The sequence below is a fragment of the Sus scrofa genome, chromosome 13 (assembly GCF_000003025.6).
Source record: "Sus scrofa isolate TJ Tabasco breed Duroc chromosome 13, Sscrofa11.1, whole genome shotgun sequence".
Classification (NCBI taxonomy): Eukaryota; Metazoa; Chordata; class Mammalia; order Artiodactyla; family Suidae; genus Sus; species Sus scrofa.
Window position 1 is genome coordinate 39,531,521 of NC_010455.5, and position 244,775 is coordinate 39,776,295.

Below are 244,775 nucleotides of genomic sequence, written 5' to 3' on the forward strand. Positions count from 1 at the left end.
CTTTGAATTGGACAGTGGGTTGAGGCTGGAGGAGTTTTGAGGTGCATACTAGAAAAATGGCCACTAAGAGCAGTGGTTCTAGTGAGGAGTCACAGGGGGAGAGCTGGAGGGAAAGCTTCCATCTTTTTAGAAAATATGCAAATAATCATAAAGAATATTAGTAGATATGTGGGTGAAGAAAGGCTATTCTGGTGAGACCTCAGACAGAGAAGAGGACTATATTATTGAACAGTGGAGAAAAGGTGATCCTTGTTATAAAGTGGCAAAAACTTGGCTGAAGTATATTCTAGTGTTTGTTTTGTTTTGTTTTGTTAGGGCCATAACCGCAACATGTGGAAGTTCCCAGGCTAAGGGTCAAATAGGAGCTACAGCTGCCGGCCTACACCATAGCCACAACAATGCAGGATCAAACCCACGTCCTCATGGATACTAGTCAGGTTCTTTACTACTGAGCCACGATGGGAACTCCTATATTCTGGTGTTTTGTGAAAGGTAAAGCTAGCAAGCTACAAAGTTGGATAGTTAACTGAGGAGATTTCTATGCAAAGTGATGAAGGAGCAGTTTGATTCCTCCTGACAACTTAGCATTAAATGCAAAAGAGAGAAATGAATCAAAGAAGGAAATGTAAAGCAAAAATGAACTAGAACTTGAAATTTGGAAAATTCTTACCTTATTTATACTTCCCCAAATGCCGAAAATGTTCTGAAGAAAACATTAAGGGTGTGGCCAAATAGCAGTTTGATTAGGAGATTAGTATGAGTGTGAACCACAGACCTAATCAGCCACCCCAGCATGAAAGGAAGAAAGACTGTCAGACTTCTTAGATCCTTCAGAACAGGACTATGGAGCAAGGCAGCTGCAAACATGTGCTATTCTTCAAGGCTAAGGAAGAATGACCATAAAGGTGACTCAGAGATCGTCAGGGCTGCCTCCTCACTTTCAGGAGCCGGGGTTGGGGAGGGTCCTGCTGCTGGGTGATTCAACACACCAGACAGCAGCCACTTGAATCTCTGGGAGAGGAGGCCCCCAGAAGTTTGAGAGAATGACCCCCACCTGGCGTAACTGCAGAGGTGGGACCACCACTCCAGTGGTCTGGAAAGCAGTGCATTGAACCAAAGAGAATTATTATCAATCCTCAAGATGTAAAATTATTTACCTTATGAGGTTTTGGAATTACTTGGGATCTAACACCCTCTTCTTTTTTCCAATTTCTCCCTTTTGGAGCTGTAAAGTCTGTCCTATGCCTGTCCCTCCCCTGTATTCTGGGAACACATAACTTATCTGGTTTCACAGGTTCATGCTGGAGAGGAATTTTACCGCAGGATGAATCATACCTCATGCCTCACCCATATCTGATTTACATGCTATTTACTTATTTATTTTTATCTTTTCAGGGCCATACCCACGGTATATGGAAGTTCCCAAACTAGGGGTTGAATTGGACCTGCAGCTGCCAGCCTCTGCCACAGCCACAGCAACACCAGACCCAAGCTGCATCTGCAACCTACACCACAGCTCGTGGCCATGCCAGATCCTTAATCCACTGAGGGAGGCCAGGGACTGAACCTGTGTCCTCATGGATACTAGTTGAGTTTGTTACTGCTAAGCCACAATGGGAACTCCCTAGATGCTATTTAGATGAGATTTTGAACTTTAGACTTTAGACTTTAAAGTTGATGCTAGGACTAGGAGTTCCTGTGGTGGTGCAGCGGAAACGAATCCACTAGGAACCATGAGGGTTCAATCCCTGGCCTCACTTGGTGGGTTAAGGATCCGGCGTTGCCGTGAGCTGTGGTGTAGGTCTGTGGTGTGGGTCACAGATGCAGCTCAGATCTGGCATGGCTGTGGCTCTGGCGTAGGCCGGATTAGACCCCCTAGCCTGGGAACTTCCATATGCCATGGGTGCGGCCCTAGAAAAAGGCAAAAATACAAAAATAAATAAGTAAATAAATAAAATTAAGTTAATGCTAAAATGAGTTAAGACTTTGACAGCCATTAGGCTTGAATGAATGTATTTTGATGCAAGAAGACATAAATTTGGGGGTTGGGGAGGGATGTTATGGACTGAATATTCATATGTTGAAGCTCTAACCCTATGTGATGGTATTTAGACCTTAAAGATAATTAGGTTTACATGAGGTCATGAGGATGGGGCCCTATGATATGATTTTTTTTTTTTTTTTGTCTTTTTGTCTTTTTGCCATTTCTTGGGCCGCTCCCGCGGCATATGGGAGGTTCCCAGGCTAGGGGTCTAAACGGAGCTGTAGCCACCAGCCTACGCCAGAGCCACAGCAACGTGGAATCTGAGCCACGTCTGCGACCTACACCACAGCTCACGGCAACACCAGATCATTAACCCACTGAGAAAGGGCAGGGATGGAACCCGCAACCTCATGGTTCCTAGTTGGATTCATTAACCACTGCGCCACGATGGGAACTCCCTCTATGATATGATTAATGTCTTTATAAGAAGAAACCAGAGCCTCTCTCTGCTATGTAAGGGGTGGCCATCTGTAAGCCACTAAGAGTGCTCAAGGGAACTGAATTGGTCAGGACCAAAACTATGAGAAGTAAATATCTATTGTTTAAGCCACCCAGTCTATGTTTTGTTATACCAGCCCCCACTGATTAAGATGCCCCCCAATACTCATTTTCCCCCTTTATCCCCTTTATCACTTGGCACTGAACCCAACTAAAACACTATATCTTTCAAATTCCATGGAAGGTATGTGTGACCATGTGATGAATTCAAGATGTATGCAAAAGTATTGATTAAAACATCTGGGTTATACTCTTTTACAAGCTCACAAAAGAAAATAAATATAGCAAGCAGTTCTTGCCCTTTGGTACTTCTCAGCTCCTCCTACTGCCAACCTAGACATGAAGCCCAAAAGTCCAGCAGCCATTTTAGACATGAAGAAAATATCAAGAGACTCACATCCATACAGCACTAAACCAATGCCAGCCATAACCTGCCTCTGAACGTCTTAAAAATTAACCCTTATCTGTTTAAGCAACTGTAGTTAGATCTGTCATTTGCAGCCAAATGTAAGTCATAACTGACATGAATCAGCTTTTGCATTAAAGCTTTTACAGTATACAAAGCTACATCAGAAGGCTTTAGAAGTTAGTTGCTAGAAACAAGTTTGTCTTTAGAGTTGACTTCTCAGTTAATTACTTTTATATGAAAACACAATTTAAAATAGTTTGCTTTGCAGAACTAGGATTTTTTTTTGCTGTAAATTCCCACTGCTCTTACTTGCCCATCACCCATTGTACCTTCTGCTTAAGAGTCCCCAGTTTCCCAGCAAGGAGCCACCTCATGATCATTCACAGACTAAGAGGTTCAGGAAGAGGCAAATGCTACTCTTGGACTCTAGTGTGGGCACATAACCCAATCCTAGCAAATCAGTGTATTCCATATACCTAGAACAATGACAAATGCAGGCACATCACCAGGCATGATTCAATCAAATAATGCAATTCAACTCTTGGAGTCATTAGAACTGTTCTGAAAAAGGCACGGTCCTAACATCAGGATTACTGAGAGGATAGAATGTAAGCTTGGCGCTGTTATCAGCCTTATCATCATAAATAAGAAGCAGGCCCAGAATGCAGACAACAGTGAAAAAAAAACAAGAAATGGAAAGTGTAGGACAGGGTCCCAATGAGATCATTTGGCCCTGGATTTAGCCAAGCCTGAGCTTTTCAGATACCTTCAGTCAAATAACTTTTCCTTTTTGGTTAGATTTGTTTGAGCTAGAACTTCTGACATTCACAACTCTAGGAGCCTTCACTAATATAGTTGCACATGGTAGGATGCATTACATTAGCCTTTTATCACATCAAGTGCTCATAGAAACTCTTCCCTGAGTGTTTATTTACCAAAACAGCGGTATAATAGAATACTAACATAATGCTTTGCTTCTGGGTTTTTATATTACAAAAAGTACACTTTTTTTTTCTTTTTAGGGCCACATCTGCAGCACAAGGAGGTTCCCAGGTTAGGGGTCGAATCAGAGCAACAACTGCCGGCCTACACCGCAGCCACAGCAATGCCGGATCTGAGCCAAGTCTTCAACCTACACCACAGTTCATGGCAATGCCGAATCCTTAACCCACTGAGCAAGGCTGGGGATCAAACCCGCATCCTCATGGATACTAGTAGGGTTCGTTAACCAATGAGCCACAACAGAAACTCCAATCCATGAATTATTTTTAATTAGCCAAAAGAGGGGAAAACACCATTACTCTATTATAATCATTATCACCTAGTTAAAGGATATTTATCTCAACAAAATCATGAAGCAGTTATCATTGAAAAATAATCTTCAAAACGAACAAAAATAGATAGCTCAACTCATCCCTTCCTTCAAGTATTTGACTTAGAAAAGTTATGGTCTTGAAGTTCCTGCTGTAGTGAAATGAGATGAGTGGTGTCTTAAGCACTGCAACACAAGTTTGATCCCCAGCCAGCCTGGAGCAGTGAAATAAGGATCTGGTATCAACACTGCTTTGGTGTAGGTTACAACTGCAGCTCCAATCTGATCCCAGTTCCAGGAACTCCATAATGCCTTGGGATGGCCAAAAATGAAAAAAGAAAAAAATGTTACAGTCTTAAATTGAGAAGGATAACAATCTGAATATGATATGTTTTCTGGAACCACACTATTTAGCAAAGAAGACAAAACATGACTGCTAGTAACACTTATATACCATTTTCTAAGAATTAGAGAATAATAAGAAAAATATCTAGGAGAGGGAAAAAACCAATTTTGTCATATTATTAGAGCTGTAAAAGCTCTTAGAGATCCAACAATTCTTTCAACACATAGTTGAGGAAATTGTAGCTCAGAGAGCCAGTGACTTAGCTCTCATAACAAGTCAGTGGCAAAATCCTGCTGGAAGCCAGACCTCCTTAGACACAGTCCAACATTCTTTCTTATTTCCCCACCCTACCTCTATTAGGAGAAAAGCAAAATACCAGGAAATTTCTCTAATTTTTCTTCTGCACGACCTGAAATGGAGAGAAAAATCTCAAAGACTACACTAAAATAAGCTTGATTCTCTTTTTATCATTTATAGAAGCAATCCAACAAAGCTCTGCTTCAGTTTTGAGAGTTTGCCTTTGATATTCTGTCATGATTTTTCTCTCATTGACTATTTTTGTTAGTCTAACCTTGAATGTGCAGCAACCCTGCCTGTTTTGTTTTGAACATGTTTGTTCTCTTTGGTATTCTGATAGCCCAAACGAAAAGAATTACCTAAGTTAAACTTAATCCAGGAAGTCTTCCTTGGCTGATTTCCCGGGGGGCAGTGCCAGCCTGCACAAAAGACTAAGACACTGCAAATTCTAATTCTACTCTGAGTAAGAGTTTTGTCTAAGGAAAATAAAAGAAATGGAATGACTCTATGCTGTGGATGTGGCAAAAGAAAGAAAGAGAGAGACAGAGAGATAAAAAGAAAAAGAGAAAGAAAGAAAGAAAGAAAGAAAGAAAGAAAGAAAGAAAGAAAGAAAGAAAGAAAGAGAAAGAAAGAAAGAAAGAAAGAAAGAAAGGAAGAAAGAAAGAAAGAAAGAAAGAAAGAAAGAAATAGAATGACTCCAAACTAGGACTGCTATTCTTAGACACCTTCTTATGAAGAATTTACAAGACTAGTTCTTATTAGAAATGATCATTGAGAAGTATGTATTTTTGCAGTGTTGCTAAGATGGCAACAGCTACAAATAATTTGGGAAAGTGGATTAAAAATTTAGTTTCAGGTAGTCCCCTTGTGGCTCAGCAGTAATGAACCTGACTAGTATCCATGGGGATGCAGGTTCAGTTCCTGACCCCACTCAGTGGGCTAAGGATCTGGGATTGCCAGGAGCTGCAGCATAGGTTGGAGACGGGGCTCAGATCTCTAGTTGCTGTAGCTGTGGTGTAGGCTGGCAGCTGTAGGTCCAATTCAACCTTCCATATGCTGGAGGAGCGGCCCTAAAAAGAAAAAAAAAAAAAAGAGGTTTCAAAGAAGAACAAAGTTAGAGGACTCGCACACCCTGATTACAAACTTTACCATAAAGCTACAGTTATTAAAATGGTATGGGACTGGCATATAGACCAATGGAATAGAATAGAGAGCCCAGAAATAACCCATTGTATATGTAGTCAAATGATTTTCAATAAGAGTGCCAAAACCATTCAATGGGAAAAGAGTAGTCTTTTCAACAAATGATGCTGGAAAAACTGGATATCCATATGCAAAAGAATGAAGTTGGACCCTTAATTTACACCACATATAAAAATAACTCAAAAGGGATCAAAGACCATAGAGAACAGACTTGTGGGGGCCATGGGGGAGAGGGAAAGAGTGGGATGGACTGGGAGTTTGGGGTTAGTATATGCAAACTTACATTTAAAATAGATAAGCAGGAAGTTCCCACTGTGGCTCAGTGTGTTAAGAACCTGATTAGTATCCACGAGGATGCAGGTTTGAATCCTGACCTCACTCAGTGGGTTAAAGGATCCAGCATTGCTGCAAGCTGTGGTGTAGGTTGAAGACTTGGTTCTGATCTGGCATTGCTGTAGCTGTGGCATAGGGCAGCAGCTGTAGCTCCAATTTGACCCCTAGTCCAAAAACTTCCATATGCCTCAGGTGCAGCCCCCCAAAAAAAACAAAATAAATAAATAAAATAGGTGATCAATGAGGTCCTAATGCATAGAACAGGGAACCATATCTAATCTTAGGATAGACCACGGTGGAAAATAATACATGAAAAGGAATGGATAGATATATATACACACACACACATACATACATATATTTGAGTGGGTCACTTTGATATACAGCAGAAAATGGTACATTGTAAATCAACTATACTTTAATAAAAATGTAAAAAAAAGAAAGAATAGGGAATGTGAAAGTAAATGAAGACTTTTATGAGATGAAAAAAAAAAAAAGGATCAAAGACCTAAACATAAGAGCTAAATCTATAAAACTCAGAAGAAAACATAGGAAAAAAGCTTCGTGACATTGGATTTGGCAATATTTCTTGGCTATGACAGCAAAAACACAGGCAACAAAAGAAAAAATAGGTAAATTGCACTTTATCAAAATTAACAGTTTTTGTGCATCAAAAGATACCATTGACATAGTGAAAAGGCTTTTCACTACAGAATGGGAAAAATATTTGCAAATCATTAATCTGATAAGGGATTAATATCCAGAATATATAAAGAACTCTTACAACTTAAACAACAATTTAAAAAACCCAGTTCAAAGATGGGAATTTGGGGTTAATAGATGCAAACTCTTGCCTTTGGAATGGATAAGCAATGAGATCCTGCTGTATAGCACTGAGAAGTATGTCTAGTCACTTAAGATGGAGCATGATAATGTGAGAAAAAAGAACATATACATGTATGTATAACTGGGTCACCATGCTGTACAGTAGAAAATTGACAGAACACTGTAAACCAACTATAATGGAAAAAATAAAAATCATTATTTAAAAAAAAAAAAAGATGGGCATGGAGTTCCCTGGTGACCTAGTGGTTAAGGATTCAATGTTGTCACCCCTGTGGCTCAGGTTAGATCCCTGGCCCAGGAACTTCTGCTTGCCCTGGCACAGTGGTGGGGGTTGGGGGGGAGGTGAAGACTTAAATAGGCATTTCTTCAAAGAAGATATACAGATGGTCACTGAGCCCATGAAAAGAGGCTCAACATTACTAATCAGTAGGGAAATACAAATCAAATCCACAATGAAAAACTGCTTCACATCCATTAGGATGGCTATTATTAAAAACAAACAAACAAACAAAAAACCCAGAAAATAACCTATATTAGTGAGGGTGTCAAGAAATTGGAATCCAGAGTTCCCGTCGTGGCTCAGTGGTTAACAAATCCAACTAGGAACCATGAGGTTGAAGGTTCTATCCCTGGCCTTGCTCAGTGGGTTAAGGATCCGGTGTTGATGTGAGCTGTGGTGTAGGTCGAAGATGTGGCTCAGATCCTGTGTTGCTGTGGCTCTGGCATAGGCCGGCGGCTACAGCTCTTATTAGACCCCTAGCTTGGGAACCTCCATATATGCTGAAGAGGTATATGCCCAAGAAATGCCAAAAAGACAAAAACTAAAAATAAATAAATTGGAATCCTTGTACATTGACAGCAGGAGTACAAGATGATGCAGCCACTATGGAAAAGAGTATAGATGTTCCTCCAAAAAATTACACATAGAATTATCACATAATAGAACAATCCCATTTTTGAATTCTTTAATTCCCAAAGATTCAAAAGCAGGACTTCAAATAAATCTTTGTACACCAGTGTTCACAGTGGCATTATTCACACTAAATATACATGAGCACTTAATATTTATGAGGTCCTAATCCTGCCACTCATTGATAATAACTGTTCTGGTCCCTGTGTTCTCTGCCCAAAATGCAAAAACTCATGTCAGTTCAGCAGGATAACTGGAAAACTATAGCTGTTGTCCAGGTATACTTTTCCCTTCATCTTTCTGGTAGAGCAAGTATATATTATTGGCCCAGAGCAACCTTCTGTCTATGGGCACTCTTGCTTGAACCTCAGCTCTGGTCCATCAGCAGAGAAGGCTGACACAGCAGAGAGATGTACTACATACAAACGTTATATAACCCAGAATTTAAATGCTGTTATCCTTCCACCTTTCTTGGAAACTTTCCTAATAGTTTGTTAACTTGCCCTGTCTCTTTCTCCTTGCTTGTGCTATTTGTTTTATTTATTTATTTATTTTGTCTTTTGTCTTTTTAGGGCCACACCCATGGCATATGGAGGTTCCCAGGCTAGGGGTCAAATTGGATCTGTATCTGCTGGCCTACACCACAGCCACAGCAACTCGGGATCTGAGCCACATCTGCAACCTACACCACAGCTCACAGCAATGCCGGATCCTTAACCCACTGAACGAGGCCAGTGTTTGAACCTGCATCCTCATGGATACTAGTCAGATTCATTAACCGCTGAGCCATGATAGGAACTCCAGTGCTATGTGTTTTAAATTGGTTTAATAAACTATGTGATTCAAGCATTCTAATTTGATTTATAAATTTCTATGCAACAGAAATCTTAAAATGGGAAAAACTCAATGTGTTCTAGAGCTGCATTGCCCAGTGCAGTAGTCATTAGCTACATTTGGTTATTTAAATTTAAATTAATTAAAATTAAATTAAATCAAAAATTCATTTGCTCTGTTGCACTAGCCATATTTCAGGTGCTCAATAGCTATAAGTGGTTGGTAGACACCAACTGATGACTGGATGGTGCAGAAGAACATTTCCATTATCATAGAAAGTTCTGTTGGGCAGTGAGATTTTAGAAATGCAGAGGAGGACAGTGTGAGTGGAAGGTGATACTAAGGAGATGAGTTAGAGGGGAAGTAGTTGTTGACATCATGCAGGGACTTGTGGACCATGGTAAGGTGTTTGGATTTTAGTTCAAGTACAATATACATAATTTGTCTTTTTTCTGTAATAAATCATAACCGTGAGCATCATTATATATATTCTGAGTCCTGTTAAGTCTTCCTAGCAAATCATTGAACACGGGAGGTGGTCTTGGAGACCCCTGACAAAGAGGAGGAGATAACAATGAAGGGCAAAAACTATTTAAGAAGCAATTTCAATCATCCATCCAGCTGAGAGATAATAAGGACTTGGACTAGAATGATGGCAATTAAAATGGAAAGAAAGGACATAAATGGAGTTCCCATCATGGCTCAGTAGTAACAAACCTGACCAGTATCCATGAGGACACAGGTTCGAACTCTGGCCTTGCTCAGTTGGTTAAGAATCCGGTGTTGCCGTGAGCTGTGGTAAAGGTCACAGACGCAGCTCGGATCCTGCATTGCTGTGGCTCTGACATAGGCCAGCAGCTATAGCTCTAATTTGACCCCTAGCCTTGGAACTTCCATATGCCGTACGTGTGGCCCTAAAACGCAAAAAATAAATAAATAATATAATATAATATATCTATCATTCATGCCTTCCTCTTCCCAGGTACTTTTGCAAAGGAATTGACTATGAAACTAGCTGTCCTGATATGACATTGGTGAAGAGGAACACAGTGACATAAAAAAAAGCATCAGGGAGTTCCTTTGTGGTGCACTGGGTTAAGGATCCGATGACCTCAGTGCAGTGCAGTGGCTTGGATTGCTGCTGTAGTTCAGGTTCAGTCCCTGGCTGGGGAACTTCTACGTGCCACAGACGAGGCCAAAAAGAGCATCAGACATAGGAAAAATATTCTCTATTATTTTATAAGAAAATACTAAGAAGCAGAGAAATGACATTAAATTATTTGATAGAAACATTTACATTTCATTTGTATGTTAAAACCAATAACTAAGAAGAAAAGAAATTCTAGAGTGCTATTTACACAGTTTTGAAAAAGAGAGCATTGCTGGGAAACCTAGACAGCTGCATGCAAAGCAATGAAACTAGAACACACCCTCACACCATGCACAAAAATAAACTCCAAATGGCTGAAAGACTTAAATATACGACAGGACACCATCAAACTCCTAGAAGAAAACATAGGCAAAACACTCTCTGACATCAACATCATGAATATTTTCTCAGGTCAGTCTCCCAAAGCAATAGAAATTAGAGCAAAAATAAACCCATGGGACCTCATCAAACTGAAAAGTTTTTGCACAGCAAAGGAAACCAAAAAGAAAACAAAAAGACAACTTACAGAATGGGAGAAAACAGTTTCAAATGATGCAACCGACAAGGGCTTAATCTCTAGAATATATAAACAACTTATACAACCCAACAGCAAAAAAACCAATCAATGGAAAAATGGGCAAAAGACCTGAATAGACATTTCTCCAAAGAAGATATACAGATGGCCAGCAAACACATGAAAAAATGCTCAACATCGCTGATTATAAGAGAAATGCAAATCAAAACTACCATGAGATATCACCTCACACCAGTCAGAATGGCCATCATTAATAAGGCCACAAATAACAAGTGCTGGAGGGGCTGTGGAGAAAAGGGAACCCTTCTGCACTGTTGGTGGGAATGTAAACTGGTACAGGCACTATGGAGAACAGTTTGGAGATACCTTAGAAATCTATACATAGAACTTCCGGAGTTCCTGTTGTGGCTCAGTGGCTAATGAATCCGACTAGGAACCATGAGGTTGTGAGTTCGATCCCTGGCCTTGCTCAGTGGGTTAAGGATCTGGCGTTGCCATGAGCTGTGGTGTAGGTTGCAGACTTGGCTCAGATCCCGTGTTGCTGTGGCTGTGGTGTAGGCCGGTGGCTACAGCTCTGATTAGACCCCTAGCCTGGGAACCTCCATATGCCATGGGAGTGGCCCTAGAAAAGAAAAAAAAAAAAAACCAACAAAACAAAACAAAACAAAAAAATATAAAACAAACAAACAAACAAAAAAAGAACTTCCATATGACCCTGCAATCCCACTCTTGAGCATCTATCCGGACAAAACTCTACTTAAAAGAGACACATGCACCCGCATGTTCATTGCAGCACTATTCACAATAGCCAGTACATGAAAACAACCCAAATGTCCATCGACAGAGGATTGGATTGGGAAGATGTGGTTTATATACACAATGGAATACTACTCAGCCATAAAAAAGAATGACATAATGCCATTTGCAGCAACATGGATGGAACTAGAGAATCTCATACTGAGTGAAATGAGCCAGAAAGACAAAGACAAATACCATATGATATCACTTATAACTGGAATCTAATATCCAGCACAAATGAACCTCTCCTCAGAAAAGAAAATCATGGACTTGGAGAAGAGACTTGTGGCTGCCTGATGGGAGGGGGAGGGAGTGGGAGGGATTGGGAGCTTGGGCTTATCAGACACAACTTAGAATAGAATAGATGTACAAGGAGATCCTGCTGAATAGCATTGAGAACTTTGTCTAGATACTCATGTTGCAACAGAAGAAAGGGTGGGGGAAAAAATGTAATTGTAATGTATACATGTAAGGATAACCTGACCCCCTTGCTGTACAGTGGGAAAATTTAAAAAGTTATAAAAAAAAAAAAAGAAAAAGAGGTATCAGGACAGCATTTGTATGAGATCTCTTGCAAAAATAGGACTTTCTAACAATAGTATCATAACTAAATTACTGTATTTCAAATAACCCAGTGCAGGATTGGATGAGGGAGTGGGGTTAAAACTAGAAAGAGAGGCGTTCTCGTCGTGGCTCAGTAGTTAACAAATCCAACTAGGAACCATGAGGTTGTGGGCTTGATTCCTGGCCTCGATCAGTGGGTTAAGGATCCGGTATTGCTGTGAGCTGTGATGTAGGTCGCAGATGAGGCTTGGATCCCGAGTTGCTGTGGCTGTGGCGTAGGCCAGCAGCTACAGCTCTGATTAGACCCCTAGCCTGGGAACCTCCATATGCCATGGGTGCTGCCCTAGAAAAGAAAAAAAGACAAGACAAAAAACAAAACAAAAAAAAAACTAGAAAAGGAATTCAGTACCAAAAAACGGGATCTATTAAAATTAGAATGTGTATTTGTCTCTGCAGCCAGGAGTTCTCTGATGGTTCTTTGATTATTGGTATGTATCAGATATTAGTTTAAAAAGTGGTTATCACTGTCCTTCCTCTAAAGAATCAGATTCAGTAAATGCCTGTGTTATGGGGAATCTGAACTTAAAAAATTTTTTTTTTTATTTTATGGCCATGCCCATGGCATATAGAAATTCCCAGGCCAGGACTGAATCCAGGACACAGCTGAGACCTTCCTGCAACTACAGCAACACCAGATCCTTTAACCCACTGTACTTGTAGGAACTCCTGCTTTTTTTTTTTTTGGCTATGGTTGTGGCATGCAAAAATTCCCACACCAGGGATCTAAGTTGCACTACAACAGTGACAACACCTTAACCCTCTGGGTCCCCAGGGAACTCCAGCTTTCATTTTTAACACAATCTCCAGGTTATTCAGACACAGGCGATCTGAGGATTGTACTTTGAGAAATACTGAACATTCAGAGCAGTCGCTGTTTCAGATTTTCCTCCCCCACTTTAATTAATTAATTTATTTATTTAGCCACAGCATGCAACATCTTGATAGGGGATCTCAGTTCCCAGACCAGAGATTGAAACCTGGCTGCAGCAGTGAAAGCACCAAATCCTAACCATTAGACTACCTGGAAACACCAGAGATTTTCTATACAGAAGTTAGAGGGTGGAAAGATCTCCAGTTGGGAAAGGGTGGCTAGGGAGGCTTTTCTATAAGTTTTTTAGAAAGAAAACATTCTGTATGTTTATTTGAGGTGATGAGGGACTTCCAAGGGACACCGGTATAGCCATTGGTTAAGGGTTGCTTAAGTGGAGTGATTCTTAAAAATTAGTGTGCACGCAGATCACCAGGGATCTTGTTAAAACACAGATTCTAATTCAGAGGGGCTGGATGGGTCATGAAAATTCTGTATTTATCTAACAAGCTCCCAGGTGATGTCCAAGCTGCTGGTCCCAGGATCACACTTTGGGTGGCAAGATTTTAACTGAAAGCAGGTTTACATAATGGAGAGAGATATGGTCAGAAATTTCATATGAAGTGGAAAACCAAGACGTAGAGCCAAGGTCTGAAGAAGACTTATTTCAAAGGCTGAGAAAATTCAAATCATGAAAAGGGAATAGCTGACAACTCAAACTGGCTGAAAGTGAATCACCAAGGCTCTGGCTCTCCTTTTCCCCCACATGGAACATGGTTGGTGTCTGCATGAAAATAAGGGGTCATAGATAAAGTCACAAGTCAGTTCCTATCACCCAAAAAATTCCAACAGTTTCTTAAATATACTCTTTCCTCTGATTAACAAACCCACCTCCCACAAACTAGAAAATGCAACTTTGCTGCACAGGATAGCTGATTATCACCACAGAAGTTTCAAAAACCAAGATCTTCTATCTTTTTCTGCTGAAAATCCTGGGTGATTCCACACTGTTAGGGACAAACCCAAACTTCTGAGTCTTGAATTCAATTCCCTCCACATTCATCCCGACATTTCCAACCCTATCTCTTAACCAATATCTAGTTTTCTCACACATTTTTAGTGCAGGTCACACTTATCTGCAAGGTATTTCCTACTTGTAAAGCCTCTGCTCCAGTCATTTCTTTGCTGGAATGCCCTTTTTCTAATGCAGTCTTCAAAGACTAGTATAAACATAATAGTAATGATGATACTTCAACTATCTGTATTCACATTGTCCTTATTGTTTGATAGTCACTACATCATTGGAATGAATCCCCACTCTAGCTCTGAAAGATTATGATGACTATGATTGTTCATTCACTTATTCAGCAAATATTTATTGAGCCCTAATGTGTGCTAGGTATTACTCTAGGCACTAAAAACCTAAACAGATAAGGCCCTTCCTTCAATAGGCTTATATTCCAGTTTTAAGAGATAAATAATAAATAAATAAATATACTGTATGTCAGTGATAAGTGCTGTGGAGAAAAATGAAGTAGGCTCTGGGGATAATGATAAAAGCAACTGAGCAAATACCTGGTTGCAGATAAGTGTTATCCTGAGGATAGAGACAGAGAAAACAGCTAATGTAAAAGGCATGCTTGACATTTTTTGGCAAGGGGAATGTCACCAAAAAAGAGGATAGCTGGAATCGAGGTCAGAAAAATGGGGGAGGTGGTGCTAAATCATGTAAGAGGGCTTTCTAGCTGTTGCTCTGATTGGACCCCTGGCCTGGGAATTTCCATATGCCATGGGTGTTGCCCTAAAAAGACAAAAACAAAAAAAAAAAAGAAAGAAAGAAAGAAATTTGCCTTTTCCTCAAATTTAGATGTAAAGTCATCTTCCTCTTCAAAAGTCTCATAGGCTTTTGCCTTGAAAGTTGATGACAGGGGAACAAAGGCAGAATCAAGAAGACCTATTAAGAGTCTATTAACAAAGATCCAGGTGAGACATGATGATGGAGGCTTGCTCCAAGGTAGTAAGTAGCAGTGGAGGTGGAGAGAAGTGGTCATATTCTGGATTTATTTTGAAGGTTCAGGAGGCAGAATATGAATGGGTATGAGAGAATGAGAGGAACTAAGACATATCAGTTTCTGGTCTCTACAACTGGCAGGACAGATGCTATCTGTTGTTATCTCATAGATAAAGAATTTGAGATTTCAGGAGTTTAAGTAACTCCTCCAAAGTCGACTGTCTAATTGTTTGTTATAGGTTTATATGGAAAGATTGAGTGGTAATTCCCCCTTTCCTCCATCTCCTCAAGAATATAGCCATCACTAATATACAGACAACATTGAGGCTCAGGAGAGGTTGTGGAATTTTTGGACTTTGAACTATCTCCCGGTCTCAGAGATACAGAAAGGAACAGACACAGGTTGGAATGGCTGCAGAATGCCTAGAAGACTGATCACTAAGCACTGAGACCCTGAAAGCAGCTGTAAAAGTGCTGGGGGCTGCTTCCCTGCCAAGAATTGATAAGACCTCTGAAGAGGGCTATCTCTGGCCAGAGAAATCCTAGAGGTCTTGCATAATTCACTGTAGTGGGGAAAAGAATCCCAGAATTTTTTTTTTAACAAAAGTTTCCAGGCTAGAGGAATCCTCAGCCACTAGCCTACAACACAGTCACAACAACACCAGATCCAAGCTGCATCTGCAACCTACACCTCAGCTTGCAGCAACCCTAGAACCTTAATCACTGAGCAAGGCCAGTGATGAAACCCACATCTTCATGGATACTAGTTGGGTTCTTAACCTGCTGAGCCACAATGGAAACTCCCTTTTTTTTTTTTTTTCCTAGAAAGAACTCTTAACCACATTGATAAGTGGGTGATCTAGGCCATGTTTTACTTGAAGGAATGAATACATTAATTAATCAATCAATTAAATATGACAGGGATGTTTACTACAGCATCGCTAATTAAAGAAAACCCTGCGAACAACCCAAATGTTCAACAGTGTGGGAATGGTTGATTAAATTACAGTTATAGAGTGTAATACTATGCTTCTGTTTAGAAACCTGGAACAGATCTATACTTGTGGATATGGAAAGGTGTCCACCCACTTCACTTCTAGGGACACATACAAATTAAAAGTGAGAGGATGGAAGAAAATATTCCATGCAAATGGAATCAAAAGAAGGCTGGAGTGGCAATACTCATATCAGACAAAATAGACCTTAAAATGAGGAATATTTTAACAGACAAGGAAGGTCGCTACATAATGATCACAGGATCAATCCAAGAAAAAGATATAACAATTTTAAATATCTATGTGCCCAACATAGTTTCACCACAATATATAAGGCAACTACTAACAACCTTAAAAGGACACATCAACACAATATTAGTGGAGGAGGTTAACACCCCACTTACATCAATGGACATATCATCCAGACAGAAAATCAATAAGGAAACACAGGCCCTGAATGAAGCATTAGACCAGAGGACTTAATAGCTATTTATAGGACATTCCATCCAAAAGCAACAAAATACACATTCTTCTCAAATGCACACAGAACATTCTCTAAGATTGATCACATCCTAGGCTACAAATCAAGCCTCAGTAACTTTAAGAAAATTGAAATCATATCAAGCTTCTTTTCTTTTCTTTTCTTTTTTTTTTTTTTGCCATTTCTAGGGCTGCTCCCCTGGCATATGGAGGTTCCCAGGCTAGGGGTCTAATCGGAGCTGTAGCTGCCGGCCTATGCCAGAGCCACAGCAACGCAGAATCCGAGCCGCGTCTGCAACCTACACCACAGCTCATGGCAAAGCTGGATCCTTAACCCACTGAGCAAAGGCAGGGATCGAATCCGCAACCTCATGGTTCCTAGTCAGATTCGTTAACCACTGCGCCACGATGGGAACTCCTCAAGCATCTTTTCTGATCAACCGCAATGCTATATGACTGGAAATCAACAATAAGAAAAAACTGCAAAAAATACAAATAGGTGGAGACTAAATAACATGCTACTAAACAACCAATGGATTACTGAAGAAATCAAAGAGGAAATTAAAAAATACCTGGAAGCAAATGACAACAAAGATACGACACTCTAAAACCTATGGGATGCAGCAAAAGCATTCTAAGAGGAAAGTTTATAGCAATACAAGCCTACCTCAGGAAACAAGAAAAAGTTCAAATAAATAACCTAATTTTACATCTAAAACAGCTAGAGAGAGAAGAACAGACAAAACCTAAAGTTAGTAGAAGGAAAGAAATCATAATGATCAGAGCAGAAATCAATGAAATAGAAACGAAGAAAACCATAGAAAAGATCAATGAAACAAAAAGCTGGTTCTTTGAAAAGATCAACAAAATTGATAAATCCTTAGCCAGACATATCAAGCAAAAAAGAGAGAGGACTCAAATCAATAAAATTAGAAACGAAAAAGGAGAAGTAACAACAAAAATACAAAGGATCACAAGAGACTATTATATGCAACTATATGCCAATAAAATGGAAAACCTAGAAGAAATGGACAGTTCTTAGAAAAGTACAATCTTCCAAAACTAAACCAAGATGAAATAGAGAAGATGAATGGACGAATCACAAGTATTGAAATCGAAGTTGTGATTAAAAAATTTCCAACAAACAAAAAAGTCCAGGACCAGACGGCTTCACAGGTGAATCCTATCAAACATTTAGAGAAGAGCTAAACCTATCCTTCTGAAACTGTTCCAAAAAATTGCAGAGGAAGGGACACTTCCAAACTCATTCTATGAGGCCACCATCACCCTGACCCCAAAACCAAAAAAAAAAAAAAAAAGAAAAAGAAAACTATAGGCCGATTTCAGTGACGAACATAGATGCAAAAATCCTCAGCAAAATACTAGCAAACAACAACCAACAATACATTAAAGGGATTGTACATCATGATCACGTGGGATTTATCCCAGGGATGTTAGGATTCTTCGATATCCACAAATCCGTCAGTGTGATACACCACATTAACAAGCTGAAGAATAAAAACCATATGATCCTCTCAATAGATGCATAAAAAGCCTTTGACAAAATCCAACACCCATTTCTGATAAAAACCTTTCAGAAAGTGGACATAGAGGGAACCTACCTCAACATAATAAAGGTCATACATAACAAACACACAGCTAACATCATTCTCAATGGTGAAAAGCTGAAAGAATTGCCACTGAGATCAGGAGCAAGACAAGGATATCTGCTCTCACTATTACTATTCAACATAGTTTTGGAAGTCCTAGCCACAGCAATCAGAGAAGTAAAAGAAATAGAAGGAATCCAAATTGGAAAGGAAGAAGTAAAACTATCACTATATGCAGATGACATGATACTATACCTAGAGAATCCTAAAGACTCTACCAGAAGACTATTAGAGCTCATCCATGACTTTGGCAAAGTTACAGGATATGAAATTAATACAGAGAAATTGCCTGCATTTTTATATACTAACAATGAAATATCAGAAAGAGAAATTAGGGAAGCAATCCTGTTTACCATTGCATCCAAAAGAATAAAATACTTAGGAATAAACCTACCTAAAAAGACAAAAGATCTGTACTCTGAAAACTATAAGACACTGATGAAAGAAATCAAAGATGACACAAATAGATGGAAAGACATACCATGCTCTTGGATTGGAAGAGTTAATATGATCAAAATGACTATACTACCCAAGTCAATCTACAGATTCAATGCAATCCCTATCAAATTACCAAGGACATTTTTCACAGAACTCGAACAAAAGACCCAGAATAACCAAAGACATCCCAAAAAAGAAAAATGGAGCTGGTGGAATCAGGCTCCCTGACTTCAGACTATACTACAAAGCAACAAACATCAAAACCATATGATACAGGCACAAAAACAGAAATATTGATCAGTGGAACAGGATAGAAAATCTGCAATTAAACCCATGCACCTCCAGTCAGCTAATCTATGACAAAGGAGGCAAGAATATACAATGGAGAAAAGACAGACCTTCAATAAGTGGTGTTGTGAATACTGGACAGCTACATGAGAAAGAATGAAATTAGAACACTTTCTAACACCATAACAAAAATAAACTCAATGGGAGTTCCCATCATGGCTCAGTGGTTAACGAATCTGACTAGGAACAATGAGGTTGCGGGTTCAATCCCTGGCCTCACTCAGTGGGTTAAGGATCTGGTGTTGCCATGAGCTATGGCATAGGTTGCAAATGTGGCTTGGATCCCATGTTGCTGTGGCTCTGGCATAGGCCAGTGGCTACAGCTCCCATTTAGACCCCTAGCCTGGGAACCTCCGTATGCCATGGGTGTGGCCGTAAAAAGGGACAAAAAGGCAAAAATAAATAAATAAATAAATAAATAAATAAATAAACAAACTCAAAATGGATTAAAGACCTAGATATAAGACCAGATACTATAAAACTCTGACAGGAAAACATAGGCTAAACACTCTCTGACATAAAGGACAGCAATATCTTCTCAGATCTACCTCTTAGAGATGACGATAAAAACAAAAATAAAGAAATGGGGCTTAATTAAACTTAAGTTTCTGCACAGCAAAGAGAACCCTAAATAAAGTGAAAAGACAACTCACAGAAAGGGAGAAAATCTTTTCAAATGGAAGTGACTGATAAGGGAATATTCTCCCCAATTTATAAACACCTCCTACAGCTTAACACCAAAAAGACAAACAACATCATCAAAAAATGGGCAGAAGATCTAAACAGACAATTCTCCAAAGAAGACATACAGATGGCCAAAAAACACATGAAAAGATGTTCAACATCACTCATTAGAGAAATACAAATCAAAATCCACTATGAGGTAGCACCTTACACCAGACAGAATGGCCATCATTAAAAAGTCTACAAATAATAAGTGCTGGAGAGGGTGTGGAGAAAAAGGACCCCTAGTACACTGTTGGTGGGAATGTAAGTTAGTGTAACCACTGTGGAAAACAGTATGGAGATTCCCCATAAAACTAAAAAGAGAACTCTCATTTGATCCAGCAATCTCACTCCTGGACATCTATCCAGAGAAAATCATGACTCGAAAAGACACATGTACTCCAGTGTTCATTGCAGCACTATATACAATAGCCAAGGCATGGAAACAACCTGAATATCCATTGACAGAGGAGTGGATCAAGAAGATGTGATACATATACACAATGGAATATTACTCAGCCATTAAAAGGAATGAAATACTGGCATTTGCAGCAACATGGATGGACCTAGAAATTATCATGCTAGGTGAAGTCAGTCAGACAATGAGACACCGACATCAAATGCTATCACTTGACATGTGGAATCTAAATAAAAAGACACAATGAATTTCTTTGCAGGACAGATACTGACTCACAGACTTTGAAAAACTTATGGTTTTCAAAGGAGACAGGTTGTGGGGTGGGGAATGCCCTGAGAGTTTAGGATGGAAATGCTAAAAAATTTGATTGTGATGATTGTTGCACAACCATAAATGTAATAAAATTCATTAAGTAATTATAAAAAAAGAAAGAAAAAAGAAAGCCCTGTGAGCAACCCAAATGTTCAACAGAGTGGGAATGGTTGATTAAATTACAGTATTTATATAGAGGGTAATACTATGCATCTGTTTAGAAGGTGGGCCAGATCTATACTTATGGATATGGAAAGGTGTCCACAATGTGTTGCAAAATCAAAGGATCAATTTACAGAATGGTATGTAGAATATGATTCCGTGTTAGTCACACCATGGGCATGCATATGTAAACACAAATATATGTATGAAGAGATAGTTGGAAGCAAGTTCACAAAATTTTAATAATGCTTATCTGTGGCTGGTGAGGTTTATGTAATTTAGTTTATTTCCTGCTTTTCTGGATTAACTGAATTTTTAAAAATGAGTGTGTTTCAAGTATGCAATCAAAAGAATCTTTTTCATCTTAGAAAAAAATCTATTACCCAGGATTTTGCAGTTTTACCTTGAACTACTCTGTAAAATTTTTCTACATAGAGCTAAATTTAAAATATCCATTAGACATCTTGTGCCTTAGAAAATTTTTGTCTCTATTTTCATCAGTTAAACATTAAAAAATTAACTACTTTAAGTGGTGTCTCTTGACACCACCAAGCACTCAGCTCCATTTTCTTATTTTTAACATTACTTTCTTTGGTCTTTCTTTCTAACAAAAATTAAGTGGTAATTTTTTAAAAACCACAGTTATTTCCACAAATAAGATGGCATAAATTCCATGGATATTAATTTCTATTGAGGCAGAAATAATTTTGAAATAACCAAAGGAAAAAGTACTGTTCAAAGTCTGGGATTTTAGTATATTTATCACAATGATCTCTCTTTTCAACTTGATTACAAAACTATACAACCTGCAAGTTACTTTTTCTTTAATCTTTGAAAAGCTAATGCTACGGACACTGCATGAATCTATGTGATAGTTCTAAACACATAGCTCTTGGATGAGGAGATCAGGTCAAATCAGGTGAACTGGTTGAATTCCAACTCTTGGAGTGTTGGGTACTAGGCCATACTTAGGCATTAGAGATGAAGATCACTGTATTAGTTGAAAAATAATTTCAAAGAATTAGATGGATATTGACAATGAAATCAAGAAAGGTACCATGCCAGTAAGATATTCAATGAAAAATATCAAGAACTCTGCTACACCTGTTATAAAGTCAATAAAGGGAGAGGTTTCATTTCCTTCTGTTCACAAAAAGCAGGAAGAAGAGAAAGGGGAAAAACGGAGGAAGTAGAAGATTATGAAAATGGTCAAAATGATCTAAACTTACGGGAAAAGATGTGAAGAAAACAGAAGCAAAATTTAATTTAAAAAAATTTAAATCAGTGATATAGAAATGGGGCATAGATCACAAGATGTTATATGTGATAAAAAAAGTAGATTTAAAAAGGAAACTTTTGGGAGTTCCTGTCGTGGCTCAGTGGTTAACGGAGCCAACTATTGTATCCGTGAGGATGTGGGTTCAATCCCTGGCCTCACTCAGTGGGTTAAGGATCCGGCGTTGCCATGAGCTGTTGTGTAAATAGTAGACATGGCTTAGCTTGGATCCCTTGTGGCTGTGGCTGTGGCTGTGGTGTAGGCCGGCAGCTGTAGCTCTGATTCAACCCTTAGCCTGGGAACCTCCATATGCCATGGGTGTGGCCCTAAAAAGACAAAGACCAAAAAAAGGAAAAAAGAAAAAAGAAACTGTTGAAGAGGAAAATAATAATTTCGTAGACTCTTCCCTCTCCTTCAATCTCTCTGTATCTAATTCATCTCCAGATTCTGCTGTTGGTTGAATCCCTGGCAAAACTGGAAGATACTACAAAATGGCCTTCAAGTTAGCCTCAGTACTTGTACTTGGTTCTAATTTCACTCCTCTAATCCTATCCCAGGTTCTTACTGTAAATCTTATTTCTAAATGGTTTTGCTAATCAATGAAAGATAGATCATTGTCTTTTTATTTCATTTCGCCTGTGGAATTACATTTTAATAAGGGATGCTTGCATGAAAAAGCCTTCAAAACTTGTGTCCATCTTTAGCCTGACTTTGTTCCTTCTTGGAGTCCATGCTAGACCAGTGTTTCTAGTTGCCTACTGTACATTTACCTGGATGTCCTATTCACCCCTCAAACTCACCCTTCAAAATTTGCTTCTCCTCCTGGATCCTATGTCTTCCCTTTCCCTCATCTCTCACATTCTGAAAATTATGCCACCTAAAAGCCCTCTGACTCCATTCCCCCTCCTTTGTTCACACTGCTAAGGCCTTAATTCAGGCACTAATCATTTTTCATCTGGACTTGCAGTTAATTCTAAATGGTCTTTCTGCCTCCAAACCATCTTCTATTTGGCCATCATTCTAAAATGTATGGTTGGTCATGTCAGTTGTCTGATTACAAATTTTCATATGGCTCCTCAGTGCCTTCAGGATAAAAAACAAATACATGAACTTGGCATGTAAAAGGTCCTTTGTGAGCTTGTTCCTGCCTACTCTTCTAATCTCTCTCTCCACCTTATTCTTTAAACATACTGCACCCCAGTCGTACCGAACTAACTGCTGTTTTTTCAAACAAGCCATGCCCTCTTATTCTGCCCCTTTGGCAAGCTATTCCTTCAGCCCAAAATGAGGTCCACAGTCTAAACTTATCCTCAGAATGGTACAAACCTAGGTCTTCTGTAAACTCTACCACCACCAGACGTTCTGTGTCCTGCAAAATCAAAGTACAACACTATCTGTCATTGGTCTAATTTCTAAGGTCTGAGATTTTTCAGTATGTAAATAACACCACAGGTGGAACCCAGCAATCCATACCATGGCCTGCTGGGCCAAGCACTCTCCATTTCTTGTTCACAGTCTCTCCTCCAGTACTGGCTGAAGAGAATAAGCCTGTGCACTCTCCCAGCATTCCTTTCCATCCCACTTCTATGACCCTTACAAAGAATAATCCGAAGAATAGTCTTCTCAGTTCTGCAAAGATATGCAGTAATGCATAAGCACAGGATAGTCTAAATCCACACTTAGGGAAAAGTATTTCCTTATAGAAATCATAATCTATTGACACATAAAACTACTGAGAGATATCTTGTTAACAGCCTCAAGCATCTACATTTGCTTTACCTCAATTATTTCAAGCCGTCCCCAAAACCTAGACCTGGGTGAATTGCTTTTCACTTACAGAGCCCAAGAGACCACTTCAAGGTGTTTCCCAGCACTAAAGAAGAGTTAGTACCAAGGGGAAATTGGATTCTTTGCTTTCAGAAGGTCATGTTTCCAGCTGCTTTACTCAAGGTTAAAAAATAAAATCCTGGCTTCAGCTAGCCTAGTTATATCACCTGCTGTAATTACTTTTTTGGAAAGCATGGCTCCTCTTCATTAGAGAGCCCAGAGGTCTGACAGTAAAAATAGGAGCTGAAGGGAATAAGTGGCGCCCGGAGATGGAAAATGATTGTCATGTGGATACAGTGGGCTGCTGTGAAATGAAAAGAGATTTTGGAGCTAGACAAATGTGGGTCCACATTACAGTGGATGCTTCTTTTATGGTGGGGTAACTCAGACTTAACTTCCATGAGCCTCATAAATGATGTAAAACAATGGTAACAATCTCTACCTCATGGAGTTGAGGATTAAATGAAAAAATATATAAGCAAGTCCTGGCCGGTAAGCTGTGTTCCAGGTATGGCACTAGATGCTAGGAATGAAACATAAAAATGAGTCACTGTCTTCACTGAGATTCCAGTCCAGAAGGAAAGACAGGCATTAAACAAAGAACTATCTGGTTACAATTGCGATGACTGCTATAATGAAGAAGCATAGGGTATCATAAGAGGAGATTTGACCTAATTTAGTCTGTCAGGGAATGTGGCCTGGAGGTAGTGATGTCAGAGGTGAGGGGTCAGGGTTAGGAAGAACATGTTAGATTTCAGTCAGAACAGCTGGAAGGTGCTCAATAAGGAAGCTGCTATAATTATTATTATTAATACAATAAATATTTGAGTAGCTACATGTGTACTGTGCTACTCTGAATTCTGAAGGTACACTAAATATGTGAATTTAAGCAAATAACTTCTTTGACCCTCATTATGTTCATCTGTAAAATGGGGATATTAATAGTACCTACCTCTTGGAGTGCTCTTGTGGCTTGGCAGGTTAAGGATGGGCATTACTGATGCAGTGGCCCAGGTTGCTGCTGTGGCATAGGTTTGATCACTGGCCCAGGAACTTCTACATGCCACAGGTGCAGCCAAAAAAAAAAAAAAGTACCTACCTTTAATCTTTCTTTGAGGATTCAGTGAGATAATATATGTAAAGTGTTTAACATAATGTCTGGCAAAAGGTGATAATATATGTTAGTAATATTATTGCTCATTGGTCAGGGCCAGCTACATAATTCGCAGAGTCCAGTGTAAAATGAAAGTACAGGATTTTGCTGGTGGCTCAGTGGGTTAAGGATATGGTGTTGTCAACTACTGTGGCTCTGGTTATTGCTGTACTGCAAATTCAATTCCTGGCCTGGGAATTTCTGCATGCTACCACAGGTGTGACCAAAAAAAAAAAAGTATAAGAATTTCAAGTTGGGGGATGGGGGGATGTGCTTGGGTTGTGGGATGGAAATCCCGTGAAATCAGATTGTTATGATCATTATACAACTACAGATGTGATAAATTCATTTGAGTAATAAAAAAAATGAAAAAAAAATTTCAAGTCATCAACAGCAGACCATTAAACCAAGTTAAGGCCCTATGTACTGCATAATTAACACAGCCATGAAGATAGCCCTGTCTTCATTTATGTCACATACATGTATTTATATGGCTTAACCATTCAAGAAGTTTGAATTTTTTTTAATTCAATCTGTTTGAACTTAGTTTATAAGGATACAATATATGCATATTTAATCTATCAATGTATCAATAGATGATTGGTGATTACTTTTTTTCAACATTTTATTATAAAAAATGTTAAAGTGCAAAATTATAAGAATTTTATAATGAATGTATGTATATACATCACTTAGATTCTATAATTATTTTATTATATTTGCTTTATTATATATTTATCCATTTGTCCATTCCTCAAACCATCCATTAATTTATTTTTAGTTTATTTCAAAGTAAATTCCAGATATCAATATCATTTGCTAAAAATCAAATCTGTTTTTTTTTCTTTTGATGTAAAATTGACCTACAGAGGAATGTGCAAATCTTAAGAGTAAATTTACTGAGTTTTGTCAAATACATATACCTCTATAACCTCAATCTTTAGGTTTTGTTTTTCATTTTCTGTTTTTTTGTTTGTTTGTTTTTGTCTTTTTAGGGCTGCATCCATGGCATGTGGAGGTTTCCAGGCTAGGGGTCGAATCAGCTATAGTCACTGGCCTATGCCATAGCCACAGCAATGCCAGATCTGAGTCACGTCTGCAACCTACACCGCAGCTCACTGCAATGCCGGATCCTTAACCCACTGAGCGATGCCAGGGATGTAACTTGTGTCCTCATGGTTGTTAGTTAGATTCATTTCCACTGAGCCAAGATGGGAACTCCTGTTTTTTGGGGGAGTAGGGGGCCAAACCCAAGGCATATGGAAGTTCCCTGGCCAGGGAATGAATCCGAGCTGCAGCAACCTATACCACAGTTGTGGCAATGCCAGATCCTTAACCCACTATACCTGGCTGGGTGCACCTGAGCAGCAACTTGAGCCGCTGCAGAGACAGCACCCGATCCTTAACCTACTGCACCACAGAGAGAATTCCAATCACCCAAACCTTTAGAACAGTACCCATCAAACCTAAAAATTTCCTTCTCACACTTTCTCAGTTAATCTCCATCCCAGTTTCCCCCACAGAAAGCTACTGTTCTGATTTTTTTTTTTCCAGGAGCTTAAATTTTTCAAAAGTACTTAATAAGTACTTAGCTTCAGAGCTTTCTCAAATGGATACATTGAAAATTCTGCAGACTGTAAAACAGGAAATATAATTCTAGAATACTGTGGTGCAATCAATAAATATTTGTTGAGATGAAGAGTAAAACTAGTGAAATCACATGAATGTCTTTTCTTTTTAATAGTTTCTTTTTTTTTGGTTAAAGTGATAATGTATACCCCAGAAAAATGTAAATAAATATGAAAAAAATACAGAGAGGAAATTAAAAATCACCCATTAAGGAAGAATAAATATTTAAAATATTTTGACGAAGTTTCTCTCAGATATCTATACATATCTACAGACAGTGATTTGTAGATGAAATTTGGTAAAAATGAGATCATAAACATGTATGATCTGTTTTTTTTTTAATGGCCATGCCCATGGTATATGGAAGTTTCTAGGCTAGGGATTGACTCTGAGTTGCAGCTATGACCTACACTGCAGCTGCAGCAAGGCTGGATCCTTTAATCCACACCTCCTCAGGTTCTTACCCCAGTGAGTCACAGTGGGAACTCCTATATGATGTTTCTATAACTTAATGAAATGCTGTACAGGCTTACAACATCAACATGTTTTACATTATAATACCAAAATGCCCTCCAAAAATTAGGCATCAAATTATATCCTCTGATTGACTAAGTTTTAAATTCTTAAGAATAGAAAATAAATGTTTGTTTTCTGTTTTTTCCTTTAGGAGGGAAAAAGGAGAATATATGAAGGTCTAATAAATGGCCCTAAAAGTACAGCCAATTGATCCATTTGAACTCAATTCAACAAACAATTATTAAGCACCTACAATATTCAGAGATAAGACTAGCTATGGGGAACAGAAAGATAAGGATTCATGAACCCAATGTTCAGAATACTCGTACCTTACTAGGACAATTTCCCTGACTACAGTGATTTATACTCACTTGAGTCTACATGATGAGAGGATCATAAGGATCTCCTCCTGAAGCAGCACTGAGTCCCATATTAAATTTGGTACAAAACTCTAAATATTAAGTGAAAATCAAATCTCTCTCCTATCCTTCTTCCCTTGATTCCTATCCCCATCCATCATTCTCCTCTCCAGAGTTTACACTGTTACTGATTTTCTGTAACTCTTCCCCCAAAATGCTCTGCATATATGTATTCAGGAATATGCTGAACAGGCAGAAACATTATTTCCCACTCACTTACTCATTCAAGCAATTTTTTTTTTTTTGTCTTTTTGCTATTTCTTTGGGCCGCTCCCACGGCATATGGAGGTTCCCAGGCTAGGGGTCGAATCGGAGCTGTAGCCACCAGCCTATGCCAGAGCCACAGCAACGTGGGATCCGAGCCGCATTTGCAACCTACACCACAGCTCACGGCAACGCCGGATCGTTAACCCACTAAGCAAGGGCAGGGACCGAACCCGCAACCTCATGGTTCCTAGTCGGATTCGTTAACCACTGCGCCACGACGGGAACTCCCAATTTTTTTTTTTTTTTTTTTTTTTTGGTCTTTTTAGGGCCATGCTCATGGCATAAAGAAGTTTCTAGGCTAGGGGTTGAATCGGAGCTGTAAGCCACTGCCTATGCAACAGCCACAGCAACGCCTGATCTGAGCCTCATCTGTATCCTACACCACAGCTTATGGCAACGCCAGATCCTTTAACCCACTGAGCAGGGCCAGGGATTGAATCCGAATCCTCATGGATGCTAGTCGGGTTTGTTACTGCTGAGCTATGAAAGGACCTCCCTCAAGCAATTCTTAAACACAATAATTCGACACCCATACATAATTTTGCACATTGCTCTTAAAATTATCCCTTGGAGATTGTTCCATATTTATTCATATAGAGTTGCTTCTTTAATTTGGAGATGATTACACAGACACTTTTAAGGAGCTCATTCATTCTTTTTACCATCTATACAATATCCCATTGCATGAATTTAACCAATATTTAACCAGTACTCTATTGATGGACCCCTAGGTTGGTTCTAATATCTTGCTAATATGATCTTGCACTGAATACCCTTCTGAATACTGAAATCAAATTGCAGTAAGAGGTAATGGTGTCAAAGCAGTTATGTTTGTCTTCAAATCAAGTTAGTAAGTATTTGATAGGGACATTTGTTGGGTTATAGATAAATATTTAAAAGTACAAATTGGGAGTTCCCATTGTGGCTCAGCAGAAACAAATCTGACTAGCATCCATGAGGACACAGGTTCAATCCCTGGTCTCACTCAGTGGGTTAAGGATCTGGTGTTGCCATGGGCTATGGTGTAGGTTACAGACACAGATTGGGTCTCCTGTTGCTGTGGCTGTAGCATAGGCTGGCAGCTACAGCTCTGATTGGACCCCTAGCTTGGGAATTCCCATATGCTGCAGTTGTGGCCCTAAAAAATAAAATAAAATAAAATAAAAAGCACGAAGCATTAAATATATATATGCTGTGTCTAAGTATGTTCCCCCAAACAACTGAAACAAAAGCATAAAAGCCAAGAGGAAATCTCCACCCACTTAGTCAGACTCCTCAGAAGCAGTAAATAGATAGGCCTTATCCAGCGTCTTCCAGGTTCACAGTGGAGCTTTGTTACACTAATAGTGAGAACTCATTGTAGAGTCCATTCCTTGGCACTAAGAACTTCCCCTAGAGAGTCTGGATCGAGCAATAGGGACATACAAATATTCTCTTGTCACACAAATAATTCATCAAAAGGCCTTTGGACCTGCAAGTGGAGGAGCAGATTTCCTTTTGCCCTTCCCACTGACTTTTTTTGGACTTCATTCTGAAATGATTACACTTAGAGAGAAGATTCAAGAATAGCTCAAAGAACTTGTGGAGTTCCCTTGTGTTGCAGCAGGTTAAGAATCCAGTGTTGTCACTGTAGCAGCTTGGGTCACTGCTATGGTGAGGGTTCAAAGAACTCTTACACACTTTTTTTTATTCAAATTCACTACTTTTTAACATTGGCCACATTCTCCTTCATATATATATACATATATACATATATATACATATACATACACACACACACACATATATATATGGTTTTTTTCTGAGTTACTTGAGAGTAGGTTATATATATAATGCCTTTTACCCCTTAATATCTCAGTATATATTTCCTAAAAACCCAGATAGTCCACTGATTTTGAGAGGAAAGACTGACCTTGATACTTCTATCAGTCTTTTATAGAACCATGGAATTTAAGAGCTAGAAGTAACCTGAAAGTGTCTAGTTCACTTCCTAACTTTAAACACAGGGAAACCCATAATTGGCAAATGAGTTAGCCAAGGTCATGTTGCCAGTATCTGGGAGGAGATCCTCTCATCTGGCTCTTTCTACTCTACAAGCCACATGGAGTCTTCTCAACTAAAAAATTCAACAGATTTTATTATTATTATTATTATTTTTTGGTCTTTTTAAGACCGCACCCATGGCATATGGAAATTCCTGGGCTAGGGGTCGAATCAGAGCAGCAGCTGCTGGCCTACACCACAGCCATAGCAACACCAACACCAGATCCAAGCTGCGTCTGTGACCTACACTGCAGCTCACGGCAATACTGGATTCTTTAACCCACTGAGCCAAGGCAGGGATCAAACCCACATCCTCAGGACACTAGTTGGATTTTTAACCCACCAAGCCACAAAAGGAACCACTCAATGGATTTTATAAATTCAAGAACTGTGGCCCAGAGAGGGTTTATGATTTGTCTAGGGTCACATAAGCAGTTACTTGGGAGTTCCTGTCATGGTGCAGTGGAAACGAATCTGACTAGGAACCATGAGGTTGTAGGTTCAATCCCTGGGTTAAGGATCCGGTGTTGCCATGAGCAACAGGTTGCAGATGAGGATTGGATCTGGCATTGCTGTGGTTCTGGCATAGGCCAGCAGCTACAGGGCTGATTAGACCCCTAGCCTAGGAACCTCCACACGCCGCAGGTGCAGCCCTAAAAAGACAAAAACAAGACAAAAAAGAAGAAGTTACTTGACTGGATTCCATGGGTAGCTATACCTCTTTGCTATGGGACTCAAGGAGAAGACTTTTCCTGAATGTCCACTGATTGAGTAAGTTGATAAGTGGACATCTAATGCTTCTGCTTGCCCAGCAATCCCTTCCCTTCCTCCTGGCAACATCTTTGGGAAACCATCCCTCTTTCATTGGTACAGGGTTGGTGGGACTCTCCTTCAAATTTCCCTGCCCTTCTGGCCATAAAACAGGCATATAACCCAACCTAGGTCAATCAGCTTCTCTGGGGCATTTGAATTTGAGGAGAGAGACTCAAGGGTTGAAAAAGGGTGAGCCAGAGTCCCCATCATGGCTCAGCAGTTAACCAACCCAACTAGTATCCATGAGGACTCGGTAGGTTGAAGACATGGTTTAGATCTGGCTTTGCCATGGCTGTGGTGTAGGCCGGCCACTATAGCTCATATTCACCCCCTAGCCTGGAAACCTCCATGTGCTGTGCACGCAGACTAAAAAAAAAAAAAAAAAAAAAAAAGGAGAGAGAGAGAGAGAGAAAAGAAAAAGGGTATTTCTAGTGCCTTGAGGAGGTTGTTTATTGGCTTTTGTTGCTCATTAGCTCTGCTTCCCATCCTTTCTGAGATCTGCTTCTTCAGCATTTATTTCCGTTCTGCAAGCTATCCCATATCTTTCCAATACCTACCTTCCATAGGCTTAGATTTGCATAGGCAAACACAGGACTATAACCGATAAGAGGTGACTTGAAGAAAATTTTGCTTTAAGAAACACTTGCTGAAACAGAACTGTGACTATGTAGGTTGCATAGGAAAAAGCTGGACCTGGGTACATCCTTCCTCCAAGCTTAGCGTGAAAGTGCTTTTCAAGCTCATTGCTCTGCTATTCATTCTAACTGATGACATTCAACTTTCACACTCCCTGAAGTAACTGTTCCTGGAAAAACAGAGCAAACTTTCTGTTAGTTGTAGCTCTAAGAAATGTCTCTAGCAAGGGGGCACTGTTTAGTTAGTGGTTATTTTAACTCTATTGCCCCCAAATTGTCCCTCTGGGTGGTTAGAGTGGTGAAATGCAATCCGACTTGAGCAAAATAGTCCAGAGTGGGCTCCCTGCCTGATTGATTTTAGGGCTTCCTGCCAGCAGGAAGTGAAGACACTGCTCATTGTCTTTCCTGACAATCTGTTCCCGACCTCCTGAGAGGACTTTTGGAAGGAACTCACACATGTGCAAGAACACACTGGTATCTCGGAATGACATTCAGACAGTGTAGTCTGAATCTGTATCCGGGAGAAAAAATATCTTCGAAGAAGTTCCCAAGCTCTTATTGAAAAGAGCCTTTTCTGGGGAGTTCCCGTCCTGGTGCAGTGGCTAACGAATCTGACCAGGAACCATGAGGTTGCAGGTTCCATCCCTGGCCTCGCTCAGTGGGTTAAGGATCCGGCGTTGCCATGAGCTGTGGTGTAGGTCGAAGATGCGGCTCGGATTCTGTGTTGCTGTGGTTGTGGTGTAGGCCTTTGGCTACAGCTCCCATTAGACCCCTAGCCTGGGAACCTCCATATGCCATGGGAGCAGCCCTAGAAAAGGCAAGGAAAAAAGAAAAAAAAAAGAGCCCTTTCTTTCTCAAAAATTAAAAAAAAATAATATAATTATATACTATATCTAATATTAGATATAATTTAGTATTATCTGTTTGTTACTGTTATTACATAGAGCAGTTTAGCTTCTCATTAACCACTCAAAAGCCAGATTTTTATGTAGCCAAAGATCCAATCATTCAACATGTATTTTGGGGTCAACTATGTGCTAGGCTCAAAGCAAAAACAAATTAACAGGGTCCTTACTCTTACAGTGCTCACAGCCAGAAAAACAAATATCTGTGGGAGATTAAGAGTAAACTGGTTTCTTAAAAACAAATAGTTTCTATAATTCCAAGTGACTTTCTTAAAAAGACTAGAGGGCAATCCCTCCCCCTACCCCATGAGTCTGTAAATGGTCTGTAAGTGTACCAGCCCAGCCCTGGTCAAAATAATTATAGAAGATCTAGTCCCCTTTTCAGAGAAAAAGCTAGGAATTCAGCCTTTACTCTTTCACTGTGTTCATTATTGTTTTCAAAACCAAATAGAAGAAAATCCTTTAGACAACATGTCCTAAAGAATAAAAGGCTACCAACATTTCAGGAGTTTCCTTGTGGTGCAGCGGGTGCCTGGGAACTTCCACATGACATGGGTGTAGCAGGAAAAAAAAAAGGCATTTCAAAGGCAAATACAAATGGGGAGGATGTATTCATTTTATCATGCTGCTGTAACAAACTACCATAAATGTAGCGGCTTAAAATAACACCAATTTAGGACTTTCCATTGTGGCTCAGCAGTAACAAACCTGACTAGTATCCACAAGGACTCAGATTTGATTCCTGGCCTCACTCAGTGGGTTAAAGGATCTGGTGTTGCCATGAGCTGTGGTGTAGGTCAGCAGCTGCAGCTCCAATTAGACCCCTAGCCTGCGAGCTTCCATATGACATGGGTGCAGTCCTAAAAATACAAAAAAAACCAACCAAACAAACCCCCAAGAAAACACTAATTTATTATCTTAAAATTTTATAGGTCAAAAGTCCCTGATCTCGCTAGGCTAAAGTCAAGGCATTGGCCTTTCTGAAGGCTCTAGAAGAGTATGAGTTTCCTGGCCTTTTTCCAGCTTCAGGAGGCTTTCTTCATTCCTTGATTTGTGGCTTCCCTTCCTGTATCTTCAAAGTCAAGTTGAATCCTCATGTCATATTGTCTCTGATCTACTCACTGCCTCCCTCTTCCACTTTTAAGGACTCCAGTGATTAAAAGTAGATCCACCCAGATAATTCACGGTAATCTCCCTAGCTCAAATTCTGCATCCTTAATCATACCTGCAATGTCTCCTTTGCCTTGTAACAACACACTCAGAGAGGTTCTGAGGATTAGGATATGGACATCTTTGAGCGGCCATTATTCTGCCTACTAAAGAAAGCATAGAAAAAGTTAAGGGTGAAAAAAGTAGTAATGTTTCATTCTGTGTGGACAAGGAGGTAGAAGGTGACGCCATTTTTCCACTTATGATGGTCATCTCTGGCCAACGGAATTATGGGTAGTTTTTTTCTTTTTTGGCTGACCCATGGCAGAGTTATGGGTAATGTTTTTGGGTAATGTTTCTTTATGTTTCTCTGTTTTCAAGTTTTCTACATTAAAAATTAAAAAAAATTATATTTTAGGTTTTTAGGATAATGTCTGTATTGCTGGGAAGTTCACATTGAACTATTTCAGAGTAGTGTCATGATGTCTGCAACTTACTGTCAAAAGTTCAGAAAACACACACACAGATACATAGATGGAGAAGGCAAATATGGCCAGATGGTAACTACTCTGACTCACAGAGAGGTGCATATGTGTGTTCATTACAACTTTAATTTTCCTGGGTTTTTTTTTTTTTGTCTTTTTGTCTTTTTCCAGGGCTACACCTGTGGCATATGGAGGTTCCCAGGCTAGGGGTCTAATCAGAGCTATAGCCGCCAGCCTACGCCAGAGCCACAGCAACGCAGGATCTGAGCCATGTCTGCAACCTACACCACAGTTCACGGCAATGCCAGATCCCTAACCCACTGAGTGATGCCAGGGATCGAACCCGCAACCTCATGGTTCCTAGTCGGATTCGTTAACCACTGTGCCATGGTGGGAACTCCTTCACATTTTTTTTTTAACTTTCCTGTACATTCCTGTACGTGTGTGTGTGTGTGTGTGTGTGTGTGTGTGTGTGTGTGTGTGAGATGGGCCAGGGATGGGACTCACGCCACAAAAGTGACAATTCCAGATCCTTAACTGGCTGAACCACCAGGGAACTCCTGACATTTTTCATAATAAAAAGCAAAACTTTAATGGACAGGGATTCTGTGTTGATTTCATATTATTCTGATTATCATTTTAACAATAATTTCAGAGTCTAAGCTAGAGAGAGAAGGTAAATCACAAAATCAAGGCAAGTTTTCTCCGGCAACCATCTTTGCAACTGATACCAAGTTATGTAATTAGGTTCCAGGAAACAGGGAGATGGGCCTGACTGATTTCACTTGAAAAGTTCTCATTTCTATGGGGATGCTTGTTTACTGTCAATAGCCCACTAATTCTCCAATAGCATTTCATGCGTTGTGCTTGTTAAGAGGTGGACTTGTACAGAGGAGACTGAGTTCTCAAAGCAGTATGCTCAGGGTGGGATCAGCTTTAGCAGGGGATGGGCCCATTACAAAGCAAAAATGAGGGAATTTTTGTTTAAGAATTTCAAGTCAACAGGGAGTTCCCATTGTGGCTCAGAAGGTTACAAACCTGACTAGTATCCATAAGGATGTGGTTCGATCATTGGCCTCACTTGGTGGGTTAAGGATCTGGCATTGCTGTGGCTATGGTGTAGGCTGGCAGCTACAGCTCTGATTCGTCTCCTAGCCTGGGAACATGTGCCACAGATGTGGCCCTAAAAAGGAAAAAAAAAAAAAAAAAAAAAAAAAAAAAAAGGAGAATTTCAAGACAACAGAGTCCTTCCAAGCACTGGTCCCATGTAATGTCACACATTTGTGAAATTGGCCCTACTACACAAAGCCAAGCAGACTCCACAAACTATCTCCTCTCACCAAGCCTTATATGTTGAGAATGCTTGGTGGGCAGGCGAGTGGAGGAAGAGCCCACTCTAGACTCATTTTACTGTGCAGACTCTTCACTCCAATTCAACCAATCATCCCGGAGATGTTTAAGATCAAAAATCCCTGAGAAATCTATCAGTTCTCCAGAGTACAACCATTTGGTGAGATGCTGTTGGCCACTATCTTTGACAATGTTGCACAGCTGTAGGAACAATGCATTTATCTGAAACAAAAGCTCTAATGGAGTTTATTAAAAGAAATACAAATAGGAGTTCCCGTAGTGGCACAGTGGAAACAATCCAACTAGGAGCTATGAAGTTGCAGGTTCGATCCCTGGCCTCGCTCAATGGGTTGGAGATCCGGAATTGCTGTGAGCTGTGGTGAAGTTGTGGATGCAGCTCCGATCCTGCATTGTTGTGATTGTGGCGTAGGCTGGCAGCTGTAGCTCCGATTAGACCCCTAGTCCGGGAATCTCCATATGCCGCGAGTGCAGCCCTAAAAAGCAAAAAAAAAAAAAAAAAAAAAAAAAAAAAGCAAGCAAGCAAGCAAAAAAGAAATGCAAATAATTACATTAAAAAAACAATGATTTAAAATGTTGTAGTCTTCCCAGAATAAAGAATTTACTTCAACTATTTTTTCAAAAAAAATCACTGGATTGACAAAACCACCACATATAAACAGTCTCTGATATTTAATTTGGTAACTAAGTTATTTAAAAACAAACCCAGATATACCAATAAAAATTCAGAAAGAAAATGCCTCAAGTGGCTTTCTGACCCATCCCTTTAATTCTTAAGCATTTGCTGCATTCCAACTAACATTCTTAAACTGATCATAAAAAGCAAGAGAACACTTCCAGTAATTAAAAGGGGACTTACACAAGAGTGACCAAAATAAATCCTCTTCTTTCTCCTTCCAGTCCAGGCTTTTTGCCATTGAGAAAAAGTATTCATCACTTTTTTTGGGGGGGGGGGTCACAGGTGGGGCATATGGAAGCTCTCAGACTAGGGGTAGCATCAGAGCTTCAGCTGCTGGCCTACACCACAGCCACAGCAAAGAGGAATCTGAGCCACGACTGCGAACTACACCACAGCTCATGGCAACACCAGATCTTTAACCCACTGAGTGAAGCCAGGGGTCAAACCCACATCCTCATGGACACTAGTCGGATTCTTTTTGACCGTGCCACAATGGGAACTCTGGTATTTATCACTTTTAAGAATAAGGCTTATAGTGTTGATTTACCCATTTCCAATAAATAATAAGGTATTTTTAAAAGGGCATGCCTCGTAATACTTAGAAAACATCTGGAAGGATGTAGCTAATAAACTGTTAGTAGTGGCTAGCCCTAGACTAGGCTATTTGATGATGATAGAGAGGGTTTATACTTCCCTTACTTTTGCTTATATGAATACATGCAATGAATATTAATTTTATCAATTAAAAATTTAGTAAGATATATTTTTTGGGCTATGCTTGTAGCATATAAAAATTCCCAGGCCAGGGTGGAACCTACTCATTAGAATCTCCCTGATGAGGAGCAGCAACATGAGCCACTGTGGTGACAATGACAGATCCTTAAACTACTGCACCACAAGGGAACTCCGATAAAGATATTTTTTAAAAAGAAAAAATACCCAGCATGTAGTTTAGATCTAGCATGGCAATTTAGGATCAGTCACTTAATCTCTTTGAGGCTCAGTTTTCCTACCTATAAAACAGAGTTAATACCACACAGAGATGTCATGAGGAAAATGCCTTACCATGTGGTAAATACACCTTCAGTAAATGTTCCTTCTCTGAGCCTCAGGTTCCTTGCCTGCAAAATGTGAGGAGCTGGACTAGTTGTCTGTGATCCTTCTGAGTCCCTCTTTTTATATTCACAGAAAAAGATTGCTAAATAAAAAATAAATGTCTTTACTTGTCTTCAGGTAATTGTTTTTCTTTTATTTCCTGAAGAACCAGGAAGCCAAAAACTGATGAGCAGTACTTCTGGAATGTCTGGGCAACTCCACCCTGGGCACCTGGGAAATGACAGAGTATTTCCACTCATTAGAATCTCCCTGATGAGAAGAGCTTTCCTTATTGGGGAGAAGATTAAACTGGTTTCAATAAGCCAGTATATGCCATTAAAAATACTGTACACTCTCAATTTTAATCTTTGGCTACTCCGGTCTCCTCTTTAGTTAGTTTGTTTACTTATATGTATCTGCAATCCAGATACTCCACTTAAGCAGTTATGTAAGTGTTCCATAATTTGTTATATTTTATGTCATTGGTTAAAATCCAATTAGATCATTATCACTTAGGGAGGGGTGCATATTAAGTGAGTTTACAGAGTAAACTCTATAGGTTGAATTGTCTCTTACACAACTGAAATGCTAATAATTACCTATCTTTCATAGTACTGGTGTAATAATTTTACAATTCTTTGTTTTTCTAAAATTGAACAGTAGCATGGATCATAGCTATAGTAATAATGATCATTTTATTAAAAAAGTAAAAATAAAAAAGAAACAGCCACCACTTGGGGAAATACTAGCATTACAAATTTCTCAAAACATAACATACTTTTTATTTTAATTAAAATATTATATGGATACAGAATCAGAGGGAGCAACACCCACATGGTTTAGAATTCAAAATATCTCATGTATGAGATATCTTAATTTAAGCCTTTTCTGTGCCTACCAAATACCAGTGGGTGAAGAACGCCTTCAATGCCATTTTAGTATTTTCAGAACCCTGCATAACTTGGTAAGATTCTTTATCCTTCCAGGTTATAGCAGTCCCAGCTTTTCCTTGGAAAAAAATTTTTAAAAACTATATTCTGTTCATTTTAACATTAATTTTAAGAGATTGTAGTGAACTGAGCATAAAGAGACACTTTTTGTTTCCACATTTATGAACAAGTTTCTCCATATATGAATTAGAGATAATAGAACTTGCTCCTTGCTATATTCTTACAGCAGGTATTCTTACTATTAGTAATAATAATAAAAACTGAAGTTCTCTGAGTATCTACTATTTGCCAGGAATCATTATCTTATTAAAACGCTAACATTATTTTATTTAATCCTAATAAGACTCTGTGGGGATATAACCTACTTTTTTTCAAATGAGGAAACTGAAACCTAGAGAAGTTAAATAAATTATAATTACAGCTCTGTTAAATGGTGATGCAATGTCTGATTCTGAAACTTTGATTTTCATCACTCTACTGTGACCTTCTAGGAGAAAGATGGAAGTATTGTGAAGACCACTTCACGGCCTGCAAGTCCTTTAACAATTGAAATCACTTTCCTGTGCCCTTCCTTCTTTACCACCCCTCCTCATGCTCCAGTAATACAGACCTACCTGCAATTCTCTTAAAGTCCTTTTCTTCCAAGTCTCTGGGACTCTGCTTGTAATATTTCCTTGACCTCAAATTTCATTATCCCACTACTACCAGAAGAGCTGCTTACTCCTACTCATTTTTCATCTCAATTTATACTACTCCACAAGGCTCCCATTACTCTTGATAAACTCATAGTAGCAAGAATTTTGTTGTGTTACCACCTAAATTGTGAGGGAGTTTTTTTTTTCTTCCCCTATTGTTGTAGTTCCAGGGCTTGTCACAGTAGCTGTTTCCCACATTAAGTATTTGTAGAATGAAGGACTGAAAGAATGCATAAGTTCATGCACAAAACTTATTAGAGATTGCGGAGGGACCTACATTACTTATTCCACATGAGACTAAAAGTTACCACAAATGAAAACTTTTCAACCTCTTATATTAAGACTTTTCAATATATTCTTATTTTTGTCCAAAATAAAGTAACTGGAACATGGTAGTAATTCCATACACATTTGCTGAAGTAGTGAGAGTGTTAGTTAGAAAGTATACAAGGCCCTTATAACATATATTCTTCTCTTGGGACTCTCTTTGTGCCACTCCTACTGTATCCCGTAATAAAGAGTATGTAATTTTCAATCATGTATCAAATATTTGAGACACTGTAATGTGCCAGGCACGTTGTTCTACCATTTTAAAAGCCTTATTCTTGGAGTTCCCATCGTAGCGCAGTGGTTAACGAATCCGACTAGGAACCATGAGGTTGCGGCTTCGGTCCCTGCCCTTGCTCAGTGGGTTAAGGATCTGGCGTTGCCGTGAGCTGTGGTGTAGGTTGCAGACGCGGCTCGGATCCTGCGTTGCTGTGGCTCTGGCGTAGGCTGGTGGCTATGGCTCTGATTAGACCCCTAGCCTGGGAACCTCCATATGCCGCAGGAGCGGCCCAAGAAATAGCAAAAAAATAAAAATAAAAGCCTTGTTCTTTTTTTCACTAAACCTTCCTGGAAATTTACGAAACCATTCAGCAAATACCATGTTTATCGTGGTTTTCCTACCATCCTTCTTTGAGTTCAGTTACCTCCCATAGAAGACCCCTTTAGTGGCTAGTGCTTGTTTTCATCTTAGCCCTGATTGCATCAAAGTGAAGTTATCTCTATTTGAAACCCTCCTCTCCCTATCCTTATCTCACAATACCCAGGTATACTCTCAGAGGGCAAGGATTGAGATTTGGTTCATCTATGTGTCTTCAGGGCCCAGCACAGAACTTAGAACAGGGCCAAAACCCTGTATGTAAGAATTGAATAGTATTTACTCTTTCATGAGCAGATAGATTACTCCCTTGAATTCTCACAACAGGTGCGTTAACTATTATCTCCAAGTAATAGATGACAAAACGAAGCTCGTAGAGGTTTAGAAACTTCCCCAAGGTCACAGAGTGGTGGAGCCTGTTGTCAAAGGAATCTGAAGAATGACGCCATCATTGATTCCAAAGGACCTCTCTCTCTGGAAAAACATGATTTTAAACTTTCAGAAGTTGCACTAATTTCGGGGTAGAGTCAGCGCTAGGGGCCTGGGAAATAAGATAGGCCCAGTGAGAAGAATTGTCATTTGAAATGGAACGCAAGGACTAAGAAAGAGTTTTTCCTCCGGGTAGGATACATAGCGAAGACTTTAAAGAGGGCGGATGAATCTTGTTACAGATGCACAAATCCTGAGACTTGTAGGAATTTAGTTGTTCACACCTAAGGCGGCTGTTGGGGTGGAGGTCGGGGAGCTGTGCTGCCCACAACTAAGATGGATGCTAATAACAGCTCCTTTGGATGGGCTTGGTCTCCTTGGGCGTTGATATTTTCAATGAGGACTCTAGTGAATAAAATTTAGTAAATGCTAGCGCCTTCTTACCAAGATGGCAAAGTAGGAAGTTGGCACGTTATGTTTAGAAAACCTTCAACAGGTCAAATTTTTTCTTGCCCATAACCAAAATGGTGGCAAAGGTGTCCCACGGTTTTGAAGCGTCCAACCCTTAACTAAGATGGCGTGCGGAGGCTTGTTAAAAAGGCTTGCCCTCTTTTCTGCCCTTGACCATCATGGCTTCCGCGGCGTCTGTCACGTGATGCCCCGACTACGGCGCGGGAGAAGGGGTAGGAGGGCCCTTGAAGGGTGCGCGTTCCCGTGGCGGTGCACCGGGTAGGTTTCAGTCAGAGTCACTATGGCGGCCGGAGCTGGCAAGGTAAGCTGAGGCGGCGGCGGCGGTAAGAGAAGCTGGACCCGTCTTGGCGTCCGGGCTCCCAGTCCCCGCGGCCCCTCAGCGGAAAGGTCGGCCGAGTCGTGGCCAGTCGCGGGGGCTGGTTGGGGTGGGCTGAGGGGGTTGAGGGCTGAGGTGGGCGGGCACCGGCGCTGACGGCCGTTTGTTTTGATGTTTTCCCCACCAGGTCGGAAAGTTTCTGTCGTCGGGCAGAGCCTGAGCTTGTCCCACCGGCTGCGAGCGGTGGAGGCTGCGGCGGACCCAACCCGGGGCCTCCAGGCCTCTCCCCCAACCTCCGGGCCAGCCTCCCTCCCCCACCTCCTCGTCCGTCGGGAGCTTCAGCTGCGGTCCCTGAGATGCGACCCTCGCGGGAGAGACTCTGAAAGGAGGTGGCCGGTGTGCTGAGGAGCAGCCAGGAGCCCAGGAGTCCAGGGACCAACTTCCTGCGGGCCGAGACCCCGGATCCTCCCCGGGGTCGCGCCTCGCTCGGTCACCACCCGCCTGCTGAGCCGGATCCCCGCCCTGGTCGCGGGGACGCCCGCCAGGTGCCCGGAGTCCCGCCTTGGCCGCTGCCCTAGCTCCCGCCGGTCCCCGTTCCTCGTGCCAGGGACTCCAGCCACCGCCACCTCGTCTCGTGCGGGGCCGGGGACCCTGTGCCACCTCCCGGCCGGCCTTCGCGGGAGGGGCAATGCAGACTGTCCGGCTGGCCGTCTAGACCCCTGCGCTGGCCCCATCGCCTCTCGTCCCTCCAGTCCGGAGGCCCTCGAAGACGGGCGGTGGCTGCCCAGAGGTGCTCAGCTACACCTTTCTTCCGCCTGAAAGGACCTTTCTGGCCGCAACGAACCGACCCTTCCTTCATGCTGCAGTGCTGCAACATTTCCGCCACCGAGGGGGGAAAGCGGCCGCGATCCCAAACAAAACCCAAGAATTGGCGTGTGACTCATCTGCTTGGATACCTCCAGTCCCCAAACTGTCTTCCAGGAGTTTTCTTGGCCGAAGCTGTCCAATGTTTGAGCCTTTTCTTCCCAGGGAAGAAGATGGACTGAAAGCTACCAGTTGGGGACTTGGTGTGATCAGGGCACTGCTGGGTTTTAAAGGAGGTGATGGGGCTTGCGCTGACTCGTCTTCCCACCCAAGTGAAGAGTTGTTGATGTTCACTGGTTATGCTTGGACAATGTGCAGTTTGTTTTAATTTAAAATTTGGTGGGGGATAGGGGTAGAGGCTTGTGAAGGGTCCGGATCCGGTGGACCTCCTCTTTGTCCCTAGTAGGAGAGACACCCCCAGTCTGTCCTCGATGCCGTCAGCCTTGGCCATCTTCACTTGCCGCCCGAACTCACACCCTTTTCAAGAGCGTCATGTCTACCTGGACGAGCCCATTAAAATCGGCCGCTCGGTGGCCCGTTGTCGACCAGCACAGAATAATGCTACCTTTGATTGCAAAGTGCTGTCAAGGAACCATGCTCTCGTCTGGTTTGATCACAAGACGGGCAAGGTAATGTCACTACGTTGTCTAACAATCTTTGTTTTTCGTTTCTCTTTGCCCTTTCTGCATAAATGTATGCAGGATCCCAGGGCTTGCACCCAGAGGACACTTTCAGCAAGGCCATGGAGAACCAACTTTTTGTGTGACTGGTTCTAGTGGAAATTTGTTTGAGGTGGTTGAATGGAAAACAGAGAAGGTATTGTAATTTAACACCCTGAGAGGGCGATGACATCTTGATAATATGGTCATTCCCAGTGAAATCCCAAACCCTAATTTGTTTTAGAAAACTAGATAGTGAAACTTGGCTTCTCGCTTTTAGTCTTTTAAGAAAGGTGAATTTGCACTTCAGTACTTGATGAAGCAAGTAGCAGTTCCCAAAGCAATGCAGGGAATCCATGGCCAGTATTACACAGGGGCTCAAGTGTCTCAATGGTGAAATGCAGTTAACACAGTGTCTTTGAGTTGAGTTCAGAGCAGGGTCTTTCTAGCAAGGACATTGTTTGTGTAAATTTACATTTTTGAAAGATTTGATACGTATTTACCTACAAGGGAGTAATTTGCAAAGCCAATTTAAGTATGAACAATTGTAACTTTATAGTTTCAGAATTTTGTTTGTAAGTTAGGTGAACATATACCAATTGCTTTTGAGGATCACTTTTTGATGTTCCCTGCAGCATTTATTAAAAACACCTAATGCATACTTATAGAGGTGATATTTAAAAGTCAGTGTTAAAATTTATTTTTTGAAATTATATCCAGTTCTGTTGATTTTTGCATTACCTAGATGTGATAGGATAAATTTAGTGTTCTTCATTATAAGTGTGACCATTTTAGCATTTTTATGTTGGCACCCTGATTAACTATACATGGGGTGCTTATATTTTAAGGATACAAGAAAAAAGTTAACTAAGACCCTTTTGATTTTTTAAACCTATCTGTGTGTGTGGAGAGTATACTAAAGAGCTCATCTTTGTCCTAAAACCTAACTTTAGTTAAGCTACTGAATCAGTTCCAACTTAGAGTAAGTTATGTAAGACTAATAAGAATATCTCGGGTTTCACCTCCTGACTTTTTGGTCCCTCTGAGTTGAATGATTAAATCCTTTTTAAGAGAAGAATTTAAGTGTTCTTTTAGAAGAGTAGTATTTTGAAAAAAAAAAAAAAAAAAAAAAAACCCTGAGCCTCACAGGGAAGAGAGAAAGCAATACTTCTGTTGCTACTGAATTAAGGAATTGTTATATAAATCATTTTTTTCAAAGAAAGGAGGAAAAGATTGCTCAAGTGCCATGTGCCTGTGTAATAGCTATGTCTTACTCTGTACATATGATGAGAACTGAAAAGTATGTTAAAGTATAACACGATTTGCTCATTTATCTGTGGAACATACCCCTTTTTCCTCATAGATTACCTGTAGTAATTTAAATAATTCATCTTTATAGTAAATTCAAACATTAGTTAACTGCTAGTGCCTTAACTAGCTTTCATATTTTTTCATTTTATGTCCCTGGGCAAGAGTTAAGGGCCAACCTAATCAGATACTAATTTTGCTTGAAGTACATAGCAAATACACCTTCTTGCCTTTGGTTTAATACTTAAAGGAGGCTTAGATTTTTTTCTTTTACTTATTTGAAAAATAGCGGCTATATACAGTGCTTTTCATGGTTATACTAAAACTCTCACATTTGGTTATTTTTACAGTAACTAAGAATAGATTAATAATGAGTGTTTATTGGGAATTCCAGTTGTGGCTCCGTGGCTTACTGAACCCTACTAGTATCCATGAGGATATGGGTTCCATCCCCATGCTCACTCAGTGAATTAAGGATCCGGTATTGCTGTGAGCTGTGGTTTAGGTTGCAGATGCGGCTTAGGTCTGGAATGGCTGTGGGCTGTGGCTGTGGCGTAGGCCAGCAGCTGCAGCTCTGATTCACCTTCAAGCCTGGGTACTTCCATACGCTGCAGGTGCGGCCCTAAAAAAAAAAAAAAAAAAAAAGAGTGGTTTTATTGTATAATTGAGATGACAAGTTTTGAATTGAATTTGTTGTTAGCAAACTTGATCTTTAAAAGATACACAGCTTATTTCTACCATTTGAACTTTCCCACCTCTTGCTTTATTAGTAAAATACATTTAGGATGTAGGGGCCTTTACTTGAGGTATAGATATAATTATTGATTATTAAACCACCTAATCTACTTAAAACAAATAGCCTGTCAGATCTAGCCATGGGATTAAATTGTTTTAGGAATTAACTGTTTAAACTTTAGATTTGAACAGATGCTAGGTTTTAATTGAGCGTCTGTTATGTGTCAGATAATGGTAAGGTACACAGTTACAAAGAAAATTGATAGTTTGACCAAATATCATTTATTGTTTTCTCTGTGTAAAATTTCCAGTATGAGAATTTGTTATAACAAAAGTCCCTAGGAACTAATGTATATTCATAGCAAATTCCTTTGTACAATACTAGAATCTCCTCCTATAAGCATCGCCTTAGGCAGGTTTTTGTTTTTTTTCCCCTAGACATCTTTAAACCTCAATTTTCTGGGGATGAAAATAGTATCTTTTATTGTTTCCAGGATTGAGATAATCATGTAAATCACTTAGCACCCTGTTCCCGGCCCTTATTAAGGGGTCAGTCCTTGGAGAAGAGGGTGTTTGGGGTGGGGGGAAGAAGAAACTATCTAGGGAGCTCTTTGCAATTTTTTGTAGTGCTATGGAATGTAAGGAGGGTAATGAGACATTATTATCTTTCATGTGATGATATATGTGGAAGTTATTTTTTAAATTTAAACATGTGAAGTTGAGAACCTTGTCCACATTGGCACCTTACCTGGGAGGTGGAAAATTATGGCAATATGCCCTTTTGTTTGACCTTCAGTTTGTGAATGTTGCATTCTGCTATTAAGGGAGGACCAATAGAAGCTGGAAGAAATCACACTTAAAATTTTCTGATTATTCTTGTAATACATGTATATTATAGGAAATTTGCAAAGTGTAGGCAGGGGGAAATCGAGGTAACACTTTTTTTTTTTTTTTTTTTGTCTTTTTGCCACTTCTTGGGCCGCTCCCGCAGCATATGGAGGTTCCCAGGCTAGGGGTCGAATCGGAGCTGTAGCCACCGGCCTACACCAGAGCCACAGCAACGCGGGATCCGAGCCGCATCTGCAGCCTACACCACAGCTCACGGCAACGCCGGATCGTTAACCCACTGAGCAAGGGCAGGGACCGAACCCGCAACCTCATGGTTCCTAGTCGGATTCGTTAACCCCTGCACCACAATGGGAACTCCGAGGTAACACTTTTAATGCTGAGTTCACAGTACTTAAAAATTGCATGCTGGATGTTAACAGGTTTGTTACAAAGTGGAATTTCATAAGCTTTCCCCAAATAATGCTTCACTCCTTTTTGGAGGTCAGGCTCTTCAAATCAAATGGCAGATAATAGTATGGTTATTAATCTTTCTGTTGACTCAGGGTACTACTGAACAAGCAAATCTACTCCTATGTTGGTTACATAGAAGAGATAGTAGTGGACTGCCTCCTTCTGATTTGGATGGCCCTATTTGATTTGAGGCTTTGTGGAATAGTGATAGTCTAGTAGTTGACACAGTAGTCTATTTCCAGTCTCATTGTAGTTTACTCAGTTAAGTACTAGTTGTAGTTGTCTGCTTCGACTTTTGCTTTTTTACTTAAATTCAACAATTTTAATTTTTAGTCTTTTTTTTTTTTTTAAGGGCCGTACCCACGATATATGGAAGTTCCCAGGCTAGGGGGTGAATCAGAGCTGTAGCTGCTGGCCTGCACCACAGCCACAGCAATGCCAGATCCGAGCCTCATCTGCACCCTATACCACAGCTCATGGCAACGCTGGATCCTTAACCCACTGAGCGAGGCCAGGGATCGAACTTGAGTCCTCATGGATGCTAGTTGGATTTGTTTCTGCAGAGCTACGATGGGAACTCCCTCAACACATGTTTTTGAGCACCTGTTCTATCATCATCTACATCAGTGGAGGGCATGGTGGTAGGTGGGAGTGGGGAAGAGAAAATGACAAGAATTGGTAAGAAATTATTACTCCTTCCTTCTAGGGGTGTGTGTGTGTGTGTGTGTGTATTTATATTTATTTTATTTTCTTTTTTGGCTGCACCTGCAGAAGTTCCCAGGCCGGAGATTGAACCTGTGTCACAGCAGGGACTGAGCTGCAGCTGTGACACAGCCACAAGGGAACTTCCAAGGGGCTTATATTTTGCTATTTTTTTTTTTCTTCTTAGGGCCTCACCTATGGCATATGAAACTTCCCAGGCTAGCTGTCGAATCAGAGCTGCAGCTTCTGGTCTATGCCCTAGCCATGCATAATCCAATCCATATCTGCAGCCTGCACCACAGCTCATGGCAATGCCAGATCTTTAACCCACTGAGCGAGGCCAGGGATCAAACCCACATCCTCATGGATTGTAGTTGGGTTCATTACCACTGAGCCACAAGGGGGAACTCCTGGGGCTTACATTTTGGATAGAAAAAGTGACTGCACACCTTGAGAACAGTTGATTGTGATAAGATAGTATTATATAAATTCAAATGGCAAGAGTGTGATGGTGTTTGAATTAGACTTTAATATAGGAGTGGATAGGAGTGGCTAGGTATAGGTTAAGAAAGGTGCTTTTTTCGGGGGATGTGTTTGTATATGAAGGGATTATGGTGGAGTAAGACAAAGAAAAGCAGGTAATTTTGAATGATTTTGGCATCTTCCAAACACTGAGGAAACTAATTTTGTTGGGCCAAAGGGTGCTTTTGGAAAGTAGCTATGGGCAAACATTCATTGTGTTGGATATTGTCATGTTTGTGCCTTGCAGGAGAGGGTCTCTGCTTTTTGTGTCTATTTCCTGCTATTTCATAGATGTAGATGTTGAGTAAGTGAAGCTGAGTAGATGTTATGGTGCCACACTGAGCAAACTAAGGACATGGATCCTGGGGTATTGAAGGCCTGAGAGAGTTCTGTGCAGAGCATTGACATACCAAAGCAATTATTTAGGAGTGATAAAACAACAATATGTGAGACCTAGAACAAGAAAAAAAATGGGTAATTGTTAGCTTAACTAAACTTACTGTAAGTTTAGTTAAGCTATTGTTAATAGCGTTACTTGAATTTAAACCAGCTCTAGATTGGAAAGGATCTAAGTCTCCTGATCTGCTTTTACATTTGGGTAGCACATCCCATATTTTAGAACATAGGGGTGCCTGGCTTAAATAAAAATAGCATTTAATGTATAATCGTGTGGGAGGTTTATGGATAAGCTGTATTTCTGTCACATTGTGGCAGTATCTTCTGCTTTAATATTAAACAGCTTGTTATGTAAACATTGGAACAGAATGGCTGGCTTCAAAATGTAGTCATGTACTAATTTTATGTACACAAAAAACCCCCTAAAACTTATTGTGTACTTTGTACCATGCTCTGTTCTAAATGCTTTACATGTTAACTTAATACTTAAATGTCTATCTAGGATAGGTGGTTATTTCCTCCATATTAACATATGAGGAAATTAAGGTACACAAAGATTAGATTAGCTAATTTGCCCAAGTTCTCATAGCTAATAAATGGTAGAGCTGGGATTTGAACTGAGGTATTCTGATTCTTGAATCTAGACTCTTAACCACTCTGCTATTCCAAAGCTTTGTAACAGTTTACATTTAATGCCATTTTGTAGGAGCATGGACCAGGTTCGCAGTAGGAGTAAAAATGACTAGATGCCAGAAAATGAAAAAAGACAAGTATGTTAACTTGTTTTTTGGGACTTCAGCAAAGAGAGAAGTTGTGTATGGACTGGAGATTTTATGAAAGGTTTCATGGATGAGACACAATTTGTACTAGACCTTAGGACTTCTTCCCAACCTACCACCCCTTAGAACTTTTTGAATAGGGCTGAATGTTGATAGATGGAGTCAGTCAGAAAGGAGTGAGTGGGAAAAATTGCTCAAGTAAAGGCATAGAAGCAGGAATGATGTGGCATGTTTCAAGGACATTGCAAGAAAGTCGTGGCAAAGGAGGAATCCACAGAATTTTACAACCAAGGTTGTTTCTTCCTTCTTCCTTCCATGACTGCAAAGATCCTGGCCTCAACTTTTGGGAGAGTGGCAGATCATACGTTGATTTTGTTTGTTTGTTTGTGTATTGTTTCAACAGATACCTAATTTTTTTTTGACAGAGGTTAAAAAGGTCATTAAGAGTTAGTTATTGTGAGAAAGACATATTTGTTATATTTAATGTAAACATGTTCAAAAAGCCAGATTATATATCCAAAGCATATAATAATTTCCTTGTTATGTTAGTCTTCACCATTATGGAAAATTAATGAAATATTTTAAGTGTTTATTCAAGTTGTTAAAAATATGGACCTTAAACATTTTTGTTCTATTTAGTCATTTGACTTTACTCCTTGGGTTAAATTTACTCTTTACTTTCTCAAGCTCCTGTTTAGTTTTCTTAAGTGGTATTTATGTCAGAGCTTAGTATCTATTCTCTTTTGTAAATGGGGAGGAGGGTGTCTGTCATCTAGAGTTTTAAGTTAAAAGATTCTGAGATTGGTTCTTAATATATGTCAGTTACTTAAATCAAGAAAATGATGACATTTGTTAGCTACAGTTGTAAGGACTCTTTCCTGCCCATGCTCTTCTCATTGCCACTGCCACTGGATGAACAGTTTATTATCCCTTGCTCAAAATCTAGGTTTTGCCCCATTAATTTTTAAAATGACATACAAACCCTTTATTTTTAAAATTTTTTATTAATGATTTTTATTTTTATTTATTATTATTATTATTTTTGGCTTTTTGCCTTTCCTAGGGCCGCTCCTGTGGCACATGGAGGTTCCTAGGCTAGGGGTCTAATCGGAGCTGTAGCCGCCGGCCTACACCAGAGCCACAGCAATGCGGGATCTGAGCCGTGTCTGTGACCTACACCATAGCTCACGGCAACGCTGGATCCTTAATCCACTGAGCAAGGCCAGGGATCGAACCTACAAGCTCATGGTTCCTAGTTGGATTCATTAACCACTGAGCCACAGTGGGAACTCCAGATGATTTTTATTTTTTTCATCATAGTTAGTTTACAGTGTTCTGTTAATTTTCTACTGTATACCAAAGTGACCCAGTCACACGTACATATATATACATTCTTTTTCTCACATTATCCTCCACCATGCTCCATCACAAGTGATTAGATTACAGTTCCCAGTGCTGTACAGCAGGATCTCATTGCATATCCATTCCAAAGGTAATAGTTTGCATCTATTAACCCCAGATTCCCAGTCCATCTCATTCTCTCCCTCTCCCCCTTGGCAACCACAATTCTCTTCTCCAAGTCCATGAATTTCTTTTCTGTGGAAAGGTTCATTTGTTCCGTATATTGGATTCCAGATATGAGGGATATCATATGGTATTTGTCTTTCTGACCTACTTCACTTAGTATGAGAGTCTCTAGTTCCATCAATGTTGCTGCAAATGGCATTATTTTGTTCTTTTTAAAAAATCTGTCTCTCATTTCCTTTTTTTCCAGCTCTTTTCTGTGACTCTTTTTTTCCTTTGCTCTAAACTCTGTGCAGTAGTTACATTACACTGCCCACTGTTCCTAGAAAATGTGCCTTTTTTGCTGTTTGTCTTCTAGAATGACTTTTTCCCTTCATCCCTTGAGGCCTAGTCCCAATATGAAACCTTCCCTGACTGTCACTGAGGAATTAATTGCTTCTTCCTCTATACTCCCATAGAACTTTGTATGTAATTTCATTATGAGACACAGACAACAAAATAACTATGATGCAAATGTATTATTGCCCCGCCAGACGTGAGCTCTTGAGAATGGGAATAGGCACTTACATAAATGTTTGAATGAGTGAAATGTGGACAATGAAACAGTCTGTTTCTGCAAACCCTGAGGAGGGTCAAAGGGGAGAAGGTCATTTGAGTTAATTCTCAATTTGAGATCATGGACTCAATTTCCAGTAGGTTGTCTTTGAGAAGTTACTTCTTGAGAAGTTGCAATGTTCGGGACACTCTGCTAAGTGTTTTGGGATCATAATCATGTGGTTGGTGATATTAATTTTGAGTTATTACATATATATCCAGCAAAATAATACTCTAAGGGTTTAATAATATTTAGAATGGTTTCTTATTTCACTTGATCTCTATAACACTTAGGAGGTAGGTACAGCAACTACAGACTGGCTCCTACTTTTATGAAAAAAAGAGTTTGCCGTTCATAGGTTAGTTGTACAAGGTCTTCTATTAGTAACTATGGAAAGTTGCAACCCGCATCTAGAGTATTTCCCTCTGAGATAAAAGCCAACTGCTAGACATTTATTCTGAACTATCTTATTATGGAATGAACAATTATTGTAATGGAAATCTGTCTTTTGCTCTCTTGAAAGGTAATCTGAGCTGTTATTTTCTGGATATATAAGTAAAAAGCTTGTCATATGACAGATTTTCAAAGACTAAGAGAATCTGAGCTAATTATTTCTCTGAATCAGCTAGCATTTTTTAAACATACCTCTACTACTCCTAGCAATAAATATATTTTTTCTTAAGTTTGCATTCAGGCAACTGATTTGGATTTGAGTGTTTTTGCAGATGAATGAAGCAGCCTTGGAAAAACTTGTTTGCCATGTAAATTTTTTATGCTTTAAAGAGAAAAACTGGCAGGTGTAAAGAAAAAAGTTAGTTTATTTATTTATTTAGGGCTGCTCCTGCGGCATATGGAGATTCCCAGGCTAGAGGTCTCATTGGAGCTATAGCTGCCAAACTATACCACAGCCACACCAGATGCGAGCCGAGTCTGTGACCTACACCACAGCTCACAGCAATACCGGATCTTTAACCCACTGAGCGAGGCCAGGGATCGAACCTGAAACCTCATGGTTCCTAGTCAGATTTGTTTCCACTATGCCACGATGGGAACTCCTCTTTTTTTTTTTTTTAAAGGAAAAATGTTTATTTTTTTTTGTCTTTTTAGGGCTGCACCCGCAGCATATGGAGGTTCCCAGGCTAAGGGTCGAATCGGAGTTGCCTCTTCTGGCCCACACCACAGCCATAGCAACTCCAGATCCAAGCTGTGTCTGTGACCTACACCATAGCTCGCAGCAATGCTGAATCCTTAACCCACTGAGTGAGACTAGGGATCCAGCCAGGATGCTAGTCAGATTGGTTTCCGCTGAGCCATGACGGAAACTCCCAAGAAAAAGTTTATACAGGCACTTGAAAACATGGAAGCTTTTGGTGATTTTACTATATCCTTTGTCAGATATGCAATTTTAGTTAGATTTTAAAGACATAAGAAACTTTTTTTTTCTATTTATCTGTATTAAGGTTTTATCAATACATTCAAGCTTATGGTTTTATCTACATTTATAGTTACTGACTCATTCTAACTGAGCCAAGTGGAAATGAATTTCCAGTATGGACTTTAAAGCTATTATTTCTTTTCTTGTTTTTTACTTAGAGAAATAACAGGAATACATTATCATAAAAGTTGAAGCAGTAGGGAAATATATGGAGTATACATATGTCTTCTTTGCATGGGTACCTCTTATCCTCCTCCCTTCCTCTAGAAGTAACTGTTGTTATTAGTTTGGTGTGTAATTTTCAGAACTTTTTCTGTGCATTTGTCTGCTTGGGTATGTAGATAAACAGTTTTTTGTTGTTACTTTTTTCATAAATGATTGAATCATAATTTTTTTTTTGGATCATAATTTTAAATGTACTTTTTAGTTGATGATATCAAGTGAATTGTGATAAGATTATCTGAAATATATTAATATGCTCTAAGTTATGACCAGCATCCAGACTGCTGTAAAATTAATATTTTATTGAGCACTAACCAACTGGTATGCTGAGTTTTATAGGCATTATGTCGTTTAATTCTCACAACAGACTTTTGAAGTAGGTAGTATTATTGACCTTGGGGATGAGAAAGCTGAGGTTCAGAGAGGTGAAGGATTATTGTTCAGGGTAATAAGACAGGTAGTGGTGAAGTCAGGAGTCAGGATTCTGAGCCCCAGTCATCTGATTGCAGAATGCATGCTCTCAATCACTCTGTTGCTTGCTGCTTCAGTACTTAAGCACAATTAGTCATTGTTAATCTCATCACCTACCTCTTAGTGAACAGTAGATTAAGAGAAAAAAAATAACTGAAAAACCTTGTTGTCTGTTAACTCACATATTTTGGTAGCAAATCAGTTTAATCAAAATTCACTTCCTCAAATAATATATATATTTTGATGGTTATTGTTTTATTTTTTTAATTACTCAGTGAGTTTTATTACATTTATAGTTGTACAGTGATCATCATGACTTGATTTTATAGCATTTCCATCCCAAACCCTCAGCCCATTTACCCACCCCTCCCAACCTGTCTCCTTTGGAACCCATAAGTTTTTCACTTCCTCAAATATTTATTAGTCACTTAAGATTTTACAATTTGATGAAAATAACTTTGCATGTAAAAATAGTGGCATATCCACTCTATCCACTCTGTGAATATCTATCCACACTGTTCAAATACTCTGATATACTAAAGAAGATACTCTTTTTTATTAGATAATTTTAAATTTATTTTTATTTAATTAAATTGAGGTATTGTTGATTTACATTATATGTTTCAGGTATACAACACAGTGGTTCATGGTTTTTAAAGATTATATTCCGTTTAAAGTTCTTATAAAATATTGGCAATATTCCCTCTGCTGTATAGTATATCCTTGTAGCTTATTTATTTTATATGCAGTATTTGAACCTTTTAATCCTCTACCTCTCTCCACTGGTAACCACTAGTTCTCTATATCTGTGAGTCTGTTTCTGTTTTGTTATATTCATTAGTTGTATTTTTTTTAGTTGCCATGTATAAGTTATAACAAATGTTTGTCTCTGACTTACTTCACTAAGTATAATAGCCTCTAGGTTCATCCATGTTGTTGTAAGTGGAAAAATTTAATTCATCTTTATGGCTGAGTAATATTCTGTATTACATATATGCCACATCTTCTTTATCCATTCATCTGTTGATGGACACTAAGGTTGTTTCCATTACTTGGCTGTTGTAAATAATGCTGCTATGAACATTAGGGTGTATGTATCTTTTCAGATTAGTGTTTTTGGTTTTTTTTTTTTTTTTTTTTTTTTTTTTTTGGCTGTATACCCAGAAGTGGAATTGCTGGACTATATGATAGTTTTTTATTCTTTAATTATTGTTATTTTTGGCTGTACCTGCGGCATGTGAAAGTTCCCAGGCCAGGGATTGAACCTGTGACACAGCAGCAGCCCAAGCCACTTAAATGAACACTGGATCCTTAACCCACTGAGCCACATGAGAACTCCCTGATTTTAGTTTTTTGAAGACGTTTCATACTGTTTTCTACAATGGCTACATCAATTTATAGTCCTACCAACAGGTAAGAGTTCCCTTTTCTCCATATCTGTATAATTTCTAAGTTTAGTATGTTTGGAAATTGTATTTTAAATTAAATATATAAACCTCCCCTGTAAGTAAACCTACTCTAGAAAAAAAAGAATTTGTGTTTTAATTGCCTAGATATAAAAATATTAACTATATTATTAGACACTCTAGTTTCCCTTCACTTTTAAAAGTTCAGGGATAGAAAATAAGATCTTGTTGTATGTTACCAGTATAGCTATGATAGCTATGCTTGTAGAATAAACAAAATTTATAGTTTTGAATTTTGGGAGGAAAGTTTGCATAGTAAAAAGGAATGTTATATAGTTACCATATAAGCCAGCAGTTTTACTCCTACATATATACCCAAGAGAAATCAAAACATATGTCCACACAAAAACTTTTGCAATATTCATAGTCAAAAAAAGTAGAAACAACTCAATGTCTATCAACTAATGAATGGATATATAAAATGTGGTATACTATATATAAAGAAATATTGTTTGGCAGTACAAAGGAATGAAGTATTGATAGATGCTATGATGCTACAACATGGATAAACCTTGAAAACACTATGCTGAGTGAAAGAAGCCAGACACAAAAGGCCATGTAATGTTTAATTCTGTTTATATGAAGTACTGTAGTTTAGGCAGATCCATAAAGAGAAAATAGATTAGTTTTGCCAGGGGCAGGAAGTAACAGGGAGTTGATAGTTATTTTTTTAATTTTTTGCTTTTTAGCGCTGTACCTGTGGCATGTGGAAATTCCCAGGCTAGGGGTCAGATCAGAGTTGCAGCTATTGGCCTATGCCACAACCACAGCAATGCCAGATCCATGCCACGTCTGCAACCTACATCACAGCTCACAGCTACACTGGATCCTTATCCCACTGATTGAGGCTAGGGATCAAACCTGCATCCTCATGGATACTAGTCGGGTTTGTAACCCACTGAGCCACAGCAGGAACTCCCTATAGTTTTTATATGTCAACTTGGTGAGGCCATAGTGTCCAGTTTTTGGTCAGATACCAGTCTAGATGTTGCTGTGAAGGTATTTTAAAAATGTGATTAACATCCAGTAGGCTTTGGATAAAGCAGATTACCCTCCAGAATGTGAGTGAGCCTTATCCAATTAGTTGAAGGCCTTAGAGAAAAGACCGAGATTCCACCAAAGAAGGAATTCCTTCCTCAGACAGACATTGTAATTAAGGCTGCAACAGCAGCACTTCTGTTCTCTAGCCCACTGGCCTGCCCTGCAGGTTTCAGACTTGATGGCCCCGATGATGTCACGTGAGCGAATTCCTTAAAATAAATCTCTCTCTGTATATATACACATCCTGTTGGCTCTGTTTCTCTGGAGAACCCTGACTAATACATGAAGTGGCTGTTAAATGGGTACGAGTTTCTTTTTGGGATGATCAACATGTTATAAAATTGATTGTGGTAATGGTTGCACAGCTCTGAATTGTACACTTTTTTTTTATTTTTATTTTTTTCTTTTTGCCTCTTTCTAGGGCTGCACTTGTGGCATATGGAGGTTCCCAGGCTAGGGGTCTAATAAGAGCTGTAGCCGCCGGCCTATGCTAGAGCCACAGCAACGTGGGATCTGAGCTGCATCTGCGACCTATACCACAGCTCACGCAACGCTGGATCCTTAACCCACTGAGCAAGGCCAGGGATCGAACCCGTAACGTCTTGGTTCCTAGTCGGATTCGTTAGTCACTGAGCCATGATGGGAACTCCTGAATTGTACACTTTAAATCGGTGAATTGTGTGGTATGTGATTATATTTCTCTTATTTTAAAAAAAGGAATATTAGATGGAGTAATAGTTTAGAGCAGATTTGCGTGTAGGAAGTAGAAGAGCGTAGAGTTCAGTGTGGGTAGGATTACCAGAATAACTTTTTAAAGTACCATGTGGCTTAATTTTTGTTATTAGTTTCTTAATGTGAATGTTTTGCTCTTGGTTAGACTTTTGTTTTCATTAAATTTAGTAGATGGAGAGTGAGTTTCTAAATTTAATTAAATTTGTTGAAACAGAAGTCTAACCGAGAATAATACATTCACACTAAGAAAGTAATCACAAAATTTTGGTATTATTGAGAAGTTAGTGTGCCAAAGTCTTCATGTGGGAGTTGAAAAATGGTTGGAAAGATACAATGTATAAGTCCAAATCTGAACCTGAGAAGCTTATGATATTAATTTTACTCACCAGTGAATCTTGCATATGCAGGCCCGTAAAACATGATAAAATGTTAGAATGAATGATGCTATCTTGACTAGAAGGAACTATTCATTTGTTATAGTTGAACTTAAACTGGAACCATTACTAGTCTTTAACGGGTATGAGTGTCTCATGCGTGCAGTGCAGTGTAGTGCCAGTAGGTAGTATTGAATCAAATAATCAAATAAGCCTAACAAAAGAGGTACTATATATCATTGTTTCCAACAAGCTAAGGGAATGATGTATTCCTTCCAGCAGGGTTGGGGGCAGAAAATATGGAAGGAATGAAGAGGGCTTCACAGAGAAAGTTGTTTTTAAGCTACTCTTTGCAGAGTGAGGGCTTTATTCTCTGGATAAGAAAGAGCAGGGCCCCCAGGCAACAGTATATGTTTAAGACAGAAAAGCCTTTATTGTGGGAGATGCAAACCCAGAAGTTAGTAGAACTGAGAAGGGGAAAAGAGAGCTGCTGTCAGAGCTTTGGGGGTAGTTAAGCCGTGCTGGTAGAAGTTCTAGGGGAGGCAGTATGTCCAAAAGCTAAAGGTTCTGGAGTTGGACTACCTGAGTTGGAATCCAGGCCCCACTGCTTCTCAGATATGTGACCTTGGGGAATCTCTGTGCCTTAGTTTTCCTCATCTGTAAAAGGAGGCTAATAGTGGGATTTACCTCTTAGGATTGTTGAAGAGATGGTGAGAAGTCATGTAAAGCAGTTAGCAGAATGTTTGGCACAGAATAAGCACAAATATTTCCTGACTTAACGATAGTTTGTTTTAGGATTTTTCAGCTCGTGGTGGTATGAAAGTGATAGGCCTTTTTTTTTTTATTAATTTTTTTTTTTTTTTTTTTAAAGCTGCACTCACAGCATATGGAGGTTTCCAGGCTAGGGGTCTAATTGGAGCTACAGCTGCCTGCCTACACCACAGCCACAGCAATGTGGGATCCAAGCCGCGTCTGCGACCTACACCACAGCTCATGGCAATGCCGGATCCTTAACCCACCGAGCAAGGCCAGGGATCGAACCCACAACCTCCTGATTCCTAGTCTGATTCGTTTCCACTGCGCCATGACAGGAACTCCCTTTTTTTTTTTTGAGTGGAAATTGTACTTCAGATTTTTTTTTCTTTTTGTCTTTTTGCGTTTTCTGGGGCCGCTCCCACAGCATATGGAGGTTCCCAGGCTAGGGGTCTAATCGGAACTGTAGCCACCAGCCTATGCCACAGCCACAGCAACGCGGGATCCAAGCCTCATCTGCGACCCACACCACAGCTCACAGCAATGCCAGATCCTTAATCCACTGAGCAAGGCCAGGGATCGAACCCGCAACCCTTGGTTCCTAGTCGGATTTGTTAACCACTGCACCACGATGGGAATTCCGAAACTGTACTTCAGATTTTGAATTTTTATCTTTTCCTGCAGTATGTAGTGTGATACTCCTTTTGTGATGCTGGGCAGCAACAGTAAGCCATGGCTCCCAGTCAGCTATGCCATCACAAGAGTATACTTAGAACTGTCTCTGTCCGTACAACCATTCTGTTTTTCTTTTTTAGTATAATACTCAAAAAATTACATGAGATATTCAACACAGGCTTTGTATAAGTTGATTTTTCCCAACTGTAGGCTAAGTTGAGTACATTTAAGGTAGCTAGACTAAGCTGTGATGTTTGGTAGTTTAGATTTATGAAATACATTTGCAATTTACTTACAATGAGTTTATTGGAGCATAAACACCTTTGTAAGACTAGGGACATCTGTACTCTTGTGGCTCTTTTAACTTTCCTTTATTACTTTTGTTGGTATGTTTGCACAGTTAGATTTGTATGCTTTTCCATAAATGGGATTTTCCTTGATAAAAGGGTTTTCTCCTTTGAACATCTGTCTTTAGAGTCTCCTAAACTAGGAGTTCCCATTGTGGCTCAGTGGTAACAAACCCAACTAGTATACATGAAATGCTTTGATCCCTAGCTTCGCTCAGTGGGTTAAGAATCCGATCTGGTTTTGCCATAAGCTGTGGTATAGGTTGGCAGCTACAGCTCCAATTTGACCCCTAGCCTGGGAACTTCCATATGCCGTGGGTGCCACCCTAAAGAGACAAAACCAAAACAACAGAGTCCCCTAAACTAACTAAATTTGATAGCTTTAAACTTTTTTGAATGTATTAAATAAATAATATAATAAAAATATTTAATCTTTGTCCCAGAGTCCTGGCACAAAACTCCTAAAATTCTTGGAATTTCCAGAGTGTCAAGTGTCTTTTGTATGCTAATAAGATGACTTGTGGCTGGGTACCAATCTCTGGGAAGAGGAGGGGTGGCAGGATGAAGATTGAGTTCTATTAAAAACTCTTCAACAGTGAGATTCAGGGAGCTTTTGTTTGGTGACCACGAGGTGCTAGAAGTGTGGTTCACCAGAGAAGACATGGAAGTTCCTAGCTCTTTCCCCCATACTTTGCCCTTTGCAACTCTTTCATTTAAGCATTCCTAAATTGTATCCTTGTTGGAAGTATCAGTGACAACCCAGGACTTTTGACTGGCATTGGAAATGGGAGCAGTCTTGTGGGATGGAGCTCTTCATTATGTGATCTGGCATTAGCACCAGGTAGATGGTGCCAGAATTGAACTGAATTGAATTGTAGGACACTCAGCTTGTATTAGAGGGTTGGAGAAGCAGTGTTGGAAAAGACAACCAACGCATTTGATATCAGAAGTGTTGTGAATAAAAGCAGTTCAAATAGTCTTCTAGTTCATATCCATTATCTAGTACTACCAAGTTTATGTGATTTCCCTCTTAAAAGGAATAAAAATCATTAGCCTACTTGGCCATCCTTATTTAAAGAAATGGAATGAAAGGAGTTGAGTAAGGTATATGATGGGAATCAAGTTAATCAGGAAACATGTGAAAGTGTATATGCTGTGTTAGGCAACATGGGGCATAATGAAAAGATTAAGATGTAGCTTGTCTTTGAGAAACTTATAGTTTAATTGGGAAGCCAAAGCTAACCCCCATAAACTTCTAGGGAAGAAGTAAGTTCTAAATGGAATTAAGAGCTCTATGTGGTTAAAGTAGAGAAGGCTTGAATTGGACCTTGAAGATTTAGAGTAGAAAATAACAGGTGTTCTTGGTGTATAAAGGTGTACAGGAAAAGGCATAAGGCCAGCGGAGTAGCCCGGAGGAATTTGTGTGTTAAGGAGCCTTACTTCTAGAGCAACCAGGTAGTTTAGGTTAAATGACAAAGGTGAATTTGTTAGGTTCCATTTCAGGAGGGCTTTGGAGGTAGAAGGGTTGATGGGATGGTAGGCAGGAACCTTTAGGGAACCAAGACCCAAACCCTGGGATTAAAAACCTTGGATTTCTAGTTTAGAGGGAAGCCATTGCTACCCTTAATCTAGCCGAATAACTCTAATAACTAAACTAGTGTGTTCTATAGTGGGTTATGAAACATTCGTGTGCCTTAGTATACTAACTTCATCATAAAGTGATTTGAAAATGAGGAGAATTTGATTCATAGTGAGTAGACAAAATTTGAGGGTTCCAGTGTGATTTATTTTCAAGATTTTTCTCTTTTTTTTAAAAAAAGTGATTTTTATTTTTTTCCATTATAGCTGGTTTACAGTGTTCTGTCAGTTTTCTACTGTACAGCAGGATGACCTAGTCACACATACACATTTATATTTTTTTCTCATATCATGCTTCATTATAAGTGACTAGATATAATTTCCAGTGCTGTGTAGCAGAATCTCATTGCTTATCCATTCCAAAGGCAATAGTTTGCATCTATTAACCCCAAATTCCCAGTCCATCCCACTCTTTCCCCCACCCCCTTGGCAACCACAAGTCTATTTTCCATTCCATGATTTTCTTTTCTGTGGAAAGGTTCATCTGTGCCATATATTAGATCCCAGATATAAGTGATATCATTTGGTATTTGTCTTTCTCTTTCTGACTTCCTTCGCTTAGTATGAGAGTCTCTAGTTCCATCCATGTTGCTGCAAATGGCATTATTTTGATCTTTTTATTGGCTGAGTAGTATTACACTATGTATATATACCACATCTTCTTAATCCATTCATCTGTTGATGGATATCTGGGTTGTTTCCATGTCTTGGCTGTTGTGAATAGTGCTTCAGTGAACATGCGGGTGCATGTGTCTTTTTCAAGAAACGTTTTGTCTGGATATATGCTGGTTCATATGGTAGTTCTATATTTAGTTTTCTGAGGTACCTCCATACTGTTTTCCGTGGTGGTTGTACCAGTTTACATTCCCACCAGTAGTGCAGAGTGTTCCCTTTTCTCCACACCCTCTCCAGCAGTTGTTATTTGTGGCCTTATTAATGATGGCCATTCTGAGTGGTGTGAGGTGGTATCTTGTGGTAGTTCTGATTTGCATTTCTCTAATAATCAGTGATGTTGAGCATTTTTTCATGTGCTTGTTGGCCATCTGTATATGTTCTTTGGAGAAATGTCTATTCAGGTCTTTTGCCCATTTTTCCATTGGGTTGTTGGCTTTTTTGCTGTTGAGTTGTATAAGTTGTTTCTATATTTTAGAGATCAAGCCCTTGTCAGTTGAATCGTTTGAAGTGATTTTCTCCTATTCTGTAAGTTGTCATTTTGGTTTTTTTTATGGCTTCCCAAGGTTGTTTCTCTCTTGGCATACTAAAAGATTACACTTGTGTGCCTCATTTTAGGTGTTTTGTTTTGTTTTTGGTCAGTCACTTTAAATTCTGGAATATATTGTTTATATACCATTCTGATATTGTCAGAAATAATAGATTTAATATTTTGAATGAAAAATGAAAGGAGTTATAAGAATAATGAAGAGAATATTGTATGTGAATGTCAAAGTCAGAGGCAGATGTTAAGTGACAGAACCTACTTCAGAATTTCAGTAGATATAGATTTGAAAGCATAAAATTTATGTTAGTAGTACTACTCTTGCCATTTTGTTTATTTTTATTTATATTTTTATTTTTTCTGTCTTCTGTTTTATGGATTTCTGTTCTTTTTATTTTTTATTTTTATTTTTTGCTTGTTCAGGCTGCATCCGAGATATATGGAAGTTCCCAGGCCTAGGGGGTTGAATCAGAGCTACAGCTGCTGGCCTACATCACAGCCACAGCAATACCAGATCTGAGCCGTGTCTGCATCCTACACCACAACTCACAGCAACGCTGGATCCTTAGCCCTTTGAGCGAGGCCAGGAATCAAACCCGTATCCTCATGGATACTAGTTGGTTTCGTTATCCCTGAGCCACAATGGGAACTCCCTATGGATTTCTGTTCTTATCTTTATTATATCCATTTTTCCACCTTCCTCAGGTTTAATTTCTTCCATTTTCTAGTTTCTTAAATTGGAAGCTTAAATCATTATTTTAAAACCTTTTCCTTTCTAATTAAAGCATGTAATGCTATAATATAACCATTTCAATAAACAATTTAACATTATCATAATGTTAAACTTATGTATAGCTATAGTTCTTCACCTAGGTTTATACTCTAGAAAAAATTTTTTTTCTAAATTTGTGTCGGGAGACATATTCAAGCACATTTGTAGTAGTGTTTTTCTTAATAGCAAAAATTGGAAATAATCCAGATGTCCATTGATAGAAATATGTAAACATTTCTTTTAATTTACACTATGGAATACTGTATAGGAATGAACATGAATGAATAACAGCTGTAAATATCAATATAGATGAATCTCAGAAATGTTGAATGAAAAGAGCAAGTTGCGAAGGAATACTTAGACTGTGGTGCCAGTCAGTATAAAATTTTTAAATCGCAATATCATTCATACATCCATTTTGCTGCACATGATAATAGAGTAATATACATATTTCCTTGTGAGAATGACAGAGAATGAATATAAAAATAGCTAAATTTTACATAATATATGCCGGAAAGTGTTTTAATACTTTACAAATATATACTAATTTAATTCTCATAATTAAATGAGTACCTGCTATGAAGCAGGCATTATTATTATTCTCATTTATAAATAAAGGAGCCTATAATAATAGTACAGAAAGCCTTAACTTCCCCAAATCATACAGCTAATAACTGTAAACCTTATAATCAAACCCAGGCAATCTGGTCTAGAGTTTGAACTATTAAACTCTTCAGCATACTACCTGTCCCATGGGAGGGACAAGGAGTAGGTTCTCAAGATGGGTATGGATACATGGATATTTCTTTTATTATTCTTTTGTTCTTATTCATATGTTTATGCTTCTTAAAATATATGAACTATTTAATTAAAATTTTAGAAGGAAAATTACAAAGGTCAAGCTATGTGAAATAGAATGTAAAACACATATGCCCCCAAATTGTTTCCCAAATGGAAGTTTAGGAATTCAAGACTTTTAATTTTCTCTAAAATATTTCTTAGATACTAATATAGATCATGAAATCATCTAGATGACAGGTTATTAATATTTTACTTCCTGACTTAGGTGATACTTACAAGAATGTTGGCAAGTGGTGATTCACTAAGCTGTACACTTCTGATTTGTTCACTTCTTTGTAGGTATTCCATACATTAATAAATTCTTTATAATAAAAATATCATACAATTTTTATAATTCCAAAGATTTCTTACTATAGCTATATTACATATATTTTTGTTGTGATGATTATAAGGGGATTATGAGTCATAAAATAAAGAGGCTGACTTTTTGAGAGTCTGCTTCATTGTAAAGTTTATAAAAAGAATGAGGAAGCTGTGTACCTAATGATATGGAGGATTCTCTAAGATATGTATTGTCAGGTAACAAAACAACATGACAAACAAGGCACAGGACAGCATATATAATAATCTACCTTTTGTGCAAAGGAGGGAAAATGAGAATCTATATTTGTTGCTTATTTTCTTACATATAAAGAGATCCAAAAGGATACAAGGGAATTAGTAACTGGGATTACCTGAGAGTGGGGTAAAGGTGAAGACTGAGTTGACCTAAGACAAGGTGGCAGGAAGACTTTTCCATATGTATACCTTGTCATCATCCACCTATTCTAAATAAATCAGTAGTAGTTTATTAATTTAAAAGGAAAATATGTTTAGCATGGCTCTTTTAGGTAGATTCAGATTTATGTGTGTGTGTGTTGAGACACATTTATTTATTTGTTGGCTGTAGGATATTTGCATTTCCAGGAGATTTGGTTTTATAATCTCTTGAAATAGAGAATTTTTTGGGATACTTTAGCATTATTTAATAAGGTCTTTTGTTGAAATTGGACTTTTTCGGTTAGTTTTCAATCTTTCCAGAATCTCCCCTGTTCCAGTGTTATTTTATTTCTTCCTTGATTACCTTCTGCTGCTTTTGGATATTGTATATTATAGGCAGAACTTTTCTTTTAATGAGGAGCCTTTTAAAAAGTAACACCACCTTATGCTGAAACAGTTTTATAATTTATAAACTGCTTTGGTACTATGACTTTGAGCATTCTGACATCATTTAACTTAAAAAACAGGAAAAATTAGTGTTTAGATAGGCGAAGTCTTCCTCTTTTTCTTTTTGAAACGTGTGTTTTTTGGGGGGGTATTCTTTCTGATTTTTTTTTTTTTTTTTTTTTTTTTTGTCTTTTTGCTATTTCTAGAGCTGCTTCTGTGGCATATGGAGGTTCCCAGGCTAGGGGTCTAATCAGAGCTATAGCCGCCGGCCTACGCCAGAGCCATAGCAACACGGGATCTGAGCTGCGTCTGCAACCTACACCACAGCTCACGGCAAGGCCAGATCCTTAACCCACTGAGCGAGGCCAGGGATTGAACCCGCAACCTCATGGTTCCTAGTCGGAGTTGTTAACCACTGAGCCACGACAGGAACTCCATGAAACGTGTCTTTTTAAGACACATTTAAAAAAAAATTTTTTTTTATATTTTGATTTTTAGAGTCGCACCTGCGGCATATGGAGGTTCCCAGGCCAGGGGTTGAATCAGAGCTACCTACAGCTGCTGGCCTGTGCCACAGCCATAGCAACGTAGGATCCAAGCCACATCCATGACCTGTATACCACAGCACATGGCAATGCCAGATCCTTAACCCACTGATCGAAGCCAGGGATCAAACCCACAATCTCATGGTTCCCAGTTGGATTCATTTTCATTGCACCACAACAGGAATTCCAAGACACATTTTATAAGCATTATAAAAATTACTATTTATATCAAAATCACCAGAAGTTCAAATGGAGATTAATAATATAAATCTATATATCTCTATATATATTTTGGTCTTTTTTTTTTTTTTTTTTAGGGTTGTACCCGCAGCATATGGAAGTTCCCAGGCTTAGGGTCGAATTGGAGCTGTAGCCACCGGCCTACGCCACAGCCACAGCACGCCAGATCCAAGCATCGTCTGCGACCTATATCACAGCTCACTGGAATGCCGTATCCTTAACCCACTGAGCAAGGCCATGGATTGAACCTGTGTCTTTACGGATACTAGTCGGATACTAGTCAGATTCGTTTCTGCTGAGCCATGATGGGAACTCCTAAGTCTATATTATTTTAAGGAAATGTTTAAAGCTGCTCTCTTAAAAACTGTTCCAGAATTAAATTGAAAGAAAAAGTTATTCTTTTGTAGGACCATTGAAAGAAATATAATATACAACCTCTTCTGCATATTAGAATCATCTGGGAGTTCCCGTCGTGGCGCAGTGGTTCAGAATCCAACTAGGAACCATGAGGTTGCGGGTTCGGTCCCTGCCCTTGCTCAGTGGGTTAAGGATCCGGCGTTGCCGTGAGCTGTGGTGTAGGTTGCAGATGCGGCTCAGATCCCGTGTTGCTGTGGCTCTGGCGTAGGCCGGTGGCTACGGCTCCGATTAGACCCCTAGCCTGGGAACCTCCATATGCCGCGGGAGCGGCCTAAGATATAGCAAAAAGCCAAAAAAGAAAGAAAAGAATCATCTGGAACTTTTCAAACACATTGCTGTCTAGGCCCAATCCCCCAGAGATTATAATTCAATAATTATAAGCTATTCATATTTAAAAGTATCTGTACATTGCTAATATCTACAAAGATTATGACTATTTTGATGGAATACTGAGGGTTAAAATATATTAATCTAACCATACATTTCTGTAGTATGTGGAATAAGGTAACAATTTTTGTTGCAGGCTTTTATTTTCCTATTTATTTACTTCAAAAAAAAAATTTTTTTTTTTCCTTTTTGGCTACCCCACAGCATATGGAGCTCCTAGGCCAGGATTCATATCTAAGCTGGAGTTGTGATCTCTTCTGCTGGATCCTTAATCCATTGTGCCAGGCCAGGGATTAAATTTGTGTCCCAGTACCGCAGAGACGCTTTAATCCTCTTGTGCCACAGGGGGAACTCCTTAAATTTTAAAAACATTTTTATTAAAATATAGTTGATTACAATGTTGTGTTTTTCTATTTAGACTGCTGATATCAGCTATAAAAAAACAAAAACCAAATCCTACCCTAAAAAAAAAAATACAGGGGGAGTTCCTGCTGTGACACAACAGGATCGGTGGCATCTTGGAGCGGTGGGATGCAAGTTCAATCCCCAACCTGGCACAGTGAGTTAAGGATCTGGCATTGCCGCAGATGTGGCTTAGGTTGCAGCTGTGGCTCGGATCTCATCCCTGGCCTGAGAACTTCGTATGTTGTAGGGCGGCCAAAAAAGAAAAAAAAAATACAAGGGGGAAAAACCCCCACAAATAAAGGGAGTTCCCTGGTGGCATAGGGAGTTAAGGATCTAGCATTGTTACTGCCGTGGTACTGGTTCAGTTCCTGGCCCGGAAACTTCCATGTTCTGTAGGCACAGACCAACTACCCTCCAAAAAAAAAAAAAAAAAAAAAAACCAAAACCAAAACCAAAAAAACCAAAAAACAGAAAAAAAACCCAAAAAACCCACACAAAATATCTTGTGTGTGTTTTTTTTTTTTTTTTGGTTAGTAATGTTTGTAAACTACCCATACAAATGTTAAAGTGAAGTTTACCCATAAAGTGAATATGTAGTTCATTTTGAAGTGCTGGTATAGTTCTAGGTGCTTTGGAATAAAAATAGTACTAGTGCTTAAGAAAATCAGAAAGATTGAGACTGGTTGAGTTTTTGTTTTTAATTTTTTTTCAGCCTCCCAGTGGCGTATACCTGGGTATTATGTGTCACAGAGGAAAAATAACTAATTCAGGGTGTTGAATAGTTTATGCTAGTTATACTGCCGTAATAACCCCAAGACCTCAGTGCCTTATGACAGTAAAGATTTATATGTTGCTCATGTTAAATGTTTAGGTAGATGGCAGTTCCATCCACAGTCCTCCTTTCTGGAATTTAGGCTAAAGGATGTCTTCCTATCTGGGACATCCATGTTCTGGTAGTAGGAGAAGAGCTGTGCAGAGCCAAGGGATTACAGTTAAAGTTGCTGCTCAGAGTGATGCATTTCAGTTTTTCTTACATTTCTTTGGCCAAATCAAGTCACATGGTCAAACATGACACAATTGGGCAGAGGAATATAGGAAAATATTCATATTCATATAGGAAAAATCAGTGGAATAATAGAGTGCAGTCATACGTTCTGCTATACCCTGCTTCCCAACTCAGAGTGAAAATCATGTAGCTTTGGGAGCTGTCAAAGGAATGTATTTTTTTTTTTCTTTCTTTTTTTTCTTTTTTGCCTTTTCTCCTGCGGCATATGGAGGTTCCCAGGCTGGGGTCTAATTGGAGCTCTAGCTGCCAAGCCTACGCCAGAGCCACAGCAATTCAGGATCTGAGCCGTGTCTGCAACCTACACCACAGCTCACGACAACGGTGGATCCTTAACCCATTGAGCAAGGATAAGGATCGAACCTTCTTCAACCTCATGGTTCCTAGTCGGATTCTTAACCACTGCGCCACGACGGGAACTTCAAAGGAATGTATTTTACCAAAAATAATGTTTTCCAGTTGCTTATGAGTATTCTAATATCCATAAGATAAATGGTTTGTATCGCTCTCAGAGATGAGAAAGTTAAGGCATAAAGAAATTATAATTTGAAGTAGTATTCTTTTTATGAGGGATAGAATGCTGTATCAGTGATACAGTACTTAGTAGCTTTTGTGAATAACTCTTTAATTGAGTTTTAGGGTTTAGTCATAAGTAAGAATTTCTTTACAAATCTATTTGGTCAACTTAATCTTGCCTATTCATCTGCCTTGTCATGGACTGAATCTCTATCAATCCTAAAATTAAACTCTGAGATGTATTAGCTCATAGAGTCAAACATTAGAATATTTGTTTATTAATTATTGAGATATAGTTGATTTACAGTATCAAAAAATACTCAAAATTCACCTTACAAGGGCTGAAAGTAGTCCTTGGATTTTGCAGGTAGGGATCTTCATCAGTGGCTTCATTCATTGGCGTGGTGGGTATGGAAGTTCAATGGCAATGTGTTAAGATGGCTGCAGTTAGTGAGTGTGACAGCTTTCAAATTGTTTGAATAGATGCAGAGGGTAATTAGGGCAATCCAGTTCCTTATGAGTATTCTAATATCCATAAGATAAATGGTTTATATGAAACCATTGAAAGATATATATGTGTACACTTATGTGATAATAATTTTTTTTCCTTCCAGTTTTAATTTTTGGTACTTCCAAGGGAGGCTATGGTGGTTTCCTGCGTACTTTGGGAGAAAAGGTGAAATGAGAAAATCCATATAGGTCAGGCATTCTATATTCAGATTAATTTTTCAGTAGATTTAAATGTAAGTTGAAATCTTACTGAGTTAAATTTAATTTGTACAAATGGGACATGAATCACAGATGTCAAAAGTGCATAGAAACGTTTAAACTTTGTAATTCACACAGATTAGAAATTAAGTATGGTGGGGGTGGTTAAATCAGTGGTGTTAAAATTCACAGAAACACATTTCTGAAATGAAAGGGAAGACAATGTACTTATATTGTAAAATGGTTTACAATAAAGTTTGACAGTTTAAAAAAAAAAATTAAATAGCCATAGATGATATTCCCTACTACTATTTTGATGTTCTGAGTTTTAAAAGCTAGGAATTTATCTTTGATTTCTCTTGGTAGAAAAAAAGTACTTCTGTGCAAAGTTTGTGTATATATGTGTGTAAGTGGGTGGGTGTGTGTGTGTGTGTGTAGCTGGATAGCTCTTACTATGTCCATAGTATATGAATGAGAGACTGTCTGAGGACTGCTGAATATAGGGATGATTTAGAGTTATTTTACAGTTAGCCAAAATTAAATTTTTAGCATAAATTTTATAATCAACAAAAGCTTAAATGTTTTAGTATTCATCTTGACAAACATATACATGTTAAAAATTGTTATAGGAACTTATAGACCAAGGTTAAAAAAATTATATATCATGGTAAAATATGAATTTTTTGTTTTAGAGATTTGTGAATTATCTAATTCTATTAATTTTTATGTTACTTTGGTAACTTATTTTCTACTTATATAATTTTAAAACTAGAAAAGTTTTATATTTTATTTTTCTGGTAAATGTTGAATATGTGGCTGTTATTAAAATTCAGCATTAAGTAAAAATAAAGACAGCAAGCAATTATTAAACATGTATGACTAATCATTCTGAATTTATACTCTGTAAAATGAAGTCATATAGGTAGAACTGTTTTATAAACTATATCATTAGAAATTGAGTGGTTAATTTTAAATATAGAAGAAATATTTAAAATTCATTTTAAATTTAATGGAAAAACATAATTAAGTTGTTTTGGAGCAAAGGAGTCAAATGAAATATTTTCAGTTTCAGAGTGTTATGTCTGTTAATGTAAAGATAATAAAGATGTCCTGAAATGTATATTTTAAATACACTTTATGAGTTCTAGAATGGACATGTTATTTTGATCAGGAGGTAGAGAAAGAATATGATTTTGGAGGAATGGGTTTTTAGGAATTTTGGCCCAGTTTAAGTATATAGCAGCAGTCTTTAAAAAAATGTACTGTTTTATTTAGCATGTACTGCAGTTCTGAACCTTAGTACTTCTTAACTTGCACAATGTTTTCTATTGTAAAGCATGTATGTCAAAACCCAGAATCTGCAGTGTCACTTCCTTAGTGTAAATCCGGCTTGGCTATCAATATGCCTGAAACAGTGTAAATCTCTCAGTCTTGAAAAACAATATGAGAACGAAAAAAAGTTAAGGTATGATTAATTTTCTAATTTATGACTCTTTAAAAGTTATTTTCAATAATTCTTTATAATTAAAAAAAAAACTTAACAGGTGAGCTCATATCAGCAGAAAATGTCCAAAATTGCTTTTTTTTGGCATAGCATTAAGTTTGCTCAAATTAAATACTCAAAAATTATGTTTTAGTGAGAAATATAAATCTCTCATACTTGAACCAACTTATGTTCTTTGTTAAACTTTAGAGTTTTAACTGATGCATGTAAAGACATGCCTATTTATTAATGGAAACGCAAAGCAGCATTTCCTCTCAGAATTTCTTGATGCTTTGAATTTTAGATTCAAATAAAATTCTTAGTAGAGGTAAATCTGAAACAATGTTCCAGTGTGAGAAATATAACAGGATGTTTTAGTGGGCTATCTTTTTAGTGTGTTCAAAGGAAATTGTGAACTTGAATTACAGCTTTAATTACATGTTTATTGCCTCCAAGTTTCTTTTGTAAAAAGAAAGGTGAGGAGTTCCTGCTGTGGAACAGTAGGTTAAGGATCTGGTGTTGCTGCAGCTGTGGTGTAGGTCACAGCTCTGGCTCGGATTCGATCCCTGGCTCCCCCTAGCCCAGGAACATACATATGCTGTGAGGGCTGTCAAAAAAGAAAAAAAAAAAAAAGAAAAGAACTAGTGACATTTGTGACATTTGATCTCATTTGACATTTGTCTTCATTTTAACAATAGAGTACTTTGATGTAAAGGACAAAATTTTGCAATAATTGTGTTGATTAAATATTTGAATGCAGCCTTCTTAGTGATATTTTTATATGAAAACAATTTTGTTTGTATTGATTTTACTATGTATGTGACAGATATAGAAAATTTTCATACGTGTAGTAATGCTTTTAAAGTAAGATGTCCTTTTTGGAGTTCCTGTTGTGGTGCAGTGAAAATGAATCTGACTAGTATCCATGAGGACACAGATTTGATCCCTGGCCTCGCTTAGTGGGTTAAGGATCTGGCGTTGCTGGAAGTTCTGGTGTAATTTGCAGTTGTGACTTGGATCTGGTGTTGCTGTGGTGTAGGCCAATATGGTTGTGGTGTAGGCAAGTGGCTACAGCTCTGATTCGACCCTAACCTGGGAACCTCCATACGCTGCAGGTGAGGCCCTGAAAAGACTAAAATAAAATAAGATGTTTTTTTTACAGAGTTCCCGTCATGGCTCAGCAGTAATGAACCTGACTAGGATCCATGAGGACGCGGGTTTGACCCTTGACCTCACTCAGTGGGTTAAAGATCTGGCGTTGCTGTGAGCAGTGGTGTAGGTCGAAGACACGGGTTGCTTGGATCCCATGTTGCTGTGGCTGTGGCATAGGCTGGCATCTACAGCTCTGATTTGACCCCTAGCCTGGGAACCTCCATATACCACAGGTGCGGCCCTGAAAGACAAAAATAAAATAAAATAAAAAAGTTGTCTTTTAAAAAATTGAGATAATTGGTTTATAACATGTATTTCATGTGCACAACATTAAACTTCTACTTGATGTATACACTGTGGTGTACTTACCACCAAAAATTTAGTTTCCTCCTGTCACGGTATAGTTGACCCCCTTACCTATTCCCCCTCCCAACACACTCATACCTTCCTCTCTGACGATAACTACTGTCTTCTGTATCTACATGTTTGTTTTGGCCATACCTATGGCATGTGGAAGTTCTTGGGTCAGTGATGGAACCTGCCCCACAGCAGTGACCTGAGCTGCTGCATTGACAATGCTGGATCCTTAACTCACTGTGTCACAGGGGAACTCCTCTATGTGTTTGTTTTTGTTTGGTTTGTTCATTTATTTTGTTTTTTATATTCCATATGAGTAAAATCATACAGTAAGTATCTTTGTATCTTTATCCATCTGAAGATGTGTCTTTTTTTTTTTTTTTTGCTTTTTACAGCCGCATTTGTGGCATATAGAGGTTGCCAGGCTAGGAGTTGAATCAGAGCTGCAGCTGCCAGCCTATGCCATAGCCACTCAGGATCCAAGCCGTGTCTGCTACTTACACCAAAGCTCATGGCAATCACAGATCTTTAAACCACTACCACTGAGTGAGGCCAGGGATCGAACCTGCTTCCTCATGGATACCGGTTGGCTTCGTAACCTGCTGAGCCACAATGGGAACTCCCCAAGATGTGTCTTTTTTTGAGTCTCCATGTAAATGTATTAGTAAATTAGCTGAATCAGACATTTTTAGAAATTGTCCTTAATCTTTTTTTTTTTTTTTTTTTTTTTTAATGGCCACAATGAGCCACATGGAAGTTCCCAGACTAGGGGTTGAATCAGAGCTACAGCTGCTAGCCTCTGCCACAGCCATAGCAACTTGGGATCTGAGCCGCATCTGCAACCTGCATCACAGCTCACAGCAATACCAGATCTTTAACCCACTGAGCAAGGCCAGGGATTGAACCCATGTCCTCATGGATCCTAGTGGGATTGTTAACTGCTGAGCCATGAAGAGAACTCCAGAAATTGTCCTTAATCTTTGTTGTGATATTTATCACTGTCTAGTACTAGGTTTTTTCTTATCTGTTATCCTGAATTAAATTCCTTTAAGCTGGGGTATTTTGTCTTACTTCTGTGTTTGTTGTTCAAAGTTTAGTTAATATTGAATAGGTTTGTTTTTTTTGTTGTTCATCATAACTTATTTTTTTAATGTACAGGTGTAATACTGAGGGTTAGAATTTATTTTTATTTCAGTAGCATACATACATAACTCAAGTGGCAGCAAATACTTTTGTTAGAAAAGACAAAAAAAAAAAAAAAAAGGAGTTTCCGTTGAGCTCAGTGGTTAACTAATCCGACTAGGAACCATGATGTTGTGGTTCGATCACTGGCCTCACTTGGTTAAGGATCTGGCGTTGCCGTGAGCTGTGGTGTAGGTCGCAGACATGGCTAGGATCCTGCATTGCTGTGGCTCTGGCGTAGGCTGGCAGCTACAGCTCTGATTAGATGCCTAGCCTGGGAACCTCCACATACCATGGGTGTGGCCCTAGAAAAGACAGAAAAAAAAAATTGTTTATTGAAGTATTAATTGTTTTACAATGTTGTGTTAATTTCTGCTGTACAGTACAGTGATTAATTATACATATGTACGTTCTTTTTTTTTTGGCCATGCCTGCAGCCTGGGGAAGTTCCCAGGCCAGGTATCAAACCCATGCCACAGCAGCAGCCTGAGCCATGGCAATGACAATGCTGGGTCCTTAACCTGCTAGGCCACCAGGGAACTCCCACATACATTCTTTTTTTTTTTTTTTTTTGGTCTTTTTGTCTTTTCTAGGGCCGCACCCTCAGCATATGGAGGTTCCCAGGCTAGGGGTCTAATCAGAGCTGTAGCTGCCAGCCTACACCACAGCCATAACAATGCAGGATCCGAGCCATGTCTGTGACCTACACCACAGTTCACTGCAACGCCAGATCCTTGACCCACTGAGCAAGGCCAGGGATTGAATCTGCAACCTCATGGTTTCTAGTCGGATTCGTTAACCTCTGGGCCATGACAGAAACTCCTACATTCTTTTTCATATTCTTTCTCATAATGGTTTATCACAGGATAGTTCCCTGTGCTATACAGTAAGACTTTGTTGTTTATCCGTTCTATCTATGATTATTTGCATATGCTAATCCCCAAATGCCAGTCCACTCCCCTACCCCTCTACCTCGTCAACTACAGGTCTGTTTTGTAGATAGGTTCATTTGTGCCATATTTTAGCTTCTACATGTAAGTGATATCATATGATATTTGTCTTTATCTTTCTGAATTATTTCACTTGGTATGATAATCTCTAGGTCCATCCATGTTGCTGCAAATGGCATTATTTCATTCTTTTTTATGGCTGTGTGGTATTCTATTCTATTTTTTTTGTTGTTCAATGGACAAATGTGTTTTTGTTTTTAGTTAATGATTTTTTTTATATAATGAGTTTTATTCTTTTCTATTACAGCTGGTTTACAGTATTCTGTCAGTTTTCTACTGTACAGCATGGTGACCCATACATGTATAATTTCTTTTTTCTCACATTATCATGCTCCATCATAAGTGACTAGACATAGTTCCCAGTGCTACTCTATTTTATACACACACACACACACACACACACACACATTACATCTTCTTTATCTGTAGTATTAAGTTTTAACAGCTAGGTTTTATATTTTTTCCTTAGCTTTCTTAGATCCCAGTTTTGTCTATATTTCACTTAAATTGTATCTTTGCCTTTAGGGGATTTTATCTTCTGTATTGTGCATTCCTATAACTTGTCCATGATGGATTCTAAGTGTATTTAGTTATTTATTTCCATTTAAAAAGTTAGCTCTTTTTTTTTTTTTTTTTTTTTTTAACTGCATCCTCAGCATGTGGAAGTTACTGGGCCAGACATTGAACCCATGCCATAGTTACAGCCTGTGCAACAGTTGTGGCAATGCTAATCCTTAACCCACTGCGCCATGAGGGAACTTTCTAAAAAATTAACTCTTTAGAAGTGTTGGGACTCACTTATACTTTTCATTATACTGGTAATATAAAAAATAAAGGAAATTTATGATTATGTTTATGCATTGAACAATTCGAGCAAATTACATAGGACTGTAGTCAGTGCGGTATCTGGACGAAAATTCTTTTGTTCCCCGAAACCTAGTTTTAGAGCTCCATTATCTCTGGCTCTTTATTAAAATTCCATTTCTAGGAGTTCCCATATGGCTCAGCAGGTTAAGGATCTGACATCACTGCAGGGGCTTGGGTTGCTGCTGTGGTGAGGGTTGGATCCTTGGCCTGGGATCTCCTGCATGCCACAAGCATAGTCAAAAGAAACAAATGGGAAGTTCCCATTGTGGCTCAGTGATACCAAACCTGACAATTGTCCACAAGGATGCAGGTTCCATCCCTGGCCTTGCTCAGTGGATTAAGGGTCCAGTGTTGCCGTGGGCTGTGTTGTAAGTCGCACACGTGCTGTGGCTGTGGTGTAGGCCAACAGCTACACCTCCTATTCCACCCCTAACCTGGCACCTTCCATATATCATGGGTGTGGCCCTAAAAAGACAAAACAGACAAGCAAACAAATAAAAAACAAATAAAATTCCATTTCTAGTTGTGAAGAATGCCCTAATCTAGATGTGAATTCCTAAAACATATACAGAGTATTCTGTGGACTTCAAAGAGTTGTTGATTCATTTAGTCAGTATTATCGAGCACTTCCTAGTGCCAAGCACTATTCTAGTTAAACAAAACACCCTGCCCCTGTGAGGCTGACATTCTAGTGCAATGTGCGGTCATCTATCTTTAATCATGTATTTAAGGACAAAAGAGAGTGCTTCTCGTTTATAGACAAGGAGTCCAATATAGTTCAGTTCATCTTGTCCTATAAAATTGCTGTGTAAAAGCAATACTATCAATATGTATTGAGTATTCTAGTTTCAGTTTTGCCCTCAATGACTACTGCTGTGCATTTGGTGAAATCTTCAATTTTATAAATTTATGTTGTATAAGTATTTTCTTATCTTGTTCTTTATTTACTAAGAATGTTTTTGACTTTTTGATTTTTACTTTTTATTTTTAAATTTTATTGGAGTATGGTTGAAGTGTTGTATAGTTTCAGGTATACAGCAAAGTGAATTAGTTATACATATATCCATTCTTTTTTCCCATATAGGTTATTACAGAATGTTGAGTAAATTTCCTTGTGCTATACAGTAGGTTCTTCTTAGTTATCTATTTTAGATTCAGTAGCATGTACATGTTATTCCCATACCCCTAATTTATCCCTCCCCCCACAGTTTCCCCTATGGTAATTATAGGTTTGATTTTGAAATCTGTGCATTTGTTTCTGCTTTATAAATAAGTTCTTTTGTATCTTTTTCTTAGGTTTCTCATCTGAGTGATGTCATATGCTATTTGTCTTTCTCTGACTTCACTTAGTATAACCTTTCGGTTCATCCATGTTGTTGCAAATGGCATTATTTCATTCTTTTTATGGCCGAGTAATATTCCATTGTACATGTTTACCATATCTTCTTTATCATTCCACTGTTGATGGACATTTAGGTTGCTTCTTTGTCTTGGCCACTGCAAATAGTGCTGCAGTGAATATTGGGGCTCATGTATCTTTTTGAATTATGGTTTTCTCTGGTTAGATGCCCAGGAGTAGGATTGCTGGATCATATATGGTGGTTCTGTATTTAGTTTTTTAAGGAACCTCTATACTCTTCTCCATAGTGGTCACACCAATTTACATTACCTTTTCTCCACATTCTCTCCAATGTTTATTGTTTGTAGACTTTTTAAAAAGTTTTTTTTGCTTTTGCTTTTTAAGCTGCACCTGGAGCATATTGAAGTTCCCAGGCTAGGGGTCAAATTGGAGCTGAAGCTGCCAGCCTACACCACAGACACAGCAACTAGGGGTTCTGAGCTGCGTCTGAGACCTACACCACAGCTCATGGTAATGCTGGAACCTTAACTCACTGAGTGAGGCCAGGGATTGAACCTGCATCCTCATAGAACCTAGTCGGGTTTGTTAGCACTGATCCATGACGGGAACTCCCTGTTTGTAGACTTTCTGATGATGGCCATTCTAACTGATGGTACTTCGTAGTAGTTTTGATGTAGCATGTCTCTAGTAATTAGTGATGTTGAGCATCTTTTCATTTGCTTTTTGGCTGTCTGTCTTCTTTGGAGAAATATCTATTTAGATCTGCCCATTTTTTGATCGAGTTGTTTGTTTTGACATAAAGCTGCATGAGATGTTTGTGTAATTTGGAGATTAATCCCCTTGTCAGTTGCTTCATTGTAAAGGTTTTTCCCCATTCTGTGGGTTGTCTTTCCATTTTTTTGTTTTGTTTTGTTTTGTTTTTTAATGATTTACTTTGCTATGCAAAAGCTTTTAAGTTTGATTAGGTCCCATTTGTTTATTTTTGTTTTTATTTTCAATATTCTAGGAGGTGGATCAGAAAAGATAATGCTGTGATTTATATCAAAGTTTTCTGCCTATGTTTTCCTCTAGGAGTTTTATAGTATCTGGCTTCACATTTAGGTCTTTAATCTGTTTTGAGTTTATTTTTGTGTATGGTGTTAGTGAATGTTCTAATTTCATTCTTTTACTTGTAGCTGTTCAGTAAAACTTATTGAAGAGACTATATTTTCTCCATTGTATGGTTTTGCCTCCTTTGCCATAGATTAGTTGACCATAGGTACGTGGATTTATTTCTGGGCTTTCTATCCTGTTCCACCAATCTATATTTCTGTTTTCTAGCCAGTACCATACTGTTTGATGATTGTAGCTTTGTAGTGTAGGCTGAAGTCAGGGATCCTGATTCCTCCAGTTCCATTTTTCTTTTTCAAGATTGCTGTGGCTATTAGAGCCTTTTTGTTTCCATACAGATTTAATTTAATTTTTTTGGCCATACCTAAGTTGGATTATGACTTAATTTCCTCTCCTTTCCTACGTTTAGCTAAGAAAACCATGTGAAACAATAGAATTTTTTAAAAAAGGAAAATGTTTAAGTCCAGTTTTTGGTTTTTTAATTTTTTAATTTTTTTTTTTTGGCTGTGCCCATGGCATGTAGAATTTCCCGGGCCAGGGATCAAACCCATTTGCAGCAGCAACCTGGGCCACTTCAGTGACAATACTGGATCCTTAACCCGCTGTGCCACAAGAGAATTCCTGTGTATTAATTTTGTATCCTGAAAAATTAATTAATTAATTTGGGCCACTCCTGTGGCATGGGAAGGTTCCTGGGCCAGGGATTGAAAACCTTAACCTGCTGAGCCATCAGGAAACTCCTTTAGGATTTTCTATGTATAGTATCATGTCATCTGCAAACAGTGACAGTTTTACTTCTTCTTTTCCAATTTGGATTCATTTTATTTCTTTTTCTTCTCTGATTATCGTGGTTAGGATTTCCAAAATTATTTTGAACAAAAGTGGTGAGAGTGGACATCCTTGTCTTGTTCCTGATCTTGGCAGAAATGCTTTCAGCTTTTCACCATTGAGAATGATGTTAGCTGTTGGTTTATCATATATATTTTGAGGTAGCTTCCCTCTTCGCTCACTTTCTGGGGAGTTTTTATCATAAATAACTGTTAAACTTTTTCAGAAGCTTTTTCTACATTTATTGAGGTGATCTTATGGTTTTTATTCTGTTGTTAATGTGGCATATCACATTAATTTGTGGATATTGAAGAAACCATGATTGTTTTAAAGTCATTGGGGAACCTTTTTAGATGAGCAACTGAATGATTTTGTTTTGATGGTTATTTTTGTTTTCTCTCTACTATGAAACTAACTTTTTCATTTTCTTCAGTGTAAATTTTAATAGACCTTTTCAAACTTGCATGACCCTGTACTTCCCTAGTTCTTAATTCTTTTTTTTTTTTTTTTTTGGTTAATTCTTTATTTGGCCTAGTTCTTAATTCTTTGACAGTTTTGACATTTCTGTCTTTGTTTCCATTTTTTTATGGTTTCCATAAAGACTTTATTGTTTAGATTCTGCATTCAAAATTCACATATGTAATGGTCTTAAATTACCACTTCTAATAATTTTGAGCATCTTTTCATGTAGTTTTTGGCCATTTGTACATTTTTCTGGAAAATGTTCAGATCCTTTCCTCATTTAAAAAATTGGATTATTTATCTTTTTATTGTTGATTTGTATATTTTGTTTTTTTAATAAATGAATTTTATTATATTTATAGGTGTACAACAATCGTCACAACCAAATTCTGCAGTATTTCCATCCCAAATCCCCAAAGCATCCTACCACCCCACAACCTGTCTCATTTGGAAGCCATAAGTTTTTCAAAGTCTGTGAGTCAGTATCTGTCCTGCAAAGAAATTCATTGTGTCTTTTTTTTTTAGATTCCACATGTAAGTGATAGCATTTGATGTTGGTGTCTCATTGTCTGACTGACTTCACCTAGCATGATAATTTCTAGGTCCATCCATATTGCTGCAAATGCCATTATTTCTTTCCTTTAATGGCCAAGTAATATTCCATTGTGTATATGTACCACATCGTCTTGATCCGCTCTTCTGTTGATGGACATTTAGGTTGATTCCGTGTCTTGGCTGTTGTAAATAGTGCTGCAATGAACACTGGAGTACGTGTGTCTTTTCGAGTCATGGTTTTCTCTAGATCATGCCCAGGAGTGGGCTTGCTGGATTAAATGGTAGTTCTGTTTTTACTTTTATGAGGAATCTCCATACTGTTTTCCACAGTGGTTACACTAACTTACATTCCCACCAACAGTGTACTAGGGGTCCTTTTTCTTCACACCCTCTCCAGCACTTATTGTTTGTAGACTTTTTGATGATGGCCATTCTGGCTGGTGTAAGGTGGTACCTCATAGTGGTTTTGATTTGTATTTCTGTAATAATGAGTGATGATGAACATCTTTTCATGTGTTTTTTGGCCATCTGTATGTCTTCCTTGGAGAATTGTCTGTTTAGATCTTCTGCCCATTTTTTGATGGGGTTGTTTGTTTTTTGGTATTGAGCTGTAGAAGGTGTTTATAAATTTGGGAGATTAATCCCTTGTCAGTCAATTCATTTGCAAATCCATTCTGTGGATTGTCTTTTCATTTTGTTTAGGGTTTCCTTTGCTGTGCAGAAACTTCTAAGTTTAATTAAGTCCCATTTGTTTATTTTAGTTTTTATTGTCATTACTCTAAGAGGTGGATCTGAGAAGAGGTTGCTGTCGTTGATTTGTATATTTTGGATACAATTCCTTCATCAGATGAATGATTTGCAAATATTTTACTCCATTTTGTAGATTGCCTTAGTGGTGCTTTTAATAAAATTATCATAAAATACACATAAAATTTACCATTTTTACATTTTAAGTATACAAGTCAGTGGTTTTAAATACATACACAAATTTGTGCACCCATCACCTTCAGCCATTTTCAGAACTTTTCTATCATCCCAAATAGAAATGTACGTATTAACCAATGACTCCCCTCTTCTCCCCCAGCCTCTTAAAGCTACTTTTTCTATTTCATGACTCTGAATTTGCCTACTCTAGGTGCCTCATATCAGTGGAAGCATATAATATTTGTTATCTTATGGTGTCTTTTATAACATAAGAATTTTTAGTTTTGAAGTTCAATTTATCCTTTATTTAAAAAATAAATTTGGGGGGGGCGGCTGTTGCACTTGTAGCACAAGGAAGTTCCCAGGCTAGGCATCTAACCTGTGCCACACAGTAACCTGAGCTGCAGCAGTGATAACACTGGATCCTTAACTCACTGAGTCAGCAGGGATCTCCAAAAAATTATTTTATCTTATTTTTTTATGGCTGCATCTGTAGAAGATGGAAATTCCTAGGCAAGGGATTGATTCCGAGCCACAGCTACAGTCTTCACAAAGCTGTGGCAATACTGGATCCTTTAACCCGCTGTACTGGGCCAGGAATCAAGCCCACACCTCCTCCTCAGTGACTTGAGCTGCTGCAGTCAGATTCTTTTTTTTTTTAGGGCCATACCTGTGGTATATAGAAGTTCCCAGGCTAGGGGTCTTATCAGAGCTTCAGCAACCTGCCTATGCCTCAGGTACAGCAACTTGGGATCTGAGCTGAGTCTGTGACCTACACCACAGCTCACAGCAACACTAGATCCTTAACCCACTGAGCAAGGCCAGGGATGGAACCTGCATCCTTGTAGATAATTGTCAGGTTTGTTACTGCTGAGCCATAACCAGGAACTCCTTTTGGTCAGGTTTTTAATCCACTGTGCCACAGTAGGAACTCCCTAAAAAGACTTTTTAATGATCCTAAAATTTTCAGTTTATATTGTCACTTATTCTTTTATTGTCATATCTAAGAAACCATCGCTTGATCCCAGGTCATGAAGATTTATTTTAACCATTTTTGAGTGTTTTCTTACTTGGCCCTCCCATTTGTATTTTAAACATCAACCAATATAAATATCAATGGTTTTATGATAAGGGTTTATTAAGTGTTCTACTGTTTAAAATTTTTTAGATCAGGGTAGTAAGTTTCAAACTTTAAAATCTCCACAGATGCTTCCTGAAACAGGTTCCTCAGAAGATTTTTGTGCATTTGCAGAAAACTTCTAGAAGACCTGACATCATGTGGTTGAAAAAGTGTGGAATTAAAGTAATGGAGCATAATGATTTAGAGCATGGTACCTGGAAGTCCCCACTGTAGCTCAGTGGGTTAATAATGTGGTGTTATCTCTGAGGTAGCATGGGTTCCATCCAGCCTGGTTCACTGGGTTAATGATCTGGTTTTGCTGCAGCTGTGCCATAGGTCACAGCTGTGGCTCAGATTCAGTCCCATATGCCAACAGTGTGGCAGAAAAAGAAAAGAAAAAAGAAAAAGAACATGGATCCTGGATTCTGACTAGTTGGGTATGAATCCTGACTAATTATGCCATATGATCTTAGGTCTGAGCATTCTTTTCCTCTCTCCTGGATTGTTGCAAGGATTAAATAAGCTAATGTTGTGAAGCAATTAGAATATTTTGGCCATAGTAAGCACCACATATGTATTATATATTATTATACCCTTTAATTCAGTAATGTTATTTCTAGAGACTTAATCTAAGGATAATATCAGAGATGGTACATAAAGATTTATTAAAAAAAAACAGAAGGGGGAGTTCCCGTCGTGGCTCAGTGGTTAACGAATGCGACTAGGAACCATGAGGTTTCAGGTTTGATTGTGCTCAGTAGGTTACGGATCTGGTGTTGCGGTGAGCTGTGGTGTAGGTTGCAGATGCGGCTCCGATCCTGCGTTGCTGTGGCTCTGGTGTAGGCTGTGGCTACAGCTCCAATTAGACCCCTAGCCTAGGAACTCCATATTCCAAAGGAGCGGCCCAAGAAAAGACAAAAAAAAGACAAAAAAAAAAAAAAAAAAAGAAGGGGGGGAAATGCAGTGCAGAATAGGAAAAACGATAGGAAAATAGGAGAAGCCCAATGTGAAATAGAAAGCCATGATGTGAATAGGAAACCTGTATCTCAATACTAGTACTATTATTAAATGCTTTTGAACCTTGAATGAATTTTATCTCTTCCTCAGAGGTACAGTTTCCTTATCTGCAAAATGAGGAATTGAACTAGAATTTAAAAGGTAGTATTGTAGAGTGGTTAAGATCTGGGAGGTCAGAAATGGGGAGTTAGGGACCAGCTGAGAAGGTCCTGGTATACGTTCATATCCTACTTCTTATTTACTTGGTGACTTGGTAATTTGCCAGAAACTGAGCCTCAGTTTCTTGTCTTTAACGTGGGGATAATAACAATACCTCCCAGGGGAACTGTGAGAATTAAATGAGTTAAATATATGTAAAGCACTTTTATAGAGTCTGACAGGCTATAAGAATTCAGTAAATGCTAAGTGTTTTTACTGATATGTGGATCCTTTCTAGTGTGGTTATTTATTGCCAATAAATATTTTTGTTATCTTTAGGCAAGTGAGTGGTTCTTAAATTTGTCTATCATTTGAAAGTTTAGCCACTTTTCTATTTAGATATTTTTGAGATTGTGGAGGCTATTGATTTGTGAAAGAGAGTATTTTGAAGGCCCTGCCCTCACCCCCACCTTGCCTTATTCATTTGTGTTCTTTTGCAGTCTCCTCCTTTGGGATCCTAAATTATCTTAGCCATGAGGGTGTTTTATTGTCCTTTTTAGCAGTAAAAATCTCTTGATTTTTTAGTTTTTTCTGACTCTTTTTGTTCTGAAGCTAATGTGTCCCGCTCAATCTATCTGTAATTAAATTGCATAGGCTGTTAGGTTGTATCTTTTCTTTTTTAACTGATGTATCATTTTAAACTTAGGAAATGACATAAAGCCCATGGGAATGTTATGGACTAGACTATTCTAGGAAAAGCTAACATTATATTGTAAAATCAGCTCGAAGTTGGTAGAGCATTACCTCTAGTATAACTCGATTGATCCATAGATGTTATTTAATCTCAGAAGAAAAGAATGTATCCAAATGCTTTGAGGTAAATCTGATTATGTGAAAATCACTTTCAGAGTCAGCGACCATATTGAAATTTCATTTTTGGAACCCTGAACAAAGACTACAAAAATAGATGACTTTTATAATATTATATCATTTTCTTTCACTGACTATATGAGATAATTAAGTCTTCAGTGAATAGTGACTCAGCTCTTCCATTGCTTGGAAATTTTTGTCTGTGAACAAGTCACTCTGTGATACTTCAGTTTATAATGGTAGTTGAATTGAAGATGAAATTTGTATTTTAATACATTTATTCCTATATCTTCAGAAGCTCGGCTCTTCTGCATGGGTAACAGCAGTAGGCAGCCCACTAAGCGAGGCCAGGGATCGAATCTGCATCCTCATGGATACTAGTCAGATTTGTTTCCGCTGCACCACAATAGGAACTCATAATTGTATTTCTTATTACTTCTTTAGGCTGAATTCTCAGAAATGAATCTAAGGCGAAGTTTTTTCAAAGCTCTCTTGCCAAGCTACTTTCCATACAAGTTGTGCCAATTTATACTCTCATGATCAGCTTGTGAAAATCTTTCTCTACGTCACTCTTAGAAGTGCTGAATATTTTATTATTTAAAATGTTTCTGCTACTTTCATCACTAACAAATTGAATCCTTTAAATTGTTATATTTTAAAGTTATTTCATGTGTGTGTGTATGCATATTTTCATCCTTCTGTTCATTGGCTTTTCAAAAACAGCTTTATTGAAGTATAATTTACATTCCATAAAATTCACCCATTATTACACTCGAGTTGAGTTTACTTGAAGTTAATGGGTTTTTAGTAAATCTGTAGTTCTGTAGTCAATACCATAATCTAGCCAGTAAAACGTTTTCATCACCCCCAAAATTATCTTGTGCCCATTTGCATTCAGTCCTCAATCCCACATGCAGCTTTGACAACCACTGATCTACTTTCTGGCTCTGTAGATTTGCATATAACAGAAATTTCAAATAAACAAAGTCATACTATATGCAATCATTTGTGTCTAGCTTCTTTCATTTAGCATTATGTTTTTGAGGTTCTATTTTATCAGGTCTATTAATAGTTCATTTTATTGCTGATATATCTTATTTAGTGATTGATGGACATTTAGATTGCTTTCAACCTTTGGTTATTATGAACAATGCTGCTAGGGACATTTGTATACAATTCTTTGTGTCTTTTATTTCTCTTGGTTAGATACCTATGTGTAGAATTGCTTGGAACTCATTATATTTTATATCATTACTTAGCCACAAAAAAGTGTTTCTTTTAAAGAGTATATAATAGCACTATACTTGAGAAGAAACACAATTAAATGATCTAAAACAATTAAGCTGGAATGATTGGAGCATGGAGGTGAAAACTTCTAGGATATGCTGTATGACTGTAATAAGGAAACCCCTTCAGGATTTATTGGTACATGAGCAACTACTAGAGCCTAAAATCAAGTGAAGGCAAAAATAATTAATGAATATTTAAATAAATATTGAAAACTTTGGTTCCATAAAAAATGAGAAAAGTTGAAATGGAACATCATTTGTATATATAATATACAAAATGGCCTTTCCAATATAAAAAAGTTGACAAGATTATTGTAGATAAATTGGCCAAAGAACCATGTAATCAGTTCATTCAAGATGAATATATGTAGTACAAAGACATTCATCCTTGCCTGTAACAACAGAAATAAATATCTTACAAAATGATGTTATATTAAATTTGTGAAGTCAAAATATCTAGTGCTAGAAATGTTGTGATAGTGATATTAGCCTTGTATGTTGGTCTAGATCATGTGCAAAACAGTGTGGTGAAAGTGGTTAAAATCCTTTGAGTAGCAAGATTCTGAGGTACGCATTTTAGCTTCTTTGAATGTAATGAAAATGTTCTAATAGTAAATTAATAATAGAGAAAAAAAACTGAAAGATAACAGCTACAGATTTTTTCCCATGTGCTAAAGTCCAGCCTGGTTGTGCTTTGTTTTCTGTTCTTGTCTCCGTGACTCACCCAAACTTTTGAGGCACTAACCCAACTCAGTTTTTTTTCTTTCTGGCCTAGAGAGCTGCATATGAGCTGAATCCTGCTTTTCCAGCTTTGGCTAAATCCTAGATCCACTTGTTCTTTAGTCATATGATTCACACTTTGGGAGTTGCCCCCACCTGACTCCAAGAAAATGCTTTTAACTTTCTCATTGTGAGTACATAATTCTGTCACATCTTTTCTATGCTTTACTGATTTTGTATTAGGTGCTCCACTGAAAATATTCTTCCAGTTGATTTTTTTTTAAAGTTCTTTGCAGAGTTCTTCTGCATGGGTGGGGCCAAACACTTATGAGTCACTCCCAGTTAGTACAGTACAGTATAGCCATCCAAGAGTAAGTAATTTTTTAGTTGACAATTGACATATTATCTGCCAAAAACTGATAAAGTAGAGCTAGAATCAAGAAATGGAAATTGATCCTTGCTCTATTTATTTCCCCCTATATCTTTTAAGCTGTCTTTTTTCTTCCAATGTAAAAAATTATTTCCATTTCTGATAAATTTTTATTGCATTGATAATATTTTTCCCTGAGTACTAGCATTATAGATTTCTACATCATCCATGCTTATATACTTTTCCTTGTTATATTAGCTGTAAAACTTTTGTATTGTTAGTTGAGTTTATATAAAGTCATAGCTGAACTATTATGTAACAATCAAGAAAGCAGGCATGATAAAAAATAAAATTTTCCTATTCATTTTATTATACTTGATAACAATTTTTGGCTTATTAAGAAATACATTACCAACTGTCTTTGTATATAGAGAGAAACTGTATATACTCTTTTACTAAAACTGTAATCTACTATAGGCAGTGGTATAATTGTATTTAGTTCCTTTAGTCTTTTCCACTCAGATTGTCTTGACTACCTAGGGCCTCAGGGAGAAATGACCCATAGATTCTAGTAAATTGTGAAAAATTACTGCAGCAGAATTGAAAAGTCCAGCCTTTCAGTGGTTTGACTTTTCTTGATCTCCTCTGATCTCTGCCAGCATATTCAGGTCACTACAGCATCTCTTTTTATATTGGTAGAGGTATTAGTCCTTGGCTATTTCCCCGGCCTCTTAGTTATTTCTTTTCCTGATTTTTTTTTTTTTTTTTGTAATTACCTTTCTGACTGTTCTCCTTCAAGTATTTTCTCTACTAATTCTCCATATAGTGTTAGTATTCCTAAAAGTTCAAATTGTTGTTTTTCTTGTAAATGTTATTTTTGGACCATCTCTTGTATTTTAATTACCATGTAAACACTGATGCTTCTTAGATATCTTTCTTGAGCCCTGAGGTCTGAATTTTCTACCCACTGAATGCTTACGTTTATTCACTTGGGTGCCCTGTAGAGACTCTAAAAACAATATACCCCAAACTGAAATGAATCTTTCATCACCCCCTATCCAGTATTTCCAAACACAGATAATGGCATTATCTTATCCAAACACAGATAATGGCATTATCATCAGTCCAGTAACTCACACTAGAAACTGTTATTTTCAACACTGAGCACATAGGATCTGTCACTAAGACCCTTTCACTACTTCTAACAATGTCCAGTTTAGGACCTTATTATTTCTTTATTTCAGTAATCTCCTAAATAGCCTCCCTGCCTTCAGCCCTCAAGCCATTCCCTCTGAGTGAAATGTCAGTTTGATATTAGTATTTCCTTTCTTAAACCTCACAGTGGCAAGTCCCACATGATAAAGGTTGTACTACTTCATATATCTTAAAAGTCTTGGTGACTGGTTACCTCTGCAGCCTGACTTATTGTAGTCTCAGTCTTTTTTTTTTTTTTTTTTAATGGCCACGCCCACAGCAGGCATATGGAAGTCCCCTGAATCCAAGCTGAAGCTGTGGCAATGCTGGATCCTTTAACTCACTGCTCCAGGCCAGGTACCAAACCTACGCCTCTGCAGCAACCAGAGCTGCTGTAGTCAAACTCTAAACCCACTGTGCCACACCAGAAACTCCCTGTCATTCTTAGTCTTGTGTTTCACATGCCAGCCCTCTTTCCTACCCACCTCCCCTGCCCCACACACTATGTTGTTTCTCACCTCTGTTTGTTCATGTTCTTTCAGCCTCCTCCTCTCTTATACTCATTCACTCTTACTCAGCCTTCATGACTCAGCATGGAACAGTTCCTTCAGGAAGGCTTTTCTGAACCCTCAGGATTGGGTCAGGTACCTCTCCTCTTTATTGGATTATTCTTATTAATATATGAAACAGATTTTTCTCTTATTAAACTCTTATCTTGCTCATTTCTTTGCTTCCCTTTAGAGTAAAATGTTTTAAAAGATTTGTCTGTGGTTTCTCATTCCTCTCCATCCATTTTTCTTGAATCACTCTGGTGAGACTTTCATTCTCTACCACACCCACACAGTTCTTGTCGGGGTCATCACTGGTTTTCAGGTTGCTGTTTTCATTGGTCATTTCTTGTTCCTAATCTTCCCTGATTTTTCAGCATCATTTCACATAGGTGATCTCTTCAATACTCTTGGAAAATATCGTTCACAGTGGTTTTCAGACACACCACTTTCCCACGGTTCTCCTTTATACCTCACTGGCCATCTTTTAAGTTTTCTTTGCTTGGTCTTCATCTCTCTCACCTGTATACTTTGGACTGCTCTGTGGATCCGTCTTTGGTCATTTTGTTTATCTGAACTTGCTTTCTTAGTGATTTCATCCTCTCTCTTGCCTTTAAATTCTTTTTTCTTTCCTTTTTCTTTTTAGGGCCGCACTCATGGTATATGGAGGTTCTCAGTTAGGGGTCGAATCGGAGCTACAGCTGCCAGCCACAGCCACAGCAACACTGGATCTGAGCCGTGTCTGCGACCTACACCACAGCTCATGGCAACACCAGATCCTTAACCCACTGAGCAAGGCCAGGGATTGAACCCGAGTCCTCATGGATACTAGTTGGGTTCGTTAACCACTGGGCCATGACGGGAACTCCTAAATTCTTTGTATATGCTGATGACAACCAAACTTTTATCTCAAGCCCAGACAGTTTCCCTGGACTCCAGGCTCATGTACAACTGCCCTTTTTACATCTTCACCTGATTTATAACATATACCATAAATTTAATATGTCCAAAGCTGAACTCCCAATACCTCCTCAACCTCCATAAAAAAAACCTTGCTACTTTCAGCCCTCCTGGTTCAAATAGAGACAACCACAGTTGATCCTTAAACAACATGGGTTTGAACTGCATGGGTCCACTTATATGCAAATTTTCTTTGATAGTAATTTCTAAAGTGCTATATGATCCACAGTTGGATGAATTCCTGAATATGGAACTGAGGATACAAAAGATCTGTGTATACTTAGGGCTGTGTATACTTAAGGCTGTGTATACTTAGGTTAAAAGTTATATGTGGAAGGTTGGTGCCCTTAACCCCAGCGTTGTTCAAGGGTCACCTGTACATTCTTCTGAGTTGCTCTGGTCAAAAACTTTCGTATCCTTCTTAACTCCTTTTTTCATATTTTACATCCATTCTGTCAGGAAATCTTGTAATGTACAAATATTATCATTTTGTTTGTGTGTGTTGTGTAAAAAGTTTAATATTACGCTTTTCCAGTTTTATAGCATTGTTTTATTTTAAGGGCAGGGATCCTGAAGACCATAGTTATATCAGATCAGTTATATCAAAATATTCATTTTTTGTTTTGTTTTGTATTTTTTATAAAGTTTACCATCTGTGCTGTGCAGAAGAGGCTTAGCTGCTTCTGTGCACAGGTTGTGGTTATTTATGGTAATACTCACGTGTAAGGGGGCAATGACATGCTATTTTTAACATCTGTATGTGTTAAGAGTTCAGCTGTTACTGATCTATTTATGTCTCTATCAGCTGTTTATTGTTTAAGTAATTAATTGGCAAATTATTTTTAAGAAACTTAAGAAAGGTTATAAGGAAAAGGCGTAATAGAAAGTCTTGCATCAGTTCCCTAACTGAAGAAAACCAAAGTCATTACATGTTTATGCATATTCTGTGAATTTAGTAGTAATAGCTACCATTTGTTTAGCAGTTACTATGTACAAATACTGTGCTAAATGTCTTACATGCTTAACATCATTTAACCTTTACAACAAACACTCTGAGGTACATAGTGATATCATCCTCAATTTACAAATAAGTGTTTATAAATAACCTTTATAGCTAAAAGGATGCTCAGAGAGGTTAAATAATATGCTTACAGTCACAGAGTAAGTTGGAAGGTGGTAGAGCTGGAATTCAAACCTTTAATGTTTGAAATGCTGTGTTTCATAGAGCATACTATGATTTGGATGTAATACACCTTGGCCTATCCAATGGTAAATCAAAACTTTATAGCTTTCATTCTGGAGTATTTCATTTATTCATACTATATTTTAAAAAATCATTTGTTACCTATTGACAGGGCACAATGTTGTAAATTAGAAAAGAGGGCATGATAGTGCTGTTCAGAGTATGATTTGGACATAGAAGTTTGGGAGTTAGCACCTTAACTTGGAATAAAGCTTAAGTCTCTGATTTAAGTGTTTATTTAGTGAGAAATGTTATCTCAGAGAGGAACTGTATTTGTTAAGATGTTTAAACTGGGCTTCAGAAAGAAAAGGGGGGCTCTTAGGAAGTAAAGAGTGTAGATGAGTGGAAGCAAGGGCTTTTTGGGTCCAAGAATGGCATACGCAAACATCAGACCTGGGGCTGGTGTAGGGAATTGCTAGTAGGTAAGCAAGGATGGAAGAGTGGAAAATCTAGTTTGATAGGATGCTTGGGGTCATTGTGAAAGATTTTGAAAGTTGTCACTGTTTTCACATTTAAATTTGAAGGCAGCAGAGGGTCAACAGCCATTTTTTAAAGGGAAACAAAATGATCAGATTTGTATTTTAGGAACTAAATCTAGCATCAGTTTGGAGGGTGGAGAGTGGTGAATCATAACCATCATTTTTGCAACTGTGTGCACCTGGATTAGAGGAACGGTAATGGGAGTGAAAGGCTGTGCGTAATTCAGAGATTATTCTGATTCAGAATTTGTAGGAATTGGTGACATATTGATTGCCCTATGATAGTATTTGTTATTATTACTGTTTTGCATTTGGTCTAAGTGGCTTTTGAAAATCACATTCACTCTATTATTAGTGGCTGATGGCTGAATTCCTGTGCGGAGGTGTTCAGGAAATGGTGGGTAAATGATGGAATGATTCTGGGCTATAAATATCACACTCCTGACTTATTTATTTAAAATACTTGTTCGAGGAGTTCCTGTGGTGGCTCAGTGGTTAACGAATCCAACTAGAAACCATGAGGTTGTGGGTTGGATCCCTGCCTGGCCTTGCTTAGTGGGTTAAGGATCCATCATTGCCGTGAGCTGTGGTGTAGGTTACAGACGCGGCTCGGATCCCACGTTGCTATGGCCCTGGCGTAGGCCAGTGGCTGTAGCTCCAGTTCGACCCCTAGCCTGGGAACCTCCATATGCCGAGGCAGCGGCCCAAGAAATAGCAAAAAGAAAAAAAGACCAAAAAAAAAAAAAAAAAAAAAAAAAAAAAAGCTTGTTTGAGGAAGCTCCCCTGTGGCACGGTGGGTTAAGGATCCAGCCTTGCTGCAGCTATGGCACAGGTGGCAGTGCAGTTTCAATCCCTGGCCTGGGAATGTCCACAGGACCTGGGTGCAGCCAAAAAAATAAATAAAATACTTTTTCAATGCCTAGGCATTCAGCAGGCATTTTGTTAAGGGCTGGGGATAACATTGAGACAAAGGGACATCACTTACCTTGATGTTCAAGGGATTTGTCATAGTCGAGAGGTGTTTAATAGACCTTATTTGCCTTTCTTACTTTCTGTTTAAACTTTGGGCATGTGATTTAACTCCTTAGCTTGTCTGTTCATGTGGGCTACTACTTTTTCATAGTATTCTGAAGTTTTTTCTGAAGGTCATGTATGTAAAGTGACTAGCATTATCTCTGGCATAAGCAAATGCTTGTTGCCTTTTAATCTGCCATGGGTATGGAAGATGGGAAACTCAAATTTATTAGGATTTTGTGTCAAGTAGGTGACAGAAGGTAGTGAATACATTTCTGAAATAAATTTTTAAAAGTTTACCTTTCCTGATTATTTGGCATCATAAGGCCTGATTGCTGTTTTATTATTTTACTGTGACTGTAGATAGGTTACTTGACTTGTGTGTCAGCCTCAATTTGCTGATTTGGAAAATGATCAAAATTGTTCCTATTTCACATGATGGTTGGACATCAAATGACCAGACAGACAAGAATAGCATAGCAGAATGGTTGAGGTTAAAAACTTTAAAATGTACATCCTTCCCCATTATTAGCTTGGGAGGAAACCCTTTGGCACATTAGTTAACCTGTTTTAGTCTTATTATCTGTAGTATAGGGATAATAAAACATCTACTCAGGAATTCCCTGGTGGCTCAGTAGGTTCAAGATCTCCTGTTGTCACTGCTGCAGCTCAGGTCACTGCTGTGGTGGAGATTTGATCCCTGGTCTGAGAACTGATGCTGCAAGCATGGTCCAAAAAGAAAAAAAAAAAAAAAAATCTACCTCATAGGATTGTTTTAAAGGGTAAGTGAAAAAAATGCAGGGCAAGTAGGTTATCCAAGCATATGGTAAGCACTCAAAAACTTTGATTATTATAAATTATGTGGTATCCTTTTGATACTACTAAACAATTAACTTTTCTTTGTATGGCTTTGCTCAGTGGTTAAAATTTCTGTATACATAGGTGAGTTCTTTATATAAGTGCTGTTGCCTTTCATGGCAGTGAAAGAAATCAACGATACTTTTAAAAGAAAACTTCACAACAGCTTCAACTGTGGCTCTTAGAGCCTTGGAAAAATACTTAAGGCCTTTGTGTGTAAGCCATAAGTGGAGGTGGAATTTGAAAGTGATACTTTTTTGTATTATTAAATTTCAGTTCAAAATTTAAAAAAGAATTAGTGATGGAGTTCCCGTCGTGGCTCAGCGGAAACAAATCTGACTGGGAACCATGAGGTTACCGGTTGGATCCCTGACCTCGCTCAGTGGTTTCAGGATCCTGCGTTGCTGTGAGCTGTGGTGTAGGTTGCAGACCTGGCTTGGATCTGTCGTTGCTGTGGCTCCGGTGTAGGCTGTTGGCTATAGCTCTGATTAGACCCCTAGCCTGGGAACCTCCATATGCCCGCACTGGGCGGGGGTGGGGTGGGGGGGTGGGGGTGGAGGTAAGTGTGGCCCTAAAAGAACAAAAGACAAAAAAAAAAAAAAAAAAAATTTGGTGACTCTTAATTGGAGGCATTACCTATTCATCCTGAGAAACACTGGATGTCCTGAAAGATGTTGGTAATAGACTATATATTTGAACATCTGAATCATGTGGGGGCAGAAAAATGGGAGCCATCTGCACTATACTCAACTCTCTAAGGGGTTTATTTTCTTTGGTCCCAAGAGTCATTTCCCATCTCAGTCAAAATGATTATTTCATAAATTGCATCATTGTTATTTCTGTATATTGATGTATAGCCATCAGTGATTTTTATTATTTTGTTTTCTCCTTCAAAGTAGAACTGTTACACTTTTTAAAGAACTCAGCTTTGAATGTGTGAATGTGAAAGACTTGAGATAAATCTCTTGAATTAACTGTTACTGAAAATGGGAGACATGGAGTAAAGAACAGTTTTAAACATTAACATTTTTGCCAACCCAAGTAGTTGTACTTAAAGAGTGAAAAAGGCATCATAATTGTTTTCTTTATTAAGCATTTTAAAAAGCTATGAATGTTCTTCCCCCCCCCCCCGCCCAGGAGGTGCTATTTTGCATCTTTTAACATTTCCATTGAGTTTGTTTGCCTAATGAATTGTTCATTGTATTGGGAGGGTTTTTTTTTTTTTTTCCTCCAAAAAATAAGATCTAGATTCCTATTTTGCCAGTGTTCAATGGAAAAAAAATCTTTTTAGTTTCTCCCTCTCCCCTACTCTTAGTGACGGTATAAATCAATATCATCTGTCCATAGATCAAGCATATTGTGTGTATTATTAAATAGTGTGTAGGGCTACAACCTTTAAACATAATGACTTTTTCTGTATTTCCCACAAGTGTGATCACAATGATTTCCTTTTGTGGCAAACAAGAATATTATTCTATGTGTTCTGTTTGTGAAGTTTTTTAGCAGAGATAAAGAGCAGTGGTGCAGTTATTTTGTTATTGTTTTAGCTAACCTCAGAGTGATTTAAGCTAACATTTTGTGAGGAAAATAATGACCTATAAAGTATTGTCAGAGTATTGTGTATTTAAAATATCAAAATATCCCTTTACCTTTAATATGCTGAAATATGTGGCATTTTAATAAATAAATATTTAGTTTAGATATTGAAATTAAAAATGTGTTGTGAGCCACACGGTAAGTCCAAGATATTGAAATTAAAAATTTAACATTGTTTGAGGCAGAGACCTCTTGGGGTCTAAAAGATTGAGTTTGGGATCAGTATCTGTTCTTTAATTATACCTAAGTAGGAGTTTCAAAAACAAAGTTGCATGCATCTTGCTGTGATTACATACCATGAGTGGAGAAAATAATCAGGATTTGCCTGTCAACCCATCAGTTTTGGGATGTAAGAAATAGGTTAATCTCCTTCAGATTGGATTTTGGTAGAGGGTTTCAGAATCCTCACCTCTCAGAACTGTAGCATTCTGATGGTATATTTATGCTGTATCTTGCCGAAATTCAGTAATCTATTTTACTTCTCTTAAATTTTCGGTGAAGAATTGTCACAATTTGCATGCATGTTTTAGAAGGGTGTAGTCATTCTAGCTGTGTTTTTTATATTTTGTAATGTTCTCATTGAATAAGAAAAGATTTCTCCCTCTCACCTTCTCTACTTCTGTTCTTCATAATCTTATCTATTCCTATGTGGAAGAGAGAAATACTTTTGCTTTCTCTTTCTCTTACCGGCCGGCTCCACAAAAAATAATTACTTTACATAAATGTGGAATGTCACGTGAAGAAGGAAAAAGTCCTGGCAATTTCAGTAACTTTTTTTTTTTTTTTTTTGGTCTTTTTGCCATTTCTTGGGCCGCTCCTGCAGCATGTGGAGATTCCCAGGCTAGGGGTCTAATTGGAGCCGTAGCCGCTGGCCTACACCAGAGCCACAGCAACACGGGATCCGAGCCGCGTCTGCAACCTACACCACAGTTCACAGCAACGCCAGATCCTTAACCCACTGAGCAAGGCCAGGGATCGAACCTACAACCTCATGGTTCCTAGTCAGATTCATTAACCACTAAGCCACGACGGGAACTCCTCATAACATTTTTAAGACCTTTGAGTATATATCGGCAAGTTCATTCTAGTTTACATGTGAGATTTCATTTGGGTGTGGACACATTACCACTTTTGTATGTGTTTCCGTATAGTATATCAGTAAAACTTTATATTTCCCCCTTTGGTGGCACAACTTAAAAATTCCACCCTCTGAAAAATGTGGTGTTCTGCTAGTCTGGAAACCAGAAAGCTTATATAAACAAATTCATATTGAACATGCATGTAAACCTCATTTGTGTACTCTAAGAAATAATTAAATTATTGGTGGCAAAAACATACAAGTTATGGATCTCCCTATTTCTAGTGACTCCCACTGTAGTTCATCCTACACACAGCTGCTAAATTATCAGAGCTGTTAGAATAATCTCCCTTAAACAGTATTTTCATCAAATTCTTTAGTAGGGCTTCTCTCTTAAGAAGTGGATTGCCCAGTGCCGTCATTTTGTGGCTTCACTCTTTTACATTTCCCCACTTCTTCCTTTGTTTGGTTTTTGTTATCTTCTTTGGCCAGGCCTTAACTATATATAAATGTACTATAATACCTGTTCCTCCTCCATCTCCTCCTTCTCCTTGCTTTTCATTCAAATCACTTCCCTTCACTCCTAAATGCCTCATTAGCAACTCACTGTGCCTAACTATATTTCTCATGAGTCTCTCAGGATTCTGGTACTTTATTCATACCAAATCTATTGTCAGTGTAGAGGTACCCTGCATTTGATTTTATGGATGTGCAATCTCTCCAGACAGGTGCTTTCCCTCCCTCCCTTCCTTCTCTTTTCACTGAGGTATACGGAACCTACACCACAGCTCATGGCAGTGCCAGATCCTGAGCCTAGTGAGTGAGGCCAGGGATCAAACCCACATCTTCATGGATTCTAGATGCGTTTGTAACGCACCAAGCCACAACAGGAACTCTCCAAAGCCTGTGTTTCTTAATCTATAAAATAGAGATAATAATAGCTACTTGGTAGGATTGTTGTAAGGATCAGATTGCAGACACTCAATAAATGGTAGCTATTATAGGAACTTGTTTGGTTTGGCCCCAGCAAAGATTTGTAGGTTGAAATATGGGTAATGGGAGTGACATCATAAGAAATGACAGAGGAGAAGCTCCAAAAATTGGTTTCTTCACCTAGATCCCTGCAAAGTTAGCATGAACTGTTTGAAACAATTATTTTGGAACTCTTGAGTCTAACACTTGCAGCATCCAGGGGAGTGCCTGATGAAGAAAGAGGCTGGTAAATTTCTGAAAATTTTACTGTTTTGCATAGTGGATATCATTTTCCATCCATTAGCTCTGTGGCGATTAACTGTGGGTATGGTGGCCCATGATTTCTGTTGTGACTTGGCTTGTCTTTCAAAAATTGGGGTTGTGTGTTTTCATCACTGCTTTTGATTGCTGATGGCCTAGCACAGAGACTGGCAGTTAGTTGAAACCCTTCAGGCTAAAGTGGCTTCTCTGGCATCTGCCAAGGGAATTTAAAGAGGCAAAACACACTCCTTCCTCCCTCCTTTTCTTATTGGATCCTGACATTTAAGGAAATCCCTGTCAGGTCATAGGATGACCATGGAGATAATAGAACAGAGACTATGTTGATAACATATGACAAGGAATATGGTCTTTGCAAAAAATAGTTTGGAAAAGTCACTAATAAACTGATGACTTCAGCTTTCATCAAGTAATAACAGCAGTCCCTAGGGTAAGGAGATTATAGTTACCACATGAGGAGATTATAGTTACCACATTACAATATTCAAAATGTCCACTTCTCAACAAAAAATTACAAAGCATATAAAGAAACAGGAAATTATGGCTCATTCACAGGGAAAAAAGAAATTGACAGACATCATCCCTGAGTCCAGACATTGGACTTATTAGACAAAGACTCTGAATTAACTGTTTTTAATATATTCAAAATGCTGAAGGAAACCATAGACAAAGAGTTTAAAGAAAATCAGGTGAACAATGTGTGAACAAGTGAGGAAAACTAGTAGAGAGATAGAAATTGTTAAAAGTATAATAGCTGAAGTAAGAATTCAAAGGAAAGTTCAGTGACAGATTTAAGCTGTCAGAAGAAGGAATAAAAAACTTAAAGATAGGGCAATTAAAATTATCCTGTCTGAGTACTAGAAGGAAATAATGATGAAGAAAAATGATAGTACTTAAGAGACCTATGAGACACCATTAAGTGTACCTACATGCATTATGGAAATTCCAGAAGAAAGGGGCAGAAAAAAATTAATTGAAGAAATAATGACTGAGAAGAACTTTATGGGTTTTTTTAGCTCTTATATTTAGGTCTTCAGTCCATTTTGAGTCAGTTTTTTATATGGGTTGAGGTAGGGGTTCAACTTCATTCTTTTGCAAGTGGTTATCCAGATGTCTCAGCATCAGTTGTTGAAGAAACCATTCTTATTGCATGGATTTGGCATTTTTGTCAAAATTCGGTTGACTATAAATATACAGGTTTATTTCTGAATTTTTAATTCTTTTTTATTTATGTTTGTCTATCTTTATGCCAGTACCACACTGTTTTGATTACCGTAGCTTTGTATTAAGTTTTGAACTTAGAAAATAAGCTTCCTCCAACCTTTTTTTTTGGGGGGGGAGCTTGTTTTGCTTATTTAGGGTCCCTCACAATTCTGTATGAATTTGAGGATTGACTTTTCCATTTCTGCAAAAAAGAAAAAAAAAAAAAAGAGGTCATTGGAATTCTGGTAAGGATTCCATTGAATCTGTAGATCACTTCGGATAACACTTGACACCTAAACAATAATTAAGTCTTTCAGCCCAAGATAATAGAATGTTCTTCTGTTTTACAAGCATACCTCAGACTACTGCAGTAAAACAATTATCACAAAAAACCAATCACACAAATTTTTTAGTTTCCCAGTGCATGTAAAAATTATGTTTATACAATATTGTTGTCTATTAAGTATGCAATAATAGCATTATATCTTAGAAAACAGTGTACATATCTTAATTAAAAAACATTGTTCTTGGAAAAAATGGTGCCAATAGACTTGTTTGACCCAGGGTTACCACAGACCTTCAGTTTGTATGAACAGAATATCAGTAAAGCACAGTAAAGCTAATAAGTTCAGTAGAATGACGAATGCCTGTATTTGTCTTTATTTTCTTTCAACAATATTTTGTAGTTTTCAGTGTATAAGTTTTTTACTTCTTCGGTTAAATTTATTTCTTAGTGTTTTACTTAGATGCTATTGTAAACTGAATTGCTTTCTTAACTTCCTTTTTGGATTGTTCATTGCTTATGTCCACACACAACTGATTTTTTGTGTTTCTTTTGTAAATTGCAATGTTGCTGAATTTATTAGCATGTGTGTTCTGTGGGATTTTCCATATATAGAATCTTATCATCTGTGAATAGTCATAGTTTACTTCTTCCTTTCTAATTTGGATGCTTTTTATTTCTTTTTCTTGGGTCTGGCTAGAACTTTAGTACAGTATTGTGGCAAAAGCAAGTTTCCTTGCCACGTTCCTGGTCTTAGGAAGAAACTTTCAGTCTTTCAGTGTTGAGTATTGATGTTGGATCTTGTCAAATGCCTTTTCTGCATCAATTAGAATGATTTTGTGGTTTCATTTCCCCCCCTCCTTTCTATTAATGTGGTATTTATATTGATTGACTTTCTTATGGTGAACCACTCTGGATAAATCCCACTTTTTGGATAAATCCCACTTTTTCAGCAAGCCAAGCCACTGCTTTTCCAATGTGGGTGAGTTCTGTGTTAGGACTCACTTCAGACCTTCATGTGGCCCCCAAATATATTAGAATAGATAGAATATTTATTAGATATTAGTAGAATTTTTTTTTTGTCTTTTTAGGGCTGCGCCCACAGCATACAGAAGTTCCCAGGCTAAGGGTCAAATCAGAGCTATAGCTGCTGGCCTAAGTCACAGCCACAGCCACGCCAGATCTGAGCCAAGTCCTCGACCTACACCACAGCTCACCATAATGCCAGATCCTTAACCCACTAAGTGAGGCCAGGGATCAAACCCACATCCTCATGGATACTAGGTAGATTTGTTTCCACTGAGCCACAACAGGAACTCCCAAGTTAGAGTAATTTTCAATTTAGGTCTGCCCTGTTCTCTCTAGAATCAAGTAGCAAATTCCAGCATTTCTGGGAATGTGGGCTGAAGTCCTCAAGACTAATGTTTTCCAGGGGGGTGGGGTGGGACAAGGCTAAGGAATGCCAGAAAGATTTCCCACGAATTTTATTTTTCTTCCTTTTTTGACCACCCTGCAGCATATGGAGTTCCTGGTCCAGGGATCAGATCAAAACCATAGTTGGGAGCCAAGGTACAGCTGGGGCAATGCTGGGATCCTTAACCTACTGTGCCAGGCTGGGGATCAAACCTGTGTCCTTGCGCTACCATGATGCTGCCGATCCTGTTGCACCACAGCAGGAACTCCTGATTTCCTGTGATTTTTAAGTTGCCTTTTTCTTCACTCTTCATGTCGTTGCTATAAAACTTTAACTATTTATAGAGTTCTAATAAAGTTGGTTCTGATAGTTTGTTTTTCAGTGTTTATATGAGGATGGGAGCTTGGAGCTACCTACTCTGCTGTTTTGCTGATTTCACTTTCTTCATTTCTTTTTGATTCAAAAAAAACTTCCTCCTTTTTATTTAATTCTTTTAATGGATCATTTTGTTTAGTTATTCACATTCCTAGTTTTGTGTTCAGTTCTGAAATGATTTCCCTTTTATTTCTTTTTTTTTTTTTTGAGGTCTTTCACCTTTCCTAGAGTTTTGTGATTATCATTTATATTTCTCTTTTGTGCCTTGAATTATTTTCTTAGTATCTGTTAGCTTTTCTGGAATCGTATAATTTTGATCTATTCCCAAGGTCTGTCTGTTGCTATGTTCAGGGATGTTATTTTTCTCTTTTTTATTAAAATGACTGTATGGGATAGGACCTTGATATTTTTCTCTTGTTCATTTTTATGTGAAATTTGTTTTCCTGAACTAACAGAAGGGGTCATGATTCAAGATAACTTTTCTAATGTCACAGAGCTCCCTCTTCTGTTGTTTTTGTAAAATGTTAAAAAAAAATTACGGCTTTCTTTCATTTTTCTTCTTTTATCTGGATTTTCTTCCTTGGCTCTATTTCCCCTGCCTCTCTCAATTTTGATTCCATACTCAGCAACTTTCTTGCAGTGTAAAGCCCTATCCTGGAAGGCAGCTTTAGTTGGTGCTGTGCCTGTGTCTTTGAAGGTAATTGTAATCAGTTGGTAGGTTGGTTTTAAGAATTTATGACTCAGGAGTTCCTGTCATGGTGCAGAGGAAACAAATCTGACTGGTATCTATGAGGACCCAGGTTTGATCTCTAGCCTCACTCAGTGGGTTAAGGATCAGGTGTTGCCGTGAGCTCTGTGGTGGAGGTTGCAGACACGGCTAGGATGTGGCGTGGCTGTAGCTGTGGCTGTGGCGTTGGCCAGCAGCTATAGCTCCGATTAGCCTAGCCAGGGAACTTCCATATGCCACCAGTGTGGCCCTAAAAAAAATGGGGGGGGGGAGAATTTATGACTCAGACTGTACCAGCTTTTTTTCAGAACTTATCCTACACACTCACTTATTACTGTATTGGGCTAAACCTTTCCCATTTTCAGTGTCTCTTCTCAAATTGGCTATCATATTGTCCAGTGAATATCTAGTGACTATTTTGATGTTCCTAAGTCCCTCAAATGCCCCATAGCCTCTATATGCATCCTCCTGCACAGATGCTGATTTCATGCAGCTCTATGACTGTTGATAGTTTTCCTCACTTGTATTTTGAGGTTCATGTGGATACTTTATCACCTATTTTTGTTGTAAATGTTGTCCATGGGTTTTTGATTTTGCTGTCTTAGTCACTCTTTTTTATTTTACCTGCTGATTCAAGTAAATTAAAAATCTTTGATATAGTATCTGCCACCTAGAATCCAGAATCCATTCTGCATTCACATTTTAAAAACTCCTCTTCATGGACTTAGAGTTTCTGGCCACATGTTGACTGTGTTTGTGCTTTGTTCTGAAGCTTTAGTTCAAATGTTTTTAATCTATTGTTGGTTGGATATGGCAAACAAAACCTGTCTATGTAGAAAAGGCTGGAAAGAAGTAGTTTATCATTACAGTGGAAATAAAAGCTTTTACAGATTGTAGTAAAGTTGAAAGTCATGCAAATGTATTTGTTTGTGGGATGAAACTTTGTGAAGACCAAAGAGTAAATTAAACAACCTGTGAAGTGCTGTGCCTGTGTCTTTGAACATAATTGTAATCAGCCAGAAACAAGGACAAATGACTGATGGGTCAAAGACAGCCTTTCAGTTCAAGGATCACCATCAATGCCTGATTTTGGGGAGCTTAACATTCATTCAGGGGAAGACAAGGGGTTAATGAAGATAAAGCCTGGAAACAATGAAAGTTGAACTTTGGCCGCAAGCTACAGATGGTTTTATAAATTCAATGCTCCTTCCACATCTGCTCAACATCAAAGTGAGTGCCCAGTGGCTAATGCAAACACTGGGGATGCTTGAGCATTCCTTAGGCTTCTAGGAAATACCGATAGTTAAAACTTCAACAAGATTATTTATTTATTTATTTATTTATTTTTGTCTTTTCTGTCCTTTCAGGGCTGCACCTGCGGCATATGGAAGTTGCCAGGCTAGGGGTCTAATTGGAGCTGTTGCCTCCGGCCTATGCCACAGCCACAACAATGCCAGATCCAAGCCGTGTCTGCAACCTACGCCACAGCTCACAGCAATGCTGGATCATTAACCCACTGAGCAAGGCCAGGGATTGAACCTGCAACCTCATGGTTCCTAGTCGGATTCATTTCTGCTGCGCCATGACAGAAACTCCTTTATTTTTTTAGAGTAGTCAAAAGTGATTTAAGTGGGAGGGGGGAAAGTCTGATAGAAAAAGTTTTGTCAGCATAGAGAAGAAAGATATTTCTGGTTTGAAAGTGACAAAGGACCAACTAACTAACATACCTACTATGGGAAATGTTTTCAGGGCCTGTAAGCACAGTCAATTCCCAGTCCCTTGCAAACAAGTTGACTTCTTTATACCTACCTTACCTAATAGTAAAGGTAGACTGAATAGTGGCAGATTGTTTCATAGGAGATGCAGAAACATTATTTTTTATATCAGTTTTTCAAAACACTGAGGGGAGGGAGAAGGTTAAATCAATGAAAATATTTCTGCAGGGAAGTAAACTCTTAAAGTCTAGCTATCCCCACGTACAGAGGCTCAGGGGCACAAGTGGAGGCATTGTGGCTCAGAGGGATGAAGGAGGAAGATAGTGGGAGATGATGAGTTCAGAGAGTGAACCAGGAGCCAGATGATGTAGGGCTTTGTAGACTAAAATGGTCAGAACTTTGGATTTTATTCCAAGGTGTTTGAAAGCCATTAGCAGGTTGAGAGCAGAGGAACAACGAGCAACTAACGTGAACAGTATGTTCAAGCTAAACGGACAAAGGTACCATAATGTGCTTTGGACAATAATATAGACATGTTAGAATGAAAAGAAACTGGGTTAATATTGATTTAAAATTTTTTTAATTTGAAAATTTATGGTTTTAGAGTTGAGATACAAATATGTGTGTGTATGTGCTTGTATACAACACACAAAAACATACATTTTTGTTTTTCAAACACAGTTTGAACCTTATTTCATGTATTCTTCTGTTCTCTTTGATTTTAAAAACAAACAAACAAAAACCTCTAGGCACAGCCCCCTAAATAGCTTTAGTAACCCACTAATGGATTAGAATTTGAAGTTTGAAAATCATTGTAAATCTAGTATAGTCCACTTTTTTGGCTTGCCAAGGCACATATAACTGAAAATGACCAAACTAGAATTTAGATATTACCACATTTTCTAAGAATGTATCTATTAAAAAACAAAAAACAAACTTCTTTATGCAATGTATGGTAGATTCCAGTGTAGAAAAAATTGTGAGGATAAGTGTTCTTACTTGAACATATTGCCTGTGCTTATCTCCTTGGTGTGAAATGTTAAGTCTTATAAATTTCAATGGAGTTGTAAAATATCAACATAATTTTCTTTATTAATGGTTTATAGACCATTTAATTACAGTTAAATATACAAACTGCTAGCCAAAATAGCAGTTGGTCCCCCCCACTTCTTTTTTTTTTTTTTCTTTTTCTCAGTTGATCTCTTTCAAATTATAAACAGAGAATAAGTCTTTTATAAACAGCCTGATGGCCTTTAAATTGTCACCTAGGAATTTTATGAAAAGAAATGTCATTTTCATATTTTCTGCAAATGGCTTTTTCTTTTGTTGTGTTTCATTTTGGAAGAGAGTTTGTGGGAGGAGTGAAGGATAAATGAAACATAAAGGTCAGTGTGAAGTAATGGGGGAAAAAATATCCCTTTTCTTATATTTTCTTATATTGCTTCTGTATTCCATAGCTTTGTGACCTTTGGAAAGAAACTTGCCCATGCCCCACTGTTCTCATGTATAAATGGAAATAATATCTGTATCATAGTTTTGATGTTAAGGTTCTATGAGGGCCAGGTGTTGCAACATATATTTTAATAAATATTAGTTTTCTTCTTTCCTTTCTTCCTTAGGAAGGAATTCATTGAAAATGTGTTGCTAGAATAAGCAGGGCTGGAGAGTGTAGAAAAATGCAAAAAGAAAGGTACATCTTTTTTTCATTGGCTGTTCTCTTCCTAGTAAGTCTGTCGTTTGTGATACCAGTTGTTCTTGATTTCTCTTTGGATAGGTAGGTGATAAATAGGTAGGCTTCCTGTGCCTCCTGCTATCCCTTTTGTTTTTAAATAGGGAAGATGAGGACTTCCTTGGGTGGCTCAGCAGGTTAAGGATCTGGCGTTGTCACTGCTATGGCTCTGGTCATTGCAGTGGCCTGAGTTCAATCCCTGGCCCCAGAACTTCCATATGCCACTCATCAAGGAAGTGGTACTTTATTGTTTGATTCCAATATTTGAGTTTTTAGTTTCTCCAATCTGTTTTTTTTTTTTTCCTTTTCTTCTTCTTTTTAGGGCCTCTCCCATGGCATATGAAAGCTCCCAGACTAGGAGTCAAATCAGAGCTGTAGCTGCTGGCCTATGCCACAGCCACAGCAATACCAGATCCCAGCTTCATCTGCAACTCACACCACAGCTCACGGCAATGCCAGATCCTTAACCCACTGAGCGAGGCCAGGGATTGAACCCATGTCCTCATGGATACTAGTCAGGTTTGTTATCACTGAGCCACAACAGGAACTCCTCCAGTCTGTTTGTCACAAATAATTTATTGAAAATGTGTAGGTCCAGATACTAAGTATGTTAGTTAACTGATAGCTGTTAATTATAGGTGTTGCTTCATGCCAGTTGTCCTTGCCTGTAGAATAAACAACACTTCCTTTGATTTTACCCAGACATCCCAGAAGCAAAATTGCAAAGTGAGATGGAAAGAATAAAATTAGAATTTTGTGTAGCTGGCTTTAAAAAAAAAAAAAAAAAAAAAAATCGCTTCTCGGCCTTTTGGCTAAGATCAAGTGTAAAAAAAAAAAAAGCTTTATTGAGATACAATTCATGTACCATGAAAAATTCAGTCTTTTAAAATAATTCAGTGGTTTATAGTATATTCATAGTTATGCAGCCATCACCACTATTTAACTTTAGAACATTTTAATCACCCCCAAAAGAAACCTTAGCAGTTATTCGCCCCACCCCACTCCAACCTCTGTGCTGATACCTCAGCCCCTTGGCAACTACTAATATGCTTTTTATCTCTATGGGTTTGCTTATTCTGGAGATTTCATATAAATAAAATTACATAATATATGTCTTTTGTGACTGTTTTTACTTAACCTAATGTATAAAAGTTCATTCAGGGAGTTCCCATCATGGTGCAGCGGAAATGAATCCGACTGGGAACCATGAGGTTTCAGGTTCCATCCCTGGCCTTGCTCAGTGGGTTAAGGATCTGGTGGCGAGCTGTGCTATAGGTCGCAGACATGGCTTGGATCCTGTGTTGTGGCTGTGGCATAGGCTGATAGCTGTAGCTTCAATTCAACCCCTGGCCTGAGAACCTCCATGTGCTGTGGGCACGGCCCTAAAAAAACAAAAAAGAAAAAAAAGAAAAAAATTCACCCATGTTATAGCATGAATCAGTATTTCATTCCTTTTTATTGCCAAATAATGTAATTCTTATGGATGAACTACATTTTGTTTCCCCATTCATCAATTGATAGGCATTCGGGTTGTATCCACCTTTTGGCCATAATGAATAATGCTGCCATGAACATTTGTGTACAAATTTTTGTGAGGACCTATGTTTTCAGTTCTCTTCAGTGTATACCTCATAGTAGAATTGCAGGGTCATATGCCAACTTTATGTTTATCATTTTGAGGACCTTATAAATTTTTTTCCAAAGTGGTACACGATTTTGTCTAGCTGGATTTTAAATCACCCAGTTTTAGAGTTCTTATTTCATATACAATAAAGGATAACCTTAGCTGAAATAAGTGATTGGAATTAATAGGGGGAAAAGATCCACCTGCTGTTAGTTGGCAAAGTTGGAAGTACTTTTTTAAAATGTGGGTTTGGGATTATTACTATTAATCTTTGGCTCTTTTTTAAAATTTTATTTTTGCAGTTTTATCTCCAAGACACTAAAAGTAGTAATGGTACCTTTATAAATAGCCAGAGATTGAGTCGAGGCTCTGAAGAAAGTCCACCATGTGAAATTCTTTCCGGTGACATTATCCAGTTTGGGGTAGATGTGACGGAGAACACACGGAAAGGTACGGGTATGGATCAATTTTTCCTATTATTTGTCTTTTTAAGTTTGATTTTTTTTTATTCTGTTGTTGAATGTTACAAAACATTTCATGCTTGTAAAATCAACTTAAATACTGCATTTTAGGCAGTGAAAAGTTGAGTCTCTCACTTTCCCTATTGTTTTTCTAAAATTTTAAATTCTGAAATGTTAAATAATTTATAATCTTTATCATAGTATGAAAACATAGGGCACTGTTGTGTCAATTTGGAAATAAATGACAGCAGTGACACTCTGCCTAAAACCATCAAAGAGCTTAACCATAAAGATATTTGTTGTTAACTTATTAACAGGAAGCCTGGAGGCAGGTAGGTCTAGACTTTGTTCATATGGCTCAGTGAGGTTTTCAGGAATCCAGGGCCTTACTGTCTTCCCATTCTGTTATCCTTTACATGTTGGTTTCTTAAGCTTTTGCCTGTTGCTGTATGGTATGAGTAATGGCTGTGATCCCAGGCATTGTTCCTCACACCAGTGTCCTAGGCAAAAAAATGAGGTAGGGGCAAAATGCCTTCTTTTGTGGCTCTCTTTTTATGTTTGAAAGAACAGTCTTTCATAAATGCTTTCTAGCATTTTCCTTCTTTTCTCATTGGCTGTATAGGTAGGCCACATCCAAAGCTGTAACTGTAGCTACAGGGTACCTGAAAAGGGAGTTACCTAGCAAAGGAGAGCAGGAGATCCATGATTGGCATAGATCAGTTATGATTTATCCCTTTCAGTTATACATTCATTATTGCCCCAAACAAAATCAGAATTGTGTAGATAGCTAATAGTACCTAGCACAGATAGAAAATTTCATGTCTCAGTTTTTGAAACTAGAAGTTCTCTAGCTAAATAAATTTAGATTATCTTTTTACAATTCGAAGCTTCCTGACTCGGCCTAGTTTACTGTTCACTTTATGACCATGTAATTATGTGGCTTAATCTTAAAATTAAATAAACAGAAACCAAAAGTAGGCAGTCTCACCATCTTATAATAATATGGACATTGGAACCAATTGACAAGTTTCTCCTTTCATTTCTCTGAGCACTCTCTGATCTGGTGATACCCTACCTAAGCCATTAGTCTCTGACATTTTACACAGTAGACATGGGGATCCAGAGGTGGTGGTAGTGGTGTGTGTGTGTACATGTGCATATGTATTTACATACTGCACCTGCAGTATTATTTTTACTGGGTTTTGTTGGCCTCCTCAAGATGTTAAGTTTTGTTATTTTAATTTTTGTGGGGCCAGTGTCTTAGGAATTTTCAACTACAATTGTAAAATAGAAAAGAAAGTTTGTATTTTGATGCAAAATATTGAGTGCTGCTTGCTAAGAGAACTCAACCTATGTTTAAACATACTGAGAACAGCTGCAGTGGACACTAATATCTACTGTGGCCACATCACACCTCCTCTGCTAACAAGTCATTCAGCAAACATCTACTGAGCTCCAGCTGTCAGTAACCCACAGAGAAGGCAGAGAATCTGATCATACTGTCTTTCTCTCTAAGAGGTGTCTGTTTTCTTGACTTATATTTCTCAAAGAGAATTAATAGGTATTTAACTGATAGATGAATGAAGGTAATCAAATATATTTAGGACATGCATAATTAACCAAAGGTCGGCAGGAATTCTCAGAGCTTTTAATGTGCTAACATATTTGCAGATCTCCAAGAGGGTGACTTTAGAATGTAGGGTAGGTAGCTCTTTCGAAACTCCTGCCCACTCTTCTTCCCTATCTAGCTGTGGGGACACTTTAGAAAATGCTCTAGAAAGCAAAGAAGACAACTCTGAGATTCCGGGTTGCTATTAATATAATGTTTTGCAAACCTAGATTCTGGCAGACTTCTTTTAAAATTTAACTGTCCTTTATGCCAACTTTAAGAAACTAGAGAAAAATTTCTTCATCATATAAAATGTTTCTTGGAGTTCCCATTGTGGCTCAGTGGTTAACGAATCCATCTATGAACCATGAGGTTGCAGGTTCGATCCCTGGCCTCGCTCAGTGGCTTAAGGATCCAACGTTGCCGTTAGCTGTGGTGTAGGTCTCAGACGCAGCTTGGATCTGGCGTTGCTGTGGCTGTGGCCGTGGCCGGCGGCAACAGCTCCGATTAGAACCCTAGCCTGGGAACCTCTATATGCCATGGGCGCGGCCCTAGAAAAGACCAAAAAAAAAAATTTCTTTTGGTGTTTATTGGCCTCAAAAAGTTGACTTATGTTAGGCATGGACTCTGGGATACAGCCACAGTTGAGTACTACTATTTGAGTATATGCTTAAAAAAAGAAAGACTTTGGGGAGTTCCTATTGTGTTGCAGCGGAAAGGAATATGACTAGAATCCTTGAGGATGAGGGTTCAGTCCCTGGACTTGCTCAGTGGGCTGGGGCTGGGGATCCAGCATTGCCCTGAACTGTGGTGTAGGTCACTTGGATTCCGTGGTGCTGTGGCTGTGGCTGCAGCTGCAGCTCCAATTCTGCCCCTAGCCTGGGAAGTTCCATATGCCTCAGGTACTGCCCTTAAAAAAAAAAAAAAAAGACTTTGTTTATGCTAGCATATATTATGGTAAGCTTTTTATCACTTGGAAAATCCTATTGAAATTATATAATACTACTGGGTAACCTGTGAATCAAAGAAGAAAACAAAAGGGGAATTTCAAACTATGTGTAAAGGAAAGGAAACTTTCATATGAAAATACAGTAAATCCTTTACTCAGATAAAAGTTTATTTCCTTAAATTTTTTCAGTATTAAAAAAGAAAGGCAATGAAGGAACTTGGCACTTCGAAGAAATGAGAAAAAAAAAACAAGAAAAAAAAAGCTGGGAAGAAGAAATAAAAAGGAGAAATTAATAAAATAAAACTCTAGAAGAGATAAACCCAAATGCTGGTTCTTTGAAAAAAATAAAATAAAATAGGTACTTCATAAGCCTTGATTTCTTTCTTAGGTTAAAAAATACTAGCAAAAATATATAAGATAAGGCATGACAAGGCCACATAAACACAGATAAGGGACATGGTAAAAAAATTCTTAGAGACTCTTACATGCCATCCTATGGCAAAGGGGGAAAAAAAAAGCTAAAGTAAATTAATGTTTTCTTAGCAAAATTATCCCAGGATGTAGAAAACTTTCAAGTTGATTTCCCTAAAAGAGACAGAAAAAGTTCTTAAAGATTAATTCAGAAACAAGCATTTCACAGATGAAGTTGATGTTACTCTTAAATAACAGAAAATTCCAATGTTGTTTAAATAATCCAGCATAGGTAGAGGAGAAAACTGTAACTCATTTGTTAAAATAGATGAAAAATTCTCATTAAGATACTAGTAAACTAAATTCAGAAACGAAGCTAGAGTAAATAGTAAAGTAGGATTTACTCTAGGAATGCAGAGATGATTCAATTTGGGGGAAGTATGTCAGTATCATCCACAAACTAAAGCTGGAAAATATGTGCTGTATAACCAATAGAAGTTGAAAGGCACTTGAGGAAGTTCCCTGGTGACCTAGTGGTTAGCACTCAGCACTTTCACTGCCACGGCCCAGGTTTAATCCCAGGTTTGGGAACTGAGTTCCTACATTAAGCTGGTGTATGATGTATGCCAGACCCCCCCCGCCACCGCCCAGAAAAAAAAAAAAGGATCTTAATTTTTTTTAAAGGCATTTAATCAAACTCAAACTCAGGAGTTTGTTAGTTCGTTTGTTTGTTGCTTTTTAGTGCTGCACCTGCGGCAAATGGAAGTTCCCAGCCTAAGGGTTGGATCAGAGCTACAGCTGCTGGCCTACACTACAGCCACATCAACTCTGGATCCTACCTGCATCTGCATACTACATCACAGCTCATGGCAGCTCCAGATCCTTAACCCACTAGGGGAGGCCAGGGATTGAACTCTCATGGTTCCTAATCAGATTTGTTTCTGTTGCGCCACAACGGGAATGCCTAAATTTTTAAAAAAATATTTTACAGCCTCACCTCAGCATATGGAAGATTCCAGGCCATGGCGTTGCTGTGGCTGTGGCATAGGCTGGAGGCTACAGCTCCGATTCGACCCCTAGCCTGGGAACCTCCATATGCTGCAGGTGTAGTGCTAGAAAAGACAAAAAAAAAAAAAAAAAATTAGATACTTGAAATGATAGAAACTAGTTTGTAGGGATCTATGAAATGATTTTTTTTTTAAAAATCAGTGTGCATAGTACAAAAAACAATGGAAAAATAATTTTTTTTTTTTTTTGGTCTTTTTAGGGCTGCACATGCAGCATCTGGAAGTTCCCAGGCTAGGGGTTGAATCAGAGTTATAGCTGCTGGCCTACGCTACAACCACAGCAGTGCTGGATCCAAGCTGAGTCTGCGACCTACACCACAGCTCACAGCAACATCAGATCCTTAACCTGCTGAATAAGGCCAGGGATTGAACCTGAGTCCTTATGGATACTAGTCGGATTTGTTTCCAGTGTGCCACAACGGGAACTCCATGAGGAATAATTTTTAAGTTGCCCTCATGCAGCTCTTAGAAGAATACGTTAGGAGTATATGAATTGCAGGAATTCTATAACACGTATTAAGTGGGTAAAGAATTACTTTTAAGAAGTTCCTATTGTGGCTCGGCAGAAACGAATCCAGCTGGTATCCATGAGGACACAAGTTCAATCCCTCAGTGGGCTAAGGATCCTGTGTTGCTGTGAGCTATGGTGTAGGTCACAGATACGGCTTGGATCCTGCCTTGCTGTCATTGTGGTGTAGGCCAGTGGCTACAGCTCCAATTTGACCCCTAGCCTGGAAACCTTCCTATGTCACAGGTGTGGCCCTAAAAAGACAAAAACAAAACAAAGAATTGCTTTTATTAATTTCATTATTTTTAAAAAGTTACATCCCTCTAAATGTGTGTGTGTGTGTGTGTGTGTGTGTGTGTGTGTGTATCTTTGTGTGTGATTATATGACCGTGGTGGATAAACATGGAAGAATGCATAAATACTAGTCATTAATTTGAGTCATCCTGGAGTGTGGTTGGAGAGGAGGAATAAAGAAGTGGGAGGAGTTCCTGTTGTGGCTCAACAGTAACAAATCCGACTAGTATCCATGAGGATGTGGGTTCAATCCCTGGCTTCACTCAGTAGGTTAAGGATCTTGTGTTGCTGTGAGCTGTGATGTAGGTCACAGACATAGCTTGGATCCCACATTGCTGTGGCTGTGAAGTAGGCTGACAGCTGCAGCTCCGATTCGACCCCTAACCTAGGAACCGCCATTGCGGCCCTAAAAAGCAAAAAAAAAAAAAAAAAAAGAGAGAGAGAGAGAAATGGGAGCCAAATTAAAAAGGATGAACCTAAGGAAACTAATAAATCCCCTCCAGAATATATGACATACATGTATTTATGTAAAATAATTATGTTTTGAAAGGATATTTCAAAAAACAAATATATAACATATAAATTTGTGTTTGTGTGTATGTATATAAAATCAGGATTTTTTTTTTTTTTTTTTTTGGCTTTTTGTTTGTATTTTCTAGGGCTGCACCTGCAGCATATGGAGGTTCCCAAGCTAGGGGTCTAGTCAGAGCTACAGCTGCTGGCCCACGCCACAGCCACAGCAACGCGTGATCCAAGCAGTGTCTGTGACCTACACCACAGTTCACCGTGATGCCAAATCCCCAACCCACTGAGCGAGACCAGGGATCGAACCCACAACCTCATGATTCCTAGTCGGATTTGTTAACACTGAGCCATGACAGGAACTCCTAAAATCAGGATTTTTGTTTAAAATGTAATATGAATCTAAGCAGCTGAACATAATCAGTTTATATTGGGCTTTCTTCTATTGCAAGCCCTCCAAAACAAGCTGATTTTGATGTTTGGCTTTCCACCTAGTGTGACTCCAGGGAAAAGACTAAGTGATTGGCACCTAGTAATACCTTGCCCTATAGATATAAAGTGTTATTGCAAACAAATAGGATAACTTTCTAATAGATAAAGGGAAAAATAAAGGAAGGGAGAAAGAGAGAAAGCCAACCTTTCAGATCCTCATGGAATGAGAACCTTATCAACCAGACTGCTGGCCCTGGCTCTGTTCCCACACCCTCAGACTGCTCAGATGGCATGAGTTTTCTGAGTAATACATTACAGTAATCCTCTGTTGCAAATCTTTTTTTTTTTTTTTTTTTTTTTTCTCATTAGGGCTGCACCTGCAGCATATGGAAGTTCCCAGGTTAAGGGTCAAATCGGAATTGCAGATGCCAGCCTGCACCACAGCTGCAGCAACACCAGATCTGAGCTTCATCTCCAACCTACGCCACAGCTTGCAGCAATGCTGGATCCTTAGCATACTGACTGGGGCCAGCTATTGAACACTCCTCCTCAGGATTCTGGTTGGGTTCTCAACCTGCTGAGCCATGATGGGAACTCCTCCCTTGCAAATCTTCAAACCATTTAGTTTAATAAACTTCATATATAACTCCAAATAGCTCATCAGTCCAGATCCCACTTCACCAGAATCTGGTCCTTGGTTAAGCCCCCATGAACAAAGGGCTTATCACGAATAAAGGTCAATGGTATCTTCCTTTTGCTTTTTGCTATAGATGCGCTGAATTACTTTTACTCCCCACAACAGACCTTCCTTTTTGGCTTTCAAGCCCCTGCACGTAATTTTTCCTTTACCTCAGAACCTTTCTAGGCTCGACAAGTTAACTGTCCATGCCCCTGTCATGCACTGTTCTCATCTCCTTTATGTGTTTGCCTCCCTCGCTAACCTGTAAACTCTGTGAAAGCAGGCAATATGTCTGTTTTCATTGTAGAACCTCCACACTTATCCTGGCACATACTGGTTGAATAAATTTTAAAATGTCTCATGAATCTTTACTATTTTACAGAAGTTCTTTTCTACCAATTTCATCTAAGATTTTGACAGTCTTCTTCCTAATCTGGAGACTTATATGAAGATTAGATATCAGCAACCTTCCTATTACCCACTGCCTTTTTTAATCTGCCGTGTCTCGGTTGCCTTTCCTTAACCTGTCTCAGCTCTAATTTCTTCCTCTTATGAAATGGGACTCATGATACTACTACCTCAAGATTTGTGTTACTGTATTCAAAGCTCACATTGTGACACAATGTTCAATGTGAATACTGAAAGAGTGAATATAAAGTACTTAGCTCAGTCAGGTGCCTTTATTATTCCTTAAACCCTTGTCGGTCTTTTTTTTTTTTTTTTGGCCATGTCTGCAGCATGAAGAAGTTCTGGGGCCAGGGACTGAACCCGTGCCACAGCAGTGACAACACCATATCCTTTATCACTAGGCCACTGGGGAACTTCCCCCAGCCATTTTTAGTCTTTTCTTGTTAGCAAGTTTGTCCCTCTTTCTCAGTAGCTTCAGCCCCAGGCTTCTTTCCCTGTCTGTCCTTTGGAACCCATCATCGATCATTTCCAAGGTACTGTCACCAACTCCTAGACTACTCCTTGACTTTTGGCTATGCTGTTTTGCTTGTTTCTTTTCTCTTCTCTTTTCTTTCTTTCTTCCTTCCTTCCTTCCTTCCTTCCTTTTCTTCCTTTCTCCCTTTCCTTTCCTTTCCTTTCCTTTCCTTTCCTTCCTTCCTTCCTTTTTCTTTTTAGTTCCACCCATAGCATATGGAAGTTACCAGACCAGGGATTGAACCCTTGCCACAGCAGTGACCTAAGCTGCTGCAGTGACAACAGTGAATCTTTAACCTGCTGCCCCACAAGGGAATTTCTGTTTTGCTTCTTTCTAGCTCTTGGAAACTTTCACCATTAGCTTTACATACTTCCATTTTCTAGCTACTGGGGGAAATCACAGGGCTGATTCAGCACAGACGGTACCAAATTTGCCAGATTGATGAGAGAATCTTTCTGATGGCATGGCAGTCTTCTTTTTTCATTAAAAAAATGGATACTCAACCCAGGATGTACACCAGAATTACCTGCAGAGCTTTGTAAAATTACAGTTGTGTGGATTCAGCTCTAAGAAGGAGACTTGTTAGGTGTGGGGCGTAGACATATTTTAAAAAAGGCTTTGGTTTTTCTTTTGGGCCACTAGGTGTAAGAACTCTGCTCTTGGGAGTTCCCATTGTGGCTCAGTAGAAACAAATCCAGTTAGTATCCATGAGGATGAGGGTTCGATCCCTGGCCTTGGCCAGTGGGTTGGGGATCCAGCGTTGCTGTGAGCTATGGTTTAGGTCAAAGATGGTGTTTGGATCCTGCATTGTTGTGGCTGTGGTGTAGGCCACTGGCTGTGGCTCCGATTCAGCTCCTAGCCTGGGAACTTCCATAGCCCCTCGGACAGCCCTAAAAGAAGCAAAAACAAAAACAAAAAACCCTGCTCTTCGGAAGTTCCCTGGTGGTCTAGTGGTTAGGGCTTGGCATTTTCACTGCTGTGGCCTGTGTTCAATCTCTGATCTGGGAACTGAGATTGCACATCAAGGCATTGCCTGCCATAGTCAAATAAATTAATTTAATTAAATAAATTGTTTACAAAAAAGAACTCTGCTCTTTTAAGTTTCTGACAACAGTTTTATATGCTTTCCCTTATTCTCAAGTCCCAAATTTCCATTCTCATGTTATCTCTTGTGAATCCATACTTGCTGGCTCTATACCTGTATTTTCAGTTGCTTGTTTGGTTGTTTCCCATTCACTGCCATTCCAAATTCCTGTGGTGTTTTGCAGCATTTGTGAATTTTTCCCCCTTTCTTGTCATGTTAGGTATTTCAAGTTCTCTCTGCAAACTAAATTGAAATCTCAATGACAGAGACCTGATTATAGTCCTCCTAATTTTTCCCATCATTCCCAGCATACTCTTTTGTAGCCAGCAAGTTCTCAAGTGAATTTTGAGCCAACAGGTAAAGCCAAAGAACCACCAAGTCAAAAGATAAGCCAGAAAGCCACTTAAGTCTGAGTATGCTAGAGAAATGAAGTAGCAAATTAATCCACGTACATAGAAAAAAGATTCCTCCCATCAAATAAGTAGTTTGAAACAGGATTCCTAGGAGAAATACTGACTCTGAGTCTAGAACAGGAAATGTACAAATTGGATTTATAAGATGTTGTCATACCAGAAAGCAGTGAAACTATCTAAGACCGCTGAGGTTCTGTTAGAAGGACTTTGGAATTAACGTGGAGTTCTGACTGCTCCACAATTGAACAATTTGAGCATCAAACAATAATAATAGCAGTTTAGGGATTTATGTGTAAAGCCATAAACTTATAAAATAGCTTTAAAAAAAAGATTTGATCACCTTTGGAAGAACTTAGGAAAACCATTTCTCATTCTGAAAACAGATAGAAAGAAAAAACAAAACATTTATGTTCCCTTTCCTGTAAGAATTAGACCTGAAATAAACAAGTGGTTGAAGAGTTTTTTTGTTTTGTTTTGTTTTGTTTTTTATGGTTTTTAGAGCCACACCTGCAGCATATAGAGGTTCATAGATTAGGGGTCGAATTGGGCCTACAGCTGCCAGCCTACACCACAGCCATAGCAGTATCGGTGACTTACACCACAGCTCACAGCAACACTGGATCCCGACCCACTGAGCAAGGCCAGGGATAGAACCTGCATTCTCATGGATACTAGTGGATTCATTTCCACGGCACCACGATGAGAACTCCCCTCCCCCCCAAATTTTTTTAAGACAGTCTCTTCAGCAAGTGATGTTGGGAAAGCTGGACATGGAAGCCAATGAAGTTAGAACACTTATACACACCATACACAAAAATGAACTCAAAATGTCTTAAATACTTAAATATAAGACATGACACTGTAAAACTGGAAGAGAATATGAGCAAGACATTTTCTGACAAAATCATAGCAGTGTTTTCTTAGGTAAGTTTTCTAAGGCAATAGAAATAAAATGAAAAATAAATCAATGGTACCTAATCAAACTTCATTCTGCACAGCAAAGGAAACCATAAACAAAAGAAAAAGGAGTTCCTTTTGTGGCTCAGGGGGTTAAGAACCCCACAGTGTCTGTGAGGATGTGGGTTCCATCTCTGGCCTCGCTCAGTGGGTAGAGGATCCGCCATTGTCGCAAGCTGTGGCATAGGTCGCAGATGCAGCTCAAATTCAGTGTTGCCACAGCTGTGGCAGAGGCCTGCAGCTGTGGCTCCAATTTGACCCCAGCCCAGAAGCTACTACATGCCACAGGTGTGGCCATAAAAAGGAAAAAATTAATCTTAAAAATAAAAATTAAAAAGTCTTAGAATCAGAAGCATAATATAGTAAAAAATACAAGAATGAAAGTTTGGTAACTTTCTTCTTAGATTATAGTCAAAAGACAATTAAATGAATAATTTTCCAGCCTGGAAATGTTAACATCTCTCACTTAAGTCCTTATTTTTTTTTTTTTTAATGTTTCTTGGACTTTTACTTAGTTTATTGCCAGTCATTTCAAGAGGTACTTCAGACTACTCATGTATAGTATTAACCTTCCTACTCAGTGCAGAAGATACAGAACCAGACTCCAACATACCCCAGTAGTTTTAGTCTCCCAGTCTAGGGCCTTAAATAGTTTTTAATCTTATCAAAAGTGAACATTGGTCCTTTAATTGCTGTTTGTGTGAAAAGGTCATAGAAAAGACTGACTGCATATCATAAAGTGCATATATTAACTCAAAAGCAAAATAAATAATCTACATAAGATATAGAGAAAAAACTCATGCAAGTGGTGTGTGTAATCTTAATGCTAGTTTTTAATAAAGTCATGACTACAGCAGGTAATTGCAGATTTTTCTCTGCAGATATCTTGTTTCCTCAACACATATGTCTTTCATATTTTTAACATTTCTGAAATGTGCATGTAGGTTACAAGTGTGGCAGTGTTCCTATAGCCTCCTTACCCCAGCTCAAAATTTTTTAAATTGTGTTTTACAATTAATTTTGTCTTTGAATCTTGGCAATATGTTACTAATAATGTTTCCAGGTGAATTTTGAGAGCAAAATTTGTTTTAAAAGTGCTTCACAGAATACTTTAGAGCAGTGTTTTCCAAAGTATTTTCTTCATAATCCCATGTGTATTATATATGTTATACCATAAAATCTGTTCCAATGTTCCTAAAAGTAGGGGTGGAGATGCTCAATGGTCAAATAAATTTGGAAAATATATCTTACTTTTAGAGACTCACTAAGGACAAAAACCCATTAAGCTCTGAGAAAGCCTGTGGTTTAAAAAAAAAAAAAACCTGGAGTCCCCATCATGGCGCAGTGGAAACGAATCCGACTGGCATGCATGAGGGTGCAGGTTCGATCCCTGGCCTCGCTCATTGGGTCGGGGATCTGGCATTGCCATGAGCTGTGGTGTAGGCTGACAGCTATGGCTCCAATTCTACCTCTAGCCTGGGAACCTCCATATGCTGCAGGTGTGGCCTCCAAAAGCAAATAAAAAAATAAAGTAAAACCTCTTTCTGTCTCTTTTAATCAAATATTTTTGTAACCTCTTCTGACCCCAAAATCCTTTTTTTAAAATACCTGCTAACACTTCATTTTGGGAAATGATGCTATGTAGAATTGATTAATAAATATATTAGAACATGGGGAGTTCCCGGCATGGCGCAGTGGTTAACGAATCCGACTAGGAACCATGAGGTTGCGGGTTCGGTCCCTGCCCTTGCTCAGTGGGTTAACGATCCGGCGTTGCTGTGAGCTGTGGTGTAGGTTGCAGATGTGGCTCGGATCCCGCATTGCTGTGGCTCTGGCGTAGGCCGGAGACTACAGCTCCGATTAGACCCCTAGCCTGGGAACCTCCATATGCCGCGGGAGCGGCCCAAGAAATAGCAAAAAGACAATAAATAAATAAATAAATAAATAAATAAATAAATAAATAAATAAATGTATTAGAACAAAACAGTTTTTTCATGTTACTTTAAATATTGCCTGTTGCAAATCAAGAAGATAACTTTTTTTTTTTTTATTTTTTAGGGGCACACCCGCTAGCAATTGAATTGGAGCTATAGCTATTAGCCTACACCACAGCCATGGCAATGCCAGATCCTTAGCCCACTGAGCAAGGCCAGGGATCAAACCCGCAACCTCATGGTTCCCAGTCAGATTCGTTTCTGCTGTGCCATGATAGCATCTCCTGATAACTAACATTTCTATGCAACCATGTATCTAGTTGTCACAAGAACCTTTCCAAGGGCAGAGTTGGCTAAATTCAGTTGTCATCTTAGTCAGATGTGATGTTTAACTGTCTTCAAAAGTGCAACAACTTTGTGGTGCCCAACTAGGATGAGCTCTTTGTTCATCTCACAAAGTTATGTATTGGTCCAGTTGCTGGGCTTCAGGGGGATACATCTGAGCAAAAGAAATCCTTAGATAACGTATCAGAGATTGTTGACTGTGGCACTATAGTTGTATTCTGTAACTCACTGCACCTTTTAAAAAACAAAAACAATTTTATTACCGATTTAAATATTTTGGTAAATTATCACTATTGCTGGGTCATCTTGTATTGTACTCCTATATTTATTGAAGGCTCTTTATAGTAAATCTCTGTGGGAGCCATAGAGCTGGATTAAATCCACTGCTTCCCTGTCTTCTGCCAGGGAAAGGAGGCAGTTAGGTGGTTCTGGCAAGTGGAAATGAACACTACTGTTCAGAAATTAAGAGATATCGTCCCCCCTGAGTAGTGGAAACTATAAAATATTAGCCAGACATGTTCTCTGGTATATTCAATAACCATTTATTAAATGCCTTATTTGTACCAGATAATTCTACTAAGTACCAGGTTTAAAAGTGAGAAGCAACAATGATTGCTGCCCTCAAAGAGTTAACTCTAATTGGTGAAAACAGCACTTGTATAAATAATATTCACAATGCAGTGTGTTTAGTGTTATAGGTAAATACAGGAGGCTCTGGGGACACCTAACTCAGATACTGAACTTTGGTAAAGGAGGTAAAGAGACTGAGCCTAGAGGATAAGTAGCGTATGGCTATGCAGGCAAGAGGATAAAGGACCATCACAGAAAAGACAGCTTCTGTCAAAGGCGTGGGGTTGTGAAAAGAAATCTGGAGATACAGGTGGCTTGGTTTTGTATTGAGTATCTATGGTAGTAAGATGGGGGGACAAGATCCAAAAAGAAGGTCAGTGGTTCATGGCCCTAATTGCTATGTTAGGCAGAGAGTTTAGAAGATTGCCACATGAATGATTCTTGATCTGTGCCAGTACTTTTCATATAATTAGTTAATAAAATTAATACTGAGTAAACCATTTCTAAATTTCTAGATGACAGAGTAATTGTAATACTTAGGTTAATATGCCATCTTGATGACTCATGGGCCTGATCACTTAGTAAGTTACTCTCATATAAAAGCATTAGCTTTATGTTTTAAAATCAGTTTTATTGAGATGTGATTTACTTACAACTTACTAACTCTACATGTGTGATTCACTGAGTTTTAACAAACATATATAGTCAAATAACCACCACTTCTCTATCATAATATAGTATAATTTCATCACCATACATTAGCTTTTTTTTTTTTTGTAATTTATTTAGTTTTAGTCACCGTGTGCAGTGGCTTAATTTGACATCTCAGTTCCCAGACCAGAGATTGAACTCCAGCCACAGCAGTGAAAGTGCCCAGTTTTAACCACTAGACCACCAGAGAACTCGCTACATTAGCTATTAATTAAAGTTTGGTGAACTAAGTAATTAACTCTTTGAGCCCTGAAAGACATAATAACATCTGAAGAATAGAGAAATTAAAAAACATCAACTTTTTATTATTTTTTAACTTTTTGACCACCCTACAGTATATGGAGTTACTGGGCCAGGGATCAGATCCAGGCTGGAGTTGTGACCTACACCTCTGCTGCGGCAATGCTGGATCCTTAACCCACTGTGCAGGGCCAGGGTTCAAACCTGCGTTCCAGTGCTCCAGAGATACCACTGATCCTGTTGCACCACATGGGAACTCTAAAACCATCACCTTTTAAACTAGAAAAAAAAATTTTTTTCTGTAAAATAAAGAGAGACTGTGTACAGATTCTGCTTTTGAGAGCGCATCTCTTGAAATCTTCAGGAGAAGGAGAAAGTAAGAAGCAATGATAAGAAGCTGTCTACAAAGTGACTGATGTAATGTTACATAAAGATGTTTAGAGGTGAAGAAAGAAATAACCACTAAGAAAACAATGCCAAAAATTTAAATACTGAACTAGAAACCTCAGACTTGAGTTCTAGCCAGCAGCCCTGATACTTAATAGCTGAGAGTTGTAGAAGCAATTTCATTTGTCTGAGGTCTTGGTTTTCTCACTCATAAAATGAGGCATGAATGACCTATTCTAAGCTGTTATTGTGCTGAACTTTAGTAGAGTTTTGTGAAGTATGGGTAGGAGTTATAGGTTGAGGACAGGAGATTAAGACTAAGGAATAAATTTTAAAGGGCATACTTGTAGTTAGGTTTTGATGCTGGCAGATAGGGAAGAAAGTGCATCTTCCCCACTGTCCACCCCCAGCTGTACATGGAAACGTACTCAGCTGACCCTTTTTGGATTGTTGATATAGCATTGGAGGTTAGGACACTTTTGAAACAATTTTATCCATGATTCCACCTTGCAATTGTGATTCATTATGCATAAGGATGAGTTTCTCCAGGGAGATGAATATTGTCATTAAACTACCAAAATGATATTCTTTCCCAGAAGTTTTTACATTTAAGAATAAAATGTATTTTTAGATATGAGAGGTATGCAGGTTTATGTTTTTAAACAATTGTTTTATCCGTTTTATTTGTTTGTTTTAACCAGTTACCCATGGGTGTATTGTTTCAACAATAAAACTTTTTCTACCAGATGGTATGGAAGCCCGGCTCCGCTCAGAGTAAGTATAATTTAGTGCTATGAAGCTTTTGTATTAATTACCTTGGTTAATATTATTCTGGATGATAGTGTACTATTAATACTTTGGGATTATTCTTATAATGTTAGAAAATTGATATAGCACTTTTGGGATATTATTTACTTTAGTTGCTTTTCACATTAGTTACAATTCTAGTAAGTAATAATTTATAAGGTGGTACAGCTATTTTGTTTCCAAGATTAACTTTACAACTTATCTTTTGATAGATAGTTTTTTTCAAAATATTTGGAGTATGTAGGCTATTGATGGGTAATACTTCTGTTCATCTTGATGTGCATTTCATATAGGACTTCTTAGACTGTGATTGCCTCTGAAGTTAATGGTAGTGTCACAATCTTATAGAACTGTAAAGATGTTGATATTGTTAGTGGTCTGTTTTGGTGAGAGTTTTGGAAGGATTTTCCAATGATGAATTTTTTTTAATTGACATATAATTGATTTACAATGTTGTGTTAAGTAGTTTTTCTTTTAAATGAAGCAGTGGAAAGGTCACTTAGAGGACAAATTTAAGAGGGAAAAATTACGCATAAAATGTAAACGTAAGTACATTTTGATCTTGTACTTTTCACAGAGCATTATTATGAAGTGTTGGGGGAGGTAAGCAATCTTTAAACCTAGCATATTTTTATTTTGGGGAAACCTCGTGTATATAAGAGGCTTGTTTCTATACCCAACATAATATTTTCTGTCCTACAAAAGCAGAGACAAATATCTGAGGCTGGAAGGTTAAGAGCAACTGTAAGCTGATGGTGAAGTAAAGTAGTGAGTATGAAAGGAAGAGGGGGAAAAAAAGCAGAGAGAGGTCTTCCTATTATTGTGAGAGTGCTTTCATTGGAATTATTATATGTTATGCTTTAGTTAGAGAATACCAGTTTTCTTTTTTAGCTTTAAGGATATCCATAGAAAGCTGAAATTTTATTTTATTTTTTTAGAAATAGAAATGGTGGAGTTCCCATTGTGGCGCAGTGGTTAACAAATCCAACTAGGAACCACGAGGTTTCGGATTTGATCCCTGGCCTTGCTCAGTGGGTTGGGGATCCAGCATTGCCGTGAGCTGTGATGTAGGTCATATACGTGGCTTGGATCCCACGTTGCTGTGGCTGTGGTGTAGGCTGGTGGCTACAGCTCCTATTAGACCCCCTAGCCTGGGAACCTCCATATGCCTCAGGAAGTGTCCCTAGAAAAGACAGAACAAACAAAAAAACAAAAGAAAGAAATAGAAATGGCATTTTAATTGGATTTTACAGGTAAACAAATACACAAGTGCATTCTTGCCATAACATATTTAGTGATAAGCAGAATCAGTGTAGTTTCATCATACCGTCAACTTAACAAAATTTAAATATATCCACTAATTTTTTAAAAATTTAGATCAGTAATACATTTCATTATAATGCTATTCAGTGTTACTAGGCTTATGTGTAATTTTTTTTCCCTTAATTTCAGGTTTGTGGTCAACCCACAGCATATGGAGTTTCCAGGCTAGGTTCAGTCTCCACTCTGGCACAGTTGCAGTAGTACTGAATCCTTAACCCACTATACCAGGGTGGGGATTGAACCTGCATCCCAGCACTCCAGAGATGTGCTAGTCCCACTGTGCCACAGTGGGGGAACTCCATGTGTTTTTTTACAGGCTAAAGAAAGCACAATATTCTTTATAAGCCATTCAATTTCAAAATATTCAGAATATGGTAAAATTTATAGTCAAAATTTTCACTTTCTTACTATATAATAAAAGTCAGTGTTTTTTTATCATTGAATAGAAAATATCAGGTAGCAAAACATCAAGTCCTGCTTATGATACATAGTTCACACTCAGATCATTAGTTGTACATTTTGCATTACTACTAGCACCTACTTCTAAGGACCCCTCTACATTGCAGAGAAGCCAGAAACTGTATTTCCTGGAATTCCATTCTGTGTATGTTCCCAAATTAGAGTGTAACCAAAGGGGAACTCACAGAGATCTGAAAGAAATTATGACTCTCATGAGGTCATGGTCACCATTCAGTGGGGCTTCTCAGTCTTCTCCCTAATCTTGTCCTTCTCTGTTGAAGGCTGATAAAGTTCATAAAATCTTTTCCAGAATTAAAAAGCAGAAATTTTAAAACATTTTAAATGTGAAACATTAATCTGTTTTCTATTCTAAATTATAGTTTAATTAAAAATACAATTAGGAGTTCCTGTAGTGGCTCAGTGGTTAGCGAACGGGACTAGCATCCACAAGGATTCGGGTTTGATCCCTGGCCTCGCTCAGTGAGTTAAGAATTTGGCCTTGCTGTGGCTCTGGTGTAGGCCGGCAGCTGCAGCTCCAACTGGACCCCTAGCCTGGGAACCTCCATATGCCGTTGCTGCAGCCCTAAAAGACAAAAAGAACCAAAACCAAAACAAAAAAATACAATTAACTTTGGGGACACTAATGTGACTTAGCTTTTAATGTGACTTAGTCAAGAGTTAAGGTCCTTAAAAAGAGTAACTATTAATCAACAAAGGGCAAATAGCTTCTTAAAGACTTTTATATTTCTTTTTGATAATGAAAAATTTCTATCATGTAGTCAAAAGCTTTGAGCAGTTTCATTAAAGGGGCATTTCTGTTCTCAGGTTCTATCCAATAAGGCATGTGATTTTTTTTGAAAGTCTACATCAGTGAATTGTGTTCCTAATCCCTCTTGTTTCCCTAGTGCTTTTCATCTTTGTCCCCGTTTCCTTCTTTTTGTTTGGTTTTTCTTATGTGGTTAAATATTAGTTAGCATCATTTAAAATTTTGCAGCCAGTTTCATTGTACATAATCTGGCTGACTTTCTAGAGAAGATGAATTTTGAGCAGGCAGTTCTTTAGTGGTGGATAGTCTGCCTCAAAGTCCTTTCCCACCTGTTCTGTGACTTGATACGGCCTCCCTTTTCTCATTTGAAAATGCAGTTAATAATAATACCTATTGAGCAGAAATTTTATTAGGAGGATTAAGCAAGATTATAATTTATAGTTTAGTATAGTACCTGACATATAATAAGCACACATGGATGTTATTTCTGTTAGTGTGATACAATATTTCTTAGCAATTAGAGGCTTTTAAGTATGCCAGAATGCTTAGAGTAGAAGGTACATTGTATACATAGCATTTAGTATTTTAAGGTCTTCAGTGGGTATATTTATTTCTCTCAAAAGGCTGATTCTTTTTTTCTTCCTTGATTTTTATTCTGTTGCACAGATAATTTTCAAATAATAAGAAACAGAAAACCCCTAGCTTAGGAACTTCCATATGCTATAGGTGCAGCCCTAAAAAGACAAAAGACACAAAATAAAAAATAAAAAAAGAAGAAAGAAGGAAAGAAAGAGAAATTGCTATATTGCTGTAATCCCACCACCCTAACATTAAGTAACAATTTTCCTTTTCTCCAGTTCTTTGTTGTATATAAACTTCTTCCGTTATTCAAACAAAATACACTTATATCCTTGATAGTTTTTATAAAACACAAATATATATGTATTTATGGAATGTTTTGCTAAATTTTCAGCCTTTTGTCTATTAACCAGATTTTCATGAGGACAGAAAATTTTGTACTTGGGTCACTAAAAAAACCGAATTTAAAAACCTCCAGGGAGTTCCCATTATGGCTTAGCAGTAATGGGCCCAACTAGTATCCATGGGAATTCACGTTCGATCCCTAGCCTTGCTCAGTGGGTGAAAGGATCCGCATTGTCATGAGATGTGTAGGTCACACGTTGTTGTGGCTGAGGTGTAGGCCGGCAGCTGCAGCTCCGATTTGACCCTTAGCTGGGGAACTTCTGTATGCTGCAAGTGCATCCCTAAAAAGAAAAAAAAAAAAAAAAAAAAAAAAGAATCTGACTATAGTAGCTTGGGTCACTGCGGAGGTCAGGTTTGATCCCCAGCACCTCACAGTGAGTTAAAGGATCCAGCAGTTGCTACAAGCTCTGGCATAGGCTTCAGCTATGGCTCAGAATTAATCCCTGGCCGGGAAACTTCCATATGCTGCAAGTGCATCCATAAAAGACAATGACAAGACCTCCATTAATACCCTTCTATCTAGACTTTCTTAAGTTCTTTTCTCTGATGTGCATATCTACAGAGAAAAGGGTATATACCTAAAATGGTTATCTCTGGGTGCTGACATTGAGTAATTTTTATTTATTTTCTCATGCTTTACCTCACACATTTTCCGTAATCAATATGTATTACTTGTATAATCAAGAAAAAGAGGAGTTCCCATCGTGGCGCAGTGGTTAATGAATCCGACTAAGGATCATGAGGTTGCGGGTTGGATCCCTGCCCTTGCTCAGTTGGTTAAGGAGCCAGCGTTGCCATGAACTGTGGTGTAGGTCACAGAGGCAGCTCAGATCCTGCATTGCTGTGGCTCTGGCGTAGGCCGGTGGCTACAGCTCCGATTAGACCCCTAGCCTGGGAACCTCCATATGCCACAGGAGCGGTCCAAGAAATGGCAAAAGGACAAAAAAAAAAAAAAAAGAAAGAAAAAGAAAAAGAAACTTGTCTATTCCATTTTTATGGGGCAGAGAAGAAAAACTAAAATTGTATGTAAATTTTTAAATCTTCATTAGGCACCAGCTTCGTTAGGGCTTTGTGTAGGTTCTGGGGAGGCAGATGTGCAATGTTCACAGTACTTTAGAATACAGACATGAAATCACAGGAGTGGAGCAGAGGGTCAATGGGAGTCTATACAAAATGTCATGGTTGCTCAGAAGAGAGGTGGGTACTGGTACTTAAAATTGCATTTTATTTAGCATTTTAATGTACTTGTGACTGATTGAATTGAAACATTTTTAGGATGTTTGCGGTTACTACAATGAGGTCAGAATTGTTATTCCAGAGTTCCTGTCATGGCTCAGTGGTTAAGGAAGCTGACTAGCCTCCATGAGGACACAGGTTCAATCCCTAGCATCGCTCAGTGGATTAGAAATCTGGCATTGTTGTGAACTGTGATGTAGGTTACAGACGTGACTCAAATCCCGTGTTACTGTAGCTGCTCCATTGGCTGGCAGCTACAGCTCCGATTCTACCTTTGCCTGGGAACCTCCAAATGCCTTGGGTGCAGCCCTTAAAAGACCCCAAAAAAAGAAAAAAAAAAAAAAGAATTGTTATTCTGATTTTTAGGTCCTACAAGATCAGTTTCTCAGCATCTTATACATTATTATCTAGTTGAATCTAGGAACTTTACCAGTCAACCATCAAGCTGACCATCACCAGAGTGGCCTCTAAGATTATGGAGTGGGGAACATCTAGTAGGGAACATGGGCGGCAGCCTTGGTCTGTGTTCCCTCCGCTCCCCACCTCAACCCACATGCAGTATCTTACAGGGCATGATATGATAGAGACCCTGGTTTCCTTAGCTGCTGTGTTCTTAGGGGTGTGGTAGTAGTGACCACATGCTACTACGTCCTAGGTACTGTTTTAAACTCTTTATTTACATTAACACATGTAATATTCACAACAACTTAATGGGGTTAGTTTTATGATTATCCTTATTTTATGAAAGAGAAAGCTGAGACCTACATTGGTTAGGTAACTTGCCCAAGATTATTCAGCTGGTAAGTAGAGCCAGAATTTGGACCCAGTCAGTATAGCTTATGAGCCTGCATGCTTAACTGCTAGCTATACTATACTTTTCTTATAGGAAGTATGTAAGATACTTTATAAAGCCGAAAAGTCAGTTAGTACCAATTAAACTGTGTTTACAGTTTAGTTTTAAAGTAATATACTGGAGTTTAGTTTCATACATACATGTAAGCTTTCAGTGTTAGTGTGTGAATTGGCTGAATAGAAAAGAGTTGTACTGTTGTTTTGATTAACTGTTTCCCATTAGAATATGTTTCCAAATTATAGCCTTCTTTACAGTAAAACTTTGCTTTTAAGACTTTCTGTATAGGAATATTTATTTAAAAAGAACTTGCTTTACACATTCCAGAATTTAAATGGATGATTTAAAGAGTGTTTCTTCTCTGTCTAGAAGTTCTTATAACCAAGCCCTCATTAATAGTTGATCTGGCAAGGACCTACATTTTAATACATTTAATATATTTTGGATTTTGAATTTTTGTTTTAGAAATACATTAATGTGTAAAAGGTTTGTATATTTATTAAAACCTTGTTTTCTAACAATTTTATACATTTATGAAGGATTAAAAAATAATTCACATGTTAATTTCATATAATTAAATATGAAAGCAAGTTATCAGCCTTGGGGTTTAAGATATTCTAGTACTGTCATACTGTTTCCTCTATTGTCAGGAAATTAGATAAAATTCTAAATTTTACTTTTCAGTGTCATCCATGCTCCATTACCAAGTCCTGTTGACAAAGTAAGTTGCTAAGGATTATTTTTTCCAAACTGAGATATATTGCCTTCAAAAATATTTGTTTTTAATATGCTTTACTTAGAAAGTTATTTCTCTTTTGTAACAAAATATGAGAGTGCATAAAGCTGTATAGTTATTCTAGTCTGATCTTCAATAGCTAGAGAATTAAGGATGGATGTTTCTTAGGAAGAAGCTTTTATTATTTCAAGTAAATGGCTAACTCTGTAGAATAGAAGTATTTGTTTTGTGCCTAGTCATAGTGTTAATTACTACTTTTTATTCTGGAATACGTTTCTGTTTAGAAATATGTATTAAAGCTCTGTGTCCAGATAGTTCACTTAAAATATATGAAATACACATGGAAATAACACAGAAACATGAGCCTTTAGATCTTGCTCTTTTATTGTCCTTGAAGATAAATTTTAACTGATTTGGACAGAAACTTTGCAGTAATTGTAGAAAATATTTTTTTTCTTTTGTTCAGAAATAATGGCATATTAAACTGTAGATAAATACATCTTTTGTATCTTTTGACATTGAAGTAGATGTTGAGTTTTCTTAATGTAAGTAACAGTTTAGTTTAATTGGGAAAAACATTTTACTTGCTTTTCCTTGTTTTTGGATAAAGAATAAACGCCTACTTGAAACTGAAGTTCTTTGTTAGATTCCTTTTTTAGAAGTAAAGTGGTTAATCATCAACTTTAGCAATACCAAGAATCATCTCAGAAGTAAATAATGGCCTTGCTGAGTTAAGACTAACTTTGAAAAAAAATCGCTGTTTCTCTTCCTTCTAGTTAGCATATTAATAAAAAATACTTTCTGAGCTTAATAAGGAATGATGCTATTGACATTGTTCATTAATAAATGAACAATGCAAGTGTTGGGTAGTGTTGAGACTGTAATTGTTACAGCAACCTGTTAGTGCCTTTTTTTTTTTTTTTTTTTAATTAATGCTATGGTTCTGTATTCTGCACCTTGGAGAAACCCTTTATAGAAATATCTTCTAATACTCTTGAATTCTAAGCACTTTGACTGTGACTTGTAATGTTTAAACACCATTATTTCTCATCTTGTTCTTGAAACCTACCTATAGTTTAAAGGGAAAAAAGAAAAAACAAACTTTTTATTATTGCTTCTGGCCACTGGACAAAGTCTTGTATTTCGTGTCTTGCTTTTCCCTACACCCTCACATACAAATACCATCTGGCAACTTCTTAGTGAACTGTGACTTTTTGACATATTGAAGAACTAATTAACAATGAATTTTAAAGGGGGAAAATGTAGATCTACCACTTTAGGAGGTATTATTTCTGGATAAAGAAAAGGTTATGTTGCTTTGTGCTGCAATTTGATTTATCAAGTTTGTGACTTGGTTTGTCAAGGAATATTTGCCTGAGTAGCACTTGTTGTACTACCCTGCTTGTAAATCTCAGACTAATCAGCATAATACAATACTATTTATAAATTGTAGACCTGGAATAGAAATATTTTGAAAACTAAAGGAAATGGTTAATTTGAAAAATAATTTTTATTTTGCATATTTCCATAAATAGGCATTTCAAGGACTCAGTTTAGCTGTCATTTCAAGGACGTCAGTATTTTGTGTGACTCTTGATGGTGTGTCATTTTGTTTCTAGGTTGCTGCTAACACTCCAAGTATGTACTCTCAGGAACTATTCCAGCTTTCTCAGTATCTTCAGGTAAAAGTAAATCTTGAGTATTCTTAGTCTTTAAGAGCAGAATGTAGATTTGATTTTGTTAGTTCATAAATATAGGCTAAGGAAATATTGGCTGGATACACATACAAAAGAAATATCTTTTCAAAGTAAAGAATTTAAAAATAGGTCTTATGAAAAAAGGATTAAAAAATCAGGATTGTTTAGAGAAGATAAGGTTCTATTCAAGAGAAATTTTTTTCTTCAAATATGAGGAAATTCAAAAATTGTTCTTTATCCAAAGATGACTTTAATAGAATTAAGCCTGGAGAGATATTGGTTGCTATTAATAGCTAGTAATAGCAAATAATATGAACTATTAAAATATTAAGTATTAACAGCAAATAATTGTATAGTACTTACTATATGACAGACTCTAGCACTTCACCTATATTAATTCATTTAATCCTAACAAAAATCCTCTAAGGTACATATTTTATTCTCGTTTTTACAGATGGAGAACTGAGGTACAGGAAGTTTAAGTAATTAGCACAGTATCACATACCCCATATGTGCCTGAGCTGGGATTTGAACCCAAACAAGTCACCTCAGAGTCTCTCCTCTTAACCACTGTCTGTGCTGCTGGATCTATAGAAAGACTTCTTGATAGATCAGAGACTTAGAATGGGCTCCTGAAGAAGTTAATTGCATATTTATAGAGCAATGCAAATCTCTCTAAAGACAACAAGTGGTTGTTATTTTTTTTCCCCTGGTTTTGCTAGATTTAGACTGGACTATGGTTCTTATTATTATGGTAGGAAATTAAGGAAAACCCTGGATCAGAAATTTAGAGATTGAGTTTTTTATCCTGGCTCTGATACTCATCAGTTCTCTGACCTTGGGTGAGTTATTTTACATATATAGATCTTGGGTTGCCTTTTGTTTAAAATGATGGGACCAAAGCAGTGATCCTTGGTCCCTACATTCCTTTACAGAAATCAGTCACTGAGGGCATTTCTACCTCAGGAATATACACATCTGTGAAAAATATCAGTGTATTACTCAGATCTTATCTTCCACTGAGCATAATGTAACAGTGGATTGAATAGCAGTTTTACACACTTGAAGTTTAGTAGAGTATTTACAAACATAGACTCTAGCCAGAGTTCCCAGATTTGATCTGAAGCTTTAAATTCTGACCTCTTGGGAAAGTTGTTTAACTCTTTTATTCCTCATTTTCCTCATCTCTGAAGTGTATAATAATAGCACTTAACTCACAGAGTTGTAAAGAATACACGAATACATATAAAGCACTTACAACAGTGCCTGGCACATGAAATGTATGCCATAAAGGTTAGTAGTTGTTTACTGTTCAGTAAGAAGTCACATTAATTGATCTAGATCCCTCTTATTTTTAGAGGTAGAAGAAAACTTTATTAAACTAAGATTCATTTTTCATGTGAGAAATATGGGCTCATATAGGTAAAATGGTTTCTGTAATAGATACATTTCATGTCTTAGAATTAAAAGCGCATAAGTGTTAGATTTCTCTTAGAATGTGGTTTGTGGAGTTACAAAACTCTAAATGGAATTGAGTAAAAAGGGTGAAATTACACCATCTAGTGGAACTAGTGGGTGTTTGGTGGTTTTGTTTTTAAGTAAAACTTTTTACAGCATTAGTGTGATTTTTAATTTCCTGGATATTAGGAATGTTTTAGAAGCTTAAGATAAACTTGGCACCTAGCCCTTTTAAGTGTGTAAGCTGTGTTTTAATGTGGGTTCTGAGGCGATATGACTTTTATTAGATTCCTTAATCTAAAAATCAGTGCCTCTAATTAATCAGATGAAATTTTCCCTAATCGTTATTATCAAGGATATGGAGAGGAGTAAATGTATGCTTTAAACCTCAAGTACTGTGTTCGAAGTATATACTTCTCAGTTGAGGTAACTTAGAGGGAGTAGAGTAGTAAATATTCTTTGGATAATGACAGGAATAGGAGAAAGTGAAATTTAAAGATGTGCCACAACCACAGCTGAGTGCTGTGTGAGCATTTTCACCTTGATTTCCAGTGAAGGAGACCCTCTTAAACTGCTATCAAATGTTAACAAGTGACCTAGAGATAAGGTTCTGCTTGTCAATGTCTTTTTTCAGTAAAAATACTCCTTTGGAGCCACCAAATAGTTATCCTTGACCCTATAATCACATTGAACTAGTGCTTGGTAGACTCTTAGTTATTTTTTGGTGTATTTGATTATGGCAAATTGTTAAACAGTCACAGAGAGAATCAGAACACCTGAAAATGCAGTAGACTTTGAGAATAAAGTAGTCTCTCTTTATATATGCACATATATATATATATATACATATATATATATGTATTTTTTCCTTTTAAAAAGGAAAATTAAGAGGTATTTTTATGTCACACTTGTGTGGCTAAGCCATTTTGAAATATCTTTGCTGCTCACAAGATTAGGTTTAGTTTGGAATGAGTTTATTCTGAGTGCACTCTCTTTCTCTCCATATATATATTTATACATGTACATGTTTTTTAAATGAATGTATATGAAATTCAAGGTTAAAAAATTAGTTGGACCCTTCTACTCAAGATTTTAGTTTTTAACTCCCTATTATGAATTACAAGTAAAAAACAAAAGCAAACCAGATGGCTTATTTTCTGTTATACTGGAAGTTGCAGCTAGAGTACCCCAACAACTGTACTTACAGCTTAACAAATGAGGCTAAAATGATGCGACCTAAATATATTTTACAAAGTTGACTTAACATATTTAAAAGTAAGATACACAATAGGATGTAATATGAGAATATTTTCAGAATGTGCTAAAAAATTGATTACTCTTCAGAGGAATCTTGCTGAGTTTATTAGAATTTCTTTTGTGATTTATAATATTAGGAGGCCTTACATCGGGAACAGATGTTGGAACAGAAGTTAGCCACGCTTCAGCGGCTACTAGCCATCACCCAAGAGGCTTCAGATACCAGCTGGCAGGTATTCCAGTTACCTTTATATTCAAGAAGCATTTAAGCATCGATTAATATCCTTTAAATTTTTTTTCTGGCCTGGCCTTTAGATACTGATTAAACTAAACTAAAATTTTATATCAAAGGCAAAGTTATTTCCTAATGAACAAATATTGAAAACTTTGCATTTTAAAGTGGATGTTGTAATCTTTATGATTTTTATGTCTTGTTTGGCAGTAGCACCATTTTTGATATATGTTATTTCTTAATTACCCTGGGATTTTATTTATATTTGATTTTTCTTCAACAGGCTTTAATAGATGAAGATAGACTCTTATCACGGTTAGAAGTTATGGGAAACCAATTACAGGCATGCTCCAAAGTAAGTATTAATCTCAAGTACATAAAGAAAAATGCATTGTTTTTTACATAGCTTCATTTCTTTGTCATTTTGAATACATGCAAAAACATTATACATCTTCACCACTCTTTTTAAATCTTCTATCATTATGGGAAATTTCAAGCATACATGTAAATGTTAAACATTCTTCTAGCTCTCCCTCCCATGCAATAAATTCAGAGTTTGATCTAGAGATTTAGGTCACTTCTGATTTACGTACAATCTTTTTTTTTTTTTTTTTTCTCGTCAAAACCTTCATGGATAGTGTTGTATACTTTCATCAGGAAGCACCATAATGAGGAGTTCCCATTATGACTCAATGGGTTAAGAACCCGACATAGTGTCCATGAGGATGTGGGCCCCGGCTGCAGCTCTGATTCAACCCCTAGCCCTATGGGAACTTGAATATGCTGCAGGTGCAGTTGTTAAAAAAAAAAAAGCCACCATAAAATCTCATCTTTCTTTTTGAGATATTAGCGATCTTTGATTATTCTTTCCTAGATCCCTTCTTTTATTAAGGGTTGCAGAAATGGTGATATTGTAATTCTACCTTTCCTTCATTTACTAGCTAAATTACTTCTTTAAAGAGAAACTTCCCCTCATAAACCATTTTGTTATCCTGAGGTAAACTTTTTTTAGGAAAAGCCAGGATAGTGATATTTTCCCTTTATTTACTGGATTTCAAAATAATGGTTTGGTTCCTTCTCATCAACCAAAGAATGACCAATGAAGTATTCCCCGCCCCCAACTTAGATTTAAATATATCTCATGTGTTTAAACCTCTTCCATTTGTTTTTCTTACTGAGTCCCAATGATCCCATCTTTCATCTATGGGTACTTCTTCAGGTTGGCACATGATTCCTTTTGGTAGCAGACTTTGATAGCTTCCTGCTGTCATATCAGACAAGATATTCCAGACTCATCTTGTGCATGTCCTGCCTCAGACTTGGAATCAGCTTTTTCCTCAGGATGCTCTTATTTCTTTGGGTTTAATTATTGTTTTAAAATGCCCCTTTAGAGATAAGAGGTTTTTTTTTGTTTTTTGCCCATAAAAGTTAATAGTGTGGCTTTCAGAGAATATGGCAAATAGAAGAGTTAATTCATATTGTATGCTTGAGAGAAATTCTCAATTTATGTTGACTTTTTTTTTTCCTGTTGGAAGTATGAATTAATATGTTTGTGAAGGTATAATTTACTAATGCAGCTTTTAAATACAGCTTCAATTTATACAGAGCCAACATAATTTGTGTTTGGAGGGACCTTGATATAGAAGTCAAAGAGCATAACAATGTTTATTTTTTCAAATTATAAGTTATTAAAACTTGGTTATAATTATAAATATTTTTTAATCCTAGAATCAAACAGAAGATAGTTTACGGAAGGAACTTATAGCATTACAGGAGGATAAACACAACTATGAGACAACAGCCAAAGAGTCCCTGAGGCGAGTTCTTCAGGAGAAAATTGATGTGGTTAGAAAACTTTCAGAAGTTGAGGTATTTAAATTTTACAAATATTCAATAGTAGTATAATTTTAAAATTTTAGCCTCAAGTTGCTAGCATTTCAGGACATTTCAAACTTGGGTATTAGCATATAGCTCGGAAATTTTTCCTGTCTATCTGGGAGGAAGGAGCAATATGCTGTTTTCATTTTCAGGAATTCTTAAGATAACCATGTAAGTTCTGGTGCTTATGGTCCCTAGTCATAATTGAGGAAATAAAAGCCTAACCTGGGAATTTTACTGTTTATGCTTAGGTTAGGATTCAACCTCTACACCATGGACCATGATGCGTGCCAGGGAATTGATCTTCTTTCACGTAGTTTTGTTTCTCTTCCATTTGAGGCTAGTCAGTGTAAGGCAGAGAGCTACTCCGCTATTCTTACTTTACCTATCCTCCAGAGAGGAAAACCACCATTTGGAGGTTTACAGGGGCAGTTATCTCTAAGACCCCTTCTAGGTCTTTTAGGAATAATCAAAATATGTTTCACATTGTTTTAAAACAAGCTAATTGATAATATGGATTATTATTCCTTTGAACTACTGGAAAATTGCCACAAAAGTTGTTATTGGACTTAAAATGTCACTGTAAACTAAGTAATAAATATATCTTAGTATAAGTCTAATTTCTATAATAGCCCTATCCCAAAGTGACTGACTCATTGTCATGTCATTAATATGACATGTGAAGAAAGAAAATTGCTATTTGTCTTCTAATTTTTATTAAATTGATTATGTACATATTATTAAACTTGCTTTCAAGAATTGATAGGCTTAAAATATTTTCAAGGCTAAAACTTGTACCCTTGTATCATCCTCTCCTCACTCCCAATATTGTTTTGTTTTTCCAAATTCTTTGTATTTTCTCTTTTAGCATGTGCCTAAAATTGAAATTATTATGTTATTTAACTCAGCCTTATATAAAGTCCAGGGCAGATAGTGATTTAGAACAGCCCATAGAGTTACACTTTTTATAAACTGAATTTAGGATGTGCATTTATTCTAAATCAGTTGCCTGTAAACTTGAATTACAGCGAAGTCTGAGTAATACTGAAGATGAATGTACCCACCTGAAAGAAATGAATGAACGGACTCAGGAAGAATTAAGAGAATTAGCCAATAAATATAATGGAGCAGTTAATGAGATTAAGGATTTATCTGATAAATTAAAGGTATGTATTTACTCAACCTAAAAGTATGTAAATTAATCATCCCTAACACAGTGGATATCTTAAGCATTTAGGTATGGCCGAATAGTTGCTGATGTAAAATTTGGTAATGGTTTTAGATATATAGTAAAAATCAGGGAGTTCCCATCTTGGCTCAGAGGGTTACGAACCTAACATAGTGTCCATGAGGATGTGGGTTTGATCCCTGGCCTCGATGAGTGGTTAAGGATCTGTCATTGCCAGAAACTGCAGCATAGGCTGCAGATGCACCTAAGATCCAGCGGTATTGCTGTGGCTGTGGTGAAGGCCTGCAGCTGCAGCTCCGATTTGACTCCTGGCCCCGGAACTTCCATAAGTGGCAAGTGTAGCCATAAAAAGAAAAAGAAAAAATCAGGTGCCATTTAGCCTAAACCCCATTACTACAGATAATTGAAAATTTGTGAAAATTCACGTATTTCCTTTGGATGGAAATAAAGTCAGTACTTCATAATAGTCATAGTGTTAAAAAACATAAAGCAGGATGGAGTTCCCGTTGTGGTGCAGTGGAAACAAATCTGACTAGTAACCATGACGTTGCAGGTTCAATCCCCGACCTTACTCGGGTTGAGGATTCGGTGTTGCCGTGGGCTGTGGTGTAGGTCGGCAGCTGTAGCTCCAATTTGACCCTTAGCCTGGGAACCTCCATATGCCCTAAAGAGACTAAAAAAAAAGAAAAAAGAAAAAAAATACATATGTAGCAGGAAATAGATGAGAAGCAGCAAAACTCAAGATATTCAGACTTTAAAAAAAAAACTGTGATCTTCTTATCTTTAGGGTGTCCCCAAAGCAGAGCCCATTTGTGTTAGTGCTGGAACAAGCCCTCAGAAAACCCTGGCATGATCCCCTCCAGGGATGCAATTGTTTCTGCTTCAGCGCCAGCTCCCTGTATCAGACATTTAGCATAAGAACACACCAGACCATAAGTAATACCAAGTTGGTCCTGTAAAATGTTGGAGCTGAGTTTATGGAGTTGCCGTTGTGACTCAGTGGAAATGAGTTTGACTAGTAACCATGAGGACACCAGTTCAATCCCTGGCCTTGATTAGTGGGTTAAGGATCGGGCATTGTCATGAGCTGTGCTGTAGGTCGCAGATATGGCTCGGATCTGGCGTTGCTGTGGCGTAGGCCAGCAGCTACAGCTCCAATTCAACCCTTAGCCTGGGAACCTCCATATGCCCTAAAGAGACTAAAAAACAACTGAGTTTGTGAAGATCTCTATGTAATTCAAACCATGAATTGAGTGGCTAGAAGATACACATTTGTTGGAGTAACCCAGAGTATACCTCTCCTTTGTATAATTTCTTAACCTGTTATAGCTTTAAATATTGGTCTTGTTAAAAGAAGGTCATTTAAAAAGTGCTTGTAATCTTCATTCCTTTAGCTAAATGTAATTTTGTTTAAAATTTCAGAGTAAGTTACATTTTAGAATTTACAAATTAATTAAAACAATAGTAATTTCAGGGACAACCATATTTCCCTCTTATATAATGTGTTTTTCATTTTGACCCCTATAATCTCTGTGTGTATTGAGTCTGCTTGCTTGCTACATATTTTTCTCTCCCAGGTGACAGGAGACAGGCCACAGTGCATATTACTTTTAATATCAGTTTGTCATTTATAAATATTTTCTATAATATTGAGTATTTTCCTTAAAATTTTTTGTGACTAAAAGTACTCCTGCTTTCGGCCTCTGAAAACAAAGTCAGATTTTATTAAATGAATTTTCTTTCTCTTTCTCCACAGGTAGCAGAGGGAAAACAAGAGGAAATTCAACAGAAGGGACAAGCTGAGAAGAAAGAATTACAGCATAAAATAGATGAAATGGAAGAAAAAGAACAGGAGCTCCAGGCAAAAATAGAAGCTTTGCAAGCTGATAATGACTTCACAAATGAAAGGCTAACAGCTTTACAAGGTAAATTAGCTAATCCAGAAACTGATTTGATTTGATTTTTTTTCTTTCTTTTTCTCTGTGAAATATCTTTTTCTTGGGCTTTTATTTACAGTACGGTTAGAACATCTTCAAGAGAAAACTCTTAAAGAATGCAGCAGTTTAGGTAGGTGTCACCAAATTTCTTATTTAAAGCTGAATTTTATTATTAAACTTTTGGTGTTTACTGTCTCACCTTGGGTACTTATTTTCTTTGAGAAGGATGCTTACATGTTAGATATAGAGTATGTGTACTCTTTTAGAAAATTTCCCTTAAAATTATGCTTGATTGCCACCAGTGGGCACCATTGTTTAGCCCTAGAGTGAGTGAGATTTCTACATCTGATACGGTCTGTTTAGAGATATTTAAATAGAAAAACACATGGACAGCAGGATCCTTTCTTTTTTGAGGTTCATTGAAAATTTACTAAGCAGTTGCAGCTTTTTATCTGAGATGATAGAAAATGGCAAGTTGCACCCTTCTTGTAAAAATAAAGTATTCTATCAGTCTTAATATAAATAGGTATACAAAATGACATGGTTACACTTGAGACCAGTTTTAAAGTAATACTTTCTTTGATCAGGCAATGATACACTGTCTTAATCCTAGGGATACAAGTTGATGACTTCTTACCTAAAATAAATGGGAGCACAGAAAAAGGTAGTGTAAAAAACTTAAATATTTTTCTGTAATGATATCCTTTTACTATTTAAGCAGGATAGAAAGGCCAGGGTTTATAGATTTTAAGTATTTGGACTAAAAAGCATGCTGTTCAGAGACCATTAAATCCTGTCTTTTAAAAATCAAGCTTGGAGTTCCCATCATGGCTCAGCAGAAACGAGTCTGACTAGTATCTATGAGGACACAGGTTTAATCCCTGGCCTTGTGCATGGGTTAAGGATCTGGTGTTGCCATGAGCTGTGTCACAGACATGGCTTGGATCTAGCGTTGTTGTGGCTGTGGTATCGGCCAATGGCTACAGCTCCAATTTGACCCCTAGCCTGGGAACCTTCATATGCCGTGGGTGCGGCCCTAAAAATACAATAAATAAATAAATAAAAACAAAAATAAAATCCAAGCTTCCCTTGATTTTGTAATTCTTAATGCTTATGATCTGTTGTTTGATATCCCTTGTTATACGGAAATTTCAGTTATTCAGGTTAGATGAAATGATAATGTTAAATTTTTGCATTGGCTTTTATAGTATAATACAGCTCCCCCCACACACACACTGAATTTTCAAAGACCATACTACCATTTTCTTCTATCAAGTGCTGCTTCCTGGGGATAATTGGCCCCCATTTTTAAATGTTTCTGCCCTGCCCCCTCCTGGCCAAGAGTTTACTTTACAGCCCATTGAACCCTTGAACATAACATAGAAACTGCTTTCTTTATCCTTCTGTTTCATCAGTCAGAGAAAGCAGGGTCAGGCATTTCTGCCATCTAAAAAATTATTTGTTCTTGGTACATGATCCTTCTTTCTAGATAGCTTGGGTTGTCTCTGGCCAAAAATGTATAGCCACTATTGGTTTTCCTAACTGTAACATGGGGTGCTTTTTAATCACTGGCTTCTGTAGTCTTTTAGTCATGAAGATCCCTGCTCCCCTCCCCATTCATCCAACAGTAATTGAGTACCAGCTATGTTCCAGATCCTGCATTATATGCTTGGGGTAAAAAAATGAAGAAGACAGTTTTCTGTGTTTACAAATCTATATGCCTCTCATCTCAGTTTTTGTACAAAAGTTGGTGGGAGATATCAAGGTCAATACTCAGATCTTCTTACTAGATATTATTTCCATGTATCAGGGGATATCTTTATAGTTCTTGGGCAGCAACCAAACTCTGATAAAGTTAGGAGATGCTCTCTTGGTTTGTTCTGGTTTTGTTTGGTTGGTTTGTTTTTAATCAAGAACTGGCATGATAGCTTAGATAATCATGTGCGTGCATGTGTGTGTATGTGTGTATGTATATATATAAGCTGCAGGTCAAGAGCAAATATTATATAGAATGAATCTTGAAACTAAACTTTAAAAAATTCATTAATCATTATTTGACTATTTTATATATTTTTTGTAAAATACATTGACATTTTAAAATTTCACTTTGAATTTCAGTTTGAGAATTTTTAAAGGTGTAGTTTATATTCATTGTACCAATATTACTAATTTCTGTTTATTAAGTATATTTAGCAAACATATGTAAAATGACTTAATCCTCATCTTCTAAAAGCTTCTCATCCTTAAGTGAATTTATATTTTTTGTTGTCATTATTTTGCCTTTTCTTTTTTCCTATTTCTGGTATGTACACTTCTTATTCAAATCCATCACTCTTTGACTTGAGAGTATCCTCATTGTTAATGTGAGTGTCAACTCAAGCTGGGAACATTCTCTTCTTTTAGTTAAGAGAACTTTTTATATACACTTAGCCATCTTTATACTATTTAGGGTTGTCAAATTACTGCTTTAAATTTTTTGCCAATTCCAGTTGACTTAAATGAGAATAGATATAGACAAGTCCTTGATTTAACACTGAGTAATAGAGTTTTCTTGTGGTACAATGAGTTAAGGATCTGGTGTTTTCACTGTAGTGGCTCAAGTTGCTCCTGTGGCGCAGGTTTGATCCCTGGCCCAGGAACTTACACATGCCACGGCTGTGGCCAAAAAAAACCCCAAAACCAAAAAAACCCCCAAAAAACAACAACAAAAAAAAACTGCATAGGATTTCTTTTGGATACTTTAAGGTAGTCCTTGCCATGAGTATTTTGCTCTTGCTGGTATTTGTTTTTTTAGTAGTGATAAATTGAGTAGTGTGAGAGTGACTAATAAAATATCTTTAAAGAAACTGAGTCATAAGTATCTGAATGTACACAAAAGCTTCATATACCAGATTTAGTAGTGGATTTTGGAATAAGATAGGTCTATTCTGAATCATTTATGATATAGTAAGAAACCAATGATCAAGTATTCAAATATTACCAAAGTCCATGGTTGTAATATCCTATCAGATATGATTTTAACTAAAATTACTCTTTAAATAGTAGAGAGAACCAAGAATAATTGTAAGAGAATATTTCAGAAATGTCCGGAGAAGTTAAGATTAATAATACTTCTCCAGTAAACCCCATTTTTGAGATTAACAGTTTTGTACTATAACTTTTTTTTTTTTAATTATTTTTGTTTTATTTTTTTGTCTTTTTGCCATTTCTTGGGCCGCTTCCGCAGCATATAGAGGTTCCCAGGCTAGGGGTCTAATCAGAGCTGTAGCCACCAGCCTACGCCAGAGCCATAGCAACTCGTGGGATCTGAGCCAAGTCTGCAACCTACACCACAGCTCAGGGCAACGCCGGATCGTTAACCCACTGAGCAAGGGCAGGGACCAAACCTGCAACCTCATGGTTCCTAGTTGGATTCGTTAACCACTGCGCCACTACGGGAACTCCTGTACTATAACTTTTAAAGTCTTATCTAATAAGTGTGATTTGAATGTATCTTAGAGGGTATAGAACTGTTATGAGAGCCACATACATAATTTAATATTTTTTAGAAGCCACATTAAAAATGTTTAAAAAAATGTAAATTTTTAAAGGTAAATTTTTCATGATACATTTAATAATATATATACTTTAAACCACTATATCCAAAATATTATTTTAATCTATAATTAATGTTAAAAGATTATAAGTGAAGTATTTCATATTCTTTTTTCCTTAACAAGTTGTGGGGTTTTTTGCTTTTTTAGCGCCACACCCTCAGCGTATGGAAGTGCCCAGGCTAGGAGTCAAATCGGAGCTACAGCTGCCGGCCTACACCACAATCTCAGCAACGCCAGATCTGAGCCATGTCTACAACCTACACCACAGCTCATGGCAATGCTGGATCCTTAACTCACTGAGCAAGGCCAGGGGTCAGACCCACGTCCTCATGGATACGAGTTGGGTTCCTAACCCACTGAGCCACAATGGAACTCCCGCTTATGTATAAATAAAATTCATTTTAAATATCTTGATTCTCTATTATGTTTCTGTATCTGTCTTTTTCTTTACATTCCTACAGCCCTGTTTAGTATCACAGGACACTTCCCCCCTTAAGTATCTGATTCTCAATTCTTGGTTTGTATTATCAGTGACATCTATAGTTTTGGCAAAGTGAATTCTCAAAGGCCTGAATTCAAGTAATGGAGTATTAAATGTGTCATGATCCAAATCCTTTACATGTACTACCTGAAAAGATTTTCTTTCATGTGTCTTAGGAAATAACCTTTGCAGAAGTCATGTATGTTTATCTTTTTGTATTAATCTTCCATTTTATCTAAATTAGCATGGTAGATACTTTAATGTAGAGTCCAGATATTAAAATTGAAGTATATAAAAGTTTTGATTTCTGGCTTGGTGAGTGATGGAATATCCTGCATTAATAAATTTCGCCTAAAGAGTTATAATGCTAGTCTAAAATATGTTTTATAAAATCCTTTAGTTAGGCTAAAATTTAGTTTCAGTGGGTTTTCGTATTTAACAGTGATATTGTATAGTTTGAGTTCTAAAAATATTAAAATTTACATAGGATTTATGTAAAAACAGCTTTTTATCTTGGTAATTACTATTCAAACTGAGCGTTCTTGTTTTGGATTTTTTGGTTCCTTTTGGCAAATGCTCTTTATTAGGGTTTTGTTTTTTTTGGTTTTTGGGTTTTTTTAGTTTTGAATTTCTCATGCAGTTAGTCTTTTTTTTTTTTTTTTTTTCCTTTTGAGGTTATACTGTAGCTCTATATAGTGTAATTTTATGTGGTTATACCTAACCACATAATTTTATATAACTATATATATGTATGTACGTAGAAAGATATATCTGCACACCATGTTGCTACATGAAGGATAGTGAGAAATTTGAGTATGAAGGTAAAGAAGAAGGCTCTTGGTAAGGATGTCAAGAGAGGTTGACTAGCCATCAGAGTAGGAGATGCCAGCCTCTCAAGCAAAGTTGAGATGATGAGGGATGAGCTGGTAGAGTTGGAGGAAAAAAGAAACTTCTACAGAGTAGTATTAACTCATCCTCTTTGACAGGTTTTTGTGCTATTTACACCTTCTAGATAGTCATCATGTTCAAATATATTTTTAACAGTTGAACTTACAATGTCTATTTGGTAGTTTTGAAAGATACAAATATATAATTGAAGAATGTTATTGGGATTTAGAAGTTAACTCTGAATCATCATCATAAAATCAAATAAAGAGTCTAAGAAAACAGCTGAAACTTTTATTAAACTACTTGGTTAGGTTTTTATTCTCTTTGCTTATTTAAAAAAAAATGGTTTGACTTGAGCAAAACCATTTACCAAGCTCTTATTTTAAAATGTGCAGGCCTTGACTTTAATTATTTAGGCAGAAATAAACAATGTAATATTTCAGTAGTGTACGAAATCAGATGAAATGACTCAAAGGGGAAGACCACTTGAGAAATGAAAGTGTAAAAATTAAAATATTATGTAATTTTCTTAAAAATTTTAAGGCATTATTTTATGGTATTCTTAAAATATTTATTTTTTGCCTCTTAAATAAGATGAATAGCTTTGAAGAGGGACTGTTAGAGAACAGTTATTTGAAAGTTAATTCAATAAGAACAAATATAAAATATTTTAATTATTTAAGGGTATTTGTTAAGCTCTTGTGGAAAAAGAAGTATTTTAAAAGTGGGAGAAGCTTTTTAAAGCAATATATTTCTATGTTTTCTTGAGATATTTGGATAGAAACTGCACCTTTAAAACCTAACTGTTTGGGGTTAACGATTATAGAGTTATAATTTTCAGTTCTTTAACTTTATTTAACTCCAAAATATGTCTGCTGTTAGTATTAAAATGTATTAAACTTTTGTTAATCTTATTCAGAGTTACCCATGTCAATACATTTTGCTTTTCCTACCTTTGCTGTTGGTTTTCAAAAACAGCAACAAAAACTATATCCTTAAAGGTGTTTCTTTCTTTATTAGAGCACTTGCTTTCAAAGAGTGGCGGGGACTGCACTTTTATTCATCAATTCATAGAATGCCAGAGTGAGTACAGAGTATTTTTCACATTGATTTTAATGAAGTCAGGGTCTAAATTGAAAAATGAGAGGAAAAATAAAGATCTCAATGTGTTTGTTGTCGTAAAAGCACATAAAGACCATCTTCAGACAGCAGTGATTCTTTTTATACTGTTTCTGTTTCTCTCTTTTGAGAAAAATATTTCTGTTGTATTTGCCTTCACAGATTGAGGTGAGCATTTCATACTGCCCATAAAAAAGAGAAACTTCCAAGCTTTTTAATTAAAAATCATTATTGAGTAGTAAATAAAATTAGAATGTCAAGCACCTGGAGTTCCCGTCGTGGCTCAGTGGAAATGAATCTGACTAGTATTCATGAGGATGCAGGTTCAATCCCTGGCCTTAATCAGTTGTTAAGGGTTAAGGATCGATGTTGCTGTGAGCTGTGGTATAGATCAAAGATGCGGCTCAGATCGCTGCGTTGCTGTGGCTGTGGTGTAGACTGGCAGCTACAGCTCCGATTTGACCCCTAGCCTGGGAACTTACATATGCTGCTGGTGTGGCCCTAAAAAGACATCAAACAAAAAAACCCGAATGTCAAGCACCTAAACCTAAACCTTCTGTCTGGATACTTAAGAGGTAGTAATAATATGTTAATCTGCTTCACTGAAGTTCTGGTTCTTAGGTTTCTTAAATAATTAAATGAAGCCACAAAAGTAATAATTTCAAGAGTTCCCTGGTGGCCTAGTGGTTAAGGATCCAGCATTGTCACTGCTATGGCTCAGGTTACTGCTATGTCATGGGTTTGATCCCTGTCCCAGGAATTTCTGTGTGCTATGAGCATGATAAGAAAAAATAATAATTTCATTTGGACACTCAGATCTGAAGATAGCCTTTAGAGTAACAAGAATTTTCTAGGGAAGAAGTAGTAATAAATTGTCCTGATATGACATCAACTGCCTACCCCTGGGAAGTTGTACAAGGCTAATTTTAATAATATTTTAAAGATAGATTGGCTTTTGAGGTGGTTTAGATCTCTGCTGAATTCTAAACAGAAGAATTGTGACTTACCTCTTACTTGAAAAATCGCATGACTACTTAAATCTGTAAAAATCACAAGGTTGTATTATTCTCTTAGTCTTAGTAACAACTAAAGGTCACTCTGTAGTAGAGATTTATGGATGATATCTGTACTTTTCCTATCAGACATACTTTGTCAAGCATTTTTTTCTTCCTGTTTACTCTTTTTTTAATGACTGGTTTTCCAAGTTTCTACGTTCATGAATTCATTTTTGTGGGTATACACACATCTGTGGTTGCCTTCCCACACTCTGCTTCCACACTCCTCAATCTAACAAGCATTTATGGATTGTAAGGGTTATTCCTGGAAATTATAGCAGGCACAAACTCAATAGATCAGATGTTATACTCTTTAGAGATGCTTTAAGGAAACCTGGAATTTCATTTAATAGTTTTAGAAGAGCTTCTGGTTTTGTCCATTTTAGAGACTATAGTGTTGAATGTAAGTTTAACATTACTTTGAGCTAAATTGTTTACTAAATATTGCACATTTCTTTGTTTTTTAATTTTTTCATAAAGCAAAGATTAGTGCATTTTTTTGTTACCTTCTGATTACTAAATCTCACTTTTACCAGAAATTGACATAGTGAATGGGGCAAAATAATTTGTACCCACTGAAATCAACTAAAAGTAGAATATATAATCTGAAATATAAATCTTCAGGAGAAAGATTTTATACTTAGTTTTATTACATGTGACCATTTTTAAGTTATTTTTATTTTGAACTTTTGGGGTTTCTATTTTGAGCCTAAAGAAATACGAACAGAAAACAATCAAAAGGATGTTGTATTGAGTTACAATTTGCAAGAGTCATATTATTATTTTAAAATATTATTATAAAATTTATCCCTAGTTTTAACACAGAGCAGTGTTTGTTGTAAATAAAGAAAAAGATGTTTGGAGATTTTTTTATTTGGTTGTAGTTATGGGGGAAAATGGACCAAATAAACATTCAGAGATTGAGTAGGAGTTATATAAATTAGAGCAAATCCCCTTGGTGGGAATATTAGCCAATAAAATGATGTTTACAAGGACTTTATAGTGGCATGGTAAATAAAAGGCTAAATGCAGTACATAGAGGGAAAAATGAGAATATAAAATCCTGTTTTTGTGGACAAAGAGTGAACCAAAGAACAGAAAAAATAAAATACAAGCATTCCTAGCCATTGGAATCTATTGGGTCCTTAAGTGTTAAGTTTGCATTGAAAGTTCACATAGCTAGGGATGTGGGCCATTATCTGAATCTGTTTGGTTCCTGAGTTTTGGTGGCAAGTAGTAGGAGTTTGGTTGAGGATAGCAGTTGTATCTCAAATTTGCCAAATCATTTGCCTCCTTAAGTTTGAATAGTCAGATCTGACTAGTAAGGGTTACCCCCTGTTTGAATTTACTGTCATTTTCATTATTTTATGACATTTTTATTATTTGATAACAAATGCCACTATCAAAATTGTTGTGCTTAATAATAAGTATTATAGCAAGCCAGGCAAATTCAGCAAAAATCTTACTCAAGTGAACTTTTCAAACAGTTTTGGATTATTTTTTGACAAACACATAAATTTTTTGCTATTGTTTTTGTTGATAAACATCTTGAAGTAATTTATGATCTTGATCATGAAGTGTATATTCTGTGAGCAATAATACTTCATATTCTTGTTTCCAGGCTTTTAAAAAGCAAATATTAAGTACTTAGCTTTCAAAAAAAAAAAAAAAAACCAAACCCGGCTTTCATTATTTACTGTGCTTGTATAGTATAAATTCACTTGGTGTTTTAAAAATTAGAAAGTACATAGTTCACTTCCAAAGGAGTCATCATGTCTATTTTAAATATATTGACAGATTTTTTTTTTTTTTTCAGTTTATGTCTATGAATCCTTAGGACAGTTTGGCTATTGGCTCTCCCCATTTATAAGGTGATTTTGAGGAAATTGAGTTGCAACACATTTCAATTTATTTTCCTTTTATGGTAAAACATACTATGTTTCTTTTAATTCCTTTAGGAGGAAAGTTTTACTCTCAGGCAAAATGATTATATTTTTGAACAGATTTAAAGATAAACCTTTTGCGTAATCCCAAAATTGTGAAATAAATTTTCTGTATAAAAATATGAGGTCTATGGAAGGTGTTAATGAAGTATTCTTTATTCTGGAAAGAAGACCACTGAACACCAGTTTTGAAAACAATCCAAGCTGGCCTCTACCTTGATCTTTATCTGTGGCCCTATTTTTCACTCCCCAAACTATAAAACTACCTCCCAAACTCTCCTAAGGGGGGCACAGTCTTTGAGGGATTAACCTGCAGTGACCCTCCTTTGTCTGGCAAAGCAATAAAGCAATTTTTTCTCCTTCCCCCCCCCCAAAATGAGGTCTAGAATTAACAAGTAACTTTAGTAAAACTGGCTACAAAGTTAAAAGTTCTAGCAAATTTTCTTCCTCAGGGATTTAGGCATAAAGTTTGGTTTAAGTAGAACTCCACATTCCATGTTTCCTGCAAATCTCAGTCAGTCACAGGTACCACATAAACTTTAATGAATACTTTGAATACATAGATTTTTGTATGCTCCTAAAGGTGCTTTCTGAGTTAAAAGTTATGCATCTATCTCCCAATCTGTTTCATATATATTCTTTGAACTCTGCCACTTGATTAACTTGTATGCTGAGTGAAAGGATGAAGGGTAAAAGGTAGAGAAGCTAAGGATGTGAAGACCTACCATCACTTGATGGATATGGAGTGAAAAACAGCCCTCTCTAAACTGCTGCCTGCCCCTTTGATTTCTCTTGCAGCCATTGGTCATGGTGGCTTAGTCTGGTCTGCTTTATAGACACAAACTGCCCCCTTCCTCCAAGGGTATCTCCCTTTGGATGATGGAGTTAAGAATGCCATGAAATAAACTTATGTTTTTGTATTCTAAATCCATACTTAGTATGTGACTTACTGGTTTTTATTATTATTAGTCAAAAGTCTAATTCTCTTAATACTTCATGTCTTGTTTTTTTTCCTGATTAAAAATTTTTTTTCTCCCTGCCTCCCACCCCATTTTGCAATTACAGTCACTGTCTGTGTATGCTTCTCTCATTCCATCCTGCTTTCTCTTAGGGCTTTGCTTTCATATAGAAATGGCCTTATTTGGAAGTAATGCATTGAATCACTGTTGCTCGTGTGACTGTTTATTTTTCATCACTCTATGAGATCAGCCTCTCTAAATAATTTCAGGCTTATTCAGTTTACATATTGTACTTGAAACAGAGTTTTAAATTTTCATCTTTGAAACTTTTTTTTATCTAAACCAAAGCAGTTTGTTTATAACAAAGAATAGAAAACACTTGGTGTGGTTCCCTGCTCTTAATAGTTAGTATCCCTGTTACAGGAAAACTCCTGAGTTTCAATTATATGTTGCTTATTTTTTTTATTTTGTTGTTGTTAGATTAATTGTCCAGTCTAAGATATATTGGAGGGTTTTTGTTGTTTATACTAGCCATTTCCCCAGTTAGCTGGCTTTACAGTATTTCTGTCAAAATATTCTCCCAGTATAACTGCACAGAAAATAGTCTTCAGTCCATACCAATAGTGTTTTGGTAAATAAATTGTTCCTTTAAAAAAAAAAAGTCTATTTCTGTATTCTTGAAATTGATGCATTTTATTTTACTTTAAATCTAACTCTTATTTTTAGAGGTAGAAGAGTGCTCATTTTTTTTCCTCTTTTATTCTCCCTTGATCTTATGTTTTAAGACATAACTTCTGGAACTGTTTTTATGGAAAGACAATCTTCTATAACAAGAATTACTTTGAGTAATTTTATTTTTCTGCGAAAACAAATAATGTTGTGAAAGTCGGTATTAAAATAAGCATCCTTTCAATCAGAGTCTCCTTTCTGAACATGGTCTTCTCACTTCCTGTGCAGTTTGAAAGCTCTCTTTCCTACTATTTGCGTTATTGTTCTCTGAAGGGATATAAATTGTTGGCTTGATGTTGATGTTGATTGTTAATTTTCTTTCTTCTTTGGTCTTTTTAGAGTCACACTTGCGGCATATGGAGGTTCCCAGGCTAGGGGTCAAATCAGAGCTCTACGAGCTGAGTCTGCAACCTGCATCACAGCTCACAGGAAGGCCAGATCCTTAACCCACTGAGTTAGGCCAAGGATCAAACCTGTGTCCTCATGGATGCTAATCAGATTTGTTTCCGGCTGAGCCATGACGGACACTCCCTGATTGTTAGTTTTCACTTTGATTGTGTCTTGATGTTGATTTTAATCTCAATTTCTTAGCTATATTTCCCTTTAATGATTTTCTATGTAACTTTAGCTCATTTTCATTTGTGGTGTTTAGGATTGGATCAGAGAAACCTTGATGTGAATTCTGATTAGGTCCCTCATTGGCAAGATGACTCTGGGTGGTATGACCTTTTAAACCTCAATTTCATCTTTTATAAAATGGATGGTAGTACCTACTTCATAGGATTATTGTAAGAATTAAATAAGATCATGTTTACTAAGCTCTCTAAGTAATGCCTGGCACACAGAAATACATGTTAACTAGAAGGTAGAAAACTTTTGGAGGGGTGTGGGACACCGAGTTTGTAGAGAATGTTTAGTGGGGGCTTTCTTGTTGAAGTAATTTCTATTCCTCCCTTTTATTCCCATTTTCAAGACAGCAAAAGCTAATTAATCTAACTTTATTGCTCCTTTTAAAGTAATATGTTTCTTACAATTTAGGGATCGTCTAACTTTTAAATTATCAGTATGCCTGCCACTTAAAAATTTTGGTCTCAAGAGCATTGTTTTGATGCCCTAGTCATAACAATATTTTTTTTCTAAATGAAACCCAACCTTGAGATTTAGGCAATTACAGTAGCAAATTCTATAGTTCTTTTTTTTTTTTTTGGTTTTTTTTTTGGTTTTTTTAGGGCCACACCCTTGGCATATAGAGGTTCCCAGGCTAGGGGTCTAATCGGAGCCTGCACCACAGCCACAGCAACGCCAGATCTGAGCCACATCTTAAGCCTGCACCACAGCTCACAGCAACACCGGATCCTTAACCCACTGAGCGAGGCCAGGGATTGAACCTGCAACCTCATGGGTCCTAGTCGGATTCATTAACCACTGCGCCATGACAGGAACTCCCAGATTCTGTAGTTCTTTTTTATTCTTTTACTCGTCTGTCTAAGATCTCTAGGGAATTGAAATCAGTGTATGATAGTCAGTGCTGTTTGAATTTATCTTCTGCTTTCAGTCGCTTGTATCTGTCATGTGAGGAAAGTGGCTTTTTAAGAATCTATTCTTGGAGTTCCTATCATGGTGCAGCAGAAATGAATCCGACTAGGAACCATGAGGTTGCAGGTTCAATCCCTGGCCTCGCTCAGTGGGTTAACAATCCATCGCAGACACAGCTCAGATCTGGCGTTGCTGTGGCTGTGGCATAGGCTGGCAGCTGTAACTCCGATTAGACCCCTAGCCTAGGAATCTCCATATGCCACAGGAGCAGCCCTTAAAAAAAAAAAACAAAAAAAAAACCAAAAAACCTATTCTAGTCTAGGCATACCTGTGCTCTCTTTGAGCTTTTTTGTTTGCGTTGCTCTCATTAATTTTGTGCCACATAGTAATATAGATAGTACATAATATATTTTTATCAACCAAAAGTAAAATTGGTTCTGTTCTATTCAGTCTTTGACGATATTTGACAGTTTTTGCAGTTCCACATACGTTGTCTGACTAAACAAAGTGCTCTGCTGGTGGTTCTCAAATGTTGTCAAACCATCAGTTCTACTCCTTGGTAGCTTACCAAGCCTATTAAGCATCTACTGTGTACATACCAGGCATTATTTTAGTTTTGGGGGACATAGAAATGAATAAGACAAAGATACCTTTGACTTCATGGAACTTACATTCTCTTGAGGAGACAAAAACTAATAAACTGCCAGGTACTGATAAGTCTGCTGAAGAAAAATGGAAGACTCTAAGGCAGTAGGTAGTGACAAAAGTATTCTATAGGATTTGAACAGATTTGGGACTAAGCTGATTGTGTGAATTGTACATGTGTCTGGGGAAAGAGCGTGTGAGATGGAGAGAATCCAAGGCAGGTATGAAATTGGAGTTTTAGAACAATAAAAATGCCTTTTAACAAAATAAATAGGGAGTTCTCATTGTGACTCAGCAGAAACAAATCTGATTAGCATCCATGTGGATGCAGGTTCGATCCCTGGCCTCCCTCAGTAGGTTAAGGATCTGGCGTTTTCGTGAGCTATGGTGTTGCAGACGTGGCTTGGATCTGGTGTGGCTGTGTCTGTGGTGTAGGCCGACAACTACAGCTCTGATTCAACCCCTAGCCTGGGAACCTCCATATGCCGCAGGTGCGGCCCTAAAAAGACAATAAATAAATAAATACCCAGATAGTAAATATTTTAGGCCTTTCAGGTTATAAGGTCTCTGTTGTAACCACCAGACTCTGCTATTGTGGTAGTAAGCAGCCATGGATGGTATGTAAATGAGTGGACCTAGCTGTGTTCCTGTAAAACTTTACCTAGCAAATAGCAGGCTGGATTTGGCCCTGTGGGGATATAGTCGGCTTATAGACTGTGTAGGTCAGGGTAAGGACTTCAGATTTTGTTCTCAGGGTAAGAGGTTTTGAGTAATAAATTAATCCTAATGTGTGTTTATAGTTTTTTAAAGAAGGTGATACTTTGGGGAGTTGCCGTTGTGGCGTAGCAGAAACAAATCTGACTAGGAACCGTGAAGTTGCGGGTTTGATCCCTGGCCTTGCTCAGTGGGTTAAGGATCTGGTGTTGCCATGAGCTGTGGTGTAGGTCGCAGATGTGTCTCGAATCCTGTGTTGCTGTGGCTGTGGTGTAGGCTGGCAGCTGTAGTTCTGATTAGACCCCTAGCCTGGGAACCTCCATATGCCGAGGGTGCAGCCCTAAAAACCAAAAAAAAAAAAAAAAAAAAAAAGGAAAAAGGTCGTACCTTGATCTTCAACATCCTAGAAAAAGATTGGAATGGCTTTCAGAACCTGTGGTATAACATTTCATTATTTGCTCTGTTCATATAACAAGCATTTGTGGAACCTGTATTAGGCGTCAGGTGTCGAGAATTAAATTATTAATTAATAAGCTACCTCCCTGCTTTCACTAGACTCTAAATTCCTAGGTTTATCATAATTGTCTTGGTAATACCATGTAAGTATTTGAAAGAATGAGTATATTCTTCAAAGAGTTTGTAGTATGTTGGGAAAGCTAAACATACCGTATAGCTAAATAAAGATACAAATGAAGAGCTATGGAAGAGGATAGGAGAGATAGCAAATCCATCTTGGAAAAAGGAATATATAAGAGAGAAATATAAGAGAGCTAGACAAGACATCACTACTTAGAAATGATTAAAATGTAGCAGGTAGTTAATGCTATTTTTTTTTTGTCTTTTTTTTTTTAGGGCCACGCCCACAGCATATGGAAGTTCCCAGGCTAGGGGTCTAATCAAGAGCTGTAGCCACCGGCGTATGCCACAGCCACAGCAATGCCAGATCCAAGCCACGTCTGCAACCTGCACCATAGCTCATGGCAATACCCGATCCCCAAGCCACTCAGCAAGGCCAGGGATCGAACCTGCATCCTCATGTATCCTAGTCGGGTTCGTTAACCACTGAGCCATGAAGGGAACTGCCAGTTAATGCTACTTTAAAAAAAATAATAATTTTAGGAGTTCACGCTATAGCTCAGTGGGTTAAGGACCCGACGTAGTCTCCATGAGAATGCAGGTTCAATCCCTGGCCATAAAAAGAAAAAAAAATTATATATATGTACATTTTTAAAGAATTTTTGAGTTGTTCCCCAGTAGCATAGAGGATTAAAGATCCAGCATTGTCAGTACTGTGACTCAGGTCACTGCTATGAACAGGTTCAATCCCTGGCCCTCAATCTAACATGTGTTGTGAATGCAGCCAAAAAAAAAAAAAAAAAAAAAAAAGAATCTTTGAGGTCTTAAAGAATAATGTTATTTTTTTTTTTTTCCTTGCTTGGTATAATTATAAAAATTTGTTTTCTACTTTCCCCCAGTACAAACAGTGCTGCATTGGAAGTATTTGTTCAAGCCTCTCTTTCCAATGTGATATGCAGGAGGGGTTGTGGGGTCAAAGGGCATGTGCTTTTAACATTTGGAGAGCTCCTGCCAAATTGCTCTCTAAAAAAAAAAGTGATACCAATTTATACTTATACCAAAAGGGCTCCAGGTTACTCATTAACCCACCCCTCTCAGTGCTGAATGTTTGCCAACCTGATGGCCAAACAATGCTTATGGCACTGTGTTGTGGGTAGACCATAAATTTCTCATGTTTACTGGACATTTGCATTTCTTTGCCTGTGAATTGTATGTTCCTATTCTTTGCCCTTTTTCCTCTTGTGTTTGACTTTTCTTACTCGTTTTTGGAAGGTCTCATATCTTTGTTTGCCTTCTCCCCAGCCTTTTTCCCATTCCTTGTTTTATTTTTTCTCTGCCACTCGGTATACTATTTGTTTATTTTTTTATGACCTGTCCCACCCCCTACCATTAGAATGTAAGAACCAGGAGGGTATGGATTTTGTCATTTGTTCATTCTAATGTTTCTAGCATCTAGGACAGTGTTTGGGCACATAATAGGGCCCCCTAATTAATTATTCCATAACAACTTTTTATTATGTGAATAATAACCTTTTATCTGTTATTTGTTTTTCACATATTTTTACCATGTTCGAACTTACTCTTTAGCTTTGTTCATGGTGAATTGGATGATACAGAATTTTTATTTTATTTTTTTTTTATTTTTATTTTTTTTTGCTATTTCTTGGGCTGCTCCCACGGCATATGGAGGTTCCCAGGCTAGGGGTCCAATCGGAGCTGTAGCCACCAGCCTACGCCAGAGCCACAGCAACGCAGGATCCGAGCCACGTCTGCAACCTACACCACAGCTCACGGCAACGCCGGATCGTTAACCCACTGAGCAAGCGCAGGGACCAAACCCGAAACCTCATGGTTCCTAGTCGGATTCGTTAACCACTGCTCCACGACGGGAACTCCTGTTTTATATTTCTAAAATTAGTTTCCACCCTCATTCTCTTTGTCTTTATGGTCTTATATCTTTCATAATCTTTTACTATGAATGGATCCATTCACCATATTTAATCAAAGGCTTACTGCCCCTTTTAAAACCCTTTTTCTTTGACTTCTAGGATACTACTCATGACTACTTCTTTTACTTGTGCTTATTCATTCCTTCCTTCTCGGTCTTTCACTGGCTTTCCCTTCTTCTGATTGTGATTTAAATGTGTGTACAATTCAACAGCAGGAAAAAAAACTTATTAGAAAATGGGCAGAAGATCTGATTAGGTATATATGTGAATTTAACCTCAAAAAAGATAGCCATATCTTTCACCAGTATATATGTGAATTTAACCTCAAAAAAGATAGCCATATGCTAACTGTATAAAATTTAAGAATACCAGGGATAAAGAGAAGATTCTGAAAATTGCCAGACAGAAACAAAGAATCTCATACTGTATTAATCATAATAAACTAAATTACTATATAGCAATAAACCCTGAAATTTTAATGACTTAATTCAATGAACATTGAGTTTTTTCATTTGTGCTACATGTCCATGGTGAGGGAGAACACCCTGCCTCCATATTAGCCAGATTAGAGTCTAGGCTAATCTGAACACATGGTTTCCAGAATTTGGTTAGAAAGAAGTGTAGAAAAAGTCCTGCTGTCTTTTAAATGCTTTGACCCTGGCTAGAATTAGGCATATGGACCTTCCTTAGTGCCAGGGACAGTTTTCTGAAGTGCCCAGAAAGGACAGGTATATTCTCTCCCGTGCATATTGAAGAACAAGAGTCAGACTGGCATTAGACTTACCTTCCAGTTTGAAGCTACAAGACAGTAGAACAATGTTTTAAAAATTCTGAAAGAAAAGTGTATCCTGTAGAATTATGTATCTGTCAGACATGAAGGTAGAACATTGCCATTTTCAGAAGGCAGAACACTTCCTTCTGTCTACCCCTTATCAGGAAATTATCAGAGAATATGTTACACTAAAATAAGGGAATAAAACAGAAAGAGGAAGATTTGGAATGTGGGGGCAAGGAATTTTGTATAGGATACAGCTCAGACTGGAGCAGGAAGATTAAAGGGCTGGGAAAAGGAGACAGGGATGAATAATGTGATAGATTTCCTGGTATGTTTGAGCATTTTATGGTTTTATAAGAACTTGGACTGTGTTTCAGATAAATTTTTTAAAATTAGCAAAACAAATGAAAACATTATAAGTTCAAAAAACACTGAATGATGTACGAGAAGAGAATTACATATTATATTACTCAGATATAAATAATAATCATAATATAAATACCAATTACAGATGGACAAAATATAACACTTATGAGGATGATGATAGGATACGAGAGCTTACTCATCTATGAGAGATTGTCGGTAAATAATGTCTAAAATGGAAAAATTAAGAAATAGCAATATAGGAATTCCCGTGATGGCTCAGTGATGATGAAGCTGACTAGTATCCATGAAGGTGCAGGCTCAATCTCTGGCCTCTCTGAGTGGGTTAAAAGATGTGTAGGAGTTCCTGTCATGGCTCAGTGGTTAACAAACCCAACTAGTATCCATGAGGACTCAGGTTCGATCCCTGGCCTCGCTCAGTGAGCTAAGGATCTGGTGTTGCTGTGAGCTGTGGTGTAGGTTGCAGACGCAGCTCGGATCCTACATTGCTGTGGCCGTGGCTGTGGTGTAGGCCAGCAGCTACAGCTCTGATTCGACCCCTAGCTTGGGAACCTCCAAGTGCCACCAGTGTGGCCCTAAAATATATGTATATTTTAAAAAGCAATATATTATTTAGAAATGTAAATGTAAAGAGCCAAAGAAATGGCTAGAGATTAAAAAGTTGTTGCTTGTAGGAAGTGATTTTCAGGAATGGAATGGAGTAGGGCAGCTTACATTATATATCTTGAAGGACTAAGGCCCTTTAAAATTATCTGAATCTATTACTTTAACTTTTTTTTTTTTCAAAAAGGTTTAGGCAAACGGTGCCATATCCTGCAAAAACCCTAAATGAAATGAAAATCATGAAAAGGAGCTGTGGGTATTGGCAGATAGGAGGTTATAGTGATCTTGGAGTGGTTTCAGTGGTTGAATGATGGGTGTAGACCAAGTTGAAGTGGATCAAAGAGTAGAAGAACAGGGAAATTATTTCACATATTGTAAAAGTGTAAACTGAAGGAAACCAACCGACATACAGGATCAATTAAGTGAAATAGATATATTATCCTCCTGAGTGAAAGGCAGAATATAAAAATCCAACTTTAAATAAACTATAAAGAAGCTGCATTATACATTTGCAAAGGATCCCCCATAAAATTTTGTTTTAATTTTAGTTTCTTTAAATAATTAGCTCTTCTGAACGGATTCATTTTACTTAAACATGTCATACAGGCATCCCTCCTAAATTGTATCAAAAGAGAAAAATAAACTGTTGGTATAACATTATTTCCTTTTTTTTTTCTTTTTGTCTCTTTAGGACCTCACCCATGGCATATGGAAGTTCTCAGGCTAGGGGTCGAATTGAAGCTATAACTGTCAGCCTCCACCACAGCTACAGCGACTTGGAATCCAAGCCACACCTGTGACCTACATCACAGCTCACTGAAACGCCAGATCCTTAATCCACTGAGCGAGGCCATGGGTCAAACCTGCATCCTCATGGATGCTAGTCAGCTTTGTTACCACTGAGCCACAATGGAAACTCCTATATTATTTCTTTATCTAAATTAAATACCTTCTCAGAATTCGTTTGTTTCAACTAAATATCTTGATTTAAAGGGGATTGCTTTGTTTGTTCTGAGTTCTTTTTTAAAAGTTCTAGACTTTTAAAATAAGATGAAAAATAATGAAAACTGAAGGCAAATTTTCCCTTATCCTCAGATTTCTGCATTGACCTGATTATTCTATCATAGCTCAAGTTCCCTTAGTTCCCCTTCTAGGTTCAAGTTTTTGTTCACGCCTAGTCATGGGAGTAATGTTATCATCTTTAAATTTGGTCATGGAATGTGTTGTACTGCCCCGCTCGGGGAAATGCTTGCTCCTCAGTTTGGGCTTGGATAGTAACGTTTATTTTCTTTGGCAGAGAAGCTGATCGTCGAGGGGCATCTAACCAAAGTGGTAGAAGAAACAAAGCTTTCAAAAGGTTCGTTTTCTGTGGGATTTTTTGGTGGGTTTGACAACTTTTTTGGATAATGAAGGCTAGTGTACAAGGTCATGTATTTTAACATGAATTTATTTCTTATAGCTTACAAAATGGCAATCCAATAACAGTATCAGATAATAATATAAAACAGAAATCTCTTTTAAGAAGGATGTATTCATCAGAAAGTTTCTTTTTAAATGGGAGTGAGTGTGTGTGTGTGTGTGTGTGTGTGTGTGTGTGTGTGTGTGTTGTAATGCTTGGAATAGGTTTCTTTGAGTATTAAAGATTTGTTGCGATCTCTGTCTTACTTCCAGCATTATTTTCAGCTTTTATCTCAAATTTTTAATCAAATTCAATGTAAGTTTTTTTTGAAACAGGTGGAAAATGCTTGCAGTTCTATTTTTGTGGTTATTCTGCTTTAATATTCCTAATGACATTTTTTAATGTTATCTTAATTGTTAACATCTCAATTTTTTATTTAAACAAAAGTGATTATATAAAACCTTCTTATATTTTATAATGAATAGTCCTGTAATTGTCTGAAGTGATTTATTTTGTTAATTCTTTTCTGTTATGACTGTCAGAGAAGAAAAGTGAGTTTTAAAGCAACATATTGTCAAATCACTTTTATGTACGGGGAAATCAGGCAAATAAATTTAGTGACATATGTTCATTATCATTATAAGACTTTCATCAGAAGAACATGCCAGTTTGAAATTTAAAACTAAATTCACATTTTGGTTAGTTAAAACAATGAGTGATAAAAGTTCGCAATACTTGTCTTCATTACATTCTGTTTTATGAAGGTAACTGGATCCATTTGGCTTTTAAAAACTTTTAAAAGGATAGTGTTATTTCAACTATCTGGTGGCTTCCATTTGGAGTTTTGTGCACGGCAGATGCCATATTTGGAGAAAGAATGCACAAAATATGCATCACTAATATTGTTCTGGCAAACAGGCATTGAATTTCAGAACAGTGAACTATTTTTAGTACATACGGCAATTTATTTCATCTTATTAAAGTGAGATGAGAACAGATTTTAAAATAGCTTTTACTTCACCACCTAATACCTATTAAGATTAGTTGGTTTAGTAATAGCCAACACTTTGATGTGCAAATAGAGTCTTAGAAAAAAACCAGTGCTTCTTTTAGTTAAAGAAAAGTGTCTTGCTACCTTAGAGCTTCTATTTAACTCATTCTGAATTAGAATATATTTCCTTGAAATCATTATTAAAAAAGAAAATTTTATGATTTCCTTTTGAAATCTGGCTGTAAAGTAAATACTGAAAGGTTAAAGTACATGCTTTTTGACCTAGCAGTTTCACTTCTGAGTTGTTATCTTAAGGAACAAATTGGACAAATGTACAAGGGCATTTATTTCAGTGGTTTTTTTAAAAAGAAAACAAGCATCCAATAATAAGGGCATTTATTTAATAAATTATAGCAAGTAAGTCCGTGAAAGTGAATAGAATACATCCCTTATTCATGAAAACACAGATATAAGTTTTACATACCCAGAGATTTGTCTATCAGCAGTTAGTTAACATTTTACTGGTATTTCTCACAGTTAGCATGCAGAGGTACGCTAGTCCTTGTAACAAATTAGATAGCCAAAATAGGTTACATTTTAAATTCTTTCGATCTGGCTATAAAGTATTTTCTTTTGGGCTTTACTGGATTTTTTTTTTTTTTTTTTTGCTTTTGTTGGAGATTTTGTAATGGGATTTTCTTTTTCTTTTTTTTTTCTTTTTTTTTTTTTTTTTAATCTTTTTGCCATTTCTTGGGCTGCTCCCGCAGCATATGGAGGTTCCCAGGCTTGGGGGCGAATTGGAGCTGTAGCCGCCGGCCTGCGCCAGAGCCACAGCAACACAGGATCTGAGCCGAGTCTGCAACCTACACCACAGCTCACGACAATACCTGATCCTTAACCCACTGAGCAAGGCCAGGGATTGAACCCGCAACCTCACGGTTCCTAGTCAGATTCACTAACCACTGCTCCACGACGGGAACTCCTATAATGGGATTTTCTACCTTGAAAATACCAGTTGTTAGAAATTGCCAATTACCAACTAGTATGAATTTTAGTAGTATTTCCTCCAGATATTTTAGCTAATGTAAAATGTAATCATAAGTTGCATAAGCTTTTTCTTCAAGCCCTAATGACTTGCAGTCATTATATGTTTACAATAGATTCAGGGGTGGAAGTAGAAAGAATATGGAGTAGGTCAATAGCAGCTTACAATTCCAGGTTCTACCAGTAGCTAGCTTTGTGCCCTCAGACAATTTACTTAGCTCTTTAAACCTCAGTTTCCTCATTTGTAGAATGGGATTGACAGTATTTAACTTATAGGATGTTGTAGGAATTTAATGAAATACTACTTACAATGCAGGAAACACTATTCTGTTGTCCAAGAGTTGTTAGTTCTCCCCCCACCCCCAACTGATCCTTAACATTGCTTTCTTTGCAAGTAATGGTTCCAGGGTTGTAGGAAGTAATCTAAGGCCAGATGTTTGTTTTTTCCATCCAGCATTATGTCTGCTTGAGGATATGGTGAAGATCATCACTTTATTGTAGACTTCTCAGTTTGGGAATAGTTTTGGTATTGATGTTGGTAGCTATTCTTCCATTTATTTATTTATACTGTTGGTATATATATTTATTAAGTACTGCAGAAAAAAAATCAACTAGTAATGACTTTTTTAAGACTGGAGAGTTGGGTGCTGCTTCAAAGCTGAAGAGTAAGTATCTTGAAAAGTAGACTCTAGCACTCATTTGTTGTGTCCTTTGTTTTCATATTGAGTAGATTTGGTTTGCCTCCATAAGGCAGAGTATTAGGACACAATGATGGACATGACATGACTTGCTAAAAATTTGCCTTCTTACTCAAAGTAGAACTGTCTTTACTAATCCTCTTTTTGGAGCACCTACTGTATATATGAAATGCGGGTATAGCAGTTAACAAAATAGACAAAAATTACTGCCCTCATGGAACGTATATTCTTCTAAGATCTTAATGAAGGATTTGGTCCCACCTTAAGACAATTTTACCTTCTTGGCTACTACTCTAAATATGATAAAAGTTCCTTCTAAGCCTGAGAATACTTTTGAAAATACATTCCTCTTGGTTTACCTCAATATTTTTATCATAAAATTGCCAAGGATATTAAAATTAGAAACGAGTCATTTTTGTCTTTTCCTTTTTGTTCCCACAGAGCAGTTTCTGTTCTATCTACATATAGATAAGATGCATTAATCTGCCTTATTTGAGACTGTAACTTGGTAATCAAAACTAGTACATTCAGAACTGTCAGACTGTAACACACTATGAGTGCACCAGAGGTCACAAATTAGATTCCCATGGGTCTCAGTGGTCAGTGACTTCAGTTCTAATCTAAGCTCCCTGTCTCTGAGCAGTTGGCCTTAGACTAGAAATGGCAGTGAGAAAAGAAGCAAAAGGCTTCTTGTGTTCATCACTCATTTCACAAGTTAAGCCACAAATTCTAGGGTATTCTTATATGGAATAACAGTAATAAGTTATATTTTAATGTTGTATCAAATGTTTTGACAGTGATGATTTACACATGTTTCTGATTACTTTCAAAATGGCAAATATCTCTTGATTTAGTTGATTATGAAAACAGTGTATGTTCACTCTAATTTTTCAATGTTTAACTCTGTGAAGTTAGAAAATAAATGTGTACCCCTACTTCCAGAAATGGTAATTGGCATATCTATTGTAGGATCCTTCTAGATTTGAATAAAGGTATACAGTAAAAAATTCATAGCTAGGAGTTCCCATTGTAGCTTAGCAGTAATGAACCTGACTAGCATCCATGAGAACGCAGGTTCAATCCTTAGCCCCACTCAGTGGGTTAAGGATCTGGAATTGCCGTGAGCTGTGGTGTAGGTCACAGATGCAGCTTGGATCTGGCGTTGCTGTGGCTCTGGCCAGCAGTTGCAGCTCCGATTCGATCCCTAGCCTAGGAACTTTCACAGGCCGCAGGTCAGCCCTTAAAAAAAAAAATCATAGCGAGATGTGTAGCTATTTTCAATCTAAACGGAAGTCATACAGTTTAACAGACTTTATTTTTACTTAATAGTAGTAAATATATCTTGACCATCCTTATGTATATATGCTATACTATATATTGCCTTATTATTTCCTTAGGAAAAGTACAAGAAGTGGATATGCACATTTAATTTTTGATATGGATTACCACAAACAGCATAGTCAGGTTCATAACATTATAAAAATAATCATACGCTTAGTGCATTTATAATCTCACTAAGGAAACTAGATATATGTACACACAGAGAATGATATAAAATAAAACATGATTAATTGCAAAAAAAAAGTCCCAAGAAGATATAGTAAGGAGCAAAATGCTGGAGAAATGAAGACTTCCTTAGAGGTAATAGGACTTAGACAGTATCTTACAGAATGAATAGGCTAAGTAGAGAGAATGTCCTTGAATTCAGGGAAATAGTAACTCAAGCAAAGAGTTGCAGGCCATGATGAGCTGGAATGCCTCAGAGCTGTAAAGAGGCTGACCAGACTGAAGCAGAGCTCATGAGAGAAGTAATGCAGGGCCAGGTTATGGCTAAACTCCAAGGTATAAAGCTTGGCTGAGGCCTTGTGATGGCCAAGGTCTTAAGGAGAATGGGGAGATGCTAGAGGACAATGGCCAGAGGAGTGACCATCTCTTTAAGTGCTGTCTTAATGCATGGCATAGTATATACAGATGTACCATTGCAGATGAGGATTTACGGCCTGACTCTAATTAACTGCCAGTCATCTTTAATAAATTGTTAGCCTTGTATTTAGGATTTTTGAGAGCAGTTCATTGAAAGTCAGGCTTAGGATATCTTCATCGGATCAGGCGGCACACCATTTACAAATAAATAACTTCAAAACTTTATTTTGAGGTTTTCTCTTGTGGTTCAGGTACAGTTGTATTTTCTTTAGATATAAATGGCTGTTAATTTTCTTGTTTTAAATGTTACTTTGATAGAAAATAATGGTGAATTTTAAAAGAGTTTTTATTATGAATGTGAATATTACTAAGGCAACCTAACTGGTGTTTTTATATAATAGAATCATTTCCTTTCATTGTTTTCATACAATGCCCACATTGTCCTGGCCATTTTACAGTATTTGTTGCAGTTGTCTGAGTACTTTAGCATAGCTTGCTTCATTTTTGTTCCCAGTTGGCCAGTGGACAGTCTTGAACAAAAGCCCCACCCCTCTGCACAGGAGTCATGATCCACATTATAATTTTATGTGAGCTTCATGTAACAACCATCATTCCATTTTGGACTGGAATGGTAAAGAAGTAAGAGATTCAGTGACCTCAGTTAATTTTAAAAGTATTTTGCATAGCAGTAGATTTAGAGCACACACAGCCTAAAGCACTTTTATTGATATAAGCGATTTCAATTGTAATGAGATTCTGCTTTTATCTTTTTCCTAATTAGAAAACCAGGCAAGAGCAAAGGAATCTGATTTATCAGATACTTTGAGTCCAAGCAAGGAGAAAAGTAGTGACGACACTACGGGTGAGTTTTAACCAGATGTTTATAAATTTGCAGATATTTTTGTTACCTATGAAGCAGTTTAAATACAAAGGTTAGTGTGGGTGGAGATGTCAGTTTGTGTTTGGAGTAGAAAGGAAATCACTTCCTTGAATCTTGGATAAATTTTTAAAGTACTTTCAATGTTCCAAATATTATAGCTGTATAAATTTCACTTTTTTATTTTGATAGTGAAAACTCGTTGATACAGAGCTTACTGTTCATAATTATCTTTTCTCCCCTCCTTATAGACGCCCAAATGGATGAGCAAGATCTAAATGAACCCCTTGCTAAAGTGTCCCTATTAAAAGGTACTTTATTAACATGTTTTTATGACACTTTAAATCAGGGCATCAGATTCACTCTTTGCCACAAAATCAATTCCATGTATTATATGAAGTTTTAAGTTTTAGTTAAAAGATTAAGATAGGTGCTCTAAAGTGGCAGAAACTAAAATTTAAAATGTTAATGTTGGTGCCAATGCTTTAAAGAAAAACATTTAAATTGTAAAATAATCTGTATCAATCAAAGTTATATGAAGGGCAAAGCAATAACTGATAGAATATGAAATGCAGCTGTGTTTTTTTTTCTGTTTACCTTGATGTCTCTGATAGAAACTTATTACCACTTTTAGTGTAAATTAGAAAGAGATAAAAATATTAACTTTCCTGAAAGAACCACCTGTTCTTTGCTCTGTTATTATACGGTAGCAGTTGTAAATTTCTTCATTTTCTGGTGCACCTCATCCTCTAATAATATCTCCAAATTCTTAGGTCTCTTCTGGAAATTTTGACTGAGATTAAGATGAGCAGTGCATATAATAAACTCTTTCACTTGTCTAATTTCTCACTAAGAAGTACATTTATTTCTTGATATTTACTTGTTTAGAATGAAAAGGGTAGGAACTAAATTAGCATTAATGCCTTGACATGGCTTATTGATGAACTTGTGATTATCAGCATTTGGTCTCTTTTATAATTACCTTATTGTACACAAGAAAAGTTCACATATAAATTCAGCTAAGTAGTTTAAGCATTTTGGTAACAGTGGACCAGTACCAGGCAACTCTCTGAAATCAGCAGTAAGAGCAGCCTTTGGAGGTTTCTTTGTATAGAAATGTCTTTACTTTTAGCTGGGCTGTTCAGGGATCTCCCAACCCAGACTCTTAAGTTTTGGATTACATAGGGAAGCCGTAGTTTCACGCTGCATGGCCTTGCTGCTGTCCTAGTTATATAATGATTGAGATTGGAGGTGGTTAACAAAAGATTACACAGATTCTTTTAGAGTTCCTTTGTCTGTGCATCATGGCGTTCTCTTTTCTTCCCCCTGCCTTCTGAAGCTCACATGGCTCTTTGAGCCACCTTTGATTGGATTTCCTTACCAAGGGAAACCCTGCACATTACTGACCCAGGCAACCAATTGCCAACCTATTTTTTTTTAATATATTTTTTTTCCTTTTTAGGGCCGCACCTGCGGCATATGGCAGTTCCCAGGCTAGGGGTTGAATTGGAGCTGCAGCTGGGGCCTATGCCACAGCCGTGGCAATGCCAGATCCCAACCACATCTGTGGCTTACGCTATAGCTTGCGGCAATGCGGAATGCTTAACCCACTGAGCAGCGCCAGGGATCGAACCCACATCCTCACAGACACTATGTCGGGTTCTTAACCCACTGAGCCACAATGTGAACTCCTTGCCAACCTATTTTAAGTATGACCATAGTTTGTACCCAGTACTCTTACTGATCTGCACTCTTCTCAGGTGGACTTTGGTGTGGATGAGACATGTTTTTTTCTAGTGTTTTAATAATAAAGATAAGTTAATGTTTGTACAGTCCAGAAATTTCGTCTTGGAGCATTTCTGATTCTTCTCAGAAATGTAATACTATTAATATATAAAATGCTGTTAATGATACTGAAAAAATTTCAGAACCTTGGGACTTTATGAAAACATAGAGAAACAAGAGGGAAGATTAATGAGTAATGAACATCTGTAATTTAAAAAGTAGCTGCTCTTACGGCTTTTTCCTATAGAAATCGCCACAAAATCTTTTTTTTTTTTTTATTTTTTTTATTTTTTTAAGATAGCACCCAGGGCATAATGGAAGTTCCCAGGCTAGGGTTTGAATTGGAGCTGCAGCTTCCGTCTTACACCACAGCCACAGCAACGCAGGATCCAAGCCACATGTGCGACCTACACCACATCCTAACCCCCTGAGCAAGGCCAGGGATTCAACGATCATCCTCGTGGGTACTAGTTGGGTTTGTTACCACTGAGCCACAATGGAACTCCTTCACGAAATCTTTTCAGCAGCCAAATCCAGATTGATTTATAAGTAGTGTTTATGATTGTGTTAATTATATTCAACTATTAGAGTGCTTTTGTCATTTTCTTATGTGTCAGTCTGCTTTAGATTTTATTTTTATCCTTGCCTACCACGATGCCAGATGTTTGGTAAAACTCAGATATTAGTTGAATAACTTAATAATAGACCTCTTACATCAAATTTATAAAATCATAAGAGCATTAGGAAAGTGACACACTTTAGCCAAGAAGCTAAGAGTGAAAGAGCTCTGGATTCAATCCCAGATCTGCCTTTTATTTGTAATAAATTCCTTGGGCAAATTGCTTAACCCCTCTGTGCTTCTGGGTTTGTTATTGTTGTTATTAGTTTGAGGAAAAGAGACTTCATAGGATTATTGTGAGGATTAAATGAATCAATGCAAATAGATCACTTACTATTGTGTTGGGAACATAACATGTTAAACCCCATAATGAAGATACTAGTAATAATGATGGTGATGGTGATTGACAAAAGCAGATACCATTAAAGGTTAACTTTTCATTAATTGAATAAGATTGTGGGATTAAAAAATAATTTCCTACCTTATCTTTTAAGGAAAAGCTGTTGTTGGTTGTGGATCTTTTCCAGTTAATAATGTATTTATTTGTTTGTTTGCCAGATGTCAAGACAAATTTTTTTTTTTAATCCTTGAGTACAACCAGGAGAGCCTAACTTATATCTGTAAAAGTGCCCATGATGTAGGCTGGGGAATCAGACTCAAAGAAAAGGTTACAAAAGGGGAAGTTGTGGGAGAGAAAGAGATCAGAAAACACAAAGTGTGTGTGGAGGAAGGGTGGGTATACAAATGCTACTAGTAATTGCTTGGGGTGCTCTTGGTGAAAATGGGTTAGTTTCTCTAACCTTGCTTTTAGTTAACATGACAAAAACAGAACCCCAAAACTTTGCTTACATTTCTATATGATTGCCAACTTTTGTTTGTTTGTTTTTATGTCTGTACCTACAGCATATGGAAGTTCCCAGGCCAATGACTGAACCCTAGCTGGAGCTGCAACCTACACTGGATCTTTTTTAACCCACTGTACCAGGCTCAGGATTAAACCTGTCCCTCCTCAGCAACCTGAGCCGCTACAGTTGGATTTTTAACCCACTGAGCCACGGCGGAAGTTTCCTTTTAAAAAAAAAAAAATTAGTCTTTATTTAGAAGTATGATGTGCTACCCTTCATGTTAGTCATCTAGGATTAGGAAAATAAAGTAGATTGAACATTTACCATGATGAAATGATGTTAGCAGTAGTAATTTTTCCTGAAATAGCAATTATTTTCAACCAATGTATGGCACTTTTTTTTTTTTTTTTTTTTTTTTTGGCTGTGCCTATGGCACACAAAAATTCCCAGGCCAGGGATCAAACCCCTGCGCCATAGCAGTGACAACACAACACTGGGTCTTTAACAACTAGGCCACCAAGGAACTCCTGTGCCACTTTGCAAGGGAAATAAAGCTGTGGCTTGATCCACAAGTTTATTGTATATGCTTGAAATCATTTCTTAAAAAAAAAGAAAACTGGAATTTAGTCTAAGAAATATCTAAATGCAAGTTTGCTCTATTTAGGGAACTGTGCCAGAGACGCCAGTGGTTTCAAAGTCTGATAAGACTGTCCTTGGGGTGTGAGGAGTTTCTAATCAAATTGGTGATAGAAGAAACATGATAAGCTATTTTTTGGTGGTTGTTGCCATTAGGAGTTCAAGAAAAAGGAAAGAATGTCCACGTTTTATATTTGTTTCTTTTTGTTTATCTTAGAAGATGGGGAAGGAAGGCACTTCATGGAAGAAGTATCATTTGAGATGACCCTGGAAATGTGTACACCACATATGACTTAATCTCTGACCAGAAACTGAATCTGGTCGAGATTCTCGATCCAACTGCAACTTACAGAATGTATAAAGAACTAGAGACATAGTCTAAATGATGTGGTAGAAAAACAATTTGATGTTTTTTGTTTTCAGGGTTTTTCTTTTTTTCTTTTTTTTTGGGGGGGGCAGGGGGCTGTGCTTACGGCATATGGAAGTTCCCCAGCCAAGGATTGAACCTGTGCCACAGCAGCAACCTGAGCCACAGCAAGTGACAGCACCGGATCCTCAACCCACTAGGCCACCAGGGAACTCTACAATGTGATGTTTTTAGTCTGGCACTTGCTGAACAGGAAGGTTTTCGGTAGGTTCTGATTTGCCTGAAACCATTGTATTAAACCCACTGTCTCCAAATAGTTATTAGAAGTTTTTTGTTTCATGTGCAAAGGTGTCCTAGTTTTGTATTGTCACCTAAGGAACTAGCAACGCAATTGTAAGTGTAAGACCAGAAACTAGGACTAGAAAGTCATTTTCATTTATTTGTGACATTTATTGACCCAAGAGTTGCAAAGATAAGACCCATGAGGAAGCTACATTCTTAAGGAGGAAGGAGACATGTTGCTAGTGTAATAAGTATAAATGGGTCTGATGGAAACTTTGGAGAGCATAGCTGTTTTTCTGGCCAGGGGCAGGGATGGAGTGGAGCATTAGTTAGGATGGGCTTCCCAAATAAGCTGGTTAAAGATCATCTAGAGAACACCAAGAGGAAAAGGGGAGCCATACATTTCTTTTCTTTTTTTTTTTTTTTGTCTTTTTTTTTGTCTTTTTGGGCCACACCTACGGCATATGGAGGTTCCCAGGCTAGGGGTCTAATTGGAGCTACAATTGCCAGACTACACCACAGCCACAGCAATGCCAGATCTGAGCCGCATCTGACCTACACCACAGCTCACAGCAACGCCGGATCCTTAACCCACTGAGTGAGGCCAGGGATCGAACCCGCAACCTCATGGTTCCTAGTTGGATTCGTTTCCACTGTGCCATGACAGGAACGCCCATGCATTTCTTTAAAATCATACCAACGTTTACAAATAGGAATACTGTTTAAAGTTGAAATAACAGGAAGTTCCCTTGTGACACAGCAGATTAAGGATCCCACGTTGCCATAGCTGTGGCGCAGGTTACAATGCTGGTGAGGATTTATTCTCTGGCCTGAAAATTTCCACGTGCCATGGGTGCAGCCAAAAAAAGTAGGAATAACATCTCTCAGCTGAAAAGTGTAGTGCAGCACAGTCTCTGTGGGGCAGATGTGGAGAAAGATAAGACTTGGTCAGAAAGAGGGTAATAACTAGGAATTCTCTGCAAAGGAATAGACTGTGATAGCAGGAAGTGTTGATAGAGAAAGAGAACAGTGGAAAGAACAAAGGAGCCAACTCAAGATCCAGTTGTCAAGAAGGAACCCAGCTGGTCAGATGTAATGGCAAAGGGCTGAGAATTGACAGTAAGAGGCTACTGCCAAAGTTAAATTCATAGGCTGCCACCTAGGACTATGTCATGTGACTGCACATACAACAAGAAAGTGGTTTTCCTCCATTGTGAAGGTTCTCATCAACCAAGCCTGCAACTAAACTACCAGACTTTCCAAAGGAGGGGGTAGTAGTAGAGAGAATGGCACCCATCTGGCTAGCTGCCTCTGCCAGATCACTTCTGTCACTTGATGACATAACAGATTTTATGACTATACCAGTCTTCAACAGACATGCATGTGCAAAATAGAATTTAGGAAGAAATATTTTGATTTGGCCCTAAACCAAGTAGTTTAGAGTATCTCACTCCCATTTGGTCAGAATTTAAGTTAAATCTCCAGACATACTTCTGAAGAAATGGTAGCACAAAATTGTGTTTAGGGTATCATGTATTCTGTGTGCTGGGGCTGGCTCTTCAGTGAGTCTTGTGTGGTAAAGACATCTTTATAGAAGTTAGCCTTCCTCTGAGAAAAGCTGGTCCCTGGCCTAGACTATACATGAGGCACTTCTAAAGACACCATTTGTGTGAAAGGGAAAACAGATTCTATTAATTTTTTCACCTCATCATAGTTCCTAAAAAACATTTATTTCCTTTTGACTTGCACACTTAAATAAAATGGGTGTTTATTTATTTAGCTCAGTAAGGCATTCATTTACCTTCGTCTAAACCCTTTCCACCAGTACTCATCATGAGACTCTTCCCAAGCGTCTGAAGTAGATTGATACAAAAAGTCCCTTTTTGATTTCCTGCTCCAATTGTCCCATGTTTGAACAGTGGGAGCCGTGTATGTCTTTTTTTGCTTGTTTTGTTTTTTTGTTTGTTTTTTTTTTTTCTTCCCATTTATTTACTTATTTTTTTATTTTGTCTTTTTGCCATTTCTTGGGCCGCTCCCGAGGCATATGGAGGTTCCCAGGCTAGGGGTCCAATCAGAGCTGTAGCCACCGGCCTACGCCAGAGCCATAGCAACGCGGGATCCGAGCTGCGTCTGCAACCTACACCACAGCTCGCGGCAACGCCAGATCATTAACCCACTGAGCGAGGCCAGGGAACGAACCCGCAACCTCATGGTTCCTAGTCGGATTCTTTAACCACCGCACCACAATGGGAACTCCCCTGTATGTCTTTTTGACATGACCCACTCATTCTTTGAGCCCTTTCTTACTTTGTGACACAAAAGGATGTTCTACATTCATCTTGTACTCTCCTGGCTTTAGCCATGAAATCAGCCATTTCTCCACAGAGTTCTAGTTTTTTAAATGGAGAATGATATTTAGAAACCAAGATCTAAGTATATGGTGTGCTTATTGATTTTATACCCACTTAGTGAACGAAGTTAAGAAAGAAATGTATAGAGTTCCCATCGTGGCACAGCGGAAATGAATCCAACTAGGAACCATGAGGTTGGGGTTTGATCCCTGGCCTCACTCAGTGCGTTAAGGATCCGACGTTGCGTTGCCGTGAGCTGTGGTGTAAGTTGCAGATGCAGCTCGGATCTGGTGTTGCTGTGGCTGTGGTATAGGCCAGCAGCTATAGCTCCGATTAAACCCCTAGCCTGGGAACCTCCATATGCCACAGGTGCGGCCCTAAAAAGACAAAAAAAGACCAAAAGAAAAAGTTAAAGAAATGTAAAAAAAAAAAAAAAGAAAGAAAGAAAGAAATGTATGTATACATGTATGTACATACCCAGCCTCACGTATCTATATTTATTTCTGTATCTATATTTTTTATACATTCAAATCTATTAGAGTTCATCCTCTAATATATACCTTATACCACAGAATTAATTCTGGCTTCCCTATTTCCATATCTTTAATTCTCTTCTCTAGTAGTGAACTGGCTCCCTTTATCCACAATATATTTATTCTTAAAATCATTTTTAGACTATACAGAAAGTAGTTACATAATTACGAGCCAGTGCTTCTGTGGAAAAGAAGCCTATGTAGAGATTTGTTTTCTCTTGTTTATCAGATTATTAACATGGAACAATAGTTCTCACCATGGGGCAGTTTTACATAATATAACAACATTTTTGGTTGTTAAAACTGAGTAAGTACTATCGGCATCTAGCAAGTAGAAACCTGTGAACCTACTAAACACACCACAATCCACAGGTCAGTCCCAAAACAAAGAATTACTTAGCCCAAATTGTTACAAATGCTAAGGTTAAAACCAACCTAACATATACGTAGGGAAATATCTACTGGAAGATTTTATGTAGATTTTTTTGCCAAGCAACTTGGAAAATAAGATAAAGGCATCATAGTACTTCCTGCTTTAATACTTTTAAAAATTAAGGACATTGTCCTACATAAAGACAAATCCAGAGCTCAGCCCATTGCAGACTGCAGTGTGTGGTGTTGAAAGAAAAGTTTTGTGCTTACTGTGACAGTACTTCTGTCGCTGGAAAATATGTGTGTGTGTCTCTCTGTCTGTCTGTCTGTCTGTCTCTCTCTCTCTCTGTCTCTTTCCATGCTTCACCCTTACCAAGACTGTTTCAAGGAACAATTGATAGATTGACTAAAACAGATGAACCCAGAGTCAGAATTCTTTGACAGGGAACGTGAGATATAAGAATGAAAACATGTTTATAACATCTAAGACATACTGTGATTGCATTGTGAAATGTTATTCTTAGCTCTTTTTTGATGGATTGCAGTTTTATACCTGAGCTGTCTATAAACCAAAGTAATAGTTAGTCAAGTAGAATGGACTAGAAGAGCATGGCCTACCTGATGATATATTTATTTTAACAATGTTAAGTAGCAGAAAGTTTTAATATAATGAAAGATGAGTAGAGTGACTAGAGAGAAAAGAGATTAGGGGAGAGGTCATATTTGAGATGTAATGCTGGCTTGGTTTTATTTTGATTAAATCACTTAGGTTAGATAATTTAATAATTTAGCAAATATTTATTTGTTATTCATGTAATGTTGAAGAAACAGTGATGACAGAGTGAGCACAGTGGAGCTTTTGGTTAGTTTTTATTTTATATTCTACAACTAGGGAAATCATGCTAAAAATTTTTTTTGAAGAAAAATTTGTTTTTCCATTTCCAGTTAAGCTCCAAGTGAAAATTTTCTGACTTGTTATCAAAAAATTTCAAAATTGATAAAGAAGTATAACATTAGGCCCATATTAGAGTTCCCGCTGTGACACGGTGGGTTAAGAATCTGACTGCAGCAGTTCAGATCACTCTTGAGGCGTGGGTTCAATCCCCAGCCTGGCATAGTGGGTTAAGGATCCAGCTTTGTCACAGCTGCAGCTCAGATTCAATCCCTCACTGGGGAACTTCCATATGCCACAGGTGTGGCCATCAAAATAAAACAAAACAGGAGTTCCTATTGTGGCACAGTGGTTAACAAATCCAACTAGGAACAATAAGGTTGCGGGTTCAGTCCCTGCCCTTGCTCAGTAGGTTAAGGATCTGGCGTTGCTGTGAGCTGTGGTGTGGGTCGCAATGCGGCTTGGATCCTGCGTTGCTGTGACTCTGGCGTAGGCCAGTGGCTACAGCTCCGATTGGACCCATATGCCACGGGAACAGCCCTAGAAAAGGCAAAAAGACAAAAAAACAAAACAAAACATTATGCCTTAAATTTCAGGCCTTGCATATTAGTCTTATATAAGTGAAAACATATAATTTAATATATATTAATATATATTTTATAGTGCCACTGACATGAATTACTAATAATGTATTTAACTGTATTTTTTCTCTGGGGAAAAAAGACTAAAATGCTTAATATAATTTACTTCTAAATTGTATTAAACTTAGTTGTGCTTTGTTGTTAACTATGCATGTCTAAACATGAAAGAGATTGCTAATCTTTGGTTGTAGAGATTTTAGTGTGATACTAACTCTTGCTTTTAAAATAAACATATTTTTGTCAGATGACTTGCAGGGTGCTCAGTCAGAAATTGAGGCAAAACAAGAAATTCAGCATCTTCGCAAGGAATTGATTGAAGCCCAGGAACTAGCTAGAGCAAGTAAACAAAAATGCTTTGAACTTCAAGGTGAGATCAAGATTACTTTGATTCTTAAGGGAATGTGGAAGCAATAAGATATAATTGAATGGCCCCAAACATGAAGTCCAGAGGCATGGTCTCTTGATCCAAATCCACAACTTTATTAGATATGTGATCTTGGGACATTACTTAACCTCTCTGAGGTTAACCTTATGCTTCAGATCAGTAAAGTGGGGAGAGTTACAGTTGCTCTACTCTTTTGTGAAGATCATGAAAGACTCATGCCAGTGAAAAGATCTTAATGGTTAATTATATATTAAGGACAACAAAAGGAAAGAAAATAACATATATAAACTTCTAAGTTTTAGTTATATCTGATATTAACTACTCAATATAAGACAAGGGAGATTTATATTCCCTGTGATTTTATAGTGTATACTTCAGTAAGTAGGAAGAACCAGGCAAGGTTAAGGTATAGAATCTTCTGATGTCCCAACCACTTTCTTTTCTAGAGGCTCGCTTATTTATAGTGCCATAGGCCAGTTAGATGCTGTGCTATTCCCTAGAGCTTACATTTCTGTATTGTTCACAGTAACTGCCTAGTTGCAGTCAATTAGTAGCTTACAAAGTCTTAGAATGAGGAGAAAGTTAATGCTGCAAGGAGTCCTCGGGTTCTCTAAAAAGGCTTTTCTGACCAGGAGGAAGATTCACATCCCATGGGGATCTGTGAGCTTCCTGGCAGTAAGTACTTACTATGTGCTTGGCAGTGAACATGAGAATTTAGGTCTGTTTTTCAAATGTAAGCTCAAAATGCTGATTAACAACTGTCAAAAATGCTTCTCAAGCAGAGAATAGCACATATTATCTTGGTGATACAAGGTCTAGAAAACTCTACTACTCAGTTGAATACATTTATGACTTACTACTGTTTTATGCTCCTAAAATCTTTAAACTATCTAACTGCTAATACTGATAATACTTACTGCCTAACCTTTGTTTCTTTCAATGAGCTTTAGAAGAGAATTGCTTAGAAACTTCCAGCTGCTCAATTCTGAATACTTTAATTAAATCACAAAATTAGATATACTGTGCTTTATTTTTAGCTCTTTTGGAAGAAGAAAGAAAAGCCTACCGAAATCAAGTTGAGGAATCCAATAAACAAATACAGGTTCTTCAAGGTATGGAACATTCTGAGGCTATTTGGGATTATTATTGTTTGTTTGTTTGTAATGATTCAAAAGGAATGGAAATAAAGAATGCAAAGTGTTCCCATTTTTTCCTGGCTTTGAATCTTCCCTAGAATCTGAGACTATAACTGGGTTCTTGGTGGGCTTTTTTTTTTTTTTTTTTTTTTTTTTAAAGGGAAGATTCCCTAGTATTCCCAGTAGTGGACACTTGGGTGGAAAGAACAGGGGTGAAGGTACAGATTTGGTAAGAGTGTCATTTTTGGGTTATATAGTGACTTACTATAGAGGAGGCCTTCAGACAGGCAGTCAGTTTGAGTAGCTCTGTGCATCTGCACTTAGCCCGTTGGTAGCATTATTTCTAATGCTCATAAACACACTTGCATTGCAACAAAAATTAATTTATCACATGGAACAGAACAATGGTCCCTGACTGCCTTCATTGGTAAAGGCTGCTCTTCATAACCACCATTTTGCTGTCTCTTTGTGTGGGCTGTCATAGGGTAATTACAGAAATGACCTGAAAGACCCCTCCCTACATGTCAAGGGTTTTCTTCAAACTGGAGTTCCTCATACTTTGAGGCTCTAATTGTGAGATACTCTGGGAGAGGTCTTTCCCATGATGTTGTAAAATTCGTAAAGTAAAATTAATTTGCCTTCATGGTCACAGAAGAAACCAATGTAATTTAAAATTTTTAGTTTGAGAGGTAGGATAAGAAGAAATTAAATAGATAGGTAATCTCCATTAAGAAAAAATGGGAAGTCATTATGTGAGGCCTATGATATTTACCCTAAAACATCCCATAGAAAAAAGTCTTTCTTTTCTTATTTTTGAGCAGGCCATTTAAGTTATTTAATTGTTTTTAATTGTATTCTGGTCAAACAAGAATTTCTGAGATAGGAAAGCTCTTTACCCTCTTATTATAGTTTAATGCCATTATCCATTAGTTTATATAAATCTAGTTCTAATCTATGTTTCCATCATCTACTGTGTATGGGCAGTTATCTCTAAAGGTTCTATGACATTGTGCTTCCCCTTTGTCTTAAAGCTGTCTTACGCAGGCATCAGTGAGTGCCCCCTAGTGCCAGCATCTATATTTCAGGGTTTTATCCACAGTCATGTTATCCCTGGGCCATTGTGTCTTTTCAGATTTTTAACCTGTAAGCTCTTAATGCTTCCTACAAACTTAAAAGGTCTAATATTTTCCTTAATGTTTATGAGGCAACCCCCTCCTCTTCTAGTCTTAAATCCCCCTAATTAATTTTCTGCCTATAATTTTCTTGATTAGGCAGTATTCATTAATGTTATTAATTCATTAACTCAACGAATAGTTCTTGATGATTTACTCTTCTAGTATTGAGGATAGCATGCATGAGATGCACAATCTAGTGGAAAAGGAAAAGCAAATAAATATACAATGTGACGTTCAGTAAGGACAGAGTAAAGAGTTAGAAAATGACGGGGCTGGAGTTCCCGTCGTGGCGCAGTGGTTAACGAATCCGACTAGGAACCATGAGGTTGTGGGTTCGGTCCCTGCCCTTGCTCAGTGGGTTAAGGGTCCGGCGTTGCCGTGAGCTGTGGTGTAGGTTGCAGACGCGGCTTGGATCCCGCGTTGCTATGGCTCTGGCGTAGGCCGGTGGCTACAGCTCCGATTCAACCCCTAGCCTGGGAACTTACATATGCCGCGGGAGCGGCCCAATAAATAGCAACAACAACAACAACAACCAAAAAAAAAAAAAAAAAGAAAATGACAGGGCTATTTCTAGATAAGCTATCAGAAAAGGCTTCTTTAAGGAGTTGACATTTGAATAGAAAATGGAATCAAGACCATCAAAGGTTTTTCTAATGCGTACCATCTGACCAAGCAATTCGATGTCTAGGAATTCACCCCGAGGGAAAAAAAAAATCACAGTTGCATTATAAGGAGTATTGTCTGTAGAAATTTAAAACAGAACAGTTTAAAATGTTTAAAATAAAGAATTAGTCAAAAAAGTTAGAGTATAACTAGTTTTTGGTTACCAAAAAGTATTTATCACAAACAGGAATTAGAACACTATGTATACATTACAGTCCTTCCTTATTTTTGTTTTTATCTGTGTATAAATGCATAGAAAAAATCTAGGAGAGTAAGTACCAAATGTTAGAAGCAATATTCTCTGTGTGGGAAAAATAAAGATCATTTTGTGTGTTTTTTTCCTTCTCTTTGTATTTCTGTATTTTGACATTTTCTGCATTAAACATGAATTGTTTATACAGTTTAATCAAAAGCAACAAACAGCTCTGATAGCCTGGGCTGTGTAATAACTACAATCCCATATGGGCTGTTTTTTTATTCCTAATTGCTATGGACTAAGAAAATGACAGGGAAATATACTTTTGTAGCCCAACTGCAGAGGTTACACATCAATATTGAGAATCTCCGGGAGGAGAAGGACAGTGAAATTACAAGCACTCGAGATGAGTTGCTTAGTGCCCGAGATGAGATTTTACTCCTTCACCAAGCAGCAAAAAAGGCTGCCTCTGAGCGGGACACTGACATTGCTTCTTTACAAGAAGAGCTTAAGAAGGTGCGAGCTGAGCTTGAGCGGTGGCGGAAAGCAGCATCTGAATATGAGAAAGAGATCACGAGTCTGCAGAATAGTTTTCAGCTTCGATGTCAGCAATGTGAGGACCAACAGAGAGAAGAAGCAACTAGGCTACGAGGTGAGAAATGTATTTTACCTAAAACTCTTAACTCTTGACAATGATAACTTTATATCTTATACAAAATAACCATTCAGGCTAATTTTCTCTTTGATAACAATTGGTTGTATAAAGCAGTGTTTTTGTATTGGGGCTAGAAACATTCCTCAGGTGTATGAGCTCTACAATAAATTGAAAATTTTTCTAATTATACCTTTTACCTAAATACTATTAAAAATTATTTGTCTTATAAAAGTGAAGTGGGTGGATGGACCTAGAGATAATCATACTAAGTGAAGAAAGAGAAAGGCAGATATCATATAGATATCGTTTATATGTGGAATCTAATAAAAAATGATACAAAAGAACTTTTTTACAAAATAGAAGCAGACTCACAGATTTCAAAATCAAACTTACGGTTACCAAAGAGGAAACGTGACAAGGAAGGATAAATTAGGAGTTTGAGATTAATATATATACACTACTATGTATAGAATAGATAACTAACAAGGACCTACTAGTACAGAAGAAGAAAATATACTCAATATTCTGTAATAACCTATATGAGAAAAGAATCTGAGAAACTATAGATATATGTATTAACTGATTGACTTTGCTGTACGCTGAAACTGACACAACATTGTAAGTCAACTATACTCCAATAAAAATTTTTTTTACAAAGTGAAGTGGGGAAAAAAATATTACTGAGGTTCAAGGTGTTGGGAATTTCTCTGAGGTATAACTGCAAAGTAACAGGAATTGAAAAATGGTCATATAAAATATACATTAAGGGGGAAAAAAGTAGTTATGTTCCTATATTAACAGATGTGTTTTGGGACTACTTTAGGTGAACTAGAGAAGTTGAGAAAGGAATGGAATGTATTGGAAACCGAATGCCGTTCTCTAAGAAAGGAAAATGTTTTGCTATCATCAGAACTACAGCGGCAAGAAAAAGAATTGCACAAGTATGCAAGAACTCTTTTTTAGTTTCAGAATATTTCTTTATCTTAAATTTTCATCTAAATTAAATTTAATTTTGATACTTAAATAGGTTTTTGGAACAAAATATTTAGCCAGGCTATTTTTGGCTATTTGGCAGGTTAACTATGTTAAATGACTACATCAGCATTTTTTTCTGCCACCACCATCATCCTACATCCTTTCCTTTTGGTGTACTCATGGAATACAGATTCATTAAATGCCCCTTCTTCCACCCTAAAGCCCTAAACAGACAAACAGCAAAGATCTATATTTAGTGACTGAACTTGCCCTTTAAACTAAATAATAATAAATTGCAAAAACTAAGTTTGTCTTTGTTTCTTGTGAATGATCCCTTCTGTTTATGAGGGTGATCAGAAGATAGCTGTAATAGGAGTTTCCGTCATGGTGCAATGGAAATGTATCCAACTAGGAACCATGAGGTTGCGGGTTCGATCCCTGGTCTTGCTTAGTGGGTTAAGGATCCAGTGTTGCCGTGAACTGTGGTGTAGGTAGCAGACGAGGCTCGGATCTGGGATCTGGCATTTCTGTGGCTGTGGTGTAGGTCAGCAGCTATAGCTCCGATTAGACCTCTACCTAGCCTGGGAACCTCCATATGCCATGGGTATTGCTCTAAAAAGACAAAAAAGAAGAAGAAGATAGCTGTGATAAAGAATTGATACTATTGAAAGATAAAATTCAGCCTTGGAATTTTTTGTTTGTTTTTGGTTTTGGGGTGGTTTTTTTTTTGGAATTTCAAACAGTTATATAAAGAGTGATAATGTATAAGATCAAAAATTCTTTAAAACCAGTTAAATATTTCCAATATCCAGTACCTTAAGGCAAACCAATGAATGCAGTAGATTTATTGCACCAAATTCAATAGAGTCCTATTTTTCATCAGCATTTGTTGTATAGTTTAAAATTTATTTCTTCCTTAAAAATTTGATCCATTACATGTTTTTTAATTTAAGCTCTATTTACATTCTAATCCAGAATATGAAAGTAGTATATGTTTATTATTGAAGCTATTTTTTTTATTCTTTTTTTTTTTTTTCGTTTTTTCTTTTTTTGCTTTGCTTGTTAGAGCTGCACCCACAGCATATGGAGGTTCCCAGGCTAGGGATCTAAATGGAGCTAGTACTGCCAGCCTACAACACAGCCATAGCAACGCTGGATCTGAGCCGTGTCTGCGACCTACACTACAGCTCATGGCAACCCTGGATCCTTAACCTACTGAGTGAGGCCAGGGCTTGAACCCGCAACCTCATGGTTCCTAGTCGGATTTGTTTCTGCTGCACCACTACGGGAACTCCAATTATTGAAGCTATTCTTGATTAATTCATCTCCCCTCCCACAGTACACCAAAAATGGGGTCATTGCTCTCTTGTTAGCTTTGTGTTTATACTCCTAAAGAGCATTAAGGTTAGCAAAAACTCAGTGATCAAGGTCAGTTCCCATAGGAAACAAGCTTTAGGGAAAAAAAGGACTAGACTTATCAACATGAGTTATCAGAAAATAGTAATCTCATTATCTCATAAAAACAGGGACAACTGTAATATTAGTTATATATTTAAAAAATCAAGAACCTGGAGTTCCCGTCATGGCGCAGTGGTTAACGAACCCGACTAGGAACCATGAGGTTGCGGGTTCGGTCCCTGCCCTTGCTCAGTGGGTTAACAATCTGGCGTTGTTGTGAGCTGCGGTGTAGATCGCACATGTGGCTTGGATCCCGTGTTGCTGTGGCTCTGGCGTAGGCTGGTGGCTACAGCTCCGATTGGACCCCTAGGCTGGGAACCTCCATATGCCACGGGAGCGGCCCAAAGAAATAGCAAAAAGACAAAAAAAAAAAAAAAAAAAAAAAAATCAAGAACCAGTTGAAGGAACAAGGTGTGCTGACTTATTCTCTAAAACTCCTTATTATACCATATGTGCTCAATATCAGTATTTTTCAGGCATTTTTTTCTCTTACAATGTCCTGTCTTTCCATAGTCTGTTCTATGTGCATTACTTTTGAATGTTAATTAATAATAGAGAATAAGACAAATGCATGTTTAAAGCAATTTCAGAATATGAATAGGACAAAATAAAGACCTGAAACATAAATAAATAAGTAAATAAATAAATGTGCTCACACAGGCATACACATACACATGTATGTTCTCAAGTTCTTCATATTTGGAATTCATTTGGAGCCATTTAGTTTTGTATTCTATCAAGCCAGAAATACTGATATTTGATTACCAGTATTATCTTACTTTTTTTTTTTTTTTTTTTTTTTTGTGACCACCTCTACGGCGGCATGTAGAAGTTCCCAGGCTACAGATCAAACCCAAGCCACAGTAGTGACAACATCAGGTCCTTAACCCACTCTGCCACCAGGGGACTCCTCTTAAATTATTCTTTTTTGAAATTTTTGATATTTTAGGGGTTCAGACTTGATCCCTTAATTTTGAGATATGATTAATTGGAATCTGGCGATTGTTAAATGTTATTTTTTTAATTCAAGTTTTGTTTAGTTTGTAAAATACTCCTTATGAATTTAAGTCATATGGTTTAAAAATATTAGGCACCAGAAAGGTGAAATATACAAAACATTGATCAAGTTATCTATCTAAATTCACATGACTATTTAAGACATATTAATTCTGTTTTTTAAACTTTTCTGGCTTAATAGTTCTCTAAATTTATTTGTGGAGCACCCCCAGAATATAAGTAGTATTAAGAAGCTAGTCTTCCTTTACAGGGGTCTTACATGCCATTTAGTGCCTAGCCATACTGTCCTGACATTACACTCACACCCTAGGATCTGCCTAGCATCCAGTCAGCATGGGAGTTATACGCTATAGTACTTTGGTTACAATACTGAGACTGAGTCTTATGATCCATCCTAAGAGTGTAAAACTGCCATCTAGATGGGAGCCAAATTCTTCAATGTAGCTACACTATACAGGTCTTTTGTTCTTTATTGTCTAATATTTAGAAGGAAGTGAACAAAGAATTTGTGTTCATGCCTCTCAAGCTGTTTTCCTAGAGTGTAAATCAATTTTTTTTTTTTACATCAAGTTGTAAAAGTAATCATAGAGTTTAAGCTGGAAAAAGGAGTTCCTTTGTGGCACAGTGGGTTAAGAATCAGTGTTGTCACTGCTGTGGTTCGACTTTGATCCCTGGTCAAGAAACTTCCACATGCCGAGGGCGTGGCCAAAACAACAACAAGAAGGAGAAAAAAAAAAAAAAAAAACAGGAGTCCCCGTCGTGGCTCAGTGGTTAATGAATCTGACAAGGAACCAAGAGGTTGCGGGTTTGATCAGTGCCCTTGCTCAGTGGGGTAAGGATCCGGCGTTGCCGTGAGCTGTGGTGTAGGTTGCAGACGTGGCTCGGATCCCGCTTTGCTGTGGCTCTGGCGTAGGCTGGTGGCTACAGCTCCGATTCAACCCCTAGCCTGGGAACCTCCATATGCCACAGGAGTGGCCCAAGAAAATAGCAAAAAGACAAAAAAAGAAAAAAAAAAACATGGAAAACAGCTTGGGTTCAAACTTACTGTTTGACAGTGGAGATCACTAAGACTCTCCTTGTGTTATTTGTGCCTGCAAAATGGTATCTAGGACAGATCTAAGAGCTCAGGAAATGCTTACTCAGAGAATGAAATGTGACCAGTTAGGCGACTTGCTCAACATCTCACAACTAAATAATGGCAGAGCTAGGGTCTAGAACCCAGCCTCCTGGTTCTTTGTCCCGCACTGTCCCCCCGGTTTGATGTCTTCTCACTTGAGTAGGTTTATCTTTATTAAAGTTGGAAGTGGCTCTTAAGCTTTAAGTTTCTATCCCTCATCCTATTTGTCAAATATTTAAAGAAAATAGTTGGAATATGTGCCTTCTTTTCATTTAGAAGGCTTACACTGAATCTTTTATGATACAGTAAATATACTGTAAGATAAAATATGTAATTAATCACCTTCTGCTTCACCTTTGTATGTATTTGATTATCCAAAATAGGATGCAGTTTTAAACTTGTATCGTTTTAGTGTTTCAGTGCTTTTTACTTATTGAAAATATCATTCACAGTTCCCTGGTGGCCTAGCAGTTAAGGATCCAGTGTTGTCACTGATGTGGCGCAGGTTTGATCCCTGGCCTGGGAACTCCCACATGCCGCAGGCATGGTCAGAAAGAAGAAAATATCATTCCTTTTTACACTTGTCTTTCGTCCTCTGAAATCCACCCTATCCCTTCTAGTGAAATGTATGAGAAATTGGACTTCCTGCTATGTCTAGTTTCTACACGAATAACTCTCAATATTTATGTTGCAGTTCTCAGAAACAGAGTTTAGAGCTTACCAGTGATCTCAGCATCCTGCAGATGACTAGGAAAGAGCTTGAGAATCAAGTGGGATCCTTGAAAGAACAGCATCTTCGGGATTCAGCTGATTTAAAAACTCTTCTCAGTAAGGCTGAAAACCAAGCAAAGGATGTACAGAAAGAGGTAAAGCGAAAAGACGTTATGAGCCCAATTATGGTTGGACTTAAAGCCAAAAGCAAATCAGATATTCATGCGAGTTAGAAATAAAGGGAAAGTCACAAAGTTGATACTGGGAACATCTCTTCCTGATTTCTAACTATGTATCATGGTCCATATATAGAGAACTCATCAGTAAGGTTTGATCTCAAAAATACAAATATACAAAATTACATTAAAATTTTTTCTCTGCCAAATACAGTTCACCTGTATGAGAAGTCCTTTATACCAGATCACTCAGTTCATTATTTATCTTTCAAAGTCAGTATCATATTTAATTTAGAGTACTTTTGGAACGCAAGCTGGAGCCACATCATAGTGCTATCTAAACCCCTCAGTTGAAACTGGCCTAAAAAGTTGCTTATGAGAAAATTCACCTCGTACCCAGCCAGCCAAACACATTTTTTACTTTCTTTCCCCTGTCCCTTTTCCTCTTCTTCACAAATAGGCATGCTCACTTTTCATGTCATTTTGCTTATTAAAACCTTGACTTTAATGGCTTTAAAAAAATTATGTTAAAAATTGTAAGGGTTGACTTTGAAGCAGAGACCCACCCAGCCTTTTCCTAAGCAAAGCCTTGAATTTGATAATGGGGCGGTAAGAGCTTCGATCCATCCTACTAACCTTATACTCCTCCCTGCATTGACTTCTGGCCAGCTTAGGGTATGGAGAAGGCTAATGATTTTGATCTCTCCTGCAGGGTTCACCCCAGTTATAGACCCTCTTAAATGAAAGATTCCTTAAAAACCGAAAGAAGTTGAAGACAGTTCTTTGTCTTTAGTGACAAAATTTCCCAAAATTGTTTTTAGAAGATCTGTTTAATCATTGCAGTTTTCCTTTGAACTTTTCTTTCCTTGTAGTGTCCTGAACTTGGAAATGATTATTGTTCTTCTGTCTTCATGTTTGTTCCTAAAGAAAAAAAAAAACTGTAACGTTTTTTATTTACATGTGCATATTGATTTTGTAATATGTTTGTTTTTATCTTCTTGCTAAAAGATATGTGTTTGGGGAGAAATCTCATTTTATTTGGTTAGAACACAAATTTTGTGCCAAAGTAAATATCCTAGTATTTAATACTGTAAGCACTTTGTGTCCTTCCAGTCCACAGGCCATAATTCTTTCAAAATCTGGGAAGAATGCTGTGGTTGGAAGATAATTCTGTTGTATGTTACTCCGAATGCATTAGCCGTTTTGTTGCATTATTTGTTTGCCTGTTTTTGGTCACTGAGCAATCAGTGCAAAATGCTTTAACTGTTTCCACAAATGGCAGTGGCATGTTGTCACAGCATCTAAATTGTTGATAGCCTTTGGTTTGCATTAAATGCAGCATATTTAAAAATATGTCTGATCTTGTCAATATGTTTCTTTTCTATTTTCTTGTTCAGTGTTTTCCATTGTGAAATGATGTGTAGCCATCATGCTCCTTTGTAATGTAAAATTGCTTCTCTTTCCGTTTGTCCTGATGTCAGCTACTGGATACTAGTCTGTAACTAAAATGTTCTTAATGAGATTCTTAGTATCTGTGTAATCCACTATAAATGAATTACCACCTTTTAGTAATGCACATATATTTCCTTTCAACATTTTCCCCTTTTCTCCTTTCTCTCATGTAATCATACTTAATGTGCACAGTATCATGATTATGTATCTTCAGCACTGTCACAGGTTAAAATATTACAAACTAAGCAAGCCCCGATATGATTATTTTTATGAAGAAAAACCAAAGGTGTTGGGTAATATTGTGTGGTACTTCCCCACTCATCAAAACTGAGCTCATTTCTCACCTCTGTGTTAGAAAGCAAGATGGAGCAGAATGATATCCAAGGGAGGTGTGAAACTAAGGCTGTGAAGGTGACCTTTGTTCAGACAATTAAATTTTATATATGTGGCAGCTTTTATTTGAGCATTTAACAAAGAAAAAGAGCATGAGAAAAGTAAAGTTTAATCCTCACTATTAAGAGAAAAATAATGGTATACCCTCTTTATATTTGACTTTAGAAAGCATCTATATATTTGATTTAGTCAGAATGTCTGTAATTTAAGAATTCGCAAAACATAGAGCGCACAACGCCACCCTGCAAAGGTTGACTTCGGGGAAAGTTGTTTGGCTTCACCATCTTGCCCTGGGGCCAGAGTCCTTCCCACCCTACTCACTAGCTGAAGGTAAACAGCAGGATCTTCTTGACTGAGCTGCCTTCCTGTCATTCTGCTCTACAACTCCTGGAACAGAGAAATGATTAAGTGCTTTGGTGTAAAGGGCAGACTGGATGTAAGAAGGGTGGTAAAGGAAAGTAAGGGAAAAATTTGGTCAGAAAAGTACTTTTCACTTATTCTTTATTAGTCACTGTTAAGAATCAGATCATTGAGAATTGATTATGTTCTCAGAGACTTAGTGCAGAGACTAGTCTAGGTACACTGAATTTGCTTTGGCAGCCTGCCGGTAAACTTCTGCCTTCTGGAAGGAAGTCCACAGACCCCACAAAAAAAGCTGTCAAGAAGTCCATGAATCTTACTCCTTAGTTCATTCTCTGGCATAATACCCAGACTTGTTCTGGGAACGTTGTTAGGTAGCAGGGAGTTCCTTTCATATTTTTACCTCCCTCTCTGTACTCGTGTCTTTCCTCTCACTTTCTGGTAAACTCACTGCTGACCCTAAACCTCTGCCCCCATCACTTCTGACTGACACTTTTATGCATTTGCATCCTTAATATTTGTCTTTAGAATGCATAATGATGAGTGCCTGATTAATTACTCAGAGGTGTTTGCATTGTTCAAAAGCACCATGTAAATTGTGTCCTTTATTGAGAAATTTCTAGGATATAGGCAGAAAAGAACTGGGGACTTTCTAGCATAGATGGCTATATTTAGAGAAGAGGAGAAATCTTTCTAATATGCCAGACCTGTGGTATTATTATTATTATTATTATTATTATTATTATTATTATTATACTCATCCCTTGTCTTTCCTTCTAAAACCTTCAGATATGGCAGAGTGAGGCAATAGAGGCCAAGACAAAGGCATAGCCAGCAGCAGAACAGTCTTTGCTCTTTGAGAGCCCAGCTTGTTTGTATATGAAATATCTGAAAATGGAACCAATCTAAAATTTCTAGTTTCTGGGGCATTTAAAGTAGGGGCAAACCATACTGCATTTCATATTGCTCTCACCTGTGTTCAAGGGATAGTCTGTCTGAAAGTCAAATTAGATTCAGTGAACTGTTTTCCAGAGCAGGAAATGTCATGTTTTGCTATTGGAAAATGTCCATTGGAAACAGATTTTTTTAAATTAATTTTTAATTGATGCTTATATATTTTAAGTAAAGAGAAATGTCCTTATTCCTAGTGATTGGTACCTTCAATATCTTTCTTTGCTTCCTTTTCCTAGAAATTCCTTATCTAGGACACTTTAATACCCAGTGATGCTGGGTAGAGGAAAGCTTAATGAGAGCTAACACTTTTTACTTCAAGACTCAAATAGCTTGTCTGAACATGACTTGCCAGGCTATAAACTCAGAGGTCCTAAAAGCTTGCCATTTAATTGGGCTATGGAATTTTTCTTCACTTGATTTTCTGTTGCTCATGTTAGAATTTTACTTTTCTCCTCTAACTCACTTAGTGGAAAAAGTGACCCCTTACATTAGAAACAGATGACACAGCAGTGACTTTTCTTATTTTTTTAACACCAGAGCCAGAAAATTCTTACATAGAATCAACTTAACATTAAAGACTTACTAGTGCAAATGATTCTTATTCTCCTTATAAAAGAAAGGCTTTACTATGGTATTGCAGGTGACTAAATAGGGTCTGGTATATAAGCCTGACTAGAAGCATAACTTCATACCCATTTTAAGTTGAGTCTGCACACTCTTTTTTCTTTGCCTTTAGTATGAAAAGACACAGACTGTACTCTCAGAACTGAAGTTGAAGTTTGAAATGACTGAGCAGGAAAAACAATCAATCACAGATGAGCTCAAACAATGTAAAGACAACCTGAAGCTGCTCCGAGAGAAAGGAAATAATGTAAGTCTTTGCAAACTTGGCTTAGCTTTGATTGAGAGGCAGGTGAGAGCCCTGAAATTGATTTTTTTTCCCCAGAGGACTTTATTACTGATTTGACAACTAAGACCTGTAGTCTACATGAACTAGGCCTTTTATCACAAAATTCCATGATGGAATCAGTGTGCTGACAAATTTTTGAGTAAGAATTTGCGCCTTTAACCTGTACCCCTAGAAGAACCTAAGGAATACTTGGAGGAAGAGCCTTGTTTGCAAGAAAATAGTTTACCTAAGAACTGTCAGCTTCTCCCAGATGAACCTAAAGTTCTATCTCTAAGCCATCATCTAGCTCTTGTTTTTCCCCCTGCTGGGAAAAGAAGCACTATCCCACTGGGGACCCACTGAAGAAGGAGTAATACATGTCGACTCCTTAGCATTTGGCTGTATCAAAAAATAGAAACTTAATTATGATATTCATTTTATACTAATAATGTTCTAAGACATATTCCTAAAAAGCTTATAGTATCTTCTGGGCTTCCTGTACATATTAGGAAATATTTGATGAGTTCCTGTACAGGTTTGTGTGTGTGTATGAGAGAGAGAGGGGTGGAGGGAGAGAAAGAAATTGGAACATTTTTGTATAAATTAAGTTTAATATTCATTTGTTTAATATTCATTTGTATTTCATTTTCTAGACAGGCAGATGGTCTTTTAAAAGATGTTATACTAAGTAAATGTTGTGTTATACGTTTTAGTGATCATTGCCTTTGTGGGCCCTAACTGGTGGATGTTCAGTGTGGTTGATTGTGCTGTGACTTATTTCAAACCCTTGTCATGGCTTGGACACTGCAGTGGGCCTGAGCCACACACTTCCTATGGAGGAAGGCACTCTGCTTAACTTACAGCACAAGTACCAAAGAGTGATGTTGCATGGCCATCCAGTTACAGTCTCACTCTGAATGCTCATGCGTTGTGTCCAACTGTCCTTTGCTAAAGAAAGTCTTAGTTTAAAAAAAAGACTTGTGGCTTAGTTGGAAGCCTTTCAGAAATTGATGAATTGGGTGTGGAGACTTTATGATAAGCAAAAATGGATTGCATTTATTTTAAAAACATCAGTCACAGAACTCTTCTGAAATCAGATCATAATGGTTTGGTCACTCTCTCTTTTGTGTTAATTTATCTCTCTCTGATTTTGGAATTTCAGTCCACCTTCTATTAAATTAACCTGTGAAGACATCTAGCATAACCAGAATGGATCCCCCTGTATGATTTAGAACCTTTTTGAAAGTAACCTTGGGATTTCCCGTCATGGTGCAGCAGAAACGAATCCAACTAGGAACCATGAGGTTGTGGGTTTGATCCCTGGCCTCACTCAGTGGGTTAAGGATCCAGCATTGCTGTGAGCTGTGGTGTAGGTTGCAGATGCAGCTCGGATCTGGTGTTGCTGCGGCTCTGGCCCAGGCCATCAGCAACAGCTCTGGTTGGACCCCTAGCCTGGGAACCTCCATATACCTCGGGTGCGGCCCTAAAAAGACAAAGAGACAAAAAAAAGAAAAGAAAAGAAAGTAACCTGCTCTTATTACTTATAGTTATACAAATAATTTACTTTGGAGTGAATTTCCTATTTTTATAATAATAGTAATAAAATATTACTCTGTAATAACAGTCATTGTAGTAATTCCCTTCCAGTTTAAAAAATTACTTATAGGAGTTCCCCTTGTGGCTAAGCAGTAATGAACCCGTCTAGAATCCATGAGGACATGGGTTCAATCCCTGGCCTTGCTCAGTGGGTTAAGGATTCAGCGTTGCTGTGAACTGTGGTGTAGGTTGCAGACGCAGCTCAGATCTGGTATTGCTCTGGGTATGATATGGGCCAGCAGCTACAGCTCCAGTTCAACCCTAGCCTGGGAACTTCTATATGCCTCAGGTGTGACCCTAAAAAAAGACCAAAAAAATTATTTACATTCTGGTAACGTAACAAAGCCCTGAGACTCAGTTGCCTATCTTTATATTACTAAATGTTTATCATACATTGTGTCAGATCTCTTCCCTGATTTAGGAGGCATGCATCACCAGACATTTATTTTTTTAAGCTTGCATACAGTACTGTCTCAAGCAAAACAGTTTCGGTTTAAAAAAAAAAAAGAAAAGGTTTTGATAGAGGGATAAAATAACCTTAGCCATTTCCAAAGGAGTCCATTGTCAAAGAATGGATTCCAAACGTGGAACAAAAATAATATACCATCAAGCAGAGCATCAGTTGGTGAGGTTTTAAACTGATAGTTTGCCAGCTTACACACCACAATCCATCATTCTGGATTTTATTAGATGTCTTTAAAATGTCTTTCTACCCTTCCTTCCACCCCCCTGGGTTCTAAATCATCTTATCTGAATTTTTTATGGCATAAAATGATTTTAATATCCCTTCCCTTCTTTAGCCTTCCATATTACAACCCGTCCCAGCCGTATTCATCGGCCTATTCCTGGCTTTCCTGTTTTGGTGTTTCGGTCCATTGTGGTAGAGAAAGGTACAAGCACTACTGTTGAGTCCTTGTCTGTTCGTCCCCGTCACCTGTTTGTGCCATATTTGTAATATAGTGCATGGCAAAACCACACAGGTATTTTGTTACCTGAAGCAAACCCTTCATCTAGTATGCCATGTATTGTGTCATACAAATGAACTGAACAGTAGTCAACTAATCACATAACATTTTGTCTTGTTTCCTCTGTAGTAATGCTAACCATGAATTAATTCCAACCTAACCAGATGTTAATATGCTGACATTAACTGAGTCTTTGTCTTTAGCAAACTGGAGTAAACTGTGAATTGCTGCAATTTAGAATCCCCTTCCCAATTATGTGTTTAATCAGATTTGAATGAGAAATGAAGAGTTTGCCTCTGAAGTTTTCAGCAAGCTTTCTTCTTCCTCCTGCTTTCTCTCTTCCTTTCTGTAGTGTAGAGTTTCATTGTTTCAACTTTTTGCCTATATTTATGCTGTGGCTATGAAGATGATGAAGGATGAGTAGCATAATTGGCTCATAATCTCAACCCCAACATACATTTACTTGTGAGAGTATAAACCTATCCCATACCTTTCCGAGCCCTGATCTGCAACCTCACATTTCCTTAAAAACCAGCTTTTTCAGTACAACTCAGAACACTAGTGAAAATATCAAACAAAGGAAATTGATATTATAAAGCCCTCTGATAGCAAAGAACAGCCCCATCCATGCTTGCCTCCAACAAGGATGCATGTTAGTAGAGCATATGAGACAGTTACATGACATTATTACACTGAACATGGTCTTTACCAAATCATCAGACAAGCAGGGTCCCTAATAGCACTTTCCCATCTTGAGCCTCTTCTGATTTTGTCTTCTGTGGTTTCAGATTTGAGGATCAAAGCTTAGACCATTTTCTTTCTATCACTTTATCCACCAGCTCCTTGTATAAAACTATGCCAACATATGAGTCTGGTTTTTATCAAGGAGTAAACATTTTAGGCAGAAACATACTCCAGGCATTTATGTACATCAGTTAGTTGTAATGTATGGATACCAGAGTAAATAAAACAGGCTGAGCCCAAAGGATTTCTTACAGAAGATACTACTTGGTTTCAAACAAAATTGAAAACTGCGCAAGACTTTTCTGAAATGTATTAGGCTTCCATACAACGGTCCTCTAAGAGTTCTGCTGTTATGGCTCTCTTCACACCTGTACTCTCACTTTTTTTTCTTTTTAAAACTTATTCTTGTGCAAAGATAAGGTTTTTCTAATATTTGTTAAGTATTCAGGACTCCCTGGAACCAAGGGGTTAATAGGTATGAAAAAAGAGGGGAGAATGTGATATTGACTCTTGGTTTCTTTCCACACAGAAACCCTGGCCCTGGATGCCCATGTTGGCTGCCCTGGTTGCAGTGACAGCCATCGTGCTGTACGTGCCAGGTCTAGCCAGAGCTTCTCCATGAGAGCGTTTCTTGAGTCTGTACACCGTCCTCCCTCTAGAAGCTGGCACCACACTCGTGCTGGGGACAAACAGAACCATTTCTTCCTTTTTACCTCTTAAAACAGCAGAAGTGCAAGAATACAGCTGTAGGGTCATTGCTTTAAATTATATAAAATGTACCTGTCTATAAAGAGGATATAAAATTGTGACTTTATTCTACTGTAAGCAATAATTTGCTTGCAATTTTTCATGTAATTTTTAACTTAGTATGTTGAAATTCTGAATATTATGGTGGCCTAAAGTAGGCTTCTTGGTACACCAAATTATTTATAACATTAAATTTATGGGTATTTTACTCTGAACTCTAATGGCCAGATAATTCATTTTTCTGATTCGATACCTACCCAAACCAAACAACTGATACATACATGGGAAGAGAGGCCCTGTGTGCTCAGTGCCTATGAGTTTGAAATATATACACATATATATATTTTTTACATATTTACGCCATTTTTACTTCTTATAAAACCACTGAGCTATTGGGAACAAGACTTAGAGACAACTATTTGCGTGGATTTTTTTTTTTTTTTTTAAGGAGAAATACACTTGGAAAATATTCTGTTCTAGTGATAATTTGGGGAATATGTGCACGCTTGTTCAGCCTTAATATGACTTGACGATGTGGAGGACATCAACTTTGAAAAACTTTCCATGAGAGTGTGTATTTTCTTGAGCAAACTGAAGTATTTCTGGGAGCAAAAACATAGTAATTATACAATTTCAGTGCAGTAAACCAAACTGTTGAGTCAATTGGAATGTAATTTATTAAACCTCATGTATTTAAAGAGATATTTTCTTTAAAAGCCAAGTTACTTTCTCATATACAGCATTTTAGGAAGCATGATTTTTTTTTTCTATCATCTCTTCCTCCAAGCATGTTTAATTGAAGAAAGAATTAATATCTCTTTAGATAAGCTTTTACTGACTTAATTTGGTTATGATATTTCAAAGCTAATTCATGTTTGAGGTGAGCTGTTGACACCTACCAACAGATTTCCTGGTTGGGTATGCAAATGGTTATTTTCTTTTTACTGTTGTTAATTGGGACGTTCTGTTAATGAGAAGTGCTATTCCCAAGATTAATAGTGTTCCATGCACAGTGAAGCACCTAAACACTGCTTGATGTTACAAATTTAAAACACGGAAGTGAAAGTTTAGCTATGGTTTTGTGCGGCACCACAGTTATGTCAATAAAGTTTATTTAGGTCATAGACTATCCTAAAGTATCACATAGTTAAATTTTTCAGTCAATGAAGACTGGGAGGGAATGTCAGTGAATTGGCTTGAATGTTCTGTAGCAATCCACAGGCCTAGCCAAATATTGAAAGAGAAGTTTAGGATATAATTTGCCTTGTGATGTTTGGAAGTCATTGTTTATACTTTAAAGGTTACATTTTAAGCTATTGGGGGTTTGCTTTTGGGAGGATCACTAGATTTATGGAGGAATTAGTCACAAATGACTTGTAGAAATTACTGTCATGTAGTTCATTTCATCATTTTCTGTTGCAGGAAGCCACTCCACCACAGAATGCTAATATGCCAGTGGTACCCAGTACCTCTTGTATATAGGTTATTGCAAATATTGTTCTGAAATGCTTACCTTCAGAATTACATTTTTTAAAGTAAATAATTGTTTTAAATCTATTTTGTAAAGATATAAAGTACAATAGAATTTCTGGAGTACAAATTAAACTATTTGCACTAACACACGTGATGTGCATGATTTAATAAAATAACTTTACTCTCCCTATGCATTTTTGAGTTGAATATCATTGAAATTCTTAGTCCTGCCTCTACTATTGTATTGTTAATAGTCTTTTCTTGAAATGACTCTTTATGCAACATAACATATGTTTGGTGTTCTTTGGGGCTCTAAAGAAAACACTGAGCTGCTTTCTCCATGTTATTAGCTGTTTATATGACTTACTGCTCTAATTTTTTTTCCTTTTACTACTCTAGTTATTATTAAAACGTGACTCACCAGGCAAGTCTCTTTAAAATGTAAAGCCTAGTATCAATATTTACTTTATTCAAATTGAATAAATGGGTTTTTGTAGTTACTGACAGTTTTTCTTAAGAATATAAATGAGCCTATTCATAAGTAGTTTACTTTCAAGTTAAATAAAGAGTAGGATTATTCACCGGTAGTGATAGAATCATTAAGAAAATTTAATCTTAGCAGTTAAGAATTGAACAGCCCTGTAATACATTTAAAAATTATGCTAAGGTGCTACATGACTAGGTCAGAAAATGAAAAGAACATGGTGTTTAAAGCTAAACAGATCTGTATTGGCATCCTGGCTCTGCCTTTTATCAGCGGTGTTACCTTGAGCAAATCATTTGTCTTCTCCGAATCTCTACTTTCTCATTTATAAAATGGGAAGAATAACATCTATATTTTAATAATATGAAATCTTAAAAGAGTACATATGTGAAGTGTCATTTAAGTGGTAAGTAAGAGTTTATTAGAATGTCATACTAGGAAAAATACTGCAGATACTTGTTTTAGGTGAACCAGTACAGCTATTTAAAGTGAACTTATTGGAGTTCCCGTTGTGGCTCAGTGGTTAACGAATTCCACTAGAAACCATGAGGTTTTGGGTTCGATCCCTGGCCTTGCTCAAGTGGGTTAAGGATCCAGCGTTGCCGTGAGCTGTTGTGTAGGTCACAGACACAGCTTGGATCTGGAGTTGCTGTGGCTGTGGCGTAGGCTGGCGGCTCCGATTAGACCCCTAGCGCAGGAACCTCCATATGCCGTAGAATCAGCCCTAGAAAAGGCAAAAAGACAAAATAAATAAATAAAACAAAGTGAGCTTATTGACTCAACTATTGAAATTTTATGTGTGAATGAGATACAACGGCAATGTAATGAGTCTTAAGAAAACATCCATCTCAGATCATCCCTTTCACATGTCTTTAGGAAGTAGTGTGCTTGGTTTGAAAACGAGACAATTGCCAACAACAGTTTGGAATTCCTGTTGTGACTGCCTTCAAGTAGCAATTTTGAGTCACATATGAAACCAGTCACATTACTGAGTAATCAAAGGCTTTCAACCAAAAATAGTGTTGCCTCTAACTTTAATCACCAGGCTTGACCCCCAGTGCTTTTGGCTACTTCCAGTGATTATATCTACTACCAAAAGGATCAACTGTATTAAAAATGCAGCCTTGCTCCCCCCACCCAAATTCATGTCTAGAAGTTTTTACTGAGGGTCTAATTGTGTGTTCAGAATTTTAACTATGAGGACATTAGTATATTTTTCTGTAACAGTGATGGGTAAACAACCTAAATATCCAACAGTGGTTCATTGGTTAAATAAATTAGTATTGCAACCCTACAGATTATTTGCTTGCAAAGTATATGAGAAAATATTCATTATTATTTTAAGTAAGAAAGAGGTTACCAGTATAGAATAATGTTGATTTTATAAAGAAAAAAAAATGTAGGCATGCAGGATAAGTTTATAGCAGGAGAATCCAGGCTACTCTAGTGCTTCTGTCTGTATGATTGAGGGTCAATTATTTTCCCTTTTTATGATTTCTGATTTATTTTTAATAGTAAGTATATGTTGCTTTTGTAAGTTTTTAAAAAGCTCTTTGGTTTTGCTTTTAGTTTAAAGCAAAAAAGAACTCTACAGAATTCTAAGTTGCTTTTGATAGTTGAATAAGTCACTTGTCAAAATATCAATGTTTAAACAGATTAATGTTCATTTACACTTATGAATTCTGGTGTGTTCATTTAAAAATCAGTCTTATAACTTTAAACATGCTTTGTATATATGTACATAGAATTAAAATACTGGAACAGGGAATTCCCATCAGCAGCTAACAAATCTGACTGGCATCCATAAGGACGCAGGTTTGATTCCTGGCCTTGCTCAGTGGGTTAAGGATCCGGCGTTGCTGTGAGCTGTGGTGTAGGTCGAAGGTGCGGCTTGGATTTGGTATTGCTGTGGCTGTGGCTGTGGCTGTGGCTAGCGGCTAGAGCTCTGATTCAACCCTTAGCCTGGGCACCTCCATGTTCCGCAGGTGTGGCCCTAAAAAGCAAAAAAAAAAAAAAAAAAAAATACTGGAAGAGATCTTTGCAATCCATTCTCGCCTTTTTGACTATCGGGGGAAAATCCAGAGAATTTTTGATGCACAGTCAGAATTATAGTTATAGTGTTGAGAATGAAGATGATGGTTTACTTTTTTGCTACTCTGCATTGTGTCTCCAGGCTCTGATGATTTGACATTCATTCACTTAGCAAATACTTTGTGTGTGTGTATGTATGGAAGTACCCAGGTTAGGGGTTGAATCACAGCTGTAGCTGCCAGCCTACACCACAGCACAGCAATTCGGGATCTGAGCTGCATTTGTGACCTACACAGCTGATAGCAGTGCCAGATCCTGAGCAAGGCCAGGGATCGAACCCGTGTTCTCATGGATATTAGTTGGGTTCATTAGCACTGAGCCATGACAGGAACTCCTATGCAAATACCTTTTTTTGAGTGTGTGATGTGAGGCATTGTGCCAGGTTCTGGCAATACTCAGTTCCTATTACAGAGGGGAAATAAAGGCAAGAAATAGCTTGTGGTATAGAGGGGAAATAAAGGCAAGAAAGCTGGCAATTACAATATAGTATGCTAGCAGAAGACATAGGAGCCTGTGGAACCATAGAAGAGGTGTGCATTGCCTCTCACCTTCAACCACCCAGCCCTCCACTGCAGAGCTCTCTGATTCCAGAGCCAAAGGTGAGTTTCCCTTCTAGATAGTCTTCTAGATAATCTGGGAGATATGACTGGTTTCTCTCAAAGTACTTGGATTTATAATCAATCTGAGATTGATTTTCTTAGAAAGCATATCGAAGGATTTATGAACTGTCCTGGAGTTTTGCCCAGCTAAATGGTTTGTACTGTACCTTGCAACTAGTGAAGGATTTTATATATGCATTATCATATATATGTCTTCTATATATATATAAACATTTCAGATATACAGTATTATAATTTAACATCGGTATACACTACAAAGTGATCACTACAAGTATGTTACCATCCTTTACCATGCAATTGGACCGCTTTCACCCATTTTTGCCTATCCCCCAATACACTTACCCTCTGGTAAGAACAGATCTATTCTCTGTATCTATGAATTTGTTTTGTTTATTCACTTGGTTTTTTTGTTTTTTTAAGATTCCACATATGAGTGAAATCATACTTTCTATGTCTAACTTATTTCACTTAAGCATAATAGCTTCAAGATCCATCCATGGATTTTGTAGCATCCATGCCCTCCACATTGTTGCATTATTTCTTATGGCTGAATATTATTCCATTGCATATATATACCACATCTTCTTTATCCATTCACCCATTGATGGACACTTTGTTCCTATATCTTGGGTATTAAGATATGTGCATCTGTGTTCTTGAATTACTGTTTTGTGTTTTTCGGATAGATACAAAGAAGTGGAAAGCTGGGTCATATGGTAGTTCTACTCAATTATTTGAAGAATCTTCATACCATTTTTTTATAGTGGCTGCACCAATTTACAGTACCACCAACAGTGTACAAAGGGGTCCCTTTTACCCACATTCTCTCCAGCATTTGTTCTTCTTTTTGATAATTAGCCATTCTAACAGGAATGAGGTGGTATTTCATTGTGGTTTTGCTTTGCATAAGCCAGGGAAAAGTGCCTTAGCCAGGCGGATTCTTTGAAAGCACTCTCCCATTAATGGGCTGGGGCATGGCTTGAATGAAACCAGTGTTCACATGAAGGCAAATGTTCATCCTATCTTTTTGTATGTGTTTACAGTGCTGCTCATTTGGCAGATTAAGCAGCTATATATTTCTTCCTAAAGATTTCAGCCCAGATCTTGTGTGGCATGTTACCTTGTCATGCAAGGACACTAAGATAAGGCCTGTGAAAAAGACCTAAGACTACAAGCAAAAGAGACTGGGGGTTGAGGGTTGGAGGAGTAAAGGAACTTCTGGTTATGCTCCCACTGTCCACAGTTGCTGTTCATTTCTTCTTTTCATTTTGACCACTTGTCAGAGTACATCTAGGTAGCCAGACTTCATTTAGCAAAGCTTCAAACTTGAAATTATACCCTAAAGGGTTTTTTTCAATCCTAAATTCGTATGTATTTATATGTCCAGTTATCTTGCTCCACATAGAATTTGAGGCAGACATGTCTACTTGGACAGCATTTTTTTTTCCCTTCTTAAACGGCAGGGATCCATTCCTGCCGCACCGAGAACCCTTCTTCATAGTGGACTCTTTAAGTAGATAAGGAGCACCAAAGGCACTTTAAAAGCCTCGACAATTTCCACTTCTTAAATCACAGGTTTCTGCTCTAAATTACTTCACTATTCATAAGATATTTCCATAGTTATGCCGTTCTGGTTTTGGTTGAAAACAGGCTCTGAGAAAATATAGCCCATGCTTAATAAACTTACCCCATATCTTTCACCCATATTATAGTCCATACTTTTCAAAGAGTTAAGGTGATTTGGATATTCTGAACAAAATTTTTATTTCTTCAGTGTATATAGAACCGATCACATTTTCGTCTATAAACTAAATTTGATTTGTTACAGTTTTAAAGTTGGAGATTCTAATTTGTACTTTGTGTAGCTAATAAAATCAAACACATGTGCTAATACCCATGAGAAGAGTTTATTTAAAAAAAAAAAAGCTTTGTATTTTAAATACTTAAGCCAAAAATTAGGTGGTGAATTATATATGTTCTGTGTTTACGTAAAGCTCTTTTTATGAGTATGAGGATGAGTAAGTACCGTGATAGTACCTGGAATAAATAGAACCTTTAACCTGCTCAGTTCATCTGTATTTGGATACTTAAAATATGTTTATTTTTTCTGGTCTCATTTTATAACAAAGTCTTCAAAACTTTTTTTAGTTATCCATTTATATATAACAAATTACCCCCAGATTTATCAGCTTAAAATAGCAAATATTTATTATCTCGCACAGTTTCTGAAGATCCAGGAGCAGCTTACCTGAGTGGTTCTAGAGCAGGATCGCTCTTGAAATTGCAGTCAAGCTGTTGGTTGGGGCTAGAGGATGCAGCTCCTTCAGATGGCTATTAGCCAAAGGCTTTATTCAGTTCCTCACCAAGGCAGCCTCTCCATGGGGCTTCTCCCACAGAACAGCTGCCTTCTCCCAGAGCAAATGATACAAGAGAGAGAAGAGCCTTTGAATCTCTGAAGTGATCACTCTGCCACATCTATTGGTCATACAGATTAACCAAGGTACAATTTGGGAGGGCAAACCAAGGGCATGGATACCAAGAGGCAGCAGAGATTTGGGGGAGCCAGTTTGGAGACTGGTTTCTCTCGTAACTTTCCACCGGGAAACTTCTGAGTTGTTGACAGACTTGATTTTATGAAATGTGTCAAAATGAACAAACTAAAGAGACATCTGTAAGAATTAAATTCTTCCCTTGTATAATTGAAGTTATAACAAACGAGTTATACAAGTCCAAAACAATAGAGTACTTAGGAAATGCATTTCTTTTTTCTTTTTTCTTTTTTTTTTTTTTGCTTTTTAGGGCCACACCTGTGGCATATGGGGTCCCATCGGAGCCACAGCTGCCAGCCACAGCCACAATAAAGTGGGATCCGAGCCATATTTGCAACCTACACCACAGGTCAGAGCAGCGCCAGATCCTTAACCCACTGAGCAAGGCCAGGGATTAACCCACAATCTCACGGTTCCTAATCAGATTCGTTCTGCTGCGCCATAACAGGAACTCCCAGGAAATGCATTTATTTACATGACAAATTATCAAGCTTGTGCTTCATCAAGATAACTGTCATACCTACAATTTAAATTTAGAAGTTTTTTTTTAATCAAGCTTCTATCGAAATAGGTTGTTCTTTTGAAACACTGTCCTTTGTCTTCCACCATTGTATGAAAAGCTAATGGACAGTTTTTGTTGGACACTCTGGACTATGCACCTCTCCTCACAGCTTACCGCTCCTTCCCTGGGCAATAATTTATAATCACCAATTCCTTCTCTGTTTTCCCCACTACTATAAGCTCCCTGGGAGCTGCAGTTGGGGCTTTACTCACCTTGGTACATCTAGAGCCTAGTACAGTACCTAGCATATATTGATACTCAATAAAAATTTGTTGGGTAAAAGAAGTCAAATCCAAGTCTTAAGATGGACTTGAATCATAGCTTTCTGGTTGTTTGTGGTAGCCACTGAGAGATGGTACAGTGGTGCACCTGCTAGTCAGGAATAAAGCCAGTGAATGGCAGTGAACATTCATTTACCATGAGTGTAAGTTTGTGGGGGGGCTTGTTTTTTACAGAGTTCAAGCCTTATTTAAGAAACACACTTAGGGGAGTTCCCGTCGTGGCACAGTGGTTAACGAATCCGACTAGGAACCATGAGATTGCAGGTTCGAGCCCTGCCCTTGCTCAGTGGGTTAAGGATCCGGCGTTGCCGTGAGCTGTGGTGTAGGTTGCAGACGCGGCTCGGATCCCGAGTTGCTGTGGCTCTGGCGTAGGCCGGTGGCTACAGCTCCGATTGGACCCCTAGCCTGGGAACCTCCATATGCCGCAGGTGCGGCCCAAAGAAATAGCAAAAAAAGAAAAAAAAAAAAAAAAAAAAACCAAAAAACAAAAAAAGAAACACACTTAGGAGTTCCTGCTAAGGCACAACTGGACTGGCAGCGTCGTGGGAGCACTGGGATGCAGTTTCAATCCCCAGTGGGTTGAGGGTGTAACCTTGCCACAGCTGTGGCTTGGGCCACAACTATGGCTCAGATCTGATCCCTGGCCTAGTAACTTCATATGCCATGGGGTGGCCAAAAAAGCAAAAAAGAAACATGCTTAAATGAGTGTTCTCTTGCTGCGCAATGGGTTAAGAATCAGGCATTGTCACTGCAGTACTTAGACTGTTGCTGTGGCATGGGTTTGATCCCTGGCCTAGAAACTTACACATGCCTTGGGTTCAGATAAATAGATAAATAGAAAAGTAAAAGATAACACAGTGAAAAGAGCTGCACCTAGTTTTTACCAATTACCAAGTAGAAAGGCACCAAATAAGCATTTATTTATGCCCTTCTCCATTTCAGTAAGGCTTTATAGTGGTCTACACAGATACTGAGAGTGTGTAATGGCATGGTTAAAATGAGCAAGGGAGGGAGGAAAGAAGAAAGTAAAACAATAGTGAGTGTACATATATATATCTGAATCACTTTGCTGTACACCTGAAACTAGCACAATGCTGTAAAGCAACTATACTTCAATTTTTTTAAAAAAATTGTTTACGAGTTTCCTGGTGGCCTAGTGGTTAAGGTCACAGCATTGTCACTGCTGTGGCGCAGGTTGGATCCCTGGTCTAGGAACATCCACATGCTGTAGGCATAGCCCAAAAAAATGTTTAAAAAATAAAATATGGAGTTACCTGGTGGCCTAGTGGCTAAGGATCTGGCATTGTCACTGCTGTGGCTAGGGTCACTGCCATAGCATGAGTTTGATTACCTGGCCTGGGAACTTCCACATGCCACAAGCATGGCCAGAAATAAAAAGAGGAGTTCCTGTTGTGGCTCAACAGAAATGAACCCGACTAGTATCCATGAGGATGCAGGTTCAATCCCTGTCCCTGTTCAGTGGGTTAAGGATCTGGCATTGCCGTGATCTGTGGTGTAGTTTGAAGACATGGTTCTGATCTGGTGTTGCTGTGGTGTAGGCTGGCAGCTATAGCTCCGATTTGACCCCTAGCCTGGGAACTTCCATATACTGCCCCTGTGCCCCTAAAAATAATAAAATCACTATTTCAAAAAAAAAAATTATAGCTTTTATATTTAGATATAGATCAATGTTGAGTTTTTTTTTTTCTTTTTTGTCTTTTTAGGCCCACACCCACCACATATTGAGGTTCCCAGGCTAGGGGTCCAATCGGAACTGTAGCCACCAGCCTGCACCAGAGCCACGGCAATGCCAGATCCGAGCCCGGTCTGTGACCTACACCACAGTTCATGGCAATGCTGGATCCTTAACCCACTGAGCGAGGCCAGGGATCAAACCGCATCCTAATGGATGCTAGTCAGATTCATTTCTGCTGAGCCAGATAACTTCTGGGATACTCCCCCCTCAAAAAAAATTTTTTTTCGGAGTTCCCGTCGTGGCGCAGTGGTTAACGAATCCGACTAGGAACCATGAGGTTGCGGGTTCGGTCCCTGCCCTTGCTCAGTGGGTTAACGATCCGGCGTTGCCGTGAGCTGTGGTGTAGGTTGCAGACGCGGCTCGGATCCCGAGTTGCTGTGGCTCTGGCGTAGGCTGGTGGCTACAGCTCCGATTCAACCCCTAGCCTGGGAACCTCCATATGCCGCGGGAGCGGCCCAAGAAATAGCAACAACAACAACAACAACAACAACAACAACAAAAACAAAAGACAAAAAAAAAAAAAAAATTTTTTTTCCAGCAAGGATATAAAATTGAGCTAAGACTGAGAGGGAAAAAAATTACTCTGCCATCTGCACATAGGGCTCTGAGCTTTCTAAGGACAAAACCAAAAATCCTGGTCAGTATCCATAACATTAATAATAATGAATGATTGAGAAGTGTGAAGACTAAAAAGGAATTCCTCTCAGGGCTTTTTAAAAATGTATGCTGTGTTCCACTCAGTTTTGCTGTGAACCCAAAATTAGTCTAAAAATAGGTGTTGTTTTTTTCCTTACTGAATGTTGTTTGATATAGGGGGTCCTGAGTGTCTTCTTTTCAGAAATATTCCAAGTAGATGAAAAAGGTTAACATTATTTGTCAAAACTGGGAAGGATAAATGGGAATTCACTATACTATTTGATCTACTTTTATGTATGTTTGATATTTCCCACAGTAGTTTATTTAAATGTGTTTTTAAATGTATAGCAATCATCATACTTAATAGGGTAACATTAGCAGCATTTTATTAATGTCAGGAACTGGACATAACACCTGTTCTTGCCCCAAATCCTCAACATTATTGTACTAGCAAATGCTGTATGACATAAGAAATGTGATACAGGGATTGGGAGGGAATACAATTAATCATTTTCAGATCTTGTAATCTATATAGAAAACCCAAGAACATCTATGAACTATTAGGACTCATAGGAGTTGAAAAAAAAAATTTGCTCAGGATAAGATCAACATGCAAACATTAATAGTGTTTCTAATTACCAGTGACAACTGATTTAAAAGTATAACAGAAATAAAAAGAGCTGATTATGATGGCAGCAGAAAGTATGATGTAACTGAAATAAAGTTTCTAATTAAGAGAGAAATAGACTAGGGTTCCCAGGAAGATGAACCCAAACAGATCCACACTAAGACATAATAAAAATGGCAAAAGTTGGGAGTTCCCACCGTGGTGCAGAGGAAACGAATCCGACTAGGAACCATGAGGTTGTGGGTTCAATCCCTGGCCTTGCTCAGTGGGTTAAGTATCCAGCGTTGCCATGAGCTATAGTGTAGGTCATAGACGCAGCTCGGATCTGGCATTGCTGTGGCTGTGGCACAGGCCGGCAGCTACAGCTCTGATTGGACCCCTAGCCTGGGAACCTCCATATGCTGTAGGTGCATCCCTAAAAAGACCAAAAAAAAAAAAAAAAAAACAAAAACAGCAAAAGTTAAAGATAAGGAGAGGATTCTAAAGGCAGCAAGAGGAAAACAAGGAGTAATTACAAGGGAACCCCATAAGGCTACTGGCCGATTTCTCTACAGAAACACTATAGGCCAGAAAGGAGTGGCAAGTTATATTCAAATTTCTAAAGGAAAATCTGCAACCTAGAATACTCAACCCAGCGAGATTATCACATAAAATAGGAGGAGAGTTCTGTTGTGGCTCAGTGGGTTAAGAACCTGACTAGTATCCATGAGGATGTGGGTTCAACCCCTGACCTTGCTCAGTGGGTTAAGGATCTGGCATCACCGTGAACTGTGGTGCAGGCCACAGAGTTGGCTTGGATGTGGCATTGCTGTAGCTGTGGTGTAGTCTGGCAGCTGCAGCTCCAATTTGACCCCTAGCCTGGGAACTTCCATGTCCTGTGGGTGTGGCCCTAAAAAAAGACCAAAAAAAAAATTTTTTTTTAAATAAAGAAAAAATAGAACTAATTTCTCAGACAAGCAAAAATTAAAGGAATATAGTAATACTAAACCTATCCTAAAAGAAAGATTAAAAGTTCTCCTCTGAAGAGGAAAGAAGTAAGAAGACAGAAGATGGAGGAAATCTAAATTGGAAAGCAAACACTTAAGCCAATAAACATATCAAAAGGAAAAAAAAAAGCAAAAAAAACCCACCTATTTGTGAAAGCAATGACAAACACAAGAAACAGGAAAAGGATAAACATGAAGATGTATAAAAGAATATCAAAATCATAAAATGTGGGAAAGACAGTAAGGAAAGCTAGACTTTATTTATTCTATATTTCTGTCTTTTTAGGGCCGCACCTGCAGCACATGGAAGTTCCCAGGCTAGGGGTCTAATAGGAGCTGTTGCTGCCAGCCTATGCCAGAGTCACAGCAACGCCAGATCCAAGCTGTGTCTGTGACCTACACCACAGCTCACCGCAACACCAGATCCTTAACCCACTGAGCAAGGCCAGGGATCAAGCCCACAACCTCATGGTTCCTAGTTGGATTCATTTCCACTGAACCATGATGGGAACTCCCTTATTTATTTATTTATTTATTTATTTATTTATTTATTTATTTATTTTTAAGGCCTGCACCCACAGCATATGGAGGTTCCCAGGCTAGGGGTCAAATCAAAGCTGTAGCTGCTGGTCCAAGCTACAGCCACAGCAATGCCAGATCCAAGCAGCATCTGGGATCTACACTACAGCTCATGGTAATGCCAGATCCTTAACCCACTGAGTCAGGCCAGGGTTTGAACCGCGTCCTCCTGGATACTAGTCACATTCGTTTCTGCTGGGCCATAACAGGAACTCCAGGCTTTTTTTTTTTTTAGAATGTGTCTGAGCCTATATGAATATCAGTCTAAATCAAACAGATATTGGAAGGGGTTAGTTAACATACTTGAAAAATGGGGCAATGACAAATCAAAAACAGTAGATTTACCAAAACCAAAAATAAAAGAACACAAGAATAAATAAAGGGAACTCATCCAATCACAAAAAAGAAAAAGAAAGGAACAAAGGAGAAACATAGAATCAACTGGAAAACAAGGTTTAAAATGGCAATAAATACATATCAATCAATAATTACCTTAAATGTCAATGAACTAAATACTCCAATCAAAAGACAGAGTGGGAGTTCCCATCGTGGTGTAGCAGAAACAAATCCGACTAGGAACCATGAGGTTGCAGGTTCAAGCCCTGGCCTCACTCAGTAGGTTAAGGATCCAGTGTTGCCATGAGCTGTGGTGTAGGTGGCAGACATGGCTTGGATCTGGCATTGCTGTGGCTGTGGCATAGGCTGGCAGCTGTAGCTCCATTTGGACCTCTAGCCTGGGAACCTCCATATGCCACAGGTGCAGCCCTAAAAAGCATTAAAAAAAAAAAAAAAAAAAAAAGAGTGAAGACTGGACCAAAAAACAAGAATCTACAATATGCTGCCTACAGGAAATTCATCTCTTAGGGCAAAGGACACATATAATTGAAAGTGAGGTGATGGAAAAATATTTTTTATGTGAAAGGAAATAACAAAAAAGTGGGAGAGAATGCTGAGAACTATAAACCATTAAGGAAATCAAAGAGGATTCAAAGAAATGGGAAGATATCCAGAAATGCTCCTGGATTGGAAGAATTAATATTGTTAAAATGGCCATACTACCAAAAGCAATCTACAGATTTAATATGACCCCTATCAAATTACCCATGACATTTTTCACAGAACTATAACAAATAATTCAAAGATTTACACAGAATCATAAAAGACCCATAATTGCCAAAGCAGTCCTAAGGGAAAAAATAAAGCAGGAGGCATAATTCTCCCAGACTTAAGATAATATCACAATGCTACGATGATCAAAACAGTGTGGAACTGGTACAAATACAGACATATAGGTCAATGGAACAGAATAGAGAGCCCAGAAATAAACCCAGACACTTATGGTCAATTAATCTTTGACAAAGGAGTTAAGAATATAAAATGGAAAAGATCTCCCAAGGCAACAAAAATAAAAACAAAAACCAATGGGACCTAATCAAATTTATAAGCTTTTGCACAGGAAAGGAACCATAAAAAAAAAAAAGACAACCCATGGAATGGGACAAATTAGTTTCAAATGATGCAACTGACAAGGGCTTAATCTCTAAAATGTATAAATAACTTTTATAACTCAACAGCAAAAAAAAAAAAAAAAATTGAAAAATGGGCAGAAGACCTGAATAGATATTTCTCCATGGAAGATATACAGATGGCCAACAGGCACATGAAAAAATGCTCCACATCACTAATTATTAGAGAAATGCAAATCAAAACTGCAATGAAGTACCACCTCACACCAGTCAGAATGGCCATCATTAACAAGTCAACAAATAACAAATGCCGGAGAGAGTGTAGAGAAAAGGGTACCCTCCTACACCACTGATGGGAATGTAACTTGGTATAACCACTATGGAAAACAGTATACCTCAGAAAACTACAGAACTACCATATGACCCAGCAATCCCACTCCTGGGCATGTATCTGGACTGCACTGAAAAATATATATGCACCCCTATGTTCATAGCTGCACTATTCACAATAGCCAAGATTTGGAAACAACCTAAATCAACGTGGATGGGATGTAGACTCTCAGACTAAATGAAGTAAGAAAGAAAAAGGCAAATACCATATAATATCACTTATATCTGGAATCTGGTAACAGCACAGATGAACCTATCTGCAGAAAAGAAATGAACTTGTGGACTTGGAGAACAGACTTGTGGTTTCCAACGGGGAAGGGAGAGAGTGGGGCGGACTAGGAATTTAGGGTTAGGAGATGCAAACTATTGCATTTGGAGTAGATAAGCAATGAGATCCTGCTGTTTATTACAGGGAACTATATCTAGTCACTTATGATGGAACATGATGGAGGATAATGTGAGAAAAAGAATGTGTGTGTGTATATATGTATATATATATACATACTCATGTATGTATGAATGACTGGGTCACTTTGCTGTACAGCAGAAATTGACATAACATTATAAATCAGGAGTTCCCGTCGTGGCGCAGTGGTTAACGAATCCGACTAGGAACATGAGGTGCGGTTCGATCCTGCCTTGCTCAGTGGTCAAGGTTCCGGCGTTGCCGTGAGTTGTGGTGTAGGTCACAGACGCGGCTCGATCCTGCGTTGCTGTGGCTCTGGCGTAGGCTGCAGCTACAGCTCGATTCGACTCTAGCCGGAACCTCCATATGCCGCAGAGCGGCCAAGAAATGGCAAAAAGACAAAAAAAATAAAAAAATAAAAAAAAATAAATCAACTATAATAGAAAAAATTAAAATCCTATGAAAAAATAAAATGGGAAAAAGTCTCTTGAGCAAATGGTACTGGGAAAACTGGACAGCTGCATGTACATCAGTGAAACTAGAACAAACCCTCACACCATGCACAAAAATAAACTCAAAATGGCTTCAAGACTTAAACATAAGACATGACACCATGAAACTGCTAGAAGAGAACAGACAGAACATACTCTGACATAAACCATACAAATGTTTTATTAGGTCAGTCTCCCAAGGCAATAGAAATAAAAGCAAAAATAGGGAGTTCCCATTGTGGTGCAACAGAAACGAATCTGACTGGGAACCATGAGATTTCGGGTTTGATCCCTGGCCTTGCTCACCGGTTAAGGATCCGATGTTGGGTGAGCTGTGGTGTAGGTCACAGATATGGCTTGGATCTGGTGTTGCTGTGGTTGTGTAGGCCAGCTGCTACGGCTCCTTCAACCTCTAGCCTGGGAACCTCCATATGCCACAGATGCGGCCCTAAAAAGACACAAAAAATAAATAAACAATAGGACCTAATCAAATTTATAAGCTTTTGCACAGCAAAGAAAACCATTAAAAAAAAAAAAAAGGAGTTCCCACTGTAGTGCAGTAGGTTAAGAACCTGACTACAGAAGCTTGGGTCTCTGCCAAGGCATGGGTTCAATCCCTCACCTGGTGCAGTGAGTTGCCGCTGCAGCTCAGGTTCAGTCCCTGTTCCGGGAACTTCTATATGCCTTGGGTGCGGCCATTAAAAAACAAACAACAGGAGTTCCCGTCGTGGCGCAGTGGTTAACGAATCCGACTAGGAACCATGAGGTTGCAGGTTCGGTCCCTGCCCTTGCTCAGCAGGTTAACAATCCGGCGTTGCCGTGAGCTGTGGTGTAGGTTGCAGATGCGGCTCGGATCCCGCGTTGCTGTGGCTCTGGCGTAGGCCAGTGGCTACAGCTCCGATTCGATCCCTAGCCTGGGAACCTCCATATGCCACGGGAGCGGCCCAAAGAAATAGCAAAAAGACAAAAAAAAAAAAAAAAAAAAAAAAAAAAAAAAAAACCCAAACAACAACAAAAACAAAAAGCCTACAGAAAGGAAGAAAATAGTTGCAAATGATGGAACCAACAAGGGCTTAACTCTCCAAAATATACAAGCAACTCATACAACTCAACAACAGAAGAACAACCCAATCCAAAAATTGGCAGAAGACCTAAATAGACACTTCTCCAAAGAAGACATACAAATGGCCAACGGACACATGAAAAAATGCTCAACATCACTAATTATTAGAGAAATGCAAATCAAAACTACAATGAGGTACCACCTCATACTGGTCAGAATGGCCGTCATTAGTAAGTCTACAAATAAATGTTGGAGAGGGTGTGGAGAAAGGGAACCCTCTTACACTATTGGCGGGAATGTAAATTGGTACAGTCACTGTGGCATACAGTATGGAGGTTTCTCAGGAAACTAAATATAAAACTACCATATGATCTAGCAATCCCACTCCTGGGCATATATCCAGGCAGAATTATAATTCAAAAACATATATGCACCCCTATGTTCATGGCAGCACTATTCACAATAGCCAAGACATGGAAGCAATCTAAACGTCCATCAATGGATGAATGGATTGAGAAGATTTGGTACATATATACAATGGAGTATTGCTTGGCCCTAAAAACAAATGAAATAATGCCATTTGCAACAACATGGATGTAACTAGTGATTCTCATACTAAGCGAAGTAAGTCAGAAGGACAAATACCATATGATAGCACTTATATGTGGAATCTAAAATTGGTACAAATGAACCTATCTACAAAACAGAAACAGATTTACAGGCATGGAAAACAGGCTTACAGTTGCTGAGGGGGAGGGGAGTGGGAGTGGGATAGACTAGGAGTTTGGGGTTAATAGATGTAAACCATTACATTCAGAATAGATGGACAATACTACTGTATAGCACAGGGAACTATATCCAGTCTCCTAGGACAGACCATGATGGAAAATAATATTTTAAAAATTAATGTCAATATTTTAAAAAATGTATTCACATGTATGATTGGGTTACTTTGCTGTATGGCAGAAATTGGCACATTATAAATCAACTATACTTTAATTAAAAAATAGAGAAATAGGAGTTCCCGTCATGGCTCAGTGGTTAACGAACCCGACTGGTATCCATGAGGATGTGGGTTCAAGCCCTGGCGTCGCTCATTGGGTTAAGGATCCGGCGTTGCCATGAGCTGTGGTGTAGGTTGCAGATGCGGCTTGGATTCCACGTTGCTGTGGCTATGGTGTAGGCCGGCAGCTACAACTACTATTCAACCCCTAGCCCAGGAACCTCCATGTGGCAGGTGCATCCCTAAAAAGACAAAAGACTGAAAAAAAAAGAAAGAAAGAAATAGAGAAATAGTGTTTATGAAGGAGATGGCTCAGTGTCATGAAGATGCCAGTTCTTTCAAAATTAATCTGTAAATTCAATTCGTATCAAAATTCCAAATATATTTTTATATTATAAAATAAATACATATTTGGAAAATGTATTTTTCCCAAATATATATATATATATTTATATATATATTCGATACAGTTTTGAAGAAATTTAATCTTATGATAATGCTAAAATGAGAGTTCCTACTGTGGCACAACAGGATCAACAGCATCTCTGGAGCATAGGGACGCAGGTTCAATTCCTGGCCTAGTATAGTGGGTTAAGGATCCAGCATTGCCTCAACTGTGGTGTAGGTCGAAACTGTGGCTGGCATCTGATCTCTGGCCCAGGAACTCCATATGCTGCAGGGCAGCCAAAAAAGAAAAAAAAGTTAAAGCAATTTAGAATATAGTATTAGGGTAGTGCTAGACACGTACATCATTGAAACCAAAGAGTTCAGAAATCAATCCAAGCATGTATGGAATCTTGGTACATTATAGTGGAGGTCATATTACATTATATTGTGATGTATTAAATTATATCATATTACATTATAAATCATGTAGAAATAATTTGGTAAACAGTTTGAAGAAAGTAGTTTTCCATATGGAAAAAATTAAAGCCACTTTATACTTTACACAAAAATAAATGCCAAGTGAATTAAAGACATGAAACTACTAGAAAAAAAGGGGGGAGGGACAAATAAACTTTATGATCTTGATGTTGGGTCAAAATAATGAAGGTAAAAATAAATTCAACTATATTCAGATTAAAAACTTTTGCACAATGGAAAATAATAAGTTATAAGAGAGACAGGGAGGTGATATTTGCAACATAATATAACAAAGGATCAGTATCCCAAATGTATAAGTAACTACAATCTGATAAGGAAAATCCAATAGAAAAAATGATCAAAAGATAAGAACTAGCAAATCTCCAAAAAAAAGAATCCACATGGCCAATAAAATATTTTAAGAAATCAAACCAAAATCAAAACCACTGTGAGGTACCACTTTACACCAGCCAGAATGGCCATCATCAAAAAGTCTACAAACCATAAGTGCTGGAGAGGGTGTGGAGAAAAAGGAACCCTAGCACACTGTTGCTGGGATTGTAAATTGGTGCAACCACTGTGGAAAGCAGTATGGCGATTCCTCAGAAAACTAAACAGAACTACCATTTGATCCAGCAATCCCATTCCTGGGCATCTATCCAGAGAAAACCACGACTCACAAAGACACATGTATTCTGATGCTCATTGCTGCACTATTTACAATAGCCAAGACATGGAAACAACCTAAATGTCCATCGACAGAGGAGTGGATCAAGAAGATGTGGTACATATATACAATGGAATATTACTCAGCCATTAAAAGGAACGAAATACCAGCATTTTTAGCAACATGGATGGACCTAGAAACTATCATGCTAAGTGAAATCAGCCATACAATGAGACACCAACATCAAATGCTTTCACTGACATGTGGAATCTGAAAAAAGGACAGATTGAACTTCTTTGCAGAACAGATGCTGACTCATAGACATTGAAAAACATATGGTCTCTGGAGGAGACAGTTTGGGGGGTGGGGGGATGTGCTTGGGCTGTGGGATGGAAAACCTGTGAAATCAGATTGTTATGATCATTATATAACTACAGATGGGATAAATTCATTTGAGTAATAAAAAAATCAGAGAAATGCAAACTAAAACATGAACGAAATTCAAAAGTCACCATCTTTATGTTACTTTTTTTGTGACTTATTTTAGATTATTTTAACTGCATCTTTTTTTTTTTTTTTTTTTTTTTTTTTTTTTTTTGTCTTTTTAGGGACGCACCTGTAGCATATGGAGGTTCCAAGGCTAGGGGTCTAATCAGAGCTGTTGCTGCTGGCCTACACCAGAGCCACAGCAACACCAGATAAGAGCCGAGTCTGCAATCTACACCACAGCTCACGGCAACACTGGACCCTTAACCCACTAAGCGAGTCCAGGGATCGAACTCACAACCTCATGTTTCCTAGTCGGATTAATTTTGACTGTGCCACAATGGGAATTCCTATTTTAACTGTATCTTCATAATGAAAAAATTGAAGTCTAACAATGCTAAATTTTAACAAAAGTGTAGAAAAGCAGGGATTATTAATTGAAAGTGCTATTTGTAACTTGATATGGCTACATGGGAGAGCAATTAAACAATGTATAAGACTTTGACCAACAACCCTCTTCTAATTATATATATTAGAAAAGCTCAGATGTACATGCACAGGCAATATATACAAGGGTCCTTGTTCATGGACACATTCTATTCAACAGCAAAAACTTAGAAACAACCTAAATGTCCCTTGATAAAGATAGAGGTGAATTGTGACTGTGATGGACTATACAATAGTTACAATTAGTGAAGTGGATTTATATGTAACAGTTCTGCTAGAGATCAAACAATGTTGAATGAAAAACACTGTTTTCTATGTAGAAAAATTGTAATTAGTGACAGTAGAAATATTAACTTTGTACTGTATTTTCTTTAGGGATGATAATGGAAGGAAAATGAGATTTAGAGAAGTGAAGGAGAAACAGAGAAGGGACAGCAGCTTTAACTGACATTAATTCTTTCTTTGTTTTTTTTTGTTTTTTGGTTTTGTTTAATGGTCACACCTGCAACATATGGAAGTTCCCAGGCCAGGGATTGAATCTGAGCTGCAGCTGTGACCCCATGACAGCTGTGGCAACACCAGATCGTTAAGCCACTGTGGCAGAATTTAACACTTGTTCATTTAGGACGATATGTACATGGGTGTTTCCTATATTGCCTCCCATGCTTTGTATTTGAAGAAAAGTGTTCTGATTAAATAGACCATCTCAGAATTCCTGTTGTGGCTCAGTGGGTTAAGAATCTCACTGGTATCCATGAAGATGCGGCTTTGATCCCTGGCCTTGTTCAGTGGGTTAAAGGATCTGGTGTTGCCGTGAGCTGCAGTGTAGATCATGGATGCGGCTCAGATCCCACACTGCTGTAACTGTGGTGTAGGCCGGAGGCTATAGCCCTGATTCGACCCCTAGTCCCCTGGGAACTTCCATATGTCGTGAGTACAGCTCTAAAAAGCAAAAAATAAAATAATAAATAAATAAATAGACCATCTCTAGGAGTTCCCATTGTTGCTCTCAGGTAACGAACCCAACTAGTATCCATGAAGATGCAGGTTCGATCCCTGCCCATGCTCAGTGGGTTAAGGATCTGGCATTGCTCTGAGCTATGGTGTAGGCCAGCAGCTGCAGCTCCGATTCAACCCCTAGTCTGGGAACTTCCATGTGCTGCACATGTGGCCCTAAAATGTAAAAATAAAAACTAAAAAAATGAAAAAATAGACCATTTCTGTAAGAGTGTCATATTTTACCTATACAAGTTCCACTATGATCAAAGTGTTGGCTCAGGTTTAATAAGTGTCAGCTGAGTAACCAGAAATCACTATCTTTATTTTGATTTGTATTGTGCCTTTTTTAAAAAGAGATGTTTTAAATTCATTATACCGTCTTTTGAAATGTTGTCATTCTTGTGGTCAAAGGACCATAGTACACACAGGCTTTTAGCAGCTGGGCCTTAGGCAGGCTGACAATATTCCTGATAATTGCAGCTTTGGCAGGAGTTGCTGTGAAAGTGAGAGGAAATTCCTAATCAAGCGAGTTCTTTTGTGTCATCAGCTAAGGCGCTCACTGAGTCAAGCAAGTTGCTCTTGGCCTCCTAGCCTCCTAGAACCCTCTACTCCAGGCCTTCCCTAAAGCAGCAGCCTCCTGATTTTGTGGAGGTATTGGCTAGGGCAGTTCCTATATGTAGCTGGTCTTAATGCAGGAAAAGCCGTTTCTTCCTTCTGACCAGTGACAATGAAGCAAACTAGGTGTTCAGTATGCAGAGAAGTGTTGGCTGGAAAGCAGAGGAGGCCACCTGCCTCCTGGCTCCAGGTGATTGTATGCTATGCAAGACTACTGTCAACATCTGAATTTTCAAGAGAAACTGGACTTGATCACGTTCCAGATTAAAGAGGAGGGGAGAATGCACTGTGTGAAGCAAACAGTATACCTCTACAGGCTATTTGGCCAGTGGGACTACTAGCTGGCAACCTCTGTTCTAATCAAGCCTAGATTTGTAAAGTACCAGAAGGGCTTTATGCCAGGATTGGATTTAGAACAATAAAATATTCCAGAAATTTTGAATCTAGACAAGGATCCCAACTTTTTATTTTGCCAAGCAATAATATTTTAAATTTTTATTAAAAACAAAACAAACCACAGCTAGTATTTACTTTCGCCCTAAAAAATAGGATGCACCTAATAGGGGTCCATAGTTCCTTATGAAACCCTGGAAACCAGATCTGTTTTGGAATTGAAAGTTTTTACGTTTTGAAAGGTAATATCCATATACTTCATAATAACATGTAAAATTTCTGCAATGAGCCATATGAATATTCAACTAAGTGGAGTAAGTGAAAGCTATAAATAACCATATGTCAGTTCAGGACAGGATTATCTGCCAAATGAGTTTTGGTGCCAAACCAAAGACTTGGTTTTCAGAGCTTTTCGGATTCTGGACTTGTATCAAAAAAGGAGCAGTCCTTTAAATGGGCTAGCTTTATGAAGCCCTCAGCAGGCTGCCCTTATTTTTCCAGGTCACCCTAGACCACTGGAGACTGCCCTGAGGGTTAGACATTTGGGAGCTTCTAATGTGGGCCAAGACAAATCTTTATATGCTTCCCCACTTTCACTTGGCTCCCTCTAGCAACAGGGAGCACACAACCGCATGAGGCAGCATTTCATAACAGAAAGTGTTCCTGGCCATTGGAGTCCCAAGTCCTTGTATCTCCTAACTGCACTGCTCTTAGTGCGAATATCTTTGCCACCCAGAACTCAACTCCTCCTTTCATGACTATTCTTCAGCTAGAGAATGCACCTGCGCAAACCGACCTACAGCTCAATGAGCTGGCTCCTTCAGCTGCCCCTGTCATGTGACAGGGCTGCCCTCCATGCTGAGTGCCTTCTGGAGCAGCAGCAGTGCTTTGTCAGGATTTTCAAAGTGACCTGCAAAGAGTGTGGTGGGATTGGTCAGTTCAAAATAACTTCCCATCCAAGCATCCTGAGGAAGCTTTAAAGGTTTGAACCCTTAAGTCATATGCACGCCTCTCCTTTCAGGGTCAGCTGACTTCTCTGGGGAACATCTTGAGAAATAGGTTAAAGGGCAAGACTGCAGATAGGCCTTGAAGGGCAGGAAAGATCTGAGGTTATTGGGCATGTAAAAGGAAGGCATTGCAAGGAGAAAGTAGGGAAGTGTCAGATGCGTGAGTGGTTTCATGCACACTGGAGCTAGGCCTGGAGCAAGAGCTGGGTTTAGGAGGACATAGGAAGGGGGGATTTCAGGTGGAAGAAATGGTTGGGACAGAGGGACCTGGGTGTACAAAGGCTGCCCCACTGCAGGGATTCACGCTGTGGGTTGTGCAGAGCCAGCAGGCAGGCTTCATCAGAAAGGGAATTTATCATGAGGCTACATGATATGCAGGGCACGTCTCCTCTGTCTCTCCCTATATCTCCTTCAAAAATACCCCAAGCAGCCTTCCTGCCCTCAGCCGCTTGAGGACTTTTTCTGTGACCCTCTTCCTCCCCTGAGCACTTCCCACCCCAAAGGTCCCCTGTGTGTAGCTTTGGCTGCCTATTAAACTGTGAGCTCCTAATGGCAGGGCTGTGTCCCATTCATCCTTTCCGCCTGCCAGTGCCCCCACACTCCGCCCTGTGAGTTTTCAGATTTTCTCCAAGCTGACCCTGCCTTGGCCTCCCCATTGGGAGGCACCAAGTTTCCCCTTCCATCTCCTGTAGTCCCTTCCAAAGATTCCGATCTCAGGCTCTGGGCATTTATTGCATTTTTATGATCAAAGCTCTTGTCCAAGCAGGATGTTTTCCATACCAGGAAGCTTACGAGGGTCCAGAGTGACTGATGAGAAGAGGAATGAGATGATTACAGTTTTCTCCAGTTCCTGAGTAAGTTTAGCACAGGAAAAGGGATTAGACCCTTAGTTCAGCTTCTCTGAACACTAAGCTGTGCACACGAATACTTCCTTTTCTTTTTAACTTTTTATTCTGATGTGATTTCAAGCTCAGAGAAACATGGCAAGAGTAGCTCAAGGAACTCACATTTACCGTTCACCCAGATTCACTGTTTACACTTAGCCCTATTTGCTTTATCACTCTCTATGTATGCGTACACACATACACACTTTTTTTTCCCCTGAACTGCTTGAGAATATCAGTGCTTCCCTTGTCTTCCTTCTCTTTGGTGTGTATTTCCTAAGAATGGGACATGCTCTTGGATGTTCACTTTTTTACTGGAAGCACTGGTTTCTTGACCCTAGAGTCGTGACAATTGGAGGATTTAGCCCCAGAGTTGTCACAGCATCCCTCTCCTCCTGACTAGACCCTATAGGGACAGAAATCCACACCCAAGTGGATTCTTCGAAATGTTGACCTGTTGGTTCTGGGTGAAAATGCAAGCCTGTCACAGTTTCAAAGGCAAGCACAACTTGGGGAAGGTGGCACAGATTAAGCTGGTATCAAACCTGGAAGCATTCTATCTGTCCATGTGCTGCCAGAATCCAAAAAGGAAAAGAAGTCACATGGTTGCACTTGTAGAGGAAGGTTTCTCTTCCCTCTTACCCCTGCTGCTTCTGGAAATAGGTGCAATCCTCACAATAGACCTGAAGGTTGTCTTGCTGTTACCATCATCTATGCAGTGGTCCCAAGACCCTCCTGCTCTTTTTTTTCTTCCTGCCTTTTTTTTTTGGTCTTTTTGCTATTTCTTGTCTGGGCCGCTCCTGGGCATATGGAGATTAGGCTAGGGTCCATTGGAGCTGTAGCCACCGGCCACCCAGAGCCACAGCACGCGGGTCCGGCCGCGTCTGCACCTACACCACAGCTCACGGCAACGCCGATCGTTACCCACTGAGCAAGGCGGATCGACCCGCAACTCATGGTTCCTAGTCGGATTCGTTACCATGCCACGACGGGAACTCTTTTTCCTGTCTTTTAGGGCCTCGCCTGTGGCATATGGAGGTTCCCAGGCTAGGGGTTGAATCAGAGCTTAAACCGTTCACCTACACCACAGCCACAGCAGCATCAGATCGGAGCTGCATCTGCAACCTACACCACAGCTCATGGCAACGCAGGATCCTTAACCCACTGAGTGAGGCCAGAGATTGAACCTTTGTCCTCATGGATGCTAGTCAGATTCATTTCCACTGAGCGACGACAGGCACTCCTAGCCTCCTGCTCTTAACCAGGTTCCCAGAGATTCTGGAACGAAGAGGTTCCCAGAAGAGCCATGGGCAAGCTTCCTCTTTAGGGTCCCCACCTTTGTGGTTAAGCCTAATGGATAGATGGACAACAGGTCAACCTTTTTCTTTCTCTGATTATAAAATTAATACTTGCTTACTGGGAAAAGATTATAAATTTAGAAAAATATTTAGGTGTTCCCTTGAGGCTCAGCAGATTAAGGATCCAGTGTTGTCACTGCTGCGATACTGGTTGCTGCTGTGACGGTTTCAATCCCTGGTCTGGAAATTTTTGTATGCCGTGGGCATGGCCGAAAATAAAAATAAAAATAAAATACAAAAATATAATGAAGGGATACAGATCACCTGTAAACCTACTATAGTTCTTGTGTTTATCTTTTCAGGCTCTTGGTGCATCAGGAATGAGTGTCATGTAGCTGGGAATAAACACTCTGGGGTCATCAGCACTAGACATAGTTCTGGCTTTGCCATTACTATGTGAGTAAAGAAACCAATCTTTGAAATACAGTTTTCTCATCTATAAAATGAGATAATAATAGGTCCTTGGTTAAATGAGCTAATGCATGTCAAGGGCTTAGTCCAATGCCTGACATAAAGCGTTTGCCAACAAATGTCAGTTCTAGGCAACCAAAAAGGACTCATGCTATACCATTGTACGGAAGCCTGCTGTTTTCTCCTAACAGTGGGTTTTTCACTTCAACAAACACTTCTTGAATGCCCATCGCATGCTGGGCATAGTGCTGAGCACTGGCACATTAACCAAACAAAATCCTTATCTTCATGGAACTTTGATTCTAGTGGAGAGAGAGAGATAATAAACATATATATGATAAAATGTGTTATGCTCTCATAAACGATCTGCAGGAAAATTCAGCGTGATATGGCAGATAGGAACACCATTGGCAGGTTGCTATTCAATGTGGTCAAAGAAGGCCTCTTGGAAGGCATTTGAGAAATCTGAAGGAAATCAGGGTGCTGTGAGAACATCTGAGGGAAAGAATATAATCTGGCAGCGGGAACTGCTTGTGCAGGAGCCCTGAGGCACGAGCATGCTCGCCATGCTGAGGGCATATGAGCAGGCCAGTGCCACGTGGGCATAGGGAGTGAGGAGGAGAGTGATGAGAGGGAGTGACCAGAGTGGCCGTGGGACCCAAGCCCTGTAGGCCACTGAAAGGATTGCAACTCTTCCTCTGAATGAGATGAGGACCCAGGGGAGGGTTGAGGAAGAGGAGTGATGTCTCTGGCCCTCATTAGATCACAGTATTTGTCATTTTTTTTTTCATTTTAGTAAAAAACTGCACATTTTAGTGAAAAGCTGGACTGTTGTCAACCAGCGCTTCCAACCCTGTGACCTCACCCACCTTGCCTCTCCTGGAGCATCCCTTAGTCCACAGACCATCTCACATGCTCCTCCTCACCAGACACCACCCGCCCCCTGCCACCACATCTGGGCATGATTTGCATCCCAGAGACCTACCCAGAAGTTTCCAGGCTAGACCATACCCCTAGCCTTACAGTCAACCTCTCACTAACAGGAACAGCCAGTGACCAGCAAGCACTGATTGAGGTCTTACTATAAAGCCAGACCCCTTGCCCAGGAGCGTGTTCATTCCTCACAGCCACCCTGCCAGGCAGCCACTTCAATTCACCCTCTCGCAGCTGGCTGTGAACACAGCTGGCTTCACGACCCTTTAACTCCCACAAGGTCTTGAAGCCAGCAGGCATGAAACCCAGGACCCCAGCTCAGCCTGCCCAACTCCCAAAGATGGGGACAGTGATGGACTAAGCAGTGTACCCACAGTGCCTGGCGCACCACGGCCACCCAGACAGCAAGAGAAGGCTGAAGGCATCGATGCTCTTTGTCCCTCCCTGAGCTCTTGCTCTGTTGAGAAAAGGCCTAAGCAAGCATTTTGCAAGTTTGTGTAAAGCGTTACACAAATATGAGTGCAATTATGAAGATGATTTGAGTCTAAAAGCCCAGGTTCTAGTTAGGCTCCCAATTTTTCTGAGAGCTGCCTCCTCCTGGGCACTGGCATCTTAACCCCAAACACCTGAACTCCCCCAAATCTCAGCATATTCCCCAGCTTCTCCTTTGCTTTGCTTGAAACAAAGCAGGTCTTTTATAAAGTGAGGTGGGGGTGGGGGTGTGGGGGCCTTGCTTTGGGGAACACGCTTTCACCTCCTTCCAGTTCATTGTTTTCATACAAAATTCCAGACGCATAGGGCAGGCAAACAGAAGTCTCATTCATGGCCAGTGGGCCCCGGGCTGATGTGTTCCTCCGCCTCCTTCCCTTTGCCTCTCATTTCAGTCTTCTGTTGAAGTCATGATCCACAGAAGGCCATGGAGGGAAATAGGGGGCAGAGCAGATTTTGTACGCAGCTGATAGTGGAGGCAGTGTGGCGTGGTGGGACTGGATAGGATTCCGGTACGGTTCTGCTCATCACTAGTGAAATAACCTTAGACAAGTCACTTTCCCCTTCTCCTTTGAAAAATGTGGTTCCCAGAATTTTCACAGTCCAGCGCTCCTGACAACCACTACCTGTTCATAGAGTCGACACAGGCTCATTATGAAACTGTGTGCCTCCTTCTTCCAAATTTGGTTAAATGGGCACAGAGCTGAGCTTGAGGGCTCCTGGTGGTTCTGAAAAGTCATATGATGGGTTAAAAAGCCTGTCCTTGCCTACAACATGCATTTCTGATTTCCTACCACTTTCTTTCCAGAACAGGCCCCACACCTCTCTGTTTTTGTCACTCGCAACTGGTAAAACTACAAACTGCACTGCACATACATTTCTTAAAAGGCTTAAGTCATTGACTCCCTCAGTCCCACACCTTCTGGTTGGCACAGGGCATTGAGCCTCTGATTCTGGGCAGCAGGGGAGGCGCCAGCCCCATAAGATGGGTGTGGGGAAGGTGTCTGATCACAAAATCCAAATATGTAACATGTTGCCCTCTTTAGGAGAGCATTAATTTGGCTCTGGTACATGGAGGAGGTGTGCATGACTGGTCTGCGGAGATTTGCTGGGCAATTAAAGAGAAGAAAAATAGAAACAAAAATAGAACTTTCATACAAAGTGGACTGTCTTCAGGGTGGCAGTGGTCTCTGAGGAAAGGAATCTGGGGAACCTTTATTATGTATCCTTCTGTGTGTCTAAACCTTATGCAATGAGCATGTATCAATTTTAGACCATATTTCATAAATCTAAGATGCCATTGCTTGAAAGACAATTATTTTATATGCTATCGTGAAGAAAAACTGCTACCAAACTACATGTCACCAGTTAGGAAGCTATCTCTGAGTTTTGAGATGTTAAAATCTGGAAGTGGGGTGCGGTGGGGAGGGAATGTGCATCTTAGAATTATGGAATGCAGTAATTTTTTTTAATTAAAAGATTTTTGCCATTTTTGGAAAAAATTGCTAAAGTTGCTTTTCCCTCCCACCCTCCTCGCTCAGAGTGATTGCCTGAGCAAAAAGCCAAGGGAGTTGTGTTTAAGGATGACTTAATTTTCTTCTTAGCATTGATGTGCCCTTTTTATGTCAGGCCCTGTGCTAGGTGCTTCCCTGGACCTGAGTCCACCAAAGCTTCCTGGGAACTAGTGGGAAAGGTGGTAATTTTCCAAATAAGAAAGTTGATGGTCAGATTCTTATTCCCCAATCATGCAGTGCGTAAATGAAGGAGATGTCATTCAAACCCAGCCCACTGCCTCACTCGCAGCTCACCATCACCTGCCTCAGCCTGAAGGTGTCCTGAGACAGGAGACAGGCCTTGATCAGCCCCGGGAGGAAAGAGGAAGCACCTCGCTCCCAGGCCCACCCTGATTACCCTGCTTGTTTCTGGTTCAGGGGAGCTGGCTTCCTCCTTGCACTCTCTTCTCTGCCAGTTGCAGTGAGTCAGCCTCCAAATGATTTCACTGTCCTCAGTGGGCTGTTTGGCCGTCTGCTTTGTGTCATGGAGCACCGGCCCCCCCAGCACCTCTGGCATGGGGGTATTCTCTGCCCTGCTCCTCTGAAGTGGCTATGATTGGAAATCACTTCTCCCCCAGCTCTCCACCTTTCAGCTTTCTGTGGCCAGGCGGGCTCCACACTCCAGCTGCTGACAAAGTCCAAGACCGAGCGGGCTGTTTTCCTGCTGCCACCATCTGGGTGGACAGTCATCCTTGGGGGAGACGGGGGTTCAGCCTGGACTCTCCCAGTACCTGGACAGAGGACTGGGCAATGGAGGCATGTTGCTTAGCAGACCGTGGGCAGAGGGAACTGAAGTCGTAGTTCCGGGTGTATGCCATGGCAAAGTGTAATTGTCAAAAAAACTACGTAGTGCATATAAGCATGTCGTGACCACATGTCAGAGACTTATTTAACTCATCAGCTGGGGAAGCCGCCAAATGACAGGGTTGGTTGAAGAGCTTTGAGAAGGTGACTGTACTGGTTTGCTGGAGTTGCCATGACAAATCATCACTGGCTGGCGTGTTTAAAACAATAGAAGTTTATTCTCTCACAGTTCACAGGACCAAAAGTCAGAAATCCAGGTGTAGGCAGGGTTGATTCCTTCGGGCGGTTCTGAGGGAGGATCTGCTCCATGCCTCTCCCAGCTGCTGGTAGGTGCTGCCAGATCTTGGTATTCCTTGGTTTGTAGACACATCCCTCTGGTCGCTGCCTCTGTTCATACATGGCCTCCTCCTTGCATGTATGTGTATCTGGGGTTTCCACATCTCCCTCTCCTTATAAGGACACCAGTCATTGGATTTAGAGCCATTCTAATCCAGTATGACCTCGTTGTAACTTGATTACATGTGCAGAGGATGTATTTCCAAATAAGGTCACATTCATAGGTATCCGGCATTGCCATGAGCTGTGTAGGTCACAGACGCAGCTCGGAACCGACGTCGCTGTGGCTCTGGCATAGGCCAGCGGCTACTGCTTCAATTAGACCCCTAGCCTGGGAACCTCCATATGCCTCAAGAAGCGGCCTTAGAAAAAAGGCAAAAAGACAAAGAAAAAAAAAAAAAAGTTCACTGTTGTAGAATCCCTGTTGTGGCACAGTGCAAACAAATCCAACTAGTATCCATGAGGATGCCAGTTCAATCCCAGGCCTCGCTCGGTGGATTAAGGATCCGGTATTGTCATGAGCTGTGGTGCAGTTTGCAGATGCTGCTTGGATCCCTTATTGCTGTGGCTGTGGCTGTGTCTGTCTGGCAGCTGTAGCTCCAACTCGACCCCAGCCCTGGGACCCTCCATATGCTGTGGGTGCAACCCTAAAAAGCCAAAAAAAAAAAAAAAAAAGAAAAGAAAAAAGTTCACTGTTGTTATTATTCTAGTCACTCCCACATCGTAGACTCACAGCTTTGCTCCTTTCGGAGTGGGAAAGGCTGTCCTCCTGAATACACTAGAAAATTCCCCTTCCCTCCTAGGCCTGGTCATTACAGAAAAAAAGAAATTTATAGTCTGCCTCCAGGCAGGTTCCTCATTAGGATGAAGGCAGTCTGAGTTCCACCTGCCCAGGTGATTTGTGGGCAAAGGCCCAGCCCCCAGCGTTGCTCTCAAACTTGCCCTGCACTTGTGAGTGTGCTCTTCTCTGGCTGGTTGCTCTGGTTCTTGTTTGGAAGGTGCTTTTAAGTTCGTGCAGCTGGCAATTTCCTTTTCAGACGCTGGTAACCCGCGGTGAGTTTGGCAGGGCAATTTGGTTTGGGGCTCAGGGGCAAAGGTTGGAAACAAGAACCTCTCTGCCTAGAACTAGAACTGACCAGGCCTGAGAGAACAGTGAGAGGCCTCAGCTGACACCTGGCCTGGCCTCTGCTGTCCAAGCTGGATCTGCACTTAGTGAGCAACCCACACCCCCTGGTCCCTGGGAAGTGAGGAACTCCTGCCTGCTGCCCCCATCCTGTCTCCTCAGGTGGTCTTAGGGGTAGCCAGCACATAGCCAGGCCAGGCCCTGAGTAGTAGCCATGGCTGCTGCCACTTTGATTATTGACAGTGAAATGAAGGTTCTTATTTAATGTCGTAGAGGTTGAGCTTCACTGCAACAGAAGCAGAGCGGAGTGTACATTGTGATTTGCTGGGTTTATGTATACCTTGAAGCTAAGTGTATATATGAGTAGTTTACCACGAGATAACACAGTGTAAACAGAGCAGGACCGCAAAAGGCCCCTCCCAACCCAGGCCTCTCTGACCCCACGTTCACCTGGGAGTTCTCTCTCTGAGTTGAAACAGAAGAGGTCAGGCCCTGCACTCTTTGGGCTGCCCTGCACATGTACTTCTTTGCCTGCAGAGTGTTCCCTCTTTCAGGCCTGGGAAAGAGCAGGGTTGTTCCTGAGCTTCTAACCTTTTTTTTTTTTTTTTTTTTTTTTTTAAGAGGGTGGAGATTTCTAAAAAAGCCACTGTAGATAACAGAGACAGAAAGCAGACCAGTAATTACCTGTGGCTGGGAGTGGAATTGACGGCAGATGAGCAAATAGGGTAATGGAAGTGTTTGAAAACTGGTTTGTGTTGGCCTTTGAACTGCTGTGTATATTCACTCATCAAACAGTATACTTCCTGTGGGTAAATTATATGGCATATAAATGACTCTTCAATAAAGCTGTTTAAAATGTATATATGTATAAAATGAACGCCAGTTGGTGAGGGATTACCCTCTTCTAGGTAACTCTGTAGAATGTCCTCAGTCAATGGCTATGAACTTGAAAACGAGGAGGGGGGCAGAATTGGAAGCCACAGTCTTTATGTGACTAGGACACAGGTCCACACTCTGTCCGGGCCTCACTCTCCCCCTCTGTGACTTCCTGCTGGAGGAGGTGAGTGGTGCCGGCTGACAGAGCCTCTGCTCTGACTCCCTTGCCCAGCTCTCTGGGTGCTACGGACCCTCCGATCATACCAGGCATCACTGTGAGCTTTGCCTTTGCCACAGAGCACTTCTGCCTTCCTGTCTTTGTGCAGAGAATTTCCTCTCTCCAGCTCTGAGGAGCAAACACACAGCCAGGAACAATTGGAAAATCTGGGTTGGCCTGGCCTCGTTTCCCCCCAAGCCTGGCCCCTTTCCCTTGACCTGGACAAGAGAAGCAACCTAGAGAAAACCCCTTCACAGACTGAATGGCTTAAGCACCTACTGGGCAATAAAACACTGCAGGCTTTCCTCTCACGTGTCAGTCCTGACATATAGCCTCATAGGAGATCAGAGATAGAGAGACACTTGTCTAAGATCACACAGCTGCTAAGTGCTGAGTTTCCTGCTCTTTCCACTAGAAGACACCCCCTGGAAAGAGTCCAGACTGCCTACTCAAGTAGAAGCTGAGTGAATTGGCATTGTCAGCTTCTATACTAATCACCTGCCTCCCTCCTCTGCCTCCTTATCCTTCTTGTCAGAATGCCGGGATGCCTAAACACCACCTCTTCCAGGAAGCCTTCCCTCAAGCCTCTACCCGCTTGCCCAAAAAGTCATGATACCCACGTCCTCTGGGTGCTGGCAGCAAAGACCCAGAGCATGAGAAGTTCCTTTGGGGAACTGTGAGTAGCTCCACCTGGAGCATGGCAGGAATGAGGCCTGGGGAGTCAGAAGAAAACCTGGCCTCTCCCCAAAGGGCAGTGCAGAGCTCCAGCAGGGTTCAGAGCTGGGGTGGGACAAGAAGATATGCCTTAAAAGAGGGTAGTTCCATCTGCTGAGTGGATGATAACTGATTAGAGTGGGACCGGGTGGGAGGCTGGGGGCCACTGTGGAGGCTACAGCGTGATTCCCTCCCTGGGAGTGCTCCAACTGGGGAGCGTGGCCCCGCCCCTCCCTTTGCCTTTTTCCTCTTTCTTCTCCCTGTTCTTATTCCCTGTCCTACTCCTTGTGCCCCAGAAGAGTCTGCTTATCTGATATACTCCCCAGAGCACTCCACTGCAAGGCCTGCTGCTCCTACCAGAGAATTTTTAGCTGCCTCCTTCTGGCAATGATGCCAGAGGGCTGATGGGGGTGGGGGGAAACCTGCGGGGCAGGGGACTGCAGAGGAGAGGGTGAAGCCAGAAGCCCTGAGCTCCCAGGTTGGGCTGGGAACAGGCCTGAGGCCAAGGGAGAGTCATGAAGCAGCTACTCCTGGCTGACTCAGGCCCTCCTGCCCCCTCTTATCAGTCCTGAGGAGCGATAAGGGGCCAGTTCCTGGACTATGGGTTCTAGGCCTTTGTTTGGGGCAGCCAGGAAGTGACTTGTAGGTTTTGCTGTGCCTTAAGGAGTGGGGCTGACTCACCGGGTGGGAGTCAGGGTGTGTCGGGTCCACTGGGGCACGGGGTGGGGGGTGGGGGAGGTGAGGGGTGCTGCACCACCAGCTACCAACTGGCCTGGGAAGGGAGGTCCTGGGTGGGAGTGGGCCCGGCCTCCACACCCACCTCCTGACAGCTGACCACAGACAGGAGGAGCCCTTGCCCTGCTAGCTTTGGATAGGAACGGTGGCCCAGGGCGTCTCCTTTATTTTTCAAACAGAAAATATTTCCAGAATATTATTATTCCCCCAAAGTGTTGACTATTTGCTAAGTGCCAGACACTAGACCAAGGGCTTTACCTGGACTGTTTCCTTTCATCTTTACTCCAGTAACAACCCTGGGAGGTTGGTGTTATCACTTTGCAGATGAGAAAACTGAGGCTCAGAGAGAGGAAGTGAATTGCTCAGATTTATGCAGCCGGGAAGCAGTAGATTCAGGATTTGAGCCCAGTCCAAAACTCATAGACTATGCTCTTAAAAAAGCAAAATAGGCAAGGCAGGGAGTTCCCATTGTGGCTCAGTGGAAACAAACCCAACTAGTATCCATGAGAATGTGGGTTCGATCCCTGGCCTCACTCAGTGGTCTAAGGATCCAGTGCTGCCAAGAGCTGTGATGTAGTTTGCAGAAATGGCTTGGATCCCACGCTGCTGTGGCTGGGGTATAGGCTGGTAGCTGCAGCTCCAATTAGACCCCTAGCCTGGGAAATTCCATATGTTGTGGGTGTGGCCCTGGAAAGAAAAAACAAAAAAGCCCAAAATAGGCAGAGCAGGGGTTGGGCGGCAGGTGTTTTCTGAACCCAGGAGCCATCCATATCTTACATCCTGTCCTCAACGGGGCCACAAAGACCACTGCCCCAGGGGATCCTAGCATGGTAGATAAGGGTTCTTTGCCAGCCCAGTCTTCTCATTTGAGTGCTGGGCTGAGACTGGCTCAGGTGTTCTCCACAGGCTAGACAGGAGGTGAGCAACCAACCGCAGGCTGTAAAGGAGCAGCTGGGTGACTGTGCTGTGGGCAGACTCCTCCTCCAGGCTCTTAGGAGGGGGAGGAGGTGGGGTGCTTGCAGATGAGATAAAAAACAGGAAATTCCCAACCCAGTGGGAGAGACTAGGCCCTATTAGTCAAGACAGAAAAGCAGTTCCAAAAAAGGGAATGTTCTGATGGGCGTCACTGAACCATCTATTTGTCATCAGGCCTCTGCCCCCTCGGCATTTCTGTCAGATCTGACTTTGATCTCTACTTGCCTCCAGATGCCCCAGGCTCCTGTCCTGCCAGCTTGCAGGCCCTATGGAAGGACAGACTCTGGCAGAAAAGTCCCAGAGCAAATTCTGACTGGCTTATCTTGAGTCATAAGCCTCCCTGAATAAATCCCCTATGGTCTGGGGAAGGGGTTTACTGATTGGCCGAGTCTTGTCTCACATGCCCATCCTTGCCCTGGATCTTGTTGTGGGGCCAGGACAGCAGCAGAACCACATGGAATAGGTGGGGAGTAGAAGGGGAAGAGATAGAGGCAGGCAAAGCCTCGGGACCCCAGGGGCTAGCTCCCCACCCGTGTAGCCTTTCCACACCTCAGCTCTGCTGAGACGTGCCTGGCCAGCCAAGGGGGCTAGAGGATTTTCCCCAGAGAGAGGTCACGCATTGCCTTAGTTTCATCAGAGGTGTTCAACCTCAGCACTGTTGTTGACCTTGGGGGCAAGACAATTCTTTGTTGTTGGGGACAGCTCTGTGTGTTGCTGGATGTTCACCAGCATCTCTGGCCTCTACCTTCTAGAAGCCAGTATCATCTTTCCCCTCTGCCATTTAGACAATCAGAAAGGTCTCCTGACCTTGCTGAAATGTCCCTGGGGGCAAAACTGCCCCTGATTGAAAACTGCTGGTTTAGAGATCCCAGAAGGAGATCTTGAGGGGAGGATCTCAGGTAGCAGGAATGTGGACAGGAAGGAGAAGACACTGATACTGAGTGTAATGAGAAGATTATCACTGTAGGCAACTGGCACAGGAACTCTGTTTTAGGGGCCTGGGTATTAGGTCGCAGCTGCAGCTTGGATTCGATCCCTGGCCTGGGGAACTTCCATATGCAGCCATAAAGTTTAAAAAAGAAAAGTGGGAGTTCCCGTCGTGGCATAGCAGAAACGAATCCAACTAGGGACCATGAGGTTGCAGGTTCGATCCCTGGCTTCACTCAGTGGGTTAAGGATCTGGCTTTGCTGTGAGCAGTGGTGTAGGTCGCAGACATGGCTCAGATCCTGTGTTGCTGTGGCAGTGGTATAGGCCAGCAGCTGTAGCTCCAATTGGACCCCTAGCCTGGGACCCTCCATATGCCGTGGGAGTGGCCCTAAAAAAAAAGAAAAGAAAAGAAAAGGGAAGAGTAATGGTAGGAGTTTGCTTGTGGCACAGCAGGTTAAGAATACAGTGTTGTCACTTGGGTCACTGCCGGAACTTCCACATGCCACAATGCAGCCAAAAAGAAAAAGAAAGAAAGAGTAATGCCAGCTTAAACAATAGTTCAGTGGTAAAACAGAGTCCTAGGAGTTCCCCTTGTGGCTCAGTGGAAACGAATCTGACTAGCATCCATGAGGATGCAAGTTCGATCTCTGGCCTTGCTCAGTGGATTAAGGATCTGGCAATGCCATGAGCTGTAGTGTAGGTCACAGATGCACCTCGGATCTGATGTTGCTGTGGCTGTGGTGTAGGCCAGTGGTTACAGTTCCAATTCAACCCGTAGTCTGGAACCTCCATATGCCATGGGTGTGGCCCTAAAAAAGAAAAAAAAAAGAGTCCTAGTTCCTCCTCAAGGGATGTGCATAACAATCTAATATGAATCTGAGTTGTTCTACAGAAAGTAATATCCCTCCCACCCCTGACCCAGGTGGAGGATGGCCACTATAGCTGAGCACAAGCACTAGACCCCAGACTGGTTGGATCCAGAAGCTTGATGATTGAGATCACCCTGTTACCCTGTTACCCTGAAGCATCACTCGGTTACCTCACCACCAACCAATCAGAATTAAGTCCATGAGTTGATAACACACCAGTGATACCTTCACCCCAATGATACCTTTAAAAAAAATCTCCTTGGGGGAGTTTCCACTGTGGTACAGTGGGTTAAGAATCCAAATGCAGCAGTTTGGATCACTGCAGAGCTGTGGGTTTGATCCCTGGCCTGGTGCAGAGGGTTAAGGGATCTTGTGTTGCTGCAGCTGTGGCATGACTTGCAGGTGTGGCTCAGGTTCAATCCCTGGCCCTTCAGTCCCTCCCTGTCCTGGGGAACTTCCCTATGCCATGGGTGTGGCCATAAAATTTAAAAAAAAAAAAAAAAAAGCAAACAAAAAAAACCCTCCCTGAGCATTCTTTTGTGGTGCAGTGGATCCAGCGTTGTTACTGCAGCAGCTTAGGTTGCTGCTGTGGCTTGGGTTCGATCCCTGGCCTTGGAATTTTTGGGTGTCGTGGGCATAGCCAAAAAATAAAATATAAAACACTTTCCTGGAGTTCCCTGGTGGCCTAGTGGTTAAGGATTTGGTGTTGTCACTGCTGTGGCTCAGGTTTGATCCCTGGCCCGGGAACTTCCGCATGTATCTGCAAGTTCAGGTTTTTTGAGTCTGAGCTGCCTGTTCTCCTTGCTTAGCCCTGCAATTAACACTATACTTTCCTTCACCACAACCTGGTGTCAGTAAATCAGCTTTTCATGTCAGGTGAGCAGACCTGAATTTGTTTTGGTAACAGTCCCCCAGGGGAATCCTGGGAAATGGTATGGAACAGATGGACTCGGGAACAGGATGCTGAAATATTTATGTGCCATCTCCCGACAGTCCCCCTAAGGGCACTGGGACAGAGGGGTGTTAATTCCAGGGCACATCAGGGCCTGATGTGTGGCACAGGGTAGGCCCTAGTAACTCTGAAAAAGCAGGTGCTGGCAGCTGAAAGTTGGGCAGTGGTTAGGGACAAGTGGATAGGGGAGCACACTCAATAACCCCCAGTAGAGTTTCCTGTTCCTTCTTCCCCTGTTTTTTCCCCCTCTTGCTGATGTAACTGTGCCAGGATCTGCTTCTGAGAAAGGTCTGGGGCTGGCCATGCCTTCAGACCTTTCTGAGGGCTTCTTTACTCCCAGGTCTCCATGTTTAGTATCATCTTTCCTACAACTCCAGCCCCATCAGTCCTGTAGGATCCTGACCCTGCTATGTGCAAGCTGTGTGACCTCAGGCAGATTCCCTAACCTTTCTGGGTTTGGATTTCTCCCATAGAAAAGGGAGCTAATACAATTTTTTTAAAAAAAACTTAATACGGGAATTCCCATCGTGGCTCAGTGGTTAACAAATCCGACTAGGAACCATGAGGTTGCGGGTTCGATCCCTGGCCTCGCTCAGTGGGTTAAGGATCCGGCATTGCCATGAGCTGTGGTGTAGGTCACAGATGCGGCTCAGATCTGGCATTGCTGTGGCCGTGGTGTAGGCCGGCAGCAGCAGCTCTGATTAGACCCCTAGCCTGGGAACTTTCATATGCTGTGGGTGCAGCCCTAAAAAGACCAAAAAAAAAAAAAAAAAAACTTAATACATGCTTTCAGGATTATACGGCTGAAAAGAAATGGTGTGGTAGACACACAACTAGCTTTACCGTCCCTCCTCCCATTAGATATCTGGGGGTTGGAGTTCCCACTGTGGCTTGCAGGTTACTAATCCGACTAGTGTCCATGAGGATGTGGGTTCAATCCCTGGCCTCACTCAGTGGATTAAGGATCTGTTGTTGCCATGAGCTTCGATGTAGGTGGCAGAGGCAGCTTGGATCCTGTGTTGCTATGGCTGTGGCATAGGCTGGCAGCTGCAGCTCCAATTTGACCCCAGCCTGGGAACTTGCATATGCTGCGAGTTCAGCCCTAAAAAGAAAAAAAAAAAAAGAAAGAAATCTGGGGACAATATTCCCCCTAGGTACTCTGGGTGGGGTGGCCATACAGAGGAAGCCTGAGTCAGCAGATATGCTAGACAGGGAGTCAGGAGTCCTGCTGTTGGCTGATGATAGCACCTGAGGCAACACCCACTGATTCTTCATCAGAGCCTTGGGAAGCACCTTCCCACTGTATGACTTGGGGCAAATCCTCTACCTCTCTGTGCTTCTTCATTTCTGAAAAATGCCAGAGCTCAACAAGATCATCACAAAATCTGACGTTTCTTTCTTTTTTTTTTTTTGTCTTTTTGCCATTTCTTGGGCCGCTCCCGCAGCATATGGTGGTTCCCAGGCTAGGGGTCTAATCAGAGCTGCAGCCACCGGCCCACGCCAGAGCCACAGCAATGCAGGATCCGAGCCGTGTCTGCAACCTACACCACAGCTCACAGCAACGCCAGATCGTCAACCCACTGAGCAAGGACAGGGACCGAACCCGCAACCTCATGGTTCCTAGTAGGATTCGTTAACCACTGCGCCACGACGGGAACTCCTGACGTTTCTTAAGTACCTGCTGTATGCATGTTTATGTTACTGAATCCTGAATCTCTTATCCCCATTCTACAGAGGCCTCAACTGAGGCTCAGAGAAGGGAAACTGTCCAGCTCCCCCCAGACACCTTAGAGTCAAATCCCTGGCCCCTGAGGCATCTCCCACCCTGCCCAGTACCAGAGCAGTGCCTGGTCCCATCTGCCAGCTCCTATTCCCAGGTGCTCATGAACTGTCAGGTGCAGTGCTGAGCATGAGGCTCACAGGCCTTGTCTCTGAATCCTCCCAGAAATATTGCAGAGTCAGTACTGTTAACTTCTATTCTAGAAAAGAGGAAACCAACACTCTGCAGAGTGAGCCAACATCATGCTTGTAAATGACAGATTTGGGCCTTGAACTCAGTGCTACACAAGTAATCAGGAAACATGAACAGACAAGTCCTAGATCCAGATTAGACAAGGAGGAGCCAGTGGCCTCAGCATAAAGAAGCCGTCCTCTCTCAGGATCTGAGACTTGGTGGCTGTCCCTGCCCAGAGAGTACACAGCAGCTGGGCTGGGTGTCTGCACCCCAGGAGCTGTGTTCCCCGAACTTACAGCCTGCAGGGCTCAGGAGAGGGGCCAGGGCCAAGGTCTGGGCTAAAGTGCCAGCTGGGGCTGCCAGGAAGGGGCAAAGGAAATTGTGGGCAAGGGCATAACCTCCCTGAAAAATCCACTTCCTGTTGTCTCAGGAAGGCAGCTGAACTGTTAGATCCTGGTTGAAGCCCTGGAAGTGGTTTATGGGTTTAAGTTACCACCCCCATGAAGCCCTACTGGATTGCCCCACGGCCTTAGCCCCTCCATTCTGTGCCTACTCTAGCTTGCACTGAAGTCATCTGTGGCCATTATGTGGATTTTTAAGTTAGTATAGTGGGAGAAAGTTCTGCACACCTAGAAAGGCCTGGGGGGTTTTCATTGGGATTCTCCATGGCCCCCAGCACAGGGCTCGCTCAGCACACAGTAAGTGCTCAGTAAACATTGGCGGACTGAAATATCACCCCACCAGGTGTTTAAAATGGACATGATAACCAGTGCTGCTCTTTGGTCACGGAGTGGGAGGCAGGATGGGCCAGTGGTTAGTACTGGTGTGAAATTGTTGCTGGCCAGGACTTGTCTCTTGTTTCTCACAAGGCTGGGTGACCTTGAGGAAGTTACTTAATTTTTTCTGTCCTTCAGTCTCCCCATTGGTGAAATGGAAATAATAATAATATCTAGGGAGTAACTAACTATCTAGATTATTAGGTAGTACCTGTAAAGCCTGGAAAGAGCCTGGTGCTGGTTAGCTGTTCTCATTTTTGGTAGCCAGAGGCTCATAACATAATTGTTTTTATTATGACTCCAAGATGTTATGTATCATAAGAACTTGCCATTAGTTCATGTGTCACTAAGAAAGAACCAACTCTGCCAATTAAACTGAAAGCTATTTTATCACTTAGGGTATTTGTGGGTTTTGTTTGTTTGCTTGCTTGCTTTTTAGGGCCCCACCTGCAGCATATGGACGTTCCCTGGCTAGGGGTCTAATTGGAGTTGCAGCTGCTGGCCTACCCTACAACCACAGCAATGTGGGATCGGAGATGCATCTGCGACCTACACCACAGCTCACAGCAGTGCTGGATCCCCAACCCACTGAGTGAGGCCAGGGATCAAATCCACATCCTCATGGATACTAGTCAGATTTGTTTCTGCTGAGCCACAATGGAAACTCCTATTTGTGGGTTTTTAGCATTGGAAAATTTCCTTTATCATATAATGTATCATCTGTGAGTATATTAAAAGAAAAATAGAGTCGAAAGAAGTAAATCAAGTTTTTTTGGGTTTTGTTTTGTTGTTGTGTTTTTTTGTTGTTGTTGTTGTTGTTTTTTTTTGTCTTCTTAGGGCCACACCTGTGGCATTGGAAGTTCCCAGGCTAGGGGTCCAACTGCAGCTGTAACCACTGCCTATGCCACAGCCACAGCAACATGGGACCAAAGCCACGTCTGTGACCTACACCACAGCTCACAGCAATGCCAGATCCCTGACCCACTTAGAGAGGCCAAGGATAGAACCCACATCCTCATGGATACTAGTTGGATTGGTTTCCGCTGTGCCCCTCAAGATATTTTTTAGGCAATGGCAACTTTATCATGACTGCTACCCTGCAGCAGCAATTGTGAGATTTATTGAGTCAATTTACCACAGAGGCAGTAAGATATGGAAAATATGCTTCTTATATTTGAAGTGTAAAATACAGTAATATAAGAGAAAAGGGCAGAATAATGGGAGAAAAGGCTATACCTTTTCCTTCTTTTGTTCATTCACTCATCTATTTGACAGATACTTACTGAGCACACACTCTGTACCAAGAATCGCCCTGGAGGAGACCTAGGAGTGGGGTGGGAGGGGTGTGTCGGTCCAGAACATGGGGCCCTGTTTCCTTGACCCCACACCAAGGTAAGACCTGGATGGGTCCCATCCCCTCAGCCCAAAGTTCTCCATTATTCTTAGAGGCTGGAAACTCTAATGCCTACTCGTGTCTTTCTGGCTCTTAAGCCCAGCTCCCAGCTCCAGGAAGGCAGCAGAGTCCATGGAATATGTAAATGTTTAGCCTCAGACACATGGGAGCTCAAGTCTCAGCTCTGCCTGTTTCCAGTTACCTGACCGTAAGCAAGTGACGCCTCCTCCCTGCATGCCTCAGTTTTCCCATCTGAGAAATGGGGATAATAAGCATATGTGGGTAGGGTTGTGAGGGAGGCCTAAAGGAGACAACCCAGTAAAAAGCTGGGAACACAGTAAATGCCTACTACACATGAGCCCTCATTATATTTCTACCCCTGGGTCTCACCAACTTCCACTCTCTACCCCCAGTCTTTTCTGCCTCCAGTGCATCCATGGTCCTCTGGCTGATTTAAGGTGATCTTCAGGGTCTATTTGGGCCTGCTTCAGTTCCCAGGGTGTTGGGGAAGGCACTGTCCTCTCCCAAAAGGAGACAGAGCTAGATGGTTTTCAGGCTCCCCTCAAAGCCCTGGGCAGACTGGACACGATGAACCCCTCGTGTGAAATCCACTGTTTGGGCTGCAGTTAGATGCAGCTCTTTTTAGGGCCACACCTGCAGCATACAGAGGTTCCCAGGGTAAGGGTTGAATCAGAGCTACAGCTGTTGGCCTACACCACAGCCACAGCAACGCAGGATCTGAGCCATGTCTGCAACCTACACCACAGCTCATGGCAATGCCGGATCCTTAACCCACTGAGCAAGGCCAGGGATTGACCCTGCATCCTCGTGGTTAGTTACCATTGAGCCACAGCAGGAAGTCCAGATGTAGCTTCTTGCTCATACTAGATGCTGAGGCTGTACCTTCAACCTACCTGTTTCCTGGGTGCAGGGAACTAAGCTGGGCCTTGGAAAAGGAAAGCGTATGGACCATCTGACGCAGCCACTCAGTCAGAGGACTACCACCTGCTCACTTACAGGCTCCAGGTCTTCAGGTAAATGGGTAACTCTGGGTCACACAGGCATGGGTTTAGGGCCCATCTCCTCCACTGATTAGCCTTGGAACCTTAGGCCTTAGTTCTTCATCTGTAAAGAGATAATTAAAATGGTAATAACGTGGCAAAGACTCAAGGTATTCCTCATATCCATATTCTCTTCTTCTTTGTGGGCACCAGTCAGAATGCATTTCCCAGACCCCCCAGCTGTGTAAAGTGACCTGTGACTCACATGGCCATCTTTCCGCAAAGGTCAGAAGTGCCGCTTCCAGGCCTGGCCCTGATAAGCCTCCCACACAGGAAACATGCCATCTTCCCTCTCCTGCTGACTCAGCTGAGAGGATCTATGAGGGGAGCCACAAGGTGGAAGGGGCCCTGGGCCCCTTAATGACTCCGTGGGCAGATCCCTGGCCCAGCCTCTGTGACCAGCACCAGACCCTGATGTGAGCCTGATGTAAGCTTTTATGATGATAAGTCATGGAGATTTGGGGCTGTTATCCTTAGTAATACAAGTAGTGAGAATTATACTTAACTGAACGCTGCCTATATGCCTGGCCCTGCGTCACGTGGTGTAGAAGTAACTTACTCAGTTCTCATGGCAGGCCTTTTTCTGCAGACGAGGAAACTCAAGCACAGAGGCATCTATGGCACAGGTTTACGGTGAGGATTCAGTGAAATAAGACAGGTGAGGCCCCAGCATAAGTCAAACCCCACAGAAAGTGCTTCATACATGTTTGCAGCTAGTGCAAGTGATTACTATGGTTAAAGTGACCCCAATGAGACCAGTCACATTTGGGTTTGAGCTCCCCTCCACTCTCTAGATGTGGGACTTTAGACAAGCATCCTTTCTTGTCTGTGCCTTAGCTCCCTTCTGTGAAAGTTTCATGTGCTCCAGCTCGCCTACCTTTAGATGTACAGATATACAGAATTCTCTGGCATTCTGGTATGTTGAGCAGAGGCACATTTGCTCATTTTTGGATGTTTTACTGGTTGTAGATGGAAGGGGAGAAACATAGGAAGCATCTCATTTGCCATGATGCTGACGCCACTCACCAAAAGGGGGTTCATAATGGTACCTACCTCACAGGGGTGTGGTGAGGATTAAAAGAGTAAATACATGTAAAGCAGGTATGTATATAGGACACAGAAGAACTCACTATGATGTATTGTTACTCTATCCTTATTGCTGTTATTACTGTACTCTCATTACATTATTACTCTTATTACTTTTTTTTTTTTTTTTTTTTTTTGTCTTTTTAGCTATTTCTTGGGCCACTCCCGCGGCATATGGAGGTTCCCAGGCTAGGGGTCGAATCGGAGCTGTAGCCACTGGCCTACACCAGAGCCACAGCAACTCGGGATCCGAGCCGCGTCTGCAACCTACACCACAGCTCACGGCAACGCCGGATCGTTAACCCACTGAGCAAGGGCAGGGACCGAACCCACAACCTCATGGTTCCTAGTCAGATTCGTTAACCACTGCACCATGACGGGAACTCCTACTCTTATTACTTTTGTTAGTACTGTCATTACTTGCTGCTGTTAGACTTGGGGCAACTCAGTTGACTTCTCTGACCTCATGCTCCTCATCTGTAAAACTGGGTATGGGGGAGTTGAGAGGTTAGTAGTAGTAGCAATGTGGTACCAGGCACATGGTAGACACTTGCTAAGTCCCACTGGTCTCCTGTGGGCAAAGTCATCCTTCAGCTTGTCTTCCAGACCTAAGCCCAGCAGGTCAGGAAGGAGTTAACCAGAATTCTGAACATGGGTCCTGGGTTGCATTCTGCATGGCCTCCCTGCTGGTAGCAGAAATCTCTTGGGTGGGTGAGAGACTAAAATGGCTTAGGGAGGAAGGAAGGGGGTTAAGTTGGCCTCTAGATTAATTGTGCTCATCCAGAGGAATCTGGAAGAGCAATCCCCCACACTTCCTGTGGCTGCCCAGTTCCAATTTTCTGGAACTCTTCTGACTTCAAATAGTTTCTTTTATTACCCACATAAATCTCGGAAATGCTCCAGAAATTCCAGCACTTTCATATCCATAAGTAAGTGTTCTGATTACCTTTTTCACCCAGATGAGGCACCCAACACACTCCTGAAACCTTACTTTGGATACTTAGATTGGGAAACATGGCAGCCATCAGGGAGACCTCTCCTTGGTTCCTGATAAGAATGGAACCAAGGGTGTGAGAAGTGGTAGTTACAGGTGAGGGGAGGAGGTGCTTTCAGGGCCAGGAGGGCAAAGGACCAGCCAGGTACTGGAGATCCATCCAGGACATGTCTACTCGACCTCACCCCTGCCACATAGACACACACACTCTCACACTGTTCACTTTGACAGATCCCATCACTCAGTTCAGGACATTAAGGACATAACTTTATGAAACTTACAGCTGTGGTACTCTAAGAGGAAACCACTCTTAATTGTGATGGCAAAAGTGTCCCTGAGTCTTCATTTAGGGAAAAAGCAAATTTAAATTTAGCCTTTGCTGTCTAAGAATTCATTTCCTGAAGTTCTCTTGTGGCAGCAGGTTAAGGATCTGGCATTGTCACTGCAGCGGCCTGGGTCACTTCTGTGGTACAGGTTTGATCTCTCATTGGGAACATCCATGTACCGTGGGCACAGCCAAAAAAAAAAAAAAAAAAGCTCAGAGCCAAACTGGTGACCTATCTCTAGTATAGTAAGTAAGGGGATCTCATAGGTTGTTCTATATTTAGACTCACTCTGGCCTCTTCTAACTCTTACTTTTGTGTCATCTCTTTTAGCCTTTTTAAAAATTTATTTATTTATTTATTTATCTTTTTAAGGCTGCACCCGTGACATATGGAAGTTCCCGGGCTAGGGGTAGAATTAGAGCTGCAGCTGCCAGCCTATACTACAGTTACAGCAACACCAGATCCAAGCTGCATCTGTGACGTAGGCCACAGCTTGGGCAACACTGAATCCTTAACCCACATCCTCATGTCAGGTTCTTAACCCCCTGAACCACAACAGGAACTCCTATCCTATTTATTTTTAATTTATTTTATCTCGTCATTCTGCATTCATATGTCTTTTCAAATTATCCTATGTTATTCATAAATTCATTGACTAGACAAAGATTTATCAAGCCGTCTAGCATATGCCAGGCACTGTTCTAGGCTTAGAGAATACATCAGTGACAATACAAAGATTACCGCCTTTGTAGAGTTTCTAGTCTAATGAGGGCAGACAGAAGACAAGCAATAATCATAATAAAGAAGTTACACAATACAGCAGAAAGTAAAAGAGCAGGGTATGATTATGATTGCAAGGGTATGATTGTAATTTTTAAATCCTCTAAGGAGGGTATTATTTGAATCAGTTCATTGTATTAGGTATGATAATAGAATTGAGTTTACTTATTAAGATGTTTACATTTTTAAAGAGATGAATACTGATGTAGGAGTGAAATGGCATAATGGCTGGGATTTCTTTTAAAATACTTAAAATAAAATAAAACAAAATACTTAAAAAAAAAAAGAAAGAAAGGAAAAAGAAAACAAGGATAGGAGTTCCTGTTGTGGCTCAGTGGTAATGAACCCAACTAGAATCCATGAGGACACAGGTTTGATCCTTGGCCCTGCTCAGTGGGTTAAGGATCAGGCATTGCTGTGAGTTCTGACATAAGCTGATAGCTGTAGCTCTGATTTGACCCCTAGCTTGGGAACTTCCACATGTTGCAGGTGTAGCACTAAAGAGACAAAAAAGAAAAAAAGAAGAGAAAAGAAAACAAGGATAGATGAAGCAAGTATGGCAGAAATCTTGATGCTTGAATCTAGGCATCTGAAAATTCATTGAACACTTTTTTGGTTATTGTATAAATTTACAAATATTCATAATACATTTTTCTTTTTTGTCTTTTAAAAAATTGTAGTAAAATACACATAACAAAATTTACCAATTTGACCCTTTCTGAGCATAGTTCAGTGTCTTTAAGTACATTCACATTGTCTTGTAACCATTACCACTATCCATCTCTAGAGGTTTTCTGGTCTTTTTCAATGAAAAAACCAATCAAACAAAGTTGTGCCTAGAACAGTGTCCAGCTCGGATGATTTCGGGCATGGACAGAAGTGAGCAGAATAGCCATGTAAATCTAGAAAACCCCCTAAACTGGGGAGAGAGGAAGCCCTAAGCTTTGATGGGATGCTCCCCCACTCCATGGCTACAGCCACCCTCCAATCTCTGTTGGGTCTTAGGCCATTAATGTGTCCAGGACTGGAGGGGATGATCCCTTGAAGTCATCTCGTCCAGCCCGGTGACTCCAGGCAGGACAACACCTGTGCATGTCCAGGCTGACTCACCCTAAGCTATTCGCTGGAAAGTTAAGCTGCTCCCTCCTCATCCTGCCTTCCAGGAAAACCGGGCTTTCTGGAAAGCCAGGGGCCAGAGCTTTCTTCTTCTAGCCTAGGGGTGGGGTCAGGAGTTGGAGGGGGAGGGCAGTGGCGGAATGGGGGTGGTGTGGTGGCAGGAGGAGCTAGAGTGGGGCCAGCTCAGCCTGACCTCATCACATTCTTGGAGCTAGGGTAGGGGTGGGTCATTCTTCTTCCAGCCTCCCCAAGTCTGCTGTTGTTGTGTGGGGGCTGGCTTCCAGACAGGAGAGCCCATTGGGCCCCAAGGAGCTGCTGTCTGCTTCCATTTAGGGAGTGGAGCAGCACAAACCTGAGTTCAAGTCCCCTCTTTGTCACATCCTCCTGTGTGACCCTGAGCAAGTTATCTAAGCTATCTGCGCTCAGCTGCCACCTATGAAATGGAGATAACGGGAGTTCCCATCATGGCTCAGCAGAAACGAATCCAATTAGTACCATGAGGATGTGGGTTCAATCCCTGGCCTCGTTTAGTGGGTCAGGGATCCAGCATTGCCCTGAGATGTGGTGTAGGTCACAGACACAGCTTGGATTTATGCTGTGGCTGTGGCTGTGGTGGGCAGCAGTAGCTCTGATTTGGCCCCAGGCATGGTGCAAAAAGCAAAAAGAAAAAGAGAGAGAGAGAAATGGAGATGACAATTACACCAAACTCCTAGGGTTGCTTTGAAGATTAAGTGAGATACCTTAATCTTTTGCATAGTTCCTGGGGCATTCTTTTTGCTCAGTAAATGTTAGCTACCTGGAAAGCTAAAGTATTTAAAGACAAGGGGCCTTTTCCTTAGGCAGTGGGGGGGATCCCAGGCCAGGTCAGAAGAGGCTGGTGGTGGCCCAGTCCATGCTCTGGGGACAGAGGGCAGGGTGGTGATGGCTGAGGGTGGAGCTGGTGGCTGAGGGTACAGGCTTTGTCACCCGACTGGATTCAAATTCCACCTCCACCTGTTACTAACTGTAATGGTGAGCAAACCACTTAACAACATTCTGTGGGTCTCAGTTTCCCCCTCTGTAAAATGGGAGAAGTAATAATACCGGCTTCATAGGTTATCCTAAGGATTAAATGACCCCTACCTAAAGCACTTAGAACACTGCCTGGAACATGTTTAGTCTGTCTGGCTATTATTGTATTATTTAAGTCTTTTCCAGAGTCCTCCTCATTCATCTTGTCATAATAATATCAACAATAATAACATCAATAGCTGCAGTTAGCTGCCCTCTCACTTAGACATTCTCTCAACAAACCCATGACATTCTCCTTATCATATAAGGGGGGAAACTGAGGCTCAGGAAGGCTGGATAAGCTGCCCAAGATCACACTGGAAGAGACAGGATTTGAACTCAGGTCTCTGACTCCAGAGTTCCCACACCTGGCCATTTACTAAGCTTCACTTTTCTGGGGACTGCATGGAAGGTGGACACCAATACGTAAAAACTGGTAAGATAAACAGACCTTGAGACAGTGGCCCTGCAAGCAGACTGTACCATAGCCAGCTGCTGTGAGTGTTCAGAGAGAGGATGTGGATGGAGCCTGAGAAGCTGGAAGGGCCTTATGGAGGACGAGGTGGCTCGCCTTTGGCCCTGGGACTAGGTAGAGCTTGAGCTGGAGCAATGAGCTCAAGTGGGGGCAAAGGTGTGGAGGAGGGGCTGGGCTGGGCCCAGGTGCGGCCACAGTGAGAGGCATGGCTTGGCATAAAGTCAGGCACAGGGAGCGGGGGCTGGCCAGCCTCCAAGTGGAATTCAGGCACAAAGCAAAAGGCTGAAGCTCAGGGCAGGGCTGCACTCCCTTCTTTTCCTGTTCACCACCTTTCTCGACCTTGGGGACCCATGGCACCTGAGCCACGACTAAAAACTACTGTCCCTGCCCCTCAAAAATCCTAGAATCAGAGACCCAGGACCATAACAGATCACCTGATTGGACACAGCTGAGAACAGGCATCAGGGAGAGTGGCTGGGGCCCCTGAGCTCAGCTTTATTGTTCTATTCTTTCAGGGTGCACACACCCTTCATGGCAGCTGGCATCCAGGGTACACCGCCTCCCGCCCTTCCTCATGGGCAGGAGGCAGAGTGGGACCCAGTCCTGACACAGACCCACTTGGCTTCCAAAACCAAATCCAATGAAAATTTTATTTGTGTTTTTTGAGAAATTTAAAGGGCAGTTTTCCTAGGAGAGCAAGACTTCCTGAAAATCCTACAGCCCATTCCAACTCTTCCTTTAGAAGCTGTTTCCTGAGGCCACAGCTTCAGGCCTTCTTACCAACTCTAGCCACTGCTCTCCTTGCCCTCAAGATCCTAGGCAGCCTGCAGCCCTCAAACACAGACACTCGGAGCACCATTAGCAGGAAAGGCTACATAGTTTGCAGAGCTTTTACTTTTTAAAATGAAAATGTAGGGGCCCTGTTTCAAAGAGTGTGGAGGACTTCAGGATGGTGACAACAGAGCATTAAATGAAGTGCAGAGCCCTTCCAGGCACAGAGCCCTGTCACCTGCACAGCAGCATGTCCTGGCCCTTAGTGCATACCCTGCATGGACTAAGAACACCAAGTTTTCATGAATTTTAAAGCTAAAATCTGAGATCCCCTCTCCCCACCCGCCAAAAAGTGTATTTTGAAGGTGGGTTCCCTGGGCTATACCCATCCCCGCCCTCAACTCCAACTGCCCACTTTCCATGCTGCCCTTAGTCCCACAATAGAAAAAGCTTAAGGTCTCATATTGGAACTAATCATACCTTTTTTCTCTCTCTCTTTTTAGAGCTATACCTGCCACATATGGAAGTTCCTGGGCTAAGGGTGGAATTGGAGTTGCAACTGCTGGCCTACGCCACAGCCACAGCAACACCAGATCCGAGCCGAATCTGCAACCTACACCACAGCTCACTGCAACACCGCAACCTTAACCCACTGAGCAAGGCCAGGGATTGAACCCGCATCTTCATGGACACTATGTTGAGTTCTTAACCCACGGAACCACAATGGGAACTCCTGATCATACCTTTTGCAAAGTGCTTTTACATATTCTTTACAAGAGAGAAGTTATCCCATTTTATAGCTAAACAAGCTGAGATTCAGAAACTCCCCACCTGACCTGGCACATTGCTGGCTGGTAGCATATGTGGCACTCAAAGTCTGGCTTCCAGACCCCTCTGTGTGAAGCCATTTCCACCAAAGAAGACACCTGGATGCCATCTAAAGTGAATGAACAAATGCAAATCTCAAACTGGGGGAATTCATTTTATTCACATTGTAACAGCAATTTCTCATGTGGAGACAGCCTCACCCAACCCCAGACAAACAGCAGACCTGAATCAGACGTCCATCGGCAGAACTGCTGATGGAAATGCGGGAACTGTCCCCATCCTTCCCCAGCTCATCTCACCCGGTGCTCCTGCGACTGCAGACCAAAGAAGAAACAAGGGGACCCAAACCTCTACTCCAAAAGGTTCATAGTAGGGCTAGTTGTTTTCTCTTATTCCTCATTAAAACTTGGGAAACCCTTATTTTTTTGAAGTGAAATTTTTACTTTGGAATCATTTTAGATTTACAGAAAGGGTGTAAGGATAATAGAGTTCCCTTATCTAGTCTCCCCCCTTTTTTTCTTTTTATGGCCACACCCTTTGCATAGTTCCCAGGCTAGGGGTTGAATTGGAGATACAGCTGTCGGCCTACAGCACAGCCACAGCAACACCAGATCCTCAACCCACTGAGCGAGCTCAGGGATCAAACCCGCATCCTCATGGATCCTAGTCGGGTTCCTTAACCGCTGAGCCATAAAGGGAACTCCTTCCCCCATTATTAACTTTTCTATTACCATAGTGTATTATTTGTCACAGTCAAGAAACTGGCACTGAAACATGGCTATTAACTAAACTCCAGGCTTGGTTTGGGTTTCACCTGGATTTTTCCAGTAATGTCTTGGTGTTCCATGACTCAATCCAGGGAAGCACATGACATTTACTTGACACATGTTCCCCCCTTGTCTGTGACTGTTTCTCCTCGTTTTTCAAGACCTGGACAATCTTCAGGAGGACTGGCAGGTATCCTATAGGGCACCTACCTATCTGCATGCTTTTGTCCCCCTTAGACCGGACTTATTAGATTTTAGAGAGAACACCACAGGGATGAAGTGCCCTTCGCATCACATGCTATCAGGCATCCGTGGCACCTGATAGCACCTGGGGATTCACCTTGAACTTATCATTAAGGTAGTATCTGTTAGACTTTTCCACTGTGAAGTTACTGTTTTTCACTTTCCAAACTCTACTCTTGGAAGTGAATGCCTAAGTCTAAGCCACCCTCAAGTGGAAGAGGGTAGGAAAACTTGATTTTTTAAATGTTAGTTTAGGAGTTCCTGTCATGGCGCAGTGGAAACAAATCCGACTAGGAACCATGAGGTTGCAGGTTTGATCCCTGGCCTTGCTCAGTGGGTTAAGGATTTGGTGTTGCTGTGAGCTGTGGTGTAGGTCGAAGACGTGGCTCGGATCCTGTGTTGCTGTGGCTGTCTTGTGGGCCGGCAGCTGTAGCTCCAATTCGACCCCTAGCCTGGGAACCTCCATATGCTGCAGGTGCAGCCCTAAAAAGCAAAATAAATAAATAAATGCTAGTTTAGTTATCTTTTTTTTTTAAAAAAAGTCTTGTTTCAAGTGCAGAAGATACCAAATGCTACAAAGCAAAAATGTTATCCCCATCTCTTTCCCTGATATTAACAATGTTACCATTGTCTTATGAATCATTCCAGAGGTATTTTGTGCACAGGCAGGTAAATATATATGCATTGCTCCACCTTTTTTACACAAAGGTAGCGCACTGGCCACCCTGCTTGGCACCCAACCATAGTGAGACCCTATAAACCACACAAGTTGTCTGACATGATGGATGATTAAGTAAATGACATTACTGTATAGTAAGGGCCTGGCCACAGCCACCAGCAGTTACACAAGTAAATAGTATCTGGTATCAGGAAAAGGTAGTATGTCAAATGAAAATAAAATGGAGTGCAGAGTACATATGATTTCTATCAGTGGACAATACCTTTCAGGATGATAAAGTTCAGCAGAGGTCACAGGAAATTGTAAATGCCTGACATAAAATGGGAGACTGTAACATTTTGCTACATATAAAGGGAAAATAAAAAGATAGGGCCATAAGCTTTGGGGGATGCAAACTCCAGGATCCTGAAGCTAGCCACTGGTGGATGGCAAGACCCTGTCACCCTTTTCCTAGTCAGGGAGGGAAGGGGTGTTTGACTTTCTAGAATCTGTCTCCCTCAATGGAGGGTGTTTGCACTTAGCTGCATTGTGGAAATAAGAGTAGTGCAAACACCCCACCCAGGGCAGGGACAGGATGTAGATTCCTCAGGCCTGAACTGTCAGGCTCGAGGCCACACATTTGTGGATGTTCCACCCCCAGCACTACCCACAACCTGAAGGACAGCACGCTGCCTGTCAAACCAGCACCTCTTCACCCATCCATCCATTCATTCATCCATTCATCCACTTACCCATTCATCTATTCATCTATCATCTATTCATCTATCCATCCACCCATCCATCCACTTATTCATTCATTCAACTTTAAGATCTTCTCTCTTTCCCTCCAACCATCCATCCACCTATCCATTCCTTTATCCATCTATTTTTGCATTCATCCGTCCCGCCACCTATCCATCCAACTATCCATTCACGCATCCAACTGTTTTTCCATTCAATATTTGCCTTTTCCATTCATTTGTTTCCTTTATTCACTCAGCATTTATTATGTGGCTGGTCCTGTGCCACACAGAGGGATACAGTTGTGGCTGAGAAGGAGCCAAGCCCCTCCTCATGGAGGGGAGAATCTGGTACAGAAATAACTCAATGTAGGGAGCACATCATAATCTTGGGCATTTTAAGAGCACAGCAGAGGGGATAAGCCAGCCAGGGGAGCAAGGCTGCTTCGTGGAGTAGGTGACAACCAAGCCCGGTGGGAATTAGCCAGCTTAAGGAGACTGAAGGGAGGAAAGGGACATTTCAGGTGAAAGGGACAAGAAAAGATCTACAGACCAGTACCAGTCCCCAGTAATAACAAAGCCGTTGTGCCAGCCTAGGCCCTGTGCCAGGCTCTTGGCAGTCAAAAGCTCATTTGACCCCACAGGGGCTCTGTGAGGGACGTAATATGATCTCCATTTTCCCCCCCAGCTTTATCGAGGTATTATTGACATATAATTTTAAGGTATACAGTATGATGATTTAATACACATTTACATTGTGAAAAGATTACTATAATAAGGTTAGTCAACACTTCCACCCTCTCACATAATTACCATTCTCTTGCAGTTAAAACTTTAAGATCTTCTCTCTTTAACGTTCAAGTATCTAATACATATTGTTAATGACAGCCACCATGCTATACCTTAGATGCCCAGAACATGTTCATCATATGACTGTAAGTGTGCATCCTTTGGTCCACATCTCCCCACTTCCCCCTATCCCCAGCCCAGCAACTACCAGTGCACTTTCTGTTTCTATGAGTTCAGCATTTTTACATTCCACATATAAATGAGAACATACGGTATTTGTCTTTGACTTATTTCACTTAATATAATGCCTTCAAGATTCATCTATATTGTTGCAAAAGGCAGGATTTTCTTCTCTTTTACAGCTGAATAATACCTTTATCCAGTTACCCCTTGATGCCACTTAGGTTGTTTCCAGGTCTTGGTTATTGTGAATAACGCTGCAGTGAACATGTGAGTACAGATTTCATTTCCAGCTACATTTTATTTCCTTAGGAGATATACTCAGAAGTGGGATTGCTGGATCATATGGTAGTTCTATTTTTAGTTTTTTGAGGAACCTCCATACTGTTTTCCACAGTGGCGCCACCAAATTACATTTCCACCAGCAGTGCACAGGGGCTCCCTTTCCCCCGCATCTTTGCCAACACTTGTTATTTCTTGTCTTTTTGATGATAGTCTTTCTAATAGGTGTGAGGGGATAGCTCATCGTGGTTTTGATTTGTGTTTCCCTGATAGTTAGTGATATTGAGCATTTTTCATTTACGTGTTGGCCATTTGGATATCTTTTTTTGAAAAACATATGTTCTTTTTTTCTTCTTTTTCTTAGGGCCGCACCCATGGCCTGTGGAAGTTCCCAAGCTAGGGCTCAAATCAGACCTATAGCCACTAGCCTACACCACAGTCACAACAACATGGGATCCCAGCCATACCTGTAACTTACACTGCAGCTCATGGCAATGCCGGTACCTTAACCCACAGAGTGAGGCCAGGGGTTGAACCCCATCCTCATGCATACTAGTCAGATTCCTTTCCACTGAGCCATGACAGGAACTCCCTCTGCTTTTCTATTTAAAGATGAAGATTCTGAAGAATTGAGCTGAAGCTCACCTGCTTTTCTGTGTTTCTCCCTGGTGCCCAGCCCAAGGCCTGGCATACAAAATATGCTAAAGAATTACAGATGGAGGAGTTCCTGTTGTGGCTCAGCAGGTTAAGAACTCAGACTAGCAACCATGAAGATGCAGGTTTGATCCCTGGCCTCACTCAGTGGGTAAGGATCCAGCGTTGCTACAAGCTGTGGCGTAGGTCACAGATGCGGCTCAGATCTATTTCAGATCCTGCATTGCTGTGGCTGTGGTGTAGGCCGCAGCTGCACCTCTGATTAGACCCTTAGCTCAGGAACTTCCATGTGCTGCAGGTGTGGTCCTAGAAAGAAAGAAAGAAAAAAAATATTGCAGATGGAACAGAATGGCATGAGCTGGACTCTGTGTACTGGTTGCCTCCATTGCTATGGAACCATGAATATGTCCCCATAGCTTCTGGTCTGTAAAGCAGGGATACTTTCAAAATCAACATTTTTAGAGCACTTATGTACTCTGCTGGGAAAAGCAGCAAACAGTGCAGCGTTCCTGGCTCAGGGAACTTCTAGGGAAGGATCTGAAGAGTTAGCAGGAAGTTATAATCCACCACAGAAGATGATTTGCGCTGAGGGGGGCAGAAGGAGCACTTCATGACCACAGCTTTGGTGGCCATCAGAATTAATGAGATAATGCACACTGGTTAGAGAAGCCAATAGTTTCCTCTGTGCAAGGTACTGTGCTGAGTGTTTTACATGAACTAACTTGTGTGGATTTTGGTATTGTTTCTTTGGTTTTGGGTTTTTGTGGGGGGTTTTTTGGCTGCGCCCATGGCATGCAGAAGTTCCTGAGTCAGGCATTGAACTTGAGCCACAACAGTGACCTGAGCCACTGCAGTGACAATGCTGTATCTTTAACCACTAGGCCACCAGGGAACTCTTGAACTAACTTATGTAATGATCACAGTTCTACCAGGTGGGTACAGTTATGATCAAATGATCAACCCATGTACTGAGAGGAAGGTAGTGGAGGCTCAGAGAGTTTAGGTAACTTGCTAGCTCTGGCGAATGGCAGAGCTAGAATCAGAACCTAGGCTGTTTGGTCCTTGACAGCAGGATCTCCTGGATCAGGGAGATTAACAGCTGACATTGAATGTTCTTCTTCTGCCTCTCAGAAGACAGATGAGGTCATATTGACAGATCATGGAGCCAGGGGAATCCCAGGCTGGAGCAGTACTTCAAAAAATGCCTCCTTTTGGAAACTCACATGAGGTCAAGGCCTGTCCTGAATCCCAGGTTCTGAGCAGCTGGCCACATTCTGTCTGCTGGACCTCTCCAGATTTTAGAGCAGAGAGGACTGGGAAGATATTGGGGTACAGTGTCCCAGAGCTCTGGCCTGATGTCCAAACCAAACTTGTTCCTTGGGCCTCAATCCTGAAATTGGAAACAAGCTTGGTCCTTCACCGCTGCAGGGGCATGCCTTTGAGGCCTCAAGCTGCAGCGACTGCAGAGTAGCTGGCCTTTCCCCATCTCGTAGGACTTCTCCCCACTTTCCTTTCTGCATCCACCCCTGCAATCCCAGCGTTATTCGTGCCTGAAATATCTCAGAAAGCCATAACAGCCCTGCCCTCCTCTCAAAACCACACAGTCTATGCTCTTTAAAAGTTCACCTTCCTCCCTGCCCTTACTGATGGACCCCCTCACCCCTGGACATGCCACAGTCCCCTACATGACTGGCGTTCTGGCTCCTAGGCCCCCACCAGGAATTTGCCCACAGACACCACCTTCTTCTCAACTTCTGGGGCCCTGGGCTGCCCAGCTGGGCTTTCAGGCACCTGCAGTCAAGGCCTGTGGGGATCCCACAGGCTGGATACTCCCACTTTAGCCTGTCTTGGACAACACATACATTTTGGAGAAAAGTAAATGACATTGCATAAGAGCCTCTCCCAGAGCCGCAGTCTTTGAGGGGTGCCACTGTGTGTGTGGTCCCCAGGGTCAAGGCACCAGGCAGGGATGACCTCTGTGATGACAGGAGCACACGCGGACCTCATGAGTCTCTGTCATTTAGTTCCAGCTGTTGGCTGCCCAGTCCATCTTCCCAGTGACTTTCTGGCCATCTGCTCATTAAGGTGAGTGCCTTTCATAAATTCATTTTAGTCATCATAAGTCTCCATTCTGCCTGCACCTGTTAGCCCAGAAGGGGTTGAACAGCCCCTCCTCTCCAAGGAGCCCTCAACCAGTAACAGGTGTTACTCCCCCCTCCCTCCCCCCTCCCCCTTTCATGGCTCAGGAGCAGCCCCCTGATTTCCAGGCTTCCTTTCTTACCTCACCTCCTGCCTCCCCTGCCAGTACTTCCTGGGAGCCCTTTCAAATAAATATCTTACATTTGAATCCCAGGCTTGGGTCTGCTTGCGAGGAAACCCAAACTAAGAAAACATCTAGTTTCCAACATTTCTCTAGCGCTTTGTGCCAAGCACCGTTCTCAGGACGTCACAGTCTTGACTCATTTAATCCTGCGACCGCCAGGGCTCTGAGGTAGGGACCGTTACCATCTCTGTTTTGCAGATGCAGAAACTGACTCAGAGCTGGGGCTTGAAGCCAAGAGACTCCTCCCATGACCCTGTCCTCTAGCCAGCCTGACTGCTTTCAGTTCCTCAAACTGCTCTGCTCACTCACCTCCTTCCCTCTGCCCTCTGAGACCCAGGGAGGTTAAATCACTTGGTCACACAGCAAGTTAGAGGCTGAACCACGTTCAAGAGCAGAACACCAGGCTGGGAGCCCTCACGATTCACCGCTGTGGTCAAGGAACGCAGTGCCTTGAGAAGACCACGTCCGGGACCTGTGACTTACCTTCTATGGCAAAAGAAAAGATGTGATTAAGTGAAGGATCTCGAGATGCGCAGATGATCCTGGATCATCCAAGTGGGCTTGATGTCATAACAACAGTCCTTATAACAGGGTCTGTCTATCTCTTTCAGACAGAAGATTATGTGATGACAAAGCAGAAGAACAGAGAGAAAGAAATGTGAAGCTGTTAAACTGCCGGCTTTGAAGATAGAAGAGTCATGAGCCAAGAGATGCAGACGGCCTCTGGACGCTGGAAAAGGCAAGGCAACCGATTCTCCCCTGGAGCCTCCAAAAGGAACCAGGGAATAAGTGAAACTGACTTTAGACTTCTGGGCACCGTAACTGAAAGAGAATATATTTGTGTTGATTTAAGCACCTACATTTATGGTGATTTTTCACAGCAGCCACAGTGAATGAATGCAAATACCGAACTCAGCTGCAGCATGGTTCCTATAAGAGCTGGCACTTGGAGGTACATCATTAAGCAGCGGGCACCTGCACCCTGTTGCAAGGGATGCTGGGACCACGGATGCAGAGAAGGTTCCACCTGGTCTGAAGGGTCAGGGAAGAACTTGCTCCAGCCTAGGAAAGGGAAAGGGAGGATGCTGAACAGAGGGGCACTGAGTGCAAAGGCTGGGGCGTGAGAGAAAGCTCAGTCATTTAAGGGGCTGAAGTGATTCAGTGTGGCAGAATTTGAAGGGAAAATGGTAGAAGCCATGTAGTACAGTAGATAGGAGGGCAGGCCCTGTGAGTGCTTGGATGTGAGGCCTGGCCTTGCTGTCTCCCAGCTGTGTGACTTGGGGTAAGTAACTTGATCTCTCTGTGCCCTATTTCCTCACCTGCTTGATGTTTTTTGTTTTTGTTTTTATGGCTGCACCTGCACCATCTGGAAGTTCCCAGGCTAGGGGTTGAAACGGAGCTGCAGCCCCTGGCCTACCCCAGAGCCACAGCAATGCCAGATCCGAGCCTCATCTGCAACCCACACCACAGCTCACGGCGGTGCTCGATCCTTAACCCACTGAGCAAGGCTTGGGATCAAACCTGCATCCTCATGGATGCTAGTCAGATTCGTTTCTGCTGAGCCATGACAGGAACGAACTCTTTTTTTTTTTTTTTTTTTTTTTTTGGCCATGCCTGTGACACACAGAACCCACACCATAGCAGAGACCCAAACTGCTGCAGTGACAACGCTGGATCCTTAACTCACT

General features: G+C 39.3%; 1 protein-coding gene across 42 annotated transcripts; it reads left to right on the top strand.

The window, feature by feature from the left end:
- On the top strand, positions 40,410-188,709 carry SLMAP (sarcolemma associated protein). Of its 42 annotated transcripts, XM_021069017.1 has the most exons (25): positions 40,410-40,534; positions 40,737-42,042; positions 103,770-103,917; positions 118,664-118,736; positions 125,072-125,108; positions 126,743-126,805; positions 129,673-129,768; positions 130,051-130,122; positions 131,496-131,636; positions 132,674-132,811; positions 134,591-134,759; positions 134,851-134,901; positions 135,385-135,435; positions 140,757-140,819; positions 154,021-154,080; positions 159,560-159,640; positions 159,907-159,966; positions 169,223-169,345; positions 170,401-170,475; positions 172,865-173,185; positions 174,012-174,129; positions 178,450-178,621; positions 182,538-182,672; positions 185,087-185,176; positions 186,525-188,709. In XM_021069017.1, the coding sequence occupies exons 2-24, from the start codon at positions 41,845-41,847 to the stop codon at positions 185,168-185,170; spliced, it is 2,529 nt and encodes an 842-aa protein (XP_020924676.1). In that variant the 5' UTR covers positions 40,410-40,534; positions 40,737-41,844; the 3' UTR covers positions 185,171-185,176; positions 186,525-188,709. The 42 variants fall into 42 exon arrangements, with proteins under 42 accessions (XP_020924676.1, XP_020924673.1, XP_020924698.1 ...); XM_021069014.1 differs by lacking the exon at positions 185,087-185,176; XM_021069039.1 differs by lacking the exon at positions 169,223-169,345.

Excerpts from the sequence above, each read along its gene's own strand:
- SLMAP (XM_021069013.1), top strand. The coding sequence starts at position 41,845 with ATGCCGTCAGCCTTGGCCATCTTCACTTGCCGCCCGAACTCACACCCT. Across the intron at positions 140,820-154,020 it reads TCAATTCATAGAATGCCAGA|AGAAGCTGATCGTCGAGGGG; the intron begins GTGAGTACAGAG and ends TTTCTTTGGCAG. Across the intron at positions 178,622-182,537 it reads CAAAGGATGTACAGAAAGAG|TATGAAAAGACACAGACTGT; the intron begins GTAAAGCGAAAA and ends CTTTGCCTTTAG.